This window comes from Stenella coeruleoalba, assembly GCF_951394435.1.
Source record: "Stenella coeruleoalba genome assembly, chromosome: 1".
Lineage (NCBI taxonomy): Eukaryota > Metazoa > Chordata > Mammalia > Artiodactyla > Delphinidae > Stenella > Stenella coeruleoalba.
The window spans coordinates 168,240,498-168,528,855 of NC_137169.1; the positions used below are offsets into that span (position 1 = coordinate 168,240,498).

General features: G+C 38.0%; 1 protein-coding gene and 1 pseudogene across 7 annotated transcripts; one reads left to right on the forward strand and one right to left on the reverse strand.

Moving 5' to 3' along the window:
• Nucleotides 1-1,955: 1,955 nt before the first annotated feature.
• On the forward strand, nt 1,956-226,515 carry RPS6KC1 (ribosomal protein S6 kinase C1). 6 transcript variants are annotated; one of them, XM_079905424.1, is made up of 17 exons: nt 1,956-2,180; nt 21,671-21,706; nt 28,085-28,205; nt 59,699-59,814; nt 72,316-72,409; nt 93,681-94,043; nt 130,630-130,745; nt 140,144-140,236; nt 173,337-173,384; nt 174,608-174,740; nt 184,385-185,980; nt 186,252-186,341; nt 203,909-203,991; nt 205,083-205,178; nt 220,676-222,450; nt 223,781-223,873; nt 225,755-226,515. In XM_079905424.1, the coding sequence occupies exons 1-15, from the start codon at nt 2,076-2,078 to the stop codon at nt 220,784-220,786; spliced, it is 3,201 nt and encodes a 1,066-aa protein (XP_079761550.1). In that variant the 5' UTR covers nt 1,956-2,075; the 3' UTR covers nt 220,787-222,450; nt 223,781-223,873; nt 225,755-226,515. The 6 variants fall into 6 exon arrangements, with proteins under 6 accessions (XP_079761550.1, XP_079761555.1, XP_079761551.1 ...); XM_079905429.1 differs by having other exon boundaries at nt 184,385-184,408; XM_079905425.1 differs by lacking the exon at nt 93,681-94,043.
• LOC307177943 (NADH dehydrogenase [ubiquinone] flavoprotein 2, mitochondrial-like) lies at nt 28,217-29,177 on the reverse strand (annotated as a pseudogene). The gene has a single exon. The product of its transcript is annotated as an NADH dehydrogenase [ubiquinone] flavoprotein 2, mitochondrial-like (transcript).
• Nucleotides 226,516-288,358: the final 61,843 nt, after the last annotated feature.

Sequence of the window (288,358 nt, forward strand, 5' to 3'; positions counted from 1 at the left end):
GATTGAAAAGGAGTGAATGACTCAGAGTGTAAAAGGAAAAAGCAAGAGAATGCTGACTCCTATACTAAGGATATAGAAGAGTTTTGAAAAGGTGGAAATGATCAGAAACGTTCAAAGTCTGGAAATACTGGGTAAGATAAGGTCATTAGAAACTTTTTTCAAAGCAGTTTCACAGTAGCAGTGTAGTAGTGAAGTGAATATGGGAATGAATGTATGATATTCATGAATGTATGAATGTGTGATGAATATTCGACTATTGATGCAGATTACTTTGAAAACAACTTAAACAACTTTGACAAAGAGGGGAAGGAGAAAGAAAGAAGCAGGGGAAAAGACAACATGAATGATGTCCTTTATTCTCTTCTCTGCCTGGCTAATTCCTATCTCTCTTTCAAGATTCAGCCATAGTTTCCCCTGTATCAGAAAAACCTTAGCTAATCTTCCAATATTAATTAGATGTGCTCTGTAGCACTCCATATATACATCTGTTATACTATTTACAACAATATAGTTTAATTGTTCTCTGTTTTTTCTTACTAGATGGTTCTTAAGAGCAGGGACTTTGTAACTCCAATGCCTAATTAGCATGATGTCTGGCATATAGTAGGTGGTGAATTCAGGTTTAATGAATGAATGATAGATTTAGGCATACATGGGATGAGAAGAAGGAGCCAGTGATAAGGAATAGATTAAAGGTACAGAGAGCAGAGTTGGGATGTCATCGATGGAACAATGTCTTTAGGTCTGCCAATGAGGATGGATATCAGGGCACAGGAAGAGTGATTAGTCCTGAAAAACGAGGTAGGGATATGTCTGTATAGAAATGTGTCAAGATGGAGGGGTTGGTACTAAGAACTTTTTTCCTCCTGTAAACAGGAGGGGCCAAAGGGTAGGGAGGCAAGACGTAGAGGAATAGAGAGTTGAGGAGAATGGCAAATGCTTGGAATGAATGTTATGGGGGAAAGAGAAAATCTTGATCAAAGTAAGGTAGAATAATTGCCAAGCAGTGGATAGCAAGGAATTGAGATAGGAAACTCTATCTTCCTAGTAGCTTTCTGAGGTCAGGTGATTCCCACCCACTCCCCAACCCGACCTCCCCAGCCAGACACAGATTCCAGCTTTTAGAACATGAAGGGATGACGTTTAAAACTGATATAGGGCTGTGTCAACTAAAAAATACGCACAATGTGAGAATAATGAGTTTCAGTTTTATTCAGGGACTGCTTTGAGTACTATAGCTCAGGAGACAGCCTCTCAGATAGCTCTGAGAAACTGCTCCAAAGAGGTAAGGGAGGAGCCAGGTTATATATGATTTTTTTTTTGCTGGGAAAAACATGAAGTCAAGCATCAAAAGATTACTGCTAATCACACAGAACAGCTATCTCAAGTTAATGATTTTAGTGCTTTTCTATGTATGGAAAGGTGCAAGAACCTGTGAAAATTTCCCTTGGATATGCATCTTAACTATCTAAGGGTTAGTATACCCAAAGCAGGGAATACGTCCTAATTTTCCCCAGCTTGAATTCCCCGCAGGGCCTACTGTCAGTGGGCTACTGCAGTGGGTCGCAACTTAATCCTTGTAAAACTCTAACAGGCAGGCTCTATTTTTTTTTTTTTTTAACATTTGGGAACTTGCTGTGGTGGTATAAAGACATATGCACAGGTTTACGGGATTTGTCTTAGAAAGAAGGAAGAGTTATGTCGGGCAGAGAGTTCAGGTGTTGTGGGTATTTAAACCGATGGGTCGTCAGTAGGGAAGGAAAGAAGATGCTAGGCTCGGGTATCCCTCCATCCCGTTACAGGCAGTTCTACTGCCTGATTCCAGCCCATTTGCCAGGGTCAGGCCCTAATTAGGGTCCGTATCTCAGGTGAAACCACTTCTTCCCCAGAATTGGCGCCCCGGCCTGACCCGGAAGCTTTCCCGCCAACCCGGAAGCAGAGCGCTGCGGCGGAGGCGCCGCAGCCGAGCTACCGCCCCCTCGCCGCCTGGCCACTACTTAGAAAATCCGGGCCGCGGCGGTGTCGGGTTGCACTGATGGTCCCCGGCAAGCGGCGGCGGCAGAGGCGGCGGGAGGATGACCTCTCCCCGAGAGCGGGGTGCCGACCTGGCCCGTTTCTACACTGTCACCGAGCCCCAGCGACACCCGAGGGGCTACACGGTGTATAAGGTCACCGCCCGGGTGAGTGCAGTTGTCTGGGTGGGGTAAGAGTCTGAATTGGGACGAGAGACGGGTGTGGACCCTGGTGTGGGGATGCCTGACGTCGGGTCAGAGCCGAGGGTGGGACTGGCTGCGCCTAGTGCCGGGACAAGCGTCCGAGGTGAGGGCTTAAGGAAGGATGGGGTGGGGGCAGAGCGTGGGATGTCCCGGACAACGCTGGAAACGGTCGCGGTAGTGTCCCCATTCCAGGGTGGGGCAAACGTTGGTCATTTTAAATTGATGATTCAGCCCCATCCCACTTGGACTTTCTCTTCTGAGGCTGAAATTTGCAGAAGTGGTTTTGCTTGCCTCCGAGGGATAATGCAGGTTAAAAAAAATGTTAAATTTATGTACTATTTGATTTACGTAAAAGAAGATATTTCTTCCTTTGACCTTTTATACAGCTTCAGGGTTGCACTGAGGAAGATAAACTCTTGGGAAGTATGTAAGTGGTAGGGCCACCATCGTAAGACCTCTATCTATGTCTTTCTGCCTCAGAGTTTTTCATGGTTTTCAGTAGAAGACATGAGAAATTCTGCTGATGGTGTCTTGTGTGAGTTGTCTTGAGGGCACATTTAAAAGTTGTGAGGCTCCTTTACATCAACTAATTGATCCAGTTTTTAGTACCCACTTTGTTCATGTTTCATTGCTCTTGCCTTGAGTTTTAGAGAGAGTTTGCATCTCCCTTCTTGGAAAATAATAGTAATAACGTTAAATGTGAGTATTAAATATAAAATAAGAATATTAAAATTAAATATCTATATACATGTATGTAGTAGGAATGTATGTGTATATTAGGCATGTTGTACACATCACCCAATTTAATACTAATTTTAATAATGAGGAAACTAAGGTTCAAAAGAGTGTTGTGGCTTGCCCAGCTTCACGTTGCAAGGTGGTAGCACAAATGGGGTTTGAGATCAGTTCTGTTTAACTCCAAGTTGTATAAAATGTTAAGAATTAACTTTATCATTATCATTAATTGTTAAAACGGGTTCGTGCTCCGGTCCGGGAGGATCCCGCGTGCTGCGGAGCGGCTGGGCCTGTGAACCGTGGCCGCTGGGCCTGTGCGTCCGGAGCCTGTGCTCCGCGGCGGTAGAGGCCGCGGCGGTGGGAGGCCCGCGTACCATAAAAAAAAAAAAAAAAAAAAGAGGTAGAGATAGCAGTAATGGTACAATATACATTTGGGGGATGTAGTAATATTGGGTGATAGCTTAGGAAGTGGGCTTTCAGAAGAACCTTAAAGGTTAAATAGATTTAGATAAGCAGAGTTTGGGGCATGGGAATGGCACATGCCTTATGGAAATGGTGCACAATTCAGACAAGTGTGAGAGGATGAGATGAGCAAATTTGTGTAAATATAAAAAGACCAGGCCTGGTTATTGCAGAGGGCTGTACCAAGAATAGAGAGAAATTTGTTACTCCCTGTTTGCAAGTAAGGTTGCTATATAGGTGGAGTGTTAGTTTCAGGTTAAGAAAAAATTTTAAGATTAAGGGGGCTCTTATTATACCACTCTTGAAACCTTTCTAGTCTTTGGGACCTTCAAAAATCTAGACTTGGTTTCCTAACATAGTTTGTGGAATTAGAACAGTCTTCAACATACGTAATGTTCCCCTCACAGCACCCTGTTTATCTCTTATTATAACACTTACCACAGTTATATTGTATTAATCTTTTTACATGTCTATGTCTCTTAGTAGATTTAGAGCAGGTCTCTATCATTGATATTTGTTTCCTTTTATATCTCCTAAGGCAGTGGGGCACAGAATGCCTAAAAAAATATTGTTGAACGTTTTCCTCTCTATTTCTTCTCTAAACACACCCAATAAATGTTTAGTTTCAGGCACTACGTGCTTCTAGGGATACAAGGCTGAATAAAGTGTGGACCTTCCTTTCAAGGATACTCCTAGTAGAAAAGGGTTTACTGGACTTAAAGAAGTATAGTACAGGGTAGAAAGTGTTAAATGCCATAAGAGACTACAGAAAAGGGCTATGGGATTTTAGAAGACAGAGAGATTGCTTCTGGCCCAAGGGACAAGGGAACATGTACCAATTAAGGTAGGTGGTGAGAGATGGGAAGGATCTAGATGGGTGGGATAAATGGAGGTGGGCATCGTAGGTAGAAGGGTAGGTAGAAGGAATAGAGCCCATTAAGGCCTGAAGGTGTGAATGTGTGTGGAACTTGAATAGGAAGCACTGAGTATGATTATTACTTGTATTCTTAATTTACAAAAGGAAAGGTTAACCTAATTGAGATCTTAAATATCTTAAGCTGTGAACTAACTTATATGACAGCATAAATTAGAAGATAAAGTAGCACATTGCCTGTTCTAACCAAATCCATATAATATGCATGCTACGTATTGCTTTGGTTGTTTAACTGGAAATTGCTTACACTGCCTTTTTTTCTCCTTGTAAATATTTACGTCATTTATTACTTATTGTACAGATTTTGTTTTCTAATTTTAAGGATTGAGGGTTAATACTGATATATACTTAAAAGACAACCACAGTATTATAAAATAAGCAAAATATTTGTTATTTTTTGAGACTTAAGGAGAAAAACAGCTTAACTCAGGAGAATTAATCAGGTAAGTAGTGCTCCCCTGAGAGAACTTCATAAGATAAAAATGTCTTCTTTATGTTTCCTATTACTGACTGACTTCTAGCTTTAAGGAACAATCTCTGTATTCTTGATCCTTGCAGGGTTCTTTATGTAGGAGTAGAATTAGAATCATGCGGAGTAGCATTGCTAAATTTTGAGTAGCATAAGAGCTGTTTCATGTTCTTAAATCTCCTTTACACTTTTTTTTTTTCCCCTCAATTCTCTGGAACCTGTCAGGCTTAGATAACCTTATGGCCAGTTACAAGCTTGCTAATGGATTTCCTAGTTAAACTCTGTGTTGCTTATTAATTTTCAACTAGAATAAGTACTTCTGTTCAGGATTGGAAAATTCTCTTGTAGAATTCCATTGAGTCTTTAGTTAAAGGAGACACAGATATGAAAGAACCATTAGCAGTGTTTTTGGTTGTATCATCATGCTAAGGTTACAAAATTCTCATAATGTAATATAGATTTCTCAACAGTATTAAGTGAATGGTAATTCTTGCCTGTATTCTTTCCATGAATATAGAAAGAAAAAGGTATGTTTTTATTTTTAAAAGATGGTTTGCCTTATGACTTTATGTTGTTTATATTGAGACGTAATTTATATACGGTAAAATTCACCAATTTTAAGTGTATATAGTTTGTTTAGTTTTGACAAATGTCTATAATTGTGTAACCACCACAGACATCACTGCAGGAGTTCCCTCATGCTCCTTTGCAGTCAGTCCGCTCTCCCCACCCCCTGTCCCTAGGCAACCACTAGTCAGTTTTCTGTCGTTGTAGATTAGGCTGTATTTTCTAGAATGTTATATAAAAGGAATCATATACAGTGCTTTTTTGGGGGGGAGGGATCCAACTTCTTTAACTCAGTATGATTACTTGAGATTCATCTATGTTGTGTATTTTTTTTAATAAATTTATTTTTTATTTATTTACTTTTGGCTGCGTTGGGTCTTTGTTGCTGCGGGCTTTCTCTAGTTGCGGCGAGCCGGGGCTACTCTTTGTTGCGGTGCGCAGGCTTCTCATTGCCGTGGCTTCTCTTGCTGCAGAGCACGGGCTCTAGGTGCGCAGGCTTCAGTAGTTGTGGCTTGCGGGCTCTAGAGCACAGGCTCAGTAGTGGCGCACGGGCTTAGTTGCTCCGTGGCATGTGGGATCTTCCCGGACCAGGGCTCGAACCCGTGTCCCCTGCCTTGGCAGGCAGATTCTTAATCACTCCGGCATCAGGGAAGTCCCGTATGTTGTGTATTTTTATTCTCTTTTATTGCTGACCAGTATTCCCTTGTATGGTTATACTACAATTAATCCATCCACCTGTTGATGGACATTTGGGTTGTTTCCAGTTTTTGGCTGTTAATACAGCTATTGTGAACATGTATATACAAGTCTCTGTACAAATGTGGGCTTTTATTTCTCTTAATAGCACACAGCCTTGTTTACTATACCTTTATACTAAGTTGAAATCTGGTAGTCTTAGTCTTCTTTCTTTTTCTTTCTCAAAATTGTTTTGGCTATTCTAGATTGTTTGCATTTTCATAAAAAGTTTGGAGACAGCTTGTCAAGTTCTACAAACATGCCTACCCAGATTTTGATTGGGATTACATTGAGAATGTAGATCAATTTCAGAAGAATTGATATCTTTAAACAGTATTGAATCTTCTGATCCATGAGCGCACATCTTCCATGTATTTAGCTCTTTAATTTGAACCATATTTTCTAGTTTTCAGTGTGCAGGTCTTGCACATACTTAAAGCAATTTGGGTTTGTTTTCAAACTGTGAGAATTACATGTCTTTATTTTACATAGCTAATGTTTACTGAGTATTAATAGCAGACACTTCTGTGGTGCTTTCTATGAGTCAAGCTCTATTCTAAGCACTTTATATAAATTAGTACATTTTTCATAGCAGCCTGATGAGCAGCTGCAATTATTATTCTCACTTTATTGTGAGAAAATTGAAGCACAGACAGGTTAAGTAACTTGCCTAGGGTCACACAACTAGCAAATTATGGAGTCTAGATTTGAACCCTGGTAGACTGGGTTTTTAATCCCAGTGCTGTGCTGAATACCTAAACATATTTCGTTAGAGGCTGTGGCTGTACTGTAGCTTGGCAAAAGTGACAGATGCAAGTGTACTACAGTGATTAGGATGATGTGAACAAAGGGGAGCAAGGAATGAATAGAAGTACTCAGCTTGACTCGAATCTGAAAGCTGCTATTATTTCCAAAGCTTCATATTCAGGCACTATTTGTATTGCTTAGAGGGAACCTGCTTTCAATTCCTGAGCACATTCTTGTATGGCCTGCTTGTGCTTGGGAAGATAATTATTTGTAGTTTTCTAAGTATGCTGGTACCCTGCATTCTTAAATACCTCTCTGTTAGATGCTGTTTCCTCTGTCTGGAATGCTCTTTCCTTTTGTCTTGGCAGTCCCTGTTCATCTGGTGTTAGCTCCTGCCTTGTGTTCTACAGGAAGCCTTTTTGAATTTTATTTCCTTTATTTGTAATTTCTATTTGGGCCTCCCCATCACCACCACCTCCCCCACACATATAAATCTGCCCTTATAATATGATCATCACCATTAATTATACAGTTGTACAAAACCAGAATCAGGAATTTAAACGTTTCCTTTTTTTTTTCCCACAACTCACACACACACACTGTATTTTATTTTTACAAGAGATAAATAAACTGACACCAAGCATTGTAAATGGATGACCACAACAAAAGCAACAATGATTGCAATTACCAAACACGAGACACACTCATACTATGTCATAACATTGACATTCAGTCCAGTAATCCTCCACTGTAACAGTTCCTTTACTTTGCAGTGAAAACTGATTTGTATACTTTTTGCCTCTGAGTCCGGGTGGCTTTTTTTTTTTATTCAAACAAAAAGTCACAAAAATTATAATCATCCTCATCAGTTCACTCAGCCCCATGTAATTAATTTTTTTTCCTCTTGATCTTTTGTTAGCACTTTTATTAATTCATTAGTTTTCCATTAGAGTTCTGAAAATGCTTATTCATTCAGTTAAGCAGTATAGTCAGTTACCAGAAACCTGTACTTGTCAGAGTCTTTTCCATGAATTCCTTGAAGATGAAACCCTTTTATAGGAAAATTTTGGGGAAAGCATCAGAGTACATCCAGAACAGTCTGTAAATGACAAAAGACTTAAAAATGACCATGGTTAAAGATTTGATGAAAGTTCATAATAATGCAATTGACAAGGAAATTTAGTTATTTCTGAGATATACATTTTAAAGTAATAACTAGAATTATGACTTATAACATTATACCAGAACATATAAGATTTTTAGAAATTTCATGTAATGTCTGAAACATTTATATTAACATATTTCCATACAAATAACCCAAAGAAAGTTTAGTATTAGTTGTTTGTTTGTTTTTTTATATCGCAGGTTCTTATTAGTCATCAGTTTTATACACATCAGTGTATACATGTCAATCCCAATCGCCCAATTCAGTACACCACCATCCCCACCCCACCGCGGTTTTACCCCCATGGTGTCCATACGTTTGTTCTCTACATCTGTGTCTCAACTTCTGCCCTGCAAATTGGTTCATCTTTACCATTTTTCTAGGTTCCATATACCTGCATTAATATACGATATTTGTTTTTCTCTTTCTGACTTACTTCACTGTGTATGACAGTCTCTAGATGCATCCACGTCTCAACAAATGACTCAATTTCGTTCATTTTTATGGCTGAGTAGTATTCCATTGTATATATGTACCACAACTTCTTTATCCATTTGTCTGTCGATGGGCATTTAGGTTGCTTCCATGACCTGGCTATTGTAAATAGTGCTGCAATGAACATTGGGGTGCATGTGTCTTTTTGAATTCTGCTTTTCTCTGGGTATATGCACAGTAGTGGGATTGCTGGGTCATATGGTAATTCTATTTTTAGTTTTTTAAGGAACCTCCATACTGTTCTTCATAGTGGCTGTATCAATTTACATTCCCACCAACAGTGCAAGAGGGTTCCCTTTTCTCCACACCCTCCCCAGCATTTGTTGTTTGTAGATTTTCTGATGATGCCCATTCTAACCGGTGTGAGGTGATACCTCATTGTAGTTTTGATCTGCATTTCTCTAATAATTAGTGATGTTGAGCAGCTTTTCATGTGCTTCTTGGCCATCTGTATGTCTTCTTTGGAGAAATGTCTATTTAGGTCTTCTGCCCATTTTTGGATTGGGTTGTGTGTTTCTTTAGTATTGAGCTGCATGAGCTGTTTATATATTTTGGAGATTAATCCTTTGTCCGTTGATTCCTTTGCAAATATTTTCTCCCATTCTGAGGTTTGTCTTTTCGTCTTGTTTATGGTTTCCTTTGCTATGCAAAAGCTTTGAAGTTTCATTAGGTCCCACTTGTTTATTTTTATTTCCATTATTCTAGGAGGTGGATCAAAAAAGATCTTGATGTGATTTATGTCAAAGAGTGTTCTGCCTATGTTTTCCTCTAAGACTTTTATAGTGCCCAGTCTTACATTTATGTCTCTAATACATTTTGAGTTTATTTTTGTGTATGGTGGTAGGGAGTGTTCTAATTTCATTCTTTGACATGTAGCTGTCCAGTTTTCCCAGCACCACTTATTGAAGAGACTGTCTTTTCTCCATTGTATATCCTTGCTTCCTTTGTCATAGCATAGTTGACCATAGGTACGTGGGTTTATCTCTGGGCTTTCTATCCTGTTCCATTGATCTGTATTTCTGTTTTTGTGCCAGTACCATATTGTCTTGATCACTGTAGCTTTGTAGTATAGTCTGAAGTCAGGGAGTCTGATTCCTCCAGCTCCGTTTTTTTCCCTCAAGACTGCTTTGGCTATTCGGGGTCTTTCGTGTCTCCATACAAATATTAAGATTTTTTGTTGTAGTTCTGTAAAAAATGCCATTGATAATTTGATAGGGATTGCATTGAATCTGTAGATTGCTTTGGGTAGTATAGTCATTTTCACAATATTGATTCTTCCCATCCAAGAACATGGTATATCTCTCCATCTGTTGGTATCATCTTTAATTTTCATCAGTGTCTTATAGTTTTCTGCATACAGGTCTTTTGTTTCCCTAAGTAGGTTTATTCCTAGGTATTGTATTGTTTTTGTTGCAGTGGTAAATGGGAGTGTTTCCTTAATTTCTCTTTCAGATTTTTCATCATTAGTGTATAGGAGTGCAAGAGATTTCTGTGCATTAATTTTGTATCCTGCAACTTTACCAAATTCATTGATTAGCTCTAGTAGTTTTCTGGTGGCATCTTTAGGATTCTCTATGTATACTATCATGTCGTCTGCAAACAGTGACAGTTTTACTTTTTCTTTTTCAATTTGTTTTCCTTTTATTTCTTTCTCTTCTCTGATTGCCATGGCTAGGACTTCCAAAACTATGTTGAATAATAGTGGTGAGAGTGGTCCTTTTCTTGTTCCTGCTTTTAGAGGAAATGCTTTTAGTTTTTCACCATTGAGAATGATGTTTGCTGTGGGTTTGTCATATATGGCCTTTATTATGTTGCGGCAAGTTCCCTCTATGCCCATTTTCTGGAGAGTTTTTATCATAAGTGGGTGTTGAATTTTGTCAAAAGCTTTTTCTGCGTCTGTTGAGATGATCATATGGTTTTTATTCTTCAGTTTGTTAATATGGTGTATCACACTGAGTGATTTGTGTATATTGAAGAATCCTTGCATCTCTGGGATAAATCCCATTTGATCATGGTGTATGAGCCTTTTAATGTGTTGCTGGATTCTGTTTTTTTTTTTTTTTTTTTTGCGGTAGATACACGGGCCTCTCACTGTTGTGACCTCTCCCATTGCGGAGCACAGGCTCTGGACTTGCAGGCCCAGTGGCCATGGCTCACGGGCCTAGCCGCCCCGTGGCATGTGGGATCTTCCCGGACCGGGGAAGGAACCCGTGTGCCCTGCATCGGCAGGTGGACTCTCAACCACTGCGCCACCAGGGAAGCCCTTGTCGAGGATTTTTGCATCAATATTCATCAGTGATATTGTTCTGTAATTATCTTTCTTTGTAGTATCTTTGTCTGGTTTTTGTGTCAGGGTGATGGTGGCCTCATAGAATGAGTTTGGGAGTTTTCCTTCCTCTGCAGTTCTTTGGAAGAGTTTGAGAAGGATGGGTGTTAGCTCTTCTCTAAATGTTTGATAGAATTCACCTGTGAAGCCATCTGGTCCTGGACTTTTCTTTTTTGGAAGATTTTTAATCACAGTTTCAATTTCATTACTTGTGATTGGTCTGTTCATATATTCTGTTTCTTCCTGGTTCAGTCTTGGAAGGTTATACCTTTCTAAGAATTTGTCCATTTCTTCCAGGTTGTTCATTTTATTGGCATAGAGTTGCTTGTAATAGTCTCTTATGATGCTTTGTATTTCTGCTGTGTCTGTTGTAACTTCTCCTTTTTCATTTCTAATTTTATTGATTTGAGTGCTCTCCCTCTTTTTCTTGATGAGTCTCGCTAATGGTTTATCAATATTGTTTATCTTATCAAAGAAGCTGCTTTTAGTTTTATTGGTCTTTGCTATTGTTTTCTTTGTTTCTGTTTCATTTATTTCTGCTCTGATCTTTATGATTTCTTTCTTTCTGCTAACTTTGGGTTTTGTTTGTTCTTCTTTCTCTAGTTCCTTTAGTTGTAAGGTTAGATTGTTTATTTGAGATTTTTCTTGTTTATTGAGGTAGGCTTGTATAGCTATAAACTTCCCTCTTAGAACTGGTTTTGCTGCATCCCATAGGTTTTGGATGGTCATGTTTTCATTGTCATTTGTCTCTAGGAATTTTCTGATTTCCTCTTTGATTTCTTCAGTGATCGCTTGGTTATTTAGTAACATATTGTTTAGCCTCCATGTGTTTGTGTTCTTAATGTTTTTTTCCCTGTAATTCATTTCTAATCTCATAGCATTGCGGTCAGAAAAGATGCTTGATATGATTTCAGTTTTCCTAAATTTACTGAGGCTTGATTTGTGACCCATGATGTGATCTATCCTGGAGAATGTTCCATTTGCACTTGAGAGGAAAGTGTAATCTGTTTTTGGAATCTCCTATAAATATCAATTAAATCTATCTGGTCTATTGTGTCTTTTAAAGCTTGTGTTTCCTTATTTATTTTCTGTTTGGATGAGCTGTCCATTGGTGTAAGTGAGGTGTTCAAGTCCCCCACTATTCTTGTGTTACTGTCCATTTCCTCTTTTAGAGCTGTTAGCAGTTGCCTTATGTATTGAGGTGCTCCTATGTTGGGTGCATATATATTTATAATTGTTTTATTTTCTTCTTGGATTGATCCCTTGATCATTACGTAGTGTCCTTTCTGGCTCGTGTGACATTCTTTATTTTAAAGTGTATTTTATCTCATATGAGTATTGCTACTCCAGCCTTCTTTTGATTTTCATTTGCATTGAATGTCTTTTTTCATCCCCTCACTTTCAGTCTGTATGTGTCCCTAGGTCTGAAGTGGGTCTCTTGTAGATAGCATATATATGGGGCTTGTTTTTGTATCCATTCAGCAAGCTTGTGTCTTTTGGTTGGAGCATTTAATCCATTCACATTTAAGGTAATTAACGATATGTATGTTCCTATGACCATTTTCTTAAGTGTTTTGGGTTTGTTTTTGTAGGTCCTTTTCTTCTCTTGTGTTTCTCACTTAGAGAAGTTCCTTTAGCATTTATTTTAGAGCTGGTTTGGTGGTGCTGAATTCTCTTAGCTGTTGCTTGTCTGTAAAGCTTTTGATTTCTCCATCGAACCTGAATGAGATCCTTGCTGGGTAGAGTAATCTTGGTTGTAGTTTCTTCCCTTTCATCACTTTATTATGCCATTCCCTTCTGGCTTGTGGAGTTTCTGTTGAGAAATCAGCTGTTAACCTTATGGGAGTTCCCTTATATGTTATTTGTCGTTTTTCCCTTGCTGCTTTCAATAATTTTTCTTTGTCTTTACTTTTTGCCAATTTGATTACTATGTGTCTTGGCTTGTTTCTCCTTGGGTTTATTCTGTATGGGACTCTCTGCGCTTCCTGGACTTGGGTGCATATTTCCTTTCCCATGTTAGGGAAGTTTTCAAGTATAATCTCTTCAGATATTTTCTCAGGTTCTTTCTCTCTCTGTACTCCTTCTGGGAATCCTATAATGCGAATGTTGTTGCGTTTAATGTTGTCCCAGAGGTCTCTTAGGCTGTCTTCATTTCTTTTCATTCTTTTTTCTTTATTCTGTTCCTCAGCAGTGAATTCCACCATTGTGTCTTCCAGGTCACTTATCCGTTCTTCTGCCTCAGTTATTCTGGTATTAATTCCTTCCAGTGTATTTTTCATTTCAGTTATTTTATTGTTCATCTCTGTTTGTTTGTTCTTTAATTATTCTAGGTCTTTGTTAAACATTTTTTGTATCTTCTCCATCTTTGCCTCCATTCTTTTTCCGAGGTCCTAGATCATCTTCACTCATTATTCTGAATTCTTTTTCTGGAAGATTGCCTATCTCTACTTCATTTAGTTGTTTTTCTGGGGTTTTTTCTTGTTCCTTCATCTGGTACATAGCCCTTTGCGTTTTCATCTTATCTGTCTTTCTGTGAATGTGGTTTTTGTTCCACAGGCTGCAGGATTGTAGTTTTTCTTGCTTCTGCTGTTTGCCCTCTGGTCAATGAGGCTATCTAAGAGGCTTGTGGAAGTTTCCTCTATTTTTATATTTTTAAGGATCCTCTATATTGTTCTCCACAGTGGCTGTATCAATTTACATTCCCACCAACATGGTAAGAGGGTTTCATTTTCTCTGTACTCTCTCCAGCATTTGTTATTTGTAGACTTTTTACTGATGGACATTCTGACTGGTGTGAGGTGGTACCTCATTATAGTTCTGATTTGCATTCCTCTAATAATTAATGATGTTGAGCATCTTTTCACATGCCCACTGGCCATTTGTATGTCCTCTTTGGAGAAATGTCTATTAAGGTCTTTTTGCCCATTTTTCGATTGGGTTGTTTGTTCTTTTTGTTGTTGAGTTGTATGAGCTGTTTGTATATTTTGGAGATTAAGCCCTTGTCTGTCGCATCATTTGCAAATATTTTCCCCCATTCTGTAGGTTGACTTTTAATTTTTTTCATGGTTTCTTTTGCTGTGCAAAAGTTTGATTAGGTCCCATTTGTTTAATTTTGTTTTTATTTTTATTGCCTTGGGAGACTGACCTAAGAAAACATTGGTACAATTTATGTCAGAGAATGTTTTGCCTGTGCTCTCTTCTAGGAGTTCTATGGTGTCAGGTCTTATGTTTAAATCTTCAAGCCATTTTGAGTTTGTTTTTTGCATGGTGTGAGGTTTATTTTGGTTTATGTTGTGCATGTTCTGACTTCATTGATTTACATGCAGCTGGCCAACTTTCCCAGCACCACTTGCTGAAGAGAGCGTCTTTTTCCCATTTTATATTCTTGCCTCCTTTGTCGAAGATTAATTGGCCATAGGTGTGTGGGTTTATTTCTGGGCTGTCTATTTTTTTCCATTGATCCATATGTCTGTTTTTGTACCAGTACCACACTATTTTGATTACTGTAGCTTTGTAGTATTGTCTGAAGTCTGGAAGAGTTATGCCTCCTGCTTTGTTTATTTTTTTCCTCAGGATTGCTTTGGCAATTCTGGGTCTTCTATGGTTCCATATAAATTTTTGGATTATTTGTTCTAGTTCTGTGAAAAATGTCTTGGGTATTTTGATAGGGATCACATTAAATCTGTAGATTGCTTTGGGTAGCATTGCCATTTTAACAATATTAATTTTTCCAATCCAAAAGCATTGGATATCTTTCCATTTCTTTGAATCCTCTTTAATTTCCTTCATTAATGTTTTATAGTTCTCAAGTATGTCTTTTACCGCCTTGGTCAGGTTTATTCCTAGGTGTGGAAAGTTATATCTTTGAGAAATGAAAAGAGTGGGCATGTCTCTCTTTTTTCGTTGTGTTTGATTATTTGTATCTTGACACTTCGGTTTTTTTTTCAATATGTTACTTTTGTTAATATTTTATCCTCTTAGATCTGCTATTACCCTAAACTAGCAGCTGAATAGTAATAGTGAAGTGGCCATCAGAAGACTTGATTATAATAGATTGCTCATAAAAGTAGCTTTTTAAAATTTATATTTAACTGATTTCCATTTGTTTCTAAAGGGACTTATTTTGTGATCATTTTTGGTAGGAAATACAATAGCTAGATTTGAATAAATTTTGTAGTTTTATTTTTCAGTTGCTATCTCTTAATCTTATGAAGAAGACAATTCTTTTGTGTATGTCTGAATTAAGAGGTTGATTTCAAATCATTCTTATGAGTTATTACGATAATAATTAGATAAAAGAGTGTCTTTCACTTGACTTTTAAGGAAACTAGGTAAAACTTATTAAGAAGTAGATAAAGTAAGTTAGCACTGGAAAGGATTTAGAGGACCTAATGACAGCATGGTTTGTTGTTTATTATGGGCCTTAGTTAGGCCAAGCCACAACATTCATTCTTTTTTTTTTTTTTTTTTAAAGATGGGCAAGAAGACTTATCTTAAGGTCGCTTTTCTTTGGTTTATTACTCAACTGGCAAGAAAGCAGTTTATAGCTAGTGCCAGAGCTGGTATTCAGACTCTCTTTTTCGATCCTTCTGATCTGCCAAAGTGCTTCTTCAATGTCTATTTTTTGGTTTACTTGCATTTCTTTGTGAAAGACAAATGGGTTTACCTAACAGGCATTAGGAGTATTACTTGGAATTTTAATCTTTAGGAGGGTAGACCTGTTATGTCCTGGAAAGAGCACTTTGTTGGGAATCACAGAGTTGTGAGATCCAGTCCTGTCTGTTACTGATTAATCTGCTTAGTATTAGTATGCTAATATATGCTTTTGGTCCTTGGTTATCTCATTGTGCCAGACAAGATTGTCTTGTTGATCGAATGAAATAAAATATTTAATTTCTTAGCACAGAGAGTTAACCTTCAATGTGAGCCCTTATTTGTTTTCCTAAATTCAGAACTTGTCATTGGCATTAACCGAGGCAGATGGACTACAAATGTTGCAGTAACATTTCCCAACTGTGTTTCAAATTTCTGTAGGTGTCGCACTAAATAAATCAAATAATAATAAAAAAACAACCTATGATAAAAATAAAAAGTTGAGTGGATAAATGACCTTGGGGAATACTATATATTTTACTTTTAGAGATTTACTAGGCATAATAGTGTGTTACAGGCCTTGAGAAATTCTGCTGTAAAAAAAAAAAATTTTTTTTTTAAAACAAAGGTAAACTGAGTTGACCATTAAGCCTCCTTGGAGAGCACCGATTATTAAAGAATATCCGTATTCCGTGGGATAGGCTTTTGAAGCACAGCTTTAGCACAATAATTTGCAGGATGACTTGGTGATATAATTCTCTATAGCAAAAGGCTCTTCAAGATATGTATAGTACTTACTGAGCCAGTGGTAGCTAATGCTTGCAGTGGAAATTTATGAACTTTAAATGAAAACAATCACTGCTTTAAATTCTAACTTTTGTGAAATTATAGGCTGAATTCTATGACAAAACATTGAAATTCTCCCAGAAAAAAATTACTAAATGCTAGCAACCTATATCAGGGTGAAATTACAGTATTTTTGTTTTGGAATTGATATTACTTGTTGAGATAATTGCTAATATAGTTTTAAAAGTTATAGAAATCTTGGTCTGAGGGCTCAGTTTTGTTCATTTTCAGTATGATGATATTTTTCTTCAGATTCTGATTTGATATTCTTATTTTTTGTCAATTTGGCAGTCCCGCTGAAGAGAATTATTTAGGTAGAAAGAGTTACTACTAAAGGACATTTGGGCTTAACTCATGTTATCCTAATACATTTGTGTTTTTGGTTTTCATTTCAGAGGACACATTGTTAACTTATTTAAGTGAGATTACACACGTGGGAATACCGAATCCTTATAGTGGGATACCAAGTGGTTGAACTTGGTAATGTATTTGGCAAGTGATTATATTTTTATAATGTGATGTAGGAGTCAGACCCAGTGTTTTCACCACTGTGCTTCAGTACCTAGCAGCAGAATAGGCACTGATATTTGTTGAATGAGTAAGAGAAAGAATAAATAAAACCTAATAGTGAAGGGTGTTGTGGAAGTAAGTAAAGTTAGTTATTGCTAAAAATACTGCAGATGAACGGACGGATGCAGTAGAGTACCACAGAAAGAGCACTGAACCAGGAGTCAGACTCTCGAGTTCTCATTCCAATCTGAAGGTGAATAGCCATGTGACCTTGCACAAGTTTCTGGATCTCTTCCTTGTTGGGTAAAAGGAGGACTCATAATAACCACTTCTGCCTAATTCATAGGTTGCTGAGAGAGTAACATGAAACACTGATATATCAATAAAATGCTTTGCAAATGCAAATGTACAAAGTCAAGGTCCCCCCCCCCCACCCCGCCCCGCCACATGCCTAGCACAGTGCCTTGAACAGTATTAGCATGGATATGGACTTTCTCTCTTAATACTAAAAAGGAGGCTAAGAAGCAGAGTTAGGACTGATTCTTGGAGTGATTACAGAGTGTTGAGGGTAGAAGGAGGAAGAAGAACCTACAAAAGAGAAGCAAAAAAACCAAAGAGGAAAGAGGAGAATCAGGCCCTCTACTTTCCAGACATGATTTTCACTAAGCTTTGTTTATGTTGTTTGGGAAAAGGATAATTAATGCTCAGGAAGTAGCTTTTGACTTAATTTTCTGAACTATGCCTAAGTAAATTTTCCCCCTTTAATATGAGAAGTATGTGAGGGTGAAGAGAAGTTCCATTTGGGAGCTTAAAAATTAAAGACCTTTGGGACTTCCCTGGTGGTCCAGTGGTTAAGAATCCGCCTTCCAGCGCAGGGGATGCAGGTTCGATCCCTGGTCGGGGAACTAAGATCCCACATGCCACGGGGCAACTAAGCCCGCATGCTGCAACTACTGAGCATGTGAGCCACGACTAGATAGCGCATGTGCCACAATTACAGAGCCCACGTGCTCTGGAGCCCATGTGCCACACCTGAGCCGGCGTGCCACTAGAGAAAAGCCCCTGCACTGCAATGAAGAGCCTTCATGCCACAGTGAAAGATCCCGTATGTTGCAACAAAGATCCCATGTGCTGTAACTAAGACCCAACACAGCCAAAAATAAAGTAAATAAATAAATAAATATTAAAAAATAATTTAAGACCTTCACTTAGGTAGTTTGAGTACTTAGGCTTTGATTTTCTGTAATAACCATGAGTAACTTACTGTGAAAACATTGAAGGTCTTAAGTCACTAAACTGTTCTTCTCTGCTTCTGGGATGCCACTGTGGTCTGGACAAGGAGAATTCAGCGAGCATTCAGTATCATGGGAAGCACCTAGGATGAAGCACTTCTTACTCTGTTGCTTAGCACACTACAGTCTTGCGCACCACCAGACTGTGAGCTCTGGGAGGTGTGAAGGCAGGGACTTTTCTTTTGCTCACCATCGTAGCCCTAGCACACAGCAGAAGTATGTGAGCCAGTAAGAGTGTGGGTGAGGAATCATAATCAGATTGGTTATTTCTGATGAAATGGTTTTAAAATTGTGGATATCATTAGGGGATTACTAATGTATTTTTGCTTATTGCAGTACACATATATTTGATTTCTGGAATGGCTTACTTGAGGAAAATCTAAAATGTGATACTTCTGATACATATACCAAACCAGGAAATAATTTCTTTTGTCACAAAAAGATCATTTGCATGTGTAAAAAAAGATTATTTAAAATAGCAAGGTACTTTAGTATATTTATAAAATGATTGAGTTGTAAATTAAGGAAATTAGTAAATTTTCAGAAAGGTACATCTTAGAATGTAAGGAACAGCTGAATAAATCTTATTGCCAGTGATCATATGTTGATTATTTTTGGTGGGTGGATATTAGTGGATTGATTATCTCTAACTTTCTTCTCGTTACCACATTTTACAAAAATATAAGAAAAAATTATAGGAGGCAAAATTAAATCATTTAATTATGTGAAACACACCATACTTTTGGAAAGGTGTGTGTGTTTCCAAAAACTTTTGGAAAGTTTTTTCGGGGAGGGTTGGAATTTGAAAGTAATAGCTAAAATCCAGTATTTGAATAATATATGGTTGTTAGTTACCTTTCTAACCTCTTACTTTAAATCTGTGTTGTTTAGTATGGTAGCCATTAGCCGTATGTGGCTACTTTTATTTAAATTTAATTTAAATGAAATAAAATTAAAAATTAAGTTCTTCAGTTGCAGTAGCCATATTTCAAGTGCTCAGTAGCCACACAGAAGCATGTGGCCAGAGGCTACTGTGTTGAACAGTGCAGATAGGGAACATTTCCTTCCATCATCAGACAAAGTACTATTGGACAGCACTGTTTTAAATTAATGAAAATTGCTAAGAGATTTCACCAAATTTTATATCCTGAAAATTGGAGAATAGAGTGGCAAGAAATTGAAAACCTTTTCTGTTGGCATTCTTTTTTTTAATTTATTTATTTATAAATTTATTTATTTATTTATTTTTGGCTGTGTTGGGTCTTCATTGCTGCGCACGGGGTTTCTCTTGTTGCAGCGAATGGGGGTACTCTTTGTTGCGGTGCGTGGGCTTCTCATTGTGGTGGCTTTTCTTGTGGAGCACGGGCTCTAGGCGTGTGGGCTTCAGTAGTTGTGGCACGCAGGCTCAATATTTGCAGCTCACAGGCTCTAGAGCGCAGGCTCAGTAGTTGGGGCGTACGGGCTTAGTTGCTTCGTGGCATGTGGGATCTTCCCTGACCAGGGTTCGAATCCGTGTCCCCTGCATTGTCAGGCAGATTCTTAACCACTCTGCCACCAGGGAAGTCCCTCTGTTAGCATTCTTGTGTTAAATTCTCTAGTAAGAGAGAGAGGGAGATGACTTTTTAATTATGGAGTTCTTGCTCTGTTCGTATTTGATGTCAATTACAGCCAGGCCAGGCTGGGACTATTATCCCCATTTTACAGAGGAGATCAAACCTAGGGAGTATTATCCTCATTTTACAGAGGAGACCAAACCTGTAAGTGGAGCAACTATAATTTGAACCCAGGTTTGTCTGACTTTAAATAGCATACTTTTTGTTTTGGACCTCAGGAGTAGTGTTGAGTTGATCGTAATCTCCCAGTTCATTGTCACCAGTCATCAAGGACTTTTTCCCTCTCATCCACAGGCAACCATTTTAATATGTTTGATGTATCTTTTTGTTTGTTTCTGCAGAATACATACTGTAGCATCAAATTCATGATTTTTACATTTGCGTAGAGGGTATTATGTATCTAATGTGAGATTTTCCTACTCTACAATGCTGTTTGATGATTTAAGTACCCAACCTTCTTCTTTTTTGTAAATTTTGTGAGGAATTCTTTGTAAATGTTGTTAGACTTTTTGGCTTTTTGTAAATGGTGTTAGACTTTTTGCCTTGCTCAGGGAATATTGATAGGATTATTTGTCCCCGAATGATGTATATAATTCTTAAAATTTAATCCTTGAATATTTACTGAATATTTACCACAAGTCAACTACTGGCCAGGGGAGTATAGCAGTGAACAAAACAGACAAAAGTCCTTGCCTACACACAGGTTACAAAATAGATAACAAGTAAAATACATAGCATAATATTTTGAGAACCATAAATCAGGGGAAAAGGATAGAGAATGCCAGGTGTGAGTAGAGCTGTATTTTAAATAGGAAGGACAGAAAAGTCCTTGCTGAGAAATTGACATTTGGGTAAAGATTTGAAAGAGATGAAGGAACAACCCATGAAAATACTGAGGGGAAAAGCATTTCAGGCAAAGGGAACAGTGAGCATGGTAGCCCTCAGGTAGGGGTGGGGATGCACTTGATAAATTTGACCTCCTGGAAAAGAGATCTGTGTGGGTGGAAAGATGGGGTGGGGGTCCAAGAGGTAATGGGGTTAGGTCCTAGGGCCTTGCAGGATAGTAAGGGATGATGCCAGGTGCCAATCACACCTTAAAGGCCAATATGCAGTCAGTCTTAGGAATTTAAATTTGAATTTAACTGTAAAATGCAGCTCGCAAGCGACCCTAAAGCTCCTTGCATTCCAGCTTGTCCAGCATTCCTTCTCTTGTGTCTGGAATCCTCTCCTCCCCCTCATCCTTCATCTTTGATGTTTTCCCTGACCTTTTCTGTCTGTTTTATTTGCACCCGCATCCCTGTTCCTATCTCAGTCTGTACTTACAGAATGGCCATCTTATCATGTTTACTGTTTTATGCCTTCAGCCAGGAGCTCCTTAAGGATGAGGATGATGTATATAATTTTTTATGGGTTACTTTTGTTTTCTTCTTCACCAGTAGGAGGTCAGTGATTACTTCTAACAGATAGTGGTGTATGGGAGCATTGTGGTTGCTGTTTTTTTTTTAACTTGAAATTTTTATTGAGCTAATTGTAGATTCATATACAGTTGTAAGAAATAATACAGAAAAAAAGACAAAAAACGAAAAATTAAAAAAAAGAAAAAAGAAAAAAAGCAGTGCTATCCTTTTGTATACTTTATCCAGGTGCAGCTGCTTTTTATGCTTCTGATTTATATGTACGCTGGAAAGGGGGATAGACAAGCTGTTAGAATTATGTCAAGTAAGAGGGAAAGCATGAGGCATTCTCTTGTGAATGTAATAATACATGAACTTTAGCATGTGGACTTTATTTTAGTTGCCTTTTTGCTTAATTTTTTAGTATGTGTTTCAGATACCGAAGTTATTATATAACTGACTTCTGTGTAAGTGATATGATATAGTATTTCTTTTTCTTTAAGCAAATTGAATTTTTCATACAAATTCTGTTGAAAGTAATGAAATGATTTATGTGTATGCTTTGTTTTAGGTTGTTTCACGAAGAAATCCAGAGGATGTCCAGGAGGTAACATGTTTATCCATATGAAAATTTTATTTTATGTATTTGACAAAAATTTAATTAAATGCTTTATTGAGGAAACAATTATTTGTATGTCAGTTTTTGTATTTGTATGTTTATCTGGAGATTGTCTGCAATTCATTAAACAATAGCTGAAGTATCTTATTTCAGACCTATTAAATACATGTTAAGTTTCAGTAGGTGTTAAGTTATATAAATAAGAATTTCAGGAATTATAGTGCCGTTTATAATGTGATAATTTTTCTGATAACTACCACTCATAAGATTTCAGTATCAGTTAAGGGCCCCTCTTTACCTATTTCAAAATCATGATGCCTGTTTGGTTAAAAAAAAAAAAAACAAAAACAAAGTATTTGGTAACTAGTACTAATTTTAAAGATCATAATAATAAATTATGTGTTTCCGTTTACTTTCATTTTTATACTGAGTTGGCATGTTAGAAAACTGCTTTGGGTGTAGATGTTTCTTTTTAAAATTTTGTAGTTCTTTTACAGACTATTTCTCTCTTTCTGAAATAACAGCTTGTTATATTTTTGCTTAAAACTGTGGAATTCTCTATTTATAATTACTTTATCCTTGATATATATCCTTTAGGAATCCTAACTGTGAGGAGTTAGCTTTTTTTTTAACATTTTAAAATTTACTTTCATTTTGGTCCTTGCTTATTTACAGTAGGATTAGAAGAGCATATATATATATATTTTTTTTTCTTCCTACTAAAGTGTTTAAAACAGATGTTGTAAATTCGCAGTCTTGATTCTGCAAGTTATTTTTTTAATTGCATTTTAATGTCTTCAGGTGGGCTATATGCTATCTATTTAGCCACAAGCCCCACTACTCCTTACTGTACATACCTAGCTTGATTCATAGATTTAAGTTGATTGTTTGCTGCCGGTTGGTTTGAATTTGTGACACATATTTAGATAATATTTTAACTTTTATATATTACCGTTACTTGCTATATCTGATCTGATATTTGTTTTTGTCCTGTTCTTAAAAAGAGTTCAATAAAAGACACATTTTAAAATGATTTAATACTTTTTCCTTAGGGATTTTAAGATATCTCACCCCACCCCCCACCTATAGCCAGGAAGAGAATATTGTAATATTGTTATTTAGGAAGAAAAGGCTATATCTATATCTATGTCTAGATCTGTATCTATATATCTCTATCCTTTCAAAATGGCAGTGAAAATAACTTGTACCTTTGATTGATAAAGTACTGTTTTTACTTAAGTGTCAGTTGATTAGTATGAACTATTCCTTAGAATTCTATTAATTATGTTGAATTAATAGTCAATACCAGGCTATTCTGCTTTTGAAAATTTACAACTCTGTTAGAATTGAAAATGGGTTGTGTTTCTGTGCTGTAGTGATTGCTGTGCTGTAGTTTGTGATTGCTGTGCTGTAGTTTGTAGCTTGATGTTCCCCTTTTCCAGGGAGAATCCTGAACCAACCTATCCATGAACATACTCTCTGCCATTTCCTTAATCCTTTTTTGGGGAAATCTCTTTTATAATAACAACTGTTGGTGAACCATTCATCAGAAAACTCTTGTAAGTGTCCTTTAGTTAGATGATTGCATGGTCCTTTGTTAGAAATGGAATACAATTTTGAAAAGAATGTCTTCTGTCTAGCTTGCTTCTTGAAGTATAAATAACCTTGAAGTTATAGCAACATTTTTTGGTTTCCCACGTATTTCATTTAAACATTGGAATTCTTATTTAGGAGAGGAATTTTACCACCTAGAATTTGTTCCTATTTCCTTTTTTTCACTTTCTTTCTCTGTTAACAGATTCATTTAGTTATTGCTTAGAATTTAGTCATGCTTCACAAGTGCTATTGAAGATCAGTAGATGTACTGCTTGTCTAAGCAAGTATAGGGCTAATAATATGGTATCCTTATAAAAGTGGAGAAATTTGGCTCTTTTATACACACACACACACCCCCCTTGGTGCATGCTACCAGATAGCTCTGTTTTCTTCCTAAGGATGCCAAAACACTCATATGGAGTAAATAATTTAAAATTATCCAGGATAGTTTTTTCTTTTTATCTTTTAAAAATTCCCTCTAAATTTTTATTTAAGAGCAGCATGGGTGAATCTTAAGGGGGACAGCAATAGTTAATGTGGCTTCTTGTTCAGTAGATTCTCTAGAGCAGGGGTCCCCAATGCCCCGGGCCACGGACTGGTACTGATCCGTGGTCTGTTAGGAACTGGGCCGCACAGCAGGAGGTGAGTGGCAGATGAGCGAGCAAAGCTTCATCTGCCGCTCCCCATTGCTCGAGTTACTGCATGAACCCCCCCCATGCCTCCCCCTCCCTCCCCCCCCAGTCCGTGGAAAAAGTGTCTTCCACGAAACTGGTCCCTGGTGCCGAAAAGGTTGGGGACCGCTGCTCTGAACACTTGCAGAAGGTAAAGAAAAAGATGGAGATGTTGTGCCCTCCTCCCCCCACCTTTAAAAAAAAAGTAACCTATAGCTCTGTTTTTCTCTAGGTAGTAAATTTCACTGGGGAAATGTGGGAAGGGAGAATCAAAATAGAACTTTCTATGTATCATGTCAGAAATCTCTAACGTTGAAGTCATTTCATAAATAAAATAGTTTTAGAAAAGCTATTTGAGCACATTTGGAAATGTGTCAAGGGAAAGAAAAAGCTCTTCAAAAGGGAAGGAAAGAAAATCTGTAAGCAGATAGTATGGTAGTGATGTTATAGGAAAAGATGATCCAGCTAGTTTTAAATATTATATGAGAGTAAAAAGGACAAAGTTAATTGAATTGAGTGGTTTTGTAAAAGATCTAAAGTTTTTTTGGTATCGTTAAGAGAAATTATCTGAAAAGAAAGCATTTGTTTTATGTAAAAAGTATTTAAGGCAGTGTTTTTAATGAAAATTAAGCTTTTATTAAATTTGTAGTCTATTATGATTGTCACTGAACTAATATTTAATTGAGGAATTTTATTCAGAGTAACTATAATAAATAGGAAATTTCTGCAGGGTTGGTTCTGCAGAGTAATAGCTGTTAATATAACTTTTTTTTTTCCTGATAGGAAAGAATTGATTATTAGAAAAAATATGTTTTGCATGTATCTTTTGGGACTTTGTATAGTCCAGTTATAGGCATCCATACTTGCTGATGTAATGGACATGTGCTTTTGTTCACATTTACATTTTGAAGATTTCTAGAAATGTCCAAGCTCAAAAGGAGTAAGAAGAAAAGGAGGCAGTAGATGGTGACATTTTGGGGATGCTTTGATTTCCTGCCTTTTTTGAGGGTTTATATTTGCTCTTAGGTATTTCACTTCTACAGTCTTAGAGTCCAGAATAAGGAATATATGAGTGAATAAATTAGGGCATGGTGAAGAAACACAGATTCTCTAATTTTTGCTATGACAGACTATCTGCTGGTTTATATGCCATGGTATTATTATTATTATTGTGATTCAATTGTTGACTTTTGCCCTTTAAGTTACTCTGACTTTATCTGAAAATGACCCTAACTAGAATATAAATTTTTTTTTTTTTTTTTTTGCGGTACGCGGGCCTCTCACTGTTGTGGCCTCTCCTGTTGCGGAGTACAGGCTCTGGACGCGCAGGCTCAGCAGCCATGGCCCACGGGCCCAGCCGCTCCGTGGTATGTGGGATCTTCCCAGACCGGGGCACGAACCCGTATCCCCTGCATCGGCAGGCGGACTCTAGAATATAAATTTTATCTGCAGATTTAATTCTTTCCATGAGCTTCAGTCTTTTGAATAGTTCTCATTGTCTCATTTATAATGGCTTTAAGGATTGCATTTCCCTTATGTAAGATTATTGTCATGAGGACTTCGCTGGTGGCGCAGTGGTTAAGAATCCACCTGCCAGCGTAGGCACGGGTTCGAGCCCTGGTCCGGGAAGATCCCACGTGCCACAGAGCAACTAAACCCGTGTGCCACAACTACTGAGCCTGCACTCTAGAGTCCGCGAGCCACAACTACTGAGCCTGCGTGCCACAACTACTGAGCCTGCGTGCTACAACTACTGAAGCCCGTGCACCTAGAGCCCGTGCTCCGCAACAAGAGAAGCCACCTCAGTGAGAAGCCCGCGCACCGCAACGAAGGGTAGTCCCCACTCGCCACAACTAGAGAAAGCCCCCGCGTGGCAACAAAGACCTAACACAGACAAAAAAAAAAAAAAAAAAAAAAAATTACTGTCATGAGCCCACCACCCATTTCCCCCTTAAGCCCTTGGCAAGTGTGGTAGGACCATAATTTGATCTATTTAAAAAATATAAAAATAACACTATTTTCCCGTGACAAAATTATGTTAATGTATCAAAATTAGAAACTACAGAGAAGCAAGATAAGAAAATTAAAATCACTTGTAATCTCACTGTCCTGAGACCTTTTACTTTTCGAGTGTTGGTTTGGCTCTCTCAGTTAGTTCTTCTTACTCTGTCTTTTACTGGAACTGTTGATTTTCTGCTGTCAGCATTTGTCTTGTTTACTTCCATTTAAAATAAAATCTCTTCTTCCATCCAGGTGTCATGTGTCATGGCATAGCTGAGCTTCTTAAATACTTACTTTGTGCTTGGTTTCTTCTTTACTTCTGCCTGACCCCCGTCATTCAGTTGTTAGATTCCTCATCTTGTTAGAAATGCTGAGAAATGTTTTCTGAGTGATTACCACCTCTCTCCCGATGACTCCCCAGTTAATACCTCTTGTTTAGTTTTTGCTCTTGAACTCCAAACCTGTCTTTTCTATTGGACAACTCCAATTAAATGCCTCACATGCACCTAAATAAAATATGTCTAAAATTGAACTTCGTTCTTATCTCAAAACAGCGTTTTCTCCTTTGCTCTTTACCTTAGGGAATAACACTACTATTTATCTACTTGCAAAAGCCAAAATTTTAATAATTATATTTGACATCTCACTCTCCTTTTAAATACTTCATTCCCAACCACTTCTCTCTCTCTGTCTTTTTTTTTTGTTGTTGTTCTAGCTGTTATGTCCCTTCAGTGTGCCCACCTAAGTCAGTACTTTGTGTAGGTGCTCCTTCCATAATACGCTTGGGCTACTGTTTTAAGCATTTATCATGCTGTCTTGTGATGTAGTTATTGTGTTGGCTTATTCTTCCTAATTTGACAGGGAACTCTTTAAGGGAGGGACTTTGTTTCTCATTTCTTCATCCTTTGTGCCAACACAGTGCCTAGCATAAAGTAGGCTCATGAAAATATTTGTTTTGATGACTATTTTTGTTGTCAAGTAAATGAATAAAAGGAAGGATAAGGAGGAAGCAGTTTGTTTAAATTAATTCATATTATAGTCTGACTAGTCTCCTAGGATTAAAAGCAAGTCTCCTATATTAAAGCAAGACACTTAGTAATCATGGTAGAATTTTTGATAGTATGGCAGGTTTAGTGAAGAATTTCTTATATACAGGAGTAGATTTTTTGACAAGTCTCTTAAATCACACTTGGTTACCTCTTTGGCCTAAGATTTGCTTATTAGCATTACACTATTGAGTTTGTTAGAAGTGAAATAATTAGGTTTTTCAGAAGTAAAGGCCCCAATATACCAGGTAATGGAATTAAAAACTCAGTTTTACCCTATTTTGTGGCAACTGAGGGGCTGAATCAGCGACATCAAGGCCCTGTGTCAAATTCTTTTTATTAAGTGTTTTTTTCTTTCTAATTTAATCTAAATAAGTTTAGACAATAATTTAAACTAATGAAAGTAAACTTTTACATGTTGTATAATCTAAATGATTGTTATTTTGTTTTTTTGAAATATCCTAATTTTAGTGATATTCTGATCAGGATTTACCTTGCCTCCAGAAATCTTGTTACTATTTTTATTGAGGTTTATGAAATGCAAAAGTTTAGGTTAACTATTTGCTACAAAGCCATTTTTTTTCAGTGTTTTTCAGATTATTCTTTTAGGCAAGTGCTGAGTATGTTTTTTATGTTTAAAAATTGTCTAAACTACTTTGTGTTTATAAACATGCTGTTTTTGAGATGAATGTATATTTTGACATCTAACTCGTTTCCAGGGTAATAGTAATTAATGTTTGAAGAGGTTAAGTGACATTTTATGTAGTGTAAACCTTTTTTGTACCAGGTTGATATTTTTCTAGTATGAAGAAAATAGTACTTGTTTAAAATGAAATTTAAAAACCCAAACAGAACAGTTTGAGGAAGAATTGCTGCTTTATATTTTTAAATAAAATATTATTAGTTAATTTTAGACAGTTAACCATATTGGTTAGAACGTATATGTTTGCCTTTGCATGACAATTTTGAGCACTTGAATAAAAAGATTATTTGTTTTTCAGATATCTGTGGTTTCACTGTGAGTTACACATTTAATTATCTTCTCTCTTTAGATAATTGTATGGAAGAGATACAGTGACTTTAAGAAACTACACAAAGAACTATGGCAAATTCACAAAAACTTATTCCGACGTTCAGAATTGTTTCCTCCATTTGCTAAAGGAATAGTGTTTGGTAAGTGATTATTTTGAAATTGTGATTTTGAAAAGTGATGATTAGCTAATTATGTATATATACTGAACACCGAAACACTGTACCATGAAGTCAGAAGCCCCTTATTAAGATAATTCCTATCATGCCTCAAGCAATTGAAGTTGTTTTTTCATGTTCTTTTTTTTTTTTAAGATAGGAGATTCCTATTTTATTTCTCCAGTGACATATTTGCTATTGAATATAAATTAAAGGCCTGCTTGCACACCAAAGCCAAGGCCTTTAGGTGGTTCAATCAAAGAGGTAAGACCTCTGGCTGGTTCACATGAGAATCGTCCACTCCTTGGCCCAGATTTTGGGATTTTGCCAGCTTTGGATTCATCAGTAATTTCTTCAGTATCCTTAAGTGTCAGATCCTCATAGTAGTTGTCATTTATTTGAATCATTGGTGCATTTACACAGGCCCCTAAACATTCCACTTCTATAAGAGTGAAAAGTTTGTCAGGTGTAGTCTCCCCAACCTTTATTCCAAGCTTTTTCTGAGTAGTCTCCAGTATGCTGTCAGAATTTCAAAGCATGCAAGGTATAGTAGTGCAGACTTGAATATGATACTTTCAACTGGCCCTCTATTATACATTGTATAAAAAGTTGCTACTTCATATACTCTCATTGGAGGTATTTATAAAACTTTTGCAGCCTTGTTCATAGCAGAGATGGGCAGCCATCCATTATGTCTTTGGGCTAAATCCAGGACTGGAAGCACAGCTGCTGCTTTATGCCCTTCTGGGTAGTTTTTTACAATGGCCTCTATCCTCTTATAGTTTTCTGGTGTGAAATCAAATGGAGTATCTGGGTTATTCTCAGGAGTATCTCTCTGCACAAATAAGGCTCCTCCAGCTCCATTCTGCACAGTTGTCTTATGCAAATTCCTTATATGTCTTCCCCACTGGGCAGTGAGGCAGGCCGCGTGGGCCCGAGTGCCATGGAGAGGAACATGGCAGGCCAAACTGCAGACCTTTCAGGTCACCTGTTTTTTCATGTTCTTGCTGTGGTTTTGTTAACTCAGAATGCATTTACTCCTTTCTTTCATGAGAAAACAGCACCAGAACAACAACTCAAACTCTAACCGATGAAGCAAATAGAAAAACTCTGTAGGAACATGAGGTGACATTGAATTATTCTTATACAGTTGTCCCTTGGTGTCTGTGGGGGATTGGTTCCAGGACGCCCTGTGGATACCAGAATCTGTGGATGCTCAAGTCGCTTATATAAAATGGTGTTGTGTAGTCAGCCCTCTGGATCTGCAGGTTCTGCATCTATGGATTCAACCAACTGTGGATCGACACCTCATATAAGTGAAATCATACAGTATTTGTCCTTTTGTGACTGGCTCATTTCACTTAGCATAATTTCTCAAGATTCACCTATGTTGTATCAATAGCATGTGTCAAAATTTCCTTCTTGTGTCTGAATATAGTCCATTGTGTGTGTAGACACCATTTTGTTTATTTTTTCATTCATCAGTGAACACTTTGATTGCTTTTACCCTTTGGCTATTAAAAATAATACTGCTGTGAACATGGGTGTACACATATCAGTTCAATTCCTGCTTTTAATTCTTTTGGGTATATACCGAAAGTGGAATTACTGGATCATATGGTAATTTTATTTTTAATTTTCTGAGGAACCATCATATTGTTTTCCTTAGTGGCTGCTCTATTTTACATTTCCACTAGCTGTGCATAACGGTTCCAGTTTCTCTTCCTCCTTGCCAACACTTGTTATTTTCTGTTATTTTGATACTTTGGTGTTCCTTTTTTTGCCTTCGTTTTCACTTACTTAGTTTACTTTTTCTTTTTCTTTTATTTTTTGCGGTACACGGGCCTCTCACTGTTGTGGCCTCTTCCATTGCGGAGCACAGGCTCTGGACGTGCAGGCTCAGCGACCATGGCTCACGGGCCCAGCCGCTCCAGGGCACGAACCCGTGTCCCCTGCATCGGCAGGCGGACTCTCAACCACTGCGCCACCAGGAAAGCCCTTAGTTTACTTTTTTTTAATATTAAATTCTCTTTGTTAAAAAAATTCTCTTTGTTAAAATAATTGATATGTTTTTTAATCCCTTGACTGGACCTTGACCAACAGAGTACAGAATGTTATTTCTTGTTTTTTCTATAACTTTACCATAAATTTTCTTGTATGGACAGCTTTATATTCATCCTGTTATTTATTTTAAAATTAATTAATTTTTGGCTGTGTTGAGTCTTCATTGCTGCGTGCTGGCTTTCTCTAGTTGTGGCGAGTGGGGGCTACTGTTTGTTGCAGTGCACGGGTTCTCATTGTGGCGTCTTCTCTTGTTGCGGAGCACAGGCTCTAGGCATGCAGGCTTCAGTAGTTGTGGCATGTGGGCTCAATAGTTGTGGCTCACAGGTTCTAGAGCGCAGGCTTAGTAGTTGTGGAGCATGGGCTTAGTTGCTTCATGGCATGTGGGATCTTCCTGGACCAGGGCTCGAACCCATGTCCCCTGCATTGGCGGGCAGATTCTTAGCCACTGCGCCACCAGGGAAGTCCCATCCTGTTATTTTTTAAAAATCAATTTCTGCATGTGGAGTTGTAGAGTCAAAGTATATGGACGTTATTTTTCAAACTAGACAGTTTTTTTTTTCAGGTTATAAAGTACCATATGCAAATAACTCAGATGATACAGAAAACTACTTAAAATAAAAATTCAACCTTAATACCATTTCCTAGATGGTATAACATTTTAGCATAATTTTTAGACTCTGTGTGTGTGTGTCTGTGTGTGCTTGTGCTTGTGTGTACATATGAGTATGCACATGCTTCTTTACCTTTCTGTACGTTTAAACTTCAAAATTGAAGTCTTGCTAAATGTAGTCTTGAAACCTCTTTTTCATACAGTGGTATATTGTGATTGTCTTTTCGTATCAATAAAAGAATCTACATTATTAAATAGATGCATAGTATTTCAGTTTTTGTATATACCATGATTTATTAACCAACCTTTTACTCATATATTATTTTTAGCTTTTTGGTATTATAAACAACACTGCTTAATATTCTTATTTGTACACTGTAATGCAGATGTGCAATTATTTAATTAGGATAAATTCCTGGGAGCAAAATTGCTTGGTCAAAGGGTATGCATATTTCTGTGACTTTTGTTGCATATTGCATTATTGTTTTCAAATAATTTTAACATCAGTATTCTTTATACATTGGAATAACTTTAGAAGTCAAAGTAATGCAGGTATACCTAAGAAAATTGAAAAACAAAGCACAAAACAAAGCTAATAGAAGAATGTTCAATAAAAAGCAGTAGTTTCCTGGAGAGCAGCGTCAGGATCATGGTAGCATGAGATGATCCCTTCTTTCCCCTTCAGTCTATAACTAGTAAAACAACTCAACAAAGTTTCCTTTGCCTAACAGAACAGGATGCTGAAGAGATCCACACATTTTTACATCTGAAGGTGACTGGACTGAGCACATAGAGGAGGTGGAACCAGGGGAACAGTGGAGGTGGTACCTGCAACTCCAGCCCCTGGCCATGGTGACTGAGTCCACAGCCCCAGAGAATGCGGTAACAGCAGTGGAGGCAGCGCACATGACTCTGGCCTTCCAGCTGCAATGGCACCTGCAGCCACAGGGGACCATGCAGCAGGGCATGTGATCCCGCTGATGCACTGTCAAAAGTCAATGATAAGGAAAGAATTTTAAAGGCAGCCAAGGGAAAAAAGATAGTAACCTGCAAAGGTACCCCCCCATTGGGCTTTCAGCAGATTTCTTATCAGAAACTCTATTGTCTGGGAGAGAGTGTGATGACATACTCAGAATACTGAAAGATAAAAAATGTCAGCCAAGAATAGTCTATCTGGCAAAGTCGTCCTTCATATGAAGGAGAAATAAAGGCTTGCCCACACAAACAAAAGCTAAGGTAATTTATCACCATTATACCTGTCTTATAAGAAATGTTGAAAGGAGCTCTTCTACCTGAAATGGAAAGGCAAAAGTACACAAAACTTCGAGTAAGGTGATAAATAGATAGAATCAGAAAGTACAGCTCTGTGGCAGAATAGGTTGTTAAACACAATTGTGACATAAAGATTAAAGGGAAAAAAAGCATTAAAAATAACTAGCTACTTCAACTTGGTAATTAACTCACAACATAATGGATAATATGTGACAACAAAAACATAAAAGGGGAAAAAAGAAACATAAAACGGGAAGAGGGAAAGAATGGAACTGTATAGGCAAATGAAGGTATGATACTATCAGCATAAAAAGGACTATCTTATCTATGAGATGTTTTATACAAACCTTATGATAACCACAAAACAAAAAATCTAGAGCAGAAACATGAAACATAAAAAAGAGAAAACTGAGCAAAACATCACAGAAAAACACCAAACTGGGACTGCTCTGGTGTTGCAGTGGATAAGATTCTGCACTCCCAATGCATGGGGCCTGGGTTCGATCCCTGGTCAGGGAACTAGATCCCACATTCATGCCACAACTAAGGAGCCGGTGAGCTGCAACCAAATAAATAAATATTAAAAATAAAAAAATCTTAAAACCCCCCCCCCCCAAGAACACCAAACTAAAATGGCAGACACAAACACAAGAAAAAAAAACAATGAAGATAGAGAGCAACCAGAAAATGATAAATAAATGTCAGTACTAAGTCTTCATATGTCACTAATCATCCGAAATGTAAATGGATTGAATTCAATCAAAAGAAACAGTGACCAGATGGATTAAAAAATAAGACCCAACTATTTGTGGCCTCTGGGATACTCAGCTCTAAAGACAAATACAGGCTCACTGTAAAGAGATGGAAGATGATACTCCAAGCAAATGGCAGCCAAAAGAAAGCAGGTGTAGCCATACTTAGACAAAAATAGACTTCAAGTCAAAAAACTAACGAGACAAAGATGGTCATTATATAATGGTAAAGGGAACAGTCTGTCAAGAAGACATGACATTTACTAATAATATATACATCTAACATAGCACCAAAATATATAAAGCAATTATATAACAGTCGTAAAGGGAGAAACTGACAGCAACATAATAATAGTAGGGGACTTTAACACCCCACTTACATCAATGGATAGATCATCCAGACAGAAAGTCAACAAGGAAATGTTGGCCTTAAATGAAACATTAGACTAGACTTATTAAATAGACATATACAGAACATTCCATCCAAAAGCAACAGAATACACATTTTTCTCAAGTGCACATGGAGTGTTCTCAAGGATAGACCATATGTTGGGACAAATGTCAAGTCTCTTTAAGAAGACTGATCAACTACAAGAAGGCTGGAAAAGGTCACAAATATATGGAGACTAAACAACATGCTGCTGAACAGCTATTGGTCAATGAAGGAATCAAAAAAAGACATGAAAATAAGATGTACCAGAATCTGTGGGATGCAGCAAAAGCAGTTCTAAAACAGAAGTTTATAGCAGTATAGGCCTACTTCAGGAAACAAGAAGAATCTCAAATAATCTAACCTTACAGCTAAAGGAACTAGAAGAAAAGAACAAATGAAGCACAAAGTCAGTAGAAGGAAGAATGTAATAAAAATCAGAGTGGAAATAAATGAAATAAAGAATTAAATGAAAGAAAAGATCAGTGAAACTAAGAGCTGGTTCTTTGAAAAGGTAAACAAAATTGACAAACCTTTAGCTAGACTCACTAAGAAAAAAAGAGAAGGCTCAAATAAATAAAATCGGAAATGAAAGAGGTGAAGTTACACTGAAATACAAAGGATTATATAAGAGACTGATATGAACAAATATGCCAGCGAATTGGACAGCCTGTAAGAATTGGATAAGTTCTTAGATACAAGCTTTCAAGTCTGAAACATGAAGAAATATAAAATCTGAATAGACTGATTACTAGTAAAGAGATTGAAACAGTAACCAAAAACCTCCCAAAAAAAACAGAAGTCCAGGACCAGATGGCTTCACTGGTGAATTCTGTGAAACATTCGAAGAAGATTTAATACCTGTCCTTCTCAAACCCTTCCAAATATATTGAAAACAAGGGAATGGTTCTTAACACATTTTATGAGGCCAACATTACCCTGATACCAAAGCCAGATAAGGACAACACACAAAAGAGAAAATTACAGGCCAGTATCTCTGATGAGCATAGATGCAAAAATCTTCAACAAAATATTAAACAAATTGAATACAACAATACATTAAAAGGATAATACACCAAGATCAAGTGACATTCCTTCCAGGGATGCAAGGATGGTTCAGTGTCTGCAAATCAATTAACGTTCTACACCACATTAATGAAATGAAGGATAAAAATCATATGATCATTTCGATAGATGCAGAAAAAGCATTTGACAGTTTTCAATATCCATTTATGATAAAAACTTTCAATAAAATAAAATGGGTACAGAAGAAATGTACCTAAACATAAACGTGTCTAAACATAATAAAGGCCATATATGACAAACTCATAGCTACCATCATATTCAGTGGTGAAAAACTGAAAGGTATTCTTCTATCAGTGGGATCAGGATGCCTGCTGTTGCCACTCTTATTCAACATAGTATTGGAAGTCCTACCCAGAGCAGTTAGGCAAGAAAAAGAAATAAAAGCCATCCAAATGGGAAAGGAGGAAGTAAAACTGTCACTATTTGCAGATGACATGATTTTATATATAGAAACCCCTAAAGATTTCACCAAAAAACTATTAGAGATGTTAAACGAATATAGTAAATTTGCAGGGTAGGGAATAAAAGTACAAAACTCTGTTGCATTTTTATACCCTAACAATTAACTAGCAGAAAGAGAAATTAAGAAAACAGTCCCATTTGTAATCCCAACAAAAAGAATAAAATACCTAGGAATAAACTTAACCAAGGAGGTGACAGATTTGTACGCTGAGAACTGTAAGGCATTGTTGAAAGAAATTGAAGAAGACACAAAGTAATGTAAAGGTATCCCATGTTCATGGATTGGAAGAATTAACATTGTTAAAGTGTCCATATTACCTAAAGCAATCTACAGATTCAATGCGATCACTGTCAAAATCTCAACATTTTTCACAGAAATTGAACAAAAAATCCTAAAATTTGTATGGAATCACAAAAGACCCAGAACAGCCAAAATAATCCTGAGAAAAATGAACAAAGCTGGAGATATCACACTCCCTGATTTCAAATTATACTACAAAGCTGTACTAATCAAAATAGCATGTTATTGGCAGAAAACAGGCATACAGATCAATGGGACAGAATTGAGAGCCCAGAAATAAACCCAGACATATATGGATAACTAATTACAACGAAGTAGCCAAGAAAGTACAGTGGAGAAAGGAAAGTCGCTTCAATAAATGGTGTTGGGAAAAGTAGATAGACACATGCAAAAGAATGAAACTAGACCACTACTTTATACCATATACAGAAATTAACTCAAAATGGATTAAAGATTTGAATGTCAGATCTGAAAGCATAAAATTCCTAGAAGAAAGCATAGGCAGTACTCTCTTTGATACTAGTCTTAGCAATAACTTTTTGGATATGTCTCCTCAGGCAAAGGAAATAAAGGCAAAAATAAATGGGATGACATCAAACTAAAAAGCTTCAGCACAGCAAATGAAACCATTAACAGAATGAAAATACAACTTACTGAGTGGGAGAAGGTACTTGCGAATCGTATATCTGATAAAGGGTTAATATCCAAAATATATAAAGAACTCATACAACTCAACAACAAAGAAAACCAAACACCCTGATTAAAAAATGGGCAGAAAGTCTGAATAGATCTTTTTCCAAAGACATACAGATGTCCAACAGGAACATAAAAGATGTTCAACATCACTAATTATTAGGGAAATGCAAATCAAAATCACAGTTAGGTACCCCCTCATGCTCATTAGAATGGTGATTATCAAAAGTGTTGGAGAGTTCCCTTTTCTCCACACCCTCTCGAGCATTTATTGTTTCTAGATTTTTTGATGATGGCCATTCTGACTGGTGTGAGATGATATCTCATTGTAGTTTTGATTTACATTTCTCTAATGATTAATGATGTTGAGCATTCTTTCATGTGTTTGTTGGCAGTCTGTATATCTTCTTTGGAGAAATGTCTATTTAGGTCTTCTGCCCATTTTTGGATTGGGTTGTTTGTTTTTTTGTTATTGAGCTGCATGAGCTGCTTGTATATTCTGGAGATTAATCCTTTGTCGTTGCTTCATTTACAAATATTTTCTCCCATTCTGAGGGTTGTCTTTTGGTCTTGTTTATGGTTTCCTTTGCTGTGCAAAAGCTTTTAAGTTTCATTAAGTCCCATTTGTTTGTTTTTATTTCCATTTCTCTAGGAGGTGGGTCAAAAAGGATCTTACTGTGATTTATGTCAAAGAGTGTTCTTCCTGTGTTTTCCTCTAAGAGTTTGATAGTGTCTGGCCTTACATTTAGGACAATGTAGTTTTAATAGAGTCTTTTTTTCTTATACTACATAGGTAAGTCAAATTCATGCTGCATGCTAGTTTGCTAAATATTTGGACCGTGCCTTTTGTGGTAGACAGTCTCCAAGATGGCCACCTGTAATCCTCCTCTCCTGCTAGTTACACATTGGTGTCTTCTCTTCCCAGGGATTGGTCTTTGGGACCAGTAGCATAAGGAAAAGTGACAGTATGTCATTTCTGAGATTAGGTTGTAAAGGCCATGGCTTCTCTCTTGGGGATGTTCCCTCCCTCTCTCTCATTACTTGCTCTGAGGTTTACCAGCTTTCATATTGTAAGGACACTCATGCAGCCTATGACGAGGCCCCTATGGAGAGGAACAGGGGGCAACAGCCAACACCCTGCAGGCATCTGACACCTGGCACAACCATGTGAATGAACTTAGATGCAGATTCTCCAGTTCCTGTAGAACTTTGAGATGATTGCAACACTGACTGACAGCTTGACTGCAGCCTCATGAGAGACCTTGAGCTAGAACCATCCAGCCAAGCCACTTTTGGATTCCTAACTATCCGAGGTTGTGTGAGATACTAATGTTTATTGTTGTAGGCTGCTAAGTTTGGGGGTAGTTTGTTACATAACAATGACTACTTAATAGATTTTTTTTTTTTTAACCTGTAAGTAGAGTGCTGTTATGACAAAAACCAAAAAATGTGGAGAGTGGCTTTGGAATGAGCCATGGGCTTTGAGGAGAGTGTGAGGGCCTGAAGTGTCCTGAAGAAGCTATTCATAGAAGCCTCACGGTCGTTGATAAGACTGCAGGTGAGGGTTTGCAGGAAAATCAGGTAACTGTTACTGGAAATTAGAGGAAGGTAGTGGATCCTTCTTATGTAGTTGCAGAAAGTCTAGCCACATGGTTGCATACAGTTATTTGGAAAGTAGAAAATGTACCAAAGAAGAGGGTAATGTAGCTAAGGAGATTTCCAACCAGAGTGTTTATAAGTATGGTGTGGTTTCTTCTTGCTGCTTTTAGTAAAATGTGAGAGGAGAGAGAAATTAAAGGAAGGATTGTTTTTGTGGTGGCTTAAAACAATAGAACTTTATTTTCTTGCAGTTCTGGGGGCCAGAAGTCTGAAATAAGTATCTTTGGGCAGAAATCAAGGCGTCAGCAGGGCCTAGAGCCTCTAGGGAAGAATATGTTCCTTGCCTCTTTCAGTTTTTGGTGACTGGGTGTGTTCCTTGGCTTGTGCCAGCATCATGTCAGTCTTCAAAGCCCTCATCTTCAAACCCCTGTCTGCTTCATCTTCATATTGCCTTCTCTGTGAAATCTCTCTCTGTTTCTCTCTTATAAGAACATTTGTGATGGCATTTAGTGCCCACCCTGATAATTCAGGATAATCTCAAGATCCTTAATCAAAAGTGCAAAGACTCTTTGTCCAAATAACATATCATCTACAAGTTCCAGGAATTTGGACCTGGTATCTTTGGGGTCATTTTTTAGACTATCGCATATATTCACCTTCCTCCCTCCCTCCATGTCTCCATCCCTCTCTCCCTTCCTTCTTCCTTCCTTTCTTCCAAAACTTTTAAGATCATGAATATATCCTGCTCTTCTACAAAATTGCCTCTTAGATTTAGCATCCATTGATTCTTGCATGAACCAATGTTTGCATGATGGCTACAAAATAATGATTTTTCCAGTTCCAGCACCCCTTCCACATTAATGATTATCCTCCCTTCTCACTTTATCTGTGTATCTTTGTTAACTATTCTTCTTTTTACTTGTATCTGTTTATCTGTCTATACAGCTATATGTCTGTGTATTGTATCTGTCTGTATATTTATCCATCTATCCATTATTTATTTGGACACATATACCTATTTTTTTCCCCTAATAGTTTAGAATTCATTAATGTACTTAATTATTTTGATGCTCAAATTGTCCTAGTTTTGACCAGTAGGAGACCTTTTACTCTGGCTTTTCTGTCCTTGTAACTTCTTCCTATCAAATTTTTTCTTTTAAAGTACTTCTTACTTTTAGGCATAAGAAGATGTTCATTGCTCATCTTGAATTTATTATGCTCCAGCCCTGGAATCAGCCGTCTTTTCACAGAGCCCTGGTTGCTTTTTGTGGGGAATGATTTTAGAAACTATGTTAGTTATCAATTTATTGCATTTTAGCTCCAAATCAACCTTTTATTGCCTTATTGGACCTACTGTTCCAACTGGCATGTATAAACTTAATCTGCAGAGGGTGTTGGAGGGACCCTGCGGGAGATAGGGTTTGGGTGTACTTCTATTCCTGCTTGCTGTGTTGCCAGTGGCATGTGCGTGTGTGGGCTGCCCAGTGTGCTCATCCTCTAGCAAATTTTGTTGCCAGTTCCTATCTGGGGCTTCCTGCCTTCCACCCTTGGCCTGCTGACACCACAGCAAAATTTCTTGTTTGTCAGTTCCAGCCTGCAGTTCTTGCGCACCGACTTTGGCCCTCCTACTATGGAACAGGTGTGGCTCGGGCAGCTCAGCTAACTCCTCTTACCCAGTGTGCTGCAGCCACAGTCTCCATGAGATCTGAAGTCCAGCCTTGGGGACGAGGCGCCCCTTACAAGTACTGCCTTTGGTTTTCTCTCTCCACCCTAGGATATTCCTTATAGTTCTCTTTTATTTCTTCTTAGTAGTTAATCTTGTGTAAATAGTTAATAATTCTTTGTAAGACTTTTCCTGTTCAAATTGTTGTGTGGATTCCATTTTTTTGGCTGGACTCTGGCTGCCACAGAGACAAAGAGACAACTGCCTGGGCAGTAGATAAGCTCATGGTAGCTTGCTTTTAGGCTCTTTCAGCTGCTATAGTTGGGAAACACAATGCATTTATGTACATACATATTACAATGCATACATAATACATACTTCCATTCATATACAAACCTGCATATATACATGTATATGTACACATATATTTTTATATTCACGTACATGTACATATTTCAGAGTTGTTTATGATAGCTTTTGCCAAACAAATTTTTACATGTTCAGTTCTATTCTTTTTTTTTTTTTTTGCGGTATGCAGGCCTTTCACTGTCGTGGCCTCTCCCATTGCGGAGCACAGGCTCCGGACGCGCAGGCTCAGCGGCCATGGCTCATGGGCCTAGCCTCTCCGCGGCATGTGGGATCCTCCCGACTGGGGCACGAACCCGTGTCCCTTGCATCGGCAGGCGGACTCTCAACCACTGCACCACCAGGGAAGCCCTTCAGTTCTATTCTTGCATGCCCCTCCACTAACCTCCCTGCCAAGATTTTGCAGTTTTGGTCCTGATTAGAAAGGTCTCCCATACCTACATTTGCTTGTAAGATGATTTTTATAGCTTAAAAAGTTCTTTTTAATATCCATGTGGAATTTATATTTGAATGGGATATCAGATGATACTCCATTTTACTGTTCTTTCAGATGGTTAGGTGTCTAAGATCATTTATTAAATAATCCATATTTTTCCTAGTGAAATCTTTGTTAAACTTTTCATATGCGTTGCCATGAATTAAAGGTTTTCTTCTTTTGTGGCATTTATTTGTCTATTCTTACATTAATTCCTGTTTCTATACCATGTTGATCTTCGTATAATGGCTTTAGAGAGTATGTTCTGATACCAACTATATTTCTCATCAACATTGGGGAAATTGCTGCCTTTCAGGATCACCCTGGAATTCCTGGGGCTCTTACATTGGTGCTTCTTGGTTTTAAGAAGCCGTGCCAATTATCCATTTATTGCCTCTTAGCTTCAGGTCCCTTCTTTTTTTTTTTTTTTTTTTTTTTGGCCATGCTGCGAGGCTTGCAGGTTTTTAGTTCCCCAACCAGGGTTTGAACCCATGCCCTCGGCAGTAAAAGCGCAGAGTCCTTACCACTGGACCTCCAGGGAGTTCTCCTTCAGGTCCCTTCTTTCATTTCCCGTTCTGCATTAATGGGTTGGACTCTGTAAGCATTTTCCTCTACAGTGAGTATGCAGTTAAGCTTCACAGTAGAGGACACTGGAGGGGCATTGTGGGAGGGTGAGGTCTTTTCTTCTTCTTTCCAGTGTTCTATGGGCTTTGGTTTTCATTTTGCTTTTGCTGCACCATTGCCAGAGGCATCTGCCTCAGCTGTATACCTAGAGCTCAGGCTCCTGATAAGCTTGCAGCCCCAGCCAATTGATGGCCATCTAGCTAAGCACACCAAGGTCCCCCAGACCTATTGGAGAATGGGCTTCAGACTCTCTGACTTCCTCTGTGTACCTGCCTCTCAGCTTCAGCCTGCTAGCACCCTGTACCCCTCCTGACAGGGACACTGTAGACATAAGGCCTTGTTGCCCTGCAGGTGAACAGATTCTTGATGCCCCTCTCCTTCTCCATGCATGTCTGACAGCTTTGGCCTGCCTTTATTACTTCAGAAAGTCATTTCCTGTGGCCTTCCCGACACTGCCACTGTGTCTCCCAGGCCTTGCATTACCTTGCTTGTGAGTGGGCTCCCAGCACTGTGACTCTCTCGTTGCCCACCCGCCAGACTTGTCCCTTCTGAAGCCTGCAGGGGTCTTTCCTGGCAACTGTGGACCAGTTCTGGCCCGGGAAACCCAGCAAATGTCTCCCCCATCCAGTGGCTCTAACCATACCTTTTCCAAGAAGATCTGGGTCCTAACCTTGGGGAGGGCTTTCCCCTTCCAATTTTTTCTTCCTTGGGTACCCTGGGGTATTCTTTAGAGTTCTCTTTTCACTTTAGAGTTTCATTTTTCCATTGTCATGGTTAATAATTCTTTATATTAAACTTTTCCTGTTCCAATTACTGTGTGGTTTTGATCTCTTGACTGAACCCTACTGTCTGTCTTTCATTTTAGAAGAATTCTGGATGATCTGATGTTATCTTGTCTCCATTGGCTAAGAGTCCACGTGGCACAGGGATTTCTTCGTTCTGATTTGATTGCAGGACCACAGTACTAACTGAGCTTCACACCTGCTTCCTCAGGATATTCAGCACGTTTTAACAGCTCCTTGAGATCTGGGCACAAGATGCAGAGAATCTTATATAGTATAGCAACATCAGTGGCATTTATGCCAGGATAAAGTGGTCATCGAAAGCTTCTTGCTACAATTATTTAATTTTAATAAATACTAAATATTAACAATTTATGATATATAGTGATATTTTGAAATATAAGTAATAGCAAGAAGTATCTTGGATGCATAATTAAAAAGGTGAAAAACAATTGAGGGATGTGGGCAGCTGGTCACTAGCAATAGAACCATTAGTCCTGATGGGTCCATCCATTCATTCCGTTCTCCTATTAAGCATTAGGAGGATCCACAGACTCTTTGTTATCATAGGCTATTAACCTTTGACTGCTTGCTTTTGGCCTTTGAGTCCAGACATTCCGTTGGTGCTCCACATTTCTGTTGCCTTTTGTTCATAGTTACTATCCAAGATCTATGGTTCCCTACGTTTTTTCTTGACACCTGTCCTGATTAAAGTTGCAGCTGGTTACATGCCACAAATCTGTTATTAATAGAGTCTTCTCTGATAAATTTCAGTTTAGCTCTTAATTATCTGGAAATTTTATGGACACATTTAATTCAAGAAACATTTTAGAAATAAGCACTGTGGATACAATGACTCAATCTCTGTCTTCTAAGAAACTTAGAGTCTCATAGTTGAAGTGAGCATCATGATCCAGAAGTGCTTTAGGATGTGGCATTCTTACTGTCAAGTTTTTAAATCTTGTGACACTCTACTTTTATTATGAAGATGCAAATAATTTAAAAATAGACTAATCTGAGGAGTTTTAAGAATCATACTTCTAAATCCACATCAAAAAGTTTTTTTTCTTTTGTATTCTGAAAGTAAAGAAACCTCCCTCATGTTGTACTTAACTGTCTTTTCCTCCCCCTTTCAACTCTAAGCTGTGTTGTTTAGAGACTGCTTTATTCTTACTTATGGATATATCTTCAGCATGTAGGACCATGCCTAACATATAAATGCTTGAAAAATAAATTTAGCAAAAAGAAAATGAGTGAAGATTTAAGAATTGGAGTAGTTATAGGCAATGATATTAAAAGTCAGTCACGGGCTTCCCTGGTGGCATAGTGGTTAAGAATCCGTCTGCCAATGGCAGGGGACACAGGTATGAGCCCTGGTGTGGTAAGATCCCACATGCAGTGGAGCAACTAAGCCCATGAGCCACAACTACTGAGCCTACGCTCCAGAGCCCGCGAGCCACAACTACTGAGCCTGTGTGCTACAATTACTGAAGCCCTCGCACCTAGAGCCCGTGCTCTGCAACAAGAGAAGTCACTGCGATGAGAAGCCCGCACACCACAACGAAGAGTATCCCCTGCTCGCCGCAACTAGAGAAAGCCCGCACACAGCAGCAAAGACCCAATGCAGCCCCCCCCCGCAAAAAAAAAAGTCTCATGGCAGAAATTTAAAAGTTTGATTATAGCTACTATGGGGAAATAGATACAGGAAGAGTAGAAATTTGACCAGGTTGGGGAGGACAATTTGGAATATACCTTTTCCTGTTTTTGGTAAATTTTACTACACATCTATTCTCATGTCTACACAGGAGATATTTATCAGATTATTAGACGCTTTGGCTTCAGAAGTCTCCTTTACACTCTTAAAAATTATTGAAGCTTGAAGATTGTATTTGGTTATATCTCTCAATATTTACCATACTAGAAGTTTAAAAATATTATTGTACTAAATTAAGAATAAAAACACACTTAACATGTTAATATTTTTATGAAAAATGATTTTTCCAAAGCAAAAAAACTAGAGGAGTACTATTAGTTTACTTTTGCGAACCTCCAATGCCTGTATTAAAAGAAGATAGCTGATTATTTTTTTTTAATAAATTTATTTATTTTTGGTGCGTTGGGTCTTCTTTGCTGTGCGGGCTTTCTCTAGTTGCGGTGAGCAGGGGCTACTCTTCGTTGCGGTGTGTGGGCTTCTCATCGCGGTGGCTACTCTTGCTGCGGAGCACGGGCTTTAGGCGTGCTTTAGGGTTTCAGTAGTTGTGGCTTGCGGGCTCTAGAGCGCAGGTTCAGTAGTTGTGGTGCATGGGCTTAGTTGCTCTGTGGCATGTGGGATCTCCCCGGACCAGGACTCAAACCCATGTCCCCTACCTTGGCAGGCGGATTCTTAACCACTGCCCCACCAGGGAAGTCCCAACAGCTGATTCTTGTATCTGCTTCTGGATTCAGTCTGTGGTGGTGGTTTTGGTTGAAGTATATGACGAAAATTTAGGGTCACACAGATGATGTAGTTGAAAAAGGGAGGAGTATTTTAATAGCTCTTCAGATAATTGAAGATATTCTTTGATACATAGAGCTTGACAGTGGTAAATTCCTCCTTTTTTCTGTTATTGAAGTCTAGCTGATTTACAATATTATGTTAGTTTCAGGTGTACAACATAGTGCTTTGATATTTTTAAAAATTATACTCTATTTGAAGTTATAAAATGTTGGCTATATTCTCTGTGCTGTACATTACATCCTTGTATCTTATTTATTTTATGCCTAGTAGTTTGTACCTCTTAATTCCCTACCCCTATATTGCCCCTCCCCTCAACCTTGTCTCCACTAGTAACCATTAGTTTGTTCTATGTATCTGTGTGTCTGTTTCTGTTTTGTCATACTCATTTGTTTTATTTTTTAGATTCTACATGTAAGTGAAAATATACAGTATTTGTCTTTCTCTGCCTTATTTCACTAAGCATAATACTTTCCAGGTACATCCATGTTGTTACATATGGCAAAATTTATTCTTTTCTATGACTGAGTAGACAGCGGTAATTTCTTATTCTTTTATTAACATTTTTTTTAATTGGAGTATAATTGCTTTAGAATGTTGTGTTAGTTTCTGCTGTAGAATGAAGTGAATCAGCTGTATGTCTACCTATATCTCCTACCCTGTGGACCTCCCTCCCCCGCCCCCTCATCCCACCCATCTCAGTCGTCACAGAGCACCAAACTGAGCTTTCTGTGCTTTATAGCATGTTCCTACTAGCTATCAGTTTTACGCATGGTAGTGTATATATGTCAATCGTAGTCTCCCAATTCGGCCCACCTTCCCCATCACCCCCTGGGTCCACATGTCTGTTCTGTACATCTACATCTCTATTCCTGCCCTGCAAATAGGTTCTTCTCTACCATTTTTCTATATTCCACATATATGTGTTACTATATGATATTTGTTTTTCTCTTTCTGGCTTACTTCATTCAGACTGACAGACTCTAGGTCCATCCACATCTCTACAGATGACCCAATTTCGTTCCTTTTTATGGCTGAGTAATATTCCATTGTATATATGTGCCACATCTTCTTTATCCGTTCATCTGTCATTGGACATTTAGGTTGTTTCCATGTTCTGGCTATTGTAAATAGTGCTGCAATGAACATTGGGGTACATGTGTCCTTTTGAATTATGGTTTTCTCAGGGTATATGCCCAGTAGTAGGATTGCTGGGTAATATGGTAGTTCTGTTTTTAGTTTTTTAAAGAACCTCCATACTGTTCTCCATAGTGGCTGTACCAATTTACATTCCTACCAGCAGTGCAAGAGGGTTCCCTTTTCTCCACACCCTCTCCAGCATTTACTGTTTATAAATGTTTTGATGATGGCCACTCTGACCAGTGTGAGGTGATACCTCATTGTAGTTTTGATATGCATTTCTCTAATAATTAGTGATGTTGAGCATCTTGTCATGTGCCTCTTGGCCATCTGTATGTCATCTTTGGTGAAATGTCTATTTAGGTTTTCCACCCATTTTTTGACTGGGTTGTTTGTTTTTTTGATATTGAGCTCCATGAGCTGTTTGTATATTTTGGAGATTAATCCTTTGTTGCTTCGTTTGCAAATATTTTCTCCCATTCTGAGGGTTGTCTTTTCATCTTGTTTATTGTTTCCATTGCTGTGCAAAAGCTTTTAAGTTTCATTAGGTCCCATTTGTTTATTTTTGGTTTTATTTTCATTACTGTAGGAGGTGGGTCAAAAAAGATCTTGCTGTGGTTTATGTCAGAGTGTTTTTCCTTTGTTTTCCTCAAAAGTTTTGTAGTGTCCGGTCTTACATTTATGTCTTTAATCCATTTTGAGTTTATTTTTGTGTATGGTGTTAGGGAGTGTTCTAATTTCATTCTTTTACATGTAGCTGTCCAGTTTTCCCAGCACCACTTATTGATGAGGCTGTCTTTTCTCCATTATATGTTCTTGCCTTATTTGTCATAAAGTAGGTGACTATATGTGTGTGGGTTTATCTCTGAGCTTTCTATCCTGTACCACTGATCTATATTTCTGTTTTTGTGCCAGTACCATGCTGTCTTCGTTACTGTAGCTTTGTAGTATAGCTTGAAGTTGGGGAGCCTGATTCCTCCAGCTCCATGTTTTTTTCCCTCAAGATTGCTTTGGCTATTCAGGGTCTTTTGTGTTTCCATACAAATTTTAAAATTTTTTGTTCTAATTCTGTGAAGAATGCCACCGGTAATTTGATAGGGATTGCATTGAAAGTGTAGATTGCTTTGGGTAGTATAATCATTTTCACAAATCTGATTCTTCCAATCCAAGAACATGGTATATTTCGTCTATCTGTTTATGTCATCTTTGATTTCTTTCATCAGTGTTTTATAGTTTTCTGAGTACAGGTCTTTTGTCTCCTTAGATAAGTGTATTCTTAGGTATTTTATTCTTTTTGTTGCGATGGTAAATTGGATTGTTTCTTTAATTTCTCTTTTTGATCTTTCGTTGTTAGTGTGTAGGAATGCAAGAGATTTCTGTGCATTAATTTTGTATCCTGCAACTTTACCAAGTTCATTGATTAGTTCTAGTAGTTTTCTGGTGGCATCTTTAGGATTTTTAATGTATAATATGTCATCGGCAAACAGTGACAGTTTTACTTCTTTTCCAATTTGTATTTGTTTCATTTCTTTTTCTTCTCTATTGCCATGGCTAGGACTTCCAAAACTATGTTGAATGAGTGGCAACAGTGGACATCCTTGTCTTGTTCCTGGTCTTAGTGGAAATGCTTTCAGTTTATCACCAATGATGTTTGGTGTGGGTTTGTCATATATGACCTTTATTATGTTGCAGTAGGTTCCGTCTGTGCACATTTTCTGGAGAGTTTTTATCATAAATGGGTGTTGAATTTTGTCAAAAGCTTTTTCTGTACCTATTGAGATGATCATATGGTTTTTATTCCTTAATTTGTTAATATGGTGTATCACATTGATTTATTTGCATGTATTGAAGAATACTTTCATTCCTGGGACAAATCCCACTTGATCATGATGTATGATCCTTTTAAAGTGTTGTTGGATTCTGTTTGCTAGTATTTTGTTGAGGATTTTTGTGTCTGTGTTCATCAGTGATATTGATCTGTGATTTTCTTTTTTTGTGATATCTTTTTCTGGTTTTGGTATCAGGGTGATGGTGGCCTCATAGAACAAATTTGGGAGTGTTCCTTCCTCGGCAATTTTTTTGAAGCGTTTAAGAAGGATAGGTGTTAGCTCTTCTTTAAATGTTTGGTAGAATTCGCCTGTGAAGCCATCTGGTCCTGGGCTTTTGTTTGTTGGAAGATTTTTAATCACAGTTTCAACTTCAGTGCTTGTGATTGGTCTGTTTTTATTTTCTATTTCTTCCTGGTTCATGCTTGGAAAATTGTACCTTTCCAAGAATTTGTCCATTTCTTTGAGGTTGTCCATTTTAATGGCATATAGTTGTTTGTAGTAGTCTCTTACAATCCTTTGTATTTCTGCGGTGTCAGTTGTGATTTCTCCTATTTCATTTCTAATTTTTTTGATTTGCACCCTCTCCCTTTTTTTCTTGATGAATCTGGCTAAAGGTTTATCAATTTTGTTTATCTTCTCAGAGAACCAACTTTTACTTTTATTGATCTTTGCTATTGTTTCCTTTGTTTCTGTTTTATTTATTTCTGCTTTGATATTTATGAATTCTTTCCTTCTACTGACTTTGGGTTTTCTTTGTTCTTCTTTCCCTAGTTGCTTTAAGTGTAAGGTTAGATTGTTTATTTGAGATTTTTCTTGTTTCTTGAGGTGAGGTTGAATTGCTATAAACTTCCCTCTTAGAACTGCTTTTGCTGTGTCCCATAGGTTTTGGGTTGTCGTGTTTTCATTGTCATTTGTTTCTAGGTATTTTTAATTTCCTCTTTGGTGTCTTCAGTGATCTCTTGGTTATTTAGTAGCACGCTGTTTAGCCTCCATGTATTTGTGATTTTTTTCAGTTGTTTTTCTGTAATTGATTTCTAATCTCATAGCCTTGTTGTTGGAAAAGATGCTTGATACGATTTCAGTTTTCTTAAGCTTTCCAAGGCTTGATTTGTGACCCAAGATGTATCTATCCTGGAGAATCTTCTGTGTGCACTGAGAAGAAAGTGTATTCTGCCACTTTTGGGTGGACTCTCCTATAAATATCAATTAAATCTATTTGGTCTATTGTGTCATTTAAAGCTTGTGTTTCCTTATTTATTTTCTGTTTGGATGATCTGTCCGTTGCTGTAAGTGGGGTGTTAAAATCCCCTACAATTATTGTGTTACTGTTGATTTCTCCTTTTATGGTTAGCATTTGCCTTATATATTGAAGTGCTCTTATGTTGGGTGTATAAATATTTATAATTGTTATATCTTCTTTTTGGATTGCTCCCTTGATCATCATGTAGTGTCTTTCCTTATCACTTGTAACAGTCTTTATTTTAAAGTCTATTTTATCTGATATGACTGTTGTTACTCCAGGTTTCTTTTGATTTCCATTTGCATGGAATATCTTTTTCCGTCACCTCACTTTCAGTCTGTATGTGTCCCTATGTCTGAAGTAGGTCTCTTGTAGACAGCATATATATACAGGTCATGTTTTTGTATCCATTCAGCCAGTCTGTGTCTTTTGGTTGGGGCATTTAATCCATTTACATTTAAGGTATTTATCGATATGTATGTTCCTATTACCATTTTCTTAATTATTTTAGGTTTGTTTCTGTGGGTCTTTTTCTTCACCTAGAGAAGTTCCTCTAGCATTTGTTGTAAAGCTGGTTTGGTGGTGCCAAATTCTCTTAACTTTTGCTTGTCTGTAAAGGTTTTAATTTCTCCATCAAATCTGAATGAGATCCTTGCTGGGTAGAGTAATCTTGGTTGTAAGTTTTCCTCTTTCATTACTTAAAGTATACCCTGCCACTCCCTTCTGGCCTGCAGAGTTTCTGCTGAAAAACCAGCTGATAACCTCATGGGGATTCCCTTGTATGTTATTTTTTGCTTTTCCCTTGCTGCTTTAAATATTTTTTTTCTTTGAATTTAATTTTTGATAGTTTGATTAATATGTGTGTTGGTGTGTTTCTCCTAGGGTTTATCCTGTATGGGACTCTTTGTGCTTCCTGGGCTTGGGTGGCTATTTCCTTTTCCACATTAGGGAAGTTTTTGACTATAATCTCTTCGAATATTTTCTCAGACCCTCCCTTTTTCTGTTCTTCTGGGACCCCTATAATTCGAATGTTGGTGCGTTTAGTGTTGTCCCAGAGGTCTCTGAGATTGTCTTCAATTCTTTTCATTCTTTTGTCTTTATTCTGCTCCTCGGCAGTTATTTCCACCATTCTGTCTTCCAGCTCATTCATTCTTCTGCCTCAGTTATTCTGCTGTTGATTCCTGCTAGTGTATTTTTAATTTCATTTATTGTGTTGTTCACCTCTGTTTGTTCTTTAGTTCTTCTAGGTCTTTCTTAAATATTTCTTGTATTTTCTTGATCTGTGCCTCCATTCTGTTTCTGAGATTTTGGATCATTTGTACTATCATTACTCTGAATTCTTTTTCAGGTAGGTTGCTTATTTCCTCTTCATTTATTGGGTCGTAGGTTTTTACTTTGCTCCTTTATCTGTAACATGGTTTTTTGTTGTCTCATTTTTTTTTTTTTTTTTTTTTATGGGTGGGACTGTGTTCCTGTCTTACTGGTTGTTTGGCCTGAGGCTTCCAGCACTGGAGTTTGTATGCTGTTGGGTAGAGCCAGGCGTTGGTGGTGAGATGAGGACCTCCAGGAGACCTCAGTCTGATTAATATTCCTTGGGGTCTGAGGTTCTCTGTTAGTCCAGTGGTTCGGACTCAGAGCTCCTAGCACAGGGGCTCAGGCCCAACCCCTAGCCCGTGAACCAAGATCCCGCAAGCCACGCGGGGTGGCAAAGAAAAAAAAAGGGAGGAGACAATAACAAAGAGTAAAATATAAATAAGATTAGAAAACTAACAGATATGTTATAAAAAATAAAAATATAGATGAAACAATAACAAGATAAGACAGATCCACAGTAGCAAGAAAGAGGGAAAAGAAAAACAAGCAGAAAAGGCCTTAGTTGTAGGGGGTGGGGCTTAGGCAGCGGTTTGGATTAAGTGGGGATGGGGTCTAGGTTTAGGACCCACAGCCCTGGGAGGATGGGGGCGGGGCATAGGCTCAGTGCAGCCAGAGGGGCCCTGGAGTGCCTCTGGCCTCAGAGTGTGGATGATGAGGTCCAGGACCTCAGCAGGGTCCCCAGGGTCGGATTGGTTGGGGAAATGTTAGCCGCGCTTCTCCCCGCTGATCCTCCCATCCCAGAGTGTCCCTCCCCGTTCGCCTCTACTCTTCTCCCCCCCTCCCCCTGCCACGCCCCTAGGACCCACATGGCTGGAGGGGATCTTGGATGATCGAGGACCAGGCCCGGGACCCCAGCAGGCTCCCCGGGCCCAAGTGGGCAGGGGAAACACGAGGCACGTTCCCCCCAATCCTCCATTCCTGGAGGGTCCCTTGTCTTCCTCTCTCCTTTCCCCCCACCACCTTGCTCCCATGCCCCTACGGCTCACACGGTTGGAGGGTGCCCTGCGAGGTAGAGGACCAGGCCGGGGAGCCCAGCAGGCCTCCCAGGGCCTGCCTAGGTGGGGGAAATGCAAGCTGCGTTACCTCCCTGATCCTCCGATCCCTGAGGGTCCCTCCCCGTTCGCCTCTCCTCTTCTTTCCCCACCATCCCTCCCACGCCCCCAGGACCCACATGGCCAGAAGTGGCCTTGGAGGGCAGAGAACCTGGCCTGGGACCCCAGCAGGCTTCCCAGGGCCCGATTGGGCAGGGGAAACGCTAGCTGCTTTCCCCTCTGATCCTCTGAACCCCCAAGGGTCTCTGAAGGCTTGGGAACCCCTTCCCTCCCCCAGCCACCCCTCAGGGGTGCTGTTCCCATTTGGCCTCTACTTCTCCTCCCCCCTTTCTCCCCCCTACGTCCTACCTTATCACTTGGGGGTTCCTCCTGTCCCCTTGGGTGTTTAGGTCCCCCACCAGCATCTGGTTAGGTGCCCTAGTTGTGGGGGGATGCAAACTCTGCGTCCTCCCACTCTGCCATCTTGACCCCGCCCCCCACAGCAGTAATTTCTTAAAGGTTTAATTGCATTATGGAATCTGAAACCCTGTCAATGAACCTTTGGTACTTTGTTATATTAAAATCCATTAGTCTGGGGACTTCCCTGGTGGTGCAGTGGTTAAGAATCTGCCTGCCAATGCAGGGACATGGGTTCGATCCCTGGTCCGGGAAGATCCCATATGCTGCAGAGCAACTAAGCCCATGGGCCACAACTACTGAGTCTGTGCTCTAGAGCCTGTGAGCCACAACTACTGAGCACATGCACCACAACTACTGAAGCCCACAGGCCCTAGAGCCCGTGCTCTCCAACTGCTAAGCCCACGTGCTGCAATTACTGAAGCCCATGCGCTGTAGGACCTGCGTGCCGCAACTACGGAGCCTGTGTGCTGCAGCTGCTGAAGCCCGCACTCCTAGAGCCCGTGATTCTCAGCAAGAGAAGCCACCACAATGAGAAGCCCGCACATCTCAACGAAGAGTAGCCCCCACTCACCACAACTAGAGAAAGTCCATGTGCAGCAACGAAGACCCAATACAGGCAAAAAAAAAAACAAACGTAAAAAATTAAAGAAAAAACCATCTGGTCTGTCTTAGATTTGAATGGATATTTTACTTATGCATGAGCTTGTAACATCATGCATTGATCATTTGAAAAAGATTGGTTCCTTGAGTTATGCAGATCTTGAAAATGTTGACCCATTTCATTATATATCAAAAATTGTTAATATCATCACAGATCTCTAAAGGAAATTTTTTAAGTATTACGAAGCTGTCAAGCTTATAGTGAATTGACAGCTTGAATTTCATCACTGAAAACAATGCCATTGGTTGTTTTACTTGAAGTGTTAGGCTCAGTTTATTTTTGAGAGAATATTTGTCAAATATCCAAGTCTGAGTAGTTATAGTTTTTTTTTACCCATAGACTTTTAAAAAGAAATGGTCTCAGGGACTTCCCTGGTGGTCCAGTGGTAAAGAATCCACCTTGCAATGCAGGGAACACAGGTTCGATCCCTGGTCAGGGAACTGGAACAGGCAACTAAGCCCGTGTGCCACAACTACTGAGCTCTCATGTCTCACCTAGAGCCCACATGCCACAGACTACAGAGCCCTCTGGAACCTGCACGTCACAACTACATAAGAGAAAACCTGCACGCCACAACTAGAGAGAAGCCCGCGCACCACAACAAAGAGCCTGCACGCTGCAACTAAGACCCGACGCAGCCAAAAATAAAGAAAAAAAAATAGAAATGGTCTCAAGGATTGAGGTTTAATAAAGTTAATAATTTTTACTGCTTCATCAAGGACATTCTCACGTGAAACTGGCATTTAAAAAAATTTAATATGAGTGAGTGGCAATAAGGAATATGATTACTAGTAAGTATAGTTTGGTGTCATTGTCTTGATTCATGCCAAGAGGTCAGCAGTTTTACTGCCATTGCTTTTAGATTATCAGTGCAAATGTCAATGTGGTGAAAAATGCAACTTCTGTCTTGGTATTATTATGAAAATGGTTTTGACCTTGTTGATCCCTTAAAAGGCCCTCGGGGGGACCCCCAGCTGTCTGTGGACCAAACTTTGAGAACACACAGCACATATATGAACACACATATATGTATATACACATGGGTTTCCTTGAAGCATTTTCAATACTGACATTGAATTTTCTCACTGTGTGATTCTATGGATGTGCCATAATTTAGCTAATAAATAGAATTCTGCAGCTATTTGAGATAGACTGATATAGAAAGATGTCCAATATATATTTTTAAGATACAGAAAACAAATGTTGCATAGCAATATGTTTTGTAAGATCCCATCTGTGTTTAAATAGACATACATATTTGTGTGAAGTCATACCTAATGTGTATAACCTGTGATGATGTGGGTGGAGGGATATTTTTACTTTCTGCCTTATATGTTCTGTACTGTGGAATTCAACTGCACCCAAGTAGCTGTAACTGTAACTTGTAACACCCAAGTAGCTGTTGGGAGATGTACAGCCCGGCTTCTTAAACAATAAGCGTGTCACTGGGTGAAAGGGAGTGGCTTCTGAATTGGTTGAGGTTCTTAGCTATTATTGTCGTTGCTAGTGGATTATTTTCAGCTTTTCTCCACATCCTTATATATTAAAGAGTGAAATTTTCTTATTAATCTTAGTAAGTGAGCAATTTATCTCTTTCAATAAATGGTACAGTCCATTTGTAATACTTATAGTTGCAGTGAACCTTGCAGGCAGCAGCTGTGGTTGTATGGAGGGAAGTGTTGGTTAATCATCTGTCTTTTAGCTATTCTCACATTTTTAGTACATAAGCCTCAGCTGCAAAAGAGAGTCCTATTGTAATTTACAGAACCATTGGATATGTAGTTACTCTTCTAGTGTTACAGTGAAAAGAACATGCCTTTTGGAGTCAGATAGATTTAGGCCCAAATCTTCTCTCCATTATTTACTTAACGGTGTGATCTTGTACAAATTAACGTCTGAGCCTATTTTGTTATTGGTGAGTTAGGGATTATAGCTTCCTGTTCTGAGGATCATATCTGTAGTGTGTATAGCCCAGTGCTCGACACAACGTCAGCTACTGTTAGCGCTCATCTGTTGCTCGGTCTGCCTTTCCTCTAATATACTGCACTTTCTCTGTCTCCTTCTTCAGTGTTGCACTGTTCCACTGAGAACGTTCTGGTTAGCCTTTAAGATTTTTAGCTGTCTCATCTTCTAGGAAGTTCTGTTTCCTTTAGGCTGAGTTAGTTGTTTTCCCCTTGTGGTTCTACATCTCACCAATATGACACTTAACTCATTTTATTTTTCTCCAATTTTTTTTAACTTGTAGAATTTTCAAATTTACCAAAAGACCCTAAAGAACAGTGTAGTGAACACTTATATACCTTTTGTCCAAGTTCACTGATGAACATTTTGCCACATTCTCCTGTATCTCTGTGTGTGTGTATCATTTTTTTACTGAAGCACTTGAGAATAAGTTGGAGATATTGTGACATTTCATCCCTACTTCCCATATTTCCCCTATAGTCACAATACCATATTATTCAAGGAATTTAGCACTCAAGGAATTTAGCATTGATACAATACTATTATCAAATATGTAGTCAATATTCAGATTTTTCCAGTTATTCTAAAAATGTTGTTTTTAGATTTTTTTCTTTTTTGGATCCAGGATTATGCCTCTAGGTTTGTTTCTTTAACCTAGACTATTCCTTATGCATTTTTTTTGGTCTTTCATGACATTGACATTTTTAAAGAGTATGAGACAGTTGTTTTGTAGGTTTCACCATCTTGATCTGATTGTTTTCTCATGATTAGATCATTGTTTTTTGTTTGCTTTGTTCCATCTCTCCTCACACTATGATTTCCTATGAGAAAGGCAAAGCAGTTCCTGACAGATCTAAGAAAGAACTGGCCCGACACTACCTATTTGGTTGACTTTGGTGTTTCTTAAAGTTGGCCTGGCTGTGCTGTTCTTCTGTTGAATGTAAGCAGTTTCACAGAACAGGAACATTAGACAAGGCCACTCTGTGTCCTTGGATCAAGACTAAAACGAGACCACTCTGTAATCATGTCTGAACACAGACAAAAACATTTTTCAAATCACAAAAATGATCAAGCATATCTTCATCCTGGCTATCGTGATGACTACAGCTTTTTTCTTATAAATCACAGCCTTAGCCTCTGTTCATTCTTCTTGCCTCATAGTAAGATTTATTAAAATCATAGAATCATAGAATTAGATAGAATTAACAGAATCATAGAATTACTTCTACTTCCTGACAGCATCCAAGCCAGGGCAAACAAAGCCCCACTTCTTTGAATCTTTCCCCAAAGCACCTAACACAGGCTCAAATCCTTAAGTCCTTTATAACACCCTCTTAGTGAAATGCCTCAGGGTTCTCCATAGTATACTTTCTCGGAGTCTTAAATCCAGCTTGTTTAACTAGAAGTATGTTCTTGGTGCTGTTGACTAGAGGGAATTCACACCTGAGAACGTTGGCCTCCCTCTTTTTCTTTTTACTCTGTGAATGAATCTTTAATACAGTTAAGAATTAGCACCAAGCTTTTCTGGCTAGTTTCTTACTGGTCAAGGATAACTTTTAGTTTTTTATAATCAGTTTTTGGTCACCGGCATTTGCATTTAAAAAAAGTGAACGCTGCTTTCAGGAGGTGTTCTATGTAATTAAAAAACATAGAGAAAATCTCAAAGGTAGCTTATAAATCAGAGAGAGAGACTTTATTTCCGATGCTTTACCAGCTTTGTTAGAAGGTTTTGGTTTAATTTTCCTTTTGCAGCTTTTAATAGCAGACCACTGTTCAGTAATTTGGAGGTGGTGGAGTGGCTTAAAGATAATATGTACATACTCACACACAAATAATATAGTATGTAATATGTAATATTGTATAATAAACCTCAGGAAAAATTTGTTTTACATTTTCTATCACAATTACGTATAAATTTTCTACTCTGTTCACAGGAAAATAAAAAAAATTCCATTCCTGTGAATGGAAATTTAAAGCACTGTTAAGAGAAGCACCTGTTTATTAATTTCGCTTTGTTGTTGCCTTTTAAGGGAGGTTGATGATATTAAAAGATTAACAATTTGAGAATAGCCATTAGTGTGTTGTCTACCATTAGAATCTTGCTAACTCTTAATCTAATTTTCAAATTAGGTGGCTTTGTAACATATATTAGGGCCAGTAGTTACTGCATTAAAATTCATCTGCTTATCTTCGTGCTGCCAATACTGTTTTTTGTTGTTGTTATTTTGAAATATCTTAGGAACAAAGAAGTGAGCATGTTCTTTCATCATATTAGTTCTGATGATAGGATTCAGTGTAATTGAACCTTTTAATGCATTAGCCTTTAATTTTGGTTTTATTCCATTCTGAAAAATGTTCTAATTCATCTCTGCTTGTCCAAGTTTAGTGGAATAGAAATGCATAGATCAATAGAAATATAACAAAGACACACTTTTGACATGTTTATTCTATTTAGAAGTGATATGCTTGTTGCTTAAGCATTTAAATCTAGTTTAATAGGGAGGTGGGATGAGTCATTGATCACACTAGGATTAAAGCAGCTAATTTTTTATGTATTTGTTTCAGCCAGTAAATGAGACTTTTTTAGGATGTCATCAAATATTAGGAAGTTTTTCATTAAAATTTTTCAACAAGTTGTTAGTTCATTTAAAGATAATATCAGGTGGTCTTGTGGGTTGAAGCATAATATAATATGTGCATTTTCTGGATTTCTGTTCTGAGATTGCAGATGCTCACATAAATACTAATTTACAGGTACTGCAGTTTACTTTTTTGTTTACAGGACAAATATGTTGGACAATAATCATAAGCACCGATGCATACTTAATTTATTATTTAGGCAAAACAAGGAATAATGGACATTTAGCTGTCATTTTAACCTGTTTGGCCTGCGGTTTTTTTCCCGAGATTGAATATCTTAGATTGTTTTCAGGCCACAGAATTTGCTCTACATGTTAGGGCTCTTAGAAGTTTGTTTCCAGATAATATTATTGATCGGAATGCTAGCAGCGTCATTTTAGATGTGTTTTTTGTCATTGGAAGAATTTAATTTAATGTAATTGTTGCGTATGAACTGGGAACTAATAGGAAAGTAGATTTAGCATAATGGATTATATTAGGTTTGGTTACTTGTGACAAAACTTAAAACCAGATAGACGTCAATTTTTTTCTCGTGGCATAAGCTCTGGAGGTAGGCTATGCAGGGCAGCATAGGAGGCAGGGCAGCTCCAAAGTAATCAGGAATCCAAGCTCCTGCCTTGTTGCTATGTCATTTTTAACCTCGCACATCATAGTCCTTCTTGGAAAGGGAAAAGGAGATAGAAGAAAAAGCGGGAGGTGGGGAGGTGAGGGTGTATATCAATTGTCTCTTAAAGAGATTTCTGGTAATCTGCAAAATAACCATTGTTTATATGTTATTGGCCAGAATTTAGTCCGTGTCCACATGTAACTGCAAGGCAAGATGGAAATTATCGTTGTTTTTTTTTTTTCCCTGGGCCGCCATGTACCTAGTTAGAAATTGGGGATTATTTTACTTAGAAAGAAGGTGAGAACAGATATGGGGATAGCAGCTGGCTATCCCAAAGTAAATGAAGTAGCATACTGAATGTTAGGAATCCTCTAATTGATTGCCACTTGCCTGCTAACCTTTACTGGGCCTGGGCTCTTTGAGGATGCTGATACAAGTTACAGATCTTTTCCCTAGAAAAATGTATCTGTGGACATATGTGTGGAGTTTTGTAGGATTGTTGTAACCCATCCATTAAGCATAGGGAGTTGTTTATGGACCCACTGTTAAAATTTCTTTTTCTTTCTTTCTTTTTTTGTCTGTGTCGGGTCTGGCGGCACGTGGGATCTTCGTTGCGGCACGCAGTCTTCTCTCTAGTTGTGGTGTGCAGGTTTTCTCTTCTCTGGTTGTGGCGCGCAGGCTCCAGAGTGCATGGGCTCTGTAGTTGTGGCATGCGTGTTCCAGAGCGCATGTGCTCTGTAGTTTGTGGCACGCGTGCTCTCTAGTTGTGGCATGCATGCTCAATAGTTGTGGTGCACGGCTTAGTTTCCCTGCAGCACGTGGGATCTTAGTTCCCCGACCCGGGATTGATTGGAAGGCGGATTCTTTACCACTGGACCACCAGGGAAGTCCCTAAAATTTCTTATCAGTGAAAGATGACTATCTTCTAGGATAGAATGTTCCACCGTAAGATAGTTCTTTGTGTTAGAAAGTATTTCTATGCTTTTATTATTCACTCATACAGTCAACAAAAATATATTAGCATGTTCTATATGCCAGACACTATGATGGTATTTGAAGATTTAAAGACACCATGATTGGTTTATTAAGTGCTTACTATGTGCCTGGTATGGAACTGCTCATTTTAAGTACATTGCTCATTTTCTCCATTTTGTAAATTAGGAAATAATCTGCCTAAGATTTTATAGCTAGTGAATGATAGAGCAAGTAGTTTGAACCCAGGTCTAACTCTAAAACCATTTCTTTTAGTTACCATGAAGTAGACATTTCACCATAAGCATGAGACACATTGAGCTGAGGTATTTAGTGGTTCAGTTTCAAATTCTTGCTGTGGGTAGTATAACTAGGAATCTCTCTCTCTCTCTCTCTCTTTTATCTTTAGGTTGACAAACATTTTTAATGTGATCATGCTACCTTGCTTATTTACATTCCATAGAAAAAACCTGTTCACTTTCTATAAAACATTGTTAACCATTTTAAGGTGATATCATGATTAAAATCAAAATGCTTGAACCTCAATCTGTTATTTTCCACAAAGTCTACTTATTATGTCCAGTTTTTTAGCTGGGATATAGTATAATCTTACACATAAGGGCTGGTTTTAAATTAAAGTATGTTGGATTAGATGTGACATTTACTAGTTTAGAACATCTTTTTTGTAATTATGTGTTTTTACAATATAGTTGAGCATTTTGAAACAGATTTCCCCATAAACAAGGGAGAGTAGAGAGTTGGCACAAATTTAGTTAGCACACCAAAATTTAATCATTAATTGTGTTTCTGAGTGGGTGGAAAATAGAGGTGATATTTTAAAAAGTAAAAAATAAATTTCCTTACTTTATAGTTATATTAAATACTTGTTGAGCTACTGCAGGAAGTGTGGCACTGCAAAAGTACCTTCTTTTCTCTTTGTACTCTCAGATGTAGTTTAATGCTTTGACTAAAGCAAGTGAGGGCTCTGTTTTAATCCATCTGTTTCTTTTTTTCCTCCCTTTCTTTCATTTGCTTCTTTGTAGTGATAACTGCAAAGAAGTTGACTTATTTCCAATAAGTTGTGGTGCCTATAACTAGGAATCTCTTTATACCTCAGTTTTCTATTAACATTTTGCAAAGCCACTTAAGTACGGGATGTGTTACTCTTTTGATTTTGTATTTTTTTGAACCTAAATTGCAATCAGTATGATACGTGGCATGTGACAAATGCCAACCAGTAATCTTATCTGAGAGTAGTACAAAATGGTCATATTTGAAAATATCTTATCAGCATTCAAACTGTATATATCATTAAAAAAATTCTTTGAAAACCACCTTTCGATCACCTTGCAAACCAGAGCTCACTGTACTGTGTGTGTTCTTTTTTTTCTCACAAGTGTGCTTTCATGTACACTGACAGCATCACACATGGAATTTGCCTTGAAAGCTTTTTGCTTCAAGCTGAGGTTTTTGACCCCACTGACATACAGATGTTCTCGTAATTTTCTCTCTTCAGCTCCGTTTATAAATCAAAGAGTGGGAAAGGGAAAATTATATGAGTAATTACAGTATTAAATTACTATAGAAAAGCATTTGAGTTATTAATTCTGCTTTCAACTTCAGTTTCAGATTACCAGCATCTTAAATGGTAAGTTTTTTATATTGACAGGCTTTAGATTATCACTGCATTATTTATTTACTAGTTGACACCTCTGCCTCTTGTTTTATCAGAAACATTATTTTCTTTTCTGGTGGGAGCACTACTGATTCCAATTGTAGAGACTAGATTTGACTTCAGAAGGTTGCCTGATAAGCAGAGCAAATAGGCAATGATAGGCCTGCTGCTGCTTTCTAAATTGTGAACATAAACTAACATAAATCAGTGTTTGATCTTTCTTTCCTTAAGTGTTGATTCTTATTTAATTCTAGGACGATTTGATGAAACCGTTATTGAAGAGAGGAGACAGTGTGCTGAAGATCTGCTGCAGTTCTCTGCCAATATTCCTGCTCTTTATAACAGTAAACAGCTTGAAGATTTTTTCAAGGTTTGGTGTTCTTTCTGGAATATTTTGTATTTTATTAAATGTCTTTGTTTTCTAATTTGTAGTAAAGCAAGATTCAAGTTGTTTTTAAAACAAAATGTCATTTACTTTTGAATTTCATAATTCACTAAAATAAGTAGAAGTTAATAGCTAAATAACAATGTCTATGGCATGTCTTCTGTTTCTCATGTAGAACTGTATATAATTTTCGATTCACAGATTTAAAAAAATTGATGCTGAGGGTTTAGAGGTTATCTAATTTACTCCATCATAATTGAAATACATTAAAATGTTTAAATATGATGAAACTCCAGTAGTTATCTTCACTTTTTGAGGTGTCTTTCAGTAGTAGGCTTCTTTTCTGTTAGTCTATATTAAATTTGTTCTAATTAGACTAAGCTATGTAAAGATAGAACAAAAATAGTCACCGTACAACTTAAAGAGGTAGACTAGTACAAGTTGTATTGCCACAGATGTTTGGATAGTAGTGTTTTAAGTTTCTTGACATGTAATGCCTTCATTCTGCGTTCATTATCATTTTAAATAATAATTTTCTAGCTTATTTTGTATTGAAACTGTGCTAGTTGTCGGTTAATATCAATGTCTTTATTTATAATGTTAATGTCTTTTCCTATTTCATTTAGCTCTCTAGAAAAAAACTAGATGATTGTGCCATAATTATTTTTTCCCTTCTTTAACTAAAAATCTACTCAATTGTATATATGTCATTTCTTAAACCATATAGGCAGCAAGGTATATGAGAATCTTACAAAAGGATATAGCAAAGGATCTACAAAAGGAATTTATTTTTTATGACCTATTTTAGTTTACTGAAGGAAGTTGATCTTTTGAAAGATATTATAAACTTACGACTTAGAGTAGTAGAAAAGTTTGTAGTAACAATAAGATTCTTGCTGACTGACTTAATTGCTTAATTTTTCATTACTCTGCAAACGTGGCTGAGATGATAAATTTGGCTTCTGCTCATGACCTAATGCAGATATTTAGGATAAAAGGCCAAGTCAAATTGATACAGTATTTAGCTCTTTACTAAATACAGCTGTTTCTATGTGGCAGCCAATCTATGCTTTTAGAAAAAGGCAGCATTATTTATTATTATTTTTTTAATTAATTTTTTTGGCTGCGTTGGGTCTTCGTTGCTGCACGTGGGCTTTCTCTAGTTGTGGTGAGCGGGGGCTACTCTTCATTGTGGTGTGTGGGCTTCTCATCGTGGTGGCTTCTCTTGCTGTAGAGCACGGGCTCTAGGCGCGCAGGCTTCAGTAGTTGTAGCACGCGGGCTCAGTAGTTGTAGCACGCGGGCTCAGTAGTTGCGGCTCCCGGGCTCTAGTGCGCAGGCTCAGTAGTTGTGGTGCACAGGCTTAGTTGCTCTGTGGCATGTGGGATCTTCCCGGACCAGGGCTCGAACCTGTGTCCCTGCGTTGGCAGGTGGGTTTTTAACCACTGTGCCACCAGGGAAATCCCATGGCAGCATTAGTAAGCAAGAAGAATATTGCTCTATAGAAATTGTGAAAGGCAGTCTTGGAAATTAACACATGCCAAGGGCTAAAAAAGGGATATAGAGGTCAGATCATAGACTGAACAATTTAAATGAAAGCTAGCTGCTCATTCTATTTATTTTGGGTCTGGGAATTCCTAATTGTAACTGTTGCTGGAAGACACTTATTTTTAGGCTTTGTGAAATGAGAAACAAAAGGAAAGGAAGAAAAAATCGGGCAGTTTAAGAGAAGTCAAGCTAGTCTTGGAAAATATTTGGAAATATCTTAAGCAGTGTGCTTGGCAGGAGAGAGATACTGATTTGGTAATATCACAACAGTGATGCTTAGTTTCTTTACGTAGAGATCAGTAAATATGGTCTTTGAAGGTTATTTAGCTGCAGGTAAACAATAACAACAGCAAAACTCACCATATTATCTTAAACAAGAAAAGGGTTTATTTGTCTCATACAACAAAGTTTCTTTTTCCACATATATATATATTTTTAAATTCAGGTATAGTTGATTTACAACATTATATACGTTTCAGATGTACAACATAGTGATTCACAATTTTTAAAGGTTTTACTCCATTTATAATCATTATAAAATATTGGCTACATTCCCTGTGTTGTACAGTATATCCTGGTAGCTTATTTATTTTATACATAGTAGTTTGTACCTCTGAATCCCCTGCTCCTATTTTGCTCCTCCCCCTTTTCCTCTCCCCAGTCATAATCACTGTTTCTCTCTATCTGAGTCTGTTTCTTTTTTGTTATATTCATCAGTTTGTTTTATTTTTTAGATTTCACATATAAATGATATCATACTGTATTTTTCTTTCTCTTTCTGAGTTATTTCACTAAACATAACACCCTCCGAGTCCATCCATGTTGTTGCAAATGGCAAAATTTCATCCTTTTTTATGGCTGAGTAGTATTCTATTGTATATGTACACCACATCTTCTTTATCTGTTCATCTGTTGTTGGACACTTAGGTTGCTTCTATATCTTGCCCATTGTAAATAATGCTACTCTGAACATTGGGGTGCATATATCTTTTTTTTTAAACATCTTTGTTGGAGTATAATTGCTTTACGGTGTTGTGTTAGTTTCTGCTGTACAACAAAGTGAATCAGCTATATGCATACTTATACCCCCATATCCCCTCCCTCTTGCGTCTCCCTCCCTCCCTCCCTATCCCACCCCTCTAGATGGTCACAAAGCACCGAGCTGATCTCCCTGTGCCGTGCAGCTGCTTCCCACTAGCTATATATATTACATTTGGTAGTGTGTATATGTCCATGCCACTCTCTCACTTCATCCCAGCTTCCCCTTCCCCCTCCCTGTGTCCTCAAGTCCGTTCTCTATGTCTGTGTCTTTATTCCTGTCCTGCCCCTAGGTTCATCAGAACCATTTTTTTTTAGATTGCATATATATATGTGTGTGTTAGCATATGGTATTTGTTCTCTTTCTGACTTACTTCACTCTGTATGACAGACTCTAGGTCCATCCACCTCACTATAGATCAAGACAGTATGGTACCAGCACAAAAACAGAAATATAGATCAATGGAACAGGATAGAAAGCCCAGAGATAAACCCACACACATATGGTCACCTTATCTTTGATAAAGGAGGCAAGAGTATACAATGGAGAAAAGACAGCCTCTTCAATAAGTGGTGCTGGGAAAACTGGATAGCTACATGGAAAAGAATGAAATTAGAACACTCCCTAATACCATACACAAAAATAAACTCAAAATGGATTAAAGACCTAAATGTAAGGCCAGAGACTATAAAACTCCTAGAGGAAAACATAGGCAGAACACTCTATGACATAAATCATATATCTTTTTGAATTATGTTTTTGTTTTTTTTGGGTGTATTGGAACTGCTGGGTCATATGGTAGTTCTGTTTTTAGTTTTTCGAGAAACCTCCACACTGTTTTCTTCAGTTGCAACACCAATTTACATTCCCATCAGCAGTGCACAGGGTTCCCTTTTTTCCACATCCTTGCTAACTAACATTTATTATTTGTGGTCTTTTTGATGATAGCCATTCTGACAGGGTGAGGTGATGTCTCATTGTGGTTTTGATTTGCATTTCTCTCATGATTAATGATGTTAAGCATCTTTTCATGTGCCTGTTGGCCATCTGTATGTCTTTGGAAAAATGTCTATTCAGGTCTTCTGCCCACTTTTTAATTGGGTTGACTGTTTTTTTGATGTTGAGTTGTATGAGCTCTTTATGTATTTTGGATATTAACCCCTTATTGGTCATATCATTTGCAAGTGTTTTCTCCCAGTCAGTAGGTTGTCTTCTCATTTTGTTGATGGTTTGCTTTGCTAGCTAGTGGGAAGCAGCGGCATAGCACAGGGAGATCAGCTCGGTGCTTTGTGACCGCCTGGAGGGGTGGGATAGGGAGGGTGGGAGGGAGGGAGACGCAAGCGGGAAGAGATATGGGAACATATGTATATATATAACTGATTCATTTTGTTGTGAAGCTGAAACTAACATACCATTGTAAAGCAATTATACTCCAATAAAGATGTTAAAAAAAAAAAAGATAAAAAAAAAAAAGCTTTTTAGTTTAATTAGGTTCCGTTTGTTTATTTTTGCTTTTGTTTCCTTTGCCTTTGGAAATGGATCCAAAAAAATATTGCTATGATTTATGTCAAAGAATGTTCCACCTGTGTATTCTTCTAGGAGTTTTATAGTTTCCAGTCTAACATTTAAGTCTTTAATCCATTTTGAGTTTATTTCTGTATATAGTGTGAGAAAATGTTCTAATTTCATTTCATATAGAAAACATATATCAGATAGATATTGAGCAGTGGAATTGCTGAGTCTTATGGTAAGTTTATGTTTTTAAGAAACTGCCAAACTGTTTTCCAAAGTGACTTCACCATTCCCCAGCAATGTATGAAGGCTCTGGTTCTTTTACAACCTCACCAGCACTTGGTATCGTGTGCTTTAAAAAATATAACTATGTGTATAATGGTGTCTCACTGTAGTATTAATTTCAATTTCGTAACCTCACCAACACTTGGTATTGTATGATTTTTTTTTTTCTTTAATTTACTTTTGGCTGTGTTGGGTCTCCGTTGCTAGGTGCAGGCTTTCTCTAGTTGCGGCGAGCGGGGGCTACTCTTCGTTGTGATGCGTGGGCTCTAGGGCCCGCAGGCTTCAGTAGTTGTGGCACCCAGGCTTAGTTGCTCTGTGGCATGTGGGATCTTCCCGGAGCAGGGATCAAACCTGTGTCCCCTGCATTGGCAGGCAGAGTTCCAAATGTAATCTGGATACATGTTCTTTATTAGATATGTGATTTGCAAATATTTTCTCCGAGTGTATGGCTTGTCTTTTCATTTTCTTAATGGTGTCATTTGATGTGCAAAAGTTTTTAGTTTTGATGGAGTATAATTTACCATTTTTTTTCTTTTCTGAATCATGCTTTTGTTGTCATATCTAAGACCTCTTTGATTAACTCAAAGTCAAGAGAATTTTCTCCTACATTCCTTTCTGGAAGTCTGTGATCCATTTTCAGTTAATTTTTGTGTATAGTGTGAAGTAACAGTCTAAATTAATCTTTTGGCACTTGAATATCAAATAGTCTCAGCACTGTTTGTTGAAAAGACTATCCTTTCCCTATTGAAGTATGTTGGCACTGTTGCTGAAAAAGAATTGACTATACATGTAACGCTTTATTTCTGGACTTTTGACATCTTCTGTTGATCTATGTGCCTGTTCTTTTACCAGTACGTACTCTCTTGATTACTGTAGCTTTATAATATGTTTTGAAATCAGAAAGTGTAAGTTTTCCCACTTTATTTGTATTTTTCAAAGATGTTACGGCAATTTTGATTCCTTTGAATTTTCATAAAATGTTTTAGTATCAGCTTGTCCATATCAACAGAAAATTCCGATGAAATTTTGATTGGAATTTTATTAAATCTGTAGTTCAGTTTGGGGAGGATTGTTATCTTAACAATATTGTCTTCTAATCTATGAACATGAAATAACTCACCATTTATTTGTGTTCTTTAATTTGTCTCAGCAATGTTTTGCCATTTTCAGGTATAAGTCTGGCATTTCTTTTGTTAAATTTATTACTAAATATTTTATTCTTTTGTTGCTATTATGAATGGAATTGTATTTCTTCATTTAGCATTATACTTTAAAGGTTTATCCATGTTATAGCCAGTATCCATACTTCATTCCTTTTTTTATACTTCTTATAATATTCCTTTGTATGGATCCATGGATATACCAAATTTAGTTTATCCATTCATCAGTTGTACATATAGATTGTCTTCTCCTTTTGACTATTATGAATGATGCTGTTATGAATACTGGCATATAAGTTTTTGTGTGGACATATTTTTTCATTTCTCTTAGTTATATACCTAGTAGTGGAATTGATGTGGGAAGATTTTAAATTTCTAATTCAGTTCATTTTCTTGTTGTAGGTCTATTCTAATTTTCTCTTTCTTCTTGAATCAGCTTGTTAACTTGTATCTTCCTAGGAGTTTTCATCTAAATTCTATAATTTGTTCATAGTGTTCCTTCCAGTGTTTTAAATTTCTATAGGTATGATAGTGATGTCCCCTCTTTCATTCATGATTTTGGTAATTTGTGTCTTATCTATTTTTTCTTGACCTGTCTAGCTAAAAGTTTGATATTTTTGTTGATCTTTACAAAGGATTAACTTGGTTTCATTAATTTTTTTCTCTATTTTTCTATTTCATTTCACTGATTTCTGTTCTAAACTCTGTTTCCTTCCTTTCGCATGCTTTGGGTTTACTTTGCTCTTTATCTAATTCTTTAATTCCTTAAATCTGAAGCTTAAGTTATTGATTTGAGATGGTTCTTCTTGTCTAACAGGCATTTACAGCTATAAATTTTCTTCTTAGCATTGTTTGAGCCTCATCCCATAAATTTTTGTTTTATTTTCACTTTTATTCAGTTCAAAGTATTTTCTGATTACTTTTATGATTTTTCTGTTGACCCATTGGTTATTTGGAAACATGTTCTTTAATTTCCAAATATTTGTGCATTTCTTAAAGTTTCATCTGTTGTTGATTTCTAATTTTGTTTTCTTGTGGTTGTGGTCAGAAAATATACATTGTGGACTTCCCTGGTAGCTCAGTGGTTAAGAATCTGCCTGCCAATGCAAGGGACACGGGTTCGAGCTCTGGTCTGGGAAGATCCCACATGCCACGGAGCAACCAAGCCCGTGTGCCACAACTACTGAGCCTGCACTCTAGAGCACATGAGCCACAACTACTGAGCCCACATGCCACAACTACTGAAGCCCGCGTGCCTAGAGCCCGTGCTCCACACCAAGAGAAGCCACCTCAATGAGAAGTATGTGCACCGCAATGAAGAGTAGCCCCCACTCGCCACAACTAGAGAAAGCCCACGCGTAACAGTGAAGACTCAACACAGCCAAAAATAAATAAATAAATTTATAAAAAGAAAAAAAAAGAAAATATACATTGTATGATTTCATCCCTTTAAAATTTACTGAGACCTGATTTATTTCCTAGCAACATTGAAAGGAGCATATATTTTGTTGTCAGGTGGAGTTTTATGTAAATATCTGTTAATTCAAGTTACTTGATAGTGTTGTCATCTTTATCCTTGCTTATTTTCTGTCTAGTTGTTCTAGCAATTATTGAGATTGAAGTATTGAAGTCTCTAATTATTGTTGAATTTTCTATTTTTCTTTTCAGTTATGTTAATTTTTACTTTATTTTGGGGCTTTTTTGGCATAGAATGGTTATATCTTCCTGATGAATTGATTTTCTCAACCTTATGAAATGCCCCTCTTTCTAGTAATATTTATTGTCTTAGTCTGTTTTGTGTGATTTTAATATAGGCACTCTAGGTTTCTTACAGTTGCATGGTACTTTTCTTTTATTCTTTTGCTTTCTGTCTGTATTATTGAATCTAAAGGGTACTCTTACGTGCACTATATATAGTTTAAAAAAACTATATATAGTTTTTTTTATTCAGTAGGCAAATTGCTGTTGTTAATTGTGGTATTTAGTCCTTTTATATTTAATTATTGATGAGATTGAACTTTTGTCTGCCATTTTGCTATTTGTTATATGTCTCATATTTTTTGTTCTTTTGTTTTTCTACTTTATACCACCTTTTGTATTAAATAGGTATTGTTTATTATACCACTTAAACTCTTTTTTTTTAGGTGTGTGTTTTTAAAAGTTATATTCTTACTGTTTGCTCTAGGGATTAAAATATGCACTTTAACTTATGACAATTTACTTGAGAAGAATACTAACATAATTCCAGTAAAATATAGAAAGTTCGCTCCATAGAGCTCTATTTACTCCTCCTTTTTTGTTATATTATCGTATACCTCAAATGTAAACTGAACAATACAGTGTTATGATGCCTTTTCAAAGAGTTAAGGGAGGAAGAGAGAAGAACATATATTTATGTAGTCTTTTTATTTACCCTCATATTTCCTTTTTTAGGTGTTATTTGTTCAGGTAGATTTGAATTACCATATGTTGTCATTTCCTTTCATCTTGAAGGATTGTAGTTTCTTCTTCTGTGCAAGGCAGGTTTGCTAGCAATAGAGTCTCCCAGTCCTTGTCTGGAAATGTTTTTATTTACTCATCATTTCAAAAGAATAGTTTGCTGGATGTATAGAATTATTGATTGTTCTTTTTAACAGTTTGAATTTATCATTCCTCTGTCTTTTGTCCTTTATTGTTTTTTTTTGTGTGTGTGGTATGCGGGCCTCTCACTGTTGTGGCCTCTCCCGTTGCGGAGCACAGGCTCCGGACGCGCAGGCTCAGCGACCATGGCTCATGGGCCCAGCCGCTCTGTGGCATATGGGATCTTCCCGGACCGGGGCACGAACCCGTGTCCCCTGCATCGGCAGGCGGACTCTCAACCACTGCGCCACCAGGGAAGCTCCCTTTATTGTTTTTTTATGTGAAGTCAGCTGTTAATTATACTGTAGTTCCAGTGTATAAGTCTTTTTCTGTTGCTTCTTTCTGAATTTAGCCTTTGTCTTTCAACAGTGACTAGCTGTTGATCTGTTTCTGTTTATTTTATTTTGGGTTTAATTTATCTTCTTATGTCTGTAGATTAATATTTTTGTCAAATTTTGGAAGTTTTATGCCCTCACCTCTTCAAATATTCTTTTTCAGCCCTTTTTCCTCTCTCATGTGTGGTACTCCTATTACATGTAAGTTGGTATGCTTGATATTATCCCACAGCTCTCCCTGGTTCTCTGTTATTATTCAGTTTTTTTCTTATGATGTTCATATTGGATAGTTTCTGTTGATCTTCAAGTTCATTGGTTATTCTTCTTTCTCAAATGTATTGTTGAACTTCTCTAGTGAATTTAAAATTTTGTTACTATACTTTTCAACTCTAGCATTTTCATCTGGTTCTTTTTTTCTTAAAATTGAGATTAATTCACATTACATAAAATGCACCAATTAAGGCATACAGTTCAGTGTTTTTTAGTTTGTTCACAAGGTCATGAAACCATTATTACTCTCTAATTTCAGAACATTTTTATCACCCCAAAAGAAACGTTATACCCGTTAGCATTCACCCCTCCTACCCCACTTGCCCCAACCCCTAGCAAACACTAATTTACTTTCTGTTTTGATGGATTTGCCTATTCTGGACATGAATGGAATCATACAGTATGTGGCCTTTTGCATCTGACTTGTTTCACATAGCTTAATGTTTTCAAGGTTCATCTGTGTTGTAACATGTATCAGTACTTAAGTCCTTTTGATGGCTGAATAATATTCCATTAAGTGGATATGAATATACCACATTCTGTGTATCCATTCATCATCACACTTTACTCTTTCTTTGTATGTCTCATAAGTTTGTTGTTGAACACTGAAAAATTTGGATAATATATTATAGCAACTCTGTGTTCTAATTTTTTTCCCCTGAGGGTTGTTGCCATTGTTTTATTAGTGTGTTCAGTAACATGTCTGTACTAAATCTGTATAGTCTGTTCGATGTACGGTGTGTGACTGCTAATATCTCTGCTCAGCTTAAAATCTTTATTGTATTTTTAAACCTGGCTAGGTGCCTTGTATAAGCATAGCTTGGGTCAGCCAGTGATTTGCCTTTGCTTGTACACTTTGTTTCATTATATGCTTCTCCCTTATGCTGATGATTCTTTGTGTGTTTTCAAGGTTCAAGCAGTTTTAAAGTTTGCCCTGGCTTTTGTTTTCCTTTGGGATCTCTTGCATTTCTCTGCATGTGCACCCTCTCATGGTTTGCCAGGGATTTGCAGATAGCTTGATCCGTCTCTGGTTTTTCCTGCATGGATAGGTAGAGAACTTATTAATAACCCTTATGGCCATGTTATTTTCTGGATCTTCCTGCTAAATGTCTGGCTAATGTGCTGGTCCTTTGCTTACTACAACTTCATGCTTGCTGAGCCACTGTTCTTGCCATTTCTTTGGCACTAAGATTGCTACTATTATTGGTAACACTGTTTTTTGTGGGGGGGGGAACTTTTTTCTGTGCTTAAGTCTAAATCATGCCAGCCTCTTCTGCAGGTGATCTACTTGTTTTTAAGGCTTGTCTTCCCTTGTATAATTACCATGGCAACCCAGCTGGGAGGGAATATGTGAACAACCTCAGGCAAGAATGTCACAGACCCCCACAGTTCTCACCGGGGCTTCTGTGGTTTTATGAATAGCCACTTATTCATTTGCTTTATGTTTTTTGGTTAATTTCCAGAGCTCTTAAATGTAAAATTGTTTTGACAGTTTTCTCTAGTTTCATCATTGCCTTTTGGGGAGCACTTGCTGATATACCACCATATTTGGATGTTCCAGCATATCTGAACTCCTTCCCCCCCAGACTGACTCTTCATTAATCAAAACCTTTGAGATGCTGTATAATAAGAGTTTCTTTTTACTGCATACTCAGAAACAGTAAAAGGTTAATGTTTTTGAACTAGGGATTTAAAGTAGAATTGTGGCGTATTTTCCTACTACTTCCCTTAAGTTCCTCTAGAACAGTTTTTATTATTTTGTTTCATTAAAGATTTATTCTTTATTATCTATTTTGTGTAATATTGTTTATTAAATTAGGTAAGTAAAATTTCTGTAGGATTATGAGCTAAAACATTTCTTGCATTCTTCAGTATTTTGTTTTTATCTTATGAGCAAATCTTATATCAGCTCGTAATAACAAATAAAAATTTGAGTGCTTATTACATTGTTCTAAACACTTTCCATCTGTGAAATCTTTTAGTCCTAACAAACAACTCTTTGAGTTAGTGATGTAGATATTATTTCCATTTTTATAGGTAGGTAACTTAAAGTCACATACCTGGTAGTGGAAGAGGTAGTTAATAGTTGAAAGGCACTTTCTACTATGTGAGATTATACCTAAAATCAAATTTGCCTATTAAAATTCTCAGGAATACTTTTACATTTTCTTAGGGTTTGGTTTGGATATTGTTTAAAGGATGGCTTAGTCTAGAATAGATACTCTTCTTTTTGGAGAAAAATTCAGTTACAATCTGTGATTTGAATATTTTAATTAAAAAATAGAATAATGTGATAAAAATTCTTCTAAAAATAATCGTTTTCAAAGTTTCAGTTCACTTAAAACTCAGGGAAGTAAAATTTGTTAATTTGAGAGGGACCATTTCAAATTTCTCTTCCTTAAAGATGAACTGGCAGGGAGACTTGATTAGGTAAAGATAGTTGTTAGGGGCAGGGGAAGGATAGTTGTTGAGTTCTTTGTGCTGACACAGAGAGGAAATAGGGGTCTTGTATTTCTCTTGGGTTTTGCTATCCTGGTAATAGTGTTTGGGGGTATAGAACTGTGGGTAGAAGGTAAAAGGAAATATGTTAAAGAGCTGAAGAGCTATTATTTTAATTAGTTATAGTTATTTAAGGGTTATAAACCTTTATATATGTGATTGGAGCATTCAGTCCATAAAGCCACAGCACAAAATCACACCACACCTCTTGCCTGCTAGAGCATTCTCTAGTTGCACACAGAGTAAGAGAAAATAATCTTTTCAGGCCTGAATTTTCAAACTTAAATATGGAATTAAAATGATGGTCACATGGATAAATCAGTTTTATATTTATTAAAAATGTATCTCTTTAATAAAATATCTTAAATTTATTTAGTCTTATGTACATTGCATTCAAATGATTCTCGAATATAAGGCACTTCTCGGATCACTTGAGGTACTGTGTTGTATGTTGTAGTTTTTAATTTGGTAAAATTAAATGACTTCCTAATAGAGTCCATCATTTATCATTAATTAGAAAGACTAATGACTACTAAGGATACTGAGTAATACCCACCACTTTAGCTGGTGGGCTTTTTCTTTTTCTGCATTTTTTTTTTTTTTTTTTTTGCGGTATGCGGGCCTCTCACTGCTGTGGCCTCTCCCGTTGCGGAGCACAGGCTCTGGACGCGCAGGCCCAGCGGCCATGGCTCACGGGCCCAGCTGCTCCGCGGCATGTGGGATCCTCCCAGACCGGAGCACGAACCCATGTCCCCTGTATCGGCAGGCGGACTCTCAACCACTGTGCCACCAGGGAAGCCCTCTGCATTTTTTTTAATGAGTACTTTTGGTAGATTTAAAATAACATGCTTTTATAAAAAGCCACATATTATTAAAAACATTGTAAAATTCTTGTTGAATTTTTAAATAATAGGCTATGTTTTAGAACAGTTTAGGTTTACAGAAAAATTATGCAGAAAGTATAGAGTTTTCCCATAGATTTCCCTTTCTCCCTCACAGTTTCCCCTATTATTAACATCTTTCCTTGGTGTGGTACATTTGTTACATTTGATGAACCAATATTGATATTCCTATTGATTTTTTAAAAGCAGTTGTAATCTAGTTTAATAGATGAACATTTTTGTAATTCTTGTACATAGATGAGATAACCATTGTTCTCATTACTGATTTTTTTTAAATACTCATATCGACAATGAAGCACAGTTACTTTGGTCTTTTTAGGGTGGAATAATCAACGATGGTTCTGAATTGATTGGTCCCGTTGAAGCTTATTCGGATTCCCTCATTGATAGCTTTCCTGAATGTACTACAGAAGGTAAGAGATTTAAATTTTTTTTTTTCATTTCAGTGGTTTTGATTGTGACAGACTATAAATCATAGCTACATTGCCAAAATTAGGTGGATATAGGAATTTGAGAGTATTTCAGTAATTCTGAGATACTTTTTTTCCCTCATGTTTTAACATCACTGATATTGAGTACATAATACTGAGTTGATGATATCTTACATTTAATAGACAGCTTTTTTCTTTCTCAGTGATGTATAAAATAATGATTTGTCCTACAATTAATGGCTTCTTAGATTTGATGAAATGTGGTATAATGAGTGTTCAGAATTTGTGTTGTCTAGTATAAGAATGCCTTGCTAAAGTTTATTTAGCAGCATCTGACTATCAGACAATTAATTTCAAGACTGGCTTTAAAAGTTTAGTCATGTACCAGAAAGAATAAATCTAAGGCAGTTTTAGTGTTTTTGATATATTTTATAATAACATGAGTCTAAACCAAAGCAATTTTTGTACTTTTAATCACTTTAATTCAAGAATGCTTACTCTCTTGTTTTATTCCTCTGTTAAGCCATCTTTGAATTTTTATGAAGATTTAAAATACATATTTTGGTCTTTGAATTTCCTTAGCTAGTTTTCTTCCAGAAAATATTTTGGAATTAAAAAAGAGAGAGACCTGGGGACAGGGTGGGGAATCTTTAAAAATAAGTAATTAGATTTGTTTGAGGTGGCTTAGGTTTGGTTTATAGAAAAGAAAAATCATAGACTAGATAATATTTCTTGATCTCTTTCATGAGTAAGAATTTATGGTAGAGGAGAATGGTGTATGACTCTAACATGGGAGGTAGCCATGATCTCATTGTAGTGATGTTTTTATGGGGATGTGTACTGATGTCATACAGTGACAGACACATTGACATAGATCTATTGCAGTAATTCCCATCATGTTTTGGTAGGAACAACAAGTTCCCATCCATTGTGTGGGCTTATGCACTTAAAATTTATTTTTCTTTTGGTGGTACCACATTGAGAAGTGATTAGCTTTTCTTATTTTTCATGATGGCTCTCATTGACTTAAAAGCACAGTCCATTAACTTACACCTACTGTTCTGTGAAATGTATGGGGTCCTTAGGCCCAGGGGTCTCCCTTGGGTCCTGAATATCTTTGACTCCATCCTGAATCAGCTAAGGTCATAGAAAAACATTGTGGATAGTAATTTTATTTTATAGTCCATCAGGTTTGTTGGGAAAAAAGAAATCTATTCTCCACGACCTATTTTGATCTGAGATACTTGCTAGGCTTTGGAAAATCTAATCACTGCTTGAGATGCTAAGGTGACTTTGTTTCTAGAACTAGTTTCCTTGGATGCCGGGGACCAGCCCCAGCTGAACAGGATTCACCCAAAGGAGAAGACGGAGTCGGCGTGGACAGAACTCAGTACACCTCAGAGGATGCAAGGATCTGACAAATTTATTTTCAAGATTCCAAAAGCTTTTATACTATAAAGTGATCTCATTTTCAAATTCAACATTCTCATTCCCACGCCAAAAACTCCCCTACATAGGCCACAAAACAAAGGTAATTTACATCAGCAGATTGATTAAAACAGGTTAGGTAATTTTCCCATCGCCCAGAGTTTCTTTCTTCTCCTGTGGTTAGTCACATGTTGGTCACATCTACGTCAGGAACACAGTCTGTGGTTTCATTGTCTTCTTTAGAAAATTAGATGTTCTTGTACCTATATGTTCTTGTTCAATCAGCCAACTATTCAAAGCACAAACTCAAGCACATTATTCTTTTAACAATTGTAAATATTTATAGACTATTTTCTTCTACCTTTATAATCAAAACAAGGCACTAAATTATACAAAAAACAATTCTACTTATAAAAGCTACCAAGTAGCCTACTCTATCTAATTTATTATGTGCCCACTGTAGCATAAAACCTTCCCACCACCATAGCCAAAAATTTCCTAACCTACAATAGTAATCAAAACAATCAAAACAATACACATCATTTTTTATACTTCTAAAAAACCATGGGAGCGGACATTGTACCGTAAACTCATTGATTAAACCCACTGTTGCATAAAACCTTGTCACCATACCCAGGTATTTCCCAGCATGTTTATAACTCCACTGGGAGGCCATAACTCTTGCAATTTTTCTTTTAAAGTACAAAGCTGCTGCAGAAATGTTCCCACCATTATATTTCCCCAACAAATATAATCATTAAAGGAGCCAAAGTAGCTATAATCCTTCTCTTGATTTTTACCCTAAATTGGGGTCTTTCCTAAACCCCTGCATTAAAACTATACATTTTTCCCAACACCAAAAGCAATCCTATAAAAATCACCTTAGGCAAAGGCAGGGAAAAACACAGAGAAAAGCTATGGTTCACGGAGGAAATGGGAAACAGAGCCCTGCTGTGGTGGAAGAGCAGTTGCCATTGGCCAGGTCTCTGGTCTGCTACCTGGGTTCTCATCTGAGCTGGGCGTGGGAAGCGAAGCAGCCATGGGGGCAAGAGACCTCTCTCAAAAGGGGTGAGGGTTCAGGCTCCTGCAAAGTTGGGGGGGTGAGGGTCTATGCCCCACCTCTGTTGGCCCCCAAGTTCTCTCCTGATGGCCCCTCTGCGACTGTGCCTGTCTTAGGTTGTTCCTTCCCTGAGGAATCTTACCCGTCTTTGGCTAACCAGCCATCCTCCGGGGCCAAGCAGGGAGATGTTAGGTGTGCGAGTGAGCGAGGTGCAGCGCCCCCAGAGAAGGTCAGTTTTCTGTCACCTTGGTAGCCTATGCCCCCGTGGCCTCCACGCCCAGCACCTGCCCTGGGATTCCCTCGCCAACTGGCGGGGCCCCGGCTCTGATCACACGTCTTCGGGAACCCAGGTTTCTCCTCCAGAGAGGGCCCAGCTTACAGCACTGGGCAAGAGAGGCCAATTGCACGGCACCAGCCACCAGGAGGCAGGAAGCTTTGCAAACAAGAACTTTACTTTTCCATATTTACACCTGACAGCACCAGCTTTGCAGAGGAGAGCTTTGCTTCTCCATATTTATACCCGATAGCATCAACTTTGCTTGATACTATGGGTCTCGTCTGTGCTGTGACTCAAAAGCACTTCCTATACGGCTCCCAACATCTCCCCCTTTTTTATTTTTTAAAAAGGCAGTATGCAATTCCACTTTGGTTTTATATACACTCCGAAGGGCAACTTGAATTAATCGGATAATGACTGGAAAAGAAATAAGGAGCAAAATTATAACCACTCCGGCAGCCCCATAATTTATTAAAATATGCATAAAGGAATTACCCTTAAAATAACTTTGTAAATTTTGTAAAAATTCTGCAGCAACCTTAGAGGGATTCATATCATATTGAGAGGCTGAAATATCATGAATTTGTTTATGTAAATGTTCCAAATCAATTCCTACATCACTAGAATTCCATATATTTAAAATATGCATTTGAATTTTTTCCCAGGAATATTCAGAATAATTTACTTTTAAGGGAGTAACACATATCCAAGAATATTTTTTATGGCATGTTAAAAATAGGCGAATTTTTAAAGCAGTAAGTTCTTGACCAATATGTAAAACTGCTTCTTCAAGGGCATCAACTTTAGCTTCTAACTTTCTATCTATTATTTCCTGAGTCGCTAAAGCCAAGGATATATTTTTTGATAAATCATTAGTATATTGAGCTGTTTGTACTTCTTTTACTAAAGTATATGTTGCAACAGTAAAAGAACTCAGTATTCCTATCAAAGCGGAAATTCCCAAAATCAAAGTAGCCACGAATCTTTTTGGCCTTATGAGTTCTCCAACCTGTCTTACAATTTCCGCCCCTATATCTGTATACCAAGATTCATTAAGTGTTACTGGCAACATAATATAAGCTGGTCTTTTTAACACCATTATGGTTGACACATTCATTTCAGGAACAATACAAGTGGTCAGTATGCATTGCTGACAGGTAATATAAAATCTCATATTATACTGCATAATCTGCAACTTTTCACTATCATTAGAAAGCAATAAGGAATACGGAGATGACACACAGGTTTGAACATGGTATTCTTCCATATGGGTAGTAGCTCTAATTAACGTTATTTTACGAGTGGTTAAGGGTAATCTCCATAACTGAGGTTGATAATAGGTTTTATTTTCATATACAAAAGTATAAATAGGAGCCACCCATCCATGACTATTCCATCTATTTACCTTCAATGGACGGGGAATATAGGAATTATTCCATGGATATAATATGCCTTTCTCTAAATATGTTCTATAATCTCCCTCAGGAAAATTAGTACTCCAATCTGAAATATAATATCTAGTTCCAGGAATGGTTATTTTATTCTCTTTATTATACATACAATATATCCATAAAGGATATCCAGTTTTAATATTTATCCGAATCCATTCATCTGTAGCTTCCCCTGCAGCCTCATCACAATCATCATATCTAGAAGGATGAACAACTTTAGCTGGATATTTATTAACATAAACTTGATTTTGTCCTACAACTTTCCCTAACAATGACCATAAATATCTTGTGGTTTTATCTCTTCCTACTGGCTCTTTAGGGGGTCTTTTAGGGGAATCTGTCAAAAATCCTGCATCAACTACTGACAAACATCCATTTTTTGTTCGACTATTTTCTATTGACCCTGAGCCAAGAAAAAAGCATATTGGAGGAAAGTCAGTCTGACCTGTAAATGAGTAGTTAAAATTAATAACAAATTGTTTATAGCCCTGTATTCCTCGAATGCCATCGGTCAAGTCAGGGAATGAAGAAGTCACTGGAATAATGGAATCTGTCCAAGTACACGTATGTAAAATAGGAGGATCTGGAAAGAAAGTCCAATACGTATCATTGGCGCTCACCTGAACTGAAAGCAAAGTAAGCATAGCCACAAAAAAATTAGGAGTCGTCAACGGCAATTCTTGTATAATCATAGCATTTTTAGCAGTCAGGCAAAGTTTTTTAATTGCCCCCCAAGTCATTGGAGTCGCTTCAGTGGTGGAAACAGCGTACCTTCTTTTTCGTGAACGAGAAGGCAGTGTAGGTTTTTTCTCCAATAATTCAGGAGAAGTTTGTACCTCTTTATCGCAGGCCGTAGGGTTAATTGGTTTTTCTTCCCGGGGATGTAATTCCGCCATCTCAGCAGTGCGATTTCTTTTCTGAAAAATGCTTCGATAAATTTCCCACCTCAGGGTGTCTAATTAATCGATCAGGAATCCAAATTGGTGAATCAAAATTCTGAGGAAAAATACAAGCATATCCTCTACCACTAGTTAGTAATATATCTGGTCCATTCCATTTTCCTGTTAAAACATCCTTCCATAATACCTTTGGTTTTATACTTTCTTCATTTATCTCCCAATGTCTCATCATAGGAGTTTTCTCTTTATCATTCATATTTAAATAATTTAATACAAACATAGAATGGTTAAGTAAATGATGAGGAGAAAAATATTTTAAATCTCCATTTTGCAATTTATAAATCATATTTTTTAATATCTGGTTAGTTCTTTCAATTATAGCTTGTCCTTGTGGATTATAAGGAATTCCTGTACTATGGGCTATGCCAAACTGCTGGCATAATTGCTGAAAAGATTTAGAAACATAAGCAGGGCCATTATCAGTTTTTAACTTTCGGGGAATACCCAAATAACTAAAGCAAAACATCAAGTGCTGGCACACATCCTTAAAGGCCTCTCCGGTCTTAGCTGAGGCTACAATTACATGTGAAAAGGTATCTACACAAACATGTACATATGACAGCTTTCCAAAACTGGGTACATGAGTCACATCCATTTGCCACAAATCATTAGCTCGCAAACCTCGGGGATTTACTCCTTGTTGAGGTACATTAATTTGAGTAGGACACACAGAGCAATTTTTTACTATTTCCCTTGCTGCTTCTCTAGTTAGACTAAACTGATATCTTAAGGCATTAGCATTTTGATGATGCAGCTGATGAGATTCTATTGCTTCTTGTACTTTATTCTCATCTACTATAAAAATTTTAGTCAGGGCATCAGCAGAGGCATTGCCTTCTGCTAAAGGCCCTGGCAATCCAGAATGAGCTCTAATGTGGCCTATATAATAAGGTTGTGTTCTTTTCCATATACTCTTTTGTAGTCTCTTAAGCAACTTAATAATTGTACTCTTATTCTCAGGAAAGGCTGCTGTTTCTATTGCTGGAAATAATTTAACTATATATAAGGAATCAGTATATAAATTAATCTTTTTATCCCTGGTTAATTTTATCACTTCTATAACTGCCATAATTTCTGATTGCTGTGCTGAGCAATTTTCTGTATTTAATACTTTCTTTTCATTATTAATAATATAGGCTGCCCTCCCTGAGGAGGATCCATCAGTAAATACTAATATGGCCTCTTCTAAAGGTTTCATCTTATAATATGTAGGAAAAACCACCATATGTTCCTTAAAAAACTGTAACAATACACTTTTAGGCAGATGAAATAAAATCTGACCTCCAAATGAGGCCAGGGCTATTCCTAATGAATCTTCTAACAACAACAAGGCCTCTAATTGATCTTTATTATAAGGTATAATTATATTATCCATATCTTTTCCAAATAACTCTCTACTTCTCTTTCTACCTTTAATAATTAGCAAACTAACCATAAAAGGGTATGAGGCAACAATCTTTTTTGGACTAGCAGCCAAATGTATCCATTCTAATGGTCCATCTTGCCATAATAATCCTGTAGGAATAACTGGAGTCCTTAAAATAATTAAATCCCAAGGTTTGGTATAATCTAGTCTTTTAATAAAAACATTTTTTAAAGCTTTTTCTATTTTTTCTATGGCTTGTTTTCCTTCTGCAGTTAACTCTCTAGAGGATAAAGGGTTAGGATCTCCTTGTAATATCAAAAACAAAGGTTTTAATTCCACAGTAGTAATTTTTAATAAAGGCCTTATCCAATTTATATCTCCTAAAAACTTTTGAAAATCATTTAAAGTAACCAAATGATCGGTTCTTAGCTGAAAAGGTATATGCTGAATGGAAAATTCCTGTATTAATCTGCCCAAATAATTATAAGGAGGCTCAGTTTGAATTTTCTCTGGAGCTACCTTTAATCCATATATTTCTAAAGCCTCTATCAATTCTTGCAATATATCATGTAAAACAGCTCTATCCTCTCCAGCTAATAAAATATCATCCATATAATGTATAATATATATCTCCTTATATTTTTGTCTAATTGAACATATAGCTTGGTCAACATATTTCTGACATAAGGTGGGACTATTTTTCATCCCTTGAGGTAAAACCTTCCATTGATAACGTTGGTAATAATAGCAATTATAATATAATTATTATTATAATTATTTTATTATTATATTATATTTAATATATATATATATTTATATAAACATATACATATTTTATATATATTTTTTATTTATTTATTTATTTATTTTATTTATTTTATTATTATTTATTTATTATATATATATTTTATATATATATATATTACATATAAATACATATAATTATAATTATAATAATCACAATTACCACTACAATATAATAATAGCAATAATAATAGCAATAGCTATTCCTTGCATAAAGGAGGGTATTTATAAGGGTTTTTTTAACCCTCAGGCAGGGGAGCAATACTCTCTCTAATAAGGTTCCATAAAGTAAAAGTATCTACTGGAACCTTCTCAGGTCCAAAATGACTGTAATATACTTGCAAAGTTTGCCCCACTTTTTGCCAGGTTTCTATATTAACTGTTCCCTCTTCTGGAAACCAAGGACATTGTTCCTGTACAAACTGAAAAAACTGAGTTAATTGCTTATTAGTTACCTTAATTCCTCTTCCATTTATCATATGTTTAACTATATCAATAAATAAGAGCCTCTCTTTGGACTCAGCGTGTCCCATCTTGACACCGCCTTACTCACCTTCCTAACCAGTTCTCCTTTAACTGGGGGTCTGCAGCACCCTACGGTGAGACTCCTATCCGTCCGAAAAAGAAATAATACTTACCCCTTCAGGTCCCTGTTCGGGCGCCACTTGCCGGGGACCAGCCCCAGCTGAACAGGATTCACCCAAAGGAGAAGACGGAGTCGGCGTGGACAGAACTCAGTACACCTTAGAGGATGCAAGGATCTGACAAATTTATTTTCAAGATTCCAAAAGCTTTTATACTATAAAGTGATCTCATTTTCAAATTCAACATTCTCATTCCCACGCCAAAAACTCCCCTACATAGGCCACAAAACAAAGGTAATTTACATCAGCAGATTGATTAAAACAGGTTAGGTAATTTTCCCATCGCCCAGAGTTTCTTTCTTCTCCTGTGGTTAGTCACATGTTGGTCACATCTACGTCAGGAACACAGTCTGTGGTTTCATTGTCTTCTTTAGAAAATTAGATGTTCTTGTACCTATATGTTCTTGTTCAATCAGCCAACTATTCAAAGCACAAACTCAAGCACATTATTCTTTTAACAATTGTAAATATTTATAGACTATTTTCTTCTACCTTTATAATCAAAACAAGGCACTAAATTATACAAAAAACAATTCTACTTATAAAAGCTACCAAGTAGCCTACTCTATCTAATTTATTATGTGCCCACTGTAGCATAAAACCTTCCCACCACCATAGCCAAAAATTTCCTAACCTACAATAGTAATCAAAACAATCAAAACAATACACATCATTTTTTATACTTCTAAAAAACCATGGGAGCGGACATTGTACCGTAAACTCATTGATTAAACCCACTGTTGCATAAAACCTTGTCACCATACCCAGGTATTTCCCAGCATGTTTATAACTCCACTGGGAGGCCATAACTCTTGCAATTTTTCTTTTAAAGTACAAAGCTGCTGCAGAAATGTTCCCACCATTATATTTCCCCAACAAATATAATCATTAAAGGAGCCAAAGTAGCTATAATCCTTCTCTTGATTTTTACCCTAAATTGGGGTCTTTCCTAAACCCCTGCATTAAAACTATACATTTTTCCCAACACCAAAAGCAATCCTATAAAAATCACCTTAGGCAAAGGCAGGGAAAAACACAGAGAAAAGCTATGGTTCACGGAGGAAATGGGAAACAGAGCCCTGCTGTGGTGGAAGAGCAGTTGCCATTGGCCAGGTCTCTGGTCTGCTACCTGGGTTCTCATCTGAGCTGGGCGTGGGAAGCGAAGCAGCCATGGGGGCAAGAGACCTCTCTCAAAAGGGGTGAGGGTTCAGGCTCCTGCAAAGTTGGGGGGGTGAGGGTCTATGCCCCACCTCTGTTGGCCCCCAAGTTCTCTCCTGATGGCCCCTCTGCGACTGTGCCTGTCTTAGGTTGTTCCTTCCCTGAGGAATCTTACCCGTCTTTGGCTAACCAGCCATCCTCCGGGGCCAAGCAGGGAGATGTTAGGTGTGCGAGTGAGCGAGGTGCAGCGCCCCCAGAGAAGGTCAGTTTTCTGTCACCTTGGTAGCCTATGCCCCCGTGGCCTCCACGCCCAGCACCTGCCCTGGGATTCCCTCGCCAACTGGCGGGGCCCCGGCTCTGATCACACGTCTTCGGGAACCCAGGTTTCTCCTCCAGAGAGGGCCCAGCTTACAGCACTGGGCAAGAGAGGCCAATTGCACGGCACCAGCCACCAGGAGGCAGGAAGCTTTGCAAACAAGAACTTTACTTTTCCATATTTACACCTGACAGCACCAGCTTTGCAGAGGAGAGCTTTGCTTCTCCATATTTATACCCGATAGCATCAACTTTGCTTGATACTATGGGTCTCGTCTGTGCTGTGACTCAAAAGCACTTCCTATACGGCTCCCAACACTTGGAGGGTGACTTTTCTGGGATAACCTGATCTGGGTGTTGCCTCAGAGATATACTCCTACTCCTGAGAAAGAGGGAGAGGGCATTTTCTGCCTGTAAATGTGCTGATTTGGTGATGTCCAAGAGAGGACAAGTAGGAGAGTTAGAAAGATTTGTGGGAGAGTATTCAGTGAGGAGTACAGTTCTTGAAAATTACAGAATGTTTCTTTTCTCTTTGTTTTTTTTTTTTTTTGCGGTACGCGGGCCTCTCACTGTTGTGGCCTCTCCTGTTGCGGAGCACAGGCTCCATATACTCAGGCTCAGTGGCCATGGCTCACGGGCCCAGCCGCTCCACGGCATGTGGGATCCTCCTGGACCGGGGCACGAACCTGTGTCCCCTGCATCGGCAGGTGGACTCTCAACCACTGCACCACCAGGGAAGCCCTCTCTTTGTTTCTTGATGCAGAAATTGAAGGGTATTTGATTTGGGGATGGTTATATTCTTTGATATCTTTGATAAGTCTTTATTACCTAGGTAGGAGTCAACCATGGTGAGAGAAGGGTGTCCCAGAAGCCTGTTTGAGTATAAGGTAATCAGGGATGGGAGTGGTGCAGAGGTCTTTTGCCTTAGTTTAGGAGAGAAGGGGAGGAGCATTATTATTAGGATAACTTTCCTTGGGATGGTGTTGTAAAATGTGGAAGCTGTTCGGAATAAAAAGGTATTGATATTAAAGGAGATATAACCTAAGGTAGATTATAGCTCTAACTTTATAAGCTATGGTGAGCTTATAATTTATTGCCCAAACTGAGACACTTCTGAGAATTAAAGAAGATGCTACTGTACTTATTGTATGCCAAGAGAACAAGCATAAACCAACAAGCTGGGCAAACAGGGTGAATGGGCCACCCTACCTACAGCAGAGGTAGAGTATATTTGTTTCAGGGTTTATCTTTGACATTTCAAAAAGCTGAGTTTTCCTTGGAAGCAGTTATCATTTAGGAATATGCTTTTATGAGGGAAATTGGGGGCAACATTTCTGTTAAAAACACAGAAAAAGACTTAATGGTACCTAAAAGTAATACTGAAATTTTATCCCTTCAGTGCATAGTTTAGTTTTCTAACTATATTACCATCTCTGAAACACACTGTGATCCTTGAAGAATGAAAAACATGGAACTGGAAATGCTGTTAATGTTTATGTTTTTTACCCCCTCCCTTTAAAAGCCTCTATTCTATGCCTCGCTAATTAATCCTGCTGAAAGATACCTGTTGACAAATACAGCTCAGAGTGTCAGACAACTTGCAAATTCATTGTTATTTGAGAGGAAAAATGACTTTTAAATATCATGAGATTGTCTGGCATACTAGCCAAGTGGAAGATTTACTTTCACACCAAAAGGTCTGCAAACCACAGAGACAAACAAGGGAGAGGGCCTCTAGTAGGAAAAGAGAGGGGAAACCTGGCAGCCAGCCAAGCCCCACAGGTATGCAGTGAAATGGAAGGTTGTAGAGGGATTGTGGTGGCAAATGCTTGAGATTTGAATTCAGAGCCAAAATGTGAGGAGGTGATTTACCCCGTAACAGCTCCTCTGAGTGTAGTATTTTAAATGGTGTTTTGAAGGTGGATTCATTTTTCATACTTGTGATTTAGTTTGCCAGTGGAATGGGCCAGAAGGGCAAATCTTAATATATAGTCTGTTGTGCCAAGGTCCTTCAGTTAGAGTGACAGAGAACATATGTAGAGGCTAAGTGATGATCATTTTTATTAGTACCATAAAATGCAATCAACAGGTCTTACTTAATTTACCTTGAAAGAAAGTTTTCTAAGGAAAACGTAAAGAATTGGGTTAGTGGATTTAAAAAAAATTTCATTATTTTATAGTATAGTATGATAGAGGAAACCTCTTTAAGGTTTCATAAAACCAATAATTTGGTGATTAACTGCTAAATGTATTTTATCTAATATGAAATTGAAAATTATAAAATTCAGTAGGTTTTTAGATAAAACGTTAATGTTGTTTTATGTTTTTAAAATGAAATGCTGGTTGCTCTTTATCTCCTTTGTTCAGTGAAATTAAACTATATTTTCTCAAAGATGAAAGAAGATTTAATTGATTGTTAACATCTTATTTCCTTTATAAAATTCCATCTTTCTGTTGACTTAAACTTAGCTATAAAGTTACTGTGACATTAGTGGAAACCTGGCCTGGGTTTCCTGGGTGCCTGGGAATTGAGCGTCTTGATATGTTTCTCTCATCTGTTGGCCTGTTGGAAGGATGTAGGTTGCTTTACTGCCATGTTGGCCTTGGTATTGGAGCCTTTGATGTCGGTATGAGCTCATCTGGTAAACTGTGTCATTTCCTCTTCCTAGTACATTACTTGACTTCTTTTGCAGTTTTGGGAGGGACATTTTCCAGGTGTATGCAGCGAATAAGAGAAAATAATTAGGTGATCATAACCACAAATACAAATGGAGAGATCCGCTTTTTATATGTAGCATATCTTTAAGAATAAATATTCTTAAATGTCTCCTGGAGTAGTCAAATTTACCTTTTTTTTTTCTTTTTGCCTGTAAGTTGTGGAGTAAGAACTCCCTAAGTGCTCATTGTAACAATTGTAGACACAAGAAAGGATCTGTTAAGCGGTCTTGAATTAACTATTTTTAGAGTAAATGAGATGTATATTTTGAGAATAGCATCTATTGCTAGTCTATGTAAGGGACCTCTTAAAATCACTTTCAGTTCAAGATTTGTGTATTTATTTGGTGGCAGGGTAATAATTCTTTCTATTATGTAGGTAAGCACAAAGATGACAAAATATAGAAAGCCTAATTAAAAGTAATTTAAATCTAAAGTAGAATTTAGTGCAAATGTCCGCTAGGTGGCACCATGAGAACTGTAAATCTTGTTACTGGGCTAATTCTAGGCCCTCCTCTATTACTTTCGAGTGTGCTTATTCAGTTTGAAGTTCCTTTTTCTCTTAAGTGCTTATCTACTTAACTCTTATTCACTGTCCATTATTAGCTGAATTTCCTTTGGTGGAGAAGTTTAAAATAAATAGGAAAAAAAAGAATAAGTTATTATTCTCAAGATAAGCACAAATGAGAATGTGTCATTGTGGTTATGTGTGCATATAAAACAAATGACACAAATTATAAGTATTGACCCTTAACAACTCTAGGGCTATTGAGGATAACGTTGGATATTAAGAGTTTAGCAGTCGGGTGGGGCAAATAAAAAATTCATGATATTAATATGTTGTGGGAATAGGTTTTAGAATAGAAGGAACATTGGGAATGATATAGGTAAATCTCTCATCTTACAATTAAATATTGGAATTTCAGAGAAATTAAGCCAGGTGTCTAAGGCAGTCACAGCACTCCAGATATTTAATAGCAATCACAGAACTCTATTTTGAAATGAGATTTAATTTTATGTAGGGGAAGGCAGTGAGAATACATATTTGATATAGAAAGCTCAGTGTGAGTTACTTATGTGCTGGTAACAGGTTTGATTTGCAGAGTAGATTATGGAGAGTAGCAGCAAAAAAAGTTCATTAGGTAGAAGTGGAAGGGAACTCATAGATCTTTGTTGTTCATGATAAGGTAACAGTAGGGTCACAACAGTAAAGTAACAATTAGGGTTGTAATTGTGATTGATTTATTGTTTTATGAGTTTACTCTTTTTTTCAAGCAAATATGCAGTAGATATTCTGATGTTCTTTTTATAAAATTTCAACGGTGAAGCAAAGACATGTATCGAAGACATTATAAAAATGTGAAACGTCAAAGGAATGGTTCTTTTTAGTAACAATAGCTATTATTGAATGATGAGTTGGTAATCAAGTACAGACTTTTTTTTTGTGGGTGTTTTTATTTTTTAAATTTTTATTTATTTATTTATTTTTACATCTTTATTGGAGTATAATTGCTTTATAATGGTGTGGTAGTTTCTGCTGTATAACAAAGTGAATCAGCTATACATATACATATATCCCCATATCTCCTCCCTCTTGCGTCTCCCTCCCACCCTCCCTATCCCACCCCTCTAGGTGGTCACAAAGCACTGAGCTGATCTCCCTGTGCTATGCAGCTGCTTCCCACTAGCTATCTGTTTTACATTTGGTAGTATATATAAGTCCATGCCACTCTCTTACTTCGTCCCAGCTTACCCTTCCCCCTCCTGGTGTACTCAAGATCATTCTCTACGTCTGCATCTTTATTCAGGTACAGGAATCTTGACTAACATCAACTTTTAGGTTTAGGTATTCACTTAAAATCATATTTATAAGGGCTCGTTTCTTAATGGAGATTGATATGTATGTCTTCTACCTCAGGGTGACCTTTGTTCTGCTCGCTAGAAATCTTGCTTTGTGTGTGAAGCTTGAGTCATTGCTACTAGGAAGAGTAGAAATTCCCTTTCATTGACTATGGCAATATTTGAACTTCAGGGCTCAGTGAAAGCTATCAGCTAATAATAATGAGACCATGTATTTTATATATAGTTGGCCATGAGAGACCACCTGTTGTTCTAAAGGAAACTGATCTCTTTTTTGCAGATGGTCTTCAAATACAGATTTCTGATAGCTTATAGTATAAAGATTTATTCTATGGCAACTCAACCTTTTCCCCTGGTGCCTGTCTTTCAGAGACGGTATCCTAGACAGATTACACTACACTGCCCTACTCTGAGCGGTTCAAAGCACAGAAGGTGAGGGTAGGTAGGTGAACTGTTGCAGCTGCTTTTTAACCAGTCGCCTGGGGCCCTCTAATAGCCCTGAGACTTGAATCTCTGTGATATGAACCTGGAGGCAGAACGCTTTCATAGAACCTTTGACTCCCCTCCACCCCCCACCCTTTCCAAAAAAGGCTTAGGTTTTTGACTTGATGGTGTTGGTAAAGGATGCACCTTTTACTCTCATGATGGCCCAGAGGGCCCCTTTAAACATGGATTGACTTCAAGTTGGTTTAACTTTTGACAAACAGTCTCTGTATTGTCAGTTGTTGCCCTGCCTTATCCACAGTGTTCTTCCTACTCACCTTAACTGAGAACCTCTTTCTTGCTTGCAGCTCTCTTTATCTTACTTGTTAACTTTCTGGGTTTCAGGGAGCTAGTGTCCATTTCATGTGATATTTATATGTGTAGCTTTGTAAAAAACAGATTAAATGACAGGACTGTGATGTCAAGGAGTTGAGCAAGCACTGTATTAAGTAGATTTATTAAGGATATAAGATGAATAAACTAGGTACTGAGTATTTGCATACCTCTATCTATATTTTTATATTCATTGCTGAGGTGGTAGATGGGGAGTGTTCTTCTTGAGCTGGTTGGGGAATTCCCTTCATTGAGAAGAAGGGAAGGTAGAAATTGCTTCAATATGGAAGAGAAACATATCAGATAATACTAGATTAGCTGCAGTGTATGGTTGAGGAAATATGATAGGGTTAGGTTTTTCAGGTATATTAGGGTGCATCTTAAGAGGAGAATTGAAGGAAAAAAATAAGCAAGGAAGAAGTGTCAGGGGTTAGTCTGCTGTATACAGATCTGTCTTTATAGTCATGTCTGTCTTCTCTCTTAAGTTAGATGTTTCTCGGCACTGGCTGCTGGCCATGATTCATACATTTTATAAATTATGTCTGTATAACATCTCTTTATTTACAAACAAATTCCCAGTTTTAGCTCTTGCTATATCTTCTTTGATATACTTCACATACAGAGCCTTAAGGACTTGTCATACACATACAGCAAATATGATAAGAGTCACCTGTAGTCCCAGCATACAGAGAAAAGTACTGTTAATGTTTAGTGTACCTTCCTAGACTTTTTTTCTGTGTTTGTGGTTTTAAACTAGAATTATAGTATATATATACTGCTTTGCAGTTTGTTGTTTTTGATTAATAGAGCATGAATACTTTAGCATTAAATATTCTTCTATAACATAATTTTTAGTAACTGTAATATTTTATCATAAGGATGTGCCATAATCTCCTATCATTAGGAATTTGTTATTTCCAATTGCACTAGTTTTTGTGATGTATATTCTTATGTATGGATCTTTTTTTCACGTCTCTGTTTATTTCTGGTATAAATTGTTGAATTTCTGAACAAAAGATAGCAGCATGTTTTGCATCTGGTATGCATTGCCAAATTGTCCTCCAAAAAGGTTAAACCAGAACAAGTCTTTTTGTTTTCTTTTGCTTCTCCTGTTTAGGCTAAAAAATTTCCTCTACCTAACCTATTAGTTTTTATGTTTGCTTATTTTGAAACATTCCTCCTTTATAGGTGGATGACCCTAGAGTCTGTCATACAGAGTGAAGTAAGTCAGAAAGAGAAAAACAGATACCATATGCTAACGCACATATATGGAATCTAAAAAAAAAAATATGGTACTGATGAACCTGGTGGTAGGGCAGGAATAAAGATGTAGACATAGAGAATGGACTTGAGGACATGGGGTGGGGAGGGGGAAGCTGGGGCGAAGTGAGAGTAGCAGTGACATATATACACTACCAAATGTAAAATAGATAGCTAGTGGGAAGCTGCTGCATAGCACAGGGAGATCAGCTTGGTGCTTTGTGACCACCTAGAGGGGTGGGATAGGGAGGGTGGGAGGGAGGCTCGAGAGGGAGGGTGTATGGGGATATATGTATGCATATGGCTGATTCACTTTGCTGTACAACAGAAACTAACACAGCATTGTAAAGCAATTATACTCCAATAAAGATCTGTTAAAAAAAAAAGAAACACTCATTTAGAATTAGGTAGAGTTTGAAAAGGAAACAATTTGTATAGACTATTTATTTATTACTCTATTTTACTATCTGACTTTCTCCCTAGGTGTTTTGATGGTCTTACTTTTCTGATCTAATTTCATTTAATCATAATTTCCTTTGCTAATAAAATAAGGTTGGAAAAGTAAGAGGAAATATGACTATGTGACTAGATGTTTATGGTCAAAAGCCAAGAAACTGAATACACATAACTTTACCCTCTTACCCTTTGGTATTATTTTTCTTGTTAGAAAGGAAAATCAGGCAAAGCATGAAACAGTGCAATGTGATAGATGATGTGGAGGTTATAGTGACAAGACATCAGAGAGCAGACAAAAGATCTATAACATTTCCTTTGTTTTGTGATTAGCTGTATAAACATTTTTTTTCTTTGTTTATTAATTTCAATGGACCAGGTTATATAATGATAACTGTTTAAGGAAATAAACTTGTATGGAATGTATAAAATATTTAAAAATTATTTAAAAAAATCTCTTGTAAAGTTTATATATTGCTCAGAGCAGTGGATAAATAATTTTGTAGATTGCTATAAAGAGATTTTGATTTTAAGTGCTGTCTATACAGTTGAAATGTCAGAGAATTGAAAAGATTTCCACTAGGTCCAGTGAATTTCATCTGATAATGTGGGTTTAATGAGATCTGTTGCTTTTAGGGAACAAAATTAGTACTTTATGAACGTTCTAAGGATTTAAAAAAACCCCAGAATCCCTGAAAACAGGATATATTGACAGAGTGCCAAAGTAGTGTCTAAAGCTGATTTGAAATTTCAGCTTAGCTGCCAGTAAATGTTTTTACCCTAACTTAACTTTATTCCGTATGAAGTAAGCAATTTGAGTCTGTAATAGGGGTTGACAAACTGTGGCCCACGGGCCAAGTCTGGCCTACCACATGTTTTTATATGACCTACAAGCTAAAAATGGTTTTTACATTTTTAAATGGTTGACAGAATTCAAAAGAATATTATTTTGTGGCATGTGAAAATTATATGGAATTCATATTTCAACATCCATATAAGAAGTTTTATTGGAACACAGGCACGCTTTTCACATAGGCATTGTCTGTGGCTGCTTTTATGCTACAACAGCAGTGTTGATTAGTTGTGACTGAGGTCATAAAGCCTAAAATAGTCACCCTGTGACCCTCAGAAAAGAAGTTTGCTGATCCCTGATCTAGAATTGTACACTCAAATCCACCTTTAATTTTGACTTAGTATATGATCCTGGGGAGATCATTTTCTTCTTAATATATTTTCCTTTATGAGAAACTTGGCAGTCAGTATTCAGTGGAGATGCAGATCTCATAGTTGTTCCCAGACCTAAGTTTTGCCTAACCCCATTGTCAGTCTTATTTAATGATATAAATCAGTGGCTCTCAAAGTATGGTCTTCAGACTGCTGGGTATTCCTGAGATGTTTTTTAGGGGATGCCCAAGGCAGAAACTATTTTCATAATAATCTAGGAAATTATTTGCTGTTTCCACTCTGCTGACATTTGATGATCCAAAAGCAATGGTGGATAAAACTGATGTACTTGAGCAGGAATCAAGACAGTGATACGAGACTGTAACAGTAATTGTTGCACATACTTGCAGTAATACCAATGGTAGTTTCACCTAGGAATAAAGCCTTGATAAAGCAGTAAAAACTGTTAATTTTATTAAATCTCAACCCTTGGGTACATGTCTTCTTGGTATTCTGTGTGATGACATGGAAGTATACATAAAACACTTTGTGTGCTGAACTACCATGGTTGCCTTGAGAGAAAGCACTTGTGCAATTATTTGAGCCATAAACTAGCTACTTTTTCCCTGGGACCCCATTTTTGTTTGAAAGGATGATTGACATACAAACTATCATTATTCAGACTTGGGTATTTAGCAAATGTTTTTTTTTGAAAATGAATGAAGTGAGCTGACACTTCAAGGAAAACAGCTAACAGTATTTGTTGCCAAATACTGATAAAATTTGTTTTCAGTCCCAAATTAGAATTTTGGAGAACCTGTATCAGCCACTTCGAGCAAAACAGCTAACAGTATTTGTTGCCAAATACTGATAAAATTCTAGTTTTCAGTCCCAAATTAGAATTTTGGAGAACCTGTATCAGCCACTTCGAGCCTGACAGTTTCCAATACTTAAAGAATTTTCTGATGATGTTGGTGGTGGTAAGTAGCAAATATGATTTTCTTGGAGATATTGTAATAATGAAATTTGTCACCATTTGGAGGATCTGTGTAACTCAGGGAACTAATATTTTCAAAATGACCAGGGTTTGATGTTACAAACTCATGCATGATAAAAGATCCATTCAGTGTGTAAGACAGACCCACGGATTTGAATGTAACAGAAACAAATTACATTGATAGAAATTTATATTCCACATGTAAACTAACCTTTAAGAAACTACTGTTTGTTAAGTTTTCTGGTAGTATCAAAAAAACAATAGCCACAGTTATTTGAAAAGGCTATTAAAATATTCACCCCATTTTCAGTTACTTACCCATGTGACATTTTCTTCAAATTTTCCAACCAGAAAAACATCAGACAACAGACTGAGTGCAGAATTAGTCATGAGACTCCAGCCATCTTCTGTTAACAAGATTTGCAAAAATGTAACACAATGGCACTTCTTAGTTATTTTTATAAAAATTATGTTGGGACTTCCCTGGTGGCATAGTGGTTAAGAATCCACCTGCCAGTGCAGGGGACACGAGTTTGAGCCCTGGTCCAGGAAGATCCCACATGATACAGAGCAGCTAAGCCTGTGCGCTGCAACTGCTGAGCCTGTGCTCTAGAGCCCGCGAGTCACAACTACTGAGCCTGCATGCCACAACTACTGAAGCCCGCACGCCTAGAGCCCATGCTCCGCAACAAGAGAAGGCACCTCAATGAGAAGCCCGCGCACCACAACGAAGAGTAGCCCCTGCTTGGTGTAACTAGAGAAAGCTAGTGTGCAGCAACGAAGACCCAACACAGCCAAAAATAAATTAAAAAAAGCAAACAAACTTGAAATGATAAAAAGGTCCTGTAACACGAGAATGAATGAACAAAAAAAAAAGGAAAAAACAGTATGTTAACATGTAATGGGCTTTAGTGTTTAAAAAAAATTCAGTCTGTTTTTAAAATATCAAGATTGGTAAATATTTACAGATACAATCCATATAAATAAAAGCTCTTTGAGGTCCTTAATCATTTTTAAGAATGTAAAGGGAGGTCCTAAGACCAGAAAGTTTAATAACTGTTGTTGTATTTCAAGCTCACTTACCATGAAGTCAGTTATATGAAATGCAAGAAGTAATTTTCATTGCTTAAATGTTTCAGTAGCACCCATTATTCATTTTATGTCAGAAAACTAAGATGCAAATACAGACCAAAGATTCCTCCAAAAGCTTGTGGAGGAGGCTGAAATGTAAATTTCAAAATACTTCAGTTAAAAAAAACCGTAAGTGGCATACATTTTCCAGATATGGATGGTTACTTAAAAGCACACCTCTGGGGCTTCCCTGGTGGCGCAGTGGTTGAGAGTCCGCCTGCTGATGCAGGGGACACGGCTTCGTGCCCCGGTCCAGGAAGATCCCACATGCTGCGGAGCGGCTGGGCCCGTGAGCCATGGCCGCTGAGCCTGCGCATCCGGAGCCTGTGCTCTGCAACGGGAGAGGGCACAGCAGTGAGAGGCCCGTGTACTGCAAAAAAAAAAAAAAAAAAAAAAAGCACACCTCTGAGGATACATTATATTATCGTAAAATAATTATTATGTAATTGCTATAATAGTTATAATTTAATGATAGCCTGTTATATCCATTAACTCTTTTTCTCGTTTAAAGCCCTGCATGATAAGTTATATTATTAAGTAACTTGCTGTTGGTCACACAGTAAGTTTTAAAGAGTGGGGATCCAGGCGCTTCTTTTTTGTCTTACTCTAAAGCTCTTACTCTTCCTTTTATCATAATGCTGTTGTTCACAGCAGCTGTGTATACAAGCATCAGCCTTCTATAAACAGTTTACGAGATCTTGTGGTAAGGGCTGTTTTTGACAACAAGGCTAGATAAAGACTTGTCTCAGTTTTAGTTTGATGATTAAGGCAAGGAGACTGTCTTCTACAGCTGTAGGGAGACAGTGCAAAAATGAACTAAGAAAGAGAAAAACAAATATCGTATAGTAACACATGTATTTGGAATCTAAAACAAAAAATGGTTCTGATGAACCTAGGGGCAGGACAGGAATAAAGATGTGGATGTAGAGAATGGACTTGAGGACACGGGGAAGGAGAAGGGTAAGATGGGACGAAGTGAGAGAGTTGCATTGACTGTACTACCAAATGTAAAATAGAGAGCTAGTGGGAAGCAGCCGCATAGCACAGGGAGATCAGCTCGGTGCTTTGTGACCACCTAGATGGGTGGGATAGGGAAGGTGGGAGGAAGACACAAGAGGGAGGGGGTATGGGGATATATGTATATGTATAGCTGATTCACTTTGTTATACAGCAGAAACTAACACAACATTGTAAAGCAATTATATTCCAATAAAGATATTAAAAAAAATGAATGAACTAAGCTGAAACAAATTGCTGGACACTGACTTCCATCAGTAAATTACAGCCTTCCTGATTGACATAGGTAGTATGAAAAAATGAATAGTCAGTATGATTTGTATTCTTTTGGCTGATTCTCAGTTTAATATCTGTTTACTATTGTGATCATATTTCTAGGCTTCTCCAGTGACAGTGATCTGATATCTCTTACTGTTGATGTGGATTCTCTTGCTGAGTTGGATGATGGAATGGCTTCCAATCAAAATTCTCCCATTAGAACTTTTGGTCTCAGTCTTTCTTCGGATTCTTCAGCACTAGGGGCTGTTGCTTCTGACAGTGAACAGAGTAAAACAGAAGAAGAACGGGAAAGTCGTGGCCTCTTTCCTGGCAGTTTAAAATCCAAGCTTGGCAAGAGAGATTATTTGGAGAAAGCAGGAGAATTAATAAAGCTGGCTTTAAAAAAGGAAGAAGAAGATGACTATGAAGCTGCTTCTGATTTTTATAGGAAGGGAGTTGATTTACTCCTAGAAGGTGTTCAAGGTACAGTTTTATCTGTATTAATGTATTTTGGCATGTTCTTGTGTTGGTATCTGGGGAAGAAAAAGTATGTGATGTATAACTGTTGCTTGTGTATAATCCTATGTAAAAACAAGACTGAAAAGGAGAAATTACTGGAGATTAAATGACTTAAATATGGACATATACTTTTAGTTACATGAAATGCAGGACAGTATCAGAGATACTTAAGTTCTGCTTTGATCAATTATTCAACAAAAACAATTTTAAAAAAATGAAGGCTCTAAGTCTTTTGTATGAATAATAATGTTTTTTTCTGACATGGTCACCAGCCTTCACCTATCTCAGGAGTATTCATAGAGATTCTTTAGTCCATCGACTCTCGGCCCGAAGAGACAAGATGAAATGAGCTTTTAAACTGAGAGTGTAAAGGGTTCTTGGATTTGCCTACTATTCTGTTTTTGTTAGTTGTGATAAATTCTCAGCTAATTAATGTGGGTGATATGGGACATGTAGAGCTGAATGTTGCTGAATGTCTGTAAGTAGAACTTAGCGTTTTATTTACTTATTTTTTAAGCATCAGTTTTTATCATTTGCCTTTTCTTTATGGAAGCAGATTGAAGCATACTTCAATTCGTTACCTGACTTTCTGGACACAGTAATCAGAGGTTGATAGGACCTTCTTCCAGTGGTTTTCTGTCCAGAAAATCATCATCGTCATTGTTGTTTTGTGGTCTTTGACTTGTTAGTACCATTTAGATTACCACAGTCTCCTGGATTACTAATACTTTTTTACTACAGTACTCCCACCCTCACTATGCCTGGTGTCCTATAGTCTAGAACACTTCTGTTTACTCTTCCTAGAGTATAAACTTTCCGTCTTCTAATGTAGTGAAAAGATGAATACTTGGCTGTAAAGAGTGGAAGAGGGAGTGTGTGTAGTAGTGTCCTAATTACTTCTTAACCAGGAATTTTGATGAATTCTCTTGTTTTTAGCCTTCACACTCAACTTCCACAGCTACCTAAAACCACTAGTTCCTGAAATTTTGGACAGATTTAAAGTGTTGTGTAAATCAAGCAGCTTCCTTGAGTTGCCCAGGTCAATAACCACTCATCCATCTACTTTTTACCTTCTAAAATTTTGTTGCTGCTATTTTCTCTCTCAGTCTCCTTGTTCTTACAGGGTTTTGCCTTAAAAATAATTTTTTTTTACTGCCACATTAATGGAACTTCAGGAGGGAGCATCTCTTATGGTTTGATTGATATATCATTTTGATATAAATTTTTGTTTTTCAAATAGTTTCATAGTCTTTTGCGTTTTTTTTGTCTGCTAGTGGAGCATTTTGGTCTTAATGATCTACTCATTTTTCTTCTTTGTCTTAAATTTCATATGGGGTTGGGAGTTTAAAATGGGGATGAGTTCCAAACAGTTGGCTCTAATATTTTGCCCTTTTCTTTCTATATAATTTTGTGCTAAAACACAAAATTGATATCAAACACATCAGTGTGATACTTTTCTAAAAGTTAGTTGCATTTAACCTTAGAACACTTCATAATGTTACCACTTGGTGGCACCAGAAAAATAAAAATCTTTGCTTCAAAATGAGAATTAGGGATGCATGTCAGCAGATATCAAAAAAAGTACATAATTTAGTTAGTTACTTTGTGATTATGGTGCTGAATTATTTCTCCACCGGAACTTGATACCAAACCTACTAAACCTCTAGCTTAAGGAGTGTTACTATTTAAACATATTTGTCCTATTTAACTTACGCTTGTCTCTCTGAAACCACAATCTCCAGTTCTGCCTGGATTAGGTTTTGTGGTTAATATGCCATCAAATCTAAAAACTTATAATCAACTAATTGCTTGTAACCTTCTATTGTTTATTCATAATGTGATCAATTTTATTCATACAAACTGTGGGAACCACAATCACAGAATTCTAATTTTAACCAAAATGTAAAATAGCTTCTGTTTGAAGCCCATGGTTATGCATTTAACTACTTGTTAAATGTAATGTCAGGGCAGTGCTTCTAGTCTGTGGATTCTGTTTAAAAGTATATCAGTTACAACACATGGACATTATTTTTAAAAAATGTTTTCTCCAGTTCTACTGAGATATAATTGACATATGACCTTGTATTAAAGGGGTACAACATAATGATTTGATATATGTAAATGTTGTGAAGTGATTACTGCAGTAAGTATAGTTAACATACATCACCTCACATAGTTGTAAATTTTTTTTTTCTGGTGATGAGAACTTTTAAGATCTATTTCGTTAGCAACTTTCAAATACACGATACAGTTGTTAACTATAGTCACCATGTTGTATGTCACATCCCCTGGATTTATTAATCTTATAAATGGAAGTTTGTATTTTTTGATCACCTTCACCCCTTTCCTCTGGCAACCACCAGTCTGTTCTCTGTTTCTATGAGTTTGGTTCTTTTTAGATTCCACATATAATTGAGATCATATGGTATTTGTCTTTCTTTGACTCACTTCACTTAGCATAGTACCCTGAAAAATTTCTCTTTTTTATGGTTGAATAATATTCCATTGTATATATACACCACATTTTCTTTATCTATCCATCTGTTGATGGACACTTAGGTTGATTCATGTCTTGGCTATTGTAAATAATGCTGCAACGAACATGGAGGTGCAAATGTATCTTTGAGGTAGTGATTTTGTTTCCTTCGGATGTATACCTGGAAGTGGAATTGCTCAATCATGAGGTAGTTCTATTTTTAATTTTTTGAGGAACCTCCATATTGTTTTCCATAGTGGCTACAACAATCTACATTCCCACCAACAGTGCACAAGAGTTCACTTTTCTCCATATCCTTGATAACATTTATTTGTTGTCCTTTTGATGGTAACCATTCTGACAGGTGTGAGGTGATATCTCATTGTGATTTTGATTTGGGTATGATGAGTTATGTTAAGTACCTTTTCATATACCTTTTAAGCATTTGTATGTTTTCTTTGGGAAAATGTTCACTTCCTCTGACCATTTTTTAATCTGATTAATTTTTTTTCCTCTATTGAGTTGTGAGAATTTTGTGTGTATTTTGGATATTAACTTCTTATCAGATATATAATTTGCAAATATTTCTCCCATTTGGTAGGTTGCCTTTTCATTTTGTTGATGGTTTTCTTTGCTGTGGAGAAGAAGCTTTTTAGTTTGATGTAGTCCCACTTGTTTATTTTTGCTTTTGTTGCCTTTGCTTTCGGTTTCAAATCCAAAAAATTATTGCCAAGACTGATATCAAGGAGCTTACCCTCTATGTTTTCTTCTAGGAGTTCTGTGGTCTCAAGTCTTACATTAAGGTCTTTAATCCATTTTGAGTTGATTTTTGTGTATGGTGTAAGATAGGAGTCCGGTTTTACTCCTTTGCAAGTGGATGCCCAGTTTTCCCAGCACCATTTATTGTGCCTATCCTTCCCCTATTGAATATTCTTGGCTCCTTTGTCAAAAATTAGTTAACTGGGGCTTCCCTGGTGGCGCAGTGGTTGAGAGTCCGCCTGCCGATGCAGGGGACGCGGATTCGTGCCCCGGTCCGGGAGGATCCCACATGCCACGGAACGGCTGGGCCCGTGAGCCATGGCCACTGGGCCTGCGCGTCCGGAGCCTGTGCTCCACAACGGGAGAGGCCACAGCAGTGAGAGGCCCTCATACCGCCCTCATATGCCAGTATCATACTGTCTTGATTACTGTAGCATTGTATTATAGTTTGAAATTAAGATTAATCAAGATTGCTTTGCCTACTCAGAGTCTTTTGAGGTTCCATACAAATTTTAGAATTGTTTTTTTTTACTTCTGTGAAAAATGCCATTGGAATTTTGATAGGGATTGCTTTCAATCAGTGGATCACTTTGAGTAGTATGGATATTTTAACAATATTAATTCTCCCAGTCCATGAGCATGGAATATCTTTTGTTTTTCTCTTCAATTTCTTTCATCAGTTATTTGTAGGTTTTAGTGTACTGATCTTTCATCTTCCTGGTTGAATTTATTCCTAGGTATTTTATTCTTTTTTATACATTTATAAGTGGGATTGTTTTCTTTTTTGTGTGTGTGGTACGCGGGCCTCTCACTGTTGTGGCCTCTCCCGTTGCAGAGCACAGGCTCCGGACACGCAGGCTCAGCGGCCATGGCTCACGGGCCCAGCCACTCTGCGGCATGTGGGATCTTCCTGGACCGGGGCATGAACCCGTGTCCCCTGCATCGGCAGGCGGACTCTCAACCACTGCACCACCAGGGAAGCCCGGGATTGTTTTCTTAATTTCTCTTTCTAATAATTTGTTGTGGGACTTCCCTGGTGGCACAGTGGTTAAGAATCCACCTACCAATGCAGGGGACACAGGTTCGAGCCCTGGTCCGGGAAGATCCCACATGCCACGGAGCAACTAAGCCCGTGTGCCACAACTACTGAGCCTGTGCTCTGGAGCCTGCAAACCACAACTACTGAAGCCCACGTACTGCAACGAAGAGTAGCCCTCGCTCACTGCAACTAGAGAAAGCTCGCGCGCAGCAATGGAGACCCAACGCAGCCAAAAATAAATAATAAATAAATAAGTCAAAAAAATTTTGTTGTTAGTGTGTAGAAACACTGATTTTTGTATATTGATTTTGTATCCTATACTTTTACTGAATTCATTTATTAGTTTAACAGTTTTTGGGGGAGTCTTTGGGATTTTCTATACCTAATATCATGTCATCTGCAAAAAGGGAGAGTTTTACTTCTTCCTTTTGATTTGGATGCTTTTTTTTTTTTCTTCTCTTTTTCTTGCGTAATTGCTCTGGCTAGGACTTCCAGTACTATGTTGTATAAAGTGCAAAAGTGGGCATCCTTGTCTTGTTCCTGATCTTAGAGGAGAATGTTTCAGCTTATCACTGTCGAGTGATGTTGAGTATAATGGACTTTATTCTTTAATTTGTGGGGAAATTGGGGGCTTCAGCTTGTGAGCTAACTTGACATTTAGGAGCAGAAGAGATGTTTCCTTGGAGAAACTGTTACTGAGACATCACTCTAACCAGTTATACCTATGAGTCATTTTGATTTAACTCTTGCTGTGAGAATTGTTACCTGTGGCCTTAGATTGGATTGGCATGCTTTCTAATAAAGTAACTATTTCTGAATATCTGATAATCCAGAGAAATAATCTTTCAGAGCTAAGTAGAAGTGCTTTGTACAGGGGTTCTTAAGAGTTTGCAAATTTTGTTATTCTGCATACTAACTATTCATCGTAACTACACTATTCATTTAAAGGAATTTATCTAGGTTGTTTGGAGATCTGATAAAGATGGCTTGATGTTTTTCTTACTTAATTCGTGTTTGCACAGCTGAGGTTAGATGCAAAACACAGTAGCAGCAGTCCTATTTGCCCATCCAGCAGAGAAGAAACATACCCTGATAGTGGTAACTTTGAATTCTCCTTTTGAATCCGACATTTATTTCCTCAGTCTAGAAATGGCTCTTGAAATTAAGGTGCCCTCTACTCTTCTAAGTCCAGAAGAGATTTTTATGGATTTAAGAGGGAAAATCCAAAAGTCAAGATTGAAGGAATCAACCTGAATCTTTGAAGAGAATGTTTCAGTACATAACCTTTCATTTCTGTCTTATTTATATATTTCTGCAAGTGGCTGATATGACTAATCTGTATTCTTAATGTGGGCTTATTGGAATAATTGTGATAATGTAGAGTGGCAAATGGATGACATAAAGGTATTAACGAAATATTTAAAATAATTTATTATTTAATACATGCCTGTCACTGTACAAGGGTTTTTTCTTAACGTTATTTTTAATCCTCAGAGCAAACCTATAAGCTGAGCTATGACTGGTCTTGCTGGGCTTTGTCTAAGGACACCCAACCTTAGAGGGTGCAGACATTTGATATAATGATTCTAAAAGGTTGGCACCTAGTTAGCAAGAATAATTATTTAAAACAGGAAGCTACCAGATGGCGAGCATTGTTAGTAACACCCATCTGTGGGCTACATTATGAATTACAGAGTTGATTTGAGAGCTGGTTTTGTTCAGTTTGTTCTAGGTGCCAACATTGCTGGTTTATTGTGTTTGTAAGGTGGATACTGGAATCCCCATTTTACAGGTGGAGAAAACTAAGACTTATATAAAGTAAGCAATTTGCTCAGCAATGCAAGCCAGTAAAAGTTTCAGCCAGGCTTTAAATCTAGGTCTGAGTTCAAATTTTGCCTTCTTTCCACTCTGCCATGCTACTTCTCACACATAATTAGATTAGCTTTTAAAAATGGAAACACAAGTCTTCTCCAGTTTCAAATATTTTTAAACTTTGCATATTTATTCTTTTTCCTTCTACCCATTTATTTCTTTGCTCAGTCAACCGTCTATCATTCGGTTGACCATTCAACAAGCTTTTTACTACTTGTATGTACCAGGTACTGTGATAGTGAATATACAGTGGTTTTTTATAAAAATATAAAATTGAACAATGAGACCTCCTCTCCTCTCTGCCCATCCCTTCTTCTCCCTTCCCTTCCCCTCTCCATCCCTCCCCTCTCCTGTTTCTGTTTTAAGTCTCCTGCATACATTATGAATATCACAATGAAAAGAGTTTTTGGATGTTGCTGGTATCTAATTTTTTTGTCAGACTTGTTGGTATTTTTGACCTATGAGCCTACTTATGATGTTGCTACTTAGCTGAGAGATGCAAACCATCTTCTGCAATTTTCATCCTGGTAAATGGTATAATAAGCAGTACCAAACCATTTTTTATAGTTTACCCCATACCTGGGTCTATGTGTGCTAGGCTCTCAGGGATGTTCAGACATATTTCAAAAGCTGACCTAGTGTGCTGCGGTACTATTGATATGTCATTCTGGGTCTCTTATTGGGTCTTGACTATTTTTCTTTCCCACAGTGAGGAATAGAATTCCTGGAGAAACCATAAACCTACCTACACTTCTAGGTTTCCTTTGCGTCTCTTTGATTAGCTCAGAATTGTAGGGTTGGTTCTAGAACATGTCCAGGCTCTATGAATGTGGCTAGTCTCTGTGCAGTCATAATGCCATATACTCAAGTGCTTTAGAAAACAGTGTTGACCATTGATTTATTCCTTTGAATGAGAGTTACTCAAGTATCAGGAAGCTCAAAGGATAAACTTGTTTGCTTTAGAATGGATGGATATAGGAGAAAGGTAGTAAGTCTACATTTGATGAAGAGAAGCAAGTCACATAATTTCTTATTGCTGAATTTCAGAAATGAAAACATGTAGCTTTAAGAATAAAACTTATTTGACTTGTTTATGGTGTTAACTCTGAAGACATTATGAAAATATTGTCTAGCCCACTTTTTCTTTAAGGGATTGCCCAGTTCAGTACAAAGTATGATATAGTATAAGACTAACAAGACCAAAAGCTGTATTTTTAATAAGCAATGGTGGTGTGACCATCCAGCCTTCTAATGCATTGGCTCCTAGTTTTTTTTGATTTATGTTTATGATCCCCTTTGAGAATTTTGTTCTTCTTTTTCAATGTTGTTTCTACTATTGGGATCTCCTTACGACTCTATATAAATTTGAAAATCACCTTTAAAAAATTTGCGGTATAATTGACATACTTATTTTTAAAATTTATTTAAATTTTTTTTAGAAATCAGCTTTTCTATTTCTGCAAAAAAGGCTGTTGGAATTTTAGTAGGCATTGAATTAAATCTGTAAATACATTTGGGCAGTATTGCCATCTTAACAGTATTAAGTCTTTCAATCTATGAACACAGATGTCTTATTTTTTACATCTTCTTTAATTTCTTTCAGCAGTGTTTTGTGGTTTTCAATGTATGAATCTTTCGCCTCCTTGGTTAAATCTGTTCCTAGGTATTTATTCTTCTGAATGCTATTGTAAATGGAATTGTTTCATTAATTTTCTTTGCAGATTGTTTATTTCTGGTGAATTAAAACATAGTTGATTTTTGTATGTATATCTTGTATCTGGCAACTTGCCCAATTCATTTATTAGCTCTAGTAGGTTTTTGTGGATTCCTTGGGATTTCTATATATAGGATTATTTTATCTGATAGATGTAGTTTATTTATTCATTTTCAATTTGGGTGCCTTTTATTACTTTTTCTTGCCTAATGCTCTGGCTAGAACTTCCAATACAGTGTTCAGTAGCATTGTGAAGGTAGGCATCCTTGTCTTTTTTTTTAAAATTAATTAATTAATTAATTTTTGGCTGCGTTGGGTCTTCGTTGCTGCCCGCGGGCTTCCTCTAGTTGTGGCAAGCAGGGGCTACTCTTCGTTGCAGTGCGTGGGCTTCTCATTGCAGTGGCTTCTCTCATTGCGGAGCACAGGCTCTAGGCGCACAGGCTTCAGTAGTTGTGGCACGTGGGCTCAGTAGTTGTGGCTTATGGGCTCTAGAGCACAGGCTCAGTAGTTGTGGTGCACGGGCTTAGTTGCTACGTGGGATGTGGGATCTTCCCAGACCAGGGCTCGAACCCATGTCCCCTGCATTGGCAGGCGGATTCTTAACCACTGTGCCACCAGGGACTTTCCAGCATCCTTGTCTTGTTCCAGATCTTAGGGGGAAAGCTTTTAGTTTTTTACCATTGAATATGATATTAGTAATTGGTTTTTCATAGGTGTCCTTTATAATGTTGAAGAAGTTCCCTACTATTTCTAGTTTTCTGGATGGTTTTATCAAGAAAGAGAGTTAGATTCTATTAAGCAGAATTACCACAAATTTACAACACAAATTTATTATTTTATGGTTCTGTAGGTTAGAAATCTGACATGAGTCTTACGGGGCTGAAATCAAAGTGTGGGCAGGACTGTGTTCCCTTCCAGAGACTCTAGGGGAGAATGGGTTTCCTTGCCTTTTCTAGCTTCTAGAGGCCACCTGCATGTCTTCTTCCATCTTGAAAGCCAGCAATCTTGTATCTCTCTGATCATTTTTCCATAGTTACATCTCACTCTGATCCTTAGCAAGGACACGTTACATGATTTTAAGAACCTATGTGATTTGGTTGGGCCCACCCTGATAATCCAGGAAAAATGCCATGTCTCAAGATTCGTAACCTTAATCACATTTGTAAAGTTGTTTTAGCCAAGTAAAGTAATATTTTCACAGGTTCCTTGGTTAGGACACAGACATCTTAGGGGTCCATTAGTCTGCCTACTGCACTTGTGAATTACTTCTAAGTAATATACTTCTATGTATATTATAAGTATACTAGTTAATATCCCAGTAATTGAGATTTTTCTGAGTATCTTTTTGTTACCGACTTCTGACTTAATTCCATGGTGTCCAGTGGACTTTGTCTGAATGATTTTAACTTTTTGGAATTTGTTGAGGCTTTCTTTACGGCCAAGCCATCCTATTTAACGATTTTTGCACAGGGCCTTGAAATGGGGATTCTTTTTTTTAAAAATTATTTTTAACATCTTTTTTGGAGTATAATTGCTTTACAATGGTGTGTTAGTTTCTGCTTTATAACAAAGTGAATCAGTTATACATATACATATGTTCCCATATCTCTTCGCTCTTGCATCTCCCTCCCTCCCACCTTCCCTATCCCACCCCTCTAGGTGGTCACAAACCACCGAGCTGTTCTCCCTGTGCTATGCGGCTGCTTCCCAGTAGCTATCTATTTTACATTTGGTAGTGTATATATGTCCATGCCACTCTCTCACTTTGTCACAGCTTACCGTTCCCCCTCCCCATATCCTCAAGTCGATTCTCCAGTAGGTCTGTGTCTTTATTCCTGTCTTACCCCTAGGTTCTTCATGACCTTTTTTTTTTTCTTAGATTCCATATATATGTGTTAGCATACGGTATTTGTTTTTCTCCTTCTGACTTAATTCACTCTGTATGACAGACTCTAGGCCCATCCAGCTCACTACAAATAACTCAATTTCATTTCTTTTTATGGCTGAGTAATATTCCATTGTATATATGTGCCACATCTTCTTTATCTATTCATCTGTTGTTGGACACTTAGGTTACTTCCATATCCTGGCTATTGTAAATAGTGTTGCAATGAACATTTTGGTACATGGCTCTTTTTGAATTATGGTTTTCTCAGGGTATATGCCCAGTAGTGGGATTGCTGGGTCGTATGGTAATTCTATTTTTAGTTTTTAAGGAACCTCCATACTGTTCTCTGTAGTGGCTGTATCAGTTTACATTCCCACCAACAGTGCAAGAGTGTTCCCTTTTCTCCACACCCTCTCCAGCATTTATTGTTTGTAGATTTTTTGATGATGGCTATTCTGACTGGTGTGAGATGATATCGCATTGTAGTTTTGATTTGCATTTCTCTAATGATTAATGATGTTGAGCATTCTTTCATGTGTTTGTTGGCAATCTGTATATCTTCTTTGGAGAAATGTCTATTTAGATCTTCTGCCCATTTTTGGGTTGGGTTGTTTGTTTTTTTGTTATTGAGCTGCATGAGCTACTTGTAAATTTTGGAGATTAATCCTTTGTCAGTTGCTTCATTTGGAAATATTTTCTCCCATTCTCAGGGTTGCCTTTTGGTCTTGTTTATGGTTTCCTTTGCTATGCAAAAGCTTTGAAGTTTCATTAGGTCCCATTTATTTATTTTTGTTTTTATTTCCATTTCTCTAGGAGGTGGTCAAAAAGGATCTTGCTGTGATGTATGTCATAGAGTGTTCTGCCTATGTTTTCCTCTAAGAGTTTGATAGTGTCTGGCCTTACATGTAGGTCTTTAATCCATTTTGAGTTTATTTTTGTGTATGGTGTTAGGGAGTGTTCTAATTTCATACTTTTACATGTAGCTGTCCAGTTTTCCCAGCACCACTTATTGAAGAGGCTGTCTTTTCTCCACTGTATATTCTTGCCTCCTTTATCAAAGGTAAGGTGACCATATGTGCATGGGTTTACCTCTGGGCTTTCTATCCTGTTCCATTGATCTATATTTCTGTTTTTGTGCCAGTACCATACTGTCTTGATTACTGTAACTTTGTAGTATAGTCTGAAGTCAGGGAGCCTGATTCCTCCTGCTCCATTTTTTGTTCTCAAGATTGCTTTGTCTATTCGGGGTCTTTTGTGTTTCCATACAAATTGTGAAATTTTTTGTTCTTGTTCTGTGAAAAATGCCAGTGGTAGTTTGATACGGATTGCGTTGAATCTGTAGATTGATTTGGGTAGTAGAGTCATTTTCACAATGTTGAATCTGCCAGTCCAAGAACATGGTATATCTCTCCATCTATTTGTATCGTCTTCAATTTCTTTTGTCAGTGTCTTATAATTTTCTGCATACAGGTCTCTTGTCTCCTTAGGTAAGATTATTCCTAGATATTTTATTCTTTTGTTGCAGTGGTAAATGGGAGTGTTTTCTTAATTTCACTTTCAGATTTTTCATCATTAGTGTATAGGAATGCCAGAGATTTTCGTGCATTAATTTTGTATCCTGCTACTTTACCAAATTCATTGATTAGCTCTAGCAGTTTTCTGGTAGCATCTTTAGGATTCTGTATGTATAGTATCATGTCATCTGCAAACAGCGACAGCTTTACTTCTTCTTTTCCAATTTGGATTCCAGACTACAGGCCAATATCACTTATGAACATAGATGCAAAAATCCTCAACAAAATATTAACAAACAGAATCCAACAGCACATTAAAAGGATCATACACCATGATCAAGTGGGGTTTATTCCAGGAATGCAAGGATTCTTCAATATATGCAAATCAATCAACGTGATACACCATATTAACAAATTGAAGGAGAAAAACCATATGATCATCTCAATAGATGCAGAGAAAGCTTTTGACAAAATTCAACACCCATTTATGATAAAAACCCTGCAGAAAGTATGCATAGAGGGAATTTTCCTCAACATAATAAAGGTCATATATGACAAACCCACAGCCAACATCGTCCTCAATGGTGAAAAACTGAAACCATTTCCACTAAGATCAGGAATAAGACAAGGTTGCCCACTCTCACCACTCTTATTCAACATAGTTTTGGAAGTTTTAGCCACAGCAATCAGAGAAGAAATGGGGATTCTTGATACATTCAAACAGTTATTTGAAGGTTTCATGATACTTTCTGTAATACGGCTATTGTATTTATGTTTGTAGAACATTTTCTTACATTTTAGTAGTCTCTGCCTTATTTTTGATAATCAGTCATTATGTAATAGTCATAGGTACTTATGATTAAATTGGTTTTTGAAACTATTGATATATGAGATATCATTAAGTTATTCTCTGATTAGTGAAGGCCTACCTGCTTTATTGGCTGTGGGTGAAAAGTTCACAAATAAAGTAAAATCTTGCTATAAAATAGTTATCTTTAATAAACGCAGATCAGTGATAGCCCCTTCCCCTACAAAGGAAAAATACACTGTAGGACAATAAAGAACAAAAACTTCGAGTACCCAGGACAAATAAAAGCAGAGATTAGAAACAAAGTACCCCCATTTGGATTTTTTGTTGTAGTTGATTGGTTTGGTACTTGGAGGGGGAACAGTGCCTTGACTAGCAGTGATAATAAAAGGCCCATCTTTATCCAAGCAACAAGAAGCAAGAATTGAAGGAATAAAAAATGAGAAGAGGCAAAGATGAGTTATTAGAGGGCAGAGAATGGCAAACGATCAATTTAAAAAATGCCATTCCTTTGTACTTTCCTAGTCTTCAAATTACTTTTATTAGTACCTCTTGATGGCTAACCTATCCACTTTTTCTTTCTAGCACCTCTCAGTTGTTTCTATTTCTGTATTTATCTTAGTTTTCATGAGCCATCATTTCAAAAAGTCTTTTGGCAGGTACCTTAATCTCCCTTGCTTTTTGACCTTACATCACTTTTACCTGGCAGATCCCCGGCTATGGATTAAGTTATCCACTTGTTTTGGAGTATCCATGAATTTCCCGTATTTCTGGTTTACAGAGGTTGCTAACCAAAATGAATTCATTGTTACTAATCTTAACTGGGCCCTCAATAATGTTACTTATCCTTGATGTTCCTTGGTTAACGCACATGTATACACTCTGCAGTGATTGTATTTCATACAATCTCTGATTTTCCTAATTCTCTTCTACTTTTCCAGTGACACCACACTTTTCTTCATTTTCTCTCTTAGGTTGCCTTTTCTAAGTCTACTTTGCCAGCTCCTTCTTTTCCATTTGACATTTAACTGTTGAAATTTGTTGATTCTTGGTTGTTAACCTTCTTAAGCTTCTTACCCTGCTTTCTTAGATGATTTCAGCATTACATAGTTTTGGAGACTATCTACAATAACACTGTGTAATAGAAATATAATGTAAGACACATTTAAATTTTTCCACTAGCCACATTAAAACTAGAACTCCCACTACAGGCCAATATGGGTAACAGGGTAACTATATTTACTATCCTTCATGAAGGAACTAAAAAACCAGACAAAGTATATGTAACAATGGTTTTCAAGACACTGGATATTAAGTAATGAAGGGCAGTGTTTTCTGAGGTACAGGAAATAAATGTGATGAGTCTTATGATTGTCCAGCTTACTGTGTTGAGTTTCCAGGCTCAGGGACAGGGAACAGGGAACAGGGAAGCCAGATGGATCATGGCCAAACCTCTGAGTTGAAGAGATGGAGCTGAGAGTCCACAAAGGCCAAAGCTAGAGTTTGTAGTTAGAGCTTGCAGGACCATTACTTGATGTCTAGTGTTTTATCTAGAGAAGAGATGACCGTATATAGATTTACAGAGTGTCCCCTGGAATATTTAGCAGAGTACAGATTAGTGCACAGATGCAGAGAAACTATCCATGGTCATGGAAAGGTTCCCTGAAAGGATCAGGGGAAACATTCTGGGCATTCACACAGGGCTGGGAATAGTGTCTGTTCCGAAAAGGTAGTCTTGAAAACCTCAACCATGGGGAATTGGGTAGAATACTCAGAAGAGTCTTGTTCCAGTAGGGTGGAGTAACAGTTAGCTCTAGGCCCACCCTAACAAATTTTAGAAGTAAGACCTGCCAAAATGAAACTGCTTCCAAGAAACATAACTATCCGAGAACAAAACTCAGTAATGCCTAAAAGCTTTCCAAATTTAATTAAAACATTCTGCTGGTCCAAGAAGCCCAACAAACACCAAGCATAAGAAACATGAAAACAACACTAAGGCATATTATAATCAAATTGCTCAAAGCCAGTGATAAAGGAAAAATCTTAAAGTTAAAAGCAGGCAGAAAAAAAAAACAAACATGAACTGAAGAACAAAGAAAAGAGTGACATCAGATTTCCTGCATAAATAATGCACATAAGTAGACAACTGATTAACGTCTTTAACATAATGGAAATAAAAAAAACCTGTCGATTGAGAATTCTGTACCCAGTGAAAATATATTTTAAAAAATGAATGCTGATTTGTTCTGTTTTAGCAGTTTTTTTGTACGCGGGCCTCTCACTGCTGTGGCCTCTCCCATTGTGGAGCACAGGCTCCAGACGCGCAGGCTCAGCGGCCATGGCTCACGAGCCCAGCCACTCCGCGGCATGTGGGATCTTCCCGGACCGGGCCATGAACCCGTGTCCCCTGCATCGGCAGGCGGACTCTCAACCACTGTGCCACCAGGGAAGCCCTGTTTTAGCAGTTATTGAGACAACTCTGACTAATGTTGAATTGTCTGTTTCTCCCTTTATTTCTTTAAGTTTTTGCTTCATCTACTTTGGGACTCCATCATTAGCCGCATAATTGTTTTATAACTGTTATTTCCTGATTAATTTAACTTTTTAACATTACAATCTTTTTTGTCTCTAGTAAAAATTTTTTTCTTAAAATCTTTTTGTTGGATGTTAGTATAGCTATCTACCTCTCTCAGTACGTTTTATATGATATATGTTTTTCCATTCTGTTACTTTCAACCTGTTTGTCTGAATCAAAGTCTGTCTCCTGTAGACAGGATGTAGTTAGATCCATTTTTAAAAAAAAAACATGAGTCTTATAACCTCTGCTTTTTGATTGGCATGTTTAATCCATATACATTTAATGTATTTAATAATATCATTGGATTTATGTCTGCAGTCATACTATTTGTTTTCTATATGTCTCATTTCTTCTTTGTTTTTACTGCCTCCTCTGTGGTAAGTAGATATTTTTCTAGGGTACCTTTATTATCTGTTTTTTTTTTTTCTAGGCTATCTCATTTTGACTTTGATTTGACTATGATTTTCCATAGTGGTTTTTCTGAAGATTACAGTAATAAACATTTTAACTTAAAACATTCTACTTCAGAGTAAAACTACCTTAATTCTAGTGATAAAGAGAAACTTTGCTTCAGTATAGCTTGCTTCCCTTCCTTCTACTTTTTGCTAGTATTGTCATATATGTTACATCTTTATATAAAAGCCCTACAATGCAGTTTTACAATTATTGATTAAATTTACTTGTCTTTTAAACCAGTTTGGGGAAGAAATGAAAAGAATATATTTATGTTGTCTTTTTAAAATTTTACCTAAGTAGTTTCCTTGCTTTATTTATTTATTTTTTAAATTTGGATTTCAGTGACTCTCTGGTGTCATTTCCTTTTCTGTCTTTCTTGTGGGTTTTTTTTTTTTTCCTGCTTCAGTATTTCTTGTAAGGCAGGTCTACTAGCAACAAATTCTCTTAACGTTTATGTAAGAATGTTTATTTTGTCTTTATTGTTGAAAGATAGTTTTCCTGGATATTGGATTCTTGGTTGACTGTTTTTTCTCCTTTTCAGCATATTGAATATGCCATAGCACTGCCTTTTGGTTTTCATTTTTCTGATAATAAGTCAGTTGTTAAATTTTGTTGAAATCCCCTAGTATGTGATAAGTAATGTTTATCTTTTGCTACTTTTAAGATTTTCTGTTTTGATTTTTGACAGTTTGGCTATTATATATTTGGGTGTGAATCTCTACATTTATCCTTCTTAATATTTGTTGTATCCTTGGTATTTGATGACCTTCTTAGATGTGTAGATCATTTTGGGGAATTTTTCACCTATTCTTTCTTTCTTTTTTAAAAAAATATTTTATAAATATATATATATTTATTTGGCCATGCTGGGTCTTAGTTGCGGCATGCGTGATCTTCTTTGCCGCGTGAGGGATCTTCGTTGTGGCATTCGGGATATTTTAGTTGCGGCATGTGGGCTCATTTAGTTGGGGCATGTGGGCTGTTTTAGTTGTGGCATGTGGGATCTAGTTCCCTGACCAGGGATTGAACCCGGGCTCCCGGCATTGGGAGCACAGAGTTTTAACCGCTGGACCACCAGGGAAGTCCCTTACCTATTATTTCTTTAAAATATTCCTTTCTTCCGTTTTCCCCCCCTCTTTTTTTTTGGACTGCATTATTTCTACGTTAGTGTGCTTTATTTCTGAATTTGGTTCTTCCCCCACACCCTCCCTCTTTTTTTTTTTATTGTTCAGTTTTATTCAGACTGGATAATGTCTACTCATTTATCTTCAAATTTGCCGATTCTTTTTTGTTAGTTCAGTGTGCTGTTGAGTACTTTTTAACTCCAGGATTTCTATTTGGTTCTTTTTTTACAATTTCTGTGTTTTCATTGTTAATCTGTATTTGTTGATTCATTGCCTTTGTGCTTTCTTTAATTCCTTAAACATGGTTTCTTTTAGTTCTTTGAACATATTTATAATAATTGTTTGAAGTGTTTGTCTACTAAGATTTATGTATGAGTCCCTTCAGAGACAGTTTTTACTGACTGCTGCTTTTTTCTGTTTATGGGCCATACTTTTCCTGTTTCTTGACATGTCTCATATTTTTTGTTGAAAACTTGATATTTTAGATAATATATTATAGCAACTGTAAGATTCTACCTCCTCCCCTCCATTTTTCTAGGGTTGTTTGTTGTTGTTTGTGGTCAGCCAGTGATCCTTTAGAGATTATGCTTAAACTGCCTCAGTCAGTGAGGCTTCTGCCATTTGCTGAGAGTGTCTGTGTGGGCTAGGACATTCAAAATTCAGGCGGTTTACGAGTCTTCCCTGGTTTTTACTTTCTGTTTTTGCATGGTCTCCTGTTCACCAAGAGTGAGAGGATAGCTGTGGCCCTCTGTGGTCTTCTCTGTGCATGTGTATAACTTTCAAGATCCCCACGAATATGTGGGAGCTTATCAAAGCACACTGTGCTATCTTGTTTCTCAGATTTTTCTGTTCAATTTTTGGCTTGTCTGTTGTCACTGTTTGCTGTTGATTTCAATAGCCTGGAACTTTTTTCAGTGGATATCAGACTAGCCACCCCCGGCAGCAGGAAGGCTGTTGATCCTCACATCGGCTATCGACATTGGGCTAGGGATGGGTAGGAGTAGCTGCATGTTAAAACACCCTTGCTTCTCTATTGCAGTTCAGTACTTTTTCTTATATAAATATTTCTTAATTTTTTGTATGTCTGTAGTCAATTTCCAGAGTTGTTGTTTTTGATAATTTTGACCAGTTTTGTCTGGGAAGGTTTTCTCCAGTTCCTCTCTCTGATATTCTGGAAGTCCTACCTCCTGTCGTTGCTTGTCTAACAACTTTATAATTTTTTTTCCTGCTCTGCTCTTGCTTGGTGTTAATCCATTCTTTCTCTACCAGTAGAGTAGTCTGAGTGATCTTTTAAAAATAGTCTAATCATGCCAGTTTCTTGCATTAAACTCAATGCTTTGAGGATAAAATCCAAAGATATTATGGTCTACAAGGCTATGAATGATTTGGCTTCTTCCTCCCTCTCCAGGCTCATCTTGAGCCACTCCTCTTCAGTTATTCTTCTTTAGCCACAGTGGCTGCCTTTTACCTCCTGGCAAGCACCAAGGTCTTTTCTGTGTTGGAACCTTCACATAAGCTGTGCTCTGTTTGAGTGTTTTTCTGTGTTGCCTCAGTTGATATCCCCTTGTTCATCAGGTCTCAGTTTCAATGACAGTTCCTCAGTGAAGCCTTTCCTCACCTCTATTAAGACCAGAATAGATTTCTGAATCTTGTTGTCATTGCACACTGTTTTGCTTCAAGTACTTCATTTACAATGAAATAATTATTTATGCAATTATTTATTGAATGAATACCTCTGTTTACTTGTAATATCCTTGAGTGCAAGGAATTTTCTCATTCATCATTGTATCTTCTAGTATAGTGGCTTTTCCGTAGAAAATCCTCTATAAATATTTTTGAATGAGAATAATTCTATTGATACCTATAAATGGGCACTTGACCGGGGAAAGGAGAAAGCTTGTAGGGAAGGCTTCTGGAGGAGGTGAGAAATAGGTGAAATCTTAAAGTAAGTGTAGTAAATAGCCAGTATGCTTTAAGGCAGCTTGTGAAAATGTCAAATAGGCTTAACATGACTCCTGTAGGCACATCAGTACTCCACACAGACATCAGTATATTTGTCCCGAAAGTTTGACAATGTGTAGAATTCGCCATTTGAAATGACATTAATTATATGCATTATTACATTTATATTTGTAGCTATATAAGTAGTGGGAACTCCTTGTTATTTCTTGCTAATATGACCCTGAGTTTGATTTCTAGCTTTAGTAAATAAGCTTCTGTTTTGGTTCCTTTCCTTGTCTTGGTCTTGTCTTTCCTATTTCAGCATCCTGGGAACTAGGACTCTATTCTGTTTTGATTAGACTCAACCCCAAATTGTCCAGAATTAGCATTTGACCTAAAATGCAAACTTGGCAGCTGGGAAACTGTCATGTAATTTACTCCAATACTTTTCTCATGTTCTTTTTGGGAACAAGGTAGGCATAGATAAACACCTATACTATATTCTAGCAGCTGAATAGACACCTGTAGCATATCACAGTAGCTAATAATGAGGGGAAGAGTGGAGTAACAACTCAGTTTAGAAATATTTGTATCGGGCTTCCCTGGTGGCGCAGTGGTTGAGAGTCCGCCTGCCGATGCAGGGGACACAGGTTCGTGCCCCGGTCCGGGAAGATCCCACATGCCGCGAGCGGCTGGGCCCGTGAGCCATGGCCGCTGGGCCTGTGCGTCCGGAGCCTGTGCTCCACAACGGGAGAGGCCACACAGTGAGAGGCCCGCATACCGCAAAAAAAAAAAAGAAATATTTGTATCAAAATAAAGAGTTATATAAGCTTGGACCTAGAAGGGCTAATTCTACATTATCTCTAAAAATTTTGATTGTGAAAATAAACAGAAAAACCTTGTTTCCTAAGAGTTCTTTATTACCACAGTTTTTTAATACTACAGGTTTTCACCATAGACGTTTTAAAAGTTGCCCTTTTTAAAAAGAGAAGAGACACTATAAGAATATTATAGGGTTGTGCTTCTTCCTTAATTTCAGATTTTGTTACCTCTGAAAACAGAACTTTAGAGATCGCATACCTTGGGCCTAGAATAATGTCCATCTGAGGATGATTATTGGTATGCAATACTGTTAATGTATAATAATAGTAATAATGGTAATTAAGATGATCTTTTATGTAGTTAGAACTCAAGCAGGATAAATTGAATATGAAGCAGTATGCTTTGGGCAGGTTTTGATTCTTCATTTGTTGGTCTCATGTCAAAGATATATGTGTTTGGTGGTCTAGATGGAAAGAATATCATACATTCAAAAAATAAGGAACCTTCTGAACCTCTGATGATCAGGAGGCTCAGCGTACTGCATCCGATGGGCATAAAGTGCTGCCTTCCCACATGGTTACAACTGAAGGAAGAAAGTCTGGATGAATCATCTGCTGGCATATGTTTCTTGAATTGTTGGCTATTTTGGTGTCGACTTTTATGTTGAGAGTTTCATGTTTTAATGACAAAAGTGTTCACTGGAAATTATAGCCTGGAAAAGAGAACCACTTTCCTGCTTCTGCAGAAAGCTAGGTAAGGCATTGATGTGGGGTAAAGTAGCTGTGGAGTTTTATATTCAGATTGTATGAAGAGTAAACAGAGCATCTAAAATAACCACTTGCACATTGCAACAAACACATCATCATTTGCTTAAAAAAGAGTTATAATTACAGTTGACAAAGCATGGACACCATAAAAAATGCATTAGTTTGGCTTGACACATTAATTACCTGTTTTTGCAGATGTTTTTATGTATTGTTGTGTGAACAGTTTACAAAATAATTACAGGAAAGTCATACGGAAAATAAACTAAGTGGGTGGTTTCTCGTCTAAATATTTTCATTCATGTGAATCTGTGTGAGGCACAGCTGCTCTATAGCAAAAGCAGAGATGAGGATTCTCGAGTTTTTTTTTTTTTTTTTTATTAGATGGTCTCTGTCATCAGTATCACCACATTTTAATATCTTTAGCAGCACAGTTTAAAAACATAAAATGAGAGGGTTGGTTTAATCCCTGTGATTACTGAAAAAAACCTTGATTCTGATCAGAAGAAATGTAGATATCTACGAGTATTTTAAAATAATCCAAACAAAACTAAAATACCCTAAGTGAAAAACTACTGCTATTTCAGTGCTGGCAGGTCATTAGGCACTTGGGCAAGGATTTAATCATTATTTTGTTTTTACTTGAGTTACATACTCTTACATAATTTACACCTTAAGCTATATCTTAATTAAACATTGATCTAGTTGTAAATTGCATGGAAGTTCAGCTTATTTATTCTCTTTTAGGAAGTATTAAAAATGTAAATCTGCTTTTTCTGAGACGATTATACTGTATTTCTCTTAGTGGTCTCAAAGTGTGTTTCATTTGAAAAATAACCAGATCATTGTGTCATACTTTTACAAACTGTTAAGACACACATTTTCCAAAATTGTAATTGTCAAACGATAGAGTTCATAGGCTTCATTTTATTTTACACAATGATTTATAATTACTTAGAATATCTGTGTTGTATTTTCCTCACGGATACTGTAATGATAATTTTTCATAAAATTAAACCAAATATAGATTCTCTTTTTAGTCCAGCCATGCCACTTCTATGCTATATTCCTTTTTTATGCATTTCACCTGCACAGATGATAAAGACAATAATTATACACATTTTCTGACATGTATTTTATGTGACTATTATGAAAGGCACTAAGGTATAGAAGGAGATAATTGAATCATCTCTAGGTGTGAAGGTATTGTAATCAGACTGTGTAATATTGGTGAAAAATCATTCATTTACTTTTTCATTCATTTGTTTAACAAAATTTTATTGATAGTCTTCTATATGTAATGTCCTATGACAACATTGAAATGACCATAAACACTGAGATGACTATGTGTCTGGAACATAATAGATGTTCGGTAACTATTAGACATCTTTCCTTCTGAAAAGGGTAGGAGAGGCAGGAATAAGTGGTATGGAGAACTTTTTCACTCTTGTGCCTTACTTAAAGAAAGCCAGTTGCTGGGAGGATTTTCTTTGTTATCTTGAAATGGGCTTCACATGTGATATACTCGGGCAGTAGTGCTTGACACATACTTTGAATTGTTTAAATGTGGCGATATGTAATTTTCACCTTAAATCAGTCTGAAGAAAGATGGGATGGAGTCTTTTCTAATTCTAGTATACACTAAGGCAATTTAAGTTTTAAGGTGGGGACGCATTAATGGAGTCTATGAAACTTACAGGATTGAGAAGAATTAACTGCTTATAATCAGTATTTCTGTTGATCATTTTACATCCTCTCAAAGGAAATGTGATTCCATATCATGACATCAAGAAAACAGTTGTTGAACTGAGTCTTCCATAGATTTGCTGCTTCTCTTAAGATGTCTCGTATAGCTAGTGAAAAATGAGCAAAAGCTTTTGTATGGTTTGGGGGACTTTCCATATTTACCTGTGTGGCAGACAAAAAACTGTAAGTTTATGTGGAGTTCCCTTTCCAGATTTTCCCCTATCTTATTTTTATTCCATCTTATAAGACAAAATTTAGCTCTTTGGTTTTAATTCTTTATTCCTTTTTCCTTCAATATGTCTCTAGCTCCTTTTAATCTTTTTATCGTAATCTTTTAGAAGCCATTTGATTAGAACATAAGGGACACTTAGGGGATTATTATCATCATCATCATAAGGAACATTTAAGGGATTGTTTATTTATTTACTTTCTTACTTAGAAGAGTTTATTGTCAGAAAGAGACTGTGCAAGCAGTGTTGTTTTGAAGGAACTGAATGACTGATCTTTTGGGTTCTCCCCTTTAAAAATGCAAAACAAAAGTAGGTTAGGGAGCAGAAAGAAATTGTTGAATCTAAGAGAAGGCTATCTCTGTAGGCATTTAACACCCTATGGTCTAACGATGTGTTAGTTTTCACACAGTATTACTGATAGCAGTGTTAAAAAACAAAATTCAAGTGAGTAAATTTGAAGATCTAATTGGCATTATTAATGGATTCATGAATTGGGCAGCATCCTATCTAGCAAGTAGCAGGGAGCTCTAAGGAGCTCCAGAAAAGGAGACGTTTTTAAAGGCAGAAAGCAGGTGGGAAAAGGAAGTCATAAATAAAAATAAGGATTATTTTGAGCAAGGTCACCTCCCTTTGGGGTCAAAAGGGTTTATCATGCATATTATCTCACTGATCCTGACTGAGAAATTCCAGATTGATTGGTTAAGATTCCAATCCTGGGGAAGGTTGAAATTACAGTTAGACTAGGTATTAAGTCTTGGTTTGGTGACATGGGCTTAGCACAAGTGACTCCATTTTGGACCTGTTGTTTCTTTTTCTTTTCTTTTTTTTTAAAATTCTCCCCTTTTGATCAAACTCGTAGCTTAACTGAGAAACGTGATCAAAGTTTAAAGATTATTATGATTATAAAAAAGCAGGATAATTCTCAATGTTTGGGGTGCATTTTGGAGCCATGGTCCCCAAGATCCAAACCAATCAAAATCAAATAAGTCAAAGAACAACCCTGCTGAAGGAGTCAGCTTTTTAACCAAGTGGCTTGCTCAGTGATTTTATGGAACTGAGTTTCAGCTTCCCCAGAAGTGTTGATCCAGGCATAGCAAGTGGTGTTGACCACAGCACAGACAACTCCCTGCTCAGCTAAAAGATACTTAAGGGCTATACTATTATGAGGAAAAATTTTGGCCAGAGAGTCTAAGGATTTTTGGGAGGCAGCTATTGTTTCAGTAGCAGATAACAGAATATCTTCAAGAATTAAGGAAAATTTTAAAATCACATTCTCAGTTACATTTACTTTTGACCAGGGAAGCATGGCTTTGCCAAAGGAAGTGAATTCTGAGTCATGAACATCTCCTGGTAGGTCTTTTCTAACTTTCTGATGTAAATCCATGGGAGTTGACCAATGAGGTGACTAGTTCATTTGTGGAAAGTTAGGGGTACAGTTGGGTAACCTAAGAGGCATTGCACAGTTGTACGCTAGCCATCTAGGCGCACATAGGTCCGAGGAGAATGATAACCACCACAAACAAAGACAAAGCCTATTGGGGCACAAACCATTCCCGTTAAAGTGATGCTGCTAATGGACCATTCACAGGGATTGCTGTGTTTACCGTTCAAGCCAGAGGTCAGTTAGGATTTCAGTGCATACGGAAAGAAAATCTTTTAGCCTGAAATAAAGAGTCACCCACCTTGCAAAGATGGGTACTGCTGATGAGATCTCTTAGTGAGTGGGGACAGATCTGGATAATCATGGGAACGTGGGGGGGCAAATGACCTAAGTTATGTAGGTAATTATGTCTCATTGGGGAAGTACAGTTATAATTGGAGAAAGGTAAAAAATGGTATTTCATGTTCTGGCCACAAGAGTTGAACTTGGTAAGACACTTCTTACTAAGAGGGGGTGAGTGGGGTGTTGATCATAGTTTCCAGTGACATTGGGAATAGAAGAAAAATTGGTCACAGGGAGGACCAGGAGATCTCTAGTATCATGGATAAGTCGGAGTCTTTGGTGACAAATCCAGCAGTCTGAGATGTTACTCTGCTTAGCATTGGACTGGGAGATATGGAAATGTTTTTCCAGGCTAATTCCAGAGTAAATGAAAGAAAGACAAGAATAAAGGGTTTCATGTTTGTTAAAGTATGAAGTCTTGATCCAGCATCATGGGCAGAAGCAATCTACCTTGATGTCAGCTACTTCTCTTCCTTGACAATTTGATTCAGAGGTCCTTACTGTCTGTACAGGACCAGAGGTCAGGTGGAGCCTTCTTCAGCTGTGAGACATATATCCGAGGCTCAAGTCTCTGAAGTTTGACTTCCCTGCCATCTGGGCAGGGAAGAGGACCTGGTTATAGTCCCTTGTAGTCTCTTATAGGAGATTCAATGGCAGCCTTTAAAACAAAGGCTTTAGTGACTTTAAATTAGAAGGGTGGGAGAAAATTAGAAATGTTAGTTTGGAGAGTTGTAGCCAGATATTTGAGGAAACTAGAAGAATTTAGGATCTAGTTCAGTTTATAGGTGTATAACGAAACCTCAAAGACAGTTAACAGGGTTACTCTAAAATAGACAAAGGTGCAAACATAATTTTTCTCCCTACAGTTATCCCCACTTTTTTTTTTAAGGATAATTACAGTAAAACTAATCAGTTTGCATTAGACTTGGCCTGATTATTTTCATAAGTGCAGCAAGAATAGTGATTGATTGTATAAGTTCTTTTTAAGGCTGCTTTGGTGGAACTTTTCATGAGGGATCTCAGACTGAACTCTTAAAAGCCTTTGAGGCTAGGAAGCCAATCCAAGCATCATCACTAGATTTTACCTGCAATACCTACAGTTTGAGTGAAGTCCTCTCTTTTCAAGTTTCCTGGGCCTGTCAGGAAGTATAACCTTCCATACTCAACTGGTAAGGCTGACGGTAACCCTGTAAGTAAGGCACCAGGCCAATTTTTCCAAGCAGTTCCTTAAAGCTGTCTGGTCATATCTGAGTGTATACACATTTCTGTCAAATATGACATTCTAGTTAAAGTCTTGGTAATATAGCCAGTGTTTCCAATTGTGTTCTGTTACGGTGAGAACAGATTCTTATTGAACTTATGCAAATAATGAACTTTATTGCCATGAAGAGAATACTCAGGAGTTTCTGAATTTTGGTGGGATCAAGTAGGGAGAAAAAGTAAATGTTCCACTTTAGTTCACAAATTTATGTTACCAAATTGCTGATAGCTTTAAAAGAAGAGATAAAAGGATTTCCTTAAACCTGGAAAAACAAAAGAACCAGCAATGTTTTAAACAAAAAGTCATAAAAAATTATAATCATCTTCATCAGTTCATTCAGTTCTATGTAACTATTTCTTTTCTTAAATTAATTTTTATTGGAGTATAGTTGCTTTACAGTGTAATTAGTTCTTGATCTTCATCTTTTGTTAGCAGTTTTATGAATCCAGTTTTTCCTTAGAGTTCTATAAATTCTTAACCAGTTGGTGTTATTATCTGAAAGTTACCAGAAACTAGTATCCTAGAGTACTTGTCAGAATCCTTTCTAGAAATTTCTCTGAAAGAAGAAACACTTTTGTAGGAACGCTTTAGCAAAAGCATCAGAGTAAAACAATAACCGTCTGTAAATGTCAAAAGACTTAAAATGCCCGTGGTTAAAGATCTGACTAGAGTTCATTACAGCGCGGTTGACAAGGGAATTTGGTTATTTCTGTGACACACAACACTTCAAGACAATAACTAGAATTATGACTGATAACATTATCAGATTTATTATTGTGTTATTATAATGTCATTATATGTATTATAATGTTTTATTATAACTGTCAGATATTAACATATATCAGATTTCTAGGAACTTCATACAATTTTCAGAATACTTATATACCTATATAAATAGAACATAAAGAAGGCCTAGTATTTTTATTTCTCAATGCTTCACATGTAATTTAACATATCAAATAAGTCTAATTAGTTTAACATCTATCTTTTTATGAGAAGAGAGAACAAATTTTTGAGATATGCCAGGGGCCCTCTGGAAAAATCCCAATGTTAGAGGTCAGAAAGACTTCTTTTAGAATTTGATTTTTGGGAATTTTGTAAAAAATATCAAACGGTTTAAAAACACTTGGTCAAATAGGGTCATAGGACACTACGAAACAATGCTTATGTATTGAACCAAAGTGACAAAGACTTTACAGGCAAATATAGGTTACATAGTTCTGAGCAAAACTTACTTTTTTTAATATCCAGAGGACTAGGTTTAAGAAATCAAAGACCCAATAAAGACAACAGGGAACATAGGTGATGATTTTAACAGGACACAAGATCTTTGTGTCCCCCACCTCCTCCCTGGCCCTGGCAGATTGTTCAAAAGGTAAAGGAAAACCTTTTATAATCTCTTACTATTAAAAGCAGACCAGTAGTCCAAGAACACTTTGTCCCTTTTAATAGGGAGAAGCTCAAATTCTAATTTTACACCAGCTTACTTTTGGTATTGAAACTTAATCAAATTCATTCTAATCTTAGCCAGTCCTGATCACACATAAAATTCCTTTTCCTTATTATTTCTAGTAGTTTTAATTACCTACATGAGAATTTTTAACCCTTAGAAACCTTTAATTTCTAGTGAAAACTGGGAAGTAAGCAATTATGAACTATCTTTTACATTAGCATTCTGTGGATTGGCAGATTCATAAATACTTCTTATAATTTCTAGAAATGTGTTTTGTCATAGACAGTTTCTCAGTGTGGCATAAAACATGCTTATTAATAGACCCAAAATGCCTTGAATTTCTCTGTAAAAAGAAGCAAAAATTAGATAAACCTATGTTCAGTAATTAATCTTTCAGTACTTTACCTTGTTTGGAAGTGATCTAGATACTTAATGACTGTCCTTTAATTTAAGTTAACAAAATTTCAGGTTACCAAAAAGATTTGGAGAAACTATTGGAAAGTTCACCTAAAAACTTTTTATCCTACTGACATCTATTTCATTTACTTGTTTTTAACAATTATGTTTAGACTGCCCACAAAAACTTCATGAGACATTAGACAATGTCAGTCTTCATCCCAAGCCATTTTTCTTGGTGACAAATTTTATAAGAGATAACATGAACTTATTTGATCTTTAGTTGGCCTAGGCTGAATAAAAGGTGTATATCAACATTATTTTTAGTATGATAACTTTAAAGACGTGTCTGTTTTAATTAAATCAACAAACTTAAAATGAGCTTTTAGTTACTAAAGATTATCTCAGATCGAGTGAACCTCAAAACCATTGGGTTAACTTTTCTTATATTTTTAAGAATTTTATGAATACATGATTTATATAAGCACTTAATTTTTTTTGTAAGCCAGTTAAATAGAGCTCTAATTTTTTTTTTTTTTTTTTTTTTTTTTTTTTTTTTACGGTACACGGGCCTCTCACTGTTGTGGCCTCTCCCGTTGCGGAGCACAGGCTCCGGACGCGCAGGCTCAGCGGCCATGGCTCACGGGCCCAGCTGCTCCGCGGCATGTGGGATCTTCCCAGACCGGGGCACGAACCCGTGTCACCTGCATCAGCAGGCGGACTCTCAACCACTGCGCCACCAGGGAAGCCCCAGAGCTCTTCTATAAGTTAATTTTGGCAATACTATCCGGAGGTAGAAAATATATCTATAACACATGTATATAGACACATGTGAACATGTAGACAGATGCGAACAGGGACCTCATAGCTTCTGTACACTTGGGATTTCTCAATTGCTCAAGTTCCAAGTGACCTACCCTCTGTCCCCCTTCCCCCTCTTTTTTTTTTTTTAACTGATAAGAACTACCTCTCTGAAGTTTGTACTTTAATATTTACATCTCAAAGGCACAAGAAAAGAATGCAAGTTACAAGTCTTTTAAGATAAATAGAGGAGGTTTGGGGATTGGAAAAAGGAATAGGTGAATTTTGGACTGCCTCTAGAGCTGCATTTCTAGTTTTGCAAAGATTTGTAAGATAAGGACAGTTAATCTCAGTTACACAAGGAATTGGGTTGTTATTTAAATGACATCATAGGTTGATCCACCCATAAGTCCTTTTATAAGGGCTTTAGAAGTTTTTTCTTTCCTGCTGGGAACATTATTTTAGTTTCGGGAAGAAGGCCTTAAAAAACAGTTATTAGCAGACTCCGTATATTAGCTTCCAGTTTGGCCAACTTTTGACCACAGAGCTACTTAAAATAAAAAAACAAATCTTGTCAGTTTTCAGCTTAGATAAACAGTAAATATTTCTGGCAGTATTGACCAACCCCTTGGACTTAAGAGGTATCCCCTAATTGGGTGCAAAAGATACTTTATTTTTCTCTTTATTGGGTACTACAGACAGAGATCCAGAATTGACTCTGGTAATAATTCTCACCCTCAACTGGCTTCTGCCAGTTTTTCCAGGATCCCACCTGCAGGCTCTGAGTGGGGTTTAAGTGGAGAATGTATCTCTGATATTTACCAGAATTTGGCAAGGTTTTAAATTAATTTTTAATTTCCGTTTCCCCTTGGTTGTTTAAGGGAATGATGTAGCAATTTACCAGAAAATCCTCAGTCTCATTACCTCTGAGAGAGACCCTTACAGGGTCTTTCTTTCAAAGGCATAGGGGTTCCTGTATGGCCATTAACTTGACGGACTTTTGTTTATGGCCTTGTAGTCTCTTCAGAGTGGAAAGACAATTCAAACAGAAGATTACTAGAATGAGTACTTGATAAAGGAAGACAGAGGGGGCAGTAGGAGTTGTGTCTGTCTTTTTTTTTTTTAATACATTTATTTATTTATTATTTATTTATTTTTGGCCGTGTTGGGTCTTCGTTGCTGCACACGGGCTTTCTCTAGTTGCACTGAGCGGGGGCTACTCTTCATTGCGGTGCACGGGCTTCTCATTGTGGTGGCTTCTCTTGTTGCGGAGCAGGGGCTCTAGGCGCGTGAGCTTCAGTAGTTGTGGCGCGCAGGCTCAGTAGTTGTGGCTCGCAGGCTTTAGAGTGCAGGCTCAGTAGTTGTGGCACACTGGTTTAGTTGCTCCGTGGCATGTGGGATCTTCCCGGACCAGGGCTCGAACCCTTGTCCCCTGCATTGGCAGGCAGATTCTTAATCACTGCACCACCAGGGAAGTTCTGTGTCTGTCTTATACTCCTTTGTTTTAGGTACCTCTTGTGTCTTTAATTTTTTGTTAGCTTTTTGTAATGAAACTTTCAATAAAGTTCTTTTGGCATTTTGAAGCCTTTGGAAGCTACTGCATACCAGTTAAAATATGTATCCTATTCTGTTTGTTTAATTGGGGAACTCTTACTTTTAAGTGCACTTCTTAAGTGAATGATCTTGTCTAATTGGAATGTTCCCCATAATGGCCACTGTAATTCTGGGTTGTTTTTAGTAATATTTTGCCATTTTTGTAGATATCTACAGTTTCCAGGATTGTAGTTGTTAGACATAAGATAAGCAGGTATGCCAGAAGGGTGTGCTTAACTCTTTGGATTTTAAGGATCCCATTATTGTTTTTATTTTTTTAGCTAGGCCTTTGGGTCTCTTGGAGCCAAACTAATACCTAAGAGGGGTGTGTCATAGGGTTGGGGATTATGTGGTGTTTTACAGTGTACCTCTATGCGTGGAAATTTTCTTAAGGTTGGCAAGTGACTGAGTGTCAGTAACCCATTCTGTGACCAACTTATCCTAACTTGGGAGTCTTTGAGTTAGGTGGTGGGTATTCTAACAGATCTTAAATGCTCAACCCTTATGCATCAATTTTGAGGCTGTTTTGACTTCTGAGATTCCTATTAGCATTTAGCCTTTATCTACATAAAGTAAGGCAAAAAAATGTGTACCTTAGTATATACTGAGTCCTAACCAAGAAAAGGCCCTGTGTGTACCATACCAGTGCCCCAATGTGGGATGTGGGACCTTGGACTGGGGAAAGCATTGAACCAGCAGATCTCAACAAATGTGGGCTGTGGACTGGGGGCCCCACATAAATAGGGAACTGCATATTGCCACTAACAGTACCTAAGTGGATCCTGGGACAGAATTAAGGGTTGGGGATTCCACTCAAAAACCTGGGAATTGCAGTCCATGATAAAGCTAGGGACCTGGGTTCCGGGCAGAACTGTCCACCAGCTCAAGCTGTCTTGCTCTGTAAAGGAAAGCCAGTTATATCTGAAGCTTGATGCAAAGAGAAAGGAGCTCAGAATTGAGAGAAACTTACCGCTGAAAGAAAGACAGTGAACGCAAAAAGGGGTTCACAGATACCACACCTGTCTTTCTTGTCCTCGAATGCCATCAGAAGTTTGTTCACTTTGGACCCTGACACTGACACCATATCTGTTAAAAGACAAAATCCAGCTGAGTAAATTTGAAGATCTAATTGACTTTATTGATTCCTGAACCAGGCAGCATCCCATCTAGCAAGTAGAAAGGAGCTCCACAGAGCTCCAGAAAAGGAAAGGTCTTTAAAGCCAAAGAGGGGATGGGACAAGGAAGTCATAAACAAAAAAAGATTATTTTGAGCAATACACCTTCCTTTGGGAGACAAAAACGTTTATTGGCTGGTTACCTCCCTGGTGCTGACGAGGAAGTTCCAGACTGACTGGTTAAGATTCCAGTCCTGGGGAAGGTTGAAACTGCGATTAAGTTAGGTATTCTAAAGTTTGGTGACATGGGCTTAGTGGCTCCATTTTGGGCTGTTTGTTCCTTTTTTTTTGCGGTACGCGGGCCTTTCACTGTTGTGGCCTCTCCTGTTGCGGAGCACAGGCTCCGGACGCGCAGGCTCAGCGGCCATGGCTCACGGGCCCAGCTGCTCCGCGGCATGTGTAATCTTGCCGGACCGGGGCACGAACCCGTGTCCCCTGCATCGGCAGGCGGACTCTCAACCACTGCACCACCAGGGAAGCCCTGTTTCTTTTTTTAATGGCAGAAAAACTGCGTAAACAACATTGAAAGCAATTATAGTTGAGGCAATGCCTGGGCACAACTTATCGTGACTATTGCTTTTACTATTCTCTGGTGACTCTTTGAACTTCTAGGTTTCACATGACACTTAGTTTAGAAAAAACATTAATGGGGGTTGGTTAAATGCAAATGGGAAGCAGATTCCCTGACTGACCAGGTTTGTTATTCACGGAAAGGCTGATGGCTCTAGATTTGTGGGTGATGTGTAGAACCGTAAATTACAGTTTTTCTCAAGGTTGCCTTTTGTTGTCAGAACACTTAGCATAAGTCAGAAATGGTAGGCTTTACCTGAAAAGAACAAAAAACCCATTGAATATAATAAATCAGCACTTAAAAAAAAACTCTAACCACCAAGGCCATCTCAAACAGGCATATATTCTTTTATGTGACTGAAGTTGTTTAAAAAAAAAAAAGGAAGCACCAACAAACAAAAACTTATCCCAGCAAACCCAGGTTGATTTGGATGTTCTTCCTAATGTGATAAATCTGAATGAAAACCAAGCATGCTTGACCAAGAGTAAAGTGATAGAGCCTCCAGTAGGGCCTACTGGAGAGTGTGGAGTAGAGATAGGAATATAAGATGTGACTAAGTAGAGTCTTATATGGGGATTAAATTCTGTGCATGTGGAGACAATCAAGTATGGTCAAAATACTCTTGAAAATCCCTTAAAATTTCCCATAAAGTACAAATGTAGACATACTGGCTTTCAAGAAGTCTGATGTGGCCAGTTCTTCCTTTAACATTGCTTTTCTTTTGTTGAATCAATGATGAGGCAGTTGCTATATTCTTTTTAGTGACTAAGGGTAGAATAACAGAATTGGAAGAATTAACTTTTTATTCTAGTTCGTGAAACTGATTTTCATTATTTCTGTGAGTAAAAATGCCTTTTTTTTTTTTTAAATTCGTAAATGAATAAGGACCTTTGTTTTCCAAGGAAATCCTTGGGTTACAAGGATGTTTGAGAGTCCACTTTTTCTCAGAGAGGCCCATTCTCTTTTATATAGTGTGAAATTTGTACCTCTTCATAGCTCTGATTTTCTCGTGTGCCTGTCTATCTTCTTCAGTCTTTCCTTCTCTCTGATTCTACTCTATCTTGTCTGATAGGCTCCTGCCTCAACTCCTTACCTTTATTTTCTCTTCATCTTTGTTCCCATACTCGCTTGTACTTGTCCTGTGCTCTGTATTTTTCTTGCTCTACTCAGTAACAGTAGAATAATCGAATTCAAATTCAGTTACCTGAAGTGTGGTAGCATAAGATCTGGTTTAGGTTTAGGCTCTTATTTAACTTTGTGACTGAGAAAGGCATTTCACATCCCTGAGCCTCAATTTCCTTAGTTATAAAAGGAAGGTAATATATTAAATGAATTAGATATAGTGAAGGAGTACCAAATGGTGATGGTCTCTTGGGTAAATTAGAATTTCACAATTCTATTATCTATAGATTGTGCCTTCTATAATAACTTCTCTTAGTAAATTGAGTCAGGGTTGGTGCTCTGGACTGCTGGATAGCAGTTTTCAAAAATTTTCAATGACAGCTTTGAAATTGCTCATTTCTATTCAGCTACACTCTCTTCTTTCATGAATCACACTTTATAATCACCCTAATTCTATTCTTTCTCTTGATCTGGGGTAAAGAAATATGGGTTGACACGATATATAAAGATAAGACATCTTTTATGGTACACCAGAACTTTTTGACATAAAGGTTAGTAAATAAATAATGGAAGCAGTTTTTCTCTTTTGAATGCCAAAGCACAGTGGAAATTCTTGTTCTGTCTGAATGATTAACAGAAACGTAGAGAACTTACTGAAGGTATTGGTTTATCTTCAGGTAGGCTTTTTATTTTTTTAAAAGATTTTTTGATGTGGACCATTTTTAAAGTCTTTATTGAGTTTGTTACGATATTGCTTCTGTTTTATGTTTTGGCTTTTGGCCCCGAGGCATGTGGGATCTTAGCTTCCCGACCAGGGATTGAATCTACACCCCCTGCATTGGAAGGTGAAGTCTTAACCACTGGACCACCAGGGAAGTCCCTAGGTAGAATGTTAAATACGTATCTATTTTAAAAAGCATTTATTAAGTGTCTCCCTAGATATATTACTGAAGAAATAATAGCCACATGACCTAATATGGGATTAAAAGTTGAATTCCAGGTAACCTAGTTTCCTTGAAAAATAATCATTATATGCTGCGTGTGTGTCTTAAAATGAAGATTAAGAAATTAAGAAGGTTAGAGTCAAAAATTTTGATCAAGTAAATCTGTTTAAAGTCATATTTATGAATAAGTTGATTACTTGGAATTATTCTGGAAATCGATAGATGAATCTTTTCTTTCTGGTACTCAAAAACCTCAGTAAGTATCCTGCAGCAGAAATCTGCAAGAGGTGGTTTTCATCCTTGGCTGCCGCTATTGATCAGCAGTGCTTGTGACCTACTTTTAAGGGGCTGATAAGGAAGGAGGCATAGTATGTATATTTAAGGTTACATTTAAAAAGCCTTCCAGTATTTCCTTCACTTCGTTGTTGTTTCCATGGAAGCGGAACCACTATCATCAGCAGGAGTCCATTTCAACTGCTGGCTTCCGGTTCTTGTTTCTCTGTTACTATGGTGACTGCCTCGAAAGCAACAGAAATACCAAAAGTTTAAAAAGCAGCAATTTGATTACAAAATATGTTTTTGTTGTTGTTTTTTTGTTTTTGTTTTGCGGTACGCGGGCCTCTCACTGTTGCGGCCTCTCCTGTTGCGGAGCACAGGCTCCGGACGCGCAGGCTCAGCGGCCATGGCTCACGGGCCCAGCCGCTCCGCGGCATGTGGGATCTTGCCGGAACGGGCACGAACCCGTGTCCCCTGCATCAGCAGGCGGACTCTCAACCACTGCGCCACCAGGGAAGCCCACAAAATATGGTTTTAACTCTAGCTTTAATTAGGTGTTTTATAATTGACATTTTTGAATTTCAAGTTGATTTGTTTTGTTTGTTTTTTGTTTTTTTGCGGTACGCGGGCCTCTCACTGTTGTGGCCCCTCCCGTTGCGGAGCACAGGCTCCGGACGCGCAGGCTCAGTGGCCATGGCTCACGGGCACAGCCGCTCCGCGGCATGTGGGATCTTGCCGGACCGCGGCACGAACCCGTGTCCCCTGCATCAGCAGGCGGACTCTCAACCACTGTGCCACCAGGGAAGCCCTCAAGTTGATTTTTTTGAAAAAAGAAAAATTTGAAGTTTTATTAAAGCTTAATGACACAATTAAATAGAAAAAAACCCTAAATTGCCATAGTTTCTATTAGAGTTGAGACTAAGAAGAACCAAAAATTCTAAATGGGGATTTAAATTAGGGCTTGAAAGGTATAACCTGCAATGAGAAGAGCTAATGATAATGGGAGTAGCAGTTGGAGTCTATGAGCAATAAGCTCAAAACTAAGAGTGAGCAGTGTGTTGAAGTAGTGAATGTTTCTTATTTATGTGGCACATTTTATCTTCAAAATATGTTATAGTTAGGTGATTTTCACAGATTATATCCATTTTTCAACCGAGTAAAAATAAAAACCTTGGGTTTAGAAATTAAGTAAATTTTAAGGACAGAGGCAGGAAGCAATACTGACATTTTATTTGAGGTTCGAGGAGTTGGAGAGTTAATAAATATAGATTGTTCCACAGTTAAAAGGCAGTAGAGATCCCCATCCCTCACCAAGACCAGTTATATTTGTGAATTACTACTCATAAAGGAGAGAAGAGATGGAGTTGTAAGATAAAAGCTGTGAAAGGAAAGGTATTTAAGCAAAATTGCAATCCCAACTTTGTTGCAATTTTTCTTTTCTTTTAAAAAAATATTTATTTATTTATTAGGCTGCACTGGGTCTTAGTTGTGGCACGCAGGATCTTCGTTGTGGTATGCGGGATCTTTAGTTGAGGCATGCGAACTCTTAGTTGCGGCATGTGGGATCTAGTTCCCTGACCAGGGATCGAACCTGGGCCCCCTGCATTGGGAGTGCAGAGTCTTAGCCATTGGACCACCAGGGAAGTCCCTGTACTTTTTCTTAGAGGTCTGTATTCACTCAGGGTTCTTTGGTTTACATGTGACAAAATCCACTACCTTAGGGAACAAATGGCAGGATTGTAGGTTCAACTGAAATCAGAGACCCCAGTCACATTAGGTTTTCTTTTTTGGTCTCTCGTATTTGTGTCTCTTTTTTTGCTTTGGCAGAAACTATGGCTGCTGGCACTTCCCACTCTCTTATTTCCAGCGTCAATAACACAGAAGGACTGATTGGTCCAGTTTGTGTTGGGCCAATTTCTCCCTTCTCCAACTGTGGCCAAGAGGATGGGGTTCTATGGTTGGCCCTGCTGTGACAGGGAGGCTCACCCCTGGCTGACAAGTAGTGACTAGAGGGGCTGAGATGTGAAATAAGGTAGCAGCTTTCATTCAAACCATGTTGTTAAGGGTTAGTAGTGGTTGGGGGAAGAGGTGGAGGAGTTTGAAGGGGAGGAGAAAGGGGCATTTCCCAGAAGAAATAGAAGATGTTGTTCCAGGCAGAAATAAGAAGAGGTTTTCCCACCTGTAGAAAAATATTTTTCTCTTGGGGAAAAATATCTGCTTTATTGTAATTCAGTTCACTTCTAATTCAGGAAACCAGGTGACATTATTATGTAGGATTTGGTTTTGAGAGAAAAACCAAGATTGAAAACCTTTACAACTTATTGCTTCCTATAGCACTGGCTCTGTTGTAGTACCTTTTATGTATGTTGTCTCCTTTAATCTCTACAGTCATTTGAGGTATATATTTCCATTTTAGAGAATGAGGAAGAGGTTCACAGAGTTGAGATGACTTATCATCGGACACATGACTAACGAGAGACAGAGTCAGAATTCAGATAACCAGGGTTTCTGGAATATAATCCAGGGTACTGTCCACTGTGTGATACTTACATTTTGGTTAACTTCATTCAGAAGATGCATAGGGTGAATTATAAAAACAGTACTGTGTATTAAGTGCTTTGATAAAAATGAGTCATGAATAGTATTGAATATTATTTATGCTAGGAACCTTAGACATCATATAGTACAGTGGTTTCAGACTTTTTGACTTTCAGCCATGGAATCCTTTCTTCAAATGAAATGTTATATTATAGTCGAGTATATATATAAAATGGGTAAAAGCATAGGATCATCCCACTCTGGAGAGGAGAGATCCAGGAGTATAACACCTCCTTTTTGAGATCTTTTCTTAGAGGCCACTTTGAATACCCTTTCCTTAGGGAAACTGAGAGCCAGACAGGGTAAATGATCCTTGTTCACTTTCACATAATATATTACAAGGATTTAAATCACATTATTGTTTTCAGTTGTAAGGTGGGTGACAATTTGTTATTAATGAATAAACCCTGATGCTTGCAAAAATCAGAGTGAATTTAGAGTTACCCTAAATAATTTTATTCTCCAGTTTGGTGGTACTTTTATAGCATATCACATCCATGTCACAGCTTTTATTAAATGTCTCTTGCACTTAGTCCTATTTGTTGAGTTGGACAATCGTATACTGTTTGGGCTAGGCTGGTCTCTTGTCCACAGAGCTTTTTACATTACATTCTTTATATATCGGCTCCTCTTATAAAATACATCAAGTTCTCTATACATATTTAAACAGGGGCGTTTCAGAATTTAGATAAATGAAATTCATCTAGAGACCTTGCTGATATGAATAACTTTAGACCTTGCTGATATGAATAACTTTGATGTCTGTTCCAATTTTGATCTCTCCCTTCTTTTCAGTTAGAAATGTGAACAAGTGGTAAATTGGGTAAAAGGAAGTTAATCTTCAGTTTGGATTAAAGAAAGTTTATTTATTTTTCACATGTCCTGATTTCTGTTTTTTCCTTTTAGGAGAGTCAAGCCCTACTCGTCGAGAAGCTGTGAAGAGAAGAACCGCAGAATATCTCATGCGAGCAGAGAGTCTCTCTAGCCTTTATGTGAAACCTCAACTTGATGATGTATCTCAGGTATGTCTTATGTTTCATTTTATATTTTCTTTAGCCATTTTTGCTGTTTTGTCTCTCAGTTTTATTTCTAACTAGAATGTTTGAGCATTTTGGTCTTTGGAATTTTATCAGTGATTTTCTTACAAGGTGTTGGTGAGAAGAAAAGCATTAAAGCAAACCACCAAAAGTGGAATAAAATGGGACTCACTTTCTCCTTCTCTTTCTCGGCCCTTTATTCTTTACTCCATCCCTAATATCACCATGTGTAGAATGACAGTAATTTATACTGAATTTTATTTGAAAATTTTAAAGTTAAGTTATGATTCTTATACTATTCCTGCACCGTTTATTGATTCATGCTAAAACTGATTATTTAAGCATAAGTCCTACAAGTAGCAGCTATAGATTACCTAGAATTATAAAGGTATAATTCTAACAGGGATATTTAGGTTATTTGGGGCTACCCCTAGTCTTGTCTGGAAAGCAGGTGAATGTTTAAAACATTAGAAACATTTTGGTTTATCATTACTGTTTTTATGTTATGTCCATCTGGATTTGGCAAATTTCTGGAAGAAATTTTTCTGTTTTTTTCTTTTTTACTTTATATGAAACTAAGTTTTTTTTTCTGATGCAATTTAAGACTTATACCTTCTAGAGGTGGGAGAAAGTGTTTATTTTCTTAATTGATCTAAGAGGCAGGCAGGCTTGTTCACATCTCAACTCTGTCCCTTGAAGCCATGGAAGATTGGACAAGGTACTTAACTCCACCTCTTAGCTTCAGTTTCTACATCTGAATGATGAGGATAATAGTAATTCCTTTCTAGGTTGTAGTTAGGATTAAATGAGTTAAAAAAAAAATCACTCATATGTGGATGCACACGTACATACACATGTGAACATTCAAGTGCCTACCTCATAAAAAGGCCAGCCTATAAGCCAAGCTTTTTAGACTAGCTTAATAAGCATTAGCCCTATTTTTCATCTCCCCTCATATATTGCTTTATATACCTTTTCCCACATTTTTAAATGCTTTTTATACTTTCTGAAAATTATAAAATGTCTCAATTTTCTAGTTTGAAAATAGCCCATTATTTAATCTTGGTTCATTGGACAACTAAAACTTTTTTTGCTGCTTTTCTGAGGCCTTTTCATTTTCTGTGTGCCCTTTTAAAACATACAGTTATCAGAACTGTACTTTTAGTATAAGAATTTCTGTTGTTAAGCATTTGGCCAATCTTTTTAGAACAAAAACGTATATTCCAACTTTGAAGTAATATACTTTCGTTACTTGTTCTAACATAATGAATGTATTTAAGTAAGACAGCTGCTGACTCATTTTCAGATTGTTAATTACTGTGACTCTCTGTATTCTGTTTGCTGATCTTTTCCTGTTTTCTTTCATCATTGTTTCAATTATATTATTTCCTTTAATGTTTCACTATTGAATTTTATTTTTAATTTTTAAAATTAAAAACTACTTTTATTGAAGTATAATTGACTTATATTAGTTTCAGGTGCACAACATAGTGATTCAATATTTTTATACATTACAAAATGGTCACCATGGTAAGTCTAGTTATCTTGTGTTACCATATAAAGTTATTACAATACTATTGACTATATTCCTTATGCTGACTTATTTACTTTGTAACTGGAAGTTTGTACCTCTTAATCTCCCACACCTGTTTCACTCACACCCTCTCCCTGCTCTGGCAACCACCAGTCTGTTCTCTGTATTTATGAGTCTGTTTCTGTTTTGTTATGTTTATTCATTTGTTTTGTCTTTTAGATTCCACATGTAAGTGGAATCATACAATATTTGTTTTTCCCTGACACTTAGCCTAATACCTAACACCCTCTAGGTCCAGTCACTTTGCAAATGGCAGGATTGAGTTTTATCTTTTTTAAAAATAAATTTATTTATTTATTATTTATTTATTTTTGTCTGTGTTGGGTCTTTGTTGCTGCACATGGGCTTTCTCTAGCTGCGGTGAGCGCGCGTTACTTTTCGTTGTGGTGCGTGGGCTTCTCTTCGCGGTGTCTTCTCTTGTTGTGGAGCACGGGCTCTAGGTGCGCAGGCTTCAGTAGTTGTGGCACGCGGGCTCAGTAGTTGTGGCGCACGGGCTTAGTTGCTCTGTGGCATGTGGAATCTTCCCGGATCAGATATCGAACCCATGTCCCCTGCATTGGCAGGCGGATTCTTAACTACTGCGCCACCAGGGAAGTCCCTGAATTTTATCATTTTTAAATGGAATATTTATCTAAACATTACTTTGAATCTGATTCTTATTTTCTGTGGAGTTGGCAACCTACCCTGTGTGCTATCCTGATGCGTATATTCTCCATCCATTTTGGGGGATACTCATCAATGTAGTAAATAGGATGCGCCTCTATGAACTTTTACTAAATCCATCTTGTATATAAATACAGTTGATCCTTGAACAACATGGGTTTGAACAGTGTGGGTTCACTTACACGTGGATTTCTTTCAGCAGTAAATACTGCAGTACTACACAGTCTGAAGTTGGTTGAATCCATGGATACAGGAGGAATTGTGGATACAGAGGGCTACTATAAGTTATATTAGGATTTTCAACTGTGGAGAGGTTTGGCACCCCAACCCCGTATTATTCAAGGGATAACCATATTCTAAAAGTTTTAGGGAGTCAAAATCAGCAGTATTCTGTTCTTTCTATTAATGTTAACTTTGAATGTTCTACTTATACTTACTCATTCAAACTCTCCATTTATGTATCCCCTGTTACAGTTCCCCACAGTCATTTTATGGAGCAATAATTTATTAGGCAAATAAATATATAAAGCCTGCTGTATAGCTTTTGACTTGGAGAAAGGAACCATGAAGTATATCAGTCAGAATTTTCCTTCAAGCATAGCTTCAAATGAAAATAAAACAAAAAGAGATCTAGTATAGGAAAGCTGATTATATTAGATTTATATAAATTCATTAAGCCTCTGTTATGACTCTGCGTGTATACAGTATCAAACTAGATATACTTTGGAGTTATATTAAAGATATGACACAGTCTCTGCTCTTGCAAACCCTAAAGCATAATTGAGGACCCAAAATATGTACGTAATTGAGGAAACAAAAGTTAGAGAGGATTGTGAGAGCCATGTAGAATAATGGAAACTTGTATCAGGAAGGGTTAAAAAGGGGTACCTAGTGAATCAGATTTGATATGCTAGGATTTTTTTTCAGTTCTTAGGCAAGGAGGTTAGAGAAGAGTTTTTCCTGATAGAGCAAGATGTTTTTCTTTTAGGGTAAGGATTTTCTTTTTATTTTCACTTTTGTATTTTACTCTTAAATCTGGCCCTTATTTAGGTCAGAGATATGCTTGATTATTTTTTATCTGTAATTTAACTTAAATGTCTTCTAGAGGTTCTGGATGAGCTTGGTGAATTTATTATTTCTCTTCTTTAGCCATCTTTGGGCAATAGTTTCAACCAACACAATGAGAGAATGATATAAATGATTTTTAGCAAATCTTAAATTCTGTGTAGAGCAGATATTATTCCTTTCTTGAATACATGTGCAAATATTTCTTTCTCATCTGGTTGAATAAGAAAATAAAGGAATCCTTTGTGGGTTTGAAATTTTTTGTTGATTACTCTTTTTCCCTTTGGTGCAGTCTAGGTCATGACTCACTTTACCTGAGTTTTCTGTGGTAGTTCAAGCTTTTGCTTTATTGAGTTTATTTGAGACTCTTATGTGGTAAATAAAAAAGTTCCGAATTTCCCCGTCGTTGGTGATAATATCTTTTTCAAAAAAGGAAAGAAAGGAGCAAAAGCACTCTCCTACTCTTTCTTTTCTTCATTACTTCATTACTAAAAGGCTCTGAGGAAACTTAAGGAGCAAGTCTGAGAAAAAAAGGAAATGAGCTTTATTTGAACTAAAGGTGCAGTTTTAACTAAAGGAGATGGATTTCTTTTCCTTTTTTTTTTTTTAATTGTTGGTGACTTTGAATGATTTAAGAATTGGTATTAGAGGGAGTTTCTCTGGAAAAGACTTGAAATAGCTTATTTGCTATTTTTAGCTCTAGGAATTTAAAACTTAAGATCAGTGAAATTTAGAAAAAGACAGTAAATGGTCTAAACTTAGGACATAAAGGATTGTGTAGTTTTTAAAGCACGAATACTTTTTTTTGTTTGCAATTACAAGGTACGAATGAAAATACAATTGGCCCTCTGTACCCACGGGTTCCACATTTGTGGATTAAACCAACTGCAGATCGAAAATATTTGGGGAGAAAAAAATTCTAGAAAGTTCTAAGAAACAAAACTTGAATTTGGCACCTGTTGTCAACTATTGACAAAGCATTTACATTGCATTAGGTATTATAGGTAGTTTAGAGATGATTTAAAGTATATGGGAGGATGTGTGTAGGTTATATGTAAATACTACACCATTTTAAATAAGGGACTTGAGCATCTGAGGATTTTGGTATTCGTGGGGATCCTGGAACCAATCCCCTGTGTATACTGAGGGACAACTGTAGAATGTATGGCTTTCCTGAATATTTTGTGGATTTTGAGTATAGTTGCTGTAATATTGAAAATATTTCTCTGTTGTGCATTTTGTTTACTGGTATTATTGGTATTTTTCAATTCTTCTTTAGCAAATATTTTAAAATGAGTGTTGTATCACCCTTAGTGAAACATGGGCAAAGCAAAGATAGAAATCAGGGGCATTCCAAATCAGTAATAGGACTGCAGTTAAGAGTTGTGCTTGAAATGTGATGTAAGAGAGACTTTTTTTAGGAAACTGAGTATTGAGGGTTAATAGGTTGCCAGTGAAAGTCTCGGCAAAGCCAAAAATCTACAGATGAAGCCAAGTTCAGAAACTAGTGTAGTTGGCTATCGTGGTTCAGAGCGGAATTCTTGATATGTTCTTTGTAGAGCTTTCCTTTTGTCCTTGATTGCTTGTTCCCTCCCAAATAATGCTGACTTACTCTCAGGTTATTTAAGGATGAGTAGCTAACCTTACTCCACATGTGGTTGGTGGACCAGCAGCACAGCATCACCTGGTATCTTCTTGGAAATGCAGAATCTTAGGCTCCACCAAAGACTGCTGAATCCGAATCTCCATTTTTACAAGGTCCTCAGATGATGTGCATGCATGTTAAAGTTTGAAAAGTACCTCACTAACAGATTGGTAAGAATTGAGATAGATCTCATTGAGAAAAGGGAATAATACCGAGTGAAAGAGACTCTGGGCAGGATAAACAACAGCTTTAAAAAAACCCCAAAAATGAAAACAAAGGTAAGGTTAACTTAACCATTTAGACAGTGTTGAACAGGAATAGTAAATAGGTTTTACTACTGTGCTAACTCTAACCACTGGTGGTGGCTGTATTGCAAGACAGAGTGTGGGACTAATAGAGTCTGCCATTGGCTTGAGCAGTTGAGTGATATATACTTACCATCTTTGGTTTTGAAGGTTGTTGGATTATCATATATTCTTGCCTTTCCCTTCTCCTCACCCTCTGTATTTAAGTTTTGAACTCCTTGCTTCTCTAGGCATCTTCTGATATAGTAGCTAATACAAATAAGTGAAATTTTTACTTTTTTCTTTAAGGAAATCAGCCATGTTGCCTAGAAATATTTCCACCCCACCCTGCCCCAGTAGCATTGGCTGAAGTTTTCCTAAACAATGTTATATTATTTTATAAATAAGATTTAATCCCCTCTTATCTATTACCTAGTTTTGTCATCTTAGACAAATTGCTTAACCTTGCTGCTTTTCAGTTTTCTCATCTGAAAAAAAAAATTTTGGACTTGATCTCGGTCTCTTTCTTTTCTTAAAATTCTGTGGATTTATGTTTCCTTTTGCCATCTAAAAAAGGAATAGATCTATAGGGATTCTACCCAATTTAAGCACTGCATATCAGAAATACAGGATTTTTTATTGATGGTTTTATTTCATGATCTTTCTTTGTTCATTTCTCTGATCTTAAACTTTTATAGATGGTTAAAGTAGAAAGAGAACTTGAATGATCACTTTGCCTTTGGTCTTTCCCCATTACAATTTCACCATTCCTGTCTTTGCAAAAGTAACCTTACTAAATCACTGTTTTCGTTGAGTTGCTTCTCATACAAAAACTTGTTTTCTAGAGTCTGGAAGACATAGTCCAGACTTTTTTCCCTGGCATTCAAGGCCTGTTAAAGGCAATAAAACTGACCAACCTTAAAAGTGCAATTTTATTTTCCTTTTTTCTACAATTTGAACATTTTTTTCCCCACCAAGAGAGTTCTTTTTTCCCCAATCCTATGTATAATATCCTTTCCTAACCTAATTCCTACATAACATTTAAAATCCCCTTTGATTCCACTTCTTTCTGAGACCACAGGTTATCATACATGTGATAAACTAGTGACTTATCTCTATTGTCTTATGTTTTTAAAAAATGTCTTATTGTTACTTAACTTTTCATGTATTTGGCTTATCTCCTCAGGTAAGTTGTAAACTTCTTGAAGCTAGGGACCATGTCTTTTTTTTTTTTTTAATATTTATTTATTTGGCTGTGCCATGTCTTAGTTGCAGCATATGGGATCTTTAGTTGTGGCGTACGGGATCTTTAGTTGCGACATGTGGGCTCTTAGTTGTGGCATGTGGGCTCTTAGTTGCAGCATGCGGGATCTAGTTCCCTGCCCAGGGATTGAACCCGAGCCCCCTGCATTGAGAGCGCAGAGTCTTAACTGCTGGACCACCAGGGAAGTCCTGGGATGGTGTCTTTTGATGATTTATATCCCTTTCAGTTATCATGCACATAGTGGGCACACAGTAATTTATTGAAAGGCACAGTAGAGATTTTGTGGTTTGCTGTCTTTGCTGTTTAGATTGCTAAAGTGAACTGATAAGTTTCTTTGGAAACTGAAAGATCCAATGACATTACTGAATAAGAGGGATAAGTAGGATATAGGGATGTTGGAAGTGTTTGGCCATATTTTCAAAGATGAATGTAATGGATAAGTTATCACTTAAAGTATTCTTTTTCCTCCTATAACTTTTCCTAACCATTCCTTTCACCAAAATCACAAGCATTTCTTGTTCTTACTTGGTAATAGAGTAGGGGGAGATGAATTCTTAATTATCAGAATGTGTTGTGTAGCAGAAGGACTGCAAGCAATAGAGTAAGGAGTTAGGGTCTAGCCTAGGACCTTTCACTGCTCTTTCTGACGGTAAACACCCAACCATTCTGAACTTCCTTTTATTTATCTGTAAAATGGGGATTATAATAATAACTTCTTGTAAGTACTACACTCAGGCCAGGGTGAGGTATGAAGATAAAATAATATATTAAGAGAGAAGAGACTATTTCTGTTATATGTCTACTAAAATACTCTGCTAAATGTTTTTCTATCCTTAAAAATTCCCCTTGGATTTTAGGGAGGCAGAGATGTATCTGTGTTTTATGTCATCTAGCTCAGCACCTAATAAAGTGAGATTAAAAAGGAATTTTTTGGAAACATATCCTAGAAGTAGAAATTAAATAGATTTAAAAAGATTATTATTGGGCTTCCCTCGTGGCATAGTGGTTAAGAATCCACCTGCCAATGCAGATGACACGGGTTCAAGTCCTTGTCCAGGAAGATTCCACATGCTGCAGAGCAACTAAGCCCGTGCACCACAACTACTGAGCCTGTGCTCTAGAGCTCGCAAGCCACAACTACTGAGCCCGCATGCCACAACTACTGAAGCCCGCACGCCTGGAGCCTGTGCTCCGCAACAAGAGAAGCCACCGCAATGAGAAGCTTGCACACCGCAATGAAGAGTAGCCCCTGCTCGCCGCAACTAGAGGGAGCCCGCACGCAGCAACAAAGACCCAACACAGCCAAAAATAAATAAATAAAATAAATTAAAAAAAACATTAAAAAAGAGTAACGTACTTAAAAAAAAGATTATTATCATCCTGTCCAGTTGCCACTGTCACCAGTGTTCTCAAATTGTCTCTTTAAAAAATAAAAAGTTGTCTTTTAAAAAAAAATTAAATACCACCTCTTTAGGCATATTGAAGTTAGTATTTGCTTACTAAACCTAAAAACAAAAAAATTTTTGAAAGCAATTAGGATTGCTGCTTTTAGGAAATTTCACAAAGTGACTGTTTTCCCCGTGTAAAAGACACCTAATTTGTCTATGCAACCTCCCTCACTTGTTACCCTGCTCTCTTCCTCCTTTCTCTCTTTTCTGCTCTTTCTCTTTGCTTCCAACCAACATGCTAGGCACTGTGAATATAAAGACGAATAAGGCATATTTCCTGTTCTCAAGGAGCTTCTTGTCTAGTGATGCTGAGCTGCACTAGGACTTGAAATATCAAAAATGTAACTCAGTAACTCTGGTAATCATGACATTTGGTTAACCAGGATATTTATTGTCTACTCATGGGGATGATAAATGTTTCCTATATATTCTAACGGATTTTTTTACAACAAAAAGGTCTGCTTTGAGGGTATAATAAGGCTTTGTGTGTCCTATCATCCTTTGCAGCATCACCATTTTAATATAAGGATTAATAAAGCATTGCTTTCTGGTTGTAAATGCCAAATGGAGATGTCTTTAAGTTTATCTAGTCTAATGTTTTACTTTTACTGATAGGGAAAAACTAAGACCAATGGGTGGAAAGTTAGGATTATTCTTTATTGTATGTGGTACTGAAATATCCCTTCCTTATTCACTGATCTTTTTTGGACTTTTTTTTGTGGCAAACAGACTAAGTTTTCCACATCACAGATGTTCAGATATTAAAAAATATTTTCTTTCTTCTGTAAATCATCTCTTTTCTAGGCTTACACAATCTCAGTTCTAATAATTATTGGTTATATGACAGAGTTTCTTAATTTTTCACCATTATTGGCAATTCTGATTGAACTTGAATTTGCCAATCCCTCTTAACATACCTAGTATATGTTTATAAAGTAACATTAAAGGACTATAGTTTTATGATGAGAGAAAATGACTTACGTTCCTTCCCTCTATTGTTACATTTGTTTTAGTCCCCTCCTTCTAAATTACTCTTGAGCCTTCTGGGGTAAATATAAGGCTGTGATTGATTGTTGGCTCAGTTAGCCATTTGTTACAAAGTTTCATTACAGCTGTACAGTTCTGAATTGCATTGTTGCTCTAGAAACTATATCAGCTCATTAATTTTTCTTTTTAAAATTTTGTTTTCAATGTTACGACTTATTTACTTGCGACTATTTTCTTGATTTTTATTTTCTTCATTTTTGATTTGATTATTTTTTTATTTTACATTCCAGACAAATAGAAACTTCCTCCTTTCATCTTTCCATTCTCTGATTTATGATAAATTTAGTTCCTTTGGCCTGACATTTGCTTCAGCAGGCAGTCTTCCTTCAAGCACCTCCCTGATTGATGTATAATCTTTGATATCTTCCATTAGCCTCCAGGATCACTAAGTTCAAGGCCCCCTTGGAACCTAAGGAGCCCTGCCGAGGAGCTGAAGGCCTTCAGAGTCCTTGGGGTGATTGACAAGGTAATTCTTCAGTGTCTCTTCAAGAGTTCAGTCATAAATCGATGCATGCTGACATTATGTCTTTGAAGCTTTGGATCTTAAGGATATGAAACAAAAGGAGAAAATGACTCAAATGCATCTGCACTTTAAAATAACAAAAGAGAAGAGAAAAAGCTTTTATCTAAGCAATTCATGTAAGGTCATGCAAAATATACTTGTGTTAAAGGAGAAGGTGCTTATTTGTTGGCATTTAGTCTAGTAAGGGGTTTGGTTTTATAAACCTGTTATAGTTATAAAAACTAGTGAGTCAGTAGTTGTTCAACATTAACTGGTATAGTCAATCTAATGGTCAAATAAAATGACATTCTCCTAATAAGTATCATTTCTTGAGTACCTGCTATGTATCAAACCATGTATTAGGCATTTATATAATATAAACAATGTATTAATCCTATCCAACCTGTTATTCCCATGTTGGTGTAAAAGCAATGCTTAGAACAGTTTAAGTAACTTGCCCAGAAATCACATAGCTATTTAGGGTGGTACTGAAATTCAAATGTAAATCGTTGTGACACCAAAAGCTGTGCTTTTTCCAATACACTAAACCCCCTTTTGCACACACACATTTTTATATTTGGAATAAAAGTACTGTGATAACAGAGGTCTCTGCCATTGAGTTTCCCCAAATTTGGTGACATCTCAGATATGCCAGACATTAACAGTACTGAGCCTGTCAGAGAGTTTACAAATGTAATTAAAAAATCATATACAGTAAACCGTGTTTTACATATATTTGGTCAACCACCACTTTACCTTTCAAAGTGAAAGAAAATATCTTAATATTAGTTATAAATTAATCTTTTTTATGTTAACCATGTTTTATGAAGCACCTTAGTGTTTGTTTATAACTTCATGTTCATTGAGTACTTCTTGTGTTCTAAAGTATGAATGTGAGTCCATACTAAAATTGAACAATATGCAGGATATTTCAGGTAATTTGAACAGTAACTAATAAGAGTTTGAGGTATTTCAAAATAAACAGTAGGTTGGATATTACATGAAGCTGTCAGGTCTTATTAAATTCTTATAAGCATCATTTTTCTCAAATAGATTTATTTGACTGAATTTTGAAGTTAAAGAATTCTAAGCAGTAGGACTTTTGAGCCTGAAATATTTCCTTAACCATGTTTTTCCTAGCCTTTCCAGTTTAGAGAACATTCTATTTGAGAATACAGAGGAGTAAAATAGCAATTAAATAGTTCTTGGATTAATGAAAGGTTCTTGGATTTCTGTGCAGGAAAATATACTTTTTTGATGTACAGTGTCTCCTCCTTCTCTTAAATCTGTTTATTTTGACAAAGTATGACCTTTCATTGCTCTGCTCTAATCATGAGTAGTCACCTTTAAGTTCTGATAATAGCTATGAGTCTCACATGTATCCAAATAAGGATGTTGACAGTAGAAGAATTCCTAAATTCTGTGCTGAGGCATAATTCATTACTGTCTTTGTTCTGTTAACCTGGGGAGTATGTTGGTATTTAGAAGGGGACATTTTAACTTTTCTAAGTAGAAACAAGGAAATATGAACTTGGGAATTAATAAGCTTTACAAATAATCTTTAAAAATTTGTATACCAGTCTCTCCTTTGTAAAAACATGAATAGGTAGATTTTTTAAAAGTTTGAATTTTTTTTAAATTGGAGTATAATTGCTTTACAATTTTGTGTTTTGAGTTTTTTTTAAGATAAATTCCTCCCCACTGTAATGAGGGATACCTAAAATTTGGGTTTTAGAAACTTGAAGTTTGGAAGAGAAGTGTTAATATCAATTCAAACAGGTAGAAAATACACTGGATACATTAATCTCACCTGTACCGCTCTGATTCTGTTTCATTAATATGTTCTTCATGAGTTATTTTGAGTGTTATTATCTAATAGCTCAGGAAAATAAAATTTGCCTAGGAATAGAATTTTATAGACTTTTATATATAAAGTAAATAAAGCAGATTTGTTCATTAATATCTAGCCTGTAAGCTCCATGAAAATAAGATCGTGTCTTGTTCAGCTGTATAATCTCATAGCACCTAGAATCATGCCTGGCACATAATGGATGATTAATAAACATTTGTTGAATGAATGAAATTGAGACTTAGATAACTTTAAATATATCATATATAGAGTGACACCTACTGGTGTAATGTGAGACTGCTACCTAGTATCATGGTTCAAGACACTCAGATGTCTTTACCCAGAGGCACAGTAATTGCAATGCTGTATCTTGGTCTAGAATTCAGAGGGGTGTAAGTGACTTTCTGTTCTTTAATTGGGATTAGAAAATCTTTCATTAGTATATATATGGGACAAGGAACTTAAGCTCTTGGAATATCAATAAGCTGGTGTGCATTCAGAAGCAAGAATGATAAGGCTAGTGAAGGCCCTCAAAATTGTATCATACAAAGAAGAGCTGAAAAATGAGGTTAACCTAATAAAAACGTGTGGTCTTCATATTTTTGAGGGCTATACAGGATAGAGTGAATATATAATGTTCTGTTCAGATCTTGAGGGTAAAAGGGGTTATTAAGTATGCCAGAGCAATAGATGCAAACCTAGGACATCTTAGGAAAAATAGGGCATCTGTCTTTCCTGGGAGAAAGACAGTGAGGGATAAGCCTTTTTTGTTCATATACCCCAAAGGATACAACTAGAAGTAAGTGAGTACAGATTTTTAAGTTTTGGGCTAATGATTAGAGATACCTTTCAAGAATTAGGATTGACCAAAGGTGGATTGGATTCCTTCATATCTTATTTGTTTCTTGTCATTAGAAGTACTCAAGTAAAGGCTGAAGGATCATTGACGAGGATGTTGTACAAGGAATCAAGTATTGGATGGATTTTTATGTTAGATAACTTTTAAAGGTTTCTTTTAGCCCTCAGACTCATTTACACATAGTCTTCATGTAGTAATGGCTAGGGAAAGTAGAAATTAGTGAAATACAGTACTCAGATAAGAAGGATGGGATTGCTATTGTTTTCATATAAGTTTGTGCATGTATGGATGCAAAATTTTGTGTTTCTGTGTGTGAGGTATGAATATATAGAGTATGTATATGTTTGTGTGTAGAAGGATTGTTTATATATAGGTAGTTTGCAGTTGAATTAGGAGTTTGGATTGGTAGTTTGATTGCTAATAGATGCCCAAGTGCTGGGAGAGTTTCTGAGAAAGTTCACTATTATATAGCTTATCTATAAAAAGGATAAAGGAATCCATAATCTAGTAATGTACTAATGTCAGTTTCCTGGTTTTGATATTGTGCTATAGGTATATAAGATGTCACCATCAGGAGAAGCTGGGTGAACGGTACATGGGACTCTGTTATTTTTGCAACTTCTTGTGAGTTTTAAACAGAGCTAAAAAAAAAAAAAGGCTAGGAGGAACAGTGACTTGAACATCAGAGTAAAAATACCAAGATGTGATCCCTTCATGTCCAGTTAACTCTTCTGGTTTGTGTGTAGCTGGAGAGTCATTCTGCATGTGGTGTGTGTATGGTGTTTACAAGGTCAACCAGTGAGGATGGTATGGTTGGATTGCCCAAATACATTGCCACTCCTTGAAAAACAGCTTCAGTGGGATGCTTTATAAGTCACTGTTACAAGAGATGCCACATAGTGTAAACCTAAAACTATTACTTCAAGTGCCTTGGCATTTTGTAATTGAGATAGCTTCCCAACTTTATCTGATGCTTGCTAGGTAGAATTCTTGGGTTGGCTTGCTATTGGGAAAAATTTTACTAACTTAGATGAAATGCAACAATTTGTAGAAAAGTGTAGACTATAACCTAATATGAAATGGAAAATTTGAATAGCCCTATAACTATTAAGGGAATTGAATTTACAATAAAAAAATTCCTAAAATGAAATCTTGGGGCTCAACTGGTTTCACTGGAGAATTCTACCAAAATTTTAAAGAATTGACACTGATTCTTTATATTCTTTTCAGATAATGGAAGAAGGTGGATCAGTTTCCAGTTCATTTTATGAGGCTAATATTGTCCTAATACCAAAATCAAAGACAGTACAAAAAAGAAAATTATAGGCCAATATTCACAGATACAGAAATCCTCAACAAAATATTAGCAAATAGAAATCAGCAGTATGTAAAAGGAATTATGTCCCATGACCAAGTGGGGTTGATTTCAGGGATGCCAGGTTGGTTCAGTGTTTGAGAATCAATCAGTGTAATCCATCCGCCTTAACAAGAGGAAAAATTGTATGAGTGTACCAATTGATGCAGAAAAAACATTCGAAAAATTCAACACCGATTCATGATTTAAAAAATAATCTCTCTAAAAACTAGGAATAGAGTGGAACTTCCTCAACTTGGTTAAGAATATCGATAAAAATTTCACAGCTAATACCATAGTTAGTGATGAATGACTGAATGCTTTACCCTAAGGTTGGGAACAAGGCATATTCTTAGCACATCTATTAAACATAGTACTGGAAGTTCTAGATAGTACTACTAGGCAAGATCAAGAAATAAAAGGCATATGAATTGGAAAGAAAGCAAACAGTTGACCCTATTTGAAGGAGACATGATGTTCTACACATATAAAAACATGGAATCTATCAAAAAACTAGAACTAATAAGTGAATTCATTAAGGTTGCAAGATATAAAATCAGCTTACAAAAATGTTATATTTCTATATAGTAACAGTGAACACATAGAAACTGGAAGTAAAAATACAATATCATTTACAATCACTCCAAAAATCTTGAACTACTTAGGTGTTAATATAACAAAATATGTACAAGACTTTTATGCTGTAAAGTACAAAACTGATGAAAAAAATCAAAGGTCTAAATAATTGGAGAAACGTGCATTGTTTTTGGCTTAGAAGACTCAACATAGAAATGATGGAAATGATGTAAATTCTCCCCAAATCAATACACAATTTTAACACAGTTTCTGTCAAATTCTAGTTTTTTTTGTAGACGTAGGCCAACTTACTTTAAAATTTACTTGGGAAAGTATAGGAACTATAATAGCTAAACCAGCTTTGAAAAAAGAATAAGTGGGTACAATTTACTTGATTTCAAGACCATATAGCTATATAGTAATCAAGACAGTATAGTATTGGTGTAGGGAGAGACACATAAATCAATGGAGTAGAATAGAGAATGCAGTAATAGCCCCACAAATGCAGCCAGCTGACTTTTAACAAAGGTACAAAAGCAGACCTTGTAGGAAGAATCATCTTTTTAATAAATAGTGCTGGAACAGTTGGATGTCTATTGGCAAAAAAATGAACCTTAACTTATACCTCATACATTATACAAAAATTAGCTCCAAATGGATCATACATGTAAATGTGAAATGTGAAACTATGTAACTTCTCAAAGTAAACAGAGGAAAAAATCTTCCATAGCTAAGCCTTGGTTTATAGAGGTCTTAGACGTGACACTGAAAGCATGATTCATAAAAGGAAAAATTGATAAGTTGATTTTATCAAGACTAAAAACTTTTGGTCTGTGAAAAACCCATTAAGAGAATGAAAAGACAGTCTACAGACTAGGAGAACTTATTTGCCAACCACATATATGACAAAGGACTCATCTAGAATCTATAAAGAATTCTTGAAAGGCAGCGTTAAAAAACCCAAACAATACAACCAGAAAATTAACAAAAGATACAAAAAGCCATTTCACCAGATTAAACGATGGCAAATTAGCATATGACAAGATGTTCAACATCACCTGTGATTGGCAAAATGCAAAATAAGATCACGATGAGGCATCACTATACACCTATTAGAAAACTTTATTTGTATTAGCCCCAAACTGGAAACAACCAAACTGTCTCACAATAAGTGAACAGTTAAACTGTGGTGCATCAATAACATGTAATATTACTCAGCAATAAAAAGGAATGAACTACTGATACATCAGCTGGGATGGATCTCAAGGGCATTATGCTGAATAAAAAAGTCAATCTTGAGTCAGGTCTACCCCACCAGTCTCTCCTATCAGGGAACTTGCACAAGCCTCTTAGATAGCCTCATCCACCAGAGAGCAGACAGCAGAAGCAAGAAGAGCTACAATCCTGCAGCCTGTGGAACAAAAACCACATTCACAGAAAGAGAGACAAGATGAAAACGCAGAGGGCTATGTACCAGCTGAAGGAACAAGATAAAACCCCAGGAAAACAACTAAATGAAGTGGAGATATGCAACCTTCCAGAAAAAGAATTCAGAATAATGATAGTGAAAATGATCCAGGACCTCGGAAAAAGAATGGAGGCAAAGATCGAGAAGATGCAAGAAATGTTTAACATAGACCTAGAAGAATTAAAGAACAAACAAACAGAGATGAACAATAAAATAACTGAAATGAAAACTACACTAGAAGGAATCAATAGCAGAATAACTGAGGCAGAAGAACGGATAAGTGACCTGGAAGACAGAATGGTGGAATTCACTGCTGCAGAACAGAATAAAGAAAAAAGAATGAAACTAAATGAAGACAGCCTAAGAGACCTCTGGGACAACATTAAATGCAACAACATTCGCATTATAGGGGTCCCAGAAGGAGTACAGAGAGAGAAAGGACCGGAGAAAATACTTGAAGAGATTATAGTCGAAAACTTCCCTAACATGGGAAAGGAAATAGCCACCCAAGTCCAGGAAGTGCAGCGAGTCCCATACAGGATAAACCCAAGGAGAAACACGCCAAGACACATAGTAATCAAACTGGCAAAAGTTAAAGACAAAGAAAAATTATTGAAAGCAGCAAGGGAAAAGTGACAAATAACATACAAGGGAGCTCCCATAAGGTTAACAATTGATTTCTCAGCAGAAACTCTACAAGCCAGAACGGAGTGGCATGATATACTTAAAGTGATGAAAGGGAAGAACCTACAACCAAGATTACCCAGCAAGGATCTCCTTCAGATCGATGGAGAAATCAGAAGCTTTACAGACAAGGCAAAGCTCAGAGAATTCAGCACCACCAAACCAGCTCTACAACAAATGCTAAAGGAGCTTCTCTAAGTGAGAAACACAAGAGAAGAAAAGGACCTACAAAAACAAACCGAAAACAATTAAGAAAATGGTCATAGGAACATACATATTGGTAATTACCTTAAACGTGAATGGATTAAATGCTCCAACCAAAAGACACAGGCTTGCTGAATGGATACAAAAACAAGACCCATATATATGCTGTCTACAAGCGACCCACTTCAGACCTAGGGACACATACAGACTGAAAGTGAGGGGATGGAAAAAGATATTGCATGCAAATGGAAATCAAAAGAAAGCTGGAGTAGCAATACTCATATCAGGTAAAATACACTTTAAAATAAAGAATGTTACAAGAGACAAGGAAGGACACTACGTAATGATCAAGGGATCAATCTAAGAAGAAGATATAACAATTATAAATATGTATGCACCAGCATAGGAGCACCTCAATACATAAGGCAACTGCTAACAGTTCTAAAAGAGGAAATCGACAGTAACACAGTAATAGTGGGGGACTTCAACACCTCACTTACACCAATGGACAGATCATCCAAAATGAAAATAAATAAGGAAACAGAAGCTTTAAATGACACAATAGACTAGATAGATTTAATTGATATTTATAGGACATTCCATCCAGAAACAAAAGATTACACTTTCTTCTCAAGTGTGCACAGAACATTCTCCAGGATAGATCACGTCTTGGGTCACAAATTAAGCCACAGTAAATTTAAGAAAATTGAAATCATATCAAACATCTTTTCTGACCACCATGCTATGAGATTAGAAGTGAATTACAGGGAAAAAAACGTAAGAAACACAAACACATGAGGCTAAACAATACGTTACTAAATAACCAAGAGATCACTGAAGAAATCAAAGAGGAAATAAAAAAATACCTACAGACAAATGACAATGAAAACATGATGATGCAAAACCTATGGGATACAGCAAAAGCAGTTCTAAGAGGGAAATTTTTAGCTATAAAAGCCTACCTCAAGAAACAAGAAAAATCTCAAGTAAACAATCTAACCTTACACCTAGAGGAAGCAGAGAAAGAAGAACAAACAAAACCCAAAGTTAGCAGAAGGAAAGAAGTCAAAGATCAGAGCAGAAATAAATGAAATAGAAACAAAACAGTAGTAAAGATCAATAAAACTAAAAGCTGGTTCTTTGAGAAGATAAACAATATTGATAAACCATTAGCCAAACTCATCAAGAAAAAGAGGGAGAGGACTCAAATCAATAAAATTCGAAATGAAAAAGGAGAAGTTACAACAGACACCGCAGAAATACAAATCATCTTGAGACTACTACAAACAACTCTATGCCAATAAAATGGACAACCTGGAAGAAATGGACAAATTCTTAGAAAGGTATAACCTTCCAAGACTGAACCAGGAAGAAATACAAAATATGAACAGACCAATCACAAGTAATGAAATTGAAACTGTGATTAAAAATTTTCCAACAAACAAAAGTCCAGGACCAGATGGCTTTGCAGGTGAATTCTATCAAACATTTAGAGAAGAGTTAACACCCATCCTTCTCAAAGTCTTCCAAAACATTGTGGAGGAAGGAACACTCCCAAACTCATTCTTTGAGGCCACCATCACCCTGATACCAAAACCAGACAAAGATACTACAAAGAAGAAAATTACAGACCAATATCACGGATGAACTTAGGTGCAAAAATCCTCAACAAAATACTAGCAAGCAGAATCCAACAACACATTAAAAGGATCACACACCATGATCATGTGGGATTTATCCCAGGGATGCAAGGATTCTTCAATATACGTAAATCAGTCTATGTGGTAAACCATATTAACAAATTGAAGAAGAAAAACCACATGATCATCTCAATAGATGCAGAAAAAGCTTTTGACAAAATTCAATACCCATTTATGATAAAAACTCTACAGAAAGTGGGCATAGAGGGAACCTACCCCAACATAATAAAGGCCATATATGACAAACCCACAGCAAACATCATTCTCAATGGTGAAAAACTGAAAGCATTTCCTCTAAGATCAGGAACAAGACAAGGATATCCACTTTCACCACTGTTATTCAGCACAGTTTTGGAAGTCCTAGCCATGGCAATCAGAGAAGAAAAAGAAATAAAAGGAATACAAATTGAAAAAGAGAAAGTAAAACTGTCACTGTTTGCAGATGACATGATACTATACATAGAGAATCCTAAAGATGCCACCAGAAAACTACTAGAGCTAATCAATGAATTTGGTAAAGTTGCAGGATACAAAATTAATGCACAGAAATCTCTTACATTCCTATACACTAATGATGAAAAATCTGAAAGAGAAATTAAGGAAACACTCCCATTTACCACTGCAACAAAAACAATACAATACCCAGGAATAAACCTACCTAGAGAGACAAAGACCTGTATGCAGAAAACTATAAGACACTGATGAAAGAAATTAAAGATGATACCAACAGATGGAGAGATATACCATGTTCTTGGATTGGAAGAAAATGACTATATTGTGAAAATGACTATACTACCCAAAAGCAATCTACAGATTCATTGCAATCCCTATCAAATTACCAATGGCATTTTTTATAGAACTAGAACAAAAAATCTTAAAATTTGTTTGGAGGCACAAAAGACCTTGAATAGCCAAAGCAGTCTTGAGGGAAAAAAACGGAGCTGGAGGAATGAGACTCCCTGACTTCAGACTATACTGCAAAGCTACAGTAATCAAGACAAGATGGTATTGGCACAAAAACAGAAACATAAATCAGTGGAACAAGATAGAAAGCCTTGAGATAAACCCACCCACCTCTGGTCAACTAATCTATGACAAAGGAGGCAAGGATATGCAATGGAGAAAAGACAGTCTCTTCAGTAAGTGGTACTGGGAAAACTGGACAGCTACATGTAAAAGAATGAAATTAGAACACTCCCAAACACCATACACAAAAATAAACTCAAAATGGATTAAAGACCTAAATGTAAGACTGGACACTATAAAACTCTTAGAGGAAAACATAGGAAGAACACTCTTTGACATAAATCACAGCAAGATATTTTTTGATCCACGTCCTAGAGTAATGGAAATAAAAACAAAAATAAACAAATGGGACCTAGTGAAACTTAAAAAGCTTGTGCACAGCAAAGGAAACCATTAACAAGACGAAAAGACAACCCTCAGAATGGGAGAAAATATTTGCAAAGGAATCAACGGACAAATGATTAATCTCCAAAATATAGAAACAGCTCATGCAGCTCAATATTAAAAAAACAAACAACCCAATCTAAAAATGGGCAGAAGACCTAAATAGACATTTCTTCAAAGAAGACATACAGATGGCCAAGAAGCACATGAAAAGCTGCTCAACATCACTAATTATTAGAGAAATGCAGATCAAAACTACAATGAGGTATCACCTCACACCGGTTAGAATGGGCATCATCAGAAAATCTACAAACAACAAATGCTGGAGAGGGTGTGGAGAAAAGGGAACCCTCTTGTACTGTTGGTGGGAATGTAAATTGATACAGCCACTATGGAGAACAGTATTGAGGTTCCTTAAGAAACTAAAAATAGAATTACCATATGATCCAGCCATCCCACTACTGGGCGTATACCCAGAGAAAACCGTAATTGAAAAAGACACATGCACCCCAATGTTCACTGCAGCACTATTTACAATAGCCGGGTCATGGAAGCAACCTAAATGCCTATCGACAGTTGAATGGATAAAGAAGAAGTGGTACATATATACAGTGGAGTGTTACTCAGCCATAAAAAGGAAAGAAGTTGGGCTTCCCTGGTGGCGCAGTGGTTGAGAATCTGCCTGCCAATGCAGGGGACACGGGTTTGAGCCCTGGTCTGGGAAGATCCCACGTGCCATGGAGCAGCTAGGCCCGTGATCCACAACTACTGAGCCTGTGCCTCTGGAGCCTTTGCTCCGCAACAGGAGAGGCCACAATAGTGTAGAGGCCTGCACACCGCAATGAAGAGTGACCCCCGCTTGCCGCAACTGGAGAAAGCCCTCGCACAGAAAGGAAGACCCAACACAGCCAGAAATAAATAAAATAAAGAATTATTAAAAAAAAAAAAAAAAGGAAAGAAATTGTGTCATTTATAGAGACCTGGATGGATCTAGAGAGTGTCATACAGAGTGAAGTTAAGTCAGAAAGAGAAAAACAAATATCGTATGTTAGTGCATATATGTGGATCCTAGAAAAATGGTACAGATGAACTGGTTTGCAGGCCAGAATTGAGTCACAGATGTAGAGAACAAACGTATGGACACCAAGGGGAGAAAGCATGGGGGCTGGGGTTCTGGGGTGAATTGGGCGATTGGGATTGACATGTATACACTGATGTGTATAAAATTGATGGCTAATAAGGACCCGCTGTATAAAAAAATAAAATAAAATTCAAGTATAAAAAAAAATGAATCTCAAATATATGTTTTATGATTCCATTTATATATCATTCTTAAAGTCACAAAATTATATTTTTCCTACTTTATTCATTTCCCATATTTCATTTATTTACAAATCCAGGTAATATAGGATAAAGACATTTAAAAAACTAATAAACTAGATAAGGATTAATAATTATTGCTATAATTTATTGATTTCATATTACGACAAAAGTGAGATAATCCAATATGCTTTCATATTGTTTTTGACAAATTTATTATTATTCTGTTGCAACCTTTAAGAAATCACTGCTGTGAATATTATTTATAGTAAATGTAGAGTAATTTTCACATATATAAGACAACAATACACTTTACTACTATATTTTTAGTATATAGTTCAAATATATAGTATATTATAAAAATAGAGTAACAATTCTCAAATTAGAACCTGCAAATACAATATAATCATAGTTTCAGTATATTATAGTATATTCAGCAGTACTATATATAGATGTAGATATATTTATAATGAAGTAATTCATCACAATGGTTTTGTGTGTAGCATAGTATTAATAATGTCGCTATTGAAACCTGTGTTTATAAATACTTAAAAATCACTGTAGTCCTTTTTTGCTTTTGGTCTGCCATGAAAGGATCTTGGAAGGCACCACTCCATCCTAACAACAAGTAAAAAGCTAAACAAACTGAAAAACTAAGAACTCTTCTGACATCTACCAGAGAAGTAAAGTCATAAGGCCAATAGCTGCCCCCCACATTGGAGAGACAGACATCAGATACAGAGAATCACAGGTTACTGAAGCAGAAACCCATCAGCATAAACCTCTGTGGGAAGTAGTCCCAGGGTATAAAACTGGACTGTAACTGACAAATTGGCAGAGATCCAATAGGGACAAGTTTGAGAGTTAAAAATTCCATGGGGTGTACCCTTACTTTTGTGAGTTTTGTCTCCTGGAGCTCTACCAGGTTCTCACAGTGAATATTGGAGAAAAATCCCTTCAGTCTTCCTGAAAGGGGAAGGGGAAAAGTATACATTTTGAAATAAGCCAGAACATTCTATTCTTATTAGAGCCTAACTGACTTGGCAGGAGGGAAATGCCAAACTCCAGTTTGGCTCTAGCTTTGTGTGTAGGGGAAGGGAAATACCCAACTCCAGTCCCCTGTAGCCATCTGGTTCCATCTAGGGCTGAGGAAAAGCTGATAGACACTTGTGAAATTCATAGTCCAGGGCCACAGGCTCACTAAAAGACTAAGACATAATCATAGGACTATAGAATTCCTCCCCTCTCCTGTCATCTTACCACCACATTACTAAAAAAGTGTTAACTGGAGTTGCTTTCACTCAGTATATCATGTACAGATTTCAACAAAAAATTACAAGGCATACTAGATGGCAAAAACCCATAGTTTGAAGAGACAGAGCAAGAATCAGAACCAGACTCAGATACGGAGGAATGTTGGCATTATCAGGTCATGAATTTAAAAACAACTATGACTAATATACTGTATGTTCTAATAGAAAAAGTAGACAACATGCAAGAACAGATGGATAATGTTTGCAGAGAGAAAGAATTTTATTCTAAGAAAGAATAGGAAAGAGAACTAGAGGTAAAAAATACTATACAGAAATGAAGGGTGCTTTTGATTGGCTCATTAGTAGACTGGACAGGTCCAAGGAAAGAATCTCTGAACTTGAGAATATGTAAATGGAAACTTGAAACTGAAAAGCAAAGGGAAAAAACACTAAAAAAAAAAAATAGAACAGGATACCCAAGAACTGTGGTATAACTATAAAAGGCATAATATAAGCATAATGGGAATACTGGAAAGAGAAAAAAACAGCTTGTTCAAAATATTAATAGAAACAATGTATCCAATTATGTATAGTTATGTATGTATATATATGCTTATGTGTACTTCTGTATAAGTGAAATGAATGACAATGATACCAAGGATGAGAGAGATGGATTAAGAATATTTTGCTATTATAAGGTACTTGTACTACCTGAGAAGCAGTATAATTTTATTTGAAAGTGGAGTTAGATTAGTTGTAAATGTATATCGCAAACTCTAGGGCAAGCCCTAAAGTAAAAAAAGATTTATAATTTATTTGCTAAAATGGAGAAAAAATGGAATCATATAAAATGATCAATTAAAGCCACAAATGGTAGAAGAAGAGTGGGAGGAGAAAAATAGGAAAAATAAGCAGGGCAATTAATAGAAGTAAATAATCATAAAGATCAATGGTCTAAATGTATCATTTAAAAGACAGAACTTGTCAGAGTAGATTAAAAAACAAGACCCAACTATATGTTATCTATAAGAGAGTCATTTTAAAAGACACATTAGATTAAAGGTAAAAGGTTAGGGAAAGATTTACCATGTTTACACAAATCAAAAGAAAGCAGGAATAACTATAGTAATTTCAGACAGTGCTGACTTCAGAGCAAGGTAAATTATTAGAAATTATCAGAAGCATTACATAATGATAAAAGGATCAGTTATCCAAGAAGATATAACAGTCCTTAATGTGTACGTGCCTAATAATTGAGCATCAAAATACGTGAGGCAAAAAACTGATAGAACTACAAGGAGAAATAGGTAAATCTATTATAGTTGGAGTCTTCAACATCAGAAATGGACAGATCCAGTAGGCAGAAAATCATTAAGGACATAGTTGAACTCAGCAGCACTATCAATCAACATAATTGGACATAATCAACACTTACAGACTTCTTCATGCAACAATAGCATAAAATATATTCTTCTCAAGCTCACATGGAACATTCACCAAGGTAGATCACGACCACATTCTGGATCATAAAACACACGTTAACAACTTTAAAAGAGTAGAATTCTTACAATATCTGCTCTTAGACCACATGGAATTAAATTAGAAATCAGTAAAAGAAAGATAACTAGAAAATTCCCAAATACTTGGAGATTATACAACATACTTCTAAATAACACATAGGCCAAATAAAAAATCTGAAGATAAATTTCAAAATATTTTGAACTCAATGAAAAGGAAAAAATTATCAAACTTTGTGAGATGCAGTGAAAGTGGTGCTTAGAAGGAAGTTATAGCATTGAATGCATATATTAAAATTGAAGAAAGATCTAAAATCAGTCATCTAAGTTTCCATCCTAGGAAATGAGGAAAAGAAGAGCAAATTAAATACAAAGTAAGTAGAAGAAAAGAATAAAAATTAGGGCAGAAATCATAGGAGTTGAAAACAGGAAATCAGTAGAGAAAATTAACAAAACTGAAAGCTGATTCTTTGAAAAGATAAATAAAATCAATAAGCCTTTATCTAGGCTAACTAAGAAAGAAAGAGAGATGACACAAATTTCTAAGATCAGAAATGAAAGAGTGGACATCACTACACACATGGACATAAAAAGGGTATTAAAGGAATACTGTGAACAGCTCTGTGCACACAAAATTGATAATCTAGATGAAAAGGACCAATTCCTTGGAAGACATAGTCTGCTGAAACTCACACAAGAAATATACAATCTGAGCAGGCCTATATCTATTAAAGAAATTGAACCAATAATTAATAAGCTTCTAAAACAGAAAGCATCAGGCCAAATGGGTTCACTGGTGAGTTCCACCAAACATTTAGGGAAGACATTGTACCAATTCTCTATAATTTCTTCCAGAAGATAGAAGTGGAGGGAATTCTTCCTAACTCAATCTCGGAGGCCAGTGCTATCCTAACACCAAAACTAAGGATATTACTAGAAATGAAAACTGTAGACCAGTATCTCTCATGACCATAGATACAAAAATCCTAATCAAAATACTAGGCAATTGAATCTAATAATGTATAGAAAGAGCTATACACTATGACCAAGTGAGATTTATCCCATGTGTGTAAGAATGGTTTAACATTTGAAAGTCAGTTAATGCATATCAGAAGGCTAAAGAAGAAATCACATCATCATATCAATTGACTCTGAAAAAGCATTTGACATAATTCAATACCCATTCATGATAAAAACTCTCAGCAAATTAGGAATAGAGGAAAACTTCCTCAACTTGATTAAGAACATTTACAAAACTCCTATAGTTTGCATCATCCTTAATAGTGAGAAACTTTAATTTTCCTGCTAAGATCATGAACAAGGCAAGGATGTCCTCTCTCATCTCTCCTTTTCAACATCCTACTGGAAGTTCTCACTACTGCAATAAGACAAGAAAAGAAAATAAAAATACGAAAATTGGAAAGGAAGAAAGAAAACTTTGTTTAAGGTGACATGATTGTCTATATAAAGAAAGCACAAAAAATCTACTGAAACTAATAAACGATTATAGGAACGCTGCAGGATACATGGTTAACGTATAAAAGCCAATCACTTTCTTATATACCAGCAGTGAATAAGGGGAATTTAAATTAAAAACACAATATGACTTACATCAGCACTTCCAAAAAAATGGAATACTTAGATAGAAATCTAACAAAATATGTACAACATTATATGAGGAAAACTATAAAACTCTAATGAAAAAATTAAAGAAGAACTAAATAAATGGAGAGATATTCCATGTTCATGGATAGGATGCCTCATTATTGTCAAGATGTCAGTTCTTCCCAGCTTGATTTATACTTTCAGTGCAATCCCAGTCAAAATCACAGCAAGTTATTTTGTGGATGTTGAGAAAATGACTGTAAATTTTTTACAGAGGAACAGAAGTCCCAGAAAATCTAACACAATATTGAAGGAAAAGAACAAACTCAGAGAACTAATTCTACCTGAATTCAAGACTTACTATAAAGCTACAGAAATGAAGACAGTGTGGGATTGGTGAAAGAACAGACAGATCAATGGAACAGAATAGAGAGTTCAGAAATAGATCTACATGAATATAGTCTAGTGGTCTTTGATAAAGGAGTAAAGGCAATACCATGGAGAAAAGATAGTTGCTTCAACAAGTGGTACTGGAACACCACATCCAATGGACATTCACATGAACAAAGGGGACCTAGACCCAGACTTTACATCATTCAAAAAAATTAACTCAAAATGGATCATAGACATAAATGAAAACACAAAGTTATAAAACTCCTGGAAGACAACATAGGAGAAAATCTAGATGACCTTGGGCATGGCAGTGACTTTTTAGATATAACCAAAGGCATGATCCAGGAAAGAAATAATTGGTAAGCTGGACTTCATTAAAATTAAAAACTTCTGCTCTGTGAAAGACACTGTCAAGATAATGAAGACAAGTTGTAGACTGGGAAAAATATTTGTAAAAGACATATATCATAAGGAATGTTACCTGGAATATACAAAGAGCTCTTAAAACCTAACAATAAGAAAATGCACAACCCAATTACAAAATGGGCTAAAGACCTTAACAGGAACCTCACCAAAGAAGATACACATACATATGGCAAATAAGCATATGAGAAGATGCTCCACATCATAGGTCATCAGGGAAGTGCAAACTAAAACAACAATGAGATACCACCACCTATCTATTAGACTGGCCAAAATCTGGAACACTGACAACACCAAATGCTGGGGAGGATGTGGAATAATAGGAACTCTCATTCATTGCTGGTTGGGAGTACAAAATGGTACAGCCACTTTGGAAGACAGTTTGATAGTTTCTTACCAAACTAAACATATTTTTACTATATAATCCAGAAGTCATGCTCATTAGTTTTTTACCCAAATGAGTTGAAAACTTATATCTACACAAACATCTACATGTGTATATTTATAACAGCTTTATTCATCATTTCCAAAACTTGGAAGCAACCAAGATGTCCTTCAGGAGATGAATGGATAAATAAACTGTGGTACATCTAGACAATGGAAAATTATTCAGCGCTTAACAGAAATGAGCTATCAAGCCATGAAGATGTGGAGGAAACTTAAATGTATGTCACTAAGTGAAAGATTCCAATCTGAAAAAGGTACATACTGTGTGATTGCAACTATATGACATTCTGGAAAAGGCAAAAAATTATGGAGAGAGTAAAATGATCAGTGATTGCAAGGAATTAGGAGGAGGGAGGAGGGATGAATAGGCAGAGACAGAATTTTGGGGGGCAGTGAAACTATTTTGCATGATGATATTATGGTGGGTACGTGTTGTACATTTGTCAAAAACCATTGAATGTACAGCACCACGAGTGAACTCTAATATAAATTGTGGACTTTGGTGTGTCAGTGTAGGTTCATCAGTTTCAACAAATGTACTACTGGTGCAAGATGATCATAGTAGAGGAGGCTGTGGGTGTTTGGGGACAGGAGGTATATGGGAACTCTGTACTTTCTGCTTAATTTTGTTGTGAACCAAAAACTGCTTCAAGAAGATAAGGAATAGTAAACAATAGAGCTAGATTGTGCAGATAACATTAATAACCACAAACTTAATTTAAGCGAATGTAGTTTACCCATAGTTTTTATATAAGGAATAAAAATAGGCTGTGATTATAATTAATAATATCTTTAAGGAACCACATCTAGTATACCTGATTTTTTAAAACAAGGGACAACCACATGTTTGATACACACACACATGAGTTTTAGTTATGTTTCATAATGTTCAGTGTTGCAATATCTTATTCTGTCTCTATTGTTGAAATTCACATCTTAATTATAATTAAGAGTATAAAATGAATTCTATACTTGTAAAACCCTTTATCTGTGACATTAATGTTAATATATTGGACTAATAGAGTATTTTTGTTCCAAAGAAGTCAAATTCTTTTTGTATTCAAAGTATGATTGTATAATGTATAATATATTTGTATGGTCAGTTTTATAATAGGAGAACCTAAGTAATTTCAAAATAAAGGGACAAGTTTCATTTTACCTCCTAATGGCTTGGGGTATACAATCTCAGGGTTAGAAAGGACTTTAAGGTCATCTGACCCACTGAATTAAAGATCTTGTGGCCCATCTGTAGTGCCCTGTTGAATGGTATTTCAGCTTCAGGGCCTTTAATTAATTAATTAATTTATTATTTTTTTCAGGGCCTTTTATTTATTAATTTAACAAACTTGTTTTGAATGCCACCATGTAGCAGGCACTGTGTTAGGTGCTATATAAGACATGGTTCTTCTCTTTAGTCTAGCAGGAGAGATATAGGTCAGTATGTAAATTCTAAAACAGGATGGAAGGGACTGTAAAGAAGTGTGAATAAAGACAGAGCTACTTAATGTCTCAAAGTCAGTCATTCCATTTTACACAATTGAAACTCCTAGAAAGTCCTTTTTTCTCTTGAGCCAAATACTTTAGTCCTTAGTACTGCCCTTCTCCAATAACCAGTTTTTAGCTTTTTCAACACAGTGTGTTGTCTTTCCAATTGGTAGTGTTTTATGTTTGTTTATTCTAGTTTTAGTTTGCTTAAATTTGGCCTAAATTTCAATCTGTTGAAATATCTTTGGACTTTCCATGTACAAATTTTTGGTTTTCTCTTAGAGTTAATAAATTGCCTCATTTTCCCCCATTTGCTTATTTTTTTCTCTGTCCCTATCATTATTTATTACTAAACTCTCTGATAAAACTTGAAAACGTCTCAATGCAGTCAGACACCTGAAATAGTACATTAGATCAGTGGTTTTCTCAGAGTCTTTTCTCTTGGATTCCTTCCTTGTTCTGATTACGTATGGATTGGTTTGTTCTCTTGGCCTTCTCCATAGCTTTCCTCACCACACTTCCACTTCTTGTAACTGTGGGAATTCTCTTCATCAGTCTTCTGTTGGGTTGGCCAAAAAGTTCGTTTGGGTTTTTCCATAAAAAACCCAAACAAACTTTTTGGCCAACCCAATATATTGCATTCCAATTCCCGACCCATTTTTTTTCTTCCTCCCTTTCTCTTGCTGGAGGCCTATAGGCTCTTCTCCCTATTCTAAAATTTCACAATGATTTGTTTGGTGGGATTTTTTTTTTTTCATTTGTTGAGCTGGGCATTTGGTGACCTTCAATTTGTGTAATAATCCAGATGTTTTATTAGGAGACCTAATAATGTCAGTATTTATATGCCTTAACTTTTAGGCTATTTGGTTTTCTTAGAAAAGAACCTTTAAATCTCTTACCAAGGGATCTCGTATTGGACCAACCAGCATTCTGGGAGCCCAGTGGTTGAAGGAGGACTGATGTCCTCATCAATTTGGCATTTAGGTTTTCATATACTGCCTCTGTTTTCAGTAGCACTCTTCAATCCCTCCTTTAGCTGTCTGTAGTATCTGATTCATTCTGTTTTCTGTCTTCTGAAACTTTTCCATCTTTTCTCATCTCCTCTCTTATTTTCTTTGTAGTCATTATTGTATAACTTTAAACATTTCTTTACTGTTATTTAATGCAGTTTCTCTAGGGGGTAGTGATCTGTATTTCAGAGAATGTTAAATTTAACACGTTGTGCAGTCCTCTCAGCTTCATGGCATCCATAATTTTGATCAGCATGTCTTTGTTGACCTTTTTCAAGTTGTTACCAAATTTTTTTCAACAAAATAGGACAAAGAATCCTGCAGATGATATATAGCTAGAGAATAATTATTTCAGGTTGACCCAATACCTCCTGGGTACTGCTAGTTACAACTAAGCCATCTTTCCTTCAGCTGTTTCACATCAAAATTTAGGCATCCCAAGTTATTGTAAGTTTAAAGATATACACTATTCTCTTTATCCCCCTTTTAAGACATACTGTTATTTGCCTCTAGTCTCATTTTCCTCTGGTTCATTATCAACACTGTTGCCAGAATAATTCATAAAACTGATACTTTAGGAAAGTGATTTTTCAAAAACGAATAACTCTCTTGCTTAAAAGTCTTTAATACCTTCACATAGAATTTTAGGATAATGTTCACATTTCTTAGCTAAGCCTACAAAGACCATTCCCAGACCACCTCAACATGCTGTCTTGGTTACAGCCCTGTGGAACTTGTAAGATACACAAGGTGTCATGTTTTACACCCCTCTACCTGGAGTGACTTTACCTTTCCTTCCTCACTTAATTTGTCTCATTCTTAATTATTGTCTTCTTTTGGAAGGCTCCCTTGCTTACTTACCTCTACGGTCTAATGTAAATATCTTTTGCTGTGTCCTTTTAATGCCTTGAACCTATCTGTCATAGCATTCATCCATATTGTATGGTAGTTCTTGATATTATTTCTATGCCTCCTCCAACAAGCCTTCATATGCCTCAAATACCAAGTATTTTCCTCCTTCTTTCCTAAAAATTAACATTTTTATATATTTTTGTACAGTATTCACAGACATCTATTAGATAGAAAAGATAGTCTAAATCTTTTTGTACAGTATTCACAGACATCTATTAGATAGAAAAGATAGTCTAAATCCTGTGCAGAAGATATGTGTCTTTGGAGAATAAGCCTCTATAACATGTCAAACACCAGCTTGGTGACTATATCTTATTTAATTTTGTATTTTTAACATTTAGCATAGTGACTTAAAAACAGCAGATACTCAATATATATGTATTGGAAAAAATGAATGAATGAATGAATGATACCTCTTTACTCACATTATCTTAAAAAAGGTAGGGACCATTTATTCTAATTGGCCTGCCTCCTCACCATTTCTCTCCAGGTCTTTTCCATTTCTATTTTCTCATTTATTCATTCATTCATTCAGCAAATATTTGTTGAGCTCCTGCTATATGTCAAGTGTGATAATAGCCACTGGAGATACAATGGTGAATAAAACACCTAATCTCTACCCTCTCAGAGTTTATAATTCAGTGGGAAATAGCAGTTACAATACAGTGTGAAACTGCTTTGGGTGAAGGAAGTACACTAGGGCATTGTGAGAACATGTAGGAGGGGTGCCTAGCTTGGGGCTCTCCAGAGGCTTCTTAGAAGCAAAACAAAGACATGAGGAATGAGTAGGATTTAGCTCCTAGAATAGAGTTTCAGGCTAAAGGAATTGTGGGACACTCAGCGCATGCTTTCCTTCTAGCTTCTTCAACTCTTTGAATTCTTCCTTTTTTCCTTCCTGCCCACCTATGTTTAGTCCATTCTTCGAGACTTAGCTGAAAGCTTATCTCTGCCTTAACTGTAATACTCATCTTTCCTTTCTTTGAATTAACACAACTTAGCATTCAGTTGTGTATTATTTTAGCTTGTATGCCTTTAGTTGCCTTAAATATCTTGTTAACCTTTCCTAGAGGGCAGAAACTATAACTTATCCTTCTTTATTTTCTCTGATAATGCCTAACTAAATACAGTGCTGTCCATGCAGTAAGGATTTAACAAATGCTTGCTGAATAGTTATAAAGGGGACAAAAATAGATACATGTGTTTTAAGATTTCAAATACTCTGTGAGTCTGTACCTCAAAATATACTACACGTTCAGGATCAGAGCAAGAAGAGTAGTTTTGAAAACTGTCAAAACATTCATCCTCCTCCCTTTTTCACCCTCTCTCACAGAATACACCTGTAGATTGTTGGCAGGGAAATTGTTGCAGTCGATGAAATTATCAGTTTGAGAATGAGTGTTGTGTCTTTGTGTTTCATATACACTTTAAAATATTTTGGAATTTTTTAGAACATTAACACATTGTATTCTTCTACTAAATAAAATTTCTGGTCATATTAAAACATTGTTAAATTTTGACCAGTACCAGAATTTCAACTCCATCTGCTACAAAAGTGCAAAACTCATTTAAAACACTTAAAAATAATAACATTTAAAGCTTTCTTGCCCTTGAAGCATTTTCTTCCGAATTGGAATCAGGCTATCTCTGACATTGGCAACTTAGTTGGATATGTATTGATTGACTTGAAGATGTAGCCTCTGTGTCCATCTGTTATCCTTATAAGATAGCATTTACTGAGTACACACTGCACCAATTTTGAACACTATATGAAAACTATGTGGACATATTTGCTGCTCTTTAGGGACTTATTTCAGTTTCCAGGGCCTATAAATTTATTTGAGCATACTTATGGAACACACTTAGCAGCAGAATGAAAATATTAAACCAGAGTATGAATGGACATAGTTTATATCAGCACCAGAGTATTAGGTGTTTCTAGCAAATGCAAATAAGAAGGATCTAAAGCTAAATACAGCAGACTATACTTATAATTGAATTAATTTTCATCTAAATTTAACAGTGTCAAGTCATTATCCCAAGTGAAGTTCAGAATTCAAACCAAAGAGAACAAATGGTTTCATTATGGTATTGAATGACATAAACTGAATTTGGGCCTATAAACCCAGAACTTCAGAGTTTTTACCTCTCTTTAGCATAATCTCTTTGTGGCCTTGGGCAAGTTGCTTTGCAAAAACAGAAAACAGACAAACAAAATGAGGATGACAAAGGTGTAGAGATCTAGCTTTTAAAGCATTTGGATCTGAGAAGAGCCTCCTGAGTGGATGTTTTTCCTAGCTCTTCAGCATTTCTGTTTTAAACTCGATTTCTCCGTTTTTTATATTCTGCCTTCTGCTATATTTATATCCTATTTTCTTACAAAGACACACCATGTCCTTTGGAAGCATGTTTTATGAAGTAATAGATGTGTAGGCCTAGGATTTGAAAAATTATACAAAGTAAAACTTTTTTCATATATGTAAAAAAGACATTTCTGTGATAGGTTTATTGTTCACTAAATCATTAACCTCACATCCTAGTATGAAACATCATTGAGGAATGGCTCACATTCATTGACATTTGGGTAACAGGAATATGAGATTTAAAATTCATATTTGTGGTTGAAATAATTACTCCCTGGATTATTTTCTGGAGAATCACATGTATTTTGCATTGCCCTAAGGCAGGACTAGATTTAGCTATTCGCCTAAGGATAAATAATCCAGGTGTTGGCCAAGTGACTTTTAGAGAAACATTTTTTTTTTTTGATGTGGACCATTTTTAAAGTTTTTATTGAATTTGTTACAATATCGCTTCTGTTTTTATGTTTTGGTTTTTTGGCCACAAGGCATGTGAGAGCTCAGCTCCCCAACCAGGGATTGAACCTGTACCCCCTTCACTGGAAGGCGAAGTCTTAACCACTGGACCACCAGGGAAGTCCCGAGGAACATCTTTAAAATCCTTTTTATCTTTTCTGATCCTGATAAAACAATCTTTGCCAACCATATTTCAATGCCCCTTGGAGGAATGAAACAATGTGGGAATGACTGGCCTTTGAATTTTGAGTAAATTACTTGTATTTGCAAATCTCTTTAGCACCACCAAAATATGCTTATTTTCTTTTTTTAATGTTATGATTCATAACATTATGATCATAATGTTATGAATCATAACATCTTGGAAGATAAAGTTACTTTGGTAACATTTACTCTATGTTTAGCTATCACAATGACAAACTGTGATCTTTTAAAAAATCATCATGATTATTATTGAAGTTACTAAGTATACAGAGGCATGAATTGTGTTCCTGTGGAGCATACACACACAACAGTATTGTATTTGATTACAGAAACTGTAGATAGTTGTGCTCAACAGGTTGTGTTCAATTTAAATAGAGGTCAGGACAAATGGGCTTTGTTATGACAGTTCTTAGGGTACATGAATGTTTAATAATGCCCTAGTTTTAAATTAATTTATAACTAATTCGCTGTGGAAGCTTGGAAGAATTTTTAAAAATCAGGATTAAGATTAGAATGAATGCAAACTAAATGTATCTTCTGCCATTTTAAAATCAAGAATTAAAAGATGCTTTATATATTCTAAAAAATACTTTCTATATTGCTTTTCTTCTAACTACATTAAAGATACCAAAAAAACCAACCCAGGAATCAAAGATGATGTATAAGAAAATTTCATATAAGTGCATTTCTTCTAAGATGAATATATAGCTAGGTTCTTGAGATTATCTGTTTGTAGTAATTTAAAAGAAACCACAGTATTTTGTTTCTACATGAGGTATTGTGGTGAATATAATCATTACCTTAAATAAATGACATTTTTGAGTAGCCAGAAATCAGGATTTTTAATTGCTATTTTGTGGATTTTATAAAACCTCATCTCAAAGTGCATTTACCTTGCGTAACATTTGGATTGTGGATATGATGGTACACAGAAAACAAACCTTTCAAAGCAAAGTACCTTATTTAATGACTACCTAAAAAAATATATATATACCTTTATTATTATTTCATAGATTGAACATACCCTTCAATTTATATTTCATTTTATTTATTGTATGCTTGCTTTGTATAAAATTATAGGGGATTTAAAAAAACTAGCCACTTCTCCCCTTTTTTAAAGGAAAAAATCATCACATTTACTTAAGTAAATTCCATTAGAGGTAGTATTTCTCTTGTCTTTTTGTTCAGCCACTGGAGTCCCTTGTGACCTTGGGTATGTATTCTAAGAGGTGACTGATGGCTCGTGATGTTCTGAATTTTCTGGTAGCTTGCCTGTTGCCTGCCTCTAGGTTTGTCATCACCCTTATGCTGGCTTACACAGTATTCCTTCAGTCTCTTATCTCCAGGCTTTGATGCATATGTTCTGAAGGTGGCCACAGTGACTTTGGGTAGCAGCAGATGGTGAACCTTCAGGCTGCCACCGGCTATACTGGTGTTAAGTTGGAAAGTTAACGTTTGATGAAGAATCAGTAGTGCATATGAAAGAGCTTTCGCTGCTGAAATATCTTTTAATTAAAAAATTAGCATACTCAAACCTTTGTAAATGTCTGGGCATTTAAAGAAATCTAAAATTAGTTGTTTTCTTATACAGGAATTCGTTACTTACCAGTTTAGATTTGTGTTGCTTGCTAGTCCTACTGTGGTTCTTCTCCCCTGCCCCTGCCCCAATATGCTTGTAGTTAAGGCAGATAAAAGAATTATGTAAACTGAACTGGGATGTTTTTGGGAGTTCAATGTGTTTGGATAAACATTTAAAGTATATATATATATATATATATATATATTATTTTACATTTCCTTATTTTATTATTATTTTTAACATCTTTATTGGAGTATAATTGCTTTACAATGGTGTGTAAAGTATATTTTGATTTATGGTAATTTGGAATTTAATAATTGGAAAGAAATGTGGATCTTAGTACTACTTCCATAGAATCCTAGTAGATTAGTTCTGTGGTTCCTACCTTTGAAGATACGTCTAGCTTATATAGAAGCCTAAAGAACTTAGCCCGCTTCAAAAAGATATTTCTCCTTGCTCTGAGTTGGTTGGTGATGTTTTGGCTTTGCTATCAGTCCACAAAGCAGTACCCTTTTTTTTTTTGTGGTACGTGGGCCTCTCACTGCTGTGGCCTCTTCCATTGCGGAGCACAGGCTCCGGACGCGCAGGCCCAGCGGCCATGGCTCATGGGCCCAGCCGCTCCGCGGCATGTGGGATCCTCCTGGACCGGGGCACGAACCTGTGTCCCCTGCATCGGCAGGCGGACTCCCAAACACTGCGCCACCAGGGAAGCCCCAGCAGTACCTTTTTGATTGTTTGTTCACTTAGTTCATGATATTGTGCTATGTTGGAAGTTCTAGCACAAATAAAACACTGGTAAGACTCCACATAATTTTTTTCTGTTCCCTTTACATCACAGGGGTACCTTTTATGCTTTGCTGAAAATAGATTCTTGAGAGTAGTAAATGAAAATGCCCTTTAGGATAGAGTTGTAAGTATCCGTGTCAAATTTTACTTTTCATACTTTAGTTCTTATCAGTGAAACAACTTTTGTGAGCATGACCATTAAGAACAGATTGATTTCGTGGCATAACAGGTGAGAAGTTCCTCTACACAGTCTGTTCATGCTGATGCTCCTGATGCTGCAGCTTCTCATGGACAGAAGTGGCAGGCTGAGTATCTTTTGCTTTTGGAGTTGCTGGGCAATGGTACAGGGAACATTGCTATCCTTCTGATGTCAAAGAAAGAGAAAGTTAGACCCCAGTGGGGAGAATTGTTGGTATTAAAGGTCACCTAGTACTCTTTGTTTTCTGGTAGTTAAACTTTTTATAAGATTATCTCATGAGCATAAGGTATGGAATTAACAATCAACAGTAGAAATACATTTTGAATATTCTAAGCATATAAAATGAGATGGGTTTTAGCAATAAATATAAATAACATTTGCTTATCATCCTGTGGTATTGACAGGGAGAGCAAAGGTTTAGTGCTTTAGGTTTGTTGTTCAAAACCATTTCTACAGAAGAATAACATTACTAGCTCCTATAAAGCTGCCAAGATGAGTTTAGTAACTCATCTAATAGTGGTCAAGTTAAGTGTGGACTTTTTTTAAAAAGAGAGTACAGTAAGTATAATCATATTTATCTGGAACTATGTTGAAAAAGACTCTCTAACTTGTGGAATTGGGCTTCTCTGTTTTCTCTGGCTTCTTTATTATGTTTATCCCGTTCTTTTCTGGTATGTTTGTTTATGTGTGAATTCCCAGCAGTATAACTTGCACAATTGAAGTCCATTTAGATGACATCCTGTCAACACGAATGGTACTGTGACACCATTAAGGGAAACGCTGTTTGTCTGGTATGGCTATCTCTGTAAGCTTTTCTTAAACATTAAAAAAAACACTTTTATTAATTGTTCTGGAGTCCTGTGAAGTAACTGGCACCAAAGCAGAGATAGATATTCCCTCAGATAACCCAGGTAGTCTTTCTTTTTAAAGGAATTGGAGTTGAATTTACTTTTAGAGACATTTTGATTTATGGTAATTTTGAATGTCAACCTTTAAATTAAGTATCTAAAAAAATTAAAAAATTAAAAAATTAAAAAATGGCTGGCACATCATCTTCACTGAAGGGAACTATCCATAATTCCTCACCACAATCATAGTGTCTTTATTGCTATTTGTCTCTTTTCTTTTCTCCAAATTTATTTTTCATATGCTTAAAAAAAACTCATTTGATACTTTTATCAAATCAATCATTTGATACTCTTGATATATTCCCCAACCTCTCCTATCTTTCCAGAGATGGTACCTAGTTAAATATTGGGCTTTCCCCATTCTAGTTAACAAAATTGACTTATAATCAATTGGAGCTTTTCCTGCAACTGTTGCGAAAGAAGAGTAGGCAAGTCTCATTGTGCTGGTGGAATTGAGGAGCAGATGAGGCTAATCCTAAAGGCATAAGTTGTCTGTTTTTTTTCCCAGTTAGGAACAGTGATTCTATATATTACCACGGGCAAAGATGAAGTAATCTCTCCTGTTAGACCATATGCTAATATAGTGCTGATAAGTAAGTGTGAAAAATAAAAGGGAAAAATACATTACTTGTATTCTTTCCAAAAGGTATGATATCCAAGATAATTATTTCATGACAGATTTAGTTATAGTACTTGTTTTATCATGAAACAAAAGATGGTTTTAGGAGTCTTTTATTGGGAAGACAATTGTATCACTTAGTACCAAATTAGACTTTTGTCTTTATAAAGGTGAGCAAACCCATGAAGCAGTTTTTAAATTGATATGTTCTAGTCCACAAATGAACGAATTCTGTTTGAGGGTTAAAGAAGCTATTATTTTGTCCTTTATGCTGACAGCTTCATTACAGATTGGCCTGCTGTTGGCATTAAAAAAATGTTTGGCTCCTTATGATCTCTGTGCATGCAACTATAATATTAATGCAGCGCCATAGCACTGTTCATTAAGAAATGACTCTAAATGAGGTTGAAGCGTGTAAATTTGGAAAGATACAGATGTTAAATGCAGTCGTTTCTCTTTGTATACAGCCACATGGCTAATAATTTCCAAGTGGCTAAAGCTCTTGTTAGCAGGAGTGCTGGTGTGTTAAGAATGGCTCTATAAATAACTTTAAGAACTGAAGTTGAAGGTGCTTCTTTTAAAGACTACTGTTAACTAAACATTATTGCCAAACAGATGGAAAGCATTCACCAGCCTGATGTTTTTAGGTCTAATTATATTATCACCAGCCCTGTACGGCTCAGTTGAAGAGGTGTATCCAGAGGCCAATTTATAATCATTTAGCCAACACCTGTTTGGGAGAAATTGACAGTCAAAGGGCACATTTAAAAAAAATCACATATGTTCTTGTGTTTATTGCCTCAATGTGAACATTGTCTAGTTGCAGACAAACTTGGAGCAGAAAGTAAATGTAAACAAAGCAGCCCTTCTCAGCCATGTTGATCGATCTTAATTTGGCCTTTTTATTGGATCCACTTCATGCTTCATGGCTAAGTGAGACCAACAAAGAGATATCACTCCTGATTTATGCAGGTACATTCTGTTCAGTCGATTAAGAAGTTTCTGGTAGAAAAAAGTTCTTTGCTTTGTACAGCTTCCTTACCTTTTACCTAGTGAAACGTTTTCTATTTCACATAGAAGTATGTTATTTAAATTAGGATTGGAATCTGATGAATAGCTTAAAAGAGTCATAACTTGATGTGAAAACAGATGAGATTTAAGGAATACTGAATGTCTTCACAGACTCAGTAGATGTTTATTGAGCCCTCCTTTACAGAGATGTACCCCCTTTTGCACTCATGATATGTTAATTTAACTGTCAAGGTTCAAGTTCTTTGAATGTGCTTCCATACCTAGGAGGTTCAAGATTGGTGGTGAATATAGCTCCGAGGGAAATCATGGGCAAGTAGGTCTACCCTCTCTGAAAATAGTTCAAAACCTGATGATCCTACTAACTCTTTCATTTTAGTGTTTTTCCTTCTTCTGACATACTTCTCTTTGGAAAGACATGTATATGTTGCCTCCATTTTCTTATCACCCATTACTAACTCCGAGTAGTTGGCTTCTGTCCCCACCAGTTGACTACATGATGTAGTACTGAAAGTTATGAGCGACTTCCCAACTGCCTTAGGCAGTAGTCCCTTCTTAGTCCTCATTCTTCATGGCTTCTCTTTGTTGTTTGGCACAGGTGATTACTCTCATTTTAAGCATTCTCTTTTCCTGATGTCTGAACCACTGTATTTTCTGGGGTTTTTGGTGTATTTCTCACTGTACTTTTGGTTGTTATCGTATTATATACCCTCAATATTCCAGCTATGTATACACAGACATAAATAGTATAGTTTAGCAGTTAAAGAGGAAGAGCCCTGGAGCCAGATTGCTGGGTTTAAATTTCACCTCTAGCACGTCTTAGCTTTGGGAGCATGGGCAGGTTAACAATTTTATGTTTGTTTTCTCCTCTGTAACATTGGTTAACAAAAGTATACCTACCTTGGAACGTCCCTGGCTGTTCAGTGGTTAAGACTGCGCTTCCACTGCAAGGGGCGCGGGTTTGATTCCTGGTTGGGCAGCTAAGATCCCACATGCCGTGTAGTGTGGCCAAAAAGGAAGAAAATAGAGTATACCTACCCCATTGGATTGTTAAATGAATTATGTGATTTAATTCCTTAACCCCCATCACAGTGCCTGCTATAAAGTGAGCATTCCATTGCGGTACTTCCTCATGTCTTTAGCTGTTATTTTTATGGAGATTGCTCAGTTACGGTACATCTTTAGTCCTGACTTATTTTCTAAGCTCCATTCCCAAATTGCTGTCTACCTTCCAAACTTTTACACCTAAATTCATTCACATATGTTTATTGAACAATTACTGTGGGAGATGGATAGGTTATGTGTTGGAGGAAATACAATTTCTGCCCTGTATTAGCTTTCTATCGCTGCATTACAAATTACCACAAACTTTGCAGCTTAAAACAACTAAATTTATTATGTCAAAGTTCTTTGGGTCAGAGGTCTGACATGGATTGCTTTGGGCTAAAATCAAGGTGCTGGCAGGGCTGCATTCCTTACTGGAGACTGGGAGAAAATCCACTTTCAAGCTCATTCAGGTTGTTAGCTGAATTCTTTTCTTTGTGGCTGTAGGACTGTGGTTGCTGGCTCTCAGCCAAGGTTGGTCTTTGTTCCTAGAAGCTGCCTGCTCCTTCTCATGCTTGCTGTGAGCTCCTAGAGGGCTCTTTCCAGCGCTTACGTGTGGACCTCTGTATCCAGCAACAACACGTCCCTCTCATACTTCGAATCCCTCTGATTTCCCCTTCTGCCATATTATTTTTGTGCTCTCCAGTTCTGGACAGAGACAGTTCTCTAAGGGGTCATGTGATTTGATTAAGCCAAGTCAGATAATCCAGGGTAATCTGTTTTAAGGTCTGTACCCTAATTACATCTGCAGAGTCCTTTTTGCCAGTAACATAACATATTCACAAGTTATGGAGATTAAGATATGAGTGTCTTTGGCAACTGTTATTCTGCTTAACCATGCTGATAAAAAGCTTGAAATTTGGTTGGGATATAGACAAGTGACCAAATAAAACCAAATTGAAGAGGCTGGTACCATATGCAGTGGGAGAACAAAGGAAGAAAATGTCAGTGACATTTGAGCTGAATATGGAAAGATAAGTGCTTGTTTGATAAGGGGCTGGGTGAACATTTCAGGGAGAAGAAGCAATAATAGTGATAGCAATAATAGTAATAACTGGCTGTACCAAGCAGTTTTAAAGATTATCTCACTGAAATTCTCACAAATGGTAGATACTATTATTATCTACCATTATAGCTTCTACAGATGAAGCTATAGTATCTTCACATGTGGTAGGAATGGTAAAACTATCTTATTGGGTAATTGAAGGAATTAACAATGATTACACATGACTAAAGCATAGCACATATTAAACACTTAAAACATGGTAGGCGAAAGAGAGTAGAAGGTGGAGGAGAGAAATACTTAGGAGGTAGAATTGACTGGACTTGGTCACTGGTTATGAAGGTGGGGGGCAGGGGAGAATTCACGGTGACTTAGGGAGCTTTTTGATTTGGGGGTGTTCCATGGGTGGTGGTGTTATTCAATATGGTAAGAGGTGAAGCGGGATTTTGTTTTAGTTTTAGTGGGGACAGGGCTTTGGGAAGAGGAAGAGATGAGTTTAGGAGGTATCTGTGGGAATATTCAATTGAAATTAAATGGAGTTAAAGAATATAGGTCAAGCACTCAGAAGAGGGGTCAAAGATGAAGTTATCACTATTACTTAAAATTCATCAGGTCTTAAACGGGTTCCTCTTTGTAACTCCCATTTCTTCTCACCATTCTTTTATTTATTTATTTATGTATGTATGTTATTTATTTATTTGACATCATTATTGAGGTATAGTTGCTTTACATTGTTGTGTTAGTTGCTGCTGTATAACGAAGTGAATCAGCTATATGTATACATATATCCCCATATCCCCTCCCTCTTGTGTCTCCCTCCCACCCTCCCTATCCCACCCCTCTAGGTGGTCACAAAGCACCGAGCTGATCTCCTTGTGCTATGTGGCTGCTTCCTACTAGCTCTCTATTTTACATTTGGTAGTGTATATATGTCCATGCCACTCTCTCACTTTGTCTCAGCTTCCCTTTCCCCCTCCCCATGTCCTCGGGTCCATTCTCTACATCTGCGTCTTTATTCCTGTCCTGACCCTAGGTTCTTCAGAACACTTTTTTTTTTTTTTTAGATTCTATATATATGTGTTAGCATATAGTATTTGTTTTTCTCTTTCTGACCATTCTTTTATTTTTCTAAGCTTAATATCTTCTTTTACCCTTGACTTCCAACTCTCTGGAGGGGGTGGGGAAAAAAAACCCTGTTTACAGTGTTTGCAGATTTCTGTGGTGTAAATTCTCCCGCGATGGCCCATTTCGGACTCTGGCTGCTTTTGTGCTACAACAGCAGAGTTGAACAGCTGCAACAGAGACCGTGTGGGCCTGCAAAGCCTTAAATATTTACTACCTGCATCTTTACAGGAAAAGTTTGCCAACCTCTGCTATAGTGTTTCTCCAAAACGATAAGATTAACATAATATAAAATATATAATATAAATATTAAAATGTTTATAAAATATAAACTATAAATATGGTAGCATAATTCCCTATCTCTGTTCACTCTTTTTTTCACCAAGATGGGTGCAGGGGGAGTGGATAGTTTGAGGGGGCAATGTGTGAGATTATGAGGGGTCTTGAGGTCATTGTTTTTTTTTTTTTTCTTTTTTTGAGGTCATTGTTTTGAATGTGTGCTTTTTCTCTGAATGAGAAGTGACATGATATAACTTATGTTTTTAAAAGCAAACCCTGCCTGCTATTTTGAGAATAGACCATAGGGCAGCAAAGATGGAAGCAGAGAAATCTGTTGGGACACCATTGTTATAATCCAGGTAAATCTTTGTTTCATTCAGGGTAATAGCTGTGGAAGTGGTGAGGTGAGTTCAGATTGTGGATACAATTTGAAGATAGAGCTGGCAGGACTTGCTGACGAGAAAAGAGGAGTTAAGGATGAGTCCAGGATGGAGAAGTAGCACCAGAAGGGTGCCTTGGGTTAGAGCCTGGGTTATTGAGATCACATTGTAGCAAGTTGCTACATTAGAGGTTTTAGGAAGAAAACTGAGACTTCAATTTCTGTAAAAAAAAAAATTTTTTTTACTTTTTTAAAATCATATATGTTTCATGAGGAAAAGTTCTTTTTCTAAAATAATTCTTCCTTTTCGAAATATATTTTAAAAATAAATCTAGGAAAATGTAGTAGTGTTTCTAAAATATGGCATTTTTAGAAAGGAAACACACTTTTAGATAAGACTGTTTTAATCCTGTGATTTGGCGACTTAAAAAAAAAATCAATTCAGAAATTAACAATTTTGGCAGAGTCAATTTCAACACTTCCCCCAAACCTTTAAAGTATAGTTTCAAAAAGTTATGAGTTCATGTTTCATTGTATTGTAAATAGGTTATTACTCATGTCTTTTATGTAGGTTTTACTTGTAATGGACACAAGGACAGAACAGACATTCATTCTAAAAGTAAGTAGAATTTTTCTGTTTAATGAATTTAGAAATTTATTTTCAAATTATACTTCTGAAAGAAAATATTTAATTTTTTTCTGGGTGTTTGAATGTTCTTTTATGTTTGCAGTGATCTGTATTTATTTTACTTTGTGTCCTTCCATCACAGTGGATAAATACTCTATAGCATACGTTTAAAAAGAGGCTTAGGTTATAGAGTATGGAGGAAATAATTTGGATAAGTTGAAGACTCATTTTATGCTGTTTAAATGTATAGTGTATAATTTAAATACATCTCTAGTACATTTTGCATAATATGTGAAGACCACACGCAGTCATACCTTTGATTATGATTATAGTTCTTAAGAGCTGAAATTTTGCCTTAAAGTCTTTGTTACAGGTATTTGGGAAAGTGTTATCTACACCCCTGGCCCTGTCTTTTTTCTAAATTCAATTTTGATTCTCTGTATTACTCAATTTGTAATTAAATGAATAAAGGAAGAAAACCCCCTCAATTTTGTAATTTCAAAATCATATTTGAAGTGGATTGTGGTAGTACATATTCTAAAAATATCCTAATTTAAGCATTTCCACAGCATCCAGAATTAATGAATTTCGGATTAGTTTTATATTTTTCTGATATTTTTTCTTTTACTCATCAACATGGCAGTTGGTCACAATGACATATACTGAAATAAATTTCTTTTTATGAGTATACTTTATCACTGGCATTTTCTCAGATTTTTAAACCAGGATATGACAGCAGAAACTACACATACCTTGTTCCTTTGGAGAAAACTTAAAATGATCTTTGTACTTTTTTGGAATAGAATTTTAAAACTGCCCGTTTAATCTAGGAATGCCTTTTGTGTCTCAGGAATTTGAACTGATCTCACGATGTCTACTGCTTTAAAGATACACATAAGTAAAATAAAACTTAAGAAAAGGTCATAGAGAAATAACTGTGTGTCATCCTGATGACTTAGTTTGAGAGCATCTCTAATAAAAACACTGACCCACGTAATTGATTTTAATGGCAGCTTTGTGGCATCTTCCGTTCTCTGGATTCACGCCAGATGCCATCAGCAGAGCCTCCAGGGACTGAGGGGCATAGAGCAGCAGATGAGTGGTTTCTCTGAAGCCCAGGGTAACTCGGATAGATTAGTTTGGTTGATAAACACAGAGCACAGCAGGCTCCAAAGGCAACTGAGGGTACAACTGACCTTTTTGTTCTCTGTCAGGGTCTAAGGAAAAGCAGTGAATACAGCAGGAACAGAAAGACCATCATCCCCCGCTGTGTGCCCAACATGGTGTGTCTGCACAAGTACATCATTTCTGAGGAGTCGGTATTTCTTGTGCTGCAGCATGTGGAAGGTTGGTTTGTAGTTTAAATTGTTTGTGGAGTGAAGAAACCTGCTTAGCTTTTTAGTTTCTGTAATGTCCTTCTTACTTCTGTCATTACTTGAGCGGATAAAACATAGGAAACACGAGTGAGAGATTGTTTCCTTATTCCTCTGCTCTCCCTCCCTAGTTTGAGTTGTGAGGGAAAATGAAAGCCCAGGCGAGAGGCAGATTTCATTTGAACTGTAGTAACATTCTTAGATATACTTAACTACTTACTCACTCCTAGGATTGGTCCAATATGATGAGAACTTTAATGCGAATGTGTGCTGAGAGAACTAAGTTTTATTTTAGGGATTTCTCTTGTTTTCTGCTGAGAAGATACACTAATGTTAGATGACAAAATGAAGAGCATCCCCTGAAGAATTAATTAATTACCTCCTTTTTTAGAAGGCATAGGTATTTGCTTAACATTTGACATTACCTAGTTATTCTGATCTGGGTTTTTACGAATACAGCCACTGGCATCACATATGGGTACAAAGCAAAGGTACAATGCTCTGCCTTCAAACTATGAAATTTCAGCTCTTAGTAAAGGGAAAAGGTGGCAAAAAAATACTATATTTTGGTTTGTTTTTGCCCTTTAACACCTAAATTTAAATAAATAGTCTTTTATGTAGAATGAACACAGCATATAAATATTAATCCACAAAATAAATATTGCCTTTTGGCTTTTGAGAGGTGTTCTTGAAATAATAGAATTAAAATTATTTTCCATATTTCTTGAATTTTAACATTACTGAGAATAAAGAACTACTGTGCTTTAGTAATAGGCATAGCATTTGAATTGAATGCATTTTCCCAGGAAAATGAGTCATTGCTTTGTGGAATGAGGTCTCGTATGATAACGAATGTAAGATTTTTGGCGGGGGCAATAAACTATTAATATTGTTTATTATGAAGTACAGCACAAGATAACTACAGATGGAGGGAAGACCTCCATATGTAGTATTTGATAGGAAATTCAGAAGGGGCTCCATGGTCTCTCAGGTATTAAGAGAGTTAATTGCGTGTGTGAATTGGATAACTAATTCACCTTTGTTCAGATATTATAGACAGCTTTTATCCGAGGATACCAGTGCATTACAGACATTATTGAATTAGAGGTCATGTCATCTGATAGCGAAATACAGCCACCTCTGGTGTGGAACAAAATAACTTGCGTAGTAATAATCCATAATAATTTAGAACAAGGTCAGTAGGATGAATGTAATTATAGTCAATATTCTATTACCCAGTGTGGATTACTCATGTTGGAGATTATCTGTGGCAGATTTTTAATCCTCGTGTACCTCTGCTATTTGCAGCTTCCTCTTCCTGTTTTTCCTTTTCCTTCTCCAAATACAGTACTTCATTTTTTCTTGTGCCATCTTCTCACCTTCTCTTATACTTCCCAAAGCTGATATTTCAACTGATTTTACTTTGTTACTATAGAGAATGTTTATAATATGCTTTAAAGCCGTAGACATGTGGCTTTCAGATTTTCCACTGTTTTAGATTATCTTTACCAAGTCTCTTTCCTTTACTGTTGACCGTACCTGACTTTGAATGGTTACGTGACCATAGAATTTGTCCTGGATTATTTAAACTTGGGGGGTGGGCAGGAATCTCTTTTGACTACTCATTTCAGGTGTTTATTGTTTAATTTTAAGAAGATTTTATAATACAAATATATTGGATTGTGGTGTAAATAGGGACTCTGGATTCATTTAATATTCAGCAAATTTATTGAGCATGTACTATCTATTAAGCTTTCTTTTAGGTGAACAAAGCAGGAAAAGAGTCTGACTTTTTGAAACTTACATTCTTCTTGTGGAGAGTCAAACAGAAAAACAAAAGCATGATAATATTGGCTAATAATAAGGACCATACTCATCTTTAATACAGAGAGCTCTAATCGAGAATGACTGGGGGACTACTTTAGACTAGTTAGTCAAGGAAGCCCGCTCTAAGAAGGTGACATTTAAGAGGAGTTCTGAATGACAAAAGAAATAACCGTTTGGATGTAAGGGGGAAACCCATTTAGGTACAGGGATCAGTGTAAGAAATAGGCAAAAAGAAACTTGCAATGTTTGATGAACAAGAAAGGAGACGATTCAGTTGGAGTCTGGTAGGTGAAGGCAGTGGTGGTATATGAAGCTGTTGGAGAAGCAGGCAGGAGCATGGTAAGGGCTTTGGCTTTCATTCAGGTGCATTGGGAGACCATTGGACATTTTAAGCAGTGACAATGTCTGATCTACATTTGAGAAAATCACTCTGTTGTATGTGGAATGGATTATAGAAAGGCAAGAGGAGAAGCAATGAAGTGTAATAAAGTAGTCTGGGCAAGAGATGATGATGGCATGGCCTTCTGGGATACTTGTGGAGTTGCTCTGAGGGTAGTCAGTGGGACCTGTGATGGATTTGAGGTCAGGGAGAGAAGAATCTAGGATAATTTCCTGGATTTGGCATTGAGCAGTCAAGTGAACTGGCTGATAGACAGTGTGTTATCTTTTTACATGTCAGTGGTACTTTCTTTGTTACCTCTGTGAATTAGGAGGTTGTGCATATATCATAAAAACATCACTTTCATATACGTGAATAGCTATTACTGAAAAAGTAAACACTGAAGAATTGTTTTCTCCATAATATGAATCCTTGAACATTTATGATTTGGGCTTTAACTCCCCTTTGCTTAACAGAACTATTCATGATTCACATGAGTCTCTTGGACTAATTTTCATAACATTTTAAATTAATTCATTTAGAAATATATGGAGTGCTCTCTGGGATACAGGCTTAGCTCTAACATGGCAGTGAGCAAAATAAAGACTCTGCCCACGTGGAGCTTGCAGTATAGAGGCAGAACAGACACTAAGCAAATACATAAGTAAATATATGAGGGAATGCCAGAAGGGTGAGTTGGGGGTTGTTATTTTTATAGAGAGTGGTCACCTTATTAAGAAGGAGACATTTGGCCAATGACCCGAGGGAAATGAGAGAGGGAGCAGATGTGGACATGGGAGGGAAGAGTATCTTGGCAAGAGGGAACAAGTACATAGGCCTGGAGGCAAGAGTGTATTTGCTGTACAAGAAACAGCAAGGTCAAGTGTGGCTGGAGCAGAATGGGAGGAGTGGAAGGAAATGGTATCAGAGAAGTGGGGAGGCAGGTGGGCAGATCCGGCGTGGTCTTCTAGGCCACTTTAAGAACATAGTTTTTATTCTGAATGGATAGGAAGACCTGGGGGATATTGAGCAGAGCAGTGACAAGGTAGGGATTACTCTGGTTGCTTGGTGGAAAATAGAATCTAGGAGGGCAAACTCAAAAGCGGGGAGACCAGGGCTTCCCTGGTGGTGCAGTGGTTGAGAGTCCGCCTGCCGATGCAGTGGACGCGGGTTCGTGCCCCGGTCCGGGAGGATCCCACATGCCCGCGGAGCAGCTGGGCCCGTGAGCCATGGCTGCTGAGCCTGCGCGTCCGGAGCCTGTGCTCCGCAACGGGAGAGGCCACAGCAGTGAGAGGCCCGCGTACCGCAAAAAAAAGAAAAAAAAGAAAAAAGCAGGGAGACCAGTTTGGAGGTTGTTGCAGCACTCCAGGTGCAATCGACGCTGGCTTCCACAAAGCATTAGTGGTGGAGGTAGTGAGAAATGCTTATTAGATTCTGAACACATTCTGAAGGTAAAATTGACGTGACTCTGCCTTGTATGACTCCATGGTTTTGGACTTAAATAACTGAAAGAATGGTTTCCATTTACTAAGATGAGGAAAGCTGTGGGAGGAGTAGATTTAGAGGGAAAAACCAGAGATTCAGTGTTGGACATGTGAGTTTGAGATGCTTATTAAATTTCCAGGTGGTGTTGAGTAGGCAGTTGGATATGCCAGACAAGATTTTAGGAGAGAGATTTAAAATGTTTATTGTTCCTATTAATGGATTTCTTATTTTAACTCTGTTTGAAGAAGAAAATGTGGGAGAAACAAATGTATTCAGTCAAGGCTATATGTGTTATTAAAACTTTAAGTTCCTAAGATTAGGGATTATGATTCATTATATATATATATATATATATATATATATATATATATATGTATCCCAGATATATATATATGTATCCCAGCATTTATAGGAATGCTTTGTACATAGAAGGTGCTCAGTGTATAATTGCTCAATACTGACTAAGAAAAGATGAATGACTAGGTTACAAGAAAGTGATTGGAAAAGCTTCTGTGCAAATAGGTGGGGGATGGGAAAGAGTTTCTCCTCAAGTTAAGAGGGGACCAAAGGGATGAAATGATTCTCTTTTTATTAACTAGTTTTAAAAAATCATTATAAAACTAATATAGAAAGAAATTCATACCAGATGGAAGTATATAAAGTAGAAATAAAAATTCTTCCTCATTCTTCATTTTAATGCCCATTTCTATTCTCTAGAAATAGGCTGAACGTTTCCAGAAATTTCCTGTGTATATAAACATATACTTCTCCCCCCTACCTGTCTGATTTTTAAAAAAAATATTTATATTTATTTGGGTGTGTGAGGTCTTAGTTGCAGCACACGGGCTCCTTAATAGCAGCTCCAGGGCTCCTTAGTTGCAGTTTGCGAGCTCCTTAGTTGCGTTGCGTGGACTCCTTAGTTGTGGCACATGAACCTTCAGCTGTGGCATGCACGTGGGAAATAGTTCCCTGACCAGGGATCGAACCCGCGCCCCCTGCATTGGGAGCACAGAGTCCTATCCACTGCGCCACCAGGAAAGTCCCTGTTTTTTAAAAACATAAATGCATTTTACATATTGTCTGTAGCTTGCTTTTCCCCCCACCCTAACAGTGTACTTCGGACATCTTTACTTATCAGTACATATAGGTGTCCACTGAGAGAGGCGGTAATAGTACGTTGATTAAAAAGAAGGATCTTAGGGCTTCCCTGGTAGCACAGTGGTTAAGAATCCGCCTGCCAATGCAGGGGATATGGGTTCGAGCCCTGGTCCGGGAAGATCCCACATGCCACGGAGTAACTAAACCCGTGAGCCACAACTACTGAAGCCCGCATGCCTAGAGCCCGTGCTCCGCAACAAGAGAAGCCACCACAATGAGAAGCCCGCGCACCGCAACGAAGAGTAGCCCACGCTCGCCACAGCTAGAGAAAGCCCACGCACAGCAACACCGAAGACCCAACACAGCCCAAAATAAATAAATAATTAAATAAAAATTAAGGGGGGAAAAAAAACCGAAAAGAAGGATCTTAGAGCCAGACTATGTTAGCTTGAAGGCTGGCTCACAATTTACTAGTTGTGTGACCTTGGGCAAATTATTTAGCCTTTTTATACCTCTGTTTCCTTATTTGTAAAACAGAGATAATAAGAATTACATAATAATTATGTAATTAACTGTAATAATTACATAGGGTAGATGTGGGGATTAAATAGTTGGTATATGTAAAGCACTTATAATAGTGCCTAGTACATGGTAAACACTAAGTGTTTACAAATATTGCTGTTTGTTTATTTTTAATACATACAAGGTATTTGGTTGTGCAGATTTACCATAATTGATTTAAGTAGTCCTCTGTCTACTGTTGTTTAAATTGTTTCCAGTACTTGTCCCTGTATATGTGCATTTTTTTAAAATTTTGTTTTGTTTTGAGAATTATTTGTGAGACAAATTTCTTGAAGTAGAATTGCTGGGTCAAAAGATGATTTTTGATCATGGGTCCATCAATATTTTATCATATGTATTAAATTTAAATTCCACTTCGGGTCAAGTCAATTGAAAAGATTTTCTTTGTAATCCTGCAGAAAACCAATAGATGAAAATCTAAAGAGAGACAAAAAGAGTTTTTAATTAAACCTTATGGGTTGCTATTTTCATAGCTTAAAGTAGCTAATATATGCAATTTTATGTGCTTCAACAGGGCTTAGAAAAGTGTCATTTATATTCTTAAAGTATTAACAATTATAAATATTTTAGATATTTTCTATTTATATTTTGTGATTTAGCAATAACAGGATTTTTTTTAGGTTAATATTATTAATGTTACAATAATAATGTTGACATTTGTGTAAGTTTGTGTAGTAGGCCTGATCTTAACTCTGTAGAAAGTAGAACTCAGCTTCTGTGGAAAGAAACTTCATGGGAATTATGTATTTTTGTAAGTTATGTGGTTTTCATGATTTTGTAATTGATAAAAGTATGTCATAGGACCAAATTTTTGTTTCTATAGCTCCACATTGAGCATTAAATCTAACTTGGCCCCCAAAAAGGAATGGAAAGAACTAAAACAGTTCTTTTTCTCTCTTGAAAATGCACAGTTTTTATACTTCACATTAGAGTACTTTTTTAGGCTAGTAATAAATTTCCATAAAGAAAATGCCAACAATTACATTAAAAAATTTTAATCTAGTAATGAAAAGAATGGAATTAAATAAGATGCCATGTTTGATTAATCAAATTGGTAAACTTGCTAATATCCAATATAGGTAAGATGCTATGAAGATGGCACTAATACACGTTGTTTGTAGGAGTGGATTCTGGTACAGCTTTTCTGTAAAGCAATTTAGTGACACATATCAGAAGCATTAAAGATATTCATACTTCCTGACCTAGCACTTTCATTTCTGGTGTTGTGTCCTGATGAAATAATCAGAGGTGTTAAGTATTTGTAAGCTAAAGTAGACATTATTTTAATTCTAATAGTAAAAGACTAGAAGCAACTTAGATGTTCCACAATAGAGGAACATTTAAACACACCATATCTATGTATCTCATGGATATGCTATATAGCCTTTCAAGTTCATATTCTCATGAAATTAGAAAATGTTTATGATAAGATGTTAGTTGTGAAAAGTCAAAAGATAAATGTACTAATGGTTAATAGTGTTTATGGGTGATTTATATATTCTGAATTCTTTGCTGTTCTGTGTCCTTTTCTATATTAAATTTTTTGAAAATAATAAAACCATGTATCTGTTTTAGAATAAGAAGAAAGCATGACCAAAAATAATGACATTTTTAATTTGCATAAACTTTTCCTAAGGTTTTCAAAAAATTTGTAAAGATGTCATCTTTTTATAACTCAATTTAATAAATATTTAATTCCTATTATTTTACATGCTAGACAGAATCCTCTCCTTGCAGTTATGAAAACCCTGCAGTATGGTAAAAGAGCTAATGAACGCATAAAAGTAATATTAGTATGAAATAGAATGTTGTAAGTGTCATAAGAGGGATGAAGTGATACAGAGGATTCTGAAAAGATAGGAGTTGTATACGTGAGGGTATGTAAAAAAAACTGATGAAAGAAAACAAATTCTGAAGCACCTTCAAGAATAGGTAGGATTTTGACAAGCAGATATTGGGGAAACTAAGTGGTAGGTATAGTTTGAGCAAAAGCCCAGCATCGGTTATATGTGGAGAAATTCTATTCAGGTGAAATGTGTGATGAGTTGAGGGAGAGGAACAAATTATGGGTTGATACTGTATTACTAACGGTCCAAATGCCTATATGGAGTTGGTACAACATTCAGTAGGTGGGCGGGGTGGGGGTAGGGTTTGGGTTCTTGGAGAAATGACATGATAAGATCTGTGCTAAAATGGAAGATTACTTGGGCAGCAGTTAGTATGATAGAGTGATACAGGAAGGACTGAAAGTAGTGGTCTAGTTGTAGCTATAACATTATTCCAAGAAACACAGAGTGGTCAAAGGAATTAAAAGAAGAGGAAGACTGTGGGAAACATGGGTAGATCTTATAGGACTTGGAAACTTGTCAGATATAGGAAGAACAAAGGAGAGAAAATAGTCCAAGTTTTTGTGCCTCAGTAGCTCTGAAGTCAGAAAGAAGAAGTGATTTGGAGAGCAAAAATAAAGAATTTAAGCACATTCAATTTTAGATTTGAGCAGCTCATCCAGGTTGAATTAGCCTAAGAATGAATGCAACTTTTCTTAGAACTCTACTAGGTACTGTTCCTTGCTGATCACTGGAACTTTACAGCTATAGATAGTGTCTCCTTTGTGATGGCATATCCCATTCTGATAAGCTATGATTTGAGTTAACAAGCATTGAGTGAATGCCTATCATGTCCTGCACACTGTATAGGCAGTAGATATATAAAGATGAAAAAGACTTAGTCCTGTCCTCACAGTAGGACCGTTGAACAATATACATCATTTTATTTGGACTGCATACAAGAACCCCAGCTTCAGGGCAGGCATTACTGTTAGTATGCCACAATGGAGGTATTTGTGATAAGAGGAATGTGGTTATTGTTGTCAAAAGAATCAAAAAAGATGGAATCGATGCATAGCTTCTTTTGTGTGTGAGTGAGTGAATTTCAAAGCCATATATGAATCTTTAAACTTTAGTTTGAATATGGAGAAATATGAGACACCGAGCATAACCTAGTGATGACAGAAAGTTAGTTAAGAAGAAGCAAGAGGGAAGTTAAACACCACAATGTTCTATACCACTAATTATTATCAAAATTGGATAAGATTGTTAACTGGATCACTGGTAGAAGAAGATGTCTGAGTATCCTAGGATTAATATTATGGCAGTTCCCCTTTATAGCATTACTCTTTGCTGGGCACAGTATTGGGCGCTTTATGTATTTATCGAGTTTCTCGAAATGAAATGAAATGCCAAGGAGAGAAAGATATTTTGGATGCTTCCATTGACCTTTTTACACATATAATTGACTGTCAGTGATTATTTCCCCTAAGATTTAGTTCCCCTTGGTATATGATGTTTAATGATGACATTGAAAAATGTGCTGAGGGCTTCCCTGGTGGTGCAGTGGTTGAGAATCCGCCTGCTGATGCAGGGGACGCGGGTTCGTGCCCCGGTCCAGGAAGATCCCACATACCGCGGAGCGGCTGGGCCTGTGAGCCATGGCCACTGAGCCTGCGCGTCCGGAGCCTGTGCTCCGCAATGGGAGGGGCCACAACAGTGAGAGGCCCGCGTACCGCAAAAAAAAAAAAAGTGCTGAAAATAATTGCTTCCTCCTTGTTAGTACAGGGTTTCATTTTTGATGTATTAGTTCCTATTTTTGGGAGCAATAGTTATATCTTTACAAAGTATGCTCCCACAATTACTGTTTTTAAGATTTCTGAATCAAATTTAACTATTTTTTTTGTAATACTGTTTCTAGTCAATAGAGCTTTGGTGGCCATGCTTGAAAAAATTATTAATAAACAGAGCAGAACATAGATGTTTCTAGAGTAAATTATGTTTAACATTAAAGTAGAATTTTAGCTGTGAAATTTCATATTAGTATTTGTTATAACCAATTTCTCTTCAAAGGAAGAAATAGGTTGTCATTTAAAAAATAATTGATATTAGGAGATATGCTTGAAACTGTACTCACCAGTCAGCAATAATAAGAAAGCATTTTAGTTAGTTATTTAGTTTTCTTTTCATTGCAAAAATTTTATTTAGACTCTTTGTTGTCGTGAATCCCAAATCCAAGCTCGACTATTCTTCAAGAAGGCACTTTATTAAATTGCTTCTTACAGCATACTTGACATTAATGGGTATCATTGACTTGCTTTTGATTGATTATTAGAATACTTTTTGTTTTTTTAATGGCTTCAGTAAGTAACCATTAATTTGGTGTTCTTAATTTTTTTTTTTGGTTATGCTTATTCACAGGTGGCAAACTCTGGTCATATATCAGTAAGTTTCTAAACAGAAGTCCTGAAGAAAGCTTTGACATCGAAGCAGTGAAAAAATCTTCACTTGCTAAAGTTCAACTGCAACAGCCAACATCTAGTCCTCAGGACAGCAGCAGCTTTGAATCCAGAGAAAGTGATGGTGGAGCCATGCTTAAAATTCTGCCTTTGAAGACTAGTCTTACTCCAAGCTCTCAAGATGATAGCACCCAAGATGATGATGGGCAAGACAGCTCTCCAAAATGGCCAGATTCTGGCTCAAGTTCAGAAGAAGAATGTACTACTAGTTATTTAACATTATGCAATGAATATGGGCAAGAAAAGATTGAACCAGGGTCTTTGAATGAGGAGCTTTTCATAAAGACTGAAAGGAATGATGTTGATACCAAAGCTATAGAAAACTTCCCAGCACACCTTGCTGCTGACAGTGACAGCCCCAGCGCACAGCTGACAGCCCATGAGCTGAAGTTCTTTCCTGGAGATGATGGCCTGGAAGCAGTTAGTTCTCCAAGAACATCAGATTCCCTCAGTAGATCTAAAAACAGCCCCATGGAATTCTTTAGAATAGATAGTAAGGATAGCACTAGTGAACTCTTAGGACTTGATTTTGGAGAAAAATTGTATAGTCTAAAGTCAGAGCCTTTGAAACCATTCTTCACTCTTTCTGATGGAGACAGCACTTCCAGAAGTTTTAGTACTAGTGAAAGCAAGGTAGAGTTTATAGCTCATGACACCATTAGCAGGGGCTCAGATGACTCAGTCCCGGTTATTTCTTTTAAAGATGCTGCTTTTGATGATGTCAGTGGTACTGATGAAGGAAGGCCTGATCTTCTTGTAAATCTGCCTGGTGAATTGGAGCCAATGAAAGATGGTGCAGCAATGGGACCTACTAAATTCACACAGACTAATATAGGCATAATAGAAAGTAAACTGTTGGAAACCCCTGATGTTTTATGCCTCAGGCTTAGTACTGAACAGTGCCAAGCACGTGAAGAAAAAGGCACAGAGGAACTGAGTGATCCCTGTGGGCCTAAATCCCGTAGTATCACAGAGAAACACTACGCACAGGGAGATCTTGGGATGTTATTTGTAGCAGCTGATGATCATAGTAATGCGGGAGACATGTCTTTGTTACACAGTTCGGATCCTAAGTTTCAAGGACTTAGCTTGGTTGCATCGGCAGTAACAGCAAACAACGCAAAAGAAAGCTTATTCCATATTTCTGACCCACTCTCAGGTGCTAATGAATATAACGTAAATATAGACACTTTAAAAACTGAAGAAGTATTGCTGTTTGCAGATCAAACTGATGATTTGGCTAAAGAGGAGCCGACTGTATTTCAGAGAGACTCTGAGACTAAGGCAGAGAGTGGGTTAGCACTAGAAGGAGACAAGGAAATACACCAGATTTTTGAGGACCTTGATAAAAAATTAGCATTAAACTCCAGGTTTTACATCCCAGAGGGCTGTATTCAAAGATGGGCAGCTGAAATGGTGGTAGCCCTTGATGCTTTACATAGAGAGGGAATTGTGTGCCGCGATTTGAACCCAAACAACATCTTATTGAATGATAGAGGTCAGGAACTTTTGCAAATGCATTTCTTTTTATTCGCTGTTGCTTCCAATTAACTGAGTAGGCGTTTTATCTTGTAATTAGTATCTTCATTTCCTGTCTAGAGCTTCATTATCAGTGCAGCAAATTCACCCCCAGTAATAGCTTCTAGTACTTAATGATGCCATTATTCTTAATGATACTGTTTTTAGCTACAAAAGGAGTAATTACAGTTCACTTCTGCAGAAAATGGAAGAGAAAAATGTTTTGATTTCTCCTGTCGTTTTGTTTTTAGGACACATTCAGCTAACGTATTTTAGCAGGTGGAGTGAGGTTGAAGATTCCTGTGACAGCGATGCCGTAGAGAGAATGTACTGTGCCCCAGGTTAGAGCAATCTCCTAAAATGTTTCACTTGGAAAAGTAGTTTGGCAGCTCTCATTTCTTTATTGAAGTTGTATTTTCACTAGCAGTTGACAATATGTTGGATTTGGTTATCTCTTTAACCCTTTACAAAAGATAATTTGGGGGATAAAAATCATTACAGAATCCATAGTATATGTGTGTATGTATATTTGTTAGTATATGATGTTAAATGGGTTTATACTTCTCTTAGAACTGGCCATGAATTCATAGAAATGTCAACTTCTTAGTGTTTAAAAGGACCTTTAAGTATCCTCTTTAATTGGATGATTTTTTTTTAATTTTAGAATTTTATTTATTTTTTTATACAGCAGGTTCTTATTAGTTATCCATTTTATACATATTAGTGTATACATGTCAATCCCAGTCTCCCAATTCATCACACCACCACCCTCGCCACTTTCCCCCCTTGGTGTCCATACATTTGTTCTCTACATCTGTGTCTCTATTTCTGCCCTGCAAACCGGTTCATCTGTACCATTTTTCTAGATTCCACATATATGCGTTAATATACAATATTTGTTTTTCTCTTTCTGACTTACTTCACTCTGTATGACAGTCTCTAGATCCATCCACGTCTCTACAAGTGACCCAATTTCGTTCCTTTTTATGGCTGAGTAATATTCCATTGTATGTATGTACCACATCTTCTTTATCCATTTGTCTATCCATTCATAGTCACAGAGGACAGTCTACTTACTTACTTACTTATTTATTTAATTTTTGTCTGAGTTGGGTCTTTGTTGCCACACTCAAGCTTTCTCTAGTTGCGGCGAGTGGGGGCTACTCTTCGTTGTGGTGCATGGGCTTCTCATTGTGGTGGCTTCTCTTGTTGCAGAGCACGGGCACTAGGCAGGTGGGCTTCAGTAATTGTGGCACACAGCCTCAGTAGTTGTGGCGCAGAGGCTTAGTTGCTCCACGGCATGTGGGATCTTCCCAGACCAGGGCTGGAACCCCTGTCCCCTGTGTTGGCAGGCGGATTCTTAACCACTGTGCCACTAGGGAAGCCCAGTAAATGGATGATTTTTAAGATGTGAGAGGTAGATGACTAAAAAAGTAAAATTCCTAAGGCTAAAAATGGATAAAATTTGAAATAAAAAAAATGCAATGTTGTGATTTCAGTGATGTGCCATCCTGGCATTTTAGAGCAGATTTTAAAGAGTTCTTTCCATATTTGAGAAATTTTAGGAAGCATATTCTTCTTGTTTTGAAATAACCAAATATTTGACACAACAGGTTTCTCTTACTTTTACTGTATTGTCTGTTTTTTTAAATTAGAGATTTATTTCTGGGGGTGTTAGATCCTTTGCTGATAATTATAGGTCTCTTAAGCATATGAATTGGATTTGAGTTAGTTTCTGTCTGTCATCAGTGCAGATGGGGCTGTGTTTGAATCCAAAGTTTGTTCACCTTTTGCCTAGCATTCAGCCTCTTTGAATGGCCAGAGTTGCTTTACTTGTCACCCTCTGGCTTTCAGAGGAGGTTCAAACTGATTGTATTGACATGATACGCTTAGTTGTTGATTAATACAGTATTTAATGCTTACTAGCAAACCAGCATTATTATTGATGCTAACATTGTTTCCCTGCATAATGGGAAATGATTATAATTAGGATTCAAAGAGCTATATTGTTTTTAGTTACCATTTTCATTGTTAAGAATTATTTCTGTATTGAGAAATAGCACAGTTTTTCAATCAGCAAAGCAAATATACTAAAACTATTTTCTGAAAACAATGATTTAGATTTTCTTCTTACTGTTACACTCTTTTCTTTCCTCTTTCGTCCCCCAAATTAGGATTGTTTGATTTTATTTCTTCCTAGGGGTGATAGAGCATGCCTACATTTTTTTCTTTCTCAAATAGATAATATTATGCTGGCTTTTGAAATCTTATTAGTATGATTTAGTTAATGGGATAACAAAAAAATTTCATAAGGAAATCACTTTATTATGGTTATCTGGTTTATTTTTTAACAGACCCTTCCCCTTTCTAATTGGATTATAAGTAACATTTTAGGTACCAATGTATATAAATAAATATATGTTAATTATAATGAATTTCAGGGTTTTAGGATCAAAATTAAATCTGGGAGTTCTTTTAAGTAAAGCCTGTTAAATCCTGAAGTCAAGTGCAGTATAAACCTCACATCAAAACCATATGTTTATGGGGCAGTTTAATGTTTATAACTGACTCTTTTTTTCCTAGTTTTCTTCTTACTTTCTTGTTGAAAACTATCTGTAAGGTTGTACTTCGGCTTTCTAGCAGATTATTTTTCTTCAAACTGTAGGCGTGTTCACTTTAACCTTCATAGCATGTGACCTCCTGAGAATTATAATATATGTGGAATAAAACCATACTACATACATCAGCAAATACATACTTTCAACTTTGTGTACTGAAATACAGTTTTGTGTACTGAATTTAATAGCGATCAGTTTTCAAGTTCTAAGTTTTAAGCCTTTTCCCAGAAATCACAATTCTCATAGTTTACCAGCAGGTGGCAGTCTACCATTAATGGATTTTTGCTGTCTTCGTCCAGGTTGTCTGTCCTTCACTAACATTTGCAAAAAGCTGTAGTCTGAAGAAGGGCTTTGTTTTAACTATTTGCATAAAAGAATTGTACTTTCAAGCTTTGTGAGTTACAAAAGTGGTCTAGTATTATGGCATGCATTGAACAATGTGGGAAGTCTCTCCATTCCTTGGGTCTATTAATTTGTTTTATCAACAGTATAAAACTCAATCAGTAATGACCTTAATTGAAAAGTGATGCTGGTGTTCTAATTTAGATGGTCTTAAACCTAGAGTTGCAGAACTCAGTTAGGTGTGTGTACTCCTACCCATTGCTTATAATGCAAGGGGAATTGGAACAAAAATTTGTGAATTACTGTTTGTTTTAAAACTGAATAGCAGTGCTACTGATAGAAATACAAGTAGACTTTGCTCCTCTTCTCAAAGAGGTGGGAGCAATGATAAGAAGCTAATGTTTCAATGCTTAAAAATCACAAATCAATGAACACACGGGGACATAGAGTACTAAGTCATCTTTTGATCTGTCCTTTGCAATACTAAGGGTTGAAGTAATTCTCCTCCTGCGTCCCCTTGCCCTCCTGTTTCCCAACTCTAACCTTAGTATTTTTGTCCAAGTAACTCTAAAGCATGTTAAGCAGCTGATGTTTGGTTAGAAAGTAAAGTTGTCACAAGATTATGATGAGAACGATTCACTTCTGTTTGAACAGCATGCAACCTCTACCCCTACCACGCCTCCCTCCTGGGAATCCTTATCACACATTTGTCCTAAAAACATTATCCACCTGCCCTGTACTTTATAATATCAGCAGTGTATCTTTTTATCTTGTGGATGATGTGCCTTTATATTTTGAGAAAAATTTCCAGTAACAGATTCGATTTACATGGACAGAAACTTGAGCAAATGCCAAACTAGCAGGGGGGCCATTATTCTGCTCTATAAATAAGTTTAAAAAAGAAAACACACACACAGAAACCTGTGAATCAACATGTTTTGGTCTAATTGAGGGGAAAAGCAAGACAGATAAATTTTGAAATGCAAATGATCACCTTCTGTTATTTAAGTGTAGTTTCTGCCAACTTTGCGATCTTAGATTTTAAAAGTCATAGTCATTTCAACGATGTATACTACCAGGGATGTCCGATGTTCACAAGTTTCTACAGTGAAATGAAGAACTTTTTAAAAAAAGTTGCCACTTTTTTATATTAAGGAAAATAAATCCAACAACAAAAAGACAAAAACCATGGAGCTTTTTCTCTGTCTACATCTGTGAAAAAGCCAGCAAATAAATGGCTGCAGCTGCAGACCCATCAAGAGGGTCTTGAGAATACGAATTCACTGATGAAACCCAGCCCTGTTTTCAAAGTAGAAGCCGTTCCTTTTAGGTTCACTTTGTATCCTTAGATTATCTAGGATGATTCTCTCGAAAGGTTTTATTTTAAATAAACATCATTCATGGTAAATGGGTTCCTTTCATACCACAGAAACACAGAACGGAGTTCAGGAAAGAAAGAGCAAAGAAATAGTCCCCAAAGTGGGAATAGATTGTATAGCCTGACGATATAAATATAACACTGTCTAGTTTCCACATGAGGAGAGTTTTAGATATTTTATTGAGAGATGTTTAGACAGATTCTTCTATTTTTTTGTTATGAGAGATTATAGAATAATCTGGAGAATTATAGAATAACTGGAATTAATTGGTTATTCTTCTCCAGAGGACTTCCTTGAAGTTACTCTGATTTTATTTCAATTTGTATATACACACGAACACACATGTATTTAGAAGATTTAATGTGCTTTATCATTGGAACTATTAACTTATCATAATATAGAATAAATTTTTTATAGTATTTTTAGTATAAAGGAAAAATAAAATGTCAAGAAAGTATTTATTTTTTCTTTTACCAGTATTTTTTTCTTAGCAGTCTCGTCTCTCATCATAAAAAAGCAGCTAGAAAATAGAACTTATTAAGCACATAAAACACAAAAGACTGGATTTGAAAGTTTAATATGCAATCTAAGACAAGTGAATAAAATTGTTTATATGTTAGTTATTATGCTAACATAATCACTTAAGTTTCCCATTCTAGTCTTAACAAGTTGATATGGTGTCCTATGAGTGTGTCCTTCACCTTTAGTTTCCACCCGATTATGAGCCTTTATAAATGCTTGAAATTTACATTGATATTTCTCATTGAATACTTTTCACACTTGAGAATTTATAGGTGAATATGTGTGTAAATTGAAGAAGTCCAAAGTGCTTTTTACCGCAGCCCAATCTCCACGCTCCCAGATGTCAAATGACAGCTTTGCTTCCTCTCTTAGGCGATTTCACACTTGGAAACAGCTCACAGCTGACGGTGAAAAGTGAAACATAGAAAAATCATGCTGATAACTCTCTGCAAAATTCAGTTTTAGAGCATAACATTTATTTACTACTACTCTTTGCTCTTCTAGCCTGACTTTATCAAATAATCCATGAATATATTTTTGGGGCGTAGTCTCCCCTGCCTTTCTTCATACGCATGCTTTACACACGATTAGTTGCTTTTTAAGCATGGTGCTCTGTGTGATAGTTATGTATTTGATAATTAGATCTAGGACTCAGACCATGGATGGTTTAAAAATACCACGAGGGCATCGTAGGTTTAAGATTTAGAATGTTACGATGAAATTGAGAATTACCAAAACAATATTTTTCTAACATCAGCCATTAACTCATTGCATGACATTGGGCAAGTTATTTAAGACTTTTTAGGCCTTAATTTACCAGTAGTAAAATAGATTTTTAAGAACTTTCTTCTTAACATTTTATTTTGAAAAATTTCAAACATACAGAAAAGTCGGAAGAATTGTACACCCATATTTACCCATCACCTAGATTCTGCAATTAACATCCTATAATATTTGCTTTATCATATATCTGTCTGAAATAGATTTGTTGAATATTAAGAAGATCACAGATGTCAAAATTCAAGTCCATCTTATTAAGGGCAAGAACTTTTCTGCCGAGAAATAAATACTGATTTCCTGTCTAACATCAGTAAGGTTAAAAAAATTATTTCACTTGGAGGACTTTCTAAGTATTCTCCTTTTACTCATTTATAGTTTGCACATAAAGTATATAATACGGAAATGAGGAATTTATGGAAACTGTTTTCATTTGCAGGAAAAAAGCCAAGACAACTTTTGAGTAGGGTGAAATTTAAATGCCAAGATTTTTAACAAACAAAGCTGTTTAAAAGAAGAAAGAATCATTTAGATCTGAGAATTTCTGGGTCCTGGGTAACTTCACCATGCGTGAGGAAACTCATTTTAGGCATGTGAATGAAGTTGCTAGAGAAAGCAACTGAATATAGATGTATATTTTGAAATAATAATGTTATAACCAGGAAATATGGCTACATCCCTGGTCCAGTCTCCCCCCGCCCACCCCCGCCAAAGGAGAAGGAAGAAAAAGGCAACAGGGAGCTATAGAAATAATTTTAAAAGAATGAAATATTTGTGGTTAATATTTAAACGTTATGTTTCAAACAGGAACTGTTTTGTTTGATTTACCCTTAAGCAAAACTTCAACAGTAGCTCCCATGTACATAGTAAATGTTTTAATGTTTTCCTTGAATGATTAGCAAGTACTTTTAATCTTTTGCCTTTAGTTCCTAATGTTATATAACTAACTGTACGTCTTCTTTGAGAGAACCAGTATCTTTTCAATTTTGCCATAGAATAGCGGAAATTTTACACTGAGGAAAATTCCCTGCTGCACTCCACCCCTGTATACTGATGAAGCTTGTGCCATGAGTATATTAGGCTAAGCAAAAAGAGGTTCAAGTCTTAACCTTGTCCAGAAGGGCAAGACTCTTCTGATGGAAAGAAGAGTAAAGCCTTACTTTATACATGTTTGAGGGTCTGAAACCTTGGGATCCATCCCTAGGTAGGGTGTATCCTGGAGTCCTCACAAACCCCCTAAAAATGGGCCAGTCACCTTCACCTCTGCATTAAGGTCACTCCATGTTGAAATAGACCCATTCTGAAACCATACTTCTCATCAGGCCAGAATGTGATTTGTCTCTAGTGGTGAGAATGAGACAGAGTAATAGCAGAGTATTCAGTCCTTGTTATCCGGCACCTTAGTGAATAACACATTAATTCCTCTCATGGGAAGAAATTCTTGAGCTGTTAGAACTAGAGAATTGATAAGGGTGAAAGAATTGATACTGTATTTCACCCCTCCTGTATAAAAACAATATCTCTGTACATTTCCTAGTACTACCTGATATTGGGGAATAGGGAGTTTACTTCAAGCTTTAGATTATTCAAAGGAAGTTAATTTTAACTTCTTATTTACTCTACATCTTTTTCTTTATGATCTTGGACAAATTTTTTTTTAGAAGAGGAACTCAAGGTTAGACACTTACAATGTTTTAAGTAATAGCTGCAGTGTAATGCTTCTTAATTTTAAGGTCTAAATGGATTTTTGGCAACTGTTCAGTTAATTGGTCTCACCACCATATTATTATAAAGAAGAAAGTGAACTGTCTTTTACCTGTGGTATTTAACAAAGAAGATGTAATACTGAGTTCAACATTATGTACCAGAACTATTGGCTAGCTACTTTGACCAAATCATCAGTTTTTATACCATGTAAAATCGTGTCAGTTTGAATCTCCAGGAAGTAACCAGGGCTGACTCCTTCTAAACAATTATTCATAAATACTTCCTTCAAATAAATGTTTAAAATTGCTAAGGTTTTAAAAAATTGGTGATAAAGCAAATAGAATTCCTGAAGCTCCGTTAATAGCAGTGCATGTAGCTCTGCCTGCCTAACACAGCAACAGAGCAGCGGGGAGAGAGAGAAAACTGCGCCTGTCATTTTCACAATTTTCAGTTAGCCTTTTTCTCATCAATCAACTGTAATGGCTTTGGTTGGGTAACACTGTGACACCCGATGGCTATTCAGATTGGAGTTGTGATATGATCAATGGAAAATGGAGCATGCTATTGGTTTTTTTCCTACCAGAAACGCAGGGTGAGAGTAAGCGAGATTGTATAGAGCTCAGAATTATAATCAGTCAGCCAGAAGTCATATGGTAGTTACCTGTTTCTTAGTTTATCTCACAAGAAAACTGTATAGTAACGATAGCTATAAACGTCCTCGAACAAGTAATTTTTGGCTCTGGAATGCTGAATCTAGTTAAATCAAGGATCTTTGACCCAAGTTGTGCAGATAATTGCAGGAAAGCTCAGAACATGGTTGCCAGGTCACCACGACAACAAGGAATTAAAAGCTGGGTAGTGGGAGAAGCAGAATTTGGTTAAACTCGCCTGAATTAGTACTTACGTTCAAGTCTCCGCAGTACAACCCAAGGCCCCGGCTTTCATATAATTTGATTACCTGAAAACCAACTGAATTAGTCATGTGGTGGCAGCAGGAAGCAAGCCTAGAGACTGGGATGAGCCCGGAAGGCACGTGTGTGGAAGGGGGGCAGCACCGCCTCTCTCCCATCACCGTGGGGGGCATGCGCAGGAGTGCTGAGCCCCAGCTGCTGCAGGTTCTCCCCTCTGGAAAGTGCTCGCCCCTGTTGCTGGTCTTCCCTGATAACACTCTCATGAGTTAGAGCAATGTGATACCAGCAACTTTTAAACAGTTCATATTCTCTACTCGACCAATAAGGCATTTGAATCATTGATTGAGTACGTTGTTGAAGGACTTTATGGAATGTGGAACAGATAACTGGGCAGCCAGCATTTTCTGAAATGTCAATAGAACTATATAAATATAAATATAAAATAAGAAAAAAGGAGCAAAATGCCCATTTGAAAGGATGGGCTAGGAAATGCAGATTCCAGGCTCTAGAGTTACTCAGATGTTATCACCAGCTTACCCATTGGAGCACATTTCATGTAATTGTGTGTCTAGATTCCTTCCATTGAACAGGGACAGGGGAAACCTTGATTTATCTCCCAGTCCTGTCTTCCTCCTCCCAGGGCTTTCCAGCTTCTTTTCTTTACCGCATGCCACCTGTGCCAGGACAAACTGTAGCAGTCATTGTGCTCTGCAGAGGGGAGCCCTGGAAGGTGTCCACTAGACCACCCCATTTTAAGCCACCATCATCACCTCCATTCTTGCGTTTCAGCCAGCAGCCAGAGTATGCTTTAGATAATGTTGAAAACTTTCTGGCCTACCACATGTAAGGGTGCAAAAGGACTTGAGGTAGATCTCTGTGCTCAGTAGACTTAAAATGCATGTGATGAGGCCTTTGGAGGTGTTTTGATTGCACTGTGCTACAAAACACAAGATGGAGATAGTTGTTCAACAAACATTTATTAAGTGCCTTCTATGTTCCAGGTACTATGCCTAGGAGCTAGAAATAAGGCATAATTGGTTTAATATTGACAGTTACTTTTGAAGATGTGTATAAAAAGAAGAGACTGTCCAAGCAGAAGACATACACAATTGGTTAACTAGGACATTAATAGACTTTATAGGTGAATAGTTATGTTTACAGAATTGTAATTTACCAAGCTAACATAAGATATGCTTAGCTGTCCCTCTTCTCACAGTTTAGTTCCATGTATTGTTGGATATATAAAGAAAAAAGAAATGGTTTCTTCTGTGTTTCTTTCTCTTAGCTCTTTAGTCATCAGCTGTAGTGGAAGACTAATGCTCAGCCCCTGCATAGAAAATCTTTATACACAGCAAGAGCTGGTGAGAGAAATTGACTAGAATTTTGTAATTCTAGTCCCTTTCAATTAGCAACAGATGCTGCAGGGAAAGACTGTGTAGGAACACAGGACTAATGTTTGCATGCTCTAGCTAACATGGAATGCTCATTGCAGAAGAAAGATGTTCTTTTACCCTTGGTCCAAGTATGTCACTAATGATAGATCAGATTTTTAAAAAAAAACACTTAAAAAAAAAAACGATCTAAGGCCATTAATGAAGTCTTGACTCCCTTGGAAGAAAGTTAACAAACTAATTGTAATAGTGTTTTAAATCTTACTGAACACTTACAGAATTTATGGAAAATTTAGACACCACAGATTTTTTTTGATACTATAAAAGTGTATGTGGTGCTTAATTTTAAGGTTTATAAGAATGTGGCTTAATTTTTATATTGTCTTATTCACCAAAGAGCTCTCTTTTATTCTAAAAGCTAATGTATTTTTCTTACTTTTTTTCTTTTTCCAAAAAGAGAGAGTTGGAATCCTTAAGATCAGGTATTTAACGTCAAAATTTAAAATATTGTTTTGGAAAAAAAGCCCTGTGCATTTAGAAACTATATTGCCCCCCCCCCCGAAAGTATACTTACCGTTGACTCTCATTTTAATGTATTCTATAGGTTTGTGGCTTTAAAATTGTTCCATCATTCTGATATTTGGATAAAGTGCTCTATCGTTTATGTAACTATTTCTTTCAACATCTAAATGTTGGTTTAATTTGACCATTATATAAACACATGATTTGCAACAATTGTTGCTTTTCCACTGAGTTTTATATGACCTCTTAATAACAGTTCCACAGTTACTATAACTTTGAAAGTGAAAAGAAATGAGGCATCTAAGATTCTATTTATTTAAAGAAGTGTAGTTAAGGAAAAGAGTTTGGGAGAAATATTTAAATACTTGCTCTAAATTAAAATAGAAATTCTCTATATGTGAAATTCTCTTCTAAGAAAACTCTGAATTTACTGTATTTCCTATCATATCCTGAAAGGAAGACAGCAACAGTAGAACATAACTGCCAGAGGGAGGTCATGGAATTGTCTCTAAAGATTTTTGGAATGGGGATGGGTAGCTATTTGTTGTGATCAGTAGAGGTAAGAAGAAGGATGTGATGACCTGTGTGGGTCTCCCTTAGTGGAGAATCAAGTGATGTCACCAGTCTGAAAATGTGCCTTAACAAATCCATCAAAGAGCTAAATGTAGAATATCATATTCACTTATTTATCAAGCACCATAACAGTAATGTCTGTTAAAGAAAAGTAAATTCTGAATTTGGGAATTCACAGTTACTTAAAATGCAAGGTGATTCATCTTTTTTTTTCTTTGTTTTTATTTTAACATCATTATTGGAGTATAATTTTTTACAGTGGTGTGTTTCTGCTTTATAACAGAGTGAGTCAGCTGTTCATATACATATATCCCCATATCTCCTCCCTCTTGCATCTCTCTGCCACCCTCCCTATCCCATCCCTCTGGGTGGTCACAAAGCACCGAGCTGGGTGATTCATCTTTATAAAGTTTTATAGGAAGGTTGGTGTTCATTTATAAAGCTTGAGTTTGAGATGCATTTTCCAGCTTTTAAAATTCTCTGTACAATTTCCATCATAGTTTTAGTATTATCTACAGTTATTTCTGAGTCATGTCTTTGACACATCCATGTGGCTTAAACTATATAGCCCTAAAAGACAGGGCCTGGGCCAGTAGATAGTATATGTCATGATCTCAGTAATTCTGGGACCGAATGGTCTCTCCAGTGTCTTTCAGACTTTCTCAAGTCTAAGCGTGTATACTTTGCATCTTTCCCTTCACTTCTTATACAGATAGAGACATTTTACGGTTTCCTGAGTCCAGGCTTTCTGTTTTTTCGCTCTTTTACTTTTCAGGAGCAAGGCTTATTATAGTACAGTTTTGGGGTCAGATTAACAGTATTATTTTTGGCTGTAAGAGGGAGACTTAGTAAACTCTATCATAGGACTATAAAACTCTCTTAGTCTATGTTTTAGCAAGCCCTTTGACAATATGGGTTACTAAGGCAGCATCATTTTTCTGAGAGATGTCCTGGCTTGTTGAAGAGTGTTCTATGAGGTGTTAAACATGAGTAAAACAAAGGTAGGCAAGGCACATTTTTACGTTGTGGTATCTTTATTATTTTATTTAAACTTGTTTATTCACTTGTGAATTATGATAGTTTGAATCATTAGTATGAATCCATTCTATATTCCATATTGTGTTAGAGTATGAGGATTGATAGTGCTAAAGTGGGATTTCTAGAATTTTACTAAACTATTCTCACATATTTGATGTCCTCCAAAAATTTTGGACGAGTTGAAATCTAATCTGGAGCTGATTTTGTGTCTCCATTACATGAAAAGATGGTAACGGTTAGGTTTAGTGACACTGATTCATTTTGCTTCCCACCAGGTCTCTTAGGGAAAGGAAGGGTGGCTGTGTGTAGAAAGGAGAAGAAGGACGAATGTGGAATGCTGGCTCATTTTAGCATAATCCCACTCTTTGGGCATCTTAGGTTAATGGAGGGAGAAGAAGTTAGGAGAAAGGCTCATGAGTGCTTTTGAAAACACTTTCAGGATTGTAAAATTACAGGTAGAAAGAATGCTAGAGGTCTGGCTGTCCTCATTTTCAGAAAAGCTAAAATACCCAGCCAGGCTCAAACAGTAGCAGAACTAGAGCCCTGTTAATACATTTCTTTGACTCAAAGACAAAAATTCAGGATTCTTTGATATCACTGTCTCTTTTTGAGTTTTTGTGGGAATAATCTGAGGATTTGTTTGTTTTCTTAGGGAATAGTTTATTTTTCCCCCTGATCCCTTTGCTTAATGCTTATAGCCCTGCTGTCCTTGTGGAGAGTAAGGATACTACTGCTTTACCACCCTGGAAACTGCAAATATAGAATGTAGTGTCAGGGGAAGGGGCATGCATGGGAACTGAAGACATTGGGTTTTATAGTGAAAATATTTTGAAAATTGATAAAGCAGTGCAGAATTTATCCTTTAAAATTTTTTTCTACTTTTTTTCCCACCAGAGATTTAAAAAATTCAAGGTAGGGAGTTTAAAGGGATTTCTCAGCTTTACTATGTTATACTTTAAAAGAACCCTCACAAATTTATTTGATATTTCTTTATATTCTCTGCTTTTGACACAACATACCTGACTGTTCACCTGGTGTTTGTAGTAGCTATCATGTAGTTTTATATATGAATCAGTACTCTTGGTTTATGCTTAAAATTTTATATAGATTTTGCAAGTAAAGCAGTTTCAGAGTATTGGTTTTGACAGCCACACAACCTCAGTCTTCTTTTTGGCAATGCAATTTCAAGGTATATCTTTAAAATTTTAATCTAAGAATTATTGATCTATAAGGGATGTTGAAAAGACAATCAAAATCTTTCATTCTGATTATTAAAAGAAAGTGAGGGCTTCCCTGGTGGCACAGTGGTTGAGAGTACGCCTGCCGATGCAGGGGACACGGGTTTGTGCCCTGGTCCGGGAACATCCCACATACCGTGGAGCGGCTAGGCCCATGAGCCATGGCCGCTGAGCCTGCGTGTCCGGAGCCTGTGCTCTGCAACGGGAGAGGCCACAACAGTGAGAGGCCCGCGTACCGCAAAAAAAAAAAAAAAAGAAAAGAAAGTGAAATTCTGTTTTAAAACCCTAAAGAAGAAATTATATAAGTATCTTCTTCCAGTTGTTCTAATATTTAAGTTTCCTGAGCCGTTAGGAAGTTCTTCCTTGTATCTTATCTAAATATAGAACTCTTTGTTGTAGTTCAGAGTCATCTATTAAAATCAAGGACAGTTGGTCATGATGTCAGTTTCACATTAATTAATGAATGCTTAATATAAAGTCATTTTGAAGTGGTTCAAGCTGCACTGTTAAGGGGATGGATTTAAAACTTGTTCAGTGTCTTTTTTCCAGATTTCCATGAGAAAAAAATTAACTTTTCAGAGTTGCTATCCTTCTTTATTAGCCCAGTCAGATTAAAGATGACATTCAGCCTAGTTGTCTTCAGACTTTCAGAAGCAGTTTTTCTTAGATGGGATCAGTAATTTCTTTAGGCCCAAGTGCCATTAGAAAGCTTAACCAATGACAGCCAAGAGTGGGGAGGAAAAAGAGAATAAGGTGAGGGGAAAAGAAGCAGGCTGTCAGTGGAAGAAAGAAGAGGGGAAGATCGAGGAAAGATGGGAAAAGAAATGGGGAGTGAATGAAGTAGACTAAGGTTGATGGTGCTAGGGTGTCACCAGCAGTTCTATCAGGTGCCACATGGGGCATCCCGCATCCTGGGCCAGAAAGCGAGCCGACTGAAAATGGGAATTAAATTAACTTTAGGGCCTGCTTGGGTCTCTTGCTACTGTCTTTGTTGCCTGACGTTCAGACTGGTGCTCGTCAGACACTGTAGCATCCACATTTGAAGCAGTATGTTGGTCATTATCTACCTGTTAAGGACTCTGGCAGAAAATTGTGAGGGATTTCAAAGCAGCATAAAAACCAGTGAACCTAGTTCTTAGACTCCTTAGTTGAACAATGTCACAGAAACCAATAAAGGAATAACACCTTGTCTGTCTCCTGAAGTGACTCTCAAACTTTTCTGCCCAAGTAGTTCTGTCTGTAGAGGTGATATGAAATGGGGACCTCTGAGACTAATAATAATATGATCCTGAAGTTTCTTTGAAGTCTTTTTATCTTGCAGATCCATGCAAGGTTTACATTCTCTTCCATAATGGGTCTGTGTTTCTTTTAATAATAAAACAACATCCTACCACCTCCCGCACATACAAAAATCTTTGATACTCAGGAGGGTGCACTGTGCTTATGGTAGCATCAGAGATCCCCCTCCCCTAGCCGCCTGCGTGCGCGCACGTGCGCACACACACACTCTCTCTCTCTCTCTCCCTCCCTCTCTCTCTCTCTCTCTCCCTCCCTCCCTCCCTCTCTCCCTCTCTCTCTCCCCCTCTCCCTCTCCCTCCCCTCCCCTCCCCTCCCCTCCCCTCCCCTCTCCTCTTTCTGACACATTTCACACCCAGCGCACCTTTAGGGGAATTTGAAAGTTCCCTTTATAAATTATATTAGTCACTGATTACATTGCATAGATTTACCACAATAACCCTTTGCTCAATTCTGACAGCAAACCTTTGTGAGCAGAGACTTGGAGTGTGGTTCTAGTCTACAGCTCCTCAGGGCATGTTCTTAGACCCTATAAAACCATCTGATCTTCACAGCTTTCTCTGAACTGACTGGGTCAGGCATTCCTCTTTTCCCTGAACACACAAATATAGTATTCTTTCTCCTCCAAAGTCATTCTGCCCAAGTAAGTTCTCCGTAAGGATGCTTGGAAATTTTAAATAATTCACGTACAATGTTAAACACAGTTCCTTACATATGGTAAACAGTCAACGGATGTTAGCTACTGCTTTGTTGTTGCAACTATCATTATTACAATATGTGCCTACTAGCAACCTTCAGACACGGAAAGTGAGACTTGGAGGTTGCATATTCAAAACAGATGGCTGATCAATAATTTGGGGTCTTGAGTTGTGAACATGTAACACCTTTCTAAAACTAAGGAGTATATACTGCTTGCTTTATGATTAAAGAAAATGGCATAACTTAAATTTTTGAGCAAGATATTTAAAAATAAAGCCATTAACTCTGAAAACTGATTTTAGTTTCACATTATTTAGCAATGTGGTGAGTACATAGTGTTCTGTGGAGGAATAGTGCCTAGCAGGGGACCTAGTTTGTACTGCTTATACGTGTTTGAATGAATCTTGATAGGTTGAGACCTCATTATAGAGGCCTGAATATATATACATGCCTGGTTAAGCAAGACATTTGAATGTTATTTAATGTTCAGTGAGAAGCCATTTCAGAATTTTGAACAGGGAAGTGATGTAATCCATTGCCTGCCTTAGACTGGAAGGAAATGTGCAAAAGGTTATATTTGATGACAGGGCTATGGTAAATTTCTTCTCCTTTTCTGAAGTTTCTAAGAACACACATCCTTTTTAAAGTTTCTGGAGCACACTTCCAAAGGTGATGGTGGCTCTCTATGGGGAGCTTGGGAATGGGGGTGGGGGCAGTGTATTTGAATCTGGGAGGGGTAACATAAGTACTTTGAATGAGAGCCCCCAAGGAATTGTCCTTCAAGAAAATCACTGTTTTAGGGAATCCTTAAGTATCAGAATCGTAGATTATAGAGCTAAATTTAACCTAGAGGTCCTCAGATCTCACCCTCGTGTTATGGATGAGATCAAGTGAATTCCTTAAGGCTCTTAACCCAGGACTTCTGATTCCTAGTCCACTGCTGTCTCTAATATATGATACATTAAAGTTTTAGAGGATTGCTTCTCGGCCTCTTGGCTAAGATCAAGTGTAAAGTTGTAGAGGAAACTATAGGCAAACAGACTCTTAGGGAGGACTGGCCTATATAGCTTCATCTTTCCTGCTCCAACAAGCCTGAATGTTTTCATGCCATCTTGCTATACATTTAAAATTGTACCACTTAGATATTCGTGTAGGTTAATAAGTATAAGAATGAAAATAAAAATCTCACCATCCCAGAGGCAAAGCACTAAAACATTTTGTTACATTTTCCCACCAGTCTTTTAAAAATATATGTACTTTTAAAATTAAGATTCTATTGTTTTATAGCTTGTTTTTTTTAAAATTTAATATATCCAGACATTTAGTTATATACCTAAACCTTGTGTGAATACATCATTTAAAATGCTTATGTAGTAATATTTCATTGAATTCATGTGTCAAAACATGTATAATTAAACCTCTATTGTTAGATAGTAAGACAGTTCTCAGTTTTTCAAGCAAGCTGCTATTTTATGAATGCAGATGGCTCTCGGAGGAAGCCTTTTGGTCATTCACACAATAATATGAGTCAGTTAAATATCTATGTTTTCTTTTTACCACCTAGCTGAGAGCAGCTAAGTTAGAGAATGGAGGTTGTGATTTGGCATGTAGCACAATAAGGGGAGGAAAGATGGGTAGGAGCTGGTGTGAAGGGTATAGTTGTACATAGGCCTTGTGAAGCCCAGAATACAGTAGGTGCAGAGATAAGGAAGGAGGTTGCTGAAGTGGAGTAATTTCAGTATTTTGCATAGAAATGGCTCTTTTTTTCTTTTTCTTATCCATATGAGCTTTGCTTCAAGACTTAAAACTCGAACTGTGTTATGAGTTTTTTTGGTTCTCCAACACAGTAGATTCACTAAGTATTGGTTAAAAGGCTGGGGTGCCTGAGCACCACTTCCACTTATTATTGTCCAAGTTCCAACCTAACTACTTAAAACCTTTTCAACATGATTGTTGTGAGTTTTGGGCTACCTGCAGACAAATAGTAAGTGTGTTTTGTCAGTTTAATGGAAATGAAAGGGCAGATATATTCAGGCTTAGTGACTAATTGAATGTCATTAGGAAAGGACAAGAAGACATCAAACATGACTTAAGAGCTAAAAGCCTCAAAAATGGTGAAATGAGGAGTTATTGCTGATTTGTGAAGAAAACTGAAGGATGACACCTGAAAACTCGTATTACATTTCAGGAACTTGTGCTGGTGAGAGATAGGGATAACACAGATAAAACTGTAATTTGGAGATATTCTAAAAGCCCTCATCTTAGCCAGTAGTTTCAGTTGTGGCTTAAAACACCATATCTATCTGTACTTCTGAATAATAAAATGGGTAAATTTGCATTTCACATCCTCCTTCTTTAGTTGAAAACAATTGATTACTTAGGAGAGGGATCAAACTATAAACTAAGTCCTAGTTCTGCTTCTGATTTACTATATGACATTGGACAAGGCATTTCACCTCTCTGGTTTCTAGTCTGTAACTCAAAGGATAATTAATACTGGTTTAGATAATTTTTGAAGTTCCTTCTGAAACCTAGAGTCTTTATTTCTAAAACAAAAAATGACCCCTGAGATAGGGTTGGCTGTACATTCTCAAATTTGAAAAATTAATCAAAATGTTCATCTAGTAGATTCATGTAACTTTTAAGTATAGCATCTTGAAGGTGTCCCTCTATCAAGTAAAGAACAAATGTCTCAGTTTAATATATGACTGCATAAAAAAATGCAACCACAGTAGGTGACCAAAAGGATAAGTAACTTTCAGGAATTTTGAAAACCCAGTAGTATTTAGTATGTGCTCTCTCAGCATTAAAAAGGTCACCTTGCTAATACATGTTAATTTTGAGAGCTTAATTGACCTTTGGAATGTTAATATCAACCTTTTTTGGTGTGTTTAGAGGTTGGAGCAATCACGGAAGAAACTGAAGCCTGTGACTGGTGGAGTTTGGGTGCTGTCCTCTTTGAGCTTCTCACTGGCAAGGTAAGCAGTGACCTGGAGGTTTATTAAGTTTATCCAGATGCTACCTTGATTTAAAATTGAGACTATTTAGCCTTTGCCTTTAGTTTTTAGGTCAGGGACTAAGAAAACCTTGATACCAAAAAGGGCGGGGGGTAGAAAAATGCATGTTTATCAAGATTCCAGATTTTTTAAAAAGTTGAATTCTATTACATTGAATAAATTGATGGTAAAATTCTGTTATGTCACACTGTTAGTCCATAGCGAGATATAAGACTACACACTCTCTCTTCTTTTTCTATGAGTCAGTTTCAACAGAGTTAAATCTGTAAGGTTCATGTAAGGATTTAAATTCTCTGTATGTTTTAAATACCTGTCTGAAACCAGGAGGGAATTATCATTTTAGAAAATTCATGTAGATATTAAAGGTAATATTATCTTTTTTCTCAATACTGTAATTTTTCCTGTCCGTTCTGGCTTAACGGAGAGTTATTGATCAGAGAGAATTTATACTCTCTCTGATCAATAACTTTTAAGTAAGATATTTGAGGTTAATAGTTAATAGATTTTAATTGAGTATTGTGCAGATTGCCTCCTGGGATGAAAACAGAGGAAATGAACAGTCATACTTTTGTAAGTAGTCATCTACCTTAAATATGTAGTTAATACTGAGCGCCTACCATGGTTGTGGAATACACAAGTCACCTGTACATACATTTAAACCATAAAGTGCTATACATATATAAAGCATTATTATTAACAACTTTCCAACTTTGAAGGTTTTTAAGAACACTAAAAAATTTGAGATATCAAGTCCCATTTTAGTTTTTGGGTATAATGGAAGTTTTTCTATTATGAGCCACTCTCTTTATAACTAAGGGAAAAGGGTGAGTGGCCTAAGCTTATGATGCGATTTTGATGACTGCCTGTATTTCAGTTAGAGTTCTGTGGGCTCATAGCCCTTGTCCTAAACTGCTTAGAGGGTACTGTGGTGATTACTGCACCTCCAGTTAAGGTGGTTGTTGAGCTTTCTGTATTTGCTGTCCATAAACCCTGTGACGGAACAGAATATGATATTGTTTGGGATAAGAAGTGTACCTGATTGATTGTTTCAGACTCTGGTTGAGTGCCATCCAGCAGGAATAAATACTCACACTACTTTGAACATGCCAGAATGTGTCTCTGAAGAGGCTCGCTCACTCATTCAACAGGTAATTTAATTGACCTATTGGCCAAGTATATCAACCATGCAAATTAGCAGAGCCCACAGCTCCAAAACCTTAAAGAAATTAGTTTCAGACAAGGAGGACCCTTTACTAATTACAAATTCAGAACTAGTACTGTATATCTTTAGGCTTCTACTATTATCTGAGTATTGGTGATGTCAGAGAGAATAGGTAAAGCTTGTTGGTATTATTTATTTATTTATTTTAAATCCAGGCTAATGTTTAGTCAATTCCATATGTCTGTGTAGGTGTGAGATGTAAGTATTGCTTTCAGCTGGTCTGGAGCTGCTCTATTACATTTTGTAACCATATGTGAATGGCTATGTTCTTTTCTTTTCTTTTTTTTTAAACTTTTTAAAGAGTTCATTCCTTAGAGCTAGTCTCGAGATAGTATATGGCGAATGGCTATATTTATAAACGTAGGAATGGGCTACTTAGGAGAGAAGTGGTAGAAAATCTTGCCAAGTTAGATCACTTGTAGATCCATTCATGAAACTTGAATATTGGTGTCAGTTGGTGTATTTCTGGTGGCTTTGAAGAAAGAGACTATTGATAATTAAAGTTCAGTATCCCAGAGGTAGGCTTGGAACTCTAGTGAGCTCCTTAAATTGATTCGCCTTGTGTAAAATGCTCACCTGGTTTTGAAGAGCAAGTTTTGATGAGTACACTGAGGGTTGTTAGCATTGAGGTGTGATAGGCTCACAGCAAATCAGCAAGAATTGTCAGGACTGTGATCTCCTATGCTTTTGGGAAAATATCAAGGGAAAAGTTATTTGAAAAAGATGAAGAACTAAAATTTTTGTTTAATGAAACATGAATTATTTTTTAAATCAGGGAAAACAAAATTTGTAAAAAAAAAAGAAAGAGAAAAGGGGAGGGGAGAAAATATTAAGAAGAGTATTACCTAGTATTCTCTTGAGCAGTGATTTTTGTTCCATTCAACGAATATATGTATGGCATAGTGTCATAAGCTACAAACTTGAGATTCACAAATAATTATATCACAGATGGATTTAATAAAGGCTATGAGAGAGGTTTAAAAAAATACTTTGGCGAATCAGGATAAAGAGGTAATAATTGTTGCAGTGGTGGTATTAGGAAAGTTTTTGTGTAGTGAGTGTTATTTTTGCGGAGGCTTAGCCAGAATTTTGGCTTGCAAGCTTGGATGTGGGAGAATAACTGGATGGAATGAAAAGCTTGAACAAAGGCAAGGAAGGAGTCAGAAAGACTCAATTTGGGAAATCAAAAGTTTGGTTTATCTAGAGTACAAGGATGAATATAGGGATGAGTAATAGTAAGTAGATGAGAATGGAAAGAGAAGTTGGGGCTCTCTTATCATGAACACCAGGGGAGAATGATAGTATTTAATTCAGTAAAAAATTGAGATTTGGAGTTTTTGTGCACAAGAGTGAAAGGATCAGAGTCGTGCTTCAGGAAGATTAATTTGCCCAGACTCTGTAAAATCTGAAGAAACATAATCAGGTTGGAAATAGTGAGATGAGAGTACCCTGAGCACTTTGTAAAAGGATTAAGAGGTAGTGCAAAGATACATAAAACATTTCATTCTAATGGGCAAAAAGGACAGCTCCTCATTTGATTTCATATCCTTTGTTGTGGCACAGCAAGGTAAATTCAAAGTATTTTTTTGGCTATTAATTTAAGGAAGGCTAGCAACTGCTATTTTTTGTTTCTCTTTCTTAAAGAAGTAGTCATTATTATATAATATTGAGAATAGAATTCCCCACATTAATTAATAAAGGTCTGTTACTCCTGTCTATCAGAATTTATGTTGTAAAGGGGTCTGAGCTTAAGATATGTTAAGTTCCCAAATACAGATATGTATAGCTTATATAGTTAAAGCAGCATTCTGTCATTGGCCTGCCTAAGGAAACTACCACTCATGTTGAGGAAACATCATCAGGAAAGGGAAAAGGGGTCTCTTGGCATGATTAGCAATTTGTCATTTTGACTTTCCTCTTCCACTACCTCATGGTTCATAAAGGTTACTTTAAAAAATCACAAAATGATTTATGTGGAAAGAATTATTCCACTTTGAGGAGATTTTCCCCTTTGGTCTTTTCAGCTCCTTGCTTTCTTCCTAGATTTCATAATTCCCTGTACCCATGGTTTAGTCATCTCAGTCCAAGTGAATTGTGCTAAAGTAAACATAGTTACATTTTAAATGCGGTTTTAAAAAAAGATATTTACAGATCCTCAGCATGGATGTCTGTACTTCCCAGTGTACTTTTAGTTCTTTATGACACAATTGCTTTGTCAGTTGAAAGATATTATATGAGGAAAAAGACCTTCAAAACAAATTTCTGTGCCTCCAGTGCTCAGCTTTATTGCCTATTCTTTAGGAGAAAGGAGGTTGGCAGTGACTGTCTTGGTTTTGCCACTGGCTGACACATTCTTTTAGCAATAGAATCTTTGTGTGATCTGTCAGAAGGCCTGGGAGAGTATTTAAAATGGCAGAATAAGCAAGACAGTCATGGGTAAACAATTATACTTTTGCCTGTAGATTTACACTTGCAAAATTATAGAAGAGTCCATGAACTAAGGTAAATTGACTTTAGTAAAAGTCAAAATATGAACTTTTATTGGAATTTCATAATGAGGTCATGTTTTGGAAAGAATGGGGACAGGAAAGCCAATTTTAACAAGAAAGGAAGAACTTACGTGTTTATATGTTTCCTGAAATATTAAAAAACATGCTATAGTTATAGTTAATTCTTACTAATGTTTGATATTTTAGATTTATATTCAGATGTTTAATGCCTTCCACATTTCAATCAGTGGACATGACTTGTCTGATTTTGAAAATGGATTTGATACGTTTAGGATATGCTTATGCTGTTTGTTTTATAATAGCAGCTTTTCTCTTAAGACAGTTTAGCAACTTCTAATATAAAAATTCTTTGAGCAGTTCACTTTAATAAAAAGTAGTCATTTTGAATGCTAGATACAGTAATTTCAAGTGAAAAGACTGTGAGTACAGTCTTTTGAAGTATATGCTTCACTCCCCTTGTGGATTTGGTGATAGCAAAGTGAAGTAATAGATTCTTGGCATTTGCAGATCACGTACTCTTAAAGCAGTGTAATGTTGTGATTAACAACAGGGATTCTGGAGACTGAGTACCTGAATTCAGATCATCTCCTTGCTACCTACTACCTATATGATCTTAAACAAGTTATTTAATTTCTCTGAGTCTCTGTTTTCTCATCTATAAAACAGAGATATTTATAGTAACTATTCATAGAGTTGTTGTGAGTTCAGTGAATTAACCTGTGTTAAGCAATTAGAATAATGCCTGGCACACAGTAAGCGTCACATAAATGTTTTGTATTATTATGGTTGATAGGGCAGCATTGAAAGCTCACGACATGTAGTAATTTATAATTTGATGAAGCATATAGTTGAATTATAGTATAGGGCTGCTAACATGAGAGTGACACAACTGCTGGTGATACAGGTTGAAAAGGTCTAAAAAGTAGTGGATTGGCACGTAATAGGAAATCAACTGATGCTTTTATATAAATGATTAATTATTAGTGAATAATAGAAATTTAGAAATAAAGGAAAAAGGAGAAATAAAAGTTTAGGTTTGATTTGAATAGTGGGATTTCCTATAGGTATAGAACCATTAATGTAATCATCCACATATTTCAGTTGCAGTTGACTAAATTCTGTGGAAAAAATTGTATGCTATAGGAATATTCTCAAATTTGAATGGCTGTAGCCATATGAGAAAGTTGGAAAATTCTCTTCAAAAAAGGAAATTATAAAGTTGGACAGAATTGGCAAAAATAACCATCTTTGTGCTCTGGAAATTGATCAGAGGGATGCAACAATCTGGAAAGTACTTATGCTTGAAAAATAGCTGAACTTTGGGAAAGAATTGTGGGACTCTGTGGCATTCTTGCCTGGGGCTACTTGCATTCTCTCTTCCCTGCTTGGCCAGGTGTGAAGGTTCTCCCAGGTTGAGGTAGGCCATGAAGACCAGCACTGAGGCTGTATGCATGTGCAGGGAAAGATCTCAGTGGAAAGTAAAAACAAGGACAGACTTGAAAGTGGCCTAAATTTTGAATGTGTTCTCCTGCCCACTGGCATAGGATGGAAGCTTTAGTAGCTAAGGTATTTGAATGCAACCCCTTTTCAGTCACTGGTTGACCACTAAGCTGTGCAGACACAGTGGTGACCCTTAGGAAACCAAGCTTAAGAAAGGAAAACTTAAAACTTTTTTCTTAAAAAAGAAAAAAAAATGAGAAAAGATATCAACTTCTGCTTGTTACAGTGGGGTGGGGGAAGCAGATTTACAGATCTAGCTGAACAAGTTATCAAAGAATAAACCAACCAACAGCAATTGATAACAGCCTTCTTGAGAAAAAAATAAGACTCCAGAGTCACTAAAATATATTATCTAAAATGTCTCATTTTCAGCAAAATATTGTAAGATATCCACAGAAACAAGATAGTATGATCCATAGGCAGGGAAAAAAACAGTCAATAGAAATTACTCTGAGTGTCCCCAGAATTTGGGGTTTAATGAAGACGTCAAAGCAGTTATTATAAATATGTTCAAAGAATTAAAGGAAATCATGTATAAAGAATTAAAGGAAAATAAAACAATAATGAATCAACAAATAGAGATTCTCAATAAGGAGATAGAAATTATATTAAAAGGAAAAAAAGAACCAAATAGGAATTCTCAAGTTGAAAAGTACAATAATTGAAGTGAAGAAGTAGGGGAAAAAAAATTCACTGGAGCATCTCAACATGATAGTAAATTATCCAATCTGAAAAACAGATTTAAAAATTTGAAGAAAAAAGAACAGGGATAAAGAGACCTGTAAAATGATATTAAGTATACCAATATACATATAATGGGAGTTCCAAAAAGAGGACATAGGGAAAGGGGCGGCAAAAAATGTTTAAGAAACAATGGCTGAAAATCCTAAATTTGATGAAGAACATTGAGATGCATCCAAGAAGCTTAGTGGACCTTATGTGGACGAATACAAAGAGATCCACATAGAGATATTGTAGTCCAGTTGTTGAAAGACAAAAACAAAGAGGAAAAGGAGCCAAAGAAAAACAACTCATTGTATCCAAGGGAACATTGTGATGTCTGGCTTCTCATCAAAAACAATGGAAGAGAGGTAGGAGAAGATGGCGGAAGAGTAAGACGCGGAGATCACCTTCCTCCCCACAAATACATCAGAAGTACATCTACACATGGAACTGCTCCTATAGAACACCTACTGAACGCTGGCATAAGACCTCAGACCTCCCAAAAGGCAAGAAACTCCCCATGTACCTGGGTAGGGCAAAAGAAAAAAGAAAAAACAGAGACAAAAGAATAGGGATGGGACCTGCACCTCTGGGAGGGAGCCGTGAAGGAGGAAAGGTTTCCACACACTAGGAAGGCCCTTTGCTGGCGGAGACTGCGGGTGGCAGAGCGGGGAAGCTTCGGAGCCACGGAGGAGAGTGCATCAACAGGGGTGCGGAGGGCAGAGCGGCGAGATTCCCGCACAGAGAATCGGTGCCACCAGCACTCACCAGCCCAAGAGGCTTGTCTGCTCACCCGCCGGGGTGGGCGGAGCTGGGAGCTGAGGCTTGGGCTTCGGAGGTCAGAGCCCAGGGAGAGGACTAGGGTTGGCTGCGTGAACACAGCCTGAAGGGGGCTAGTGCACCACAGCTGGCCGGGATGGAGTCCGGGAAAAAGTCTGAAGCTGCCGGAGAGGCCGGAGAGTTTTTCTTCCCTCTTTGTTTCCTGGTGCGAGAGGAGGGGGGATTAAGAGCGCTGCTTAAAGGAGCTCCAGAGGCAGGCGCGAGCCGTGGCTATCAACGCGGACCCCAGAGACAGGCCTGGGATGCTAAGGCTGCTACTGCCGCCACCATGAAGCCTGTGTGCGCGCACAGGTCACTCTCCACACCTCCCCTCCCGGGAACCTGTGCAGCCCGCCACTGCCAGGGTCCCGTGATCCAGGGACAACTTCCCTGGGAAAATGCACGGCGTGCCTCAGTCTGGTGCAATGTCATGTTGGCCTCTGCTGCCGCAGGCTCGCCCCGCATCCATACCCGTCCCTCCTTGGCCCGAGTGAGCCAGAGCCCCTGAATCAGCTGCTCCTTTAACCCTGTCCTGTCTGAGCAAAGAACAGACGCCCTCAGGCGACCTACACGCAGAGGCGGGGCCAAATCCAAATCCGAACCCCAGGAGCTGTGCGAACAAAGAAGAGAAAGGGAAATCTCTCCCAGCAGCCTCAGAAGCAGAGGATGAAAGGCCCACAATCAACTTGATGTACCCTGCATCTGTGGAATCCTGAATAGACAACAAATCATCCCAAATTGAGGAGGTGGACTTTGGGAGCAAGATATATTATTTTTTCCCCTTTTCCTCTTTTTGTGAGTGTGTATGTGTATGCTTCTGTGTGAGATTTTGTGTGTATAGCTTTGCTTTCACCATTTGTCCTAGGATTTTGTCCGTCCGTTCTTTTTTCTTTAAAAAATTTTTTTCATAATAATTATTTTTATTTTAATAACTTTATTTTATCTTTATTTGATTTGATTTTATCCTTCCTTCCTTTCTTTCTTTCTTTCTTTCTTTCTTTCTTTCTTTCTTTCTTTCTTCTTTCCTTCCTTCCTTCCTTCCTTCCTTCCTTCCTTTCTTTCTTTCCTTTCTTTCCTTTCTTTTCTTTCTTTTCTTTCTTCTTTCTTTTCTTCCAAGCTCTGTGGATGAAAGGCTCTTGGTGCTCCAGCCAGGAGTCAGTGCTGTGCCTCTGAGGTGGGACAGGAAATTTCAGGACACTGGTCCACAAGAGACCTCCCAGCTCCACGTAATATCAAATGGTGAAAATTTCCCAGAGATCTCCACCTCAACACCAAGACCTAGCTTCAGTCAACGACCAGCAAGCTACAGTGCTGGACACCCTATGCCAAACAACTACGAAGACAGGAACACAGCCCCATCCATTAGCAGACAGGCTGCATAAAATCATAATAAGGCCACAGACACCCCAAAACACATCACCAGACGTGGACCTGCCCATGAGAAAGACACGATCCAGCCTTACCCACCAGAAGACAGACACTAGTCCCCTCCACCAGGAAGCCTACACAACCCACTGAACCAACCTTAGCCACTGGGGATAGACACCAAAAACAACGGGAACTACGAACCTGCAGCTTGTGAAAAGGAGACCCCAAACACAGTAAGATAAGCAAAATGAAAAGAGAGAACACACAGCAGATGAAGGAGCGAGGTAAAAACCCACCGGACCTAACAAATGAAGAGGAAATAGGCAGTCTACCTGAAAAAGAATTCAGAATAATGTTAGTAAAGATGACCCAAAATCTTGGAAATAGAATAGAGAAAATGCAAGACACATTTAACAAGGACATAGAAGAACTAAAGAGGAAACAAGCAATGATGAACAACACAATAAATGAAATTAAAAATACTCTAGAAGGGATCAGTAGCAGAATAACTGAGGCAGAAGAATGGATAAGTGACCTGGAAGATAAAATAGTGGAAATAACTACTGCAGAGCAGAATAAAGATAAAAGAATGAAAAGAACTGAGGACAGTCTCAGAGACCTCTGAGACAACATTAAACGCACCAACATTTGAATTATAGGGGTCCCAGAAGAAGAAGAGAAAAAGAAAGGGACTGAGAAAATAGTTGAAGAGATTATAGTTGAAAACTACCCTAATATGGGAAAGGAAATAGTTAATCAAGTCCAGGAAGCACAGAGAGTCCCATACAGGATAAATCCAAGGAGAAACATGCCAAGACACATATTAATCGAACTATCAAAAATTAAATACAAAGAAAGCATATTAAATGCAGGAAGGGAAAACAACAAATAACGCACAAGGGAATCCCCATAAGGTGAACAGCTGATCTTTCAGTAGAAACTGCAAGCCAGAAGGGAGTGGCAGGACATGTTTAAAGTGATGAAGGAGAAAAACCTACAACGAAGATTACTCTTCCCAGCAAGGATCTCATTCAGATTTGATGGAGAAATTAAAACCTTTACAGACAAGCAAAAGCTGAGAGAGTTCAGCACCACCAAACCAGCTTTACAACAAATGCTAAAGGAACTTCTCTAGGCAAGAAACACAAGAGAAGGAAAAGACCTACAATAACAAACCCAAGATAATTAAGAAAATGGGAATAGGAACATACATATCGATAATTACCTTAAATGTAAATGGATTAAATGCTTCCACCAAAAGACACAGACTGGCTGAATAGATACAAAACAAGACCCGTGTATATGCTGTCTACAAGAGACCCACTTGAGACCTAGGGACACATACAAACTGAAAGTGAGGGGATAGAAAAAGTTATTCCATGCAAATGGAAATGAAGAGAAAGCTGGAGTAGCAGTTCTCATATCAGACAAACTAGACTTTAAAATAAAGACTATTACAAGAGACAAAGAAGGACACTACATAATGATCAAGGGATTGATCCAAGAAGAAGATATAACAGTTGTAAATATTTATGCACCCAACATAGGAGCACCTCAATACATAAGGCAAATACTAACAACCGTAACAGGGGAAATCGACAGTAACACAATCATAGAAGGGGACTTTAACACCCCACCTTCACCAATGGACTCATCATCCAAAATGAAAATAAATAAGGGAACACAAGCTTTAAATGATACATTAAACAAGATGGACTTACTGATATTTATAGGACATTCCATCCAAAAACAACAGAATACACATTTTTCTCAAGTGCTCATGGAACATTCTCCAGGATAGATAATATCTTGGATCACAAGTCAAGCCTTGGTAAATTTAAGAAAATTGAAATCATATCATGTATCTTTTCTGACCACAATGCTATGAGGCTAGATATCAATTACAGGAAAAGATCTGTAAAAAATACAAACACATGGAGGCTAAACAATACACTACTTAATAACCAAGAGATCACTGAAGAAATCAAAGAGGAAATCAAAAAATACCTAGAAACAAATGACAATGAAAACACAATGACCCAGAACCTATGGGATGCAGCAAAAGCAGTTCTAAGAGGGAAGTTTATAGCAATACAATCCTACCTTAAGAAACAGGAAATATCTCGAATAAACAACCTAACCTTGCACCTAAAGCAGTTAGAGAAAGAAGAACAAAAAACCCCCAAAGTTAGCAGAAAGAAAGAAGTCATCAAGATCAGATCAGAAATAAATGAAAAAGAAATGAAGGAAATGATAGCAAAGATCAATAAAACTAAAAGCTGTTCTTTGAGAAGATAAACAAAATTGATAAACCATTAGCCAGACTCATCAAGAAAAAAAGGAAGAAGACTCAAATCAATAGAATTAGAAATGAAAAAGGAGAAGTAACAACTGACACTGCAGAAATAGAGATATAGAGATATACCTTGTTCTTGGATTGGAAGAATCAACATTGTGAAAATGACTCTACTACCCAAAGCAATCTACAGATTCAGTGCAATCCATTTCAAACTACCACTGCCATTTTTCACAGAACTAGAACAAAAAATTTCACAATTTGTATGGAAATACAAAAGACCCTGAATAGCCAAAGCAATCTTGAGAATGAAAAATGGAGCTGGAGGAATCAGGCTCCTGGCCTTCAGACTATACTACAAAGCTACAGTAATCAAGACAGTATGGTACTGGCACAAAAATAGAAATATAGATCAATGGAACAGGATAGAAAGCCCAGAGGTAAACCCATGCACATATGGTCACCTTATCTTTGATAAAGGAGGGAAGAATATACAATGGAGAAAAGACAGCCTCTTCAATAAGTGGTGCTGGGAAAACTGGACAGCTACATGGAAAAGTATGAAATTAGAACACTCCCTAACACCATACACAAGAATAAACTCAAAATGGATTAAAGACCTAAATGTAAGGCCAGACACTGTCAAACTCTTAGAGGAAAACATAGGCGGAACACTCTATGACATAAATCACAGCAGGATCCTTTTTGACCCACCTCCTAGAGAAATGGAAATAAAAACAAAAATAAACAAATGAGACCTAATGAAACTTCAAAGCTTTTGCACAGCAAAGGAAACCATAAACAAGACCAAAAGACAACCCTCAGAATGGGAGTAAATATTTGCACATGAAGAAACTGACAAAGGATTAATCTCCAAAATTTACAAGCAGCTCAATAACAAAAAAACAAACAGCCCAATCCAAAAATGGGCAGAAGACCTAAACAGACATTTCTCCAAAGAAGATATACAGATTGCCAACAAACACATGAAAAAATGCTCAACATCATTAATCATTAGAGAAATGCAAATCAAAACTACAATGAGATATCATCTCACACCGGTCAGAATGGCCATCATCAAAAAATCTACAAACAATAAATCCTGGAGAGGGTGCGGAGGAAAGGGAACCCTCTTGCACTGTTGGTGGGAATGTAAATTGATACAGCCACTGTGGAGAACAGTATGGAGGTTCCTTGAAAACTAAAAGTAGAATTACCATATGACCCAGCAATCCCACTACTGGGCATATATGCTGAGAAATCCATAATTCAAAAAGAGTCATGTACCAAAATGTTCACTGCAGCTCTATTTACAATAGACAGGACATAGAAGCAACCTAAGTGTCCATCAACAGATGAAGGGATAAAGAAGACATGGCACATATATACAATGGAATATTACTCAGCCATAAAAAGAAATGAAATTGAGTTATTTGTAGTGAGGTGGATGGACCTAGAGTCTGTCATACAGAGTGAAGTAAGTCAGAAAGAGAAAGACAAATACCGTATGCTAACACATATATATGGAATCTAAGGAAAAAAAAAAAAGGTCATGAAGCTCCTAGGGGTAAGATAGGAATAAAGACACAGACCTATTAGAGAATGGACTTGAGGATATGGGGAGGGGGAAGGGTAAGCTGTGACAAAGTGAGAGAGTGGCATGGACATATATATACTACCAAACGTAAAATAGATAGCTAGTGGGAAGCAACCACATAGCACAGGGAGAACAGCTCGGTGGTTTGTGACCACGTAGATGGGTGGGATAGGGAGGGTGGGAGGGAGGGAGACGTAAAAGGGAAGAGATATGGGAACATTTGTATATGTATAACTGATTTACTTTGTTATAAAGCAGAAACTAACACACCATTGTAAAGCAATTATACTCCAATAAAGATGTTAAAAAAAAAAAAAGGAAGACAGAAGACAGTGGAATGACATATTTAAAGTGTTGAAAGGAAGTAACTGTCAGCCAAGATTTCTATATCCAGCAAAATTATCTTTCAAAAATGAAAATGAAATTAAGAAATTTCCAAGTAAAGACAGAGAATTCATTTTTAGCAGAGTTGTCTTACAAGAAATAATACAAGAAGTCCTTCAGCTGCAAGTTACCAGATAGTGACTCAGATTTATAGGAGGAAATGAAAAGTTCTGGAATGATAAATATGAGTTAATAGAAAAGACTAAATATGTTTTTTCTCATTTCTCTGCTCAACTTCTTTCAAAAGACATAAGGTTGTACGAAGCAATACTTGTAACACTGTGCTGGTAGGTTTATAACCTATATGGATGTAACATATAGTATTTAATGACAGTAAAAGACAAAGGAGGACAGAAGGAATGGAACTATAGTGGAGCAAAATTTCTGCATTTCACTGGAATTAATCTGAAGTAGATTGTGATAAATTAAGAAGCATATTATAATCTTGACAGCAACCACTAAAAAAAAATAGTAAAGGAAAATTAATAGAGGAATTGAAATAGTACAGTAAGAAGTATTTGACACAGAAGAAGGCAGTAAAGGGGAATGAAAAAAGACAGTAGAGGTAGAAAACAAGTAGCAAATTAGCAAACGTAAACCTACTGTGTCAATAATTACATTCAGTTTGAATGTCTAAACATGCCAAACAAAAGGCAAAGATTGTTAACTGGATAAGAAAGAGATCCAACTATCTGTGTGCAAGAGACACACTTAAATTAAAAACACAAATAGGTTAAAAGAAAAAGGGTGGGAAAAGATAAATCATGCAAACAGTGACCATAAGAGAGGTGAAGTGGTTTTATTAAATATCAGACAAAATAGATGTGGAGACAAGAGAATTACCAGGGACTAAGATGTTGTATAATGATGAGAGGATCAATACATAGAAAGATATAATAATTATAAATGTATATGCTCTAATAACAGCTTCAAAACATATGAAGCAAGTCTGATTGAATTGAAATAATAGATAATACAATAATAATAAATGGAGGCTTCAATACCCCATTCTTGATAATTAATAGAAAATCAGCAAGGATATAGAGAAGACTTGAACAACATTATCAAACAACTCTGACATATATAGAAAAATGATTGCAGAATACAGTCTTATCACATGCACATGGAACATTCCCCATGATAGATCATTTGCTATGCCATAAAACAACTTTCAGTATTTAAAAGGATTGAAATTATACAGCATACTCTGACCATAACAACTTCTTATTAGAAATCATCAACAGAAAGAGATCTGGTGAATCCGTACCAGATATATGGAAATTAAACAACATACTTCTAAATAACCTGAGTCAAAGAAGAAATGCCAAGAGAAACCAGAAATTGTTTTTAATGGAATGAAAACAAACACATGATATGTCAAAATTTATAGGATGCAGCTACATCAGTTCTTGGGGAAAATTTATGGCTTTAGACATCTGTATAGGAAAAGAATGGTCTCAAATAAAAATCTCACCTTGTAACTGAGGAAGTTAGAAAAAGAAACTGTAAAAAGCAAAATAAATCCAAAGCAAGAAGAAGAAAGAAAGCAAGCAGAAATCAATGAAAGAGAAAATCTTCATTGGATAGAAGAGAAAAATAAGAGAAAAATTAAATCACAAGTTGGTTCTTTGAAAAGATCAGCAAAATTGGGAAAACTTTAGTGACTTCAAAATGAATATGAGGGCTTCCCTGGTGGCGCAGTGGTTGAGAGTCCGCCTGCCGATGCAGGGGACACGGGTTCGTGCCCCGGTCCTGGAAGATTCCACATGCCGCGGAGCGGCTGGGCCCGTGAGCCATGGCCGCTGAGCCTGTGCGTTCAGAGCCTGTGCTCTGCAATGGGAGAGGCCACAACAGTGTGAGGCTCGTGTACCGCAAAAAAAAAAAAAAAAAAGAATATGAAAAGGCAAGGGACCTAGAGTATCCAAAACAATTTTGAAAGAGAACAAAGAAGGAGTACTTACACTCCCAATTTCCAGTCAGTATAAAGCTACAGTAACTACTTAATTACTGTGGTATTAGAGCAAAGATAAGCAATATAGATCAATGGAATGGAATTGAGAGTTCAGAAATAAACTCCTACATTTATGGTCAATGGATTTTCCATAAAGGTGCCAAGATAATTCGATGATGAAAAAATAATCTTTTCAACAAATGGTGCTGGGGAGGGAGGAGATATGGGAGCATATGTGTATGTATGGCTGATTCACTTTGTTATAAAAGAGAAACTAGCACACCATTGTAAAGCAATTTTACTCCAATAAGGATGTTAAAAAAAAAAATGGTGCTGGGAAAATCAAATATTCACATGCTAAAACCAAAATAAACTAAGACCCTTAATTCATATCATATGCAAAAATTAACTCAAAATAGCTCATAAACCTATATGTGGGAGCTAAAACTGTAAAATCGTAGGAAAAATATTGGAGAAAATCTTCATGACCTTGGGTTAGGAAAAGAATTATTAGGTATGACACCAAAACATGATCCATAAAAGAAAAAAAATGATAAAGTGGGCTTCATTAAAATTAAAAACTTTTGCACTTCAAAAGATACCAGTAAAAGAATGAAAAGACAAGCCACAGACTGGGACAAAATATATGCACATCATGCAACTGATAAAAGATTTGTTTTCAGAATGTGTAAAGAACCTTTTAACTCAGTAAGCAAACAGCTCAGTATAAAAATGGGCAAAGGTTCACCAAGGAGGCTTTATAAATGGCTAAGAAGTACATGAAAAGATGCTCACCATCACTAGTCATTAGGGAATATAAATTAAAACCATAATAAGATACCACTAATACCCACTAGAAGGGCTGTAATAAAAAAGACAGTATCAATTATCGACGAGGGTGTAGAGAAACTGGAATTCTCATACGTTGCTGGCAGGAACGTAAAATGGTACAGATACTTTAGAAAAGTTTGGTAGTTTCTTAAAAAGCTAAACATAAACTTAACACAAGACCCACCAGTCCCACTCCTAGGAATGTCCTTAAGAGAAATACTTAACACAAGACCCACCAGTCCCACTCCTAGGAATGTCCTTAAGAGAAATGAAAATATGTGTCTGCAGGAAGTCATATATACTATTAATTATAGCCGCAACCTGGAAAGTCCATATGTCCATTAACTGGTGAATATATTAACAAGATGTGTTATATCCAAATAGTGGAATGCTGTTCAGAAGTAAAAAGGAACAGACTGTTGATACGTGCTACAACACGGATGAATCTCAAAAACATTATGCTAAGTGAAAGAAGGCAGCTGCAAAAGACAACATATTTTTATGATTTCATTTATTCAGAAAGGGCAAGTTTATAGAGATATAAAACAAATCAGTGGTTGCCTAGGGCTGGAGATGGAAATGTGGATTAACTGCAAACAGGATGAGGAAACTTTTTAGGATGATCAAAATGTTCTAAAACTGGATTGTGGTGAAAGTTGCACAACTCTTTAAATTTACTAAGAATCATTAAGTTGTATACTTACAGCAGATAAATTTTATGCTATATAAATTATCCTTCAGTAAAGCTGTTAAAACAAAAATTTGGGGATACATGAATGTCTTAACACATTCTTTCAGTATGCCCAGGGTCCTCTATAATTGTATATGACCACTTTTATTTTCCCACACTTAACAATCCTATTGTGTGTAACATTTATTAACTTATTTTATACCTGATTCCTATTAGTGAAGAAGTAGAAACACATTTCACTCATTGTATCAAATTGTCCCATGTGAGTCAGCTATTTCAAAGAAAGCAATTCTGGAATATGAATTGGCTTATTCAGACCTTAGGTAAAGTTTAGACCTGGTGCATATATAATTCACTAGGGGTTGAAAGACTTATTGCGCCTCCCAAACTTTCTCATCATGAAAGGAGTAACTGGATCTCTCAGAATTTGGTGCAATATCTAATTAATGTCATAATTATACTTTTGGAGTAGGAAATTGATAGGTGTAACTATCCTATTGTACTATATGAGGATGAGAAACAAAGTGAGTTACTCAAGGTCATATTTCAAATCAGTTGAAAAGTCCCCACCACCACACAGCTAGAGTGGTATCATAGACATAATTCCCTTTCAAGGAAATATAGCCAGTTGGCTGTCAGTCAAGTCCATTTGTTACTGGGGTTGAATTTAGAAGTTCTTTCCTTTCATATATTTTTCTTTTCCTTTGATTCTTTAGTTGGATTCCCACTATTCACTAAATCCTTCTTTTTTAGCTCTTACAGTTCAACCCTGTGGAGCGTCTTGGTGCTGGAGTTGCTGGTGTTGAAGATATCAAATCTCATCCATTTTTTACCCCTGTGGATTGGGCAGAACTAATGAGATGAACATAATGCAGGGTTCTCTGCACACGTTCTGATCTTCTCTATGACAAGCGTCTCCAGCACAGAGGTAGCTCTGCCTTATACTCAGTTATGGGGCACCAAGCATTGGGATGAAGATCTTTAGAGGAAATGGAGAAAGAAAAAGCCTGAGAGAGAACAATTCCTTTACAGTTACTGTCTGGACAAGATATTGGCTACATTTGCAAGGGGCTGTTATGTACAAACCTTTAACTGAGGTGTGATCTTTATTTTATCTGCACTTAGTGTTGCAGGTGAGTTGTAAACCCAACTAAAAGAGGAATGCCCTTCAAGACCTTCCTCTGATATGAAGCTCCAAGTGTAGAATGAAGTGTTACTTGAAAGGAGGACCTTTACATGGCAGCTGACAGTGCTTTCTGCTAACCAGGATTGGTTTAATATGATCAAATTAATATTTGCTGAATAATATACTAAAAGTGCTTCATGAATAATGTCATCTGTGGAGCTTAAAAAGTGAGAAAAAAAGAAAATACACGTCATGTCTGATAGGAAAACTGAACCACAATGCTATATAATTAATGTATGTCGAATATGGTCCCATAGTCATTCTTTCTGAAGTCCACGTGAGAAGAAAACACTTCATGTTGTCAACTGTGTACTTTGTTGGTTGATACTGCTAACAGAAGGGTTCATATGAACACTCTCTCTTTCGCTCTCTCTCTCTTCATCTTTATTTTTTCACTTTCTGCACCCTTTGTCTATTCTCTCGTGTTCTGTTCTTCCTACCCCTATTAATACATATGCAACAAAAAAGGGAAGGGAGTATTTATTTCCTCAAATTGTATCAACTTAATAAGAACTAAAGAATCATGTGAAATAAACGTAGTAAAAATTTAAATCTCTCTTTCATTTAATTGTTTAAGTTTTTTTTCTTTTTTTCCAAAGGCCTCTCTTCCTTTCATTTTGGAATGTTAACAATTTCTGCTTCTTATTATGCTTGACTTCATTTTAGTTTTATGCCTTAGTATCCTAAGAACCAAAGGATCTCCTCTAAATGGGATTGAATGGCAATCCTATTTTATAACGTATTGACAGGATTTCCAGATTTGACCTCCAAATCTACTTGACGTTGTGTAGAAAGAACATGAGTATTTATACATCTCCAAACATTTGTATTCGATTTCCTTCTGTCGCTAAGATAGCTCCTGTAGTCATGCATTGTTTACAACAATTTACAGAATTTTAAGTTAATGTCTGTTCTTTAAATTTTATCCAAAGAAGAAAGAATAAGTCACCATTTTCAAGTTAGGAACCACAACATAATGAAAGTTTTCTGTATGTTTTAATTCTTTGTATTTTTGAGATCTGTGTGAGAGCCTATCCCTACTCCAAGAGCATCTGTACAGCTTCCAGCTGCCATTGGCCAGGTCTGCCCATCAAATTAAATGGAAGCAGAAAATGCTTTAGTGACACAAAGGAAATGTGCAAGCATTTTTGCTTTTTCTATTATCCTACTCCCCCATTTTCCTTTTTGGTCCCCTTATAACCTGAAACCCAGCTGAAGTGCTGCAACAACACTGGGATGGGGAGCAGGTCAGCAGGATCATAGCTCAGTCAAGATGACATCACTCCCTGGAACTGGATTTCAACTCACCAGCCCCCTGGCCTCATAACAGGAACTCATGCAGGTGAGACATAAGAATGACTTCCTGTGTAGGACTAGTAGGAAATCTGTAAGTAGTTAGAACTGGCCATTACAGAGCTTCCTTCCAGAACTGCCCTATGACATGAAAGTAGGACTTCACAGCTAAGGTGAAGCTCCCAGCCCTACCACATGATTTGGGTCCCTTGGATTCAAAGGACAGTGTTAACAGATGGTTGCTGTGTTAGTGTGTCGACAGAATTCCACTGCTTCAGTTTCTCTCTCTCTCTCTCTCTCTCTCTCTCTCTCTCTCTGTGTTTGGAATTGTGCTTAATGTAAATACATCATTCATAATCATGGTAGACATGAATTATATTAGTAATAAACACACAGGATAAATAGCTTTGGGGTGATGGACCCAAGTCTGTTTTTACTTTTTTTTTTTTTTTAAAAAAAAGCTTTTCCTTTTTTACAATTAATTAATTAATTTTTGGCTGCACTGGGCAGTTTTCATTGCTGCACGTGGGCTTTCTCTAGTTGAGAGCACAGGCTCAGTAGTTGTGGCGCACGGGCCCAGTTGCTCCACGGCATGTGGGATCTTCCTGGACCAGGGCTCGAACCCATGTCTTCTGCATTGGCAGGTGGACTCTCAACCACTACGCCACCAGGGAAGCCCCTCGTCTATTTTTACTTGATGATGTATATTAGAAATATCAAAATCAGAGAAGAACTTACCACTTAGTATTTCTCATTTGATTTTTTACACTTGTTTTTATTTTTTTCTCATCTGACTTTTTTTAATTGTAGTAAAATTTACATAACATAAAATTTACCATTTTAACCACTTTTAAGTATACAATTCAGTGGCATTAAGTATATTCACATTTTTTCCCAACCATTACCACTATGCATTTCAGAACTTTTTATTCATCCTAAACTGAAACTCTTTACCCATTAAACAATAACTTCCCATTCTTCCTCCCCACAGCCCCTAGTAACCACTCTTCTACTTTCTGTATGAATTTGACTCTTCTTGGTCTCTCACAGAAGTAGAATCATATAATATCTGTTCTTTTATGTCTGGCTTATTTTACTTGGTATAAGGTTTTCAAGGTTCATCCATACTGTAGCCTATATCAGAATTTCATTCCTTTTTAAGGCTGAATAATATTCCATTGTATGTGTATATCACATTTTGTTTAGCCATTCATCTGTCAATGGACATTTGGGCATTTCTGCCTTTTGACTGTCATAAACAGTGTCCTTAAGAACGCTGATGTTCAAACATCTGTTTGAGTCCTTGCTCTCTTTTGATTTTATACTTTTATATGAAAGTACTGGTGTCCTTGACTGTTATGTTACTATGTTCTTTATAGGAGAGCTTTACCAGTGGGTTGCCAATCACTTGGTGTAATGCCACCTATCTTCAGACAAGGCATGAAAATCTACCATTTCCATTTCACAGAAGGGTAAGATAAGCTTCCTAAGAGTAAAAAAGAATGCCGTGATTCTAGCAGTTTGTTTTAACTATGATATGAGTTAATACTTTTTTGGAACGTATATCTTTTCAACTTACTTGTTGTGATAACTGACCTCTTGTTAACATATTTAAACCTGCCTTTTAAACCTTTTTAAACAGCTGTATTTCCTGTTGTGTTTTGACCCTCAGGCTTTTCCTACGCTATCCTATTTCAGAGTCACTGTGAACCAAGATTGAGTTTGGCTTTTATATAGTGCATTTAATGAAGAATTTAAAATCTATAAATAATATTCATGCTATGACCAGTAACATTATGTTAGGGCCCTATACATAGTATGCCTTAGTTGGATTCACTTGTTCATAATTTATGATAGAGAGAAATCTGACTATAGCACTGAAAGGTTCTTTGCCTCTCAGGGGGCCCTTTCTAGCATCTTTATTGGACTCACTTAGGGATTACTTTATAGCAAAGGCCAAGGCATAAGATGCATCATTTTTCTTCTTAGAGTAGTTGATTTAACGTTTGGTATTTCTAAATGCTCTGGGTAATGAATGAAGCCTCATATTTCAAGTTCTTTCTTCGAGGATTGTGGAATATAATAGAAAGTCTTAGAGTAGTATCTGGTCTTGTCTCTGTAACTACCTAGCCTTTTCTTTTAACTTTAATCAAATAACAATATTCTAGACCTGTTCCCTCACCTATAGAATGAAAAGGTAGTTGAGTTCTAAGCTTCCCAAGTATACGGCGGCCTTTCTGTTTTTCAGAGTGAACTAATTTGATAAACCAACATTGTAAAAATAGAAGGTTAATGAAAATCTTAAATTGATACTTAACTGTTTTCTTATAATTTTTTTTTAGTAATCCCAGATACTTGGGTTACTGCCATTTACCCACTCAGTAGCATAGCCCTTAGTGGTTATGTGGCTATAAAAATTAAAAATAGATTGAAATATTAAAAGGCTATTTCTCAGTCAGCTCTACGCTGGAAAAGGAGAGTTGAAAGTCCAGATAGAAGTACACAGAGGTGAAAGGAGGGTAGGACACACCTACATTTATTCACTTCTTAGACCTTTCTCAACAACCGTGGTGGTTTTCCTACCCCCATTGCCCTCATCTATCATATTTTATGTGTTTATTTGACTCAATTCTTGGACAGGCATAATCAGAGTACAAAATTGATACTTTCTGTTCCTATTTAATGTAGAACATTAACCTCTACCAGTCTAGGTAATTTGGACTTTTGAGTATTTGATGTCTACTCAGCTCATTTTAAGGATTTCATATTAAGTCCTCATGTTGAAGGGTTACTAAATGGCAAAAGCTGTGAATTCAGCTCTTTCTAAGTAAAGTTGTAAACATAGTAGCCGTAGGGAAATGGGAAGCAAAGTACTACAGGTTTTTGTGACTTGGCATCACTTATTCTCTCAAGGACAGTAAATAGGAAACCGGAGAACAAGTTTCCTTTTTTAGGAAGATTTACAATAGTGGTGATATGTAGTCAGATGGCATAGCGTTGCATTTTTTGTCCCTATCACATGACTTCTTCCCTTGATCCAGGGATCTATCTCAGGGAGAAACAGCAGCAGAGAAAGTGTGTGGAGGTGTAAGAGAGAAAGTGACTTGAGTGTTACTCTAGGAAAGTGAAGCAAGGTACTCGTCAGGCATGTTGGCCCAGGTATCTGGAGCAATAGAGAGCGTGTTTTTTTGAGCTAGATTTAAAGTGCTATTCTTTGTTCTTCCCCCAGCAAGAGTTAGGCAGAAACTGAAATTGTTCCTCCTATCCCAGGAAAAAAGGTGCTGAACTAACTTTTTGGAAAGGATTAAGTGACATGCTTATCCAGAGTTGGTTCTAACTCTGCTTTCTTGCAGAAGACAGCTGGTGAGTGTCTACGAAGAGCTGCTTTCATTTCTTTGGGCAGGAAAACCTCTTATTGAATGGGGTAAGGAAGAATGGCAAATGAACCAGCTTTTAGTCACACTTACAGATGTTGGCATCCTGCTTTTGTAAGTCTCAAAAAATTTTCATATCAAAAAGGTGACTCTTCTGGGAATGTTGATCAAATTCCTCCTAAAGCTAATCCACAAGGCAGGAGTTTGACCAACCCCACCCAAAGAGGCAAACGTCAAAGGGGATTTGACAAATGTAAAGAGATCTGAGTCTGTTTCAGTGCCCAAATAATGACTGCAGTGTGATGTTGCCCTTACCATATGGGAGACAGACATGAAATTGACTCAGTTGTGACATAGATAGAAAATAAGAAGAAAAGGAGGTGTAGTGTTGGCAAAACAAAAAATCTATACAACTATTCAGTCTGGGTTGTTCTGGAAAGAAAATGTGTTAGATATTTGAAGGATCTGTCTTCAGGAAAAACATTCTAAATGCCTAAGAAAACTATAAAACTGAACACATCCCCTCCCTATGCTCTCCTACTCTTTTTTCATTCTTCTCCATCTTCCTCTCTTCATCGCCTCTTCATCTACCCACCCTGCCTCCTATGGGTTTCTCTGGTCACTGAACAAAAGACATGGTGCTGTCTTCAAGGATCTTATAAAACTCAGGGGAAATAAAGCATAAATAATAAGTAGGGCAGAATGTTGTGTTACAGGGTACAAATAGAGTATGGTGAGCATACAGAGGAGAGATCCGAGGAACTGCAGGAAGGCTTCCTGTATTGGAACAAAACTTTGACCTTTGAATGGTATTTTTAAACATAAGGACTTTTCTTTTTTCCAGATTTTGTTTGGGAAGAAGGAAAGTTTCCAGTGGAACAAAAAATAGTTGTATACAAAGGCATGGAGCTGGAAAAACGTAAAGCTGTGCGTGTTGTGTTTGGGCTGGTGTGTAGGCATATGAATTTGAAGGGTGGGTTGGGGCCAGATTAAATGCCACGTGGACATTTGGACTTCGTTCTCTAAGTTGCAGGGGACTTTAGAGAGATGACATTATTGCAGGCTGCTGTTAAAAAGGTAACTTTAGGGTTAGAATGGAGAATAATATTGGAGAGAAAATGATAAGAGACAGAGAGATCAGTTAGGAGTCACTGCAGAAATTCAGGCAAGAGATAAAGTCCTAAGTTCAGGAGATAGAATACAAAAGAGGGGTACATGACTGTCCTCTCATCCATGTCTCTCAGGTGTAGAGTTTCCCTATCAAATAATTGCTTTCCTTTTTTTATGAAGCCAGTTTATACTAGGAGATACCGATTTGTTGTTTGTAAAATCACCCCCAAGGAATCACCAGAGAGACAAACCAGGAGAGCTTCTACACTTCTCCCACATTGGTTGATAATGGTGTTTACTATTCTGAGCTTAAAACCCCTGGGTCCCATCTCACCTTCTTTCATCATTTTGTGATACTTCTTCCCACCTTTTAAATAGTTGGTCTTGCTTTCTATTTGGATGGTGTTCTGCTCTTGCTCTTAGATGGTGTCCTGTCAGGTGATTGCTGTCCGCTCTGACCTACCTTTAGCTTAGCTTAGTGGTCCTCAAAAAAAAACAATTCCCATCTGGGTCAAGGAAATACAGCGATTTTCACTTTTCTTGTGGCTTTAAGTTTGAAATTACTCCCCCCCAAAAAAGTTTTAGGGAAATGAAAAAAAGGGGTTCCCAAACCATCAGCAGTAGCATCACCTGGGAACTTGTTAGAAAAGCATATTCTTGAACTCTGTTCCAAATCTACTGAATCAGAATTCTGGGGGCTGGCACAGCAGTCTGTTTGATTTAGCAAGCCCTTCCAGTTGATTCTGATGCATGATCAAGTTTGAGAACCACTGCCTTAGTTTAACGTCAGTTTATTGCCTCTGCTTTGTATGAACATAAACATCCTTCCCCGTGGTGTGTGTTTTGAGTTTGAAGACACTTCCCAACACTTAGCATATTTCCCAGAAGGCTGGCCCAAGCAGTTTTTGCCTCAATGGGAACAGATGACCAGAGAAGACAGATAATGAGGACAATAAGGAGGAAGGGAAAAGGCAAGGGGAATAGCCAGTTGGATAAAGGAAACATCAGAGGAGGGGACAAAAGGAGGCATACATGGTGGGGAGTGATTCTGTCCCCGCAAAGAGACACAGCCACTTCCGTCATAGTTACTAGATTCAAATGACTCATCCATTTAGAAGTAGGATAAGCATTATAATCATAATTCTTTTGGTTACTTGTTGTATACTTCTGGGTTGTTTGCTCATTCTTAAGCAGAGCCACAGTGGAAATTTAGTGTTTAGTCCCTGCGTTGTTCAAAATCTGAATGTAAAGAATCTAAACCAAGTTTGAGAAAGATGCCAGAATGTTCTCATCTCATTCTGAAGGGTAGCAGAGCAGCTCAGTGTTCTCTCTAGAACTGAGGGACTTAGCTTGGGATGCTTTCTCGGTAGACTTGGTTTTGCCTGTTGAAAATGGGCACCAAGCTTCACAGGAGTAAAGTAAAATGTACGAAATTTTCCCTGAAGGCTTTGTGTGTGTGTGTGAGGGGGCGGGGTGGTGAGGGGAATGTGGGTGACCCACTATTTTCCTATTTTTCACTTTAAATTAAGGCTCTTTTGTTTATAAGGTACCAAGTTTATTAGATTAGATGATTAATAAAGTCTGTTTTGACCAAATATATATTAACCTCTCATGAGCATCTGCAAGATGTTTAGGTAATTTCATGTTTTCAGTAGGTGGGGTTTCAGTGTTGCCACTGGCTTCACGTGTCTCTGTGTTCTTGCAGTGCCTAGACTCAGCCTCAATAGTAATGTGCTATCCTTAAAAATGACACTATTTCCTTCTCTTTTTTTGTTGTTATATATTTTATTTCATTTTATCATCTTTATTGGAGTATAATTGCTTTACAGTGGTGTGTTAGTTTCTGCTGTATAACAAAGTGAATCAGCTGTACATATACATACATCCCCATATCTCCTCCCTCTTGCGTCTCCTTCCCACCCTCTCTATCCCCCAAAATGACACTATTTCTTAAGCCGCCATTGATAGGACATGCTTTGCACAATTCTTTTTACTGGTAGACAGAGGTTCCCCCAACACCTGCTTGTCCCCGCTGATTATGAGCAGAGGCGCACCACGCAATTCTGGTTAGGGAATACAGTATCTGGTGAACAGAAAAAAGCCCCTGTGCCCCTAAGAGAAGCGACCCTCCTGCTGGTAAGCATCCTCTGGGGCTGTTTCCCCCAGTCCTCTGGCCGCAGAGGCCGGACTCTTCCCACCGTGTCGTCACTCTCTCATTTGCTTGCTCCTCTAACCTGTGTTTCAAGTGTAAGGCCCTGAGCAGCTCCCGACAAGCGTGATGTGGGTAAAGGGGGTGCTGGATAGAATTTGGTAGTTTGAGAAAGAAGAACTGCTGCCTGCTTTTTATTCTCTCACCTCTCACTTCAAACCCTAAACTTTCCTCATTCAACTCACCCCTCTGGGTCATACCTCCACCTAACCTGACTCCAGCAGGACCTGAAAGTTCACTCAGGCTCGTTATTACCTTAGCATCAAAGGCCACTTCAAGGCAAAGGGCTTCTTTTTGCCTGCACCTTGTTCCTGTGGTCAAAACACCCCACCTATCACACATTTCTTGATTGTAAGGATCCCCTGAAGATTGCCGATCTGGATCTCGCCCTGGCCATTTCTTTGGCCTTTGTGACGCTCATCAGTCTTGGCACTCAGGAAGCAGAAAGCGACAGCCATCCTGACGTTGCCGCTCTCTATCCCTCTGCTGCAGATTGAAGCCCCGTCCGGCAGCTTATTTCCTCTGTGGGCTGTCGTGGTGTGAGGGAGCTGAGGGGAGAGCGGTGGCTGCCCGCTGCAGCTGTCTCCTTTAGAATCAGCCACCCCCATTCCCCAGGTGCCAAAATAGCTCGCTGGGTTTAGAATGCTCCCCATCTCTACCTCTCCCGCCCATGGCAGCGTTGGTAGCAGCTTTCCAACGAGTCTTTTGTTGTGGAAGCTCTAAACCCATGGTAGGGAAATTACCAAGAGACTCTTCCACAGCCTGCCCTCCCTCCCCTTGCTCCGTCTCTTTCTTCCCTTCCTTTGTCTCCTTCCGTAGCTGGGGTCAGAATCCCTAGCCAGACTGAGAGCATGGTTGCGATTCCAGGACCCAGATGCCAATGTGTGGCAGCATCTGGCTTCTTGGCAAGCGTTGCCGGCAGTTGTGCTGGCTGCTTCTAGGCCTGTCATGTGGCTGAGCCCGCTAATGGGGGCCCTGTCACAAAACGGAGTTTCTTTGAGAATATGGTTTCAACCAAGGAGCCCACCAGAAAACAATGAACTGCACTGAGAGGACATGAATTATTGGGCAGGGTGACTGCAGACTAGAGCTTTGATGCTGATCCTGGACCTGTTTTGCAAAAATCCCTGTTTCATGTTGTTGGAGTCTGCTCCTCCTGTAACCTTACCTTCTTGTGCTGTTAGTGTTTCAGGTGCCTTAAGGCATGGAGCTCCTTGAAAGAGAAACACAAATCACGAAAAATGTTGAGATAAAATCCTGCTCCTCAGAGGCGCCTGTTTGGCACGGTGAGCGCATGATAACAGCTTGCTTTAGAAAGGTGACATTTCTGCTGAAGGCTGAATAATAAAACATGCATTTTAAAAACTCAGCTCTTCCCTGTCTTCTGACGGGTGACTTTTGGAGTGAAGGCCATTTCTTCCATGTGAAGGGTCTTTTTTGAGGCTAGCCTCTCCAGCCCTAAACAGGGGTTGGTTAACTCTTGTCATCATTGATGTGGCCAAGGAGCTCTTTAAATTAATTATCACATAATAGGGCTGTTAGTACTTTTTTTCAAGGTGCAAATACTGAGTACTCAGAGTGTGTCAAGCATTGACATTGAGGCATTGAGGAGCAGAGACAAAGATGAAGAACACCACAGAGTTGCTGCCCTCCCCCAACCCAGAATGCAGGCCACTGGTGCCCAGATTACATATGCTTCCAGGACAGGGCAGTGATATGCTCTGTGTTTTACAAAGGGAGGAACTAAAGTCCCGAGAAGTTGCCTTACCCCAGTTGGCATGGCAAGCTAGTAAGAGCTGTGATTGAAAACTGGGTAGCTGTACTTCTGCTTCACTAAGCAGATATGTGTTGGATTCTTAGGTTATAAACGCCTAAGGGCAGGGACTATGTCTTTAACATTTTGCACATCTGCCCCCAATTAGCAACCTCTACTCACTCATGACCCTGTCCCCGTACATCTCACTTCAACACACTCATGTGTGTGCGCGTGCACACACACACACACACACACACACACACACACACACACACTAATACTGGGACTCTACAAACTGAGGCCAAGTTCTTCCTGTGACAGGCTAAAGGAAGGAATCAAGAGGAAGGATAAAGCAAAAAAATAGCTTGAATTAAAAGATGGTGATGATCCTGGGAGGTTGGTGGTAATGATGGCAGTAGCATACTACTCACATAATCCCATGTATGAATGTACAGAGCAATTAGATAAGCAAAGTCAAACTTTCATAGAGGACATTTACAACAAAACTAGGTAACAAGATACCAGGAATCCCAGAATGTGAGCAGTTGGGGACAAAATACAAAGAACCACAAGACTCGTATGATAAGCACGTCCGTGTGGGAAACAAAAGGAAGAAACAGTGCAGCTTTTTTTTTTTTTTTTTTGCAGTATGTGGGCCTCTTACTATTGTGGCCTCTCCCATTGCGGAGCACAGGCTCCGTTTGCGCAGGCTCAGTGGCCATGGCTCACGGGCCCAGCCGCTCCACGGCATGTGGGATCTTCCCGGACCGGACCAGGGCACGAACCCACATCCCCTGCATTGGCAGGCAGACTCTTAACCACTGCGCCACCAGGGAAGCCCACGGTGTAGCTTTTGACTGGACTGGAGAACAGGAGAATGCTAGCTAGCCAACTGGTACTCATTAGGAAACGCAGTGGGCCAAGTTGAGGACAGCAGCTGAAGGTGAAGGCGTTTTGCCTGCTCAAACACCTGGTAAAGTGCAAAGAGCTTGCAATACAAGAGAATAAAGGGGTGGGCTCCTTGAACTCTCAAAATTGACCTGCCAGAACAGCTTTCTAGTACAGGGCCCTACACTGAGGAGAAATTGCTGGGAATGGAATCAGAACGGAGCAGGGTAGGGACAAGAGAAAGGTCCAGTTCAAAGGAAGGGAAGGGCGGCCAGGAAATTTCAGAAACCAAGACGTCATACTTCTTTTTTTTTTTTTAAACACTTCACAAAAACAACAGAAGAGGGAGCTCTGTGAAGTTGGAGCCTTTTAAAATTTAACCTTCATTCTCATAGTTTAGGAAAACTAATTTCACATAAAAATACACAACAGAAAAGAATCAAGTCCCATACAAAGTTATTGTAAGAAACGAAAGAGAATTAGGGGTAGAATAATATCCTTACAGATAATGAAAGCATTCTGGAAAGATGTTCTCACAAAACAGATAAAAATTAGCTTACAATTTCAAAATGCACTGCAAGACATTAAGAAAATTATACAAGACAGGAAAGAACAGCATAAATCATAAGTAGAAAACTCAGAAATGATGTGACATCTCAGGAAAGACTTAGAGATAAAACTTAAACAATTATTTCAGAAATGAAGATTAAACTGGGAGTACCAAAAGAGTGAATAAACACAACAGATAATGCCTTAAGAGAAATATAAAATGAAAATTAAAAAAAATTTTTCTTAATTCAGACTTTTAGTGCAGTTTCGGGTTCACAGCAAAATTGAGGGGAAGTTACAGAGAATTCCCAAAGGCCCTTTGCCCCACACATATGCAACCTCCCCCATCATCAACATCCCCCACCAGAGCGGTACGTTCATTACAACTGATGTGCCTACATTGACACATCATTACCACCCAAAGTCCAAGTTCATGGTTCACTCTGGGTGTCACACTCTTGGTGTCACACTTTCATTACAAATGTATAATGACACGTATCCATCATTATGGTGTAAAGAGTATTTTCACCGCCCTCAAAATACTCTGCAACTGCCTGTAAATATCCCTCCCTACCTCCTCCCACCCCTGACATCTGGAAACCACTGAACATTTTACTGTCTCCATTGCTTTTCCTAGAATGTCATAGATGGAATCCATATGTGATGCAGCCTTTCAGATTGGCATATTTCACTTAGTAATATGCATTTAAGGCTCCTCCATGTCTTCATGGTTTGATAGCTCTTTTTTTTCTTTAGTAAATTTATTTATTTATTTTTGGCTGTGTTGGGTCTTCGTTGCTGCGTGCAGGCTTTCTCTAGTTGCGGTGAGCGGGGGCTACTCTTCCTTGCGGTGCACGGGCTTCTCATTGAGATGGCTTCTCTTGTTGTGGAGCATGGGCTCTAGGCGCTTGGGCTTCAGTATTTGTGGCACATGGGCTCAGTAGTTGTGGCTTGTGGGCTCTAGAGCACAGGCTCAATAGTTGTGGCACATAGGCTTAGTTGCTCCATGGCATGTGGGATCTTCCCGGACCAGGGCTCGAATCCACGTCCCCTGCATTGGCAGGCAGATTTTTAACCACTGCGCCACCAGGGAAGTCCCAGCTCATTTAAAAAATTTTAATTTTATTTTATCTTATGTTTATTTTTTAAATTCTTAGCTGCATTGGGTCTTCGTTGCTGCATGCAGACTTTCTCTAGTTGCGGTGAGCAGGGGCTACTCTTAGTTGTGGTGCACAGGCTTCTCATTGCGGTGGCTTCTCCTGTTGCAGAGCACGGGCTCTAGGTGCGCGGGCTTCAGTAGTTGTGGCACACGGGCTCAGTAGTTGTGGCTCGTGGGCTCTAACATGCAGGCTCAGTAGTGGCGCATGGGCTTAATTGCTCCGTGGCATGTAGGATCTTCCCAGACCAGGGCTCGAAGCCGTGTACCCTGCATTGGCAGGTGACGTCTTAACCACTGCACCACCAGCGAAGTCCCCAGCTCATTTCTTTTTAAGGCTGAATAAGTTTCCATTGTTCAGATGTACCACAGTTTATTTATCCATTCATCTGCTGAAGGACATCTTGGTTACTTCCAAGATGGTTGGGCCATCATGAATAAAGCTGCTATAAATATCCATGTGTAGGTTTTTGTGTGGACATAGGTTTTCAACTCATTTGGATAAACACTAAGGAGCTTGACTGCTGGATTGTATGGTAAAAGTATGTTTAGTTTGGTAAGAAAATGTCCAATGGTCTTCCAAAGTGGCTGTACCATTTTGCATTGCTACTGGCAATGAATGAGAGTTTCTATTTCTGTACATCCTCTCCAGCATTTGGTGTTGTCAGTGTTGCAGATTTGGGGCATTCTAATAGGTGTGTGGTGGTATCTCATTGTGGTTTTAATTTGCATTTCTCTGATGACGTATGATGTGGAGCATCTTTTCATATGCTTATTTGCCATCTGTGTATCTTCTTTAGTGAAGCACCTGTTAAGGTTTTGGCCCATTTTAAAAATTGGGTTGCTTGGGCTTCCCTGGTGGCGCAGTGGTTGAGAGTCCGCCTGCCGATGCAAGGGACACGGGTTCGTGCCCCGGTCCGGGAAGATCCCACATGCTGCGGAGCGGCTGGGCCCGTGAGCCATGGCTGCTGAGCCTGTGCGTCCAGAGCCTGTGCTCCACAATGGGAGAGGCCACAACAGTGAAAGGCCCATGTACAGCAAAAAAAAAAAAAAAAAAATTAGGTTGCTCATTTTCTTATTGTTGAGTTTAAGAGTTCTTTGTATATTTTGGAGAACAGTCCTTTATCAGATATGTATTTTGCAAACATTTTCTCCCAGTCTGTGGCTTGTCTTCTCATTCTCTCGACATTGTCTTTTGCAGAGCAGAAATTTGAAATTTTAACAAAGTCCTGCTTATCAGTTATTTCTTTCATGGAAAGTGCTTTTGGTCTGGTATCTAAAAAGTCACTGCCATACCTAAATTCATCTAGGTTTTTATTCTAGGAATTTTATAGTTTTTTTTTTTTTTATCTTTAGGTCTGTTATCCATTTTGAGTTAATTTTTGTGAAGGGTGTAAGGTCTGTGTCTGGATTCATTTTTTTGCATGTTCAGTTGTTTCAGTACCATTTGTTGAAAAGACTCCATTGTATTGCCTTGGCTTCTTTGTCAAAAATCAGTTGACCATACTTATGTGGTTCTATTAATACTTCTGGGGTCTCTGTTCTGTTTAACAATCTATTTGTCCATTCTTTCACCAATACCACGCTGTCTTGATTTACAGTAGCTTTATAGTAAATCTTTAAATTGGATAGTGTCAGTTGTCTAACTTTGTCTTTCAATATTGTGTTGGGTATTTTGGGTCTTTTGCCTTTCCATATAAACTTTAGAATCAGTTTGTTGATATCCACAAAATAACTTGCTGAGATTCTGATTCGTATTGCATTGAATCTATAGATCAAAGTGGGAAGAACTGACATCTTGACAATATTTAGTCTTCTTATCTATGAACATGAAATACCTCTCCATTTATTTAGTTCTTTGACTTTGTTCATCATAGTTTTGTAGTTTTCTGCATACGAAGATCTTGTCTTTTTCTTTTTGTTCAACTTATACTAAAGTATCTCATTTTGGGGGGGGGGGCTAATATAATGGCATTGTGTTTTTTAACTTAAAATTTCACTTGTTCATTGGTGGTATATAGGAAATTGTATCCTGCAACATCGCTATAATCGCTTACTAGTTCCAAGAGTTTTTTTGTCAGTTCTTTCTGATTTTCTGCGTAGCTAATCATGTCATCTGTGAACAAATACAGTTTTATTTCTCCTTTTCCCATCTGCATACCTATTGTTTCCTTGTCTTGTATTATTGCATTAGCTTAGAACTTCCAGTATGCTGTTGAAAAGGAACAGTGAGAGGGGACATCCTTGTCTTGTACCTGATCTTAGTGTGAAACTTTGAGTTTCTCACCGTTAAGTCTGATGTCAGATGTAGATTTTTTTTCAATAAGGAGTACTTTATTTACTTTCATCTCTTTTTTTGTACTTTTAAAAAATTGAAGTACGCTTGATTTACGTGTCATGTTAATTTCAGGTATACAGCACAGTGATTCAGTTATATATATTATATATCTAATATATAAAATATAAAAATATATATATTCTTTTTCAGATTCTTTTCCCTTATTGATTTTTAAAAAATATTGAGTATAGTTCCCTGTGCTATACAGTAGGTCCATGTTGGTTATCTATTTTATATATAGTAGTGTATATATGTTAATCTCTCCCTATAGATTTTTTGTAAATGTGCTGTATCAAGCTGAAGAAGCTGCCCTCTATTTCTGCTTCACTGAGAGTCTTTATGAATGTGGGGTAGATTTTTTTAAATTTTAATTTAATTTTAAATTTTTTTATTTTTTGGGCTGTGTCATGCAGCTTGTGGGATCTTAGTACCCTGACCAGGGATCGAACCCAGGCCCTCAGCAGTGAAAGCATGGAGTCCTAACCACTGGACTGCCAGGGAATTCCCTAATTTTTATTTTATATTAGAGTATAGTTGATTTACAATGTTGTGTTAGTTTCAGATGTACAGCAAAGTGATTCAGTTATACATATACATATTTCTATTCTTCTTCAAATTCTTTTCCCAGTTAGGTTATTACAGAATATTGAGTATAGTTCCCTGTGCTATACAGTAGGTCTGTGTTGGCTATCTAGTTTATATATAGTATTGTGTGTATGTTAATCCCAACCTCCTAATTTATCCCTCCCTATAGATTGTTTGTAAATGTGCTTCATCAAGCTGAGGAAGCTCCGGTGTATTCCTACTTTCCTGAGAGTCTTTATGAATGTGGGGTAGATTTTGTCAAATGCTTTTTCTGTATCTACTGATATGATCATGTGATTTTTCTTTTTTAGCCTGTTGTTATGATGGATTCATTAATCAGTTTTTGAATGTTGAGCCATTCCCTCAATTTTTGTTTGTTCGAGGAGGTCTTTTTTTTATCTTTCACTTTTGAATGTTAAGTTCTCAGGATACAAAATTCTAGGTTGGCATTCTTTTTCTCTCAACACTTTAAATATTTCACTCCACTCTCTTCTTGCTTGCATGGTTTCTAAGGAGAAGTCAGATGTGAGTCCTATCTTTGTTCCTCTAGGTGTAGCTTCCTGGATCTGTGGTTTGATGTCTGACATTAATTTGGGGGACATTCTGTTATTATTATTTCAAATATTTCTTCTGTTTCTTTTTTCTCCTTCTGGTATTACTGTTACATACATGTTATACCTTTTGTAGTTACCCCAGAGTCCTTGGATATTCAGTTCTGGTATTTTTTCCAATCTTTGTTTTCTTTGCTTTTCTGTTTTCAAGGATTCTCTTGAAATATCTTCTAGCTCAGATATTCCTTCCTCAGCTATGTCCAGTCTACTAATAAGCCCATCAAAGATATTCTTCATTTCTGTTACAGTGTTTTTGTTTTTATCTCTAGCATTTCTTTTTGGTTCTTTCTTAGGATTTCCATTTATCTGCTTACATTGCCCATCTGTTCTTCCATGTTGTCTACTTTGCCCATTAGAGTCCTTATCATATTAATCATACTTGTTTTAAATTTGCAATGTGGTAATGCCAACATCTCTGTTCTGTTGCTTGCTCTGTGTTTTCAGATGGTGTTTTTTGCCTTTTGGTATGCTTTGTAATTTTTTCTTGATAACCAGACGTGATGTACTGTGTAAAACGACCTGCTGTAAATAAGCCTTTAGTAATATCATTGTGAGGTATGGGGAGAGGGGAAGCATTCTATAGTCCTGTGATTAGGTCTCACTCTTCTGGTGAAACTATGCCTCTGGACTGTGAAATTCACAAGAGTTTCTTAGTTTTTTTCAACCCCCTTAGGTAGGACAGGATGGCAAGAATGGACTGAAGTTAGATATTTCCATTCTCCCACATGGAGGCTAGAGGAGACTGGAGTTGGGTATTTTCCTTCCCCAGCTCAGTTAGGCTCTGATAATATCCCAGCAGGTTAGGCTATGGTTAACTAGTTTCCCCTGAGGGAAGGTCTTGTTAAGAAGAACGGAATGCCCTGGCATATTTCAAAATGGTTCCTTTTCCTCTCCCTTGCTGGGAGCATAGAAGCATGAGGGGATTTTTCTCTGATAAATTGGTTGAGTTTCTGGAGGTAAATCTCATGATATTGTAGGGGACCCCAATGACTGAGTCCCCTGGAGTTTTTAAGTCTCAAGCTTGTCCACATTGAGCCTCTATCACTTTGTCAATTACAATTCAGGTTTTCCTACCACAACCTAGGTTCCCACCTGTGAGTCTTCCATTTGTGAATTTCTGCTATGGTAAGCCGTGACTCCCTGTATTCACTTGTCTGTCTCTCCAGTCTTGGGAGCAGCAGTTTGCCGTGTGTCCTTGCCCATCTCTTACAGATCCAAGAAGAGTTGTTGTTTTCTCAGTCTGTTCAGAATTTTACTTGTTGTTAGGATAGAGTGGTGACTTCTAAGCTCCTTGCATGTGGAACCGGAGACTGAGTGTCAGAAAATTTTTTTAAATAAAAATATTAAGAGAGAAAGAGATACAAAGGTTGAAGAAAAAGTGCCAAATATGGAAGTGGGCAAAGGAAATTGGATATATGGTTGGTAGGAGATCACAAAGAAAACCAAAGCAAGGCAATTGAACTATAAAAACTAATGCAAGAAAACTTTCCTGAAAATTAAAAAAAACAAATTGAAGCTAAATATAGAAATAGCACACTGCATACCTGAGAATGACTACAGTATGACTAATACCAAGAAAAGGAAGAAATCCTTTGAGCTTTTAGAAGAAAAAGTGCACATGACTTACAAAGGAGAAAAGATTATCATTAATCACTTCTCAACGACAGTGTTTTACTGAGGGGGAAAAAAATGAAACAACATAGAGTTGACCCTTGAACAACGTGGGTTTGAACTCTGTGGGTCCACTTGTATGTGTTTTTCAATAGTAAATACTACAGTACTACACCGTCCATGGTTGGTTGAATCTGCAGGTGTGGAACTGTGGATACAGAGGAACTGCAGATATGGAGTGCCAAATATAAGTTATACCTGAATTTTCTACTGTGTGGAGGATTAGGTCCCCTAACCCTTATGTTGTACAGGGTCAACTGTATTTAAAATAAGGAAAGAAAGAGTGAGCCAAGGATTTTATACCCAATAAAGCTAACTTTTAAGTATAAAGAGCACAATAGTTATCAACATGTGAGTATTCATGGAGTATTATTTGCATGAGCTCTTCCTGAGAAATCTACTAGAGAATATATTGTAGACAACTGAGGTAATGAGAAAGACACCAATGTGAGATTTAAGCATTAAGTGGGGACTTCCCTGGTGGTCCAGTGGTTGAGACTCCACATTTCTGATGCAGGGGGCACGGGTTCAATCCCTGGTTGGGGAACTAAGATCCCACGTGCCGTGCGGTGTGGGGCGGGGTGGGGGGAAGACTTAAGCATTAAGTAAATAGTTGCCTGTAGAACTAGGACTAAAGGAGGACTAAGGGGGAAAGAGTATAGTGTGTAATGACCATATGCTCTGACAGTGTAGATTTGGTAGATCTATTTTTTTAATGGGGAAAGTAGGGAGAGAATATACAAAAATATAAAAATAGTTTTGGTAATTATGTTGGTGGTGATATTAGTGTCATTCTGAGATTGTTGCCATGTAACGTGGGATAAAACAAATAAGTCATTGTGAAATGTTCTGTCATCCTCTCTGCTTTTAAGAACCAGGATTCTCAGAATGGAAGAAGATTCTGATGTTACAGAGAAGTGGTTAGGTAAAAGTTCTGTAGTGTTGAATTTGAATAGAAAGCACCAATATGCATTTATAAGATGTTTTTTCTTTGAATCAATACTATTTCCTAGTTTATTCCACTGAAAAGTCTTAGAAACTATGTCTAATTTAGCAAAGAGCATCTCTAGCACTCAGATTGTGGTTTTGAAATACCATTTTTCTGTAAAATAAATTGTGGCTTCTTGGAGAAATAAGTCTGGGGCAGAAAGTTACAAAATGAAGCTGGAACATCTTGGATAACAAGGAAGCAATCAGAGATTTCTAGGGTCATGTCAAAAGGACACAGAGCCTCCTACTGGCCAAAGATGGGACAATTTGACCTTTAGTAATGAGAAAAACCGAAACCCATCATGTATGTTTAATCCATGATTTGATAATGATATTACAAAGAATGATCACCTTCAGAGAATTATAGAGAACTAATTCATTATCTTGAAAACTGGGAAATAAAGGGAAAGAATTAAGCATACTGATTTTTATATGAACTGTATCACTGGGTATCCAAATAGTAAATGAGGGACAGAGTCTCTTATAGAGTTACTCCAGCTACAGAATGTAAAAGAAGTGATAGAATTAGACTATCACCATTTTGCAACCCCTAATGGATGGATACAAGCATTAAACATCAATGGCTGCTAAGATTATAAAAAGAAAGACAACCAGATATTTTGCGTCTCCTGTAGTATTATTGCTAAACACCACCTGTAGTCTTCATGATGGGGTCCAAAAGCGGTCTGATACTTAAGTGGACTGAGCTTGCAATTTTCAGGAAATATAGAAGTCATAGGAACATGTTGAACTTTTCCATGAGTATGCAGTCAGCAACATCAAGACACTGGGAAACTATATGTCAAATTGCCTGAATTCTTCAACAGATAATTTATAAAGATATGAAAATGATGGAGGAGAAACCCATAGATTAAAAGAAAGATACTGAAAATTTTAAGGGCATGTCTAAACAATAGTGTCTAGAGATGCACATTTTGATGATAAAATGATTTTTAAAATGCAAAGAAGTGATAACTACAACAGGATAACTGTTACTTTGGGGGAAGGGAGGGATTATGATTGGGTGGGGCACATGGAGGGACTTCTTGGGGATACTATATATATATATATATATATATATATATATATATATATATATACACACACACACACACATAATACATATACACAAATATAAATGTATAAATAAAAATAAAAACATAAAAAATATATAAATATAGAAATAAAGAGGGTGTTGGCTACCTTGTCCTTTTACTAGATATGAGTTTCTACAGAGCTACTGCCAGGCTTTATCTTTGTGCAGTTTAGAAAAAGGCAGCCCTTCCTTGGGCATTTACTGCCATTGGCCAGTAAATACAAAAATCTGTAATAATGCCTATGAATGAAAAGTGCCTCTTTGATGGTGCTTTTGTGCAGTGTACAACCTGCACAACATTATGAAATAACGTTGAGTCTCTATGTTGGTTCAGGCCCATCTCTGTTCAGTGTTATTTAGGGAAAGGGATTCTTTTTTTCTTTTCCAACACCATTTTGTTCTTTGAGGGATTTTACTTCAGTGCAATTTAGCAATCCAGTGCGATAGAGAAAGTGCTATTCTAGCTAATATTTCTCCTACTCATTTTAGCATGCAGTATCCCTAAGGTAGAATTAAGTATTTCCTGAGATGTTATATAGTATTAGAAAGATTTAGGGGGGCTGACTGGTTGCTGAGGCAGGATGTTGCAAGGTATTATACCCCTGCTCTGCTAGCACAATTTGGTCTCTAGACCCCATCTTGGCCAGGTTCAGAACTTGATTCACCATAATTCTTCAGGTTCAGGGAGATAGATCCACATTAACAAAGGTTCAAAAGATTGTGATATAAATCAGAATGTCAGTTTATTAATTTTCCAAAATAATAGTAACTGCTAAATGAATGAGGGTACTCGTGTTATCTCTGGTTTCTCCCTACTAGGCAAGTACCTTCGAAGACAGAAGGTTATGTGGTTTGCAGAGGGAGGTGGATGATCCTAATGGTTGGTGACATTCTTATCACATTCTGATCCACCCACCTCTACTCCAGGGAGAAACCTGCCAGCTGGACCAAAACACTTGTGTCAGCCATGTCAACATTGTGCAATACACACACTTACAAATTCTTGCTTTCTAGTTTATCTTTTCCTAGGCTCCACATAGAGAGAGAAAGGAAACACCTTCACAGTCAGCCAGAGCATCTGGGTCAACCCTAGTGATTGGTGGCATGACAGTTGAAGCAGCCTGCTCACCTCACATATAAAGAATTTCAGGTAAATGAATCTAACAAACTTGCGGTACCTTTGATGGACTAAAGAGAAAGAGGAACCAGCAATGGTTCCTGGTCTTAAGTAGCTTGCAGCCTTGTAGGGCCAGCTTTAAACGTTCTTTGCCCACTTCTGCTTGAAATATATATATATATACACACACACACACACACACACACACACACACACACACACACACAGACACATATGTCGTGTGTTTGTGTGGGTGTGAGATTGAATCAGAGAAAGCATCAAAGTAAACTTTAGCTTGGCCTGTGTCTGAGCATTGTGAGATTCAATTACTGGGTCTCTGTCTAAATAAAGTTTTATTGGATTTCTTTTCTTAGACTTACGTATAACAAGACTGAACTATACCTGAGCCCAGTCTATAAATTTTATTAGATGGGATTGGATCCTATTGGATGCAGCCTTATCAGGTAGAAGCTTGCTGTTTGGTTGTCTGTTTAGAGAAATAGCAGTAATTTCCTCTGAGGATGGTAAAGTACTAAGAAAGGGAACTACATCTCTCCTCCCTTCCTTTAATGCTGTAGGTCTGTATGGTTGGATCTCGTGGCTTTTGTTTATTTGTTTGTCGGTTTTATCTAATCTGGCATAAAACATGGAGCTATTGGTGCTGCTCCAGGTTTCCGGGCTTCTCCTGCTCCGGGCTCAGGTGATCATGGTGTGTGACCCCCTGCTGTTCCTCAGGCCTATCAGCCACATGGCCACCGTAGTACCTTCTCACAAGCCTGACACCTGGTCTGGAGACAGAGGGTTTAAAATTAAGCATGCTTTCCATCCTGGAATTTTGAACTAATCTTTAGAACTCAAATGAGGGGTTGGCTATGACAGCGAAAGAATTAATCTGGAGAGTTGGATGCTCCAAAAAAAAAAAAAAAAAAGACTTAAAGGCCCTGTCCATTAAATAAATTGGACCTGAAATGGAGATGATTATGTGTATTTTGGATTTAAAAGAGTTTTGTAAAGAAATTTCTTTTCCCCGAGTTTTTGGTTTAATTGCCTGGCAGGGTGGGAAATCCCAGCACAACAGCGTGGAACTGGGGCATGAAAAGCAGCAAGTGAGACGGATTTATGAGGCCCATAAATAAAAATGAAACTCAGTTCATTGTCCAAATTAAGTGGAAAGGCACAATCTATCCCTAGTCTGATAAATAGAAGAATGGGACACACATAGGAGAAGTTCTTTCCATTTTAATAAGGCCAGATAAAGGTAACATAACTGAGGAATTTCAGAAAAAGAGACACTTCCTTTTGCCAGACTTGACCAAGGAGGCATGTTACCCAACTCTGAGCTATGGGGGGGAATTGTACTTCTTCCAAAAAGAAGTACAGTTGACTGCATGTTTAAACAGTGCCCTAAACGAGTATTTTCCTATAAAAGCAACGGCAGTGAAAGGAATGAGAAAAAAGTAAAGGCCAAAGTGGCAGCCCTGGTAGGAGATTTTCATACTTCTGGAATTTGAGGGGTTGCCAGCCTTTTACTATTCTCTCCTGAGAAGCACACAGGTACTTAACTGTTCTTCAAAGCCTGTTTATTCCTGTACAAATGGATCAGATAAGATGGAGGTGTGTGTCAACAGTGAACAGCTATGTATTTTTTAAAAAACGTATGATGGAGAGTGCCTACAACCTGAATGGCAGGATATTTGTGCTCTGTGGCTCGTCAGTGAGCTGTGGGCCACAGTATGCTTCCTACTCCACACTGATTACCAGCCACTCCTTCTCTCCTGTGTCAATTCAGCCTGTTCTCTTTCCAACTAAATTCCTGGTTTTTTTAGGTTTTTCTTTGTAGCTTTTTGCTGGTCCATTATCAGCCTCTTCCTGGGCCTGGTTGTGACGAGGGAAGGTATACCAGTTGGTTGGTACAAATTAAGAACGCAGTCACTAGTCATGAAGCAGGAGGGAGGCCAGTGGGCTTATAAGGGAATCGAACCCAGGCATGAACTTACCAACTTTAACATGGAACTAAAAACTCACTCATCATTCATTTAATAAAAATTTTGAACACTTGTCTTATACTACTCATCCTGCTAGGCATTTACATGATTCAAAGATAAATTAGGGGCTTCCCTGGTGGCACAGTGGTTAAGAATCTGCCTGCCAATGCAGGGGACACGGGTTCGAGCCCTGGTCCAGGAAGATCCCATATGCCGCGGGGCACCTAATCCCATGCGCCACCACTACTGAGCCTGCGCTGTAGAGCCCAAGTGTCACAAATACTGAGCCCATGTGCTACAACTACTGAAGCCCCCGCGCCTAGAGCCCATGCTCTGCAACAAGAGAAGCCACCAGGATGAGAAGCCCACGCACCACACGAAGAGTAGCCCCCGCTTGCCACAACTAGAGAAAGCCTGCACACAGCAACCGAAGACGCAGTGCAGCCAAAAAAAAAAAAAAAAAAAGGATAAATTAGACCTGGCTCCCACCCTCAGTAATCCCATAGCAACGGGCAGAGTCCTCATTTCCTCCCTCAGTGTTCATCAGCACCCCTAGGCCACTCCAAGAAATGTTCAATCTAGGTAAAAATGGCATGTCTGCTTTGCAAATGTGGCTTCCAGACAAGTTCTCTAAGCCCCTTCCAACTGGATTGCTCCCTAAACCTGTCTTATAAATAGAAATTCTGAAGCTACCACAGCCTCCCGGGGATGCACTGAAAATATACTCTGGCAACTAAAAGGCCACATAATCAAACCATCTCTTCATCCATCTCTTTATTCATACATAATTCAAGACTCAAGAAGACTGGTAGATTCCCTCCCACTTCTTTGTGCGAACTTGTGGAAGCATCCTGTCACCTTTTTGCACACTGGGGAGAAACCACCCCTCTCTGGGAGATGATGAAGTCTCTTCCACTGCCTCTCACCCTTTAGCTTCAAGAATCGACTCTACAGCAACTTAGCTAACTTGATTGAAAACATGTCCAATGCAAACCCCTGGAATTGATCTTTCTTGTTTGGTGTTCTATCCTTGGATCATTAAAGACTGCGGCTGTGAGGAGCTTCTCGCATGGTGAGAATTTGACTAATTAAATTACCACAAAGGGAGGAACTTTACTGTTAGATAAAGCAAAATACGTGCCAGTGAGACAGGGGAGGAATCTTCACTGAAAATTGGAGTCCAGAGAGACCAAGTTGGCACATTTGCACTGTATAAGGCAGAGGCACTGCATGCAAAGGATTAGAGTGTTTTGACCACAAGGAAGAGGTTCCCTGTTGTGCAGAGGGGAAATTCCATTGAGCAGAACCCTCCCACAGCATTCTGCTTTCCTGTTCCAATTTTGAGTTCACCAAGGGGCCTTCTGATTAATAACTCAGCTTCCTTTCCTAATAAACACATCGATATTGGGAGGGGGATCACCTGGAGAGGAAGCATGAGAATTCCATGCTCTAAAAAGGGAATTTCTGAACTCTTCCGTTAAAGGTTAGTAAATTAATATACTGATTTATTGGCTAATTGTATGTGAATTTGGTAAGAATAAGGTCATCAGTAAGAAAATCTGATTTGTGAGGTTGAGACTCAGTCTCTGGAACGTGTTGCCTCGAGGTGCTTGAGGACCCCTTTCCTGTGACCACCCCCATGACGTCTTCCTAGGTGCTGCCCCAAACTCCAGCATACTCCCCATTACTTTCCGCTTAAGGATGAGACCATCCATCAGACTGTGTGCTAGTTAGGTTGTGGGTTTTAAAGATTTTATGTCCTTCTCTTCCTTACCACCTTATGATAGACAATATTTTCTAAAAGGAAATGGGATAGAGGGAGTAGTGTTATGCACATTAACATAATTATTAAGAAACAAAGGAAGAACTGCAGGCCCTCTTGAATCACGATTGGGTAATTGTTCTGATTTGCTGATGTAGACTTGGCCAGTGAGTACTCCTTACACAGTGCTCCCTACAAAAGGGGGAAAAAGAAAGAGAAACTCACCATTAAAATCAGGCCAACCTCCTCTTTGAATAACTCTGACACGGATGAGGGAAAAACCCAGAAGGAAAAAATTTGAAAAGTTTACTTCAGGTTGAGAATTTCTAATTCTACCACTTTTGTGTGTGTGTTGTTGTTTGATAGACATGACAGCATCTCCTCATTATTATGGAAAATATAGGGTTGGTGGTAATTACTATCTGAATATGAATGGGAGCAGAAGTGGGCATAGCCTGCACTGGCCTTTCTTTGACAAGGTATAACTTTCTTCTGAATTTCTGTGTTAATTAATGCTTATTTAAAAACCACTTTAATTGGTAGTAAACACCTCAACTTTTTGTACTCATTAAAATGCGGCCATTGATGTGTGATGGATTTTTTTTAAAGCTTAATTAACTTTCCTTCTGTATATATAACCTATAATAATGACAAACATATTGGGAAAAAATTACCCCTGCTTTTTCCCCCTCTCTCCCTACCCCCATTATAAAGACAGTTTTAGATGTGGATGCCTCACTTTGTTAGGATCAGATGCCATTAATTTGGCATTTTGGAGAAGAGTAGGTGGCAGGAAATCAAAGCTTTCGTTGGTCATTTCTAAACCAAATATTCATGTTTCTGCTGGAGATATAGGCTACTTTTTTTAACATCTTTATTGGAGTGTAATTGCTTTACAATGGTGTGTTAGTTTCTGCTTTATAACAAAGTGAATCAGCTATACATATACACATATCCCCATATCTCTCCTCCCTCTTGCATCTCCCTCCCACCCTATTTTTTAAGTAAAGAAAAGGTTTAGAGAAACCAATATTCCAGGTGACTCAAGACTTACCTTGAGTAACTATGTGGAAAACATCATATTCTTAAGATGTTCTTGGAGATCTTTTCTTGGAGTGGTTATAACTGTGTAGGAACTGAGTAGTGCATCCCTTCCCTTTTTCATTAGGAGATATAATTACTGTGAAGATGATGTAACTACCTTAGAGAAAATTTGGAAAATAGGAAACAAGTCTTAATAGTCTCACTACCCTAACACAACAATAGTTTTCAGTTGTTCATTATCCCCTTGCATTCTTTGTTCAGAATGGACACAAAGTTGTCAAACAGTAAAACCATAGTCAGCAGGTATAGATCAGTAAGATGGGAAGAATTAGAGGAATGAAGTGGAATCAATCTTGATTTGGGTTTTATCAAGAATGGGGGAACAACAGCTGCAGGAGTCATGTCATATAAGGGCCACAGCAGGAAAGTTTTAGTCACTTGGAGTCTCTTAGAGTTCCCCTTCTTGGTCAACAGGGAGACCAATTCTTATCATCTGATCAGATTCTGACTTGTTCACTCCCTCAAATTACCTAACTCCTGTCAACTGCAGTCTCAGACCCATTGGTGAGGACTGCTATCGAGTTTCTTGTGACTTTTGTTTTGCCTTTGTAGTTGAATTTCAATCCTCTTTTTTTTTTTTTTTTTTTTTTTTTTGAGCAAGTGGCTGACTAGAAGCATCTAAGATTCTGAAGAGAACACAGTGAATGATTGTGGAGACAACATGGATTAAAAGAGTTGTCAAAAGGCCTTGGATAATACTTAATAGTCCAGATCCTGCCCCATCCTCAGATCAGCCAGAAGAACACTTACATTCCCAGACCAAGGAGAAGGGAGGTTTGATATCAGTAAATTTCCCCAATACTTCATGCATCCTCTTGATTTACCAAGGTTTAACCTCTGGCATCCAGAATACTGTAACATTAGGGGAAGTAATTTTAAGAATCTCCTTTTAACAAAGTTTTAAACAAACAGAAAAGGGAATAGGTAGTTATAGAAAGAATGAGGAAAGAAAGAGACAAACAAGGGTATGGCATTCAGTGCCTCCCTGTGTTCTAGATCTTGATCAGGAGGTCATGGGTCAAAGCTGTTCGTGTCTAGCCGTCTGCTGCCTGATCTGGGATTCTTGGGAGAAGTGTCTCCTTTGTGATGCCATTTGCTTCAGAAGAATCTTGAGGGAGTTTCAGTTTTAGATTTCCTGTCAGTATGGAAGCCCAGGATGTGGGTGTATGATATCTTGGGAATCATGAATCCAGTGGGGGTAATTCCTTGGAATTTCACTGCAGTATTTGTATTTAATGGTACCTGATAAGGTTACTTCCAAGAGGTACACCTCAGGTTTAAGAACACCAACACAGAAGGTAGATAAGGCAGTTGCGATATCTTTACAAGGAGATCAGAGTAGTCCTGGAAGTTGAGATACTGAATAGTCTGAGATCAGAATAGCGTTATTTTATAAAATTGGATTTTTGGCCACTCAATTTTGACATGAAAGATTTCAGGGAGAGCTGCTAAGAGAGGCAAGAATTAGGCAACTCTTTTTCCCTCTTTGAAAGCTTTTAGGATCTTTTCTCAGTTCCTCCTGAATTTCCCAGTCATGTGGCTTTTTCTCAGTTTCCCAATGATGAGCCCTCAGTAGACCTTTCAGTCTGGAAACTCAGGTCCTTTAGCCTAGAGACTATTTATTGTATATTTCTTCTGTTTTCTGTTCTTTCAAGAATTCCTATTAGCTAGGTTTGGGCTTTTTTGCATGATCAAACCTTTTTTTCTTTTCTATTTTCTTTTTATTCTGTTTTTGGACATTTCTTCAGCTTAATCTCAGTTTTTCTATTGAGTTTTCCTTCAGCAGTGATCTTTTTAGTTTTCAAGATTTATATATATTTATCTCTGTAAGGAGAGAGGAATTGTAGTTTTAGTTTTTTTGTTTTTCCTATTTCTAGCATGATTCCCTCTGTTCTGGTTATCTAGTGCTATGTCACAAATCCCCCCCCCCCCCAATATTAGTGGCTTATAATGACATTTATTTTGCTCATGAACCTTCAACTGAGCAGAACTCAGCAGGTGCAGCTCATCTTTGGTCCATTCAGCATCACCTAGGCTGGAAGTGTCTGAAGGCTCGCTCACTTGCATGTCTGGTGTCTGGGTCGGGAAGATTCAAACACCTGGGGCATCTCTCTCTAGCAACATATGTTCCTTCCAGGATGGCAGCTTCAAGGACAGTAGACTTTTATGTGATGATTCAGGGCTTCTAGGGTGCATGTCCCGAGAGCATGAGAGTTGGGTGGAAGCCGGATCCTTTTTATTACCTAGCCTCAGAAGTCACGTAGAGTCATTCCTCTTTACTCTGTTGCAGTGCTTTCCAGCTGAGATATAATTGTGAGCCACAGGTGTAATCCTAACCTTTCTAGTACCCACATTAAAAAAGTAAAAAGATATTTTGGTTGTGTATTAAAATATAATCATGTGTTTAAAAAAAAGTAAAAAGAAATAGGTGAAATTAATTTTACTAATATTGTATTTAATATACTCAAAATATCATTGTAATATGTAATCAATATAAAACTATTAATGAGATATTTTATTCTTTTTTTTCAAACTGTCTTCAAAATCCAGTTTAGATTTTATACTTACAGCACATCTCAATTCAAATGCTAAATTTTTTTCAGGTGCAAAATTTTCAATAGTTAATGGGAAATACAGTCTTATCCAGACAATCAAGTTACTGGCAAAATATTTTATACTACTTCAGTTTTTTAATTTAAACGATTTAGAATTGAATAAAATGATTATTCTAGTTCTTCAGTTGCAATAGCCACAATTCAAATGCTCGATAGTCACATGGGCGTGCTGGCCACCAGCTCCCGTATTGAACAGTGTGACTCTGTTAGCTGGAGTGCCACCCAGATTCAAGGGAAGAGAACATAAACTCCACCTCTCAATGGAAGAAGGAGCAAAGTATTAAGGAAAATGTGGGAACGGAAATATTGCGGCCATCTGCTCCAAGTTTCCCTTGATTTATTTTCTGTTTTTGTGGTGAAGACTTTCCTCTAACACCTGTTTACTAAAACTGAAACTCTTAGAGGTTGGTGCAAGCTCTGTGTGTTGGGCAAGGCTTATCTGTCGGTAGACTTCACTGAAGGGTGATTGATGGGGGCAGGTCATCCTACTGGGGATGCATCACAGGTCAGCATCTTTGGTCATCTCTCTTAGGTCAGATTCTTCAGAGAAGAATCAGTGTCCTTAGGGTATATAAGCCTGGCTGTCAGCGGTGGAGGCAGCGGAGGCGGCAGGGATGGTGTCAGTGTTTACCTAATGCTATTGTTTCAGTAAAGCATCTCACCTCATTCCTCTGTAGTGAGTGGTGTCTTCACCAGAGCCGCTCTGATCTAATTATACGAAGAATAAATCTCCCAGGGCTCGCTGGGTTGTGGAAGAGTGGTTTCCAGGCTGCCACAGGTAGGGCTAGAGAGCAGCCAATCCTCCCCTTCCAGCTCTACCCTCACCCTGCCTCCTGAGGAAGGTCCCAGAGCCTCTCTGGGCCTCTACTGTGAAGCAACCCCATTTCAGGGCGTCCTCTCTATGGTTCTTAGATTTCATAGTTTACCACTCTGCTGAGCCAGTTATCACTCATGCATCCACCTTCCATTCCCCAAATATTTGGAAACATCTGTTGTATGCTGTCTTCTCCTCTCCTGTTTTCTTTGTCCTTTGTATATTCCTTTGCTTATTATTTTATCAGGGTTTTAGTAGGAAGCAGAGATAGCTTTAAGGTAGCAAAGCTCCGATGTCCTGCTAATATGACAGTGCCACCAGAAAGAATGTCAGGCCCTTTGGTGCCTTAGAACTTCTAGCTGTTGAGTTCAACAGTTGTGCTGCTCTTAAAATTAAAATTTAGCCTATAATTTCATTATACATTACAGTCCATATAATGGCCAACCAAGAAATACTTACTGGGCAGCTAGTAGATGCCAGGCATTGTCATGGCCCTGGGTATGCAGTGGCAAACAGGTCAGATAAGGCATGTAGTTCAGTGCTTCTCAAACTTCTGTGTATGCACATCACCTGGGGATTTGTTAAAAATGCCAATTCTGTTTCAGTAGTTCTGGCGTAGGGCCTGAGATTCACCCAGTAGATAAGCCTGTCCTCCCACACAGAGCTTCCAATCAACTTCTGAGCCCTTCACTCTCAACGTGAATGGACATCAGAAAAAAGTCTCTAACATGAAAGATGTTTAATTTCATTATAAACCTTGCTTAGGAATAACATGCTTTGCCCATCTATGCTCTTACCATGTTTCTGCTTGGCCAGAAGTTGGCTAATGGCTATTTATAGGTTGCTACATCTGTTATGTTCATAGGTTCCTAGGATTGGAAAGGACCTAAGAAGTGATCTAAAGACCCATTTGTAATACTTATATTCCTGTTGTGGTTTCCTTATGGATTAAGCCTCAGATCCTGAGGTTACTGGATCATATCTTCATAGTGAGGGCCCAACAGTAGGGTTGAGGTTTGGTGGAAGATTAACATGCCAATTGCTCTCACTGTGGCCCATCCACACGTGGGCACAGGTTTGACCATAGGCACCTCCTATCTGTCCCAGTGGCTTCAGTGTCCCTCCAGACACCTGTTACTAAGATCCAGGCTGGGAGAAACTCACGGGTAGAACTCATGTAATATGCTCTCCTACTGCTTGGCACACTCTAGGTATTCAATATTAGTAGCTTATTTTTTTGTATATGTTTTGCCCACTGGACTTTTTCTCCCTCCCACTAGACCTTTGGTACTTAAAATATTGTCCAAGCGCTAGAAGTATCGACCTCACCTGGAAGCTTGTTGGACTCTCAGGCCCCACCCCAGATCTGTTGGGACAGAATCTGTACTTTTAACGAGACCCCCTGGTGATGTGCATGCACACTTAGAAAGTTTGAGAAGCACTAGATTATATGCCTTTTCTGCTTTGTTTACCTCAAATGTTGGGCAGTGCCCTGCCAGTACTTGGCCTGTGCTGGCTGCCCGGTAAGAACTAGCTGATTGGCTGGTCCTCAGCAAGCCAGGCTGCAGCATGAGCAGAGGGCCCTCCGTTTTATGAGCTCCCAGTCAGCTCCAGGATGGGAGGGAGAGGAGAAGATAAAGAGGTCCTTGCTTTGTGCCTGGGAGCTTGAACCTATGTGGAAGCCCCAGGAGCAACTTCTAGTATTCCCTTCACGATTCATCTCAAGATTTTCCAGACCGAAACTGACCTTTGAGATTCCCCCCACCCCTAAAGCAACCCTGGAAACTTGGTACCATCCTAGACTCCTTCCAGCTCTGCGGAGTCTTGGGCATTAGAGCAGATTTCATGCCTACTTGGATACCTGCGCCCCGGTCTGTGGTGCAGGGGCAGCCCTAGGACTGCGGTGTGGGGGTTGGGTAGGGCTCTTTTCCAAACAGGGCTGTGTTTCTCCTGACAAAGTCCAGTGTAGGATGTGCCAGGGGCCTGGAGTATCCAGCACCTTCCTCCCAGCCATGCTGAATTATCTTAAGAATCCCTGGATTTCAAATGAGCTAATAATATAATAGCCTTATATTACCAAAAGATTTTTATAAATAATTTAACAAGGCTCTGAACAGTGTTATAATCGTATTTTATTTAATTAAATAATATATCAACTGAAAAATATGAAAATAAAACACCCTTTCAACAGAGCCATCATATTGCACATTTATGACTGTTGTCTAGGATTGCATTTAGGCGGTATAGAGGGTTGAGCCAAAGCTTTCCTCACCCCAGAACATACCCTGGAATAATAAAATCACTGAAGCCCTGATACAAGTTCGGTTTGTTTAAAATAAAAGTTTTCCTCTGATTTAAAATCGTATATATTCATTAATGAGAACTTGAAAAAATTTTGACACTTTTGAAGAAGAAATAAAGATCACCATAACCCATCACTCAGAGATAGTCACTGGTAACATTTTTAATATATTTCCTTCTAGTCTTTTTATGCATGTCATGTGTTGATATGTAAAATTGAGATGATTCTGTTTAGAAAATTTTGCATCTTTTTGTTCACCTAACATTATATTGTAAGTTATTTCCACATCCTTTTAGACATTCTTTGAAAACACCATTTTGCTTTACCCATAACATTCTATTTCATGGGTGTCTCCTGTTTTTGTTGCTGTTGGTGTTTGTTTTTTAATGCATTTCTCTTTAGCTGATCACTTAGACTATTTCCCATTTTTGCTGTTACTAATACTGTAAAGCCACAGTCTTCTTTCCTGGAACCTGTCTTTGGGAAACAGCTGAAATCATGCAAAATCTTTATTACTGGATCAAGTTGGGATTTAAGCTTTATGAAACTAGTTGTTTGAAAAGTGCAGAGTCAACCCCAACTTCAATCAGTTGAGTGTTCTGCTTAGCTCATTTTAACTCAGCGGAAGGGAGACTGCGCCCATGGCTGAGCTTGAGGGAGGTGTCGGAACAGAGGGTAGAGGAGTGGAGAAGAGTTAGGAGCGACAGCTGGGGCTTCACTTAGCTGGCATCAGTGTTTCTGGTGTCTTGGGTGAGGACAAATCCCACTAGCCAAACGCATTATCACAAATTTCCTGGTAATGGATTCCTCTGGTCATCTTCCTTTGCCCCTGCCATCTCCTCCTTCCTTCCCCTACCCTCTCTGTCTTCACCTCTTTTCTGCTTTGCTCTTTCATCAACTGTTTTGACCCTGTAACTTTTGAGAACCTGGTTGCCGCTCTTAAATTGCACTGGCCTGAGATCAGGGGACAGGTATTCCATCACAACTGACCTCATCTTTACTGTGTTACGGTAAGCTAGGTAAGGCTATAGTAACCAGTAGCAGCAAAATCTTAGTGCCTTTACAAAATCAGGTTTATTTCTCACTCAGGTAGCTGTCATCCAATGGGGTGCGACTCAACAATCCAGTCTGCTTGGATTTTAGGGCACCTTGATCTTAAGGCATGATTTCAGGATGACCATGGCAGGTGATGAGTGTGCAGAAAATCAAGCATCATCTCTTCAGTGCTTCAACCTGGAAGTGACACACAGTTATAGCCTTTGGGGCAAAACTAAGCACATGACCTCACCTGATTGCCTGGGGTCAGGAAAATGTGATTGTATGTTCAGGAAGGAGAGAGAACTGGAAATATTGTTGAGCATTATGATGTCTACCTGAATTACCAAAAATAGAGATCTTAAAGTATAGTCCAAACACAGTAATTAGAGAAAAACATCATTATTAAATGTGTGCAAGCAACACCGATAAATAGTGACTTATGAGAGCATCCATTATTTAGGCTTTGTGTTTAAACTGAATTTGTTGTTTACAAATATGTGAAGCTGTATGCCTCATGGTGAAAACAACAACATCAGATTAACCTGGATGTCATGATGGAGCTCAAAGTAACCCAGGAATCTACCTAAATTTTCTATACAAATCGCATCACTTAAAGGGAGTTATGATTTAACTTTTTGTATAGGGACCAGAGGCAGGTTTAAATTTGTGTGCCATGGCTATTTGATTGGTAGTAAACTTCCTAGAATTCAATTGCTTTGTTGAGCAGGGCTCTAAGACAGCATCTAGGCTCAGGGAGGAAGAGTGCAGTGATTCATTCGTTCAACAGATATTTGCAAAACACTTACTACAGTAGGCACTCTACCAAGTGCTGATGCTGCAGCTCACATGGAACTATCGATATCATTTAGCGGTATCTGTCACGGGATGCCTGCGTGCGTGCGTGCGTGCATGCATGTGTGTGTGTGTGTGTGTGTGTGTGTCTGGTGGGTCAGGGAAGTGGAGGCACATTATTGTCTTCATATTTCCATCTCTGAGCTAATGTGACTGTTCAGTTAGTGCCAGATTAATTCAAGCAATAGAGGTAATTGCTAATCGGCTCTCTCTCACATGCACTCCCATAAGAAGGATGTAGGTTTTGAAGTGCTTTCCCCTGATCATCATGAGTCCTGCAGAACTAACTATATGCTTCATCCCTGTGACATGTGTTTTCAAGGAAACTAAAGGTGTTAATGGAGCACCATCTCCTTTTATGTTTCTCTTTCCCTAGTTCATTCCTCTGGCTGCTTTGTAAAACTTTACTTATTCTTATTAGGTCCCAGAGTCTATTGTCTTACACAGAATTTTCTCTTGTCTTAAAAAGCTGAAACTAGCAAATGGGAATGATATGAATGTCTCTCCTCTGGTTCCTCTAAGTTTTTTGTTTTTTAGTCCACCTAGGATGGAGCAGGAGGAAAGCCACCTTTCCTTGTCAACTGCTTCAGGAGAAGTGGTGTGAAGACCTGCAGGATCTCCAAAGGGGCTCCTCCTTGGCTGGGACTCTGGGATGGGTTCCCCATAGAATCTGCACCATGAAACTCAAGTGAAATGGTAAACAGGACAAGGGGAGTCCTAGCAGGACCTACCTGGTCAATTTACCGGTTTCCCGTCTCCCTTTGTTCTTCTCGTCAGCCTGACTCTCCTGGCTCCCCCAAGCGCTTTCATTCCAGAGAGCACAGGACTTGCTTGGGAACTTCTCATGGTACAGTGGTCAGCAAGTCAAGTACTGTGCCAACCTTGAGTAGTAAAGGGCTGTATAATGACAGTGGGCTCTTACCAAGAATTAAAAACAAAAATGAATTTATTTCCAAAGAAAAATAGGAAATGTGCTTTTACATTTTTCTTCATCCTTATTATCTCTGTCTATATGATAAATATAAGTCTAGGGACCGATTTTCCAAAATATTTTCTCTATTGGGACCCACAGAATATTTCGTACTCATAATTATACACACACACACACACACACACACACACACGCAGATTTGGAACTAGATGTTAAAACGCCATGCCTATCTGCTAAAAGACATCTCAGACCCATTATGGGAAACTTTTTAAAGCTGTTTATTGGGGTAAGGATCCTTTTGTTCTCTGAGTGTTCATTATCTGAGTCCCCAGTTGCATACGGAGGAAAAGCCATTCTAACAAGGAAATTCTCAGTAATAATGTGACCACTTACGAAATCAGCCTCCACTCAGACAACCCTCCCTGTTTAACACCGGAGTTTTAACCCTGCCCATTGGGTCAATATCTTTAACATTTTCGGCTCTCAGTACGTCTCAGCTAATTTCAGGGTATTGGAAACGTTTGACAACCCTAATGCAAATAAAATATAAATAGATTGCAAAGTAAATGCGCAAATCTTGCAGAAGATCCAAGTTTTCATAAAGTTGTTGGTAACAATCCGGAGCGAAGCCTTCAACAGCTGGAGATCTGCCAGAGCTGGATTAATTAAAAATGGAAGAAGAGGCAATTGAAAGGGATGATGACAATATGGGTGTTTGAAAGAGAATTATTTGAACCGTAAGAACACAGATGTAATACCTGAGTATTTAAAAAATGATCTGGGGACTTCCCTGGTGGAGCAGTGGTTAAGAGTCCGCCTGCGAATGCAGGGGACACGGGTTTGATCCCTGTCCGGGAAGATCCACGTGCCTCAGAGCAACTAAGCCCGCGTCCCACCACCACTGAAGCCCGTGCGCCTAGAGCCCGTGCTCCACAACAAGAGAAGCCGCCGCAATGAGAAGCCCGCGCACCACAAAGAAGAGTAGCCCCCGCTCGCCGCAACTAGAGAAAGCCCGCGCGCAGCAACGAAGACCCAACACAGCCAAAAATAAGTAAATAAATAAATTAATTTAAAAAAATGATCTGCTTTATGCTCTTACTTCATGCCAAAAATGAAGTGAAAAATGTCAGAGTCCACAAGAAGTTTAGAAAATTTTAGTCCAACCGTCTCACTTTTGACATGAAGACCCAGAGAGGTTGTACAAGGTCACACTGTTGGTTGTGGAGCACGACTGGACCGCAGGTCTGCCGACTTCGCCGGTTCTTCTAGTCACTCCAGCCAGTCGTGTTTGGTTCCTTCTCATCCCCTTCCTCCCACCCACGAGCAGTTCCTGTTGGCTTCTTGTTCAAAACACACCTGGAATCTGACCCCTTCTCTCCCCGCGAGTCTCTCCCCTGGATTGCTGCTGTGGCTTTCTCACTGCCCTCCCACTGCCATCCTTGTTCCTGGGATGTCTACTCTCCACACAGCAACCATTGTGATCCTTTTAATAAAACAGCTCAGACCTTATCCCTCCTCAGGCCAAACCTTCCAGCGGCTTCTAATCTCCCTCAGAACAAAATCCCATGTCCTCCCTGAGGTTATAAAGCCCAACCACGTATTGCTCTCTGATGTCATCTATCTTACTCTCCTCCTCCTGGACCGTGCTCCACTCCCCCGGCCTCTTTGGTCTTCTCAAGGCGTTTGCACTTCTCTCCCTCTGCCCAGAAGGCTGTTCCCCCAGATATCTCACTTTCTTTCAGTGCTTTTTGCATGTCCTGAGCACCCATTTTAAAAGAGCACTTCACCTTGTCATCCTCTCTTTTTTTTTTTTTTTTTTTGCCCGCGCCGAACAGCTCGCGGGATGTTAGTCACCCGACTAGGGATCAAACCTGCGCCCTTGGCAGTGAAAGCACAGAGTCCTAACCACTGGACCACCAGGGAATTCCCACCTTGTTACCCTTTCCTACTAAATTATTCTTCATTCGAAAAATGATCAAACCCTGACATATAGATATGTTTATTATCCGCCTTCCCATATCGGAATATAAGTTCTGTATTCATTGTATGTTTTTTTAAAGGTGTTTTGATTCTTATTTATTTTTTGCCTTGTTGTGCAGCATGCGGGATCTTACTTCCCCTACAAGGGATCGAACCCGTGCCCCCTAGCATTGGGAGCACGGAGTCTTAGCCACTGGACTGCCAGGGAAGTCCCTCATTGTGTGCTTTTAATCTATGCACCAGGCACCTGTGTCTTCTTTGTTTGTAGGTACTGTTAGAACAGTAACGCTGCTAGGAGATGCTAAATAAGTAATTCTTGAATAAACAAAGAAATAAATAACATGAACGGTGAAATAAGTTATATTATCTATGTTGGGGTTACATATAAGACAATTGTTTTAAAAGTTTGCCAGTTTCTTCCCCCAGCAGCATTTCATCTTGTGGTGCATTTATCTGTCCCCCGCGGTCACCCCCTCCACCCCATGCTCTTTGCCAGTGTGAAGCCTCACCCCCTGGGAACCAGAAGACCATTTGGGTCTCTGCTTCTCAGTCTTTTGGTGAAGAGATGGGGGCAAAGTGACTCAGAGCTTCAAGATCACAGACTAGCAAGGGCGCTTGGGGTCCTGCTCACCCAGAGCCATTGGGGCTGGGACGAAATTACACACATAGATGAAGAACTTTTTTTAAAATTGAAGTAGAGTTAATTTACAATGTTGCGTTAGTTTCAAGTGTACAGCAAAGGGATTCAGTTATACATATATTATATATACATATTCTTTTTCAGATTCTTTTCCATTATAGGTTATTACAAGATATTGAGTATAGTTCCCAGTGCTATTTGGTAGGTCCTTGTTTATCTGTTTTATATATTGTAGTGTGTATGTGTTAATCCCAAACTAGGACTTAAAAATTTTTTTTTTAATTTAGAATTTCGGCAGCTCTTTAGGTCAGAGATTACCTATGCAGTTTCTTGTCATTTGGCCCTCCTTGTTCTCCTTTATTTTGGCCACAAAAAAGAAGGGAAATTTCCCCTAAGTTGTCAAACTTGTAGTGAGAAAAGAGGTTGAAATTCCTGCTCGAAATCAGCTTCCTTGGATTTTTTCTTTTCTTTCTTTTTTTTTTTTTTTTTTTTTTTTTTGGGCATGGGATTGGTGGTGGAGAGTTGGGCAGAAGAGGGAAGCTTTTGTGTTAAGATGCATGTACTGTTTGGGGACATTCGTTTTGAAAGTTTGGGAAACATTTAAGGACTGATTTTTTTTTTTTTAAATTATCAATTAGCATGGGATAAGGGAAATTTAGGGGATATGTGAGGTGAGGAGGTGGGGAACTCAGCTCAGAGTAAGAGCGGTTATTACAGCTGAAGGAAGTTAGGCCAAGTGTCAGGAAGAAGTGTGTGATGCACCGAGACAGCTGGGGCGGCATCACCCCAGAGCACACGAGGAGCTGGGTCGCTCTCCTCTCGGGGCCATGGGTGTCTGGGAGAATGACTCGAGGTGACCATTTGGCTTGTATAACCCTGGATCCTGAGTCATTCTATGAAATTTCAGGGTCAACTCATTTTGGGGGCAATTGATCTGACAAATTGGCACCTGGAAGCCCTTCAGCATAGGAAGATTCTGTGGTATTTCCAGTCCCTTCCTCCACCACAGAATCAGCTTGGCAGAGTTTGGAGCGTGGTGCTAAAACTCCATCTCCTTCCCTTGGCTTTGCCCAGTAAACACTTGCCGGTAACACTCTGCAGTGTGGAGTTTCCCTGCGCTACAGAACGAAAGCGAGCCCGGCCCTCTCCTCAAACCTCCGTCCTGATGGAAGGACGAGTGAGCCTACCAACCACCATCTCGAGCAGCTTCCCCAGCCCCACAATGTGAGGACAAGGTAATGAAGTCCAATTTTGCACACTTCAGATCCATTAGTAGCAATTACCTTTCTCGAGGTGTTTTGAGTTAGTTTTAACATAGCATTCTTACAGTTGGTGGATAATGACAGTAATAATGTACACAACATTTTCAAGTCACTGTTTTTAGCTACAATAACACCATTAGTAGGTCTATTTAACAGATGCATTTCATGCTAAAAGTTAAGGTTCTTGTGATTTCTTTCCCTTCCCCCATGCAAACCTTCGCTGCTATTTCATTCAATGGAGATTTTTTTACTCCAAATTTTCAGAGATATTTTTCTTATTCTGGGTTTTCCTATTGAAACGAGGTGGTTGTGTTAACTGGTTTGATCTAGAATTATTAATTGTTTTTATAATAAGCTGTTCTTATTTAGCTGTTCTTTTCATGATATGCAAGCTGACCCAGAAATCGAAAACTCACAAAAATGGGAATTGCATGCATTTTCTAAAACTCATTTGGGAAAATCTATGAGCGATTACTAGGCTTTACATGGTGCCTTCAGGGCAGAGAGATGACCACTGAGCTGTCCAGGGGAGAAATCTCTCAGAAGCGGGGTTCAATTTATTCTAGTGACTCCATCAAGGGGTGTGTGTGTCTTTGCGTGCATGTGTGTGTGTGTGTGTGTGTGTGTGTGTGTGTGTGTGTGTGTATGTTAGCTCCTCTGATAATGCAGATCCCACCTCTCCCACCTTCTCCTGGAAGCTATCTTTAATCACCCCAGCCAGCAGAGAGCTCTTTTCTTCTCAAACCTTACATCTTTGTTATCTATAATCCTTTTTTTAAAAAATTTATTTTATTGAAGTATAGTTGATTTACAATGTTGTGTTAATTTCTGCTGTACAGAAAAGTGATTGTTATATATATTCTTTTTCATATTCTTTTCCACTATGGTTTATTACAGGATATTGAATATAGACAAAGCTGTATCTGTAATCCTTTTTGGACACCCGTCTACACCACCTCCTTCCATCCTCCCCTCTTGTTGTTATTTAGTCTCCATTTTGTAACTGGCAATCATGTGTCTCATCCTCCCGTATTAGATTCCTAGGCTGCCATAACAAAGTAACACTAACCAAGTGGCTTAAAACAACAGACATTTATTCTGGAGGCTAGAAATCTGAAACTAAGGAGTTGGCAGGGCCATGATCCCTCTGAAGCCTCTAGAAGAGGATCCTTTCGTGCCTCTTCCAGGCTTCCTAGATTTTTGGTGGCATAATTCCAGTCTCTGCCTCCGTCTTCATGTGTCTTCTCCTTGTGTATCTCTCTTTTTACATGACCTTCTTTTTTTTATAAGGACACTAGTCATATTGAATTAGGGGCCCACCCTAACGACCTCTTCTTAACTTGATTACATTTGTAAAGACCCTGTTTCCAAATAATGTCACATTTGCAGATAACAGGGGTTTGGATTTCAACATATCTTTTTAGGCAAGATGATTCAACTCATAACACCCCTCAAGTAAATTGTAACCTTCTCAAAGCCTAGTGTATTTGATGTACTCCCTGAAACAGTGTTTCCTAAAACCTTGGCTATGGAACAGGAAACCTTAGGTTCTTGGTTAAAGCGTGTCCTATCGTCAAACACATTAGAGGTACATGATATCAGGAGTCCCTGACCTGGGGACTTAAGATGCCTCTTAGCCTATTAGAGCTGCGAAATCTTGCTATAAAGACGCTTGCTTAAGTAAAACTTATTTTCACTAGCTTTTTTGACCACAGGGACTTCCTTTTCTCTCCAAGTTTCCTTCATTAACAGCAGTGGAAACTATCAATACTGTGGGGGAATATAGGCCCATTGACTGTTGTTTCTGCCACATGAATTGCCCCAAATGATGTAAGCAGAGTATTATGGCATTCAGTTGAGTAATTTTTTTTTTTTTTTTTTTTTGTATAACATGAAACGGGCACTGAAGAATGGGAGCCATTTTAAAAGACTAAATTCTGAGTGATACTCAAATTCGGTCAAGAGTTGGACAGAATGTCTGCAAGTCCCCCCTGCCCCCAGGCTCAGTCCACTCACCTGACCTCTGTATGGTGTGTTTCTGCATTTGAAATGGGGACAAGAATAGACCTTAAAAATGTACAGTGCATAATTACTATTTGAGCCCAGTAATTCAACCAGGAAAATCAATGAAGTCAGTGAGCCCTTATGCTATTCTGTGCTTTCATTCACAGTGATTTTAAATGATGTGATGGAATGGTGAGCTGCCTGGGGAAAACTTTATTCTCTGCTTATATTTAAAGGAACATAATGATGATAATTTCCCAACAACAATAAAAAATCATCTTTTTGACCCTTACAACACCATGTGAGTTCATTATGCATCTTTCTGGGAAAAGTTTGATCAGGTGGACTTTTCAGCAAACTTGTGATAGTTGTTTCTTTTCCCTCTCTTCCCATTGGTGTGCTTTGGGGAGTACAAATCCATTTCGGTACTAGCCTGAGGAATATCTAGGAAGGTCAGTCTCCTGGCGGAAATGTCACGCATTATATTACAGAGCCAAACAAAAATGATTTTGGAATCATGGGTGTGTCGTGGATTACAATGAAGCTGGTATATTTATCACAACTAAATACATGAGAGTGCTCTTTCATAAAAAGCATTGTCAGTTTTTTAAAATATACAACTTGGAATTGATTGCAAGTTCCCTTTAAATAGTAAATACTCCTGGTGTATTTCAGTTAAGATTTATTTTACAGATATCTGATCTCCATACCACTTTTTGGATTGTTACAGATTTGTAGAGCGTTTAAGAGCATGGGCTTTGAAGTCAGACGGACTTGTGTTCAAATCTTAACCGACTTCACCCCTTACTACCGCTGTGAGCTTGTGCAGATGAGCTTCAGTTTTCTTATCTGTAAAATGGAAATAACGACACCTACCTCAGACAGTTATGGTAGGGACTAAGTTAGATGATGTACTTAATTTGTAAAGAGTTTAGCTTAATGCCCAGTGTATACACATATGACATAGAGCTTAGCTCATTGCTCAGTAAATGTAGCTGCTATTATTATCTGCTACCTTATAATCATTTACAATTTTCATCATTTAAGAAATACTTACTGAGTGTCTGTTATGTGCCAGGCACTATTGAAATTGCTGGGGATATAACAGAGAACAAATAATTTCTTGCCCGCTTGTCTTTCTTCTCTTTTCCTAGTTCTAGGCTTCAGCGACCAGCTATGCATCCTCCTTTTGTACAAAGATGCCCATTTTCCAGGGGGATAAATATCATTGATATTAAGGGCAATGTCTTAGCTCAGGCTGCCATAACAAAATACCACGGATTAGGTGGCTTTAGTGAAAATAAATTTTTATTTCTCACAGTTTTGGAGGCTGGCAGTCTAAGATCAAGGTGCTGGTGAGGTAGGTTTCATTCTGAGTCCTCTTCTCTTAGCTTGTAGACAGCCTCCTTCTTGCCAAGTCCTCACATGGTGGGGAGATACATAGATCAGTTTTTTCTTATAAGGACATGAATCCTATCAGATCAGGGTCCCACCCTTAGGATCTCATTTAACCTTAATAGCCTCCAAGACAGCTCTATCTCCAAATACAGTCACATTGGGGTTGGGGCTTCAAAATCTGAATTTTGGGGGAACACAAACATTCAGTCCATGACAGGGAGGAAGTGACATATTAAGAGTTCAGGGTTTTGTTTTTGTTTTTTTACCAGAATGGAGACTATGCTCATTTAGCTAAAGTAAAATGTCACCTCTCTCTTAGAAGAAACCCAGCGGTTGCTGTCATTTTTCATAACGAGGTATAACCTAGCAGAGTTACCCTAGATGTTGTGGTAACATCTACCAGAGGACCAGGACCGCATCCCAAGGGCCTCCATGGAGATGATTTTACCAGGTTGCGCTTTAACATGAGATGCTTTAGGAGGAGTCCGTCACCTGCAGGTTCTCAGCAAGGCCGCCCTAGGCATGTTATGTTCTGTACAAGGCCTCCCGCCTAAGGGGGCGAACGAGGGCTGAAATCCAGCCAGGCACCTCTTGCCGAGCCATGTGCCCTCCTGGTCACGCTGGCCTGGAGAAGTGTGTCCTTTTTTCATTCACACGGAAGTGCCTGTGGGCTGACAGCAGCCTCCTTACTGCATGGTTGTGATTGGAAATTGAACAATGTCTTCTCTGTCCTCAGGAGAATCTCTCCCCAGTGTGAGTATCAGAAATAGTTGTGCTTCCCTTGGGTTCCTGGTTGGTTTTGTGTTATGGGTACTTAGAACTGTGCTGTCCTCTTCCCTTGGACTCTGAGGAAGCTTAGAATCAGGTTGGAGTTTCCTCTCTAGCCAGTAGATGGAATTTCACAGTAGGCTTTCTGTGTGCCACTGGCCGTTATCACATGGGATTCCTGGCCACTCTGAGTGCTCTGGGTGGGGTGGGAGACCTTATAAAGTTGTTAATTTGAGAACATGTTGCGTGCATCGCTCGGTCTGGGTCATAAATTGAGTTTCGGTCTGCTTACTTTAGGAGAGTATTATAAGTTTGCGTTCATTCCATATGTATTTGTTGAGTACCCTACTGTGTGCTGGTCACAGGGTAGGGGTGAAGATGAACAGGCTAGGACTCTACCTTCCAGAGCTTGTATGCTCATTAGGGAGGGGAGGCAGGTAAACGGGCAAGGTGATGAGAGGCTGGAACAGTGCCCTCCAGGAAGCAAGCAAGGTGCTGCCTTGAAAAGTTACTGTGTGTGGGGAGGGGTAAGAGGGGATTCTTTATTTTTTTGTTTTTAAAATTTTTATTGGGGTATAGTTGATTTACAGTGTTGTGTTAGTTTCAGGTGTAAGAGGGGGTTCTTTAGACAGAGAAAACAGGGAAGGCTTCTTAAAGAGCATTAATTTAGATAATGTAAGTTAAGTCCTGACACATGGTGCCTGACACATGGTAAGCCCTCAATTTGTGGTAACTGCTGCTATTATTATTATTATTAACTGTCTCCTCGCCTTCATCATAGGCTGCTCCGTGCATGAAGGCAAGAGGAAAATGCATGGCTTTGCAGATGTGCCAGCACTGGACGGCCGGGGAGCTCCAGTTCATAATCACTGATCCTGCATTTTCCCTCTTGCCACCTTGAAAGGCAGGCTTTCCTTGTTGGGTGGTACTACACAGCTTTGCTGGACATCTCATCTTGGGTTGGTCATTTGAGCCATCTCTCCAAACCATCGTCCCCAAGCATTAATCTGCTGCAACTGCCCAGTCTCTTCAATCTGTATTTTCCTGATGGTTATTGAAGTACAAGTTTCAATTTATGTTCATTTAGAACCAAATGCATTTAAATCCTGAATTAATATGGGGGCAATGAAGAGCAGAAGGCCCTTCTTTGCAGAGATGACATTCAGTGTTCAGAGAGTTATTCAATGGATTGAAATATATCTCCTCTAACTTCATGTTTTTGAGCACACTCTGAGTTTCTAGAATAGTCAGCTTGTCTGGTGGAAGAGGAGGGGGAAGGATTAGGGCCTGAGGCTGGGAGTTTTGGTGAGTATAAGAGGTTGGCTTCGTTGTACTCCGAGGAATGATGCAATGATGCAATGAAGTACAGGAGCTAAGCTCGGGGAAGTAGCTGGAAAAGAGTTGGGCCTCCATCTTGCCCACAACTCAGCGCCTTCCCTTGGTTACCTAAGGGAATCCACTTATGACTCTATTACCCGGTAAATTAGGAGAGCGATTCAGTCAGGTATATTTATCATGAAGAGAACTGAAGATAATTAATACACTGCATTGAATGCAAATTGCACCCACAGCACTTATCTCATTTTCAATGAGCACAAATGTTACAGCACTGCAGGCTTGTTATGGTTTTACCATGGGCTGGGTAATTAATTTCTGTGAGTCACATAGCAGGCACCTGGTAATGCCGTTTATTAATAAATGTCACCCCAGGTATCGGTTTGTTAGAAGAGGTAAATAGATGGAATGCGCAGTTGTCTGCCCTGTGCAAATCTATTTTTACACCTCACTGAGTCTTTTCACTTGTTTGTTTATTGACTAGAGTGACTACTGGGCTTACAACGGCAAACGAAGGAAAATCCCCACCTTTAATGTGGCCTCCAAAGGGGATTCCTTTTTCTTCCCCCTCAGGGATGCTGAGGCCTGTGAGCGGGGTGGAGGAGAAGAGTTCGTTGTAGATGGGTTTCTGTTGCTTCAGAAGGCGTTTCCCCAGATGAGGCCCATGGGAGGAGGGTCAGAAAGGGGAGAGCCCTCCTGCAGTCGCCCACCCCACATCTGATCACAGACTCTCGTGGGCGCCGCTGGTCACGCTGCCCCACCTGTGAATCCTTGGGGAGCGAGAGCTCTTACAGGCCCCTTACTGAGCCCCCCTCGCGTCTCATCCCTGCCCTCTTTCACTGGCCTAGTTCTCATTTATACTCTTAGCTACCACTCGGACCTGTGACCAGAAAAGGTGGGTGGGATTTGGAGGTTTTGACAAGCGTGGCTTCTTCAGCCAAAGTCGCCTATTTCTCTGAGCTTTTCCATGTTTCTGAATGTGGGCCTTCTCTTTCCATATGGACAGGTGACATTAGTTTATTTGTTGTTAAAACAAAACATAACCTGAATTAGCAGATTCTGACTGTATACCTACTACGGTTCAGACACTTTCCAGAGCTGGAGGGCTGGCTCTTGGCTCCGATTCCATTTTATCAATGGTCTTGTGTTGGCACCAGTTTTGCCCAGTGAACAGTTTCCTCTTTTTGTCCTGAACCAGCTGGGACCTTCATCGGAAATCAGCAATTCCCACCCTACATTTTGAATTTTGCGGCTCCTTGAGTACCCTTCAGGGCCCTATGTGAAGAGCCACTGTGATTTGCTTAACTGAGTTAATACATGGAAAGCACTGACCACAATGCCTGGTTTGGTGTGTACCCAGGGACTTAGCTGCGATTAGCCTGTCTGTTGTTATCAGCACTAGTTACATTGTCTCATCGGCTCCAGCCACGTCAGAGAGTTTGAGTGCCTTCGAGAACATCAGGTAGGGAGGGAAGTCTGGGAGTGGAAGGGGGTTTCAGTTTTGAGGTCTTAGCTTTAAACAGGGTGCTCAAGAAAGGCCTCCCTGAGAAGGTGCCGTCTGAGCAGACATGAAGGAGGTTGGAACCTAGCTCTTGATGTCTGGGAAGGAGCCTTCTAAACAGAGGGCAGAGCAAATGTGAAGACTCTGAGACAGAAGGCTGCCTGGAGCCCCAGGGAGACCAATAAGGCCGTGGTGGGATGAAAGGAAGCCTCAGAAGGTGGATGGCTAGGTCAGGCAGGACCTTGTGGGCTTCTAAGAACTTTGTATTTTACTCTGAGATAGGGCACCACAGGAAGATGTTGAGCAGAAGAGTGACTTCGGTTTTCAAAAAATTGCTCTTGCCTTTATGTTTAGGAATAGACCGTAGAAGGACAAGGGCAGAAGCAGAGAGGCCAGTGAGGAGGGTGTATTCATTTCTTACTGCTGCTGAAACAAATTGCCACAAATTCAGTGGCTTAAAATAACATAAATACATTAATTTACAGTTATGGAGCTCAGAGTCCTAAAATCAAGGTGCAGCAGGGCTGCGTCCCTTCTGGAGGTTTTAGAGGAACATCCACTTCCTTGACTTTTCCAGCTTCTAAAGACCACCTGCATCCCTTGACTCATGCCTTCTTCCTCCATTTTCAAAGCCAGCAGCACAGCATCTCCCAATCTTTCTCCCTCTGACATCTGCTTCCGTTGTCACAGTTCTTTCTCTGACTCTGACTCTCCCCCTTCCCATGTAAGGGCCCTGGTGATTATATTGGGTCCATCTGCATAATCCAGGACAATCTCCCTGCTTAAGGTCCTTCATTTAATCACAGCTGCAAAGTCCTTTTTGCCATGTAAGGTAACATATTCACAAGTTTTGGGGGTTAGGATGTGTTCATCTTTTGGAAGGTCAGGATTCTGACCACCTTAGAGGTTAATGTGTTCATGCGAAGGATGAAGGTGGTTTGGGTGAAGGTGGTGAGACGCAGTTGGATCATGGTGATGTATCACACTGCCTCATAATTTGGGCCAATTTCAGCATGGAAGCTTCCGTAATTCTCTGGGCCTGTGGCATGGGTACCCCCTTTTTCATTATCATTTCAACTGACTTGGGGTCTGTATCTCACCCCAGTAGTTCGCCCAGAGACAGGAACCATAGACAGCTGTAGTGGGAAGGGACTTCCGACGCTATCAAGTCCTCATTATTAATTTATAAATTACTGCTCTGTCCTGGGCCCACTGAAAATATCTTGGATTTTTTTTTTTTTTTACCAACTTTATCTGGTTATTCTTTTATTCACTCATCAGCATTTTCTGGGCACCTGTGGAGTGTACTGCTCTGTGCTATGTAAAAATAGAAACAGAATATGTAAGAGTCATGTTCCTTCTCCTTGGAAGAGAAGGATCTATTTGCAATCTATTTGGAAGGAATCAGGGAATAATTATAGAACTAAATATAAGTGAGTAAAAAGTGAAACACAGGACTTATGCATCAATACCAAAGGAGGGAGGAATGTAGAGAGGCTTCTTGGAAGAAGTAACAGGTCATGGATTTTAATTTTTTTTAATTGGGGGCCAGTTGAAGAATTGCCAGGTTCTAATTTTGCTAAGAATGGATATTAGAAAAATTCTTACACTCTCTTATTACCATCATTTCATAGTAGGTAGGACATCTAAGATATTAAAAGGACATGTTCTCAGAATAAATGGGGAGTCCATCGAATTAAACATATTTGGCTTTGTACAAACTCAATGTTTTGACTTTATTTTTCTCCTTTCACTGAGGGTCACTGTGGATTGGTACAGGTCTCTAAACCTCAGCCTAGAGACAAAAGACTGTTTGAGTTGTTTGTAGTTTGGACTTCTGACTTTACTGAACACGATTATCTCCCTGTATTTCTTTGGGTTCTGACTTCAGAGAGCTAGTGACCAGAATGTCTAGGATCTGCTGTCTCACTTGTGGATCTTCTAAAACCTTGTCACTGCTTACTGGCTCATTCACCAGAGGGAGGCTTGGGAGGCAGAGGAGGGAAGAGAAATATAGACGTGTTTGTGTTGTTGTCATCAGGTGGTTGGCTCCAAAGATAATCTAATTATACACTGAGATTTGGGGGTTCTCTGTGGCTCAGTCATCATGCTCATCTTAGTTTCCTGGGGCTGCTGTAATAAAGGACCACAGACCAGGTAGCTTAAAACAACACAGACTTACTTTCTTGCAGTTCTGGAGGCTGGAGTCTGAAATCAAGGTGTCAGCTAGGCCATGCTCCCCGTGAAGGCTCTAGAGAAGCCTTCCTTGACTTCCTACCTTGGTGTGGTTTGCTGACAATCCTTGGTGTTCCCTGGCCTACAGCTGCATCACTCCAATCTCTGCCTCCATCCTCAACTGGTGTTCACCCTGTGGGTCTGTATTTCTGTCTCCTCTTCTTTTAAGAACATCAGTTATTGAGTTAGTTTAGGGCCCACTCTAATCCAGTGACACCTCACCTTAACTAATTACACCTACAAAGACCATATATCCAACTGATGTCACATTCTGAGGTTCCTGTGGACATGAATTTTGGGGAAACACTTTTATGGGCCGAACTGTGTTCTCTCAAAATTCACATGTTGAAACCCTAAGCCCCGGCACCTCAGAGTATGACTTTGGAGATAAAGCCTGTAAAGGTAAAGTTAAAGTGAGGTCATGTGAGTGAGCCCCAGTCCAATATGACTGGTGTTCTTAATAAGAAGAGGAGAGTGTGCACACAGACAGGAAAGACCACATGAAGACATAGCCAGAAGGGGGGTATTTACAAGCCAAAGAGAGAGGCTTAGATCTTGGACTTCCAGCCTCCAGAACTATGAGAAAATAAATTTTTGTTGTTTAGGCTGCCCAGTCTGTGGTATTTTGTTATGGTAGCCCAAGCTGACTAATATAAACAATATTCAACCCGGCACAAGGCCTGATAGCCTTTATTTTTAGCTTAGATAATGCAGTGTATGATGGAGACATCCCCAAATAGATTTCAAGATGTCTGTGTTATACCTGTACCTTTTGTTATCATTCGCTCCATGTTTGTTCCTACCTATGGAGTAGATATGCTGCTCTTAGAGGGTGGGTTGGTGGGGAAGGGTATGAGGGCTTTTAAACAAGATGCTGTGAGACGGAGGCCGCCAGATAGACGTCTGGAGGCCACTGTCACTGGGGAAATTCTGCTCAGGTAGATTATGGATTTGCCACGTGGAGTTCTTTGTAGTCCCATGTTCACCTGATGTGTGTACACTTCGGGGAGGGGCAGATATGTGGGGGAGGCTCGGGGTGAGGTGGGGGCTCTAACACCACCAGTTTCTCTGCTCCCAGCCTCATTATCCCTCTCCGAGGACCTCAGTCTCCCAGGCCAGCCCTGCCCCCTTTCTGCACCCAGTAAACATTGCTGGTTTGCTTTCTCATGAATATGGATTTCCATCATCCCTCACTAGGGATAGATGTTGGGGGCAGAGCTGTTGATTACATTTCCAGCCAATCATTGCCCATTAGCAGGGAAGAGTGGTGGGCATTATGCCTCTTCAGTGAGGAGCCATTTGCATTTGGTTGGGCCCCCGCTTTCTTTCTGAGCATCCATGGACCCTCAGCGCACTCAATTACTCCTGCATCCGGCTCTTCCTCTATGATGCTCTTTTGCTTTCTAAGTGTCTTGATTGGATTCGCCAAATAGCTTGGTGCTAACTACAGCTGTTTAGCATATCCCTGGGTGGAGGGTGATAAGGACATCGGGGCTTTGGGTGGCTGTAACCAGCAGGAAACAAGTACCTTTTCCTTTCTGCTCACACTTCTCCCCTGTCCCCTGCTGAAAGAATCCCCTGTTGTTTGGAGGGAATAACCCCAGCAAGCAGTGGGGTACATGCTCGTACATTTTGCCTCCTTTTAGGGGAGGGCTGGAGGTCCTTCACTGCAGCCTTCTCTGCCCAGTGCCCTTGTCCCTGAGGACTTGGTTTCTTGTCTGCTTCTTGGGATGGTCTGTGGGGTGTGGCAAGGATAGATGCTGAGTTTCCCTCACTGCTTGCACTTCCAAGAAAGAGGGTGTGAGTTGGTCTAAGGAGAGCCCATTGGGAATACAGTTTTCCCTCCTCCCCTGGATATTCCATCAGAGTCATTGGTCTGGGGAAAAATGGAGGCTTAACCCATGGGACAGGCATTTTTCACACCTTGTTTACAAATCCTCACAATCAATAACGTGTGAAGACAACTGGGAATGACAGGGTCTCTTTCTTTCGCAGGATCTTGTTATTTCTAACCCCCTTCTGCTACCCAGGGCCCTTTGGAAAGCCATTCTCCAGAGTCAGGAATATTTCTTTGCTCTTGTTAAGGCTGGAGCCATTTTCCCTCCCTCCTCTGGGCATGCCTGGGTGCCCCCCACCCCCACCCCGGCCCCTTGCTCCCCTCTCTGCTGTGTTACTAAGGATGCTGTTTTGTTTTCTTTTCCTCCTTTGTTTTGCCTCTTCAAGAAAATGAAAGTGAGCACCTTAGAAAGAGAGGGCGGCAGAGGGGGAAGAGACAGTGGGCACCAAATGATCTGAGAATGATAAAGGAAGGTTACCTGTGTGTTTGTCAACAAGATGAAATAAATAAGAGCAAAAAAAAAAAAGGACAGCAGTCAAAGGCAATCAAATATGTATTTAATTAAAGCAAACATAAAAATAAAAGTTACATGTTGAATCAATAAACAGCACTTTTTTCTACATGCATTTTGAACAAGACAGATCAGAATCTTGCCTGATGAAGACATAATGTGTCATAATAATTAGGAACACAGACAAAAGAACAGCTAATCAGCATGCAAATGTATGCAGTTCTGGTGATTCAGATGAGGCAGATTTCTACCTCTTTTTTGCTTGATTCATCTTCATTGCTAATCATCTGAAGGCTGCCAAATGTTCACTGACACTAATGTATTATAGGTCAAGAGAGGCAGGTCTTCACCTATTACCCCCCCAAACAATATGCTTCCCTTCCCTGTTTCCTCTTCAGGATTTTCAGCAATCACTGCCAGATGCAATCAGACTCCTTGAATAGGAGCAACTGAGGCTTGTTTGTGGCTCGGATTCATTAGAATCAGGAGGCTGAAGAAAGGAATAAATTACTTAATTGCACAAAAAAGTTGCAGCCAAAGTGATGGTGGGAGAAACTGATTGTGTAGATACGCATTAGGCCACTCTTGGAATGGGGCGTCTTAGAATAGCTGGTAGTTTGGCCTCACAGATTCAGACAGATTTGGGTGTCCTCCAAAACAGATGGCTCCACATACCATCTATTCTTCTCTTTGTCAGGTTTTACCATTTATTTGATCTTGGTCCCTCTCTGATGCTGGTTGTATGAGTTGTAGCACACATATGCATTCAGATCATATCCATTTAGTCTGGCCTCTCCCAACTTTTGTTCTTCATCTTTTTTTCTCTGTCTTTCTTTCTTTGCTCTTCTTGTTTTGAGGAGATGATCAAGTTGAATAAAACCCTTGTTGTCCGCCTCCTGAATGCTCCTTCGCACGAAATTGCTGGAAATGGGAAGATCGCACAGGCCTGGGGTGTAGGGACAGGAGCCTGAGGAGGAGGGAGCAAATGGGGCAAAGAAAGAAAGAAGTCACTCTATTTTCCAACCACTGGGATACTTTTCTTGCCTCAGACTAACTCTTAATCTGCTAAAAAAAAAAAAAAAAAAAAAGGTACACTATTAACCAGTGCTGTTCATAGAAACCAAGGAAGATGAAATAAAACACTGCGGAACAGTCTCACCAATGCTTCCTCGCTTCTCTCTGACACCCTGGCCTGTGTCTCCAGCCCCGGGACCTCTTCTCAGGAATTCCACTCAGGTTCCTGGTCATGTGCCCGACTTGCGGGTGGTCTTAAGGTTTTGAAGAAGGAACTTCATTTTCTCTCTGCAGCCCCTGCATTGTTAGTAGTTGTGTGTCTCCGTGTGTATATGCGTGTGTCTGGGGCGGCAGTGGAGGGTGTTGGGGGAAGGGGCTGATATAAGGCAAGAGGCCCTGGCAGGGAAGAAATTGGGGGAAAAAATAGTTATGATTGATTTCTCTTTGAGGGGAAAAAAAAAAAAAAAGCATTCAGAAAGTGAGGGGACTTTCCGGTACTGTTGAAAAAGTGATTGGCTAGACTGATATACCCGGGCTTGCTCTGACACTTCTTCCCCAACCTCCCTTTGCTCTTGCTGTTCCCTCAGCCTGACAGTCCCTTCTTCTGGATCTTTCCAAGCCTGGGTCATCTCATTATGCAGGTCTCAGCATCAATCCCTCATCCTCAGAGAGTCCGGCTCTGTCCTCCAAAGGTCAATTAGTGATCACCCTTCCACAGCCATCTCTGTCTTGTTACTGTTTTTATTTGCTATATGATTTTACTACTCTCTGAAATTTATTGGTGTAAAAGTTTACTTATTTACTGAATTTTATTTACATGTCTATCATCTGTTGTCTCTATTAGAGGGTGGGTTTTGTGAGGGCAGTATTATCCGTTTTAGTCCCGTATCCCGATGTCTACACCTTCAGAAGGCACGCGACGCATTTGTTCTGTAAACAAATGATTTCTGAAAATGAATGCGGCCTAGCGGTCAAATCACATTAACCATCAACTCTAAGAGGTTACTCAAATTATTTTCCCAAACTGTGATACCATCACAGAATTTGCTGGAGGTGAAAATGTGGGCCACTGAGCTCCTTTAGTTACAAAAGGCATTTTTGCCAAATTCTTGTTTTTAAGCCTGGTGCTCATTTGTTGGGTAAGCGAAGTAGTGACTTCTTGGAAAGGAAAGACATTTCTTTTCCTGAATTCATGGTCTGTGTTGTGTCCACTCAGTGTGAGCCGGGAGTCAGCCATCTCTGCAGTTCTGCGTGGACCTCTGGGTGTGGGAGGACCCCGGGGAGGAGGGGCGGGGAGGGGAGAGAGGGGAGATGAGAAGGGAAAGATCCTAGACAAGGAGGAAGGAGGCTCCTCTGGCCCTGACACTGCAAAATTAGAGGCACCGCGAATGGCCCCCACATGGCTGAAAGGCCGAGTGAAACGCCAGGTTGGTTGATCTCTGTTAAACGAGTGGACACAGGCTAACAGCTTTTTTCCAGGAGCTGAATAAGCCGAGAGAGTCACGGGGAAAGGCATTTCCTCCTCTGGTTTGATCACACCCTTTAAAAATTCCTATTACATAGACCAAGATTCCAGTCACTAAGAGTTCTATCTCCCAACCCCGAGCCCCCCACCAGGATTGCATGTTAGCCGGAGCTTTTTGTGAGGATGTGAAAGAGAAGCCCTTTTCTTCTGGTTTAGAGTACCACTTGGGCCATTACAAACAAAATAAAGCAAAGCAAGTTCTTTTTCTGGAACTTGCCAGGACTGATCGAAATGGGAATGAAATCCGTCTTGGGGCTTGTTTTTCTTTTCCCGTCTTACAGATAGAAAGATTCCTTTCTCCCAGGAAGCTCAGTGATGCATCTATTGAGAGATAGATGCCTCCCCGTGCAGGGGACCCATGGGGTCACAGATTTACTGGGAGTGGGGAGTGGAGTGGCAGGCAGGTCTGAGGGAGCATTTTAATTTTCTGTGGCGTTGGCAGGGAGAAGGCCAGAGTGGGCCCCAGACCATCTAATCCCTTATCGCAGGGGCCCCAGCTCCCTGCCAAGAACTCGACTTTCGGAGAATGGCAGTCTCCTTGTTGGGGGGAGGCTCTCATCTCTGTAGGAAGCCAGCGGGCAGAATGGACACCACCAGACAGAGCCTTCTGTAGCCAGTCCAGAGGCATCTGATTATTCAGTGGATGGCTTCTTTTTTTTTTTTTTTTTTTTTTTTTTACTGGTCCAAATAAGCCTCATATCCCTTCATCAGAACAAAGCTGAATTTTCCCACTCTCCGGCTGGTGGAGATAGCTGTCTTAGGCTCCTTGGAAAAAGCTCCATGGTTACCTTTCTTTCCCTTTTCCTTAGATCTTTTTGTTTGTTTGTTTGTTTTCTTTCTCCTAAAGTGAGAAAGACATTCTTCTGTGCCTTGGCAGACAGCTGTCTGAGGTCCTTCCTCTATTGGGGTCTCACCGTTGGACCCCCGGCCCCTCCCAGTCACACAGGCAACAAAAGCTCCTTCTGCCTTCCTTTCACATACCATGTCTGAGGGAAGGAGCTGGTCTCCGTGCCAGCAAGTGAAACCTTGGCACCGTCTCAAAGGGACCTGAAGTGAGAAGGGTTCAAGAGGGACATCGCTTTGTGTGGAAAATCTCCCGGCACAGACCTCTCCACCAGTCTGTCTGAGGGCCTCCCGTGGGGCACTGGAGGGATGGAAACCCGTTCACACTGGGCACTGTGTCCACTCTGGCTCCTTCAGCCACTGCTTTAACTTTAAACAGACCGAAGAGAAAGATTCCCATGGGATATAGGAGAAACCTAAGCCCACTCCTGTCCCATCCTGTCTGCTCTGGATTTGGGATTTTAGTCTCAAAATGCCTCATTTCCCCTAACCACCAAGTTAGTTCACTGACTTCCTGTCTGGAAATGCCGTAACTAGCTGGCCTCTCTGTTCATGTCTCAGGTTAATACATGTGTATTACCGGACGCTGGGGAATCAGATAATTAAATCACCGTCCTGTTGGGAGAGACATGTAACAATTAACTTACAGGGCAGTGCGACAGGAGCTGGAAGTTCCCAGAGAGCAGCTCTTCCTGCCTAGGGCCTGGTCCATGTGAAGTTGGGGTCGCTAAAGGCTCGTTGATCCTGGTGACCGATGGCCCCAACCTTCGTGGTCACAGGGGTAGGGGACTCAGTGGTGTTAAGACCCGGTTGACGTGACAACTGGGAGAACAGAGAACCGCCCGAAGCCCTTCTCATGTCACTCCTACAGGGTGGTGACCAGTTGGGAGAGTGGAGAAAGAAGATTCCAGGATGTCATGGGAACAGGGTGTTATCTACTTTCCTCTCCACTGCCCTCCTTTTCTTGAGAAGGTGAACAGTGAGCACACTCCATGGGTTAAGTGTCCAGCTGTTGGGTTAGAATGCTTTCCCTTTCTCCCGGGAGGGGAACTTTTCATGGCATCAGCAGCTACTTCGAGAAGAAGTAATTGCCGAAGCAAGAGGAGCTCAGATCCCTGCTGAGAGTTCACGAGGGAAACCGCTGGAAAAGTAGAATCAGAAGGTGACGTTTTTTCTTGGCACATGGAAGAAGGAACAGAGAAGAAGAAGAAGAGGTGGTAGTGGTGGGTTTTTTTGCCATTTGAAGAAAAAGCAAAGAGAGAAATGAGCTTTTAGTCATTGCTTTGTCCATAGTAGGGAGTGAACAAGTGTCCCTCGTTGGGTGCTAGTGTCCTGACACAGGACACCCATGAACTAAAGTGTCTCTGTTTTAAAGATGGATCGAGGATTCATGTCTAAGCAGAAGGTTGGGCTTGATGAATTCTCAGTCCCCATCCAACCGGTAGAGTTGGGCTTGTCCTTTGGCCGCCCGCTCTAGGCAGGAGGGCTGCCCCTCTCTGCTATGGGAGGAACTTTGCTCTAGCTGGAACTGAAAACACGGACCCGGAGATGAGAGCAACATGGTAGAAGTGTGGCGTGGTGGGGTCAAAGCCATTTCTAGTACCTTCTGGTCAACTATTAATTGAACAACTACATATTGTGGGCCCGGCCCAGTGCCCGTGCGGGGAGATGGGGCCGAAAGAGAAAAGCGAGGGCGCGCAGGCACGCGGAGGGCCAGTGTGCTGAGGCTGGGCAACGCTGGAACGCGGCCCCTGCCCCCGGGTCCCCGCGGCGCTGCTGCCCCTCCACGTCTCTTAACGTCTGTGGGCTGGGAGGCCGGGACAGGCAGGATTAGCGCCTGGGTAAGGAGGTTGGTGGCGTTGCTATTATTTGACTTTGAAGGACGCCATGCCTTTTGTGTAAAACGGAGGTGAAAAGGCTGTGGTCCTTTGTGTGGCAGGGACTACGTCACCCTGCAATTCTCTGCAGACTCCTGAGGAACTCGTGCCGACAGATGAACCCCCGGCCTCTCTCCGGCCTCCTCCCTCGCTGCCCGCCCAACCTGCCTTTGTTTTGACATCTTTGGGCTCTCCTCTCCATGTTTCCTGTTTTCATGGATCTTCCCCCTCTGCCGTATTTTTCCTGTGTCTGTTTGGTCTCCCAGATGTTGCAGCCCCTAGTTATTTTGGTAGCTATCAGGGCATCACAAGATCAAAAAAAAAAAAAAAAAAGACAATGGAAAAATCCTATATTGGAAAAAAAAATTTCCATACGTGTATCCCAGGTTGCATAATGGACCATCCCAGTGTTTCAAATGCATAGCCTAGGTGTTGTTACTCATGACAGAGCCAACCAACTAAAATGTAGCAAATTCAGTGAAAACGTCCACAGTTCTTTCATATCATGCCACTTCCTTGTAGCACACCACAGCACCGGCACATAGCTGGTTCTCACTAAACACTGGCTGAATTAAATTTGTTAAGTGCTGGAGGCTTCCTGGAGATATCTTTTTAGGTGTGACAGTTCATGGTCCTTTTTAAACAAACAATTTTTTTTTACCAGTTGTCATATAGGAAAAAACAAAATCCATGATACAGCAATCCAGTCAAATGGCAGCGGAGGCCACGCTTGTCTGTAGATGCAAAAGAGAAGAAATGCCTCGGAAGACATATGCTGCTCCGATGGGGGCTCTAGCAGATCTCTGGCACCGGGACGGCCAGCCGTGCCTGGGAATTTGGCCTGAGAAAGGCCTATAGGAAGAGTCTCATTAGTTGATTCTGTGTGGGCCAGATCCTGGAGGCAGGTAAACTGTTTCCTTAGACGCCATTTAGTCGGCTCCTCTGTGGGTATCTGTGGGGCGGACCAGCGAGGCTGTGAGCTCCTCTTTGTGTGGAGGGGGTGTCTTCTCTCTGCCCTGACCAGGCCACACTCGTATCCAGAGGGCTGACCTCGGATGGGGTGGCAGGACCACGTGCCCTTAGACACCACTCTTTCATACCCTCCATGGGATGGATCCAGCATCATAACTGACATATAACAGGTGACAAAAAAGACACCAGTCCCTCACTGGACTTTTCCACCACTCTGTGGATTAGGTAGAGGAGGCATTATTACCTTTCTTAGTTGGAAGCAAACTCAGGGCTCCAAGCGGACGACAAGTGGGAGAGCTGAAAGAGCAGGGGCTAGAAATCAGCGCATGGAAGTTCTAACTGGGTTTCTTCCTGTTCTTAAACCCCTCAGCCCACGTCCAATCAGTGGGAAAGTCTCCCAAACATTTCTCAAATCCGTTTTTTTCTTTCCATTCCACAATCATAGGTGGCTCTTAGGCCCGTAGTTACATATTTAAAGAGAAATAGCTATCTCAGCATTTCTCCTGTGAGTGTGTGTAGACCCTTGAGTCTGCACAAGAGACTTGGAAGAGGGGTATGCCAACTGATCCTGCACAATTCTTGCCGTATTTGTGACCACGGTTCCTGGTATTTCTTTCATTACATGGAGAGCTATATTTTCTAAAACTGAAAAGCTGAATTTGGTGGAGTGAATGTCATAAATGAAGGGAAAAGCCTGATGTGTCACCTGTGTTAAGGGTGTAAGACTTACTCGCCCATGTGGTGATTGTCTCATGTCCACTGAAAATATCCACGCCCATTATCTCCATGTACAAGGGGGACTTAAACTGATCTGCAGGATAATCGAGCCCAGTGATTTATCTACCTGTGTTGAATTGTCTTATGAGATGCTTAGGGTGAGATTTGGGGTGTGTGTTTATTTGTTTTGGTTGCTTGATTTTCTGCAGCTTCATGAAAGGTATAGCCGTAGGAATGTTCCTGAACCCTTTTCCGATATTCCTGTGATGCTCCATGTTGCATATTAGGGACATTTTGGCAACAAGGACTGGCTTTTTAATGGTCACTAGGAGGCACTCACTGGAAAACTTCAAGAGCAGGCTTAAGCTTCCTGGTCAACAAAGGGGAAGCGGACAGAAAACGCCTCCAATTTCAGGACCGTAATAATAATAGCAGTAGCATTTTTACTACATTTTTTTACATTTGAACAGGGTCAGGCCCCTGTTCAAAGTGCTTCATGTGAATTAACTGCTTTAATCTGTACAACCACCCCATGAAGTAGACTATAATCCTCATTTTATGGAGGAGGAATCTGAGGCACAGAGAGGTTGATTAACTTGCCCGAGGTCACATAGGTGGCTCCAAATTTTGTCAGATTTGGGAACACCTCTATTAAGTTTTTCTTATTACTATTCTTAAGCATTCTACGAATTGATGATAGTAGAAGTATTCCTGGCAGCCATTTATACACTAGGAGCACTAACAATAAATATAACAAGGGATTGCAAACCACACAAACATACCCCACAAAACCCAAACCAAATGTATCATCAACTCAGCTTTCCCTGCGCTGAATCTCAAAAATGCCTGCAGCCATTCCTCTACCACCCGAGTGGAAATTGGAATGGAGGTGAGTGGATAGAGGGAGAAGTCTTAACCGACTGGCTAAAATATCTTACTGTTGCAAAATTTATAAAAATATATGATAACGTGATGACATTTCAAGGGCTTCTCTGTGGTCTTTGAAAGTGATCTGGGGCCCGGAAACTTAGGCTCATTAATTCCACGATAAATATGCTCCTGATCGTAAGATATTTACAGGATTTATATATATATGTATATATATAAAAATACGCACACACACACACAAATGGTAGCAGGATGCTCGTCTGAAGGTGTTTGATGGCTATCTTCTGCTGCCAATCTTATTGTGTATTGTTGTGACAGAAAAACCTCACCTGGAGATAATATGAAAAGGCTACATTTGAAACCCTTTGGGAAGTTGAGGCTCATGTCAAGTGACTTCCCCACCGTGCGTCTCCCTGCGACAACAGCATTAGGAATTATCATCCCCATTTTGCACATGCAGGAGCTGAGGCGCAGAAAGGTACACAGAATGAAGAACCAGCTCTGATAGTTACTTTTTACTCACATGAACTAATGATGGCTTCTATAAAAAGCACAAATAAGGATCACATTACATGGCCTCAAGAGGATGGGATGGCAGAGAGCTTATTGCTCCTTAGGGGAAGTTAAGTACATAATGATAGGTTGTTGTATTAGTTAGGATTAGTTTTGGCTGTGAGTAGCAGAAATCCCTAAATAACAGTGGTTGAAATCAGATGGATGTTATTTGTCACTCATGTGAAATCCAGGTAGCTGGTCCACCATGGTCAGGGGCCAACTTTCTTCTATTTTATTGCTCTGCCAACCTACACATGTAACTTCTGATACATGCTCCAGAGTGGCTGCTGTATCTCCAACTATGAAGTCTATAGTCTAGCCAGCAGGAAGGAGAAAAGGAAAGAAGGAAGACAGATTTCTTTTTAAGTACACTTACCGAGAACTTTGTGTGTACACACAAGCACACAACTTCCACCCCTATCTACAATCCCGTTGGCCGGAACTTGGTCCTATGGCCACACCAAGATGCAAAGGAGACTGGGAAGTGTAGGTTTTATTCTGGGCATGCCCCTCAACACCCCTTTGATAAGCATAGTGGAGAGTTCTGATCTAAAGCTAGAACCTGGGGCAAGGATGTAGGAAGGTCAGTCACGTGAGTAGGGTATGGGTGAAGCAGGCACTGGTCGAGCAGGGGATGCACAGAGAGCAAGAGAACAGCCATCTTGAGTGTCCTGATCATAGAGCTGTCTTAACTCCTTCTGGATCCCCTGTGGGATCTCCCACAATGCAAAGTCCATAGCAGGTGCTCAACAAACCCTTGGTTATTGATCAGTTGAAGGGTTATTTTCTTCTTGGAAAGAACAGGTTGAAGGTAATAAACTGCAGACAGCGGCAAAAGCTCTTCCCATTAGGATGTGCTGTCTCTTTCCTCAGTCCTTGAATCTGGGCTGGTCTTGTGAGGCATTTTGATGAACAGAGTGTTGTGCAAGTTCTGGGTCTAGAAGCCTTGTAGCTTTTGATCTTGGGCTGGAAATGTTTCCAACACTGAATATGCCAAGGTGAGCCTGGAAGAGGGCAAGAGGCCACATGGAGAGAGGTCTTGGCCATCCCCGCTGTGGCCCCATTCATGGCTGTAAGCCTGGCCAAGAACAGCTGAGCTGGGTTCAGACCAGAAAGATCACTCCGAGGAACCTGAACCAAATTGCCCAGGTACACAATCACAAACAAAATAACCTGCTGGTGGTTTTAAGCCACTAGGTTTGGGGTAGTTTGTTATGCAGCACTGAGTAACCAATACATTCTGTGAGAACACTGGTAGCAAGGCGAAGTGGTTCTAGAAACAATCCCTTGCACTCATATGCTGCATTCATGATATACTTCAGAGTTTTTTCATGTCCATCACCTCATTTAATTCTTGCAGAACTTTTTGAGAAGACAGGTATTTGCCACTGTACCTATTTTACAGATTATGAAATCAAGACCTAGAGAGGTTGCCTCAGACATGCTAGCTCAAAGGGGATGAAGAATTAGTGCTCAACACCCCTGTTGTGCAGAAGTCCCAGGACACCAGGTGGCCTTCCCTGTGGAGGGCAGGTTAACCCGAGGACAATAGCCTGAGGTGGGTGAGGAAAGTTGAGACCTTAGGGCCTCACTTGGAGGCTGCCTGTTCTAATGAGCCTGGCTACTCTGGGCTCCTCTCACCTCCAAGCAGGAAGATTGTATAACGAGAAACTCACAATGAGGCTTAGCAAGTCCTTGTTTTTTTGAGTAGCTCTGAGCCTCGCTTTGCTGCTGCATTGGGCTGCTTGTGAAGGTTTCTAATTCGGGGTCTTAATTTTTGTAAAGCGTGAATTACAAGAAGTCAGAAGAATGATGCAAAGAGCATTTAATAATGCACATTCACAAAAGAAGTGGTGTAACTACATTAATTAGGCAAGTCTTGCGTAAAGATGCAATGTAATTATATATTTGAGACAGTTAATTAGAGAGCTACTTGGAAATTTCAGTGAATATTAAGGTAATTATACATAAATACTATAACCATTAAGACTGCACCCATAATGAAAGCAATAACTAATTACATAAATAACAGCATACTTATGTTTTTACATTACCAACACCTAACAATGCTTCCTCTCCCCCGCCTCCCTTCACCATGCAAATGACAAATCTTGCATTTTTAACTCAGATATTCTTGCACATGGTGTAGAACAATGACCTTTCCTCTTTTTGGATAAATCTGGGCCTGCTGCAGAAGCTGCCAGTGAATGGACAGAAATGTGGGACACGAGGGCTTGTTGGCACTGCCTGACTCCATCTGAGTGGCTGTGGGCAGGAATAAACCAGAGCCAGACCGTGCAGTGGCTGGAGAGGGGTGAGCCAGGACCATGGCCAGAATCAAGGTGTGGCCTGGGAAGATCTGGACTCCAGTTCGGGTCTTGCCCTTTGTCAGTTTGAATCACCTCAGGGAAGTCGCTTAGTGTCTCTGAACCTCAGTTTCCTCCTTATATTAGATAGGAATGATAGGAATCCCTGTCTTTCAGGGCAACGATGAAGGGAAAATATAAAACTGTCAAATGCTATCCTAAGTGATTGGTTGAAGTTTCCCTTTGAAGCTCTCTGTGCCTTTTGCTCCTTCAGCTTATCCCCTTTGTTTTCAGGGCCCTCAGATACTCATCAAGCTGCCTACACCAGCCTTCCAGTTAAGAGCTGCTTTCATGAGAGAATCTGGAGCTCATTCACACTCCAGTGTGACTGACCGATGAATGAAAGTTTTGGGAGGGCCAGGGGATGAGGGGATATATTTATATTTTAACAGGAAACAAAGCCTTCAGCTACTGACCTGTAGGATGCCCAGTTAACAGGTTGTTAGCGAAATGTTTGGGTCAGGAGCAATTCTGGGCATCCTGGTATCTCGCCTTGGAGGCATTTGCTGTACCGCTTGAGAGGGGCCACATAGAGTGGTGGGTAAGAGCGTGGATCGAGGAGTCTGAGATATCCGGGGTTAACATCCTGGCTCTACCACTAGCAAATTACTTAGCTCCCCAGTAATAATAAAAACACTAGCATTTACTGACCAGTGACTATGTTGTAGGCACTGTTGTAAGGCACTATTTTATGAATATTAATTAATTTATCTTCGTAACAATCCCACAAGGTACATGCTCTAATTGTCTTCATCTTATGGGTGAGAAACGTGAGGCACAGAGATGTTAAGTCACTTGTCTGGGCCACTGGCTAGGAAGTGGAGTAGCCTGGATTTGATTCTCAACACTTGGCTCTGCAGCCTGAATTCTTTGCCTCTATGATATACTTTTCTGTTCAAACGCAAGATGGTGGCAGTCATCACACCTACTGCATGGGGCTATTGTAAGTATTACGTGAGACAGCACCGATAGCCAGTACATTGTACATACTCTATCCTAGCAAAGTTTGTCTCTTACCCCAAAGGTCAGCAAGTGTTCATTTCTGTTTGGCCCTCCTCTTGGCAAGTCTGAGTCTCTCCCATGCTCTCCATTTCCCACTATCTTTCATTATTTGCAACTCAGTCGATTTCGCACCAGGTGGTCTTTCCTGCTCGTGTGGGGTGTAGATGTGAGGGGTGAGTCTGATTGCATGTGATCCATCGGATAAATGCTGCTCCTTCAAAGGCTTCAAAAGGGAAGTCACACACTTGATCCGACGTCACTCCCATTACCTAAAGTCCGACTGGTACCATCTCCTCCTGTCACAATCTATTGATTTCTTGGAAATTGCCCATCATTTTTTACTGGGAAAGTTTCATCATCTCACTTATTGACCAAATTTAGATATGAACTGTTTTTTAACATTTTAAAGAAAAGCAAATCTTCTCCCTTGGAGTGATAAAGAGCAGTTAGTGTTTGATACATAGAGGCTTGTTCTTTAAAGAAACATGAATGTCCCATCTGGAATGGGAAAAGTTTCTTCGTGCGGCTCTTGGTACCTCAGCTCTTTCTTAATTTGGCAGGGATTGGAAACCAGCCTGTTTCCGTGCTCCCACCCATGGCCCCTAACACAGTCAGTTGCCAGCCTTCCGCTATATTCACAGCTTATAGTCAGTCTTCTCATCCAGAGGAGAGCCATAGTGGGAAAGACACATACAATATCAGAGGAAAGTTGTACCATCTACTTACATTAGTCAAACTTCATTCATAATTATAAATAAGATCTTTATTTAGTGTAATATACACTAGGTGATCTCTAGACATTAAGGGGAAAAAATGTAAAGTGCAAAAGAGAAGAACCAACATATAGAGCTAATCTCAGAGGAAACAGATAATATAGAGAAAAGAAGAGGACTTAAATTATTTTTAGTTGGTATCCTCAGAGGACTTCAAGACAATATTGTATTTGTAAAATAACTGCTGCTTTAAAAAAGAGAGAAAGAACAAGAAAGAATTTTTGGAATTAAAAATTAAAATACTGAAATAAGCATTTTAATAAAAGTCCTGGAAGTTAACACTGAAAAAAAATTTCTTTACAGAGTGAAAAGATGTAAGATACAAATGAAAAGTTAAGAGACTGAAAAGGTCAAACTAAGAGATATAATCCCATGTAATTAAAGTTCCAGAAAGAGATACCAGAGAAATGAAGAAAAGGAGATAATCAAATTTTCCAAAGTTCAGGAAAGATAGCCTATTTTAAAAAATTAAAAGAGCCCGTTAGCTATCAAACAGATGAATAAAATATATCCACATCTAGCTCTCTGTTCATTAGATTTCAGGACATAGGGAAAAAGAGCAGATTCTAAAAGGATATGGAGGGGAAAAAACAGATTACCAATTGAGGAAAAATAATCAGATTTCCATATGATTCTCGTCAGCAGCACTGTTTACTAGAAGAGAATTGAGCAATACCTTTCAACTCCTAAGGGAAAATGATTTTGAACCTAGATTTCTAGTACCCGCCAAACTATCGTTCAAGTGTGAGGTGTTAGGACACATTTCAGAGATGAAAGGATTCAGAAATTTTATCTCCCACACAAACAAAACAAAATAAACACAAAGCAAACAAAACAAGGCAAAACAAAAACAAACAAAAAATCTGAGTATGTAATCCAACAAAATAAGAAAAGAATTGAAGAAGGGGGAAAACACAGAATCCAATACGCAGAGAGTATTCAAAAGGAATAAAGATGCAGATGTAGAGAATGGACTTAAGGACACGGGGAGGGGGAAGGGTAAGCTGGAAAGTGAGAGAGTAGCATTGACATATATAGACTACCAAATGTAAAATAGATAGCTAGTGGGAAGCAGCCACATAGCACAGGGAGATCAGCTCGGTGCTTTGTGACCACCTAGAGGGGTGGGATAGGGAGCGTGGGAGGGAGACACAAGAGGGAGGGGATATGGGGTTATGTGTATACGTATAGCTGCTTCACTTTGTGATACAGCAGAAACTAACACACCATTGTAAAGCAATTATACTCTAATAAAGATGGGACAAAAAGAAAGAAAGAAATCCCAGTCTGACAGCTGGACTGCAGGCCAAAAAACCAATCAGATAAAGTTAGAACTGGATGTCAGATAACTCCAAGAAGAATGCTTTTAAGAAAAAAAAGTGGATTTCATTCAACTTAGCATCTTTTAATACTCCTTATAATCTTATTATATCTTATAAATATCTTATTTGTTTTTTGTTTTGTTTTTGTTTTTTATACCCCCAATAGAATGTAAGCTCCATGAGGGCAGAGAATTTTGTCTATTACGGTCACTGTTCTATTTCCTGCACCTAGTAAAGTGCTTAGCACACAGTAAGCACTCATTATTTGTTAAATAGTTGAATGGACTAGGAAAATGCCAATGCTTTTTGATCCTGACTTTTAGTATATTTTTCTTCAAATTACACAGGTTTAGTGACAAAGGGTCAGTCATTTTCTTTTGAGTTCAATCACATTCTTTGGTTCTGTAGTGAATAATTATATAACTTAATATTATGAATACTGCTTATATTTCAAGAATAAATTATTTTATTGAGGTATAATCTAGATTCACAAATCAAAGGGTATAATTTGATGAATATTATTACCCAGATAAAGAAACAAAACACCACAGCATCCTAAAGTTGTCCCAATGACTCTCTCAGTTTGATGAAGTTATCGATCTTTTCTTCTATTTTCTTGAACGTTATTAATCATAGTTATTTCAAAGCTCTTATCTGATAACTGCAATATTTGGATTTCCTTTGGGTATGTTTAGTTTATTTTTTATAGATTTTATTTTTTAGAGCAGTTTTAGGTTCACAGAAAGTTTGAGTGGAAAGTACAGAGAGTTCCCATGTACCCTTTTCCCCCAAATACCCACGGACTCCCCCGCCATCAACATCTGGTACTAGAGTGGTATGTTTTTACTTTCAATGAACTAGCATATACATGTCATCATCACCAAAAGTCCATAGTTTACAGTAGGGTTTATTCTTGGTGTTCATTTTATGGGTTTTGACAAATGTGTAGTAACATGTATCAACCATTATAGTTTCATACAGAAGAGTTTCACTGGCTGGCAGTCTTAGTTTTGCCTTTTCCATAATATCATATAGTTGGAATCCTACAGTAAGTGGCCTTTTCAGACTGGCTTCCTTCACTTAGTAATATGCATTTAAGATTCCTCCATGTCTTTTCATGTTTGATAGCTCATTTCATTTTAGCCCTGAATAATATTCCATTGTATGATGTACTACAGTATTTATCCATTCACCTACTGAAGGACATCCTAAATTACTTCCAAGTTTTGATGATTATGAATAAAGCTCCTATTAACACCTGTGTGTAGGCTATTCTGTGGGCCTAAATTTTCAGGTCCTTTGGATAAATACTGAGGGTGCAATTGCCAGATGGTAAAAAGTATGGTAAAAGTATGTTTAGTTTTCTAAGAAACCATCAAACTTGTCTTGCAAAGTAGCTGTACCAATTTACATTCCCATGGGCAATGAATGAGAGTTGCTGTTGTTTACATCCTTGTCAGCATTTGGTGTTGTCAGTGTTTTGGATTTTAGCCATTCTAATAGGTGTGTAGAGGTTGTAATGTCTAGTAGGTGTGTAATGTCTCACTGTTGTTTTAGTTTGCACTTCCCTGATGACATAGAAACAGAGCATCTTTTCCTATGTTTATTTACCATCTGTGCATCTTCTTTGGTGAGGTATCTGTTAAGGTCTTTGGCCCATCTTTGAATTGGGTTGTTTGTTTTTTTATTGTTGAGTTTTAAGAGCTCTTTGTATATTTTAGATAACAGTTATTTATCTGATATGTCTTTTGCAAATATTTTCTCCCCGTCTGTGGCTTGTCTTCTCATTCTCTTGATGGATCTGTTTTTATTGTGTGTTTTTTCCTCTTTCGGTCATTTAGTCTTGCCTGTTATTATACCAACTATTTTTGATTGAACTATGGATGTTGTGAAATAAAAATTGTACAGGGGATCTGTGGATGATGTTTCCAGAGATGGCAGACAGTGCACCTGAATCTAGACTAGGATTAAGTTTATTCAGAGCTGGGTTTCGGTCTTGGGAAAGAATGGTTTATTTTGGTTTGCCTTTATTTCTAGGGAATTTCCCTTCTAGGGCATGACTGGGATGTTTTCCAGGGATCCTCTATCTTGATGGGCCCTAAATTCCAATTTTTATTCTTCTAGCCACGTGAGGGTGCCTAGAATTCTGTTTAGCCTCTCAGGGTTGGGGCTCTCACGTTCACTGCTGCTTCTCTGACACTCTGCTTCTTGGCCACTTATCTGCAGCTCTAAGAATTGGCAGATGCCTTGAGGCTGAAAACTACATGGAGAGCTGACTTCCTTCTGTACTTCTCTTTGATATGCTGGCCCTCCGAAATCTTCCTGCTTTCCAGTGCCTTCAAATGTTTTTTTTTTCTTTTAATAAATATTTTATTGTGAAATAATTTTAGACTTGCAGTAAAGTTGCAAAAATAGTATAGTAGAGAGTTTCCATGTATCTCTAACCTAGCTTCTCCTCATGTAACATGTAACATCTTACATCACCATGGTACACTTGCTAAAACTAAGAAGTTAACATTGGTACATTACTATTAACAAAATTGCAGACTTTGTTTTGATTTCATCAATTTCTCCACTAATGTCTTTAAAAAAATTACTGGATTCAATCTAGGATATCACACTGCATTTAGCAAATGTATTGTTTTAAACCCAACTTTTTAGTTATTCCTGGCAGGAGGGCTGATCTCTTATAAGCTAATCTGCTATAGTCAGCAGTAGAGCTCCTATTTACTGGTGTTTAATTTTTTATAATTAACCTGTAGATAATGCACAGACAACTTAATACTGGATATTCATCATTATAAAGGTAACAAGCAGAACAATGAAAAATACAGCCAATAAAATTCTGGGAATACTGGTGAGGTAAGAGGTAGTATTATAGAGTTAAATTTTATCGTATTTGACAGAGGAGAGTCAGTTGATACCATCAAGTTCATAAGTCGTGACACAGAAGTATAAGGATTATGATGGAAATGATTGGAAAAACAGAAAATAGAATTGGTTATCTCTGAGTAATGAACGGAATGTTGTGAAGGTATAAGAGTTTTGCTCTTCTTTTATTTAAGCTCATTTGCTTAAGCTTTTTTTTTAACCATATAAAGTAGAATCTATGTGTACTGACAGAGCATAATGCCTATTATACTATTTAAGTGGAAAAAAGTTGGACGATATAGTATGTATGGTATGACACTCTTTACATGAAAGCTCTGTGTGCATACATATGTACAGAGCATGATTTTACAAACATATATGTGCTCCTGTGCTTCTCATTCTCATGAAAAGGACATGTCCAGGTTAGTTTGCCAATCCCAGGAGGATGAGAGATACATGGGGCAGAGCTGACCTAGAAACTTCTTACAAGAAATTTGGAATGAATATGAATTACCTAGAGTCCTTTGTTATCAGTAATGGAGGTCAAGAATGACAAATACAGTCATTATGAATTTCTCATAACTAACAATAAATATAAACAAAAGAATAATATGTTCAAGTGTTGAGTGATGAAAGGCATTAACCCAGATTCCATAGCCAAAAACCCCACTAATATTTAAGATTCAAGATGATACATAGACCTTTTCACTAATACAAAAACCAAAAGAATTAGCCCTCTAAGACCTTTCCAGTATAGATTAATAAAGGGTATACATAAAGAGAAGAAAAGTGATCCCAGAGGGAAGGAAGTGGATGCCAAAAAGCTGGTGAAAAGTGAAATTCGTATCTCTTGGTAATAAGATTAATTATTGTAAAAACTTTTTTTCCTGTTTAACAAAGGGTGCAAC

What these genes read in the sequence shown, in the direction of transcription:
- RPS6KC1 (XM_079905424.1), top strand. Translation starts at nt 2,076, where the DNA reads ATGACCTCTCCCCGAGAGCGGGGTGCCGACCTGGCCCGTTTCTACACT. An exon ending in ACTCCTAGAAGGTGTTCAAG is followed by an intron (nt 94,044 to 130,629) that starts GTACAGTTTTAT and finishes TTTTCCTTTTAG; the next exon opens with GAGAGTCAAGCCCTACTCGT. An exon ending in TTGAGCTTCTCACTGGCAAG is followed by an intron (nt 203,992 to 205,082) that starts GTAAGCAGTGAC and finishes TGATTGTTTCAG; the next exon opens with ACTCTGGTTGAGTGCCATCC.